We start from the raw sequence: 228766 nt of genomic DNA, 5'->3' as shown, positions 1-228766 counted from the left end.
GGGTCAGGAGTATGTAATGAACAATATAGAATATATAGTGCAGGGGTCAGAAGTATGTAATGTACAACAGAGTATATAGTGCAGGAGTCAGGAGTATGTAATGTACAACAGAGTATATAGTGCAGAGGTCAGGAGTATATAATGTTCAAAATAGAGTATATAGTGCAGAGGTCAGGAGTATGTAATGTACAACATAGAGTATATAGTGCAGGGGTCAGGAGTATGTAATGTACAACATAGAGTATATAGTGCAGGGGTCAGGAGTATGTAATGAACAATATAGAGTATATAGTGCAGGGGTCAGGAGTATGTAATGTACAATATAGGGTATATAGTGAAGGGGTCAGGAGTATGTAATGTATACTATAGAGTATATAGTGAAGGGGTCAGGAATATGTAATGTACAATATAGAGAATATAGTGCAGGGGTCAGGAGTATGTAATGTACAACTTATTGTATAAGACACTATAGTTAGAACTACACATTATCAGCAGTATGCAATGTACATGTAGCACTCTGCCCTAGGCTACATAAATCTTATTTTTGGCTTTGTTGTACTCAGTGAAACAGCTATTTTTTAGGTTTCATCAGGTCTCCCTAAGCCTGGTGGTTGATTTCTCTTGCTTACCTCTGGAAGAGGCTTCCAGAAATAGATTAGTAGTCCACTGGGTTATGAACATTTATATGACCTCAGCCAATCCCCGAGAGGGGGACACCCAGAAGGTGGCTCGGTAGAAGATAAAAGTTTGGGAGGGCTTTTCAGAGCTCTGGCAGTCTTAGGGCCTCCCTTATAGGAGGCAGCTTGTGTTACTGAACAGCTGCTGCTATTAGGCCCCTATGGGCTGAGGGCCTGAAAGAACCCTGACCTAAAGACATTTTGCTGGAGGACACTACCGTAGAAAGCTGAACTAGTGAAGAACCCCTTGCACTGAAGACTGTCACAGAGAGGCTGGTTAGGGAGCTGTCTCTGGACATTGTCTAAAGCTCCAGGTGTGCCTGTGCTTTGATAGTTAGATGACAGAGGACATTGACTGATCATTTAGAATCTCATTGTAGCTGGCTGTCACCTCCACATCCAGCAATACTTAAGGCTGCGACTGAAGAACTTTGCTTGAGAATCTGCCCGTCTGCACCTGCTTGTGTTCTGGAGTATCCTGCACCCTCACTGCTCTCCTGTTCAAGTACTGCAATAAAACAAATAAATACACCCCTAGACTGAGCTTGTGTTTGTCGGTGTGATCTGGAACTGGTACCTGGGCTGGCAGCCTTTGAGGAACCCTGGGAGAATTGTTCTATCAAAGATCATACTAGACACAGTAATAGGTCAGAAGACCCAAGCCACGTGACCTAAGTGCCTATGGTGAAAATAATCATTATGCTGCCAGCTGAACCCTAGAATCTCCATAAATCCAGTCTAGATACATAAATTGTGTCTGCAGCACAGAGAAGGAAGATTATCCGAGAGAAATCCAGGAATACAGGACGGGGAACACAGCTCAGGAAAGTGACCAGGGGATTACAGGCTGATATCACCCAGTCCCCGCCCTACTCTGGACCAATCAGTGAGCAGTATGGGTGGAGGAATGGATTTAGTGTTCATGACCCACCTGTGCTGATCTCTGTAGGAGTGTCCTCCTCTATAAATGTCCCCGTTATTCCATCCTCCTCCATAGACTGCTGATCATCCCTCACATACGCCTCTTCTTCTTCTGATTTAACATCAACTTCTATATCGATTGGATCTCCACCCTAAACCATGAGAATGATCAACAATAACATCTGTATAATATAAACTCACATAATACAAATCCACAATATCTTCTCCACAAGTCCATTTTCTTGATGTTCCATTACACCAACCTTATAATGGTGAGGGATGGTGTGACCTTCCTGTGAGGAATCCCAGGAATACAGAGGACGGGGACATCTCTCTGGTGGGTTCCCATGACTGGATCCATCTACCTGATGATGGTGAGGGATGGTGTGACCTTCCTGTGTGGAATCCCGGGAATACAGAGGACAGGGACATCTCTCTGGTGGGTCCCCATTACTGGATCCATCTACCTGATGATGGTGAGGGATGGTGTGACCTTCCTGTGAGGAATCCCGGGAATACAGAGGATGGGGGCATCTCTCTGGTGGGTTCCCATGACTGGATCCATCTGTAGGAAACACACACACTGACTGAATCCATTGTTTCTATGTGTTTATCAGATGATGGGGGATCTAGGTGGATCCTCCGTACTGCTCTCTCCTTTACAATAAAGTCTCCTCTTACCCGGTGATGTGAGGGGCGGCTGATTGTCCATCATGACGTCCTTGTAGAGATCCTTGTGTCCTTCTAAATACTCCCACTCCTCCATGGAGAAATAGACAGTGACACCCTGACACCTTATAGGAACCTGACACACACAATGATACAGTCACCATCCAGACACATCCCTTGTCTGTTACTGGAGAATGTCCCAGAATTCCCGGCACCGCTCACCTCTCCTGTCAGCAGCTCCATCATCTTCTTGGTGACTTCTAGAATCTTCTGCATGTTGTGTCTCTCCGGTTTTAGGGAGTCACATGGAGGCACTGTGATGGTCATATGATCACCTGACTTCAGAAGAGGAAATCTCTGTATTGAGGAACCAATAGAAATATCATGTTAGAATCCCAGAATCCTCCTCACCTCTCCGGTCAGGTCTTTGTTTTATTAATAGAGATTAGAGTGATGTCATGTGACCTCCCAGAATCCTCCTCACCTCTCCGGTCAGGTCTTTGTTTTATTAATAGAGATTAGAGTGATGTCATGTGACCTCCCAGAATCCTACTCACCTCTCCGGTCAGGTCTGCGTTTTATTAATAGAGATAAGAGGGATGTCATGTGACCTCCCAGAATCCTCCTCACCTCTCCGGTCAGCAGGTAGATGATCTCCAGGGTGAGGTTTAGTATCCTCTCAGTCATGTGACTCCGGTCCTCCTCCATCCTCATTGGTGCCATCATGTGATCTATACAGGTCTTCTTGTAGACGGATAACTTTGGGAAATGAAAGTAAGAATGATTTGGATGGTATTGGTCACACAATAATAGGATGTGATGTGAGGGGGGAATAGGAGGGTTGCTGGACATTTAAGAACTACTCCCCCCATGGGAAGACATTTAGTCTGCATTGTTTAGTATTTGCTACATTTTCATGAACTTAGAACTCTCTTGGCCTGCCGGATCAGAAATCTCCTTTTCTCTTTGTTTGGTCTCTAAACTGGTTTTGATTAGTTTTAGATCTGCAGACAAGGAATGATAAATACAATGTTTGAGTTGTTTGCTCTGAGGCAGTGCTGTGCGGTCAATATTGGGTCATCATGATGTCCAGGAAGAACAACTTGCTGACTTTTGGCCCCAGTTACCGGCTAATCAGGTTAATTGTCAGAACTCCGGCTGCAAGGCTCCAATCTCTGGCAGCCTGCTGACTGACAGGAGTGATGTCACTGTCACTCTCTGCAGTAAGAGACGGGATTGGATAGGAGGATGGTGCTGGTGGAGTAGAGAGCTGTGGGGGAGGAGTATGATCTCTTCCCTCTAATGGCAGTCCAGTGTGGGTAGGATGAGGACAGCAGGGGTGAGGGGCTTGCTCTCTTGGTTTCCAAGTATACTGTATTATCCAGAACATTGTACAGAGGAGCAGTGGGTTCCTGAGGTTCTGAATTTCAGCACCAAGCACTGCCAGAGCCTGTGTCATGGGAAGGTATTGGATGGCATCTCCCAAATTCACAGCACTGGCCCCTGACCATCTGTTAGGTGATGCTGTTTAAACAGGCCTCCTGTAAGAACAAGTGCCCACCAAGGAGTGAAGGATTTCCCTTCTTCATTCCACTTGGTTTCCAGGAACATATTACTTCACAAGTGAGATGGTAAGAAGGTGAAGGTTGCCTCTCTTTCCTGACAGAAGTTCTGTAAGGAGGTCTGCTAAAGTCTCTGGCTACTCTGATTCAAACTATGGGAGAGGTAATGCAGCAAGAGCTGTCAGGGCTCCCGGTATGACCAGAGGTGTGTGGACGGACACAGGGAAACGTAGGCTTCAGATATGGTATAAATAAGACAATTTATTAAGACTAACAATACAAATATAAATGCAGTGCACCAAACCCCAAGCTAACACAAATACATACAACAAGGTGAAACAAACCCAAACCTAAACTGATAAAGATACACAGGTACATACACATATAGGGCACAAGGTAGTCAGGCAGGCCGGGTCAATAACTATCGGGCAGGTAGGTACAGGAGGAGCAGGCGGAGAGTAGTCAGGTCACGAGCTGGGTACAGCAACTAAGGGGCAGGTAGGTACAGAGAGTCAGGCAGAGAATGGTCAGGGTCACAAGCCAGGGATCAAACAGGAGAAGTCAGCAGAGGTCAGGATCAGGCAGGGTCGGCAACCAGTCAGGCAGGAACAGGAATGCAGGTTACAAGATACAGGGGCCCATGGAAAAACACACACCAAGGCCCTGACTGTGAGTATGGCCATTCCTTAAATACAACCCCTGCAATCAGCTTCAGGTGTTTGGCTGACTGCAGGGGTGAGTCTCTGATTGCTGAGAGCACCCGCTGGCCAGCCCTGGTACTGCAGCCCACAAGGCAGGTGAGTTCCACCATTATTGGCAAGCACATTCCTGACAATAGCAAAGTTCCAAAAGCAAAGGTACTTTGAAGAGACAGCACCTAGTTGTATTGCGTGGCACCTGGGTGCTTTGGGCCCAACGTAGAGATATAGTGGGGTGCTCCTGGCCGAACTGCTCTGCACTTAGATGGTCCCTTAGGCTCCAGACATGTGAGGTATTGCACTTCACTGTCCTCTCGTCTTTGAGTTCAAGGCTGGATTGTGTTCTGTCCCCACATGAAGGCGAATGAAGGTATATCTGATAATGGCTGTGTAACTTCCTACCTTCGTATCCAAGCAGTGGAGCAGACCGGACCGGCAGATGTTCAGGTTAGATGGATCCAAACGTATACACGGGAATGAAATCAGCGTGGGTTTATTTGGTCCAAAATACAGCGACAAACAGTGATACAATACTGTAAGGTAGTAGAGGTATTGATGCTGTCCTGTGATATCTTTCCTGAGGCAAACTGCTGGTCAAAAACTGATGATTCCATAAGGGATTTCACTATGACGAATGTCCATAAAATATGAAACAACCTGTAACAAAGAACATGTTAGAATGCAATAAACATAACAATATAGTAGATTCCGAGTTGGAATAGAGAAGAACCACAAAGTTCAAGTTCAGTAGAGTTCACCCAGCAGGAATGTTCTCGATGGGTAGTATCAAAATGAGTTCGTTAATTGGCCTTGCGAACATTTTAAGCTCACCCTTTCTGAAGATCTTCAACTCCACTTTACGGACCTTGCCATCCTTGCTAGGAAGAACCTTTGTAATTAGTCCCATAGGCCAGTCAATCCGTACGGTATGTTGCTCCTTCATTAACACGAGGTCACCTTCTTTTAGGTTTGGTTTGTGGTGTTGCCACTTTCTTCTTCCTTGAAGAATATTGAGATACTCCTTTCGCCACCTGTTCCAGAAGTAATCAGCTAGGTATTGTACACGTTTCCAGTGTTTTTGGAAAATATTCGCATGAGTAAATTCTCCACTAGGTAATAGCGTAATCTCAGTTTTTTGGGTAAGTAGGATAGCTGGAGTCAGTACGGCTGGTGTTTCAGGATCCATAGATACTGGCACGAGGGGTCTAGAATTGATGATGGCTGAAACTTCAGCGAGAAGGGTGACTAGAGTCTCATGTGTGAGTCTTGAAGAGTTTACATCCATCAACATAGAATTCAAGATGTTGCGTGAGATCCCGATCATTCTCTCCCAGGAGCCCCCCATGTGGGAACTATGAGGAGGATTGAAAATCCAGGTGCAACCCTTTTCCGCCAAGTGATCTTGAATGGATTTGGTGTCTATGTTCATTTCTCTACAGGCTCCAATGAAGTTGCTTCCACGGTCAGACCTCAACTGTTTCACTGGTCCTCTGATTGCGAAGAACCGTCTTAAGGCATTAATAAGGCTGGATGTGTCCATGGATTCTATGACCTCTAAGTGAATGGCTCACACACTCATGCAAGTAAATAGTACAGCCCAACGCTTACTGTTTGCGTGATCGCCACGGGTCCTGCGTGCGGACACCATCCATGGCCCGAAGACGTCTAGGCCAACGTAGGTGAAAGGCGGCTCTGTACATAGTCTGTCCGCAGGCAAATCAGCCATTTGTTGGTGTAGTTGTTTTCCTCTAGCTTTGCGACAGTGAACACAGTCATGCAGTACTTGGGCCACACGTCTTTTCATACCTATAATCCAAAGGCCAGCAGACCGTAACTTGCCCTCAGTGATTTGCCTGCCCTGGTGTTCAGTCTTTTTGTGGTAGTGTCGGATCAGCAAGACGGTGATATGGTGTTTGCTGGGAATGATAAGAGGATTTTGATCTGCAACTCTTAGGTGGGCTTGATTCAAACGACCACCAACTCTGAGCAAGCCAAAACTGTCAATAACTGGATTTAAGTTGGCAAGAGGGCTTTTTATTGGAATCTGCTGTTTGTTGTATAAGCACTTCCATTCTACATTGAATTCCTCTTGTTGGACGTGACGTATTATGAGGGACTCACTATGAGAGATGTTCTCCGCAGAGAAGGGTTTATGGCAGACGTGCCAACCGTGACAATCCTTATCTTTGTGAGTATTGTGATAACATTTCGCAATGTGCACTAACCTTGCGATAGTCCTGACGAGTCTCATCCAACTGGAGAAACGTTCAAAGCGCTGGCTACCGAGGCTGGAGATTTGCTTTGTTCCAGTGACCAATGCACTAACTTCAGCGCGGATTTCTGGATCATTATCCGGATCCTGGATGCTGAAAACTTCCTGTACACATTCGTCCGCCTGTTTTAGCAGAAACTCCGGACCTGTAAGCCAAGTAGAGTTAGTAAAGGAACCTACAGACATAGGTCTAGTGGCATGATCTGCTGGATTAAGTTCGGATGGTACATAGTACCATTGTTCAGGTTTCAGGTTTGGAGGACCTCCTGATTCTCTCTATGCGGTTACTGACGTAAACATAAAATCGTCTCGTCTGATTGTGGATGTAACCTAAAACGACCTTACTGTCCGTGTAATACTGAACTTCATCTATGTTGACACCTAGTTCTTCTTGTATGAAGTCTGCAATCTCCACTGCTAACACAGTCCCACAGAGTTCAAGTCTGGGAATAGTATGATCAGGCTTGGGGGCTAACTTAGCCTTACCAAAGACGAATCCGTGATTTTGCTTGTTCTGTGACCTTCAGATAGGCGACCGCTGCTATGGCCTCTGTGGAGGCGTCCGAGAACACGTGGAGTTCCTTCTTTACGCTAGAAGTAAGTGAGGTTTTAATATAGCATCTTGGGATGTGGATCTCATCCAAAGCACACAAAGATTGCTTCCAGGCTTCCCATTTTTGCTCTTTATCGGAGGGAAGTGGGGTATCCCAATCCTTGATGGTTTCAGAAAGTTGTCTCAGTAGGGATTTACCTTGTATGACGATGGGCGCTACAAATCCCAGTGGATCAAATAGGCTGTTTACCACTGATAGGACACCACGTTTTGTGAATGGCTTGTCTGCACAACTTATTTGAAAACCAAAGGAGTCAGCCGAGAGATCCCATCTGAGGCCCAAGCTCCTCTGCACAGGTGGACTGTTCAGTCTCAGGTTAATGTCTTTGAATCCAGGTGCATGATCACCTCGCTCGAAGGCTCTCATTACAGTTAGGCTGTTTGAAGCAATTTTGTGTAGTCTAAGTTTAGCTTGGTACAACATATTTTGAGTCCTTTTGAGCAGATCGATAGCCGCTTCTTCAGTTGGTAGCGATTTGAGCCCATCATCCACGTAGAAGTCTTTTTCCACAAAGTCTTTGGCATCTGTACCATACTCAGATTCCCCCTCTATTGCAGTTCTCCGAAGCCCGTAAGTCGCTACGGCTGGTGAAGGGCTGTTTCCAAACACATGTACCCTCATACGATAGTCCATCATCTCTGCGTTGGTGTCATTGTCCTTGTACCACAGAAACCTGAGGAAATTCCGGAGGTCCTCTCGGACTACAAAACAATGGAACATATGTTCAATGTCAGCAGTGATGGCGACAAGCTCTTTCCTGAATCTCATCAGCACTCCGACTAGGTTATTAGTCAGATTAGGACCTGTGAGAAGAATATCGTTAAGAGATACACCTTGATGTTTGGCGCTTGAGTCAAAGACAACCCTAATTTGATTAGGTTTTCGTGGATGATATACTCCGAATGAAGGCAAGTACCAGCACTCGTCGTTCTTCCTTAAGGATGGAGCTGGTTCTGCATGGTTGTTACGGAATATTTTATCCATAAAGGCAACGATGTGTTCTCTCATTTCAGGCTTGCTGTTCATGGTACGCTGAAGAGAGTTAAATCTAGACAGAGCTTGTTCCCGGTTGTTCGGGAGTCTTACCCTGGTAGCTCGGAAGGGTAATGGAGAAACGCAGTGATTGGTTTCGTCTTTAAAGAACTCACTGTCCATTATCTTGACAAATTCTCTGTCCTCTACTGACAAGGCTACTTTATCGTCGTCCTTGGTTGTATGAAAGACTGATCTCCCCAAGTTGTCGGCAAAGAGGGGAGTAATGACGTCAGGTGGTTGTATGAGGCCTGGAGACTTCTCCTTCACCTCATAGTGATGAGGACACGGCTTAATGCAAGTTGTGCGTCCATCTGCACGCACGTTTTGAAGGAGTCAATTCCTGGTTGATCTAAGCATACATTTCCTATGATTACCCATCCCAAGTCCAGTCTCTGGGCGTATGGTGCATAGTCAGGACCATTACACTGTTGACGCACCTTGTGTACCCTTAGATTGTCTCTGCCGAGCAGGAGTAGAATCTCGGCGTTGATGTCCATAGGTGGGATAACGTTGGCTAGGTGCCTTAGGTGAGGTTGGTGAAATGCAGCTTCTGGGGTAGGAATCTCATCCCTATGGTTGGGTATTTGATCGCATTCAATCAGCGTCGGTAAGGGTATTTCCGTATCCCCACTGACTGGAGAAGCGATGAATCCTTGTGCCCTTCTGCCGCTAGTCTCTATGCGGCCCGAGCAGGTGTTTAAGGTATAGGGTTCGGATGGTCCCTTTATTCCAAAGGCTTCAAAGAATTTAGGAACTGCTAGGGACCGGTTGCTTTGGTCATCAATGATGGCATACATTTTTACTGCCTTTTCTGGTAGTCCCTCTGGGTAGACCTTGATCAGGCATATTCGGGCACAACATTTCTCGCACTGGCCCTCCCCACATACATCCAAGCATGAGCAGGAAACAGCAGTCGCTGCATTAGCGTAATTTTGGGGCTCCCCGCCATGACTTGGAGCAGGACTGGTGGTGACGGCAGTGGGTGAATCTCTGGAGAGTGGGATTGGGTGCATAGCTGAGGCATGTCTTTCACTATGACACTCCTCACACTTGATGACAGATTTACAGTCCTTAGCCATGTGCTCCAATGAAGCGCAGCATCTGAAACATACCCCGAGCTCGGTGAGGATTTTCTTGCGCTCCAGTATGGTTTTGAATCTAAACCCTCTACATTTGTTCAGAGAGTGTGGTTTTTTATGAATGGGACATTCACGATTGAAGGTCTTATCTCCTGATGAGGTGGTGTACTGTTTACCCATGGGTACTGCAGGAGATGGTAGGTTAGTCTTTCTAACACTCACGCTGCTCTTGAAGTCTCTGTGTTTATGCATGATGCTTTCATACCTTGACGATGATGTTGCTAAAGCTGTAGTGTTGAACTCCAGGAAGTCGAGGCTGGGGTCATTCCTCATCTGGGACTGTTCATCGATAAATCTACAGAAGTGAATAAATGGGGGAAAGGTGATGTCATGCTCTCTTTTGTACCTTGAGACTGATGCCGCCCACTTTTCTTGCAGACTGTATGGTAGCTTCACGACAATTGGGTTCACTCCATGAGCTGTATCCAGGTAGCACAGCCCAGACAGACAGACGAGGGTCACCCTTGGCAAGCTCCAGTTCCATGAGCAGATCACTTAAATCCTGAAGCTTCTGGACATCTTTGAGATTGATCCTTGGAACGTTCTGCAGTCTCTTGAATAGGGCCTTCTCTATTGCTTCTGCACTGCCGAAGGTACGTTCGAGTCTCTGCCAGGCGACAGCAAGACCTGCTTCTGCTTGTCCCACATAGACAGTTCTGAGGCTCTTGACACGATTTGTGGAGCCTGGGCCCAGCCATTTGATCAAGAGGTCAAACTCCTGCTCTGCGGTTAGGTTGAGGTTAGCGATGGCGGCCTTGAAGGTTGCCTTCCAAGCTCTGTAGCTCTCTGCACGGTCATCAAATTTTGAGAGACTGGTGTTGATTAGCTCTCTGCTCACCATAAACCTGGCAAACTCAGACATATCTGATTTCTCACTGCTTGTTGCCATGACGACTTGTGATGCCCCTGGGGCGTATTGGCTGCCTGGCGTGAAGGGGTGAGATGCTTCCGGGTAGAATGATGTAGCTGCAGGGTTAAGCTTTCGTTTAGCCTCTGTATATTGTGATGACTGCTGCTTGAGCTGTGGAGGTAGGCCAGAAAACGCCTGATAGCGATCTTTCTGTAACAACCGTTTGAGAGGGCACTTCCGGGTAACGGTTATTAGGTTGCTCGGGTGCTGTGGGCGGCACTGGTACCGCAGGTAGAGCTGACTTGGAGGTTTCAGTGTTCTCGGCTTGGACGGTACTGCAAACTGGGGGTGGCGCAGATAACTGATTCAGTACATAGTCACTGGTGCGATCAACTGGATCATCTATCTCCTGTGGTAGCGAGCAGACTGGATCAAGACCTTGGCTCAAGTAGTCTTACTTTAGCTAATGCAATTTCCTCCTGCATCTCTGATTTGAAAATCTTTATTCGAGCCTCTGCTTCTGCCCTCTTGGCCTCTGCTTCTGCCCTCTTGGCCTCTACTTCTGCCCTCTTGGCTTCTGCCTCTGCCCTTTTGGCCTCTGCTTCTGCCCTCTTGGCCTCTGCCCTTGCAAGAGCTTCTTTTTCTGTGAAGGAGCGTCTCGCTTTGGATTGCTCTGCGTTTATGCGGGCCTCTAGTAATCTGTCGCTCAAGGCTGAGCTTCTTGAGCACGATGATCTGTATGACCGAGAGGAATGTTTAGATGAATTTGATCTGTGTGATTTAGTTTCTTGCAAATGCGAGATACGGAGTTCCGCTTTACCTTTAACATCCAGCACCATGACGTCTCTTTGTCTGGCTATTGATTCTGCCTTGCTCAGTTCTGATAGGGCTTCATCGATATTAGAGTCTTTTAGAAAGGTTATATACCTTGTGGACAGTCTCTTGTATCTTTCTTGAGCTGTGTCCAGCCGCCCGATGGCAACTTGTAAGCTTGTGGCATCACCTGAGGAGGATTTAAGTCCGGACATGAGGGAGGAAACTCGTTCCCATTGTTCCTCCAGGTTATCACATAGCTCATCTTTCGTGGTGTGATAATTTTCAATGACTTTTACTGTCGGTTTGAGAGAGCGTCTTGGTCGTACGACTTGTTCTGCTGGAAGTGTGGATTCTGTTCCCTGCCCTTCATAATGATCAGTATCAGGTTGTATTTGCTTTAGTTCATCACTGGGGAACTGTGCAAAGTCCTTTTCGGCCATTTTGACTTAAGGTGCGCTGTCCCTTTAAGAAAATGAAGTTTTGAATCGGGCGCTGAAAATCGCAGCACGGCTCCGATAGGGCACTTTGACAAAATTTCTAAGATGTTTAAAGTGAATTGCGGGGTTTTGCGGGCCACAGCAATGTAAGGAGCGTGCATAAACAGTACTTCTATTATGCGAGGAAAAGTTAATATAGGACTTTAGGAATGGCTTGGCGAGTTGTGGAGGACTTCCAGGCGAGACTATAGATACTGCGTATGTGCAGTGCTTCTGCATAGGCTTGTGGAACATGCACTGTAGCCGGGCAGATTTGCTGCAAGTGGGCCTGTTGCTAGGGAGATTCCTGAGTGTGGTACTGGACTCTGAGGGAATCTGTAGCGGGGTATGGACTTTAAGGCAGTTTTTGACTGTTCTGTCCCCACATGAAGGCGAATGAAGGTATAACTGATAATGGCTGTGTAACTTCCTACCTTCGTATCCAAGCAGTGGAGCAGACCGGACCGGCAGATGTTCAGGTTAGATGGATCCAAACGTATACACGGGAATGAAATCAGCGTGGGTTTATTTGGTCCAAAATACAGCGACAAACAGTGATACAATACTGTAAGGTAGTAGAGGTATTGATGCTGTCCTGTGATATCTTTCCTGAGGCTAACTGCTGGTCAAAAACTGATGCCTTCACAAGCCCAGGGTATTGAATGTCCTGTCACACAGCTATAAAGCAGATAAAATGGCTGCAGGAAGTGACCAGAACCAAGGCATGCCTAAAACCACGCCCAGCAGAGAAAACACTTACTAGCTATAACAAAGGCATGCAGCATGCAAATTCTGGCCAGCAGATGGCAGCAACAGATCAAGACATAGAAACAAACGTGGTGAAATAAGAATTGGTGATACAATGCACAGTTAAATAACAAATATGAGGGGAACAGCACAGATTGTACTCACTCATTCCCCCTTGAAGGTTTCCCAAGATCCACAATACCTGCTCAACAGGTTGTGTTGGCTTTACATGGGGCCCACAGCTAAGCCTAGCTGTGGCTAAAACTGGGTGATGTCCTGCAACTTCTTCTCCTCTCTCACTTGTTCCTCTTGCTTCTTTTTCAGGAGTAGAGATCCCAACACAAGGGTCTCCTCCAGACAACTGGACCCCAGGCTCTGCTCCTAGATTGCCAGACTCCAGAGTATTTATGGATTGTTTCCCCGCCATCTAGGTCCTGCCGCCCCAGGGATTGATGAAAACCTCATATATATTCAGGCTGCAGCCTCTGTCCCTCCACCCACTATATTCTAGAACTATCCAGAGTTCCAGAAGACAGGGGAAGGAAACAGAGGCACAGCTTTTGAAGGTCTGCACAGACTCCTAAACAAAATGAACCTCTGCTCCTCTGGCTACAGGGGAGCCAAACTAAATTTACCTACTCTAGTAACAGTGAGGGTTCTACACTCAGAGTCCCTCTGAGCCCTACAGCCTCCTCTTCCTTCAAAGCTATTTAGCTCATCAACCCAATCAAGGGCTCAGAGTCCTTCAGCTACACTACCGAATCATAGTCCTTCATCACCAATACTCTTCAGAATCCTTCATCCCCACTAACCCCTCAGAACTACTGAGCCCCACTACCTTCAAAGGGGTCCCCAGAGTCCATCAGCCATTACCCCTCTAAGTATAGGTAAGAAAGTGAGCGCACTCCAGTGAGCGGCAAATGCACAAAAAGGAACTACAAGCCCTTCCAACTAAAATAGAAAAAATATGAGTGCAACGCTACAAACAATGTCCAGGTAGCAATTAGAATATATACGATTGTCCAATATAGAAATGTGATAAACAGTTCAATAATGAGGGACTCGCAGGGAGTATAGGTGTAATCCAATCCAAGGGATAGATAAATTGCCCGCTTACCAGAAGCGCAATTACAATGCGCATGTACAGATTTCATGTAGCCGGGGTCCCATGTAGGCGCTGCTTAATAGTACCCAGATGGTCCATCGGTGATAAGGCGATACTGGTCTGGTCGGATCACACTGCTCCTTGGGTCCACACAGAGAACCTAAAAATGCTGGTGCTGAGGTATAGGAACTCAGTGCCAGGTATAAGGAGTAGAAATACTCATAGTGTAGTATGTTTTTTATATAAAAAATATTTATTAAATCCAATACGTAAAAACCATAGGAGTTACAAAACACATGCCTGCAGCCTGTAGCCAGTAAAAGCAGCTGTAAAAAGATTCTAAACACTGACCAGTGTGAAACATGGGTGGGCCGCCGGACCTCCTGACCCGGCGGCGTAACGTCAAGGCGTGCGAAGGCTCCTCCTAGATGCGTTTCGTGTCAATACACGTCTACCGTAGGGGTGATGCCATGCATGACCTACGGTAGACGTGTATTGACACGAAACGCGTGTTACTAATCACAGGACCCTGCATTCACTATATCTGGTCTCCCCCGGACCTTGCATTCACTATATCTGGTCTCCCCGGACCCTGCATTCACTATATCCACTCTCCCCGGACCCTGCATTCACTATATCCACTCTCCCCGGACCCTGCATTCACTATATCCGGTCTCCCCGGACCCCGCATTCACTATATCCGGTCTCCCCGGACCCCGCATTCACTATATCAGGTCTCCCCGGACCCCGCATTCACTATATCCGGTCTCCCCGGACCCCGCATTCACTATATCCGGTCTCCCCGGACCCCGCATTCACTATATCCGCTCTCCCCGGACCCCGCATTCACTATATCCGCTCTCCCCGGACCCCGCATTCACTATATCCGCTCTCCCCGGACCCCGCATTCACTATATCCGCTCTCCCCGGACCCCGCATCCACTATATCCGCTCTCCCCGGACCCCACATTTACTATATCCGGTCTCCACGGACCCTGCATTCACTATATCCGCTCTCCACGGACCCTGCATTCACTATATCCGCTCTCCCCGGACCCCACATTTACTATATCCGCTCTCCCCGGACCCCGCATTCACTATATCCAGTCTCCCTTGACCCTGCATTCACTATATCCAGTCTCCCCAGACCCTGCATTCACTATATCTGCTCTCCACAGACCCTGCATTCATTATATCCGGTCTCCCTGGACCCTGCATTCACTATATCCACTCTCCCACAGTACACAGAACACGGAAATGCAATTATTTTAGTAAATATAAACTGCTGAATACAATTTCTCATCGGCAGTATATAGCAGTCTTGTGACTTCAGCTGAGCTTTTAGGAGTTTTCTTTCCTCTTTAGGAGGATGCAGGACCCCTGACCTTTGTCTGAACAGCGCTGATTGGCCCGGTGCTGATCACATGCACTCTTCCAAGAAAATAAAAAAAACACTCTAACAATACACACTAAACTGAGCATGTGAAGAAGGGCTACAGGGGTTCAGTCTGTCTTATCAGCGTGGATATTTGAACAAGAGGAGGGGCAGAGAAGACAGGATCAAACAGCCTTTTTACACAATGCAGAGGATTAACCCCTTAGGTTCCACGGTGAGTATAACAAGCGTGCTTTACTGCATCTACAGACTGATTGTACTGTTGTGGGTTTAGTAACACTTTCACTAACGCCATGATTTCCTATGATTGTCAGCTCTATCTAGTGGCCACAATGGGGTATTTTTCCTGAAATACTTCAGTCAGTGAAACTAGCCCAATATTGCATTAGACCACTGAATGGCGCCAAGGAAATTGGTGTATGAAATAAAATTCAACCAATGTTTATCACAGCTGGGTGTGTGCTGCTCAAGCTCAATCGACAAATTAAAAAAAAAAAAAAATTGACCTCTAAGTGTTTGTGAAATCTCCCACCACAAAATGCACTCAGCCAATGAAAGGTGATGACTCCATTTTTATTCTTCTCCTGCTATCAATGGCCAACCCGGTCCCACATTTCATCCGTGTCTTTGGTGACCTCTGATCTCTTTATGAACTGTTTCTTCCATGATGAAGATCAGCCATGGAGTATATCTGAGGTGTATATCAGGGGGTGCTTCTTCCCCACATGAGAGCTGGGATGTCCAGCAACATTCATCTAGAAGACATTTCCCGCACTCAAGGCACTAATACACCTCCAGGGTTGTGTGGGACCCCTGATGTACAGGAAGGCAGGACTTCATTGAGGAACATTTCCATCACTCAGGACAGGAATACGGCCTTTCCCCCATGTGAGATCTCTGATGTGTGGAAAGATTAACCTTCCGTGTAAAACATTTCCCGCATTCAGGACAGGAATGCAACTTTTCCCCTGTGTGGGACCCTTGAGGAGTAACAAGATGTGACTTTTGTACAAAGAATTTTCCACACTAAAGACAGGAAAATGGTTTTCCCCCCATGTGAGACCTCTGATGTGTGACAAGTTGCGATTTTAGTACAAAACATTTCCCGCACTCAGAGCAGAAATGTGGCTTCTCTCCTGAGTGCACTCTCTGATGGTTGTAAAGAGCAGACTTATCTGAAAAACATTTTCCACAGTCAGGACAGGAAAACGGCTTCTCCCCCGTGTGACATCTCTGGTGTAGAATGAATTTGTATTTATGTACAAAACATTTCCCACACTCAGGACAGGAATACTGCTTTTCATCTGTGTGAGATCTCTGATGTCTGGTAAGATGGAACGTGTGCGAAAAACATTTCCCGCACTCAGGACAGGAATATGGCTTTTCCCCAGTGTGAGATCTCTGATGTCTGGAAAGATGGAACTTCTGTGAAAAACATTTCCCGCACTCAGGACAGGAATATGGCTTTTCCCCCGTGTGCAATCTCTGATGTCTGGAAAGATGGAACTTCTGTGAAAAACATTTCCCACACTCAGGACAGGAATGCAACTTTTCTCCTGTGTGAGACCCTTGATGAGTAACAAGATGTGACTTTTGTACAAAGCATTTCCCACACTGAGGACAGGAAAATGGTTTTTCCCCCGTATGAGATCTCTGATGTATGACAAGTTGTGACTTTACTACAAAACATTTCCCGCACTCAGAGCAGAAATGTGGCTTCTCTCCCGTGTGCACTTTCTGATGGTTGTAAAGAGCAGACTTATCTGAAAAACATTTTCCACACTCAGGACAGGAAAATGGCTTCTCTCCCGTGTGACATCTCTGGTGTAGGACGAGTTTGTATTTATGTACAAAACATTTCCCGCACTCAGGACAGGAATGTGGCTTATCACCCGTGTGAGATCTTTTATGAATATTAAGATTATATTTAGAATGGAAACCCTTCCCGCACTCAGTGCAGGAGAAGCTCTTCTCTGTTGGAAGGCCGGACCGGTCCCGCACAGTCTGAGGTTCCTCAGGATACGAGGAATCCGATGGTCCATCTACACTGGGTGGTGCCGGATGGACATTGGAGGGAGCCGGGTTTTCTCCTGGACTATACTGTGTGATGTCCTCATCTTCTACTTTCCAGTCTGGAGACAAAGTGAGACAATCCTCGGAGGTTTTCCTCATCTCCCGGCCATGGACTAAAATACAAAGACAAAGAGGATTACTAGACAGGAGATGATTGGTTCCCCCAAACCAGGACTCCGCCCACATCAGGCAGCTTGGTCTCTGAGGAGCTTACAATTCCACCCTCAAGGGAACTAGGAAATGGCTCCTCTGATCTCCTACCAGGTCATTTCTTTATTCATGGACCTTAGTCAGAGAGTGAGGAAACAACCAGAACTGTCTTTTATAGGAGTAACGGTGATGACGGGATTATACAGTTGCAAGAAAAAGTATGTGAACCCCTTGTGAAAGTTTAGCACTGTTGCTACTCTCCCTAGGCGTGGTCGTCCTGTAAAAATGACTGCAAGAGCACAGCGTAGAATGCTGCATGAGGTACAGAAGAATCCCAGAGTGTCAGCTAAAGACCTACAGAAACCTCTGGCACATGCTAACATTTTTGTTGACACATCTACAATAAGGAAAACATTAAACAAGAATGGAGTACATGGGAGGACACCACGGAGGAAGCCATTGCTGTCCACAAAGAATATTGCAGCACGTTTGAAGTTTACAAAAGAGCACCTGGATGTTCCACAGCACTACTGGCCAAATATACTGTGGACAGATGAAACCAAGATTGAGTTGTTTGGGAAGAACACACAACACTATGTGTGGAGAAAAAAAGGCACAGCACACCAACATCAAAACCTCATCCCCACTGTGAAACATGGCGGAGGGAGAATCATGGTTTGGGGCTGCTTTGCTGCCTCAGGGCCTGGACGGATTGTTGTCATTGATGGGAAAATGAATTCCAGAGTTTATCAAGACATTTTGCAGGAAAACGTACGACCATCTGTCTGCCAACTGAAGCTCCGCAGAGGATGGGTGATGCAACAGGACAATGACCCAAAGCATACAAGTAATTCAACAAAACAATGGCTGCAACAGCACAGAATACGCCTTCTGGAGTGGCCCAGTCAGAGTCCTGACCTCAACCCGATTGAAATGCTGTGGCATGACCTTAAGAGAGCGATTCACACCAGACATCCCAAGAATATTGCTACACTGAAACAGTTTTGTGAAGAGGAGAGGTCCAAAATGACTCCAGATCGTTGTGCAGGTCTGATCTGCAACTACAGGAAACGTTTGGTTGAGGTTATTGCTGCCAAAGGAGGGTCAACCAGGTATTAAGTCCAAAGGTTCACATACTTTTTCCTCCCTGCACTGTGAATGTTTACATGTTATGTGCAATTAAACCATGGCAACATCTAATGTTTGTGTAGTATTATGTTCAGCAGACTGTGTTCTTCTATTGTTGTGACTTAGATGACGTTCAGAGCACATTTTATGCCCAATTCATGCAAAACTCCACGTAATCCCAAGGGGTTCACATACTTTTTCTTGCAACTGTAGGACGAGGGTCCCCACCCCCTCTATCACTCATCGCCATCTTCCCAACACAAGAAGTACTGCACTTCCTTATTTAATCCATGATTTAGTCAGGAATACCAGGTGATATCACCCAGTCCCTGCCCTGTTTATGACCCACCTGTGCTGATCTCTGTAGGAGTGTCCTCCTCTATAAATGTCCCCGTTATTCCATCCTCCTCCATAGACTGCTGATCATCCCTCACATACGCCTCTTCTTCTTCTTCTTCTGATTTAATCTCAACTTTTAAGGCTATCAGATCTTCATCCTAAAGGAAGAAAATAATGGAGGTCATCTGTAAAACATAAGCTTCAATATAGTGTCATCACATTTAAAAACAATCTACACATCACCTCACTGAGTCCATGTTCTAGATGATCTGTCCCAACAACCTTGTAATGGTGAGGGACGGTGTGACCTTCCTGTGTGGAATCCCGGGAATACAGAGGACGGGGACATCTCTCTGGTGGGTTCCCATGACTGGATCCATCTACCTGATGGTGAGGGATGGTGTGACCTTCCTGTATGGAATCCCGGGAATACAGAGGATGGGGACATCTCTCTGGTGGGTTCCCATGACTGGATCCATCTACCTGATGATGATGAGGGATGGTGTGACCTTCCTGTGTGGAATCCCGGGAATACAGAGGACGGGGACATCTCTCTGGTGGCTTCCCATGACTGGATCCATCTGTAGGAAACACACACACTGACTGAATCCATTGTTTCTATGTGTTTATCAGATGATGGGGGATCTAGGTGGATCCTCCGTACTGCTCTCTCCTTTACAATAAAGTCTCCTCTTACCCGGTGATGTGAGGGGCGGCTGATTGTCCATCATGACGTCCTTGTAGAGATCCTTGTGTCCTTCTAAATACTCCCACTCCTCCATGGAGAAATAGACAGTGACACCCTGACACCTTATAGGAACCTGACACACACAATGATACAGTCACCATCCAGACACATCCCTTGTCTGTTACTGGAGAATGTCCCAGAATTCCCGGCACCGCTCACCTCTCCTGTCAGCAGCTCCATCATCTTCTTGGTGACTTCTAGAATCTTCTGCATGTTGTGTCTCTCAGGTTTTAGGGAGTCACATGGAGGCACTGTGATGGTCATATGATCATCTGACTTCAGAAGAGGAAATCTCTGTATTGAGGAACCAATAGGAATATCATGTTAGAATCCCAGAATCCTCCTCACCTCTCCGGTCAGGTCTGTGTTTCATTATTAGACCTAAGAATGATGTCATGTGACCTCCCAGAATCCTCCTCACCTCTCCGGTCAGGTCTGTGTTTTATTAATAGAGATAAGAGTGATGTCATGTGACCTCCCAGAATCCTCCTCACCTCTCCGGTCAGCAGGTAGATGATCTCCAGGGTGAGGTTTAGTATCTTCTCAGTCATGTGACTCCGGTCCTCCTCCATCCTCATTGGTGCCATCATGTGATCTATACAGGTCTCCTTGTAGACGGATAACTTTGGAAAATGAAAGTAAGAATGATTTGGATGGTATTGGTCACACAATAATAGGATGTGGATGTGAGGGGGGAATAGGAGTTTTTTTTTACATTTAAGAACAACTGATCCCATAGGAACACATTTTTTTCTGGATTGTTAAGTGTTTGCTACAATTTCAAGGAACCAGGACCCTCTAGGCCTGCCAAATCCTCTGTGGGGTTTGTTTTGTTTCTGAACTAGTTTGCTGAGCAAATAGTTGTGTTTTTTGATTGTTTGTAATGGTAGTGATTAACGTGATAGTGATAAGTAATATGAATCATGAATAAAATGGGCGGTGTCGGACTTCCATAGTTAACTACGACACAGTGCCTCCAGCCGTTATGGCAAACTAACTTAATGAATAATATGAAATAATTTAGACACCTTAATAAAATATACCACCACAATATAATTCTTTGAAGCGATTGTGATTTCTTAGCAGATATACCAATATCACCAAATTTGTTTAATAAATAAATATAATTTATTTATATACAACAATATTCATATATATATATTCCTCTGGCGAGGAGCAAAGATATATGGGAGTGGGGTCCTATAGGAGAGGAGAGGGTGGGACTAACCCATACGTATGCTGTCATGGAGTCTGTCAGGAAAGAGATAGATGCCATATCAACATTTTAACCTCCCTGGTGGTATTCCCGAGTGTAGCTCGGGGTAAAGTTTCTGTACCAAAAGCGGTAACCTCGAGCTACACTCGGGCTTACCATGCGGCACTGCATAGAGAGTCCCTCCAGCACTTACCTTGTCCTTCGCTCCCGCGATGTGTCCTCTGCAGCGTCCCCGGCCATCTCCTCCAGCTGATGCCGGCTTCTGTGTTCCGGTCCCTGTGACGTCGGGATGTACGGACGCCGCCGGCGGTGGGAAATTTGAGAATTTTTAAAAAATTTCATTTTTTTCAAAACAAATTTTATATAGTAAAACATTGCTGTTTCAAACCATTTCACATACATTTGGTCCCGAGTGCTTTGTCCTGCGCCCTGCCTGCATTTTGACTGTTCTTTCTGCCTGGAAACTGAGAAACGTCCATGGCATCCAAAAAGTGTCCCTTTAGGTCAAAAGCGGTTTTAGACCGGCTAGAGAACAGCGACAGTAAATCAGAACCACTTGCAGAATTGAGTGATAATGATTCGTGGGAGAAATTCCTCATCAGACACTGAAAACGATTTTGCAACTTTGCTCAGTGATGTGCGAATTTGCCTCTGTATTTCAAATTTCAGTGTTTTTGGTTTGATTATATTATTGAATTAAATTTATTATTATATTATTATTTTTTATGATTATTTATTAAATTATAATTTATGATTTCCGGTTTCAAATTTTATCATACCCGGGATGTTTAATAGACTCTTGTTCGGACAGATTTCAGTTAGTTATTCCTAAAAATTACAGCCTACAATAAAAAACTACATAATTCCATGCAAAATAATGGTACCGCTTTCAGCACCAAAAAATCGGAAAGAATCATACCGCCGAGGAGGTTAATAAATAAATATAATTTATTTATATACAAGAATATTCATATATATATATATATTCCTCTGGCGAGGAGCAAAGATTTATGGGAGTGGGGTCCTATAGGAGAGGAGAGGGCGGGACTAACCCATACGTATGCTGTCATGGAGTCTGTCAGGAAAGAGATATATGCCATATCAATGTTTTAACAGACATTTTTCATGATAAAGTACCTGCTGCATTGGTTTTAACACTGGAAAACATCTTTATTACATGAGAATCAGACCTTTGTGGTTATCAACCATCATGACAATGTCATCTCTTTAAAAAAAGTCTTCCATAATTCCTTACGGCGCTCTATTATATAATGCAGATGCTCTATTTCAGTCCATCATGCAAAAATATACACCGTGTCCTTTTGTAGCACACTAAAGTAACTCCATGCTATGATGTTTGCAACCTGATATGTGGAAATATGTTATTAGCAAACCATTTCCTTTCAACACGATGAAAAGTTTCCACCCAGAATCACTATCCATAGTGTTTCACTGATAATTGATTAATCAATGTGATTGTGTAGCTGATAACCCGATGTGATTGTATCCTTTGAGAGTGCTTTCCAACACTGTACTTAACAAAATCATGATTTATTTACATTTAAACTGACACTGATTTCTTCTCCTTTGGCTGAAACTGTCCTGTAACCAACCTCACAATGTTTGTTCTTCCCCCTGGCAGTACTAGGATTGTTGGTTCGAATCCCAACCACAGTACCACCTGCCTGGAGTTTGCATGTTCTCACTGTGCCTGCGTGGGTTTCCTCCGGGTACTCCGGTTTGCTCCCACACTCCAAAGACATGCTGGTAGGTTAATTGGCTCCTGTCTAAATTGTCCCTAGTATGTGTATGTATGAATGTGAGTTAGGGACCTTAGATTGTACGCCCCTTGAGGGTTAGGGAGTGATGGGAAATGTATAATATATATGTAAAGTGCTGCGTAAATTGATGGCGCTATGTAAGGACCTGAAATAAATAAATAAAACAACAAGGAAAGTAAATGAACATTCATTATGTGCAAATATGGAGGAGCTGCTGAAATTGAGGTTATGCTGTCCTGGTTAACTGCTGGGGCTTTGGAAACATGAGACAATTGGTAGGGGGGGTTACTGGGTGTAAATAGGAAATAACATCTTATTACCTCCTCTGCTGCCACTTCCACCAAAGTCTCCTCTCTACTTCCTTCCCACTCACCTCTCACCTGGAACTTCCTGTCTGTACCTGACATCACTTCCTGTCTGTATCTTGCATCACTTCCTGTATGTATCTGACATCACTTCCTGTCTTTCTTCCATAAAAATTTCCTGTCTGGGTAGAAGTGAGATCAGCATCTTGTGGAGCTCAGAGGAACTGCAGCCCCGAGAAGCATCTGGTAGTGTGACCCCGGCCTTGTGCTGTGTGTGTATGGACTGTAGATCCTTATAGAGGGGTCACCTCCACTCCCACCAAGGGGGACAGAAATATATGACTGCCTAGTCCAGCCTTTCTCAGCCAGGAGTCCTACAAAGGTTTCTAGGGGTTCCTTGAGCCATGAACAATTTCTGTCTCTCAGCAACAGCAGACATCAATGATCTGTAAGGGGTGAGTCTTCTCACTGATGATGTAAGATTATCCTTCTCCCACTGACCGCTGATATAAGGGGGTCCTTCTCCCATTGGTCACCAATGTAAGGGACCACTACACTGACCACTGATATAAGGGGATCCTTCTCCCATTGGTCACCAATGTAAGGGACCACCACACTGACCACTGATATAAGAGGGTCCTTCTCCCATTGGTCACCAATGTAAGGGACCACCACACTGACCACTGATATAAGGGGGTCCTTCTCCCATTGGTCACCAATGTAAGGGACCACCACACTGACCACTGATATAAGGGGGTCCTTCTCCCATTGGTCACCATTGTAAGGGACCACCACACTGACCACTGATATAAGGGGGTCCTTCTCCCATTGGTCACCAATGTAAGGGACCACCACACTGACCACTGATATAAGGGGGTCCTTCTCCCATTGGTCACCAATGTAAGGGACCACCACACTGACCTCTGATATAAGGGGGTCCTTCTCCCATTGGTCACCAATGTAAAGGAACACTACACTGACCACTGATATAAGGGGGTCCTTCTCCCATTGGTCACCAATGTAAGGGACCACCACACTGACCTCTGATATAAGGGGGTCCTTCTCCCATTGGTCACCAATGTAAAGGAACACTACACTGACCACTGATATAAGGGGGTCCTTCTCCCATTGGTCACCAATGTAAGGGACCACCACACTGACCACTGATATAAGGGGGTCCTTCTCCCATTGGTCACCATTGTAAGGGACCACCACACTGACCACTGATATAAGGGGGTCCTTCTCCGATTGGTCACCAATGTAAGGGACCACCACACTGACCACTGATATAAGGGGGTCCTTCTCCCATTGGTCACCAATGTAAGGGACCACCACACTGACCTCTGATATAAGGGGGTCCTTCTCCCATTGGTCACCAATGTAAAGGAACACTACACTGACCACTGATATAAGGGGGTCCTTCTCCCATTGGTCACCAATGTAAGAAACCATTATACTGACCATTGATTTAAGGGAGTCCTCCCATTGCTCTCCAATGTAAGGGACCACTACACTGACCACTGATATAAGGGGGTTCTTCCCCCATTTGTCACCAGTGTAATATACCACCACACTGGCCACTGATATAAGGGGATCCTTCTCCCATTGGTCACAATGTAAGGGATCCCAACACTGACCACTGATATAAGGGGGTCCTTCTCCCATTGGTCACCAATGCAAGGGACCTCTGATATAAGGGGGTCCTTCTCCCATTGGTTACCAATGTAAGGGACCTCTACACTGACCATTGATATAAGGGGTCCTTCTCCCATTGGTCACCAATGTAAGGGACCTCTACACTGACTACTATATTCCTGTATATTGTGTATGCTAAAGTGCCTATCTAAAAGTCTTTTGAAATTATCAACACTTCCCGCTGACATCACCAACGGTGGAAGAGATTTCCACATCCGTACTGCTCCAACAGTAAAAATAACCCCCATACAGAAACCGCTTCTCATCCAGCTTCAGGGGTGATGTGTCTTCTTAAAGGGCCTGAGACTGAAGAGTTTTCCCCTATGCTAGAATCCCCAGATATTTGTATATTGTGATCATGTCTCCTTCTAAGTGGGTTAGCTGAATGTGCGTAGCCTTTCCTCATAACTGAGGTCCTCCAGCCCCGTTATTAGCTTTGTTGCCCTTCTACATCACCAAGTCATCCTAAACACATGGGAATGATTGAGACTCTGCAAATAGTCTTTGTCACTCTTCATATCTGCTCAGATTTGATGGCTTTAATACAGCAGGACAAAATAGGGGGCGCCTACGAAGTGCAGCATTAAAAAAACTTTATTGGACAAATGACAATTGGCAACTCACATGATGTGTGCCCATCAAAAAAGGTGGTGCCAAGCAGGAGTCACAGAGTAGAAGAATCCTGTAACACTTTGCTGTTCAGTGTTTGCTGGGCCTTGTGGTCCCACCGGCATCTGTTTATATAAAGTTAAGCTGATCCACATCTTCCTATGGATTGACAAAGGAGCTAGAGCACTCTGAAACGTGTTACGACAATGCTGGCCGCAGGTTCCCATCCGGTGTGATGCCACTCCCGCTTCTGCACAAGGCATACGTTCCATGGTGGTTCCGCTGCTTGCTGGTCCGGCTTTAAAGCGGTAATACACACAGCTATTATACGATTCTTCCATTCTTTAAGTCCCCACCAGCATGTGACTCCTGCTTGGCACAACCTTTATGATGGGCACACATAATCTGCAATCGTGAGTTGCCAATTATTCTTTATCCAACAAAGTTGGGTTTTTTTAATGCTGCACTTAGTAGGCGCCCCCTACTGGGGCTCAGAGAGTCATGTCTGAGGGAGTTTGTGTTATACAAGCAAGGAAAAGTCTGTATATGATGCCTTGAAGGTATAAGAAGAAAAATGTCAAACACCGCTATTGATCTGCTGAAAGCCTTGAGTCTGCAACCAATAGCTGCCCCTGGTGACCACCTAACTTAAGAGGCTAAACCCGTGTCCTTAAAGGGGACCTCCGGTTGAATATTCCTGATGACATCCACTTTTTCCGGGTCGATTCCATTTCTATCCTGAGAGGGACCCACCGGCAGACCAATATATTATACATTGCGCATAACCATTGCACGTCTGGTGAGTGCGCACTTTATCCGTACCTTGCCTCTCATCTATACCTGTAAGGACTGATGCGCTGAGATATTTGAAGTTACACGGAACTCTTTATACTTTTTACGAACTTACATCATACACATGTGTCCCGTAGTATATGTTGAGGACTATTCATACGTCTAGCCCTGCACTTATTTTACTTTTGCCCCCTATTGTTTGGTTTGCATTGCAGAGATCTCTTATTTCTCTTGTAGGAACAGCCAGTGATGCAATGAGCTCATCCACGTTTATGGACTCTTGATATTTGTTTTAAAGTGTCTATTGATACTTTTTCATTGATTTTTATAACCACTTGCTTACGCCATTTTTTTTTTCTAAGTTAGTACTGCTGATTCTGTGTAATTGAATCACTAATTGAAAGGGGCATGTTCAAAATAATAACAGTGTGGATTTCTATTAGTCGGGTCATTCATTCTTTGAAAAACAGGTGGCAATTATTGCCCTTATTTAAGGAAGGAAGGCAGCAAATGTTGTACATGCTGGTTACAGTGCATTTCTCTCTGACATTCTGAGGAAAATGGGTCGTTCCAGACATTGTTCAGAAGAACAGCGTACCTTGATTAAAAAGTTGATTGGAGAGGGGAAAAATTATAAAGAAGTGCAGAAAATGATCGGCTGCTCAGCTAAAATGATAGCAAATGCTTTAAAACGGCAACCAAAACCTGAAAGACGTGGAAGAAAGTGAAAAACTACCATTCAAATGGATAGAAGAATAGCCAAAATGGCGCGGACTCAGCCAACAATCAGCTCCAGGAAGATGAAAGAAGGTGTGACGTTCCCTGTGAGGACTGTTACAATTAGAAGACGCCTATGTGAAGCCAAGCTATCTGCAAGAAGCCCCCGCAAAGTCCCACTGTTGGAAAAAAGATGTGTGCTGAAGAGGTTACAATTTGCCAAAGAGCACATTGACTGGCCTAAAGAGAAATGGCGCAACATTTTGTGGACTGATGAAAGTAAGATTGTTCTTTTTGGGTCTAGTGGCCAAAGACAGTTTGTCAGACGACCCCCAAACACTGAATTCAAGCCACAGTACACTGTGAAGACAGTGAAGCATGGTGGTGCAAGCATCATGATATGGGGATGTTTCTCATACTACGGTGTTGGGCCTATGTATCGCATACCAGGGATCATGGATCAGTTTGAATACATCAGAATTCTTGAAGAGGTCATGCTGCCTTATGCTGAAGAGGAAATGCCCTTGAAATGGGTGTTCCAACAAGACAACGACCCCAAACACACCAGTAAACGTGCAACATCTTGGTTCCAGACCAACAAGATTGACGTTATGGAGTGGCCAGCCCAATCCCCGGATCTTCATCCAATAGAAAACTTGTGGGGTGACATCAAAAATGCAGTTTTTGAGGCAAAACCAAGAAATAGAGAAGAACTGTGGAATGTGGTCCAATCATCCTGGGCTGGAATACCTGATCACAGGTGCCAGAAGTTGGGTGACTCCATGCAACACAGATGTACAGCAGTTCTCAGAAACAGTGCGACTACAACCAAATATTCATGAAGTCATTCAAAGGAAAGCAAAATCTTCAAACATTTCTCAGTTTATATAGTGAATGTTTGAGTTTGTAAAGAAGATACAAACACTGCGATTTTTTTGAACCGTCTAATATTCACTTTTCTTCCATTTTTTTAGAGGAACAACACAAATTTGATGTATTTTTCTTCATGTTTTGATTTGGAATAGAATGTGTCGTGTTCCCAATGCATTTGTGTGGATGGAAATAAAAGCTATTAGAAGGATTTTCAGCTTTATTCACTTTTTTCAACACACTGCTATTATTTTGAACACAACTGTAGGTGACCAGAGTGATATTACCTCAAAATGAAGAATTCAAGGAACAAGAAGTTAATTACATGACTATCAAGTCAGATATAATAACATCTGTTCCTCCTGGGGAGGTGGAACACCCATATAATCTGGACTATATTCCTAAACCCTGAGTAGCGGTCTGTCATACGGACCAAAAAATGCTCACAAAAAAAAAGTAGAGAGAAGAAACTGAGAAGGGAGAAAAGAAGAAAAAAAGGGAAAGGAGAGTACTAACGGAGGTACACACCCATCCGAGAAGTTCACTTTGCCATTGACGTGATGGCGATGTTAAGTGTCTGGTACCTTCAGGTAGGATAGGCAGGGATTCCATAGTTTTTCAAACAGAGGTTGTTTATCCCATAGAACACTGACTAGTTTCTCATGTAACATGATCCAGGTTAGTTTCAGTTTCATTAAGTCCAAATCAATCTCAGACTTGGTACCCAGCTTGGTGGGTTTCATGACCTGTGAACCTAGAGGGCGTGTCTTATCTGAAGATAAGTCTAGAGCTATATGAGAGTCCCCACCCAGGAGCACAACCTGGAAGTGAGGGGAAAGTGTGCTCAAGAGCGCTTGGAAGAAGCCCAACTGATTTAAGTTAGGAGCATAATATGTCAACAATGTGGCTAGGGAGCCCTCCAAATCACCTAGTACCAGTAGAAACCTGCCCTCAGGGTCGGAAATAACCTGTGATGGTGAAAAAGACAGGCGCTTAGAAATACATAATGCAACGTCCCGTGTTTTGTCCGAGGGCATTAGACATAAAGAAAATAGGGTAGTGTTTATGTGTAAAGGTGATACGAGGTAGGGAAATGGGTTTCTTGTATAAGGAATATTTCCGCTGCAATTGAGTGAAAGTAGTCAAAGGCCTTATGTCTCTTGACCGGAAAATTAAGACCTTGGACATTGTGTGTTAAGATTGAGACAGGCCTCATGATGGCTGAGCAAGTCATGATCATGAAAGGAGCAGAGATCACTTACCTCTGCATTCCATAATCTGCAGGCAAACAGATCGGTCGCAAACAGGTGGCCAGAAGATCCCGGGTGGGTGGTAGAAGAAAAGAAAAGACAAAGAATGGAAATATAGAGAAGTAGTAGCCCGAAAATGGCAGTAGAGAGAAAAAACCATATAAGTACACAATAAACTAGATATGAAGGTAATAAACCTAGTACATAGAGGTGAGTAAACCGCATTAAGGAAATACATGGACCCAGAACAGGGTCTAAGTCATCTAAGTCCATATCCACCATGGTAAATAAAAAAAGGAGATGGATCCAGGATAGGGCGCAGGACTCACCAAGATGTCCTGAGCTGGCTATTTTGAAGCAATATACAATCTTAAAAAAAAAAACAGATTTTTAACAGTGAAATATCGTTACTTTAAATTCCCTGAGGGATTAACATCCATTAATAGAGCGATTTTGCCAATGTTGCTATACTGGTATGTTATGCTATAATTCCCCATTAAAAAAAGGTTGGAGGAATGCCACCCTCTCACATACAGTGAAGGAAATGTGTATTTGCTTCCCTGCTGATGTTGAATGTTCGCCCCTCACAAAGAAATGATCGGTCTAAAAATCAAATGTTCGATGTATTGTAACACTGAGAGACAGAATAGCAACAAAAAATTCATCAGAAATGCATGTTTAATGTTCTATCTATCTATGTTCATGAGGGAAATAAGTATTTGATCCCCTTCACAAAACATGACTTAGTACTTGGTGGCAAATCCCTTGTTGGCAATCACAGAGGTCAGACGTTTCCTGGAGTTGGCCACCAGGTTTGCACACATCTCAGGAGGGATTTTGGCCCACTCCTCTTGGCAGATCCTCTCCAAGTCATTAAGGTTTAGTGGCTGACGTTTGGCAACTCGAACTTTCAGCTCCATCCACAGATTTTCAATCGGATTAAGGTCTGGAGACTGACTAGGCCACTCCAGGACCTTAATGTGCTTCTTCTTGAGCCACTCCTTTGTTGCCTTGACCGTGTGTTTTGGGTCATTGTCATGGTGGAACACCCATCCACAACCCATTTTCAATGCCCTGGCTGATGGAAGAAGGTTCTCACCCAAGATTTGACAGTACATTGACCGCCCATCGTCCCTTTGATGCGGTGCAGTTGTCCTGCCCCCATAGCAGAAAAACACCCCCAAAGCAGAATGTTCCCACCACCATGTTTCACAGTTGGGATGGTGTTCTTGGAGTCATAGGCAGCATCCCTCCTCCTCCAAACATGGCAAGTTGCGTTGATGCCAAAGAGCTGGATTTTGGTCTCATCTGACCACAACACTTTCCACCAGTCCTCCTCTGCATCATTCAGATGTTCAGTGGCAGACTTCAGACGGGCCTGGACATGTGCTTTCTTGAGCAGAGGGACCTTGCGGGCACTGCAGGATTTCAGTCCTTGTCGGCGTAGTGTGTTACCAATTGTTTTCTTGGTGACTGTGGTCCCAGCTGCCTGGAGATCATTGACAAGATCCTCACGTGTAGTTCTGGGATGATTCCTCACTGTCCTCATGATCATTGACACTCCACCAGGTGAGATCTTGCATGGTGCACCAGACCTAGGGAGACTGACACTTGTTTTGTGTTTTTTCCATTTGTGAATGATTGCACCAACTGTTGTCACCTTCTCACCAAGCTGCTTGGAGATAGTTTGGTAGCCCAGTCCAGTCTTGTGTAGGTCTACAATCTTGTCCCTGACATCCTTGGACAGCTCTTTGGTCTTTGCCATGGTGGAGAGTTTGGAATCTGATTGTTTGATTGCTCCTGTGGACAGGTGTCTTTTATAAAGGTAACAAAATCAATTAGCAGCACTCCCTTTAAGAGACTGCTTCTAATCTCAGCTTGTTACCTGTATGAAAGACACCTGGTAGCCAGAAATCCTGCTGAACGCAAGGGGATCAAATACTTATTTCCCTCATGAACATGCAGATCAGTCATCATTTGTTAGACATGCATTTCTGCTGAATTTGTTGTTGCTACTCCATCTCTCAGTGTTACAATACACCGAACATTCGATTTTTAGACTGATCATTTCTTTGTGAGGGGCAAACATTCAAAATCAGCAGGGAATCAAATACACATTTCCTTCACTGTACAAGAGGGAAAATCAACCCAAGGTATCTGGGCAAGCCAGAAAAAATCAAAATAATTAAAATACTGTTACATAATTACATAGTCTGGCTGAAAAAAGATAAAAGTCCATCCAGTTCAACCAAAAAAAAAAGTTATAATCTTTCACCCACAGTTGATGCAGAGGAAGGCAAAAAACCCAAGAAGGCACAAAACAATTTGCTCCGGCAGGGGAAAAAATGCCTTCCTGATCCCCCGAGAGGCAATGGGATATTCCCTGGATCAACTTTACCTATAAATGTTATATCCAGTTATATTCTATGTATCCAAGAAAGAATCCAGGACTTTCCTATTGCAATCCACTGAGCTGGGCACAACCAACTCGAGAGAGTCTATTCCACATTTTCACAGCTCTTACTGTGAAGAAACCTTTCTCTGTTTGGAAATTAAATTTATTTTCCTCCAGATGTAAAGAGCGCCCCCTTGTCCTCTGTGATGACCTCAGGGGGAATAACTCTACACCGAGTTCACTATATGAACCACTGATGTATTTATACATGGAGATCATATCCCCCTTATGTATTATATATCCCCCTTATGTATTATACATGCAGATCATATCCCCCCTTATGTATTATACATGGAGATCATATCCCCCCTTGTGTATTATACATGGAGATCATATCCCCCCTTATGTATTATACATGGTGATCATATCCCCCCTTATGTATTATACATGGAGATCATACCCCCCTTATGTATTATACATGGAGATGATATCCCCCTTATGTATTATACATGGAGATCATATCCCCCCCTATGTATTATACATGGTGATCATATCCCCCCTTATGTATTATACATGGAGATCATATCCCCCCCTATGTATTATACATGGTGATCATATCCCCCCTTATGTATTATACATGGAGATCATATCCCCCCTTATGTATTATACATGGAGATCATATCCCCCTTATGTATTATACATGGAGATCATATCCCCCCTTATGTATTATACATGGAGATCATATCCCCCCTTATGTATTATACATGGAGATCATATCCCCCCTTATGTATTATACATGGAGATCATATCCCCCCTTATGTATTATACATGGTGATCATATCCCCCCCTTATGTATTATACATGGTGATCATATCCCCCCTTATGTATTATACATGGAGATCATACCCCCCTTATGTATTATACATGGAGATCATATCCCCCCTTATGTATTATACATGGAGATCATATCCCCCCTTATGTATTATACATGGTGATCATATCCCCCCCTTATGTATTATACATGGAGATCATATCCCCCCTTATGTATTATACATGGAGATCATATCCCCCCCTTATGTATTATACACGGAGATCATATCCCCCCTTATGTATTATACACGGAGATCATATCCCCCCTTATGTATTATACATGGAGATCATATCCCCCCTTATGTATTATACATGGAGATCATATCCCCCTTATGTATTATACATGGTGATCATATCCCCCTTATGTATTATACATGGTGATCATATCCCCCTTATGTATTATACATGGTGATCATATCCCCCCTTATGTATTATACATGGAGATCATATCCCCCCCTTATGTATTATACACGGAGATCATATCCCCCCTTATGTATTATACACGGAGATCATATCCCCCCTTATGTATTATACACGGAGATCATATCCCCCCTTATGTATTATACATGGAGATCATATCCCCCTTATGTATTATACATGGAGATCATATCCCCGTTATGTATTATACATGGAGATCATATCCCCCTTATGTATTATACATGGAGATCATATCCCCCCTTATGTATTATACATGGAGATCATATCCCCCCTTATGTATTATACATGGAGATCATATCCCCGTTATGTATTATACATGGAGATCATATCCCCCTTATGTATTATACATGGAGATCATATCCCCCCTTATATATTATACATGGAGATCATATCCCCCCCTTATGTATTATACATGGAGATCATATCCCCCCCTTATGTATTATACATGGAGATCATATCCCCCCTTATGTATTATACATGGTGATCATATCCCCCTTATGTATTATACATGGTGATCATATCCCCCTTATGTATTATACATGGAGATCATATCCCCCCTTATGTATTATACATGGAGATCATATCCCCCCTTATGTATTATACATGGAGATCATATCCCCCCTTATGTATTATACATGGAGATCATATCCCCCCTTATGTATTATACATGGAGATCATATCCCCCCCTTATGTATTATACATGGAGATCATATCCCCCCCTTATGTATTATACATGGTGATCATATCCCCCCTTATGTATTATACATGGAGATCATATCCCCCCCTTATGTATTATACATGGAGATCATATCCCCCTTATGTATTATACATGGAGATCATATCCCCCTTATGTATTATACATGGTGATCATATCCCCCCCTTATGTATTATACATGGAGATCATATCCCCCCTTATGTATTATACATGGAGATCATATCCCCCTTGTGTATTATACATGGTGATCACATCCCCCCCTTAATCTCCTCTTCTCAGTAGAGAATAAATTCCGTTCCTCTAATCTTTCCTCATAGCTGAACTCCTCCATACCTCTTATCAGTTTGGTTGCCCTTCTTTATACTTCCTCCAGTTCCCCAATGTTCTTTTTGTGAATTGGTGCCCAAAATTGAACTGCATATTCCAGGCGTTGCTAATGATTTGTACCGGGTAATATGATATCTTTCACTCTGGATTCTATACCTCTCCTAATACAAGAGAGGATTTTGCTCGCTTTAGAACCCGCAGCTTGGCATTGCATGCCATTATTAAGCTTGTGATCTACCGGAACCCCCAGATCCTTCTCCACCATTGACCCCCCCAGATCCTTCTCCAGCATTGATTCCCCCAGTTGCACCCCCCCAGTATGTATGATGCATGCATATTCTTAGCCCCCAAGTGCAGAACCTTACATTTATCAACATTAACCCTCATTGGCCCCATAGTCCCCCAAATACACAGAGCATTGAGGTCGGCTTGTAAGTTGGAGACATCCTGTAAGGACGTTATTCCCCGGCACAGCTTGGTGTCATCTGCAAAGACTGAAATGGGATTTATAATCTCAGACCCCATATTGTTTATACATATATTAAAAAGTAAGGGTCCCAACACTGAACCTTGGGGTACCCCACTAATATCACTGAACCTTGGGGTACACCACTAATATCACTGACCCTTGAGGTATCCCACTAATAACACTGAACTTTGGGGTACCCCACTAATATCACTGACCCTTGAGGTATCCCACTAATAACACTGAACCTTGGGATACACCACTTACACCCCTAGACCATTCAGAGTATGAATCATTAACCCCTACTCTCTGAATACCATCTGTTAGCCAGTTTTCTATCCATTTACATACAGATTTTTCCAGCCTGTAGACTTTACCTTACACATTAGCCGTGTGTGGGGAACTGTGTCAAACGCTTTTGCAAAATCCAAGTATACCACGTCCACCACCACCCCTCTGTCCAAGTATACCACGTCCACCGCCACCCCTCTGTCCAAGTATACCACTTCCACAGCTACCCCTCTGTCCAAGTATACCACATCCACCACCACCCCTCTGTCCATATATACCACGTCCACCGCCACCCCTCTGTCCAAGTATACCACGTCCACCGCCACCCCTCTGTCCAAGTATACCACGTCCACAGCTACCCCTCTGTTCAAGTATACCACGTCCACAGCCACCCCTCTGTCCAAGTATACCACGTCCACTGTCACCCCTCTGTCTAAATATACCATGTCCCCCGCCACCCCTCTGTCCAAGTATACCATGTTCACCGCCACCCCTCTGTCCAAGTATACCACGTCCACCGCCACCACTCTAAGTATACCACGTCCACAGCCATCCCCCTGGCCAAGGTTTTGCTCACTTCCTCATTAAAAGAAATCAGATCTGTTTGACAACTTCTGTCTTTCATGAATCCATGCTGTCTGTTGTTTACAATATTTGTTTCCAGCAAGAACTCATCTATGTGGTCTTTTATTAAACTCTCCAGTATCTTCCCAACTATAGAAGTTACACTAACAGGTCTATAATTACTTGGTAAAGATTTTGACACCTTTTTAAATATTGGCCCCACATTGGCCTTATGCCAATCCAGTGGTACTATGCCAGTCATTAAAGAGTCCCTAAAAATGAGAAACAATGGCTTTGAAATGACAGAGCTGAATTCTTTAAGGCCCCGTGGGTGTATGCCATCCGGTCCAGGGGCTTTGTTGACCTTTATTCTGTCTAAATATTTCTGGATCATATCAATTGTGAGCCAATGTGGATCATCTGGAGCTGTGTCAGTACCACGCTCATTATGGACAATAGCCCCCCCATGGTCCTTTTGTAGCTGAAGAAGGCATTTAATACATTTACCCTCTCTTTGTCGCCAGTCACCCCCTCTAGAAGATTCTGTAAAGGGCCTACATGCTCGGACCGGACCTTTTTATTATTATTTGAAGAATTTTTGGGGGTTGGTCCTGCTATCTTTTGCAATCTGTCGTTCATTTTCATTTTTTGCAGCCTTTATTTACTTTTTGCATATTCTGTTTTATTCTTTGTAATGTTTATTTTCTAATAGTTTTTATAAAAAGTTTTTTCAAAGTACAAGAAGTAGCAAAGACAGATGTTATGATATAACAAAACAGCTCACTAATACAGATGAATGCCCATATTAACAACCTCAAACATATCGTATACATTTTTTTAGAGATTCATCGCAAAATGAACCTGGTAAATCCAGCTAAAAGAAAAAAAAAAGGGAATGAAAAAACTGCGCATGATTTTCCCATATAACAGAGAATCAACAAGTATAGTTACATGAATCGAACTGAACAAACGTTAATATGTACATGTCAAATGTTGCAAAACAAATACATATAAGCTCAACCAGCCTCATAACACCAATGAAGAAGAAAGAGAGAACAAAAAAATAAAAGAGGGGGGGAAACAGTAGAAGAAAAGAAACAAGGGAAAGCAGGAGAAGAAGAGGGTCACGGGAAAGATCAGGGTACGGAAATATATTGAATCCATGGGTCCCACGCTTTGTCAAACTTGGTATTGTTGCCACGTAAAATACAGGTGAGTCTGTCATTGATCATGATCCAGTTCAATTTATTTTTTAAGCCAGTCAAGAGGAATAATTGAACTTCGCCTGTGTTTAGCTATTGTAATTCTTGCTGCTAGCAGCATATAGGTAAGCAATTTAATGGATTGTTTTGGTATTGTAGTTGGACATTTTTGGAAGAGATCCATCTCTGGGGTCCTACGGACATTCACACCCGTCACCGTATAGATTAAATATGCGGATCCAAAATCTAGTCGCTATTGGGCACTGCCACCAGATGTCAAACATAGACCCCATCTGGCCGCAACGCCAAAAGCACAATGGGGAAGCAGGCGGATGCATCTTCGCAATACGAGTTGGGACCAGGTACCACCTCAATAATGTTTTATATTTTGCTTCAATTAAGGTGGTGTTAATAGAAACCTTGGATAGTTCTAATGCTATATCTTGCCAATCTGATATATCATAACTGGTATTCAGGTCCCGTTCCCATTGGTCCAGCTTGGATCTGTGAGAGAGGGAATACACCGCAGAAATACGGCCTCTAGAAAGATTGTTACTCTGACAGAAGATTTCGAAAGTGGTAAGATTGGGTGGTCCATCCAGTAAAGTAGTTTTCAACTAGAAAGAGACAATTTGATAAAATCTAAAAATTTCAGTGGAAGGCATCTGTAGTTTGTCTTTAAAATATTGGAGAGGGTAAACTCAGGCACCCCGGAGGTAATCTCCTATCCGCAGTAACCCCTTTTTGATCCACCATTGGAATGTAGCCGGAGCTAGGCCAGGTATAAATTCAGGATTACAAAATACTGGGGCTAAAGGTGTATGTAAACAGGCTAGAGTTTTACGATGGTGTACCCTATCCCAGATTGACAGCGAAAAAGATAAAGTGGGACACAATACAGGAGGGCGAGATCGACTAGGGAGCCAAAGTAGAGCACCAACCGCCAAAGGATGAAAAGAAAGAGCTTCAGTAGAAACTCAAAGGGGAGTCAGTCCTTTAGCAGTAGTATAGGCCAGTTGTGCAATTTGGGCAGCTTGGAAATATGTGTGAAGATTAGGGAGGCCAATCCCACCATGAGATTTTTGTTTTTTGATTCATCCGGGATGGTCTATTATTCCAAACAAAATGAAGTACTGCGGCTTGTAGATGTTGCAGCTCACATCTTGGAATCGGAATAGGTAAAGTCCTAAAAAAATACAATAGTCGAGGCAGAAATGTCCTTTTAATGGAGTAGATCTTACCAAACCAAGATATAGAGTAGGCAGCCCAACGATGAAGGTCCCTTTTAGGGTGTTTAAAAAGAGAGGGATAATTTGCGTGGTAGAGGGTCTCAATGGAAGCCATAAAGGTAATCCCCAAGTAGGGTAAAGAGCCATTGGCCCATTGAAAATAATACCGATCCCTAAGTTGTCGTACCATGGAAGAGGACAACGAAACATTACTGGCCGGAGCAGATCGCCATAGCCAAGGTTCTATAGCCAATGCAAAAAGTAATGGGGAGAGTAGACAACCCTGTCTAGTGCCTCGGTGAATTGGGAATATGGGGGATCTGTAACCTCTAATGGACACTTGAGCCAGGGGAGCGTAATATAATGTACTTAAGTAAGGAAAGTAGGCCCAAATCCAAAAGCTCTCAAAATGGAAAACAAATAGTCCCAAGTTAGGCCATCAAAGACTTTATGAAGGTCTAAAGAGAGGAGTAACAATTCCTGTGAGAGAGGGGCATCCCAATTACAATGGACCACGGAAATCAAAGCTATGGACCTACAAATTTGTTTTAACATTTGACGACCAGAAATAAAACCCGATTGATCTTTGTGAATGTATTGTGCTAAAAAAGAATTAAGGCAAAAGGCCAAGAGTTTCGTCAGCATTTTTAGGTCGCAATTAATAAGTGAGATAGGCCTATAGTTGAGGATATCAGTAGTGTCCTTATTAGGTTTAGGGATAACACTAATATAAGCTTTGTTCCAGTGGAATCACACCATTCTCCCTAAGGGAAATGAAAAAAAGAGCCATATGTGGGAGAAGCTGTTCAGAAAAAGTTTTATAATAAATATTCGATAAACCATCAGGACCTGGGGACTTATGGGATGTCAACAGTTTAAGAACCGTACTTAGTTCCTCACTCGTTATAGGCTGCTCCATAAGTTCCCTGTGGGCTTCGGCAAGAATTGGAAGCCGTAAAGGTCTGAGAAACTTTTGAAACAAAGAAATTTCAGCAGGCCTGGGTTGGCTGTATAAAGTAGCAGAGAAGTTATTAAATTCCTGAATAATTTTCTGAGGTTCCTGAGAAATTTGACCTCCAGATAGCCTAAGCTTAGGAAGGGCCTAGTAAGTATGTTTCGGGGAAAGCTTATACGCCAAAAGAGAACAAGGCTTCTCCCACTATGTGAAGAATTTATGGTTCAGCCATCATAGCTGTTTTTCCGCTTTTGTGGTAAGGCAAAGATAAAGTTCTAATCGAACTTGTTCCACCTTAAGTAATAGATCCGGGGATGGAGTACGTTTGTGATGGGCCAAAAGCGCTTCATATTCCTGAGTTTTGGCAGAAGTCAACTCCTCACGAGAGTGCTTGAGTCTAGAGGAGATTTGGATAAAAAACCTCTGACAGAGGCTTTATGGGCTGCCCAATTAACAGCAGGGGTGGTATTTTCCACCGTATCAATAGCAAAGTAAGATTTCAAGTGCTCTATAGCGTCGAAGCGGATCGACTCAAAACCAAGAAGGGAGTCGTTTAATCGCCAATGAAGTTTGGCCAAGCTGGTAGTTAACTCAGAGAGCGTTAGCATCACCGGGGCATGGTCTGACCATGGCGTCAACACAATTTTAGCTGAGACAAATTTTAGACAGCATCTCCGTTCGGAGAAAAACATGATCAATACGCGCATAGTGATTAAGAGCGCTAGAAAAATGGGTATAGTCTCTAGAAGTCGGATTGGCCTCCCTCCATGCATCTATCAAATTGTAGCAATACAAAAGTTGTGCAAATGCACGGCTTTTTTTCGGGAGGGATCGAAGCCTAGTTGTATGCGATTTATCAAGTGTTTGATCCAAAGCTAAATTCGAATCTCCCACCAAAATTACATCACCTTCCAACTCCGGAGCTAAATTTTGAAACAGAGATCGAAAAAAGGCCAATTGATTCACAGTGGGAGCATAATAAATCCAAAAAGTCACCATATTTCCTCCAAAATGGCCTTTGACTAATAGATATTACCCTTCTTTGTCCCGTATCACTTTAGATTCAGCAAAAGATAACCGCCGTGTTAGACACAGCCCTTTTTTTTTTTTTTTTGAAGCATTAGCGAAAAAGCATACAGGGAAGTCCCTATGGCTATACCTAGGTGTAAAAGAAGAAGCAAAATGGGTTTCTTTTAATGCCACTATATCGACTCCTAAGGATTTGTAATGAGAAAAAACCTTGAGACGTTTAGAGGGGGACCCCAAGCCTTGTGCATTATGGGAGAGCAGACAAACAACACTACTTGTAGGTCTTAGCATAGACATTGAAAAAAAGGCCAAACAACGATGATGTGACCCATACTTCCACCCACATGGATAGCAGGGATCCGGACCAAATAAAAGACATCAAAATGACCCTCCAATAGAAACCGTAAAGGAAAACGGGAAAAGAAAGAGAAAAAGAGACAAAAGACATTGAGCCCAGAAAAAGGCTAGCATCCACCAAAAAAATCCAATGAATAATAAGCAACATAAATCAACTAAATATCAAGTATCCCTGACACAAGGTCAAGGAATGGAAGAGTCTCCACCAAAGGCAAGCAATAGGGAGAGTCTTTCGATTAGGGAGGGCGCATAGACTCTTCCCGGCACCATGGGGTCTATAAAAAAAGATATGAACAAGAAAATGTCCTAACATCAATAGCTAGAGAATCTAACATATAAACGGGCTAACCCAGGAACAAGTAGAAATCAGTATGGTTAGAGAACATAGCTCAAGCAGCAATAATGCAAAAACAATAATAAAAAAGGAGACCAATGTCCTCAAACAGGACCACAGAGAAGTCTCCCCTAACTAACAAAACATGTAATAATCAGCAGACTCCTCAGGATGCCAAAAGTGAAGTAGCAGGTTTCTTCTTCCTGAGAGATGGAGACCAGTGAGGCGAAAGTGGAGGAGGAGGGCCGTCAGCCTTGAAAGAATTCCGCGATCAGGGGCTAAGTGAGATAAAGCCCTAATTCAGCAAGATTTTCTCTCCTTAGAAAAACGTAGAGAAAGTGTAGGATTTGCCATTGTAAATGAATTGTAAGCGGAATGGATAGTTCCATCTATAGCAGATGTCTCTTTGAATCAAAGGCGAGAGTAACGGTTTGAATGCCCACCGTTTTTGGATAGTAGCTTGAGAAATGTCAGGAAAGACTTAAATCTTGTACCCCTCAATTTCCAAACCAAGATGTTCCCTGGCATAGCGCATCACCGCCTCTTTAATTAAAAAAAAGTGGGGCTTAACGATTACATCTCGAGGGGGTCCACCAGGTTTTTAGGGGACCAGAGCTCTATGGATGCTGTGGATCTCCATATGAATTTTGTCAGTATCCGGGACAGCTGATAGTATGAGGGAATGGGCAACCGAAGTGATATCTTTAACCGTTTCAGGTAGCCCTCTAATGCGGAAATTGTACCGGCGGGCACAATTTTCAAAGTCGCCTATTTTTGTATAAGATTCCTCAAGGCGATCCTGTAAGTCTGTTATCCAGTTAGAATTGTGCAACACTCTGTAAGCTGTGTCATCAACTTTCTTTTCAATGTTCTCCAAACGGCTTCCAATCTCCCAAAACTCCTGCTTCAGGTCAGAGGCCAGTTTAGTGGTAGCTTTTTCCAATTCCCTCTGAAGTAAATCTGCAAAACAAGCAATAAGAACAGAGTCCCTGGAGTAGGACTGAGGCCCACCTGGAGAAGGCACTGGATCATCAGGAATAGATTCCTGGCCACTGAGCTGGCTATGGAACATTTCTGCCATTTCCCTATCAAGGAGGGAGGAAGCCTGTGATTCCTGACCTGGTGACAAGGTCGCAGCATGTGGGGGGGACCGGACAGGACTGGAGACAGAGCCAGAGGGAGCAGAGCACGCACTCACATGAGTCTGGGATCCTGGAGAGCCATCATTGTGCGTCCCTGGGCTAGAGCAGGAGAGCTGGGCCTGCTGTGGTAGAAGTGTCCCCTCTGCAAGTGAGGAGCTCCAGGATACGGCACTGGCCGCAGTCTTGCCACCTCCTCCCTTCTTCAGCAGGGCAGAGTGGGAGCCACCCGCCGATCGTCCAGCCGGTCATGTGGGTATCGGAGGTTCCCCACCCATTCCGCAAGCTGACCAGGCGTTTATCCAGAGGAAACAAGGTCAGGATCAGCTGTTTTTTCCCCTCTAAGGTGCAGGGAAGGTTAAGACTGCATTAGCTCCGGCCGCCCACACATGCACTCTCCTCTTTGTGATGTTTAAACAATAGTAGTGTTTCTTCATTTTTATATTTAATGAAAGCTCTTTTCTTATTATTTATAGCTTTTGTAACTTTGGCCGTAAGCTACATAGGTTTCATTTTTAGCCTTTTTAATTTGTTGCCCATGGGAATATATTTTGCAGTGTGGTCACATACAGTCTTCTTTAAGAACTCCCATTTCTGTGTTATTATTATTATTATTATACAGTATTTATAAAGCGCCAATAGTTCGCTCAGCGCTGTACATTACAAAAGGGGACAGAACATGTGACAGAACAATACCAATACAATGCAAAACATGAAGGGATCGAGGGCCCTGCTCTTTTGAGCTTACAATCAAGGAGGGAGGGGATGGTGGTACAAGAGGAGATAGCTGTGGGGGATGGAGTGGTAGGAACAGTGGAGGAGGTCAGCAAGTTAGCAGGGGGTGGGGTAGGCTTCCCTGAAGAGATGGGTTTTCAGGGTGCACCTAAAGGAGAGGAGAGTAGGTGATAATCTGATGGGTTGGGGCAGGGAGTTCCAGAGGATGGGTGACACCCTGGAGAAGTCCTGGAGGCGGGCATGGGAGGAGGAGACCAGGGAACTAGAGAGAAGGAGGTCTTGTGAGGAGCGGAGTGTGCGTGCTGGGTGCTACTTGGATATTAGGTCGGTGATGTAGTTCGGAGCAGTATGGTGGACGTCAGTGTTAGGATTTTGATCCGTTGCGCAATCGGAAGCCAGTGGAGGGATTGGCAGAGGGGGGTGGCGGAGATGGAGCAGTTGGAAAGGTGAATGAGTCTGGCAGCCATATTCAGGATAGACTGAAGCGGGGATAGCCAGCGGCGAGGCAGGCCAGTGAGGAGGGAGTTGCAGTAGTCGAGTCGTGATATGATGAGGGAGTGGATGAGCTGTTTAGTGGTTTCTGGAGTTAGGAACGTGCGTATTTTGGCGATGTTGCGGAGGTGGAGTCTGCACGAGTTTGTTAAAGATTGGAATTGGGGCTGGAAGGATAGGTTGGAATCCAGAATGACACCAAGTACTCTGGCCTGCGGGGCGGGTTTGATGGTGGCGTTGTTGGACATGATGACATGTTATGTTCATTGATGCCAATATTCCTTCCCAGTCTAAGTCTTGGAGAGCAGCTCTCAACCTTGGAAAATTAGTTCTCTTAAAGTTGAGCATTATTTTTCCAGTATGTGCTTGCTGTCTACAGCTAACAATAAATGAAATCATGTTATAGACCCTGCTACCCAGATGTTCTTTTATGTGAACATTTGTAATAGGCTCTGCATCATTTGAGATTACCAGGTCCAGCAGAGCATCATTCCTAGTTGAGGCCTCTATGAACTGTACCATAAAATTGTCCTGTAGTAGGTTTATACATTTTTGCCCTTTAACTGTTCCTGCAGCACCATTACTCCAGTCAATTTCTGGGTAGTTAAAATCCCCATTATCACTGTCCCAGCCCTTGCAGACCTTTTGATCTGTGCAAAGAGCTGAATTTCCACCTCCTCATTAACACTGGGAGGCCTATAACAAACTCCAATGATTACCTTTGTAGTACGCACCCCCATGTGCAGTTCCACCCATAATACTTCAGCCTGATCACACTCTCCATCAACTAGGTCCTCTTTCACACTCGCTCTGAGATCACTTCTCACATAGAGACAGACACCACCACCTTTCCTTTTTACCCTGTCTCTCCAGAAGAGAACAAAGCCAGGAATATGAATGGCCCAGTCATGTGGAGAATGAAGCCAAGATTCAGCAATACCAATTAAATTATAGTTCTTTTCACGCACCAAAGCTTCCAACTCACCTATTTTGCTTGTTATATAGCCAATATAGGTAAACTGTTTGAGAGACCCAGTAAAATGGGAAAGAGGGTGACTTCCATCACAATGGTGAGGGCCAGGAAAGTCCAGTGGGAGCGTTCATGGTGGTCTGGATTGTTGGTGGGTCTGGCTTCTCGTGTTTTTTCCTGGTTGCCTGAGTGAAGACACAGGACGATTCGACTCTGGTCGGCCCCTGTCGGAGGATACTGAAGATTGAGAGTGGTGGAAGGCCGGAAGAGACGTTGAGATAAGTCCCAAGCATTTGGGCAGAGCCTCACTGTCATTGTGTCGAAGGAGTAAGATTTTCCCTGGTATGAAAACGTTAGGCAAAATGGAAATGACCAGCGATATTTGATCGCCTTATTTTGAAGTAGGAGCAGCAGAGGTTTAAAGGAGCGCCATTTCTGCACCGTTGCTGGGGAAATGTCCACAAAAAGTTGGATGTCCTGGCCTAGTAATTGAATCAAAGAGAGGTCTCGGGCCTTCTGCATCACTTGTTCTTTCACACATTAATAATGAGATTTCACAATAATGTCCCTAGGCGGGCCATCGTGGTGCAGGGCGGTGAGAACTCTGTCCAATTCAAGCTCATCAGTGGGCAAGTCTGGTAGGTGGGAGGTCAAAAGGTCAGTAGTGGCACTCTGGACATCCATCACTGACTCAGGGAGCCCCCTTATATGGAAATTGTAGTGGCACAATCTATTCTCTAGATCAGCGCTGTCAAACTTTTGGCTCTCCAGCTGTTGCGAAACTACAAGTCCCATCATGCCTCTGCCTTTGGGAGTCATGCTTGTAACTGCCAGTCTTGCAATGCCTCATGGGACTTGTAGTTTGGCAACAGCTGGAGGGCCACCAGTTTGACACCTGTGCTCTAGATCATCTATCTTTTCCAGAGCTTCTTCAAGTTGTATTTGAAGGCCACTAATGCGATCTGTGTTCTGATTCGTTCTGTGGACAGTCGTATCCAATTTTGACTCAACAGTATTAATACGATCTCCCAGATCTCTAAATTCTTGCTTTAAGTCCGCTGTAATCTTATTACTGGCTTTCTAGCCCTTGTTCCAGTAAGGCAGAGAAGCGGGCCAAAAATGATTGGGCCACCGTATTCGGCAGGTGGGACACTGAGTGTAACGTGGAAGGCCCAGGTGAGGTCTGCAAGCTGCCCTGGATGGTTAGGATCTCCCCCATTGCCCTGTTCATCACTGAGAATGGAGAGTCAGCTCCCTGGGATTCCCTTAGGAAAGGTGTCTGGGGGGCGTCGGGAGTGAGGCTGCACTCACCCAGATCAAGTCCTCAAGACCAGCCCAATGAAGTTGACACGACCAGGGAGGAAGTAGTGTGCAGGGCCGTGGCTGCTATGTTGTTGATTCTGGCAGCGCCGCTTTTTCTGCTTGCCTTTGGGCATGAAGTAGGTGGCCCATGCAAGAGGTGGATGGAGGGGTTGTGGAGCATCTGGGTCCCCCGGCTGTTCTGGATGCTGCTGAATTCGGCCAGATCATGGCAGAGCCGAGCGGTCACACGTCCGCCATGTTTGGCAGCTCGCATGTGCCTGTAGCATATGTTTTTAAATTCATTTTTCATTGTGAGGGTTTAGTTTGGATTTAGTGCTGAGTGGAAACATCCAGATCATCTTTGAACTTATAAGTACATGAGTATGATCTCAGTTATTTGTATAAAACTATATCTGACATAGTAAACTAAGTGGTGTATCACATTGTGTTGGTATTGTTCTGTCACATGTTCTGTCTCCCTTTACAATGTACAGCGCTGAGCGAACTGTTGGCGCTTTATAAATACTGTATAATAATTAATTTAGATGAATTTAGGTGGTCGAGTGTGACAATTATTTGAAAAGTTGTGATAAATTCTGGTCAAAATGTAACTAACACAGTGGTTTCCTATGATTGTGAGCTCCATCTAGTGGCCATAATGGGGTATATTTCCTGAAACAGGTCAGTCAGTAAAACTAGCACAATACTTCATTAGGTCGTTAGATGGCACCAAGATAATTGGTGTATGAAATAAAATTTGACCAATATTTATCACAGCTGGGCGCATGCTGGTTACATTCAATCAACAAATTAAAAAAAAATATATAGACCTCTAAGTGTTTGTGAAATCTTCCACCACAAAATGTACTCAGCCAATGAAAGGTGATGACTCCATTTTTATTCTTCTCCTGCTATCAATGGCCAACCCGTGTCTTTGGTGACCTCTGATCTCCTTATGAACTGTTCCTTCCATGATGAAGATCATCCATGGAGTATATCTGAGGTGTATATCAGGGTGTGCTTCTTCCCCACATGAGAGCTGGGATGTCCAGCAACATTCATCTAGAAAACATTTCCCGCACTCAAGGCACTAATACACCTCCAGGGTTGTGTGGGACCTCGATGTACAGGAAGACAGGACTTCAGTGAGGAACATTTCCCTCACCCAGGACAAGTGGCTTCTCCCCCATGTGCAATCTCTGATGTCTATATAGAATGGACTTCTGTGAAAAACATTTCCCGCACTCAGAACAGGAATATGGCTTGTCTCCTGTGTGCACTCTCCGATGTGTGGAAAGATTGGACTTCCGTGAAAAACATTTCCCACACTCAGGACAGGAATACGGCTTTTCCCCCGTGTGAGACCTCTGATGTATGGAAAGATTGGACTTTCTTGAAAAACATTTCCCACACTCAGGACAAGAATACGGTTTCTCATGTGTGTGCAGTCTCTGATGTGAAACGAGATTGGCCTTATGTGAAAATAACTGCCCACACTCAGTACAGGAAAACGGCTTCTCTCCTGTGTGAGACCTTTGATGTAGGACAAGTTTGGATTTTAGCACAAAGCATTTCCCACACTCAGAACAGGAAAACAAATTCTCCCCCTTGTGTGATCTCTGATGTACGGAAAAATAGGATTTGTTTGAGAAACATTTCCCGCACTCAAGACAGGAATGTAGCTTCTCTCCCGTGTGAGATCTCTGTTCTGTGGACAGATGGGACTTCTTTGAAAAACATTTCCCGCATTCAGGGCAGAATTGTGGCTTCTCCTCTGTGTGGGACTCTTCATGCACAATAAGATTGGATTTAAACTGGACACTCTTCCCGCACTCATTACAGGAGAAGTTCTTCCCTGTGGGAAGGCCGGCCCGGTCCCGCACAGTCTGAGGTTCCTCAGGATACGAGGAATCTGATGGACCATCTACACTGGGTGGTGCTGGATGGACATTGGAGGGAGTCGGATTTTCTCCTGGACTATATTGTGTGATGTCCTCATCTTCTACTTTCCAGTCTGGAGACAAAGTGAGACAATCCTCGGAGGTTTTCCTCATCTCCCGGCCATGGACTAAAATACAAAGACAAAGAGGATTACTAGACAGGAGCTGATTGGTTCCCCCAAACCAGGACTCCGCCCACATCAGGCAGCTTGGTCTCTGAGGAGCTTACAATTCCACCCTCAAGGGAACTAGGAAATGTCTCCTCTGATCTCCTACCAGGTCATTTCTTTATTCATGGACCTTAGTCAGAGAGTGAGGAAACAACCAGAACTGTCTTTTATAGGAGGGACAGTGATGAGGGGATTATAGGACGAGGGTCCCCACCCCCTCTATCACTCATCACCATCTTCCCAACACAAGAAGTACTGCACTTCCTTATTTAGTCCATGATTTAGTCATGAATACCAGGTGATATCACCCAGACCCCGCCCTACTCTGGACCAATCAGTGAGCAGTATGGGTGGAGGAATGGATTTAGTGTTCATGACCCACCTGTGCTGATCTCTGTAGGAGTGTCCTCCTCTATAAATGTCCCCGTTATTCCATCCTCATCCATAGACTGCTGATCATCCGTCTCTTCTTCTTCTACTTTAACCTCAACTTTTATATCTATCAGATCTTCATCCTAAACCGAGAAAATGAGAGAAAATATCATCTTAAAAATATAAGCTATTATATTGTGACATTACATTAAAAAATCCACACATTGTCTTCACAAGTCCATGTTCTAGTTGTTCCTTCCCACCAACCTTGTACTGGTGAGGGATGGTGTGATCTTCCTGTGTGGAATCCCGGGAACACAGAGGACGGGGACATCTCTCTGGTGGGTTTCTATAGATGGATGACTCCAACATGGTGTCCTGGTACAGATCTTTGTGTTGTTTTGAAAACTCCTCCATCAACCCATCCTCATTATCCTCCTCTATTATCTCTTCTTTAACATTGACCTGTGTGAAATTCTGGGAATACAGAGGACGGGGACATCTCTCTGGTGGGTTCCCATGACTGGATCCATCTGTAGGAAACACACACACTGACTGAATCCATTGTTTCTATGTGTTTATCAGATGATGGGGGATCTAGGTGGATCCTCCGTACTGCTCTCTCCTTTACAATAAAGTCTCCTCTTACCCGGTGATGTGAGGGGCGGCTGATTGTCCATCATGACGTCCTTGTAGAGATCCTTGTGTCCTTCTAAATACTCCCACTCCTCCATGGAGAAATAGACAGTGACACCCTGACACCTTATAGGAACCTGACACACACAATGATACAGTCACCATCCAGACACATCCCTTGTCTGTTACTGGAGAATGTCCCAGAATTCCCGGCACCGCTCACCTCTCCTGTCAGCAGCTCCATCATCTTCTTGGTGACTTCTAGAATCTTCTGCATGTTGTGTCTCTCAGGTGTCAGGGAGTCACATGGAGGCACTGTGATGGTCATCTGATCACCTGACTTCAGAAGAGGAAATCTCTGTATTGAGGAACCAATACGAATATTATGTTAAAATCCCAGAATCCTCCTCACCTCTCCGGTCAAGTCTGTTTTATTAATAGAGATAAGAGTGATGTCATGTGATCTCCCAGAATCCTCCTCACCTCTCCGGTCAGGTCTGTGTTTTATTAATAGAGATAAGAGTGATGTCATGTGACCTCCCAGAATCCTCCTCACCTCTCTGGTCAGGTCTGTGTTTTGTTAATAGAGATAAGAGTGATGTCATGTGACCTCCCAGAATCCTCCTCACCTCTCCGGTCAGCAGGTAGATGATCTCCAGGGTCAGGTTCAGTATCTTCTCAGTCATGTGATTCTGGTCCTCCTCCATCCTCATTGATGTGGTCATGTGATCTATGCGGGTTTCTCTGTAGACGAATAGCAGAGAATTATTTGGACTGTATTGGTTTTACAGTATTAGGAAGGGGGCTATAGGTGGCCTGCCCACCAGTGAGAATTGGCACATGTAGATTGGGCTACTTAGGGGTCAATTTATAAAAAAGCAATATGTGCATAATCATTCATTCAGAACATTTGCATATACATTCATTCTGTGTGATTTAGGCAACAAGAAACATTCCTTGAGTTATTTTATCTTATACACAAATGTTCTTTTATTATTATTATTATTATTATTATGGTCCACAGTAAAATACCACATTGGAGCCACTAGATTGAGGTGATGAGCAATGGAAATATGTTTGTCTTTTGAACAATAGATACAATGTAACAATTCTGGAGAACACTAGAGAGGGTTTTTCTCCCGGCGCCCGCTGTTACATTTCAAAATTGGTGCGGCTGTGTGGGGCTCCACCTGCACCTCTACTACGTCATTCATTCATAGCACTCTGTGAATGAGAAAACTACGAGTCCTTTCTGCCACAGTGGCAAATGGCTTGTAGTTCTCAATGGATTGCAAGGGCGCTACTCAGATTATTTACAACTGGGCACGGGTAAAATGCTTTATGGGTTCCTTGGGGGAAAAAAACACATGTATTTTTTTCTACATAAATGTGGTTGTGACGGTGTGCCAGGCTGTGCACTCTCCCCCTGGCTCACCTTCCCCCCTTCTCATCCTGTCACGGCCCTTTGAAGCCGGGTCGTCCAGGATGAGAGGTGTGACTCCTGTCACCTCTCTGTCACTATCTTCCCCCATACAGAGCAGCCGGAGGGAGAAGGATAGTTCCCTGCCATCCGGGCGGAGAGGGGCGAACCTCCCGCAGGGATGTTACAGGCTGGCCGCAGCAGTCAGCCTGATGCCGCACGGCTTTGGCGACTACAGCACGGGCACGGGAGTTTCCTGCCCTCACCGACAGACAAAGGCCACGCTTTTGAGAGTGCGGCCCCTGTCAAGGGGGCGTGCCTCATTTCCGGGCAATGAGGCATGCCACCCACGGTTCCCAGGACGATCAGGAGCGTCCTACACCGGCCGGAAGAAGGCCAGTGCAGAGCGTCCCAGGTTGTTCTGTCCGCTGCGCAGCTTCTGGGCAGTCTGCACTGAGGTGAGACCCCCACAGCCATTCTGCAAAGACCCGAGATTGGGAGGATTATTACCCGCTGACACGCTGCAATAAGAACAGGATTGGGAGGATTATTACCCGCTGGCACTCTGCATCAACGAGAGCAGGATTGGGAGAATTATTACCCACTGACATTCTGCATTAGTAACAGGATTGGGAGGATTATTACCCACTGAATATGCTGCGAATACTCAGGACAAGTACCTGCTGTTATACTGCCCATACTGCGGGCCCAGGAGTGCTTGTGTACTGCTTTCTGGAGAATCAGGACTGGTCCCTGCTGTTAGGACCCTCTGCTGTGTGCTGAGAAGGGTCGCCCCCCTGGCTGTCGTCTGCTGTGTACCCGGGCATCCCTGCCAGAGTCGTGAGTGTCTGCACCCATTTTATTCCCCTGAACTCTCTTCCCCTTCTTCTACCTGCTTGGATTACAAACTGTTATAGAGACCCTTTCTTTGCCCCAGGGCCTGGATTACAATTATTTTGAGCCCTCTCCCTGCTATTCTCCCACACTGGGTACTGCCACGCTACCTGCAGACCCCAAATGAGTGACTGTCATTTTCTTTAATCAAGCATTGTGTGTTTATCATCTGCTCTGTGTGTTCAGTCCTGTCTTCTTTATTATTTTTCCCCAAAGATGATTTTAGCATTTAACCCCACAAGGAGATATATTTTTTGAAAGCAGAGACCCTATAGAATGAAATGGAGGTAGTTGCAAATGTTTAATTTGCATGAATTGTTTTCTAAAATGTTTATTAGTTTAGTATATTATATTTATTGTTTATTAGTTTAGTACATTTTTGGTAAAAACGCACTCAAATGAATTTTAATGCCCACAAACCCAATATGATACTTAATTTTTCTGTAAAGGATGCCAAACATGCACATTAAACCATCACTAACTTCAGTACCAAAAACGGTCCATAGGTAATGCTTTGAAAGCCTTTACAGGTCATCAGATCAGAGATAACCTGAATGATGAGCCTAGAATTACTGTGATAACACACAGCGATACCCCGTATTTATGGTGTTACCCCCATGAGGGCCACTGGATATTGCTTGTCCTCTTGTACTGCCCTGACTCTGGGAACTTCCCAGCCCTTTGGACACTCTAGGTTCTGACCTGGTATATAGCCCTTTAAAGCGTTCCATCCAAAAGTGGAAGTTCCACTTATCTGCCTTCTTCCTCCCTCTCCTGCCACATTTGGCACCTTTTAGCGGGAGCGGGTACCTGGTTTTGACAGGTACCCGCTCCCACCTCTGGCTCGATTCGCTGTGGTGAACTATGCCTTTGTTACCAAGAGACTGCTAAGGTGAGAAGGTGACCCATCTCCACAATGAGGAGAATGTTCCGGCCCCGGAAGTGGGGGAATGTTGTGCCCCTGAAGGGGTTAATCTGGGTTCCCACACTATATATGTGTGTATCATCATCTGCTGGAGATAAAAGACGTCACAGTGACTATGGAGGAAGAGGACGGACGTAACCATGGAGGAAGAAGACGGATATGACTATGGAGGAAGAGGACAGACATGACGGGGGGAGTTACTGGGTGTAAATAGGAAATAACATCTTATTACCTCCTCTGCTGCCACTTCCACCAACGTCTCCTCTCTACTTCCTCCCCACGCCTCTCACCCGGAACTTCCTGTCTGCACCTGACATCACTTCCTGTCTGCACCTGACATCACTTCCTGTCTGTGTAGAAGTGAGATCAGCATATTGTGGAGCTCAGAGGAACTGCAGCCCCAATGCCGAAATACAGTGAGCTCCCTCATGTGGTCCTGGAACCTGGTGGCAGAACGTCAGGACGGTCCAGAGTTCCCCTTAGGGGATAGATGGGCGCAGCTTTCAAAGTGTTATGGAGGCTCCCTCTCTGGTGGTCAGGTGGGTAGCTGTACATTAATACTCCCCAGGGGAGTCAAAGCAAAGACATCTCCATAGTGTAGTACTGTAAGAAATTTATTGAAGCATATGCGAATATCCAAGTGCATATGTAATTAATATATGCAGAGTAACTATAGCATGGACTAACCGTCCAGTGTAAAAGATGGCCGCCGGAGCATCGTGGAGCTCCGGCGGTGTGACGTCACGGCGTTGCTGGCATCTTACGCGTTTCGTGCACCCGCACGTTGTCTGAGGGGAAATGCCAATTACAGTACTACATTATGGAGATGTCTTTGCTTTGACTCCCCTGGGGAGTATTAATTTACAGCTACCCACCTGACCACCAGAGAAGAAGCCTCCATAACACCGTGAAAGCAGCGCCGATCTATCCCCTAAGGGGAACTCTGGACCGTCCTAACCCCTAAGGGGAATTCTGGACCGTCCTGACGTTCTGCCACCAAGTTCCAGGACCACATGAGGGAGCTCACTGTATTTCGGCATTTCCTAGACCATTAGATGACATCAGGAGATTATATACAAACGCTCATTAACTTGCGCATTCTGGTGAGTGCGCATTCCTTTTTAATTAAAAACATTTTCCTTGAATTTTTAAATTTTTTTTTAATTGGCATGTTCCGCAGGGAAGTGCCCACCCCCTATGTTTTTTGACACCTCATTGCCTATTAGTCCAGAAAATGGGCATTTTTAATTTGACAGACTCGGATCAATAGGGTTCATCCAATCTTCTTTGAATTTTACCAAACCCTATGCAAACCGAAACCCTTGCCAGTTTATCTAATCCCTATTAGAGAGTCAGTGGCCACAGGCATCCTGACAACCAGTGATTCATCCCCACTTGTCCTGTTCACCCATCAGCTGGACATTCTAGGCATTTTACAGGTGAATGTGTAAACAAATGGGGTATGAAGCAAATCCTTCCAGGAGTGACCCAATCCTCATAGACTGCACATTTGATCTTTTCATGAACAGGGAATGTTTTGTAAGTCTTTGCAGATCTCTTTGTGCCCAAAGGGTCATGGAGAAATGGAGGAGAGTCAAGTGGCATAATGCCAAGGCTTTTGTGGAGAGGCAATGATCTTTTCAACATTAGCAAGCACATTGTGTGAAGTTCCTTCTCAACATAATGACCATGTGGGGGAGAGAAATCCTCCACACCTTCCTTCAGTACAGCATCCATTTCCTCTTCTGGAATATAGGATGGGAAACACAGCTCAGGAAAGTGACCAGGGTATTACAGGCTGATATCACCCAGTCCCCGCCCTACTCTGGACCAATCAGTGAGCAGTATGGGTGGAGGAATGGATTTAGTGTTCATGACCCACCTGTGCTGATCTCTGTAGGAGTGTCCTCCTCTATAAATGTCCCCGTTATTCCATCCTCCTCCATAGACTGCTGATCATCCCTCACATACGCCTCTTCTTCTTCTGATTTAATCTCAACTTTAGAACTTCTCAGGTTTCCACTCTTAATATAGAATAAAAATTACAAAAAATGTAACAATGCAGATAATGTACAGATCCTAATGATACCATTAGTGATTGTTCCTCATCTACCTGATGATGGTGAGGGATGGTGTGACCTTCCTGTGTGGAATCCTGGGAACACAGAGGACGGGGACATCTCTCTGGTGGGTTCCCATGACTGGATCCATCTGTAGGAAACACACACACTGACTGAATCCATTGTTTCTATGTGTTTATCAGATGATGGGGGATCTAGGTGGATCCTCCGTACTGCTCTCTCCTTTACAATAAAGTCTCCTCTTACCCGGTGATGTGAGGGGCGGCTGATTGTCCATCATGACGTCCTTGTAGAGATCCTTGTGTCCTTCTAAATACTCCCACTCCTCCATGGAGAAATAGACAGTGACACCCTGACACCTTATAGGAACCTGACACACACAATGATACAGTCACCATCCAGACACATCCCTTGTCTGTTACTGGAGAATGTCCCAGAATTCCCGGCACCGCTCACCTCTCCTGTCAGCAGCTCCATCATCTTCTTGGTGACTTCTAGAATCTTCTCCATGTTGTGTCTCTCAGGGTTTAGGGAGTCACATGGAGGCACTGTGATGGTCATATGATCACCTGACTTCAGAAGAGGAAATCTCTGTATTGAGGAACCAAAAGGAATATCATGTTAGAATCCCAGAATCCTCCTCACCTCTCCGGTCAGGTCTGTGTTTGCTTAATAGAGATAAGAGTGATGTCATGTGACCTCCCAGAATCCTCCTCACCTCTCCGGTCAGGTCTGTGTTTTATTAATAGATAAGAGTGATGTCATGTAACCTCCCAGAATCCTCCTCACCTCTCCGGTCAGGTCTGTGTTTTATTAATAGATAAGAGTGATGTCATGTGACCACCCAGAATCCTCCTCACCTCTCTGGTCAGGTCTGTGTTTTATTAATAGAGATAAGAGTGATGTCATGTGACCTCCCAGAATCCTCCTCACCTCTCCGGTCAGCAGGTAGATGATCTCCAGGGTGAGATTTAGTATCTTCTCAGTCATGTGACTCCGGTCCTCCTCCATCCTCATTGGTGCCATCATGTGATCTATACAGGTCTCCTTGTAGACGGATAACTTTGGGAAATGAAAGTAAGAATGATTTGGATGGTATTGGTCACACAATAATAGGATGTGGATGTGAGGGGGGAATAGGAGGGTTGCTGTATGTTTAAGCACTACTGCCCCCATGGGAACACATTTAAGGCCCATACACACGATGAAAAATTCATGCAAAAATTCTGGAGCAAGGAGTGATCGTACGATAATCTTATCATTAGTAAACAGCTTTCGAGAGCCAATAAAGACAGTTCATGCAACAATAACCGAAGGGACAAGCGCAAATGTTTTCTCGTATGATACCAGATACGATTTTAATTTAATCAGTACAGCAGTTGCCCAAAAATACTATGCAAATAAAATACAATACATGACATGTATTTCTTTTCCGTAATTCTTTTCTGTCGTACGAGAATTTTCGTAAGTTGAGTAACCTCTTCATTTTCAATATGAGACTAGCATGCAAAAAACAAAAATGGATGATCATTCATCTGATATTCTCATCATGTGTACTAGGCACTATTGTTTAGTGTTTGCTACATTTTTTCAGTTCCCAGAACCCTCTTGGCCTGCGAGATCAGAAATCCACTTCACTCTGTTGGGTTTGTGTTGTTTCTAAACTTATTTTGATCATGGGATCACTGGAAACAGCCCAAGCCTCCCATATCTGTCCAGAGGCTTCCAGCCCAGGTACAAGCTCCAGAACATTACAACAAAACTCAGGTTCAGTCTAGAAGGTGTCTTTTTTCTGACTTACTGCAATACTTGAACACAAGTGGATAAAGGGATGAAGGTGCAGGATACTCCAAAAACACACTCAAAGTAAGGGGGACAGCCAGCTACTATTAGACTCTGTACGAGTAGCAACATCTGGCACCTAACCCTCAAAGTACTGGCAACCCTGGGACTCTAGGGAAAAGGTCCTACTCACAATGTCCAGAGAAACTTCCCAACCAGCTTCGTTGCGACACTCTTCAGTTGAAATGGGTCCCTTTCTAGCAAAGCTTCCTAAGGTAGGGTCTCCCAGCAAGTTCAAACCAAAAGTAACAGAATGCCTCCTGCGCATAAGTGAGTTAGCGTGGTACAGTTATAAAGGATGACTACACATTGCTGGGGAATACTTTAAGCCTTGCTGCACTCCCATGATCACTGTGTCTAAGGGACACAGTGTAATGAAGATCCCAGTTAACGGGTCCCGGTGATCATGTGATTGCTATGCGATCACATAATCACAATGTTAGCAAAGCTGTTATGAATCAATCTGTCCACCAGAGTTGATGGCTTGGCCTCAGCCACCACTCCAGCCATGCCATCTAACGCGTTTCACCCCACCCACCGGGGCTTGTTTACAGAGACTTGGTCTCTGTAATCAAGCCCAGTGGGTGGGTTGAAACGTGTCAGAGGGCATGGCTGGAGCGGTGGTTGAGGGCGTGGCTGGAGCGGTGGTTGAGGGCATGGCCAGAGCGGTGGCTGAGGGCATGGACAGAGCAGTGGCTGAGGGCATGGCCAGAGCGGTGGCTGAGGGTATGGCCAGAGCGGTGGTTGAGGGCATGGCCGCAGTGGTGGCTGAGGGCATGGCCAGAGCGGTGGCTGAGGTTATGGCCGGAGCGGTGGTTGAGGGCATGGCCAGAGCGGTGGCTGAGAGCATGGCCGGAGCAGTGGCTGAGGGCAAGCCATCTATACATCTAACTCCCGGGGTCAGTTTCTTACTCTTTTCTTACTAATAGCTACACTGGAATTGCTTTGGGACACCTGCTCCCTTTCTATGCCAGTGGGGCCATTTCTGTCTTACCATCCAGCTTGGAGCGTTGCCACATGACATTCTCACAGATACCTACTGTATGTGATTTAGTTGAGGACTTAATCGCCCAGTGCTTATCTGTTCCTGTCCTAATTTATGATACTGGCCAGCTTCTGGAATGTGCGCACACTGGAAGAAACTCACTATATATATAATCAATAGGAAACGAAATAGGCATTTTACCAAATCCATCACAGTCCCCCCTTAAAATGACTATTTTCCTCTGTCCCTATAAGATCTCGCTCATCTGTTCTTATGTACCTTGGAACTCTTTTATGCTGTACGTTAGACAGGTGATGACTATTTCATCTCCCCCCTTGCCACAGACTTTGTACATAAGGAAGTCAGATGCTATCCCTACAAAATTGTGAGATTACTATTGGCGGAGAGGGACCGTAATGGGGTATAAGGTTTTTCTTCATCTACCATATGGAGATCCTCTTGCTCCTGGTTCAGGAAGGTAGGTGTTTTGTTGTCTACTGCTTTGCTCATCAATTTCCTCACACATGGTATAACACAGCATACAACCAGGGCCAGGAGAATCAGAATTATTAATACAGTTACCTCTATTTGGGCAAGTATCTTTTGCCACCCACTCATCCAACTGAAATATTGATCCCACAAGTCTGTGATCCCTGAATTCTTTTTCAACTCAACTGACAGATCTTCCAATTTCTTTATAGACAGAGTAACCTTACCATTCAAGCCAGTATTGTCAGGAATATATGTACAACATGTTCCGGTTCCTTCTATCATTTTACAGACCTCCTTTTTCTGCTAAAATCATGTCCAGAGCCATTCTATTCTGGAATGTCATGTAGGATGTAGGGGCTAGCTGGTCAACGATTCCTTGAAGGGCATCCCTGGTGTAATTCACAAACCTCTGTTGGTTGTAGTATATGTAATTTATCTAATCTACATTTTTATTAACAGTTATCATGGGAATCAGGGATTCAAAGCCTGCTTTTACTTGGTCTCTGGCTTTAAATTTATTAGGCACCCCCCTTGGGACTAAAATAGCATCTATATACACATGTGGGTCAAAACTGCCAGAAGGAGCTTTTCGCTTCCTATGGCCAGGCATTGGGTCAGGCGAATTTTCTGCTAGGATGTGGAGAGGCATAATGGCCTTTGCAAGGGCACACTCACCAGTCCAAATCCCTTCCAATCTGATTATCATCCATGACACATATGTATACCTGGTCACTACTATCGGAACATGCTCGTTGTGTCAAGATCATATAGATTATGGTCATAGCACCACATGGGATCTATACTACAGAAATCAAAGGTGAAAATAGCTACATGAGTGTTAGATGAGTTGTACCAAAATATAGTGGTGTCACCTATTTCGGTGATATCCACCTGTTGAGCCTCTGTCAGACTTATTAGAAAAAGGATATACAACATAGTTGTCACGGTGTAGATAACGCCTTTTCCTCAGGGGTTGGGACTTTCTTGCAGTGGGAGGCGTGTATCCAAGTGTTCTTCCCGGCCACCTTGTCAGAAGGGGCTGTGGTCATCAGAACTTGGAATGGACCATCATATCTTGGCTCAAGGGAATGTTTCCTCATAAATGTCTTTACTAATACCCAATCTACGGGTAATAGGCTGTGAGTTCCTGTATCTGACTCAGGATCTGGAATGGAGAAAACACTTGGACATGGATACGGGTTAATTCACGTGATAATACAGTCACATAATCAGTTAACACATCAGACTGTAATTGCAACTGTTGTGGAAAATAACAACCAAGTCTGGGGGCTGAGCTAAACAAAATCTCATAAGAGGATAGGGAGTGTTCTACTCTTGGTGTGTATCTGACACTAAATAGCGCAATAAGCAGACTGTCTGGCCAACTCATGCCAGTCTCTTGGGCTACTTTTAGCATTCTTTCTACTTTCCCACTACTTTGGGGGTGATAGGGGGTATGGAAGGCCAGAGTGACTCCTAATGCCGCCCATATTTCTTTGGTTACTGAAGCTGTGAAGGCGGGGCCCTGGTCACTCTCTATCACCTCTGGAAGCCCATATCTGCATACAACCTCAGTGAGGAGTTTCTTCGCAGTTGTTTTAGCAGTCATGTTAATTACAGCAAAGGCCTCTGGCCAACTGGAAAACATGTCCAACACCACTAGGGTGTACTCGAACCGCCCACTCTTTGGCATCTGGATATGATCAATTTGTATCCTTTGAAAAGGGTATAGGGGTTTGGCCAAATATTTCTGTGGTGTCTTCTCTGTGCATCCCGGATTGCATTTTGCGCAGATGGCACATGTTCTGCAAAAATTGTTCGTCAATGTGGTGATTCCAGGCACTACATAGTACTTGTTGATGAGAGAGTTCATGAGGCTCTTTGACAGATGGGCTGCTCCGTGTGCCCACTGGACTACAGCTGGAAACATATTCTTGGGTAAACAAAGCCTCTTGTTACACTCAAACAGACCGTCTTTGATAATAGCTCCTCTCCGTCTCCAGCTCTCTTTTTCTTCTGGACTTGCTGCTTCTTGGAGTTCCTTGAGGTAGTTTCTGTCCACAGGTAAGGTCTGTAAAGTAAACATTGGTTCCCACTCTCCGGTCACCTCTACTTCCATTTCTGGTGGTCCCATGGCCGCTCGTTTTGCCGTCAAATCTGCCAGATTACTGCCTTTGACTTCTGAGGAGTTTATTTTCCCATGAGCTTTTACCTTCAGAATAGCCACTTGAATGCGTAGAAGGAGTGCTTCCAGCAGTCGTCCAATGGCTGCTCCATGTCTTATGGACGTACCTGCTGCAGTCATAAATCCTCTTGCCTTCCATATGGGTCCAAAGTCATGGGCCACCCCAAAGGCATATCTGGAGTCTGTGTAGATATTGGCCCTTTTTCCTTCCGCCATCTGGCATGCTGTTGTGAGTGCTTGAAGTTCTGCTCCCTGTGCAGATATTGCTGGTGATAGGGCTCTTGCCTGTAGGACTGTGTCTGCAGTAGTGACCGCAAATTCTGTATAATATTTGCCTCCATCGTCTGCATATCTGGAACCATCAACAAAAAAGGTGAAGTCTGGGTCCTACAGTGGTGTTTCACTCACTGTGGGGAGATGGAAGGTTTCCATTTTCATCACTTCAAGACAATTATGAGGCTCAGTGGCTCCATCATCCTCTCCACTTTCTGTATTATCTTCATTACCCCCCTCAGCAATTGGGAGGAGAGTGGCCGGATTCAGGGTTTGGCAACGTAGGAGAGTGACGTTATCAGGAAGTAGGAGGGAACACTGTAGTCTAAGATGCCTCGCTGTGGACAAATGTTTAGATTGGACTTGGTTTAAAATGGCAGCAATGTCATGCGGCGCCAGAAGAACAAGTTCATGTCCCAGAACAATATCAGGGTTCTTATCAAACAGAGCTTGAGCAGCGAAGACAGCTCTTAGACATGACGAGCCACCCCTAGCTACGGGGTCCGAATGGCAAGAATAGTACCCAATGGGTCTGGTTTGCCCACCATGTCCCTGAGCTAGGACCCCCGTGGCATGGCCTTGGCGTTCAGACACGAACAGTTTGAAAAAATTTCTCATAGTCTGGTAGACCTAGGGCTGGGGCTGAAGAAAGTAAGCATTCTAGAGCCAAAAAGTTGGAGGCGGCCTCTTCGGACAGATGGAAGGGCTCAGACTTGAGAGCATCGTAGAGTGGTTGCATAAACCAAGAAACATCAGGAATCCATGACCTACAGTAGGATATGAGGCCAAGAAAGGCGTAGAGTGGCTTCTGGCCTAAAGGGAGTGGCAAGTTCTGGATGGCCTTAACTCTTTCCTCCATAAGATGCCTTGTTCCATGTGAGAGGCAGCGGCCCAAGAACATGACTGTTGTAGAGCACCATTGCAACTTCGGTTTAGAGGCCTTACAGCCTTGGTGTGCCAAGTAACATAGTAAACTCTCTGAGGCTTCTTCAGCCGTGGGCAGGTCATCAGCACAGAGGAGAAAGTCATCCACATATTGAAGAAGGACCACTTCCGAATGTTCCTTTTGCCACGTGCCCAGTATGGAGGTCATGGCTTTGGCAAACTGGCTCAGGGAATTTTTCGCCCCCTTGTGGCATAACTGCCCAGGTGTATTGCTGCCCCTCATGGATAAAAAAACGAAGAAGTATCTGCAGGGAGGATACAAGGGAACGCTAGAGAGTGCATTTGCCAGGTCCACCACGGTGAAATACTTTGCTGTTGGAGGTACCCCTGTGAGTAAAGTGTGGGGATTTGGAACGATAGGTGTCTCTAAGACAGTGGCTTCATTCACTGCTTGGAGGTCCTGTACCATCCTGTACTTCTCTGGTTCTCCTTTGGGTGTCTTCTTTTTTTATCGGGAACAAAAGTGTATTACATGGAGAGGTACAAGGTATGAGTGCACCATTTGCCACAAGGGACTTGACCTGCTTCGAAATGGCCTTGGATTGCGCTGGTTTCAGTGGGTACTGTGGTTTCCTGGGTAGGGGAGCTCCAGGCTTCAGTTCCACCATAATTGGGGGTACCTTTTAAACATCCAATATCTTCGGGTCCTGTGGACCATAGACAACTTGGGATTCTGCTCAGCACATCCGGTGCTACGTAGAGTGTACCATTGACTTGTAAGACCGGACACACTGGGTAGAGGCGGCTCACTCGAGGCGTTGGCCACAAAGCAGGTGCAGCAAGATGGCTGCCATCAGGAAGTGTACTGGGCTGGGCAGGAAGGGACAAAGCAGGTGCAGCAAGATGGCTGCCATCAGGAAGTGTACTGGGCTAGGCAGGACTGTTCCTGCCCTCCTTTGTTCTGAATTCTATCATCATAGGGCGGTGGTTTTAGCACACTTCCATTTTCACTTTTGTGATACACATACATTATACAATCGCCATTTTCTTGAATTTCTTCCAACTATCCTTTATGCAACGCTTTTACAGTTTTTTACCAAGCTTCTGTCACGTTCAGCAAACCTTTTTTCACATAACATTCCTCTCTGTTCCTACAATAATTTATGCCAGGCAAAGCTGACCTTCAGCTTACAAACTTTCGCTACTTTAGATAACTTTTTTAACTGCTTCACTACCTTTACACCTCTTCACAATATGACATGCCAGTAATCCTTTTCAATATTTAACACATTAATGGTACACATAAACAGTTTTTTTTTTTTTTCTGTAGCAATACCTGTTCTGTCCACTGCTCTTTGTGGATAACTTTGGCTACATTATACCAAGCTTCTTGCTGTCTTCAGCACATGTTTGTCAACTAAGACATCTTTCTTCTTTTTTTTCCCGCCATTCTTCTGGCTGGAAACGACCTCCCTTATCTGTGATTCCACATACTTTCACTAACTTAACTAATCCCTTCACATACTGCTCCCCCTCCCTCTGTGCAACCAGGTCACATGCTAACATTCCTTTCTAGGGGTCTTATCAGCATCTGACCCATCTCCTCCTGTCTCTGGTCCTTCCTAACAGAAATCTAAGACACTTCACAGGCTGCTGTCCAGACTTTCCTTAACCCTTAACAAACCCCAACCTTCTGTTATGAATGGCAAACATAACTTACAGACACACATTTAGGACATAACATAGCAGTCTATCTTGGTGGGCTATGAGTACAGATCACTGAGTAAATCTTTGTAACCCACACAAACACGGTTACGGCACCCGCTGTCACACTACCGTGACACGTACCCGACACCTTCTCTCTTGTGGTCAACACACAAGGTTACCACACACCCAAGAGAAATTATGTGTCAAAACCCTCAGTAGGTCCACTCCTCTTCCACCTCAAGACTGATACATAAAAACACACAACAGAGACCCAGGTAACAGATAAGCACATGCAGGTATATTTAAATAAACTCCGGGCAAGCAAAGTTACCTGCCTTTAGTGACCTTTAGCAGCCGTACTAGGCACAGGTATGAATCAACAACAAAGACAGGATAAGCAATGGTAAGATAGCAAAATATATCTTACCATGCTCCAAGAGGTGATCAAGCTCTCTGTCCCGTCCGGTTTGACTGACAGCTAATGCCCTTTAAGGTCGGCTGGCTGCAGGTTCATTACCCAGAGTTCCCGGGTTTCTTGGCACCAGTTGATTTAGTTGAGGACTTAATCGTCCAGTGCTTATCTGTTCCTGTCCTAATTTATGATACTGGCCAGCTTCTGGAATGTGCGCACACTGGAAGAAACTCACGCTGACACACAAGTTCAGTCTATGAATGCTTTTAGTTTATTATAATGAGAAAGTGAGCTTATATATGCAGAATGATGCGAGAGTCATGTGACAACAGCATAAGCATTATATTAGTCTTTGATTGGTCATTTCCACACGAAAACAATCTCCGTCATGGTATAGGTGTGATCTTCTTCCATCTTATCTTATAGAGAAGAAAAACATTCCTTTGTTTCCCAAATCACACGGTGGGAGGGGGTCTGTGTGTGTGAGCAGACATTTCTTAAGCAAGGATTTCTTATAGTACCACAAAGCCCAGCAGGCAGAAAATATTCACACAACATATGTATTAAAGTATAAAAGTAAATATTTATAAAACTTATAGAAATAGCGTATATATATATATATATATATATATATATATATTCAATAGGAAACAAAATAGGTATTTTACCAAATCCATCACATATGTTCTATACATGCGTCTATATTCTGTACCTGTAGGAATGGAGCCTCCAGTGTTTGAGGGGCAAAAATGCAAGTGGGCAGACTGAATTAGCAGATAGAGATCCAAAATGGTATTCTAGGACTGCCTGGAACGCACGCCAGTGTTAGGGTTGCCACCTCTTCCTTATTAAACCGAACACATATTAATGACACGGGTTCTGAGGCTGATTTAATGCAGATGAGGCACTGAGTTTAATTAACTCCTTAATCAGCCACAGAACCTGGGTCATTAACCAGTTCCTGACCGCACTATAGCCAAAAGACGACTACAGCGTGGTCAGCTAGTTCTGGGAGGGCTCTCAGAACCACGCCCCCCCCGGGGCACACACTGTGCACAAATCTGTGATCGCTGTGTCCAAATGGCCATAGAACAGGTCAATAGCAGCTTCTTTTACCATGCGACCAGCTGTGTCCAATCACAGCTGATGCCCGGGTAAATAGGAAATGCCGGTTATCGGCGGTCCTCTCCTCGTGCTGACAGCGCATGAGGAGAGGAGAGCCGTAAGCGGCATTTTGAAGGGGGACATGGGCACTGATCATCAGTGTCCTGGTGGTCAGTGTAGCCCCATCAGTGTGGCCAGTAGTGGCAATCGGTGCCCATCAGTTAATCAGTGCCGCCCATCAGTGCCACCTAACAGTGCCCATCAGTGCAGCCTAACAGTGCCCATCAGTGCCACCTATCAATGCCCATCAGTGCCACCTATCAGTGCCCATCAGTGTCACCTAACAGTGCCCATCAATGCCGCCTAACAGTAAACATAAGTGCTGCCTATCAGTGCCCATCAGTGCCGCCTAATAGTGCCCATCAGTGCTGCCCATCGGTGCCACCTAACAGTGCCCATCAGTGCCACCTATCAATGCCCATCAGTGTCACCTAACAGTGCCCATCAGTGTGCCTATCAATGCCCATCAGTGCTGCCTATCAGTGCCACCTGACAGTGCAGCCTCATCAGTGCAGCCTATCAGTGCCCATCAGTGACTCCTCATCAGTGCCCATCAATAACTCCTCATCAGTGCAGCCTATCAGTGCCCATCAGTGAAGGAGAAAATTTACTTACAAAACTTTATAACAGAAACTAAGAAAAAAAAATTTTTTTCAAAATTTTTGGTCTTTTTTTAGTTTGTTTAGCAAAAAATAAAAACCCCAGAGATGATCAAATATGACCAAAAGAAGCTCTATTTGTCTCAAACAAATTATAAAAATGTAGTTTGGGTACAGTGTTTCTTGACCGCGCAAATTGGTCTGAGCAGGAAGGGGCTAAAAGTGCCTGGTAGGCGAGGGGTTAATATGTGTTCGGGTTTAAAGCGCTGAGGTGGAAACTCTAGCCAGTGTAAAAAAATGGAAGGCCAGAACTTCCGGTCAGCCGTGACATCACTTCCAGTCCGGCAGTGTCCTCCATTTTGTGGTGGTTGGACACTAGAGGCAAAGAGAGGACAGAGATCACCATTACAATAGCTAATAAGGCTTTATATGCATACAACTCTGGAATCTCACCCACATGTGCAGGCACTAAATAGTAGAAGTATCCTCTTGTTAGCGGCCACAATTCTGACATGTCTCTCCTACATGTAAAAATCTACATTTTTCTGCTACAAAATGAATTAGAACCCCCAAAACATTATGCATATTTTTTAGCAGAGGCCCTAAATAATAAAATGGTGGGTTTTGCCATTTTTTTTATGTCGCACGGTATCTGTGCAGCGGTTTTTCAAACGCAAATAAGTTTTGGAAATAATACACGTTCATGAATTTTATTGCGTACAAACTCAAAATAATACCCACAGATGTTGTTACACTGAGTAAATACATAACATGTCAGGCTTTAAAGCTGAATTCTGTGAGGGAAATCCACCTTAGACCGCACTCAGGATCAAGTTAAGAAGATTATTTACTCGTACGAGGAGACAAGATACAGCAAAAATAAGGATATTTGTCTATTGGTTGTAACGACTGTGACCCGTGCAATAGGGCTGCATACACAGCAATTATCCTGATAGATGCCTAGCCATTGGATATTTGTCTATTGGTTCTAACCGCTGTGACCCGTGCAATAGGGCTGCATACACAGCAATTAGCCTGATAGATGCCTAGCCATTGGATATTTGTCTATTGGTTGTAACCGCTGTGACCCGTGCAATAGGGCTGCATACACAACAATTAGCCTGATAGATGCCTAGCCATTGGATATTTGTCTATTGGTTCTAACCGCTGTGACCCGTGCAATAGGGCTGCATACACAGCAATTAGCCTGATAGATGCCTAGCCATTGGATATTTGTCTATTGGTTGTAACCGCTGTGACCCGTGCAATAGGGCTGCATACACAGCAATTAGCCTGATAGATGCCTAGCCATTGGATATTTGTCTATTGGTTCTAACCGCTGTGACCCGTGCAATAGGGCTGCATACACAGCAATTAGCCTGATAGACGCCTATCCTAGCTTGTCTATCTGACAATAATTAACCTAGACTTTTATAGGATGTTTATTTCCTGACTTTATGTAAAAATACTGACTGCCACCTCTTCTGGATATGATTGGTTGACTTGTGTATCTTGGCTTAACCTTTATAGTCATATCATAGAAGTAGGTGTAGCTTAGTCTTACAGGCTCAACTAAGAAAGTAGCTTGCAGTTACATGTATTTCAAAAGTACAGTTTCTTAAGCAATCTTTTGTAAGCAGGCATAAATATATAAAATGAGCATCTAATTTCTCTAACAAATTCCACCCAAAAGTGGAAGCTCTGCTTATCTTCCTCCCCCCATCTGCTGCCACATTTGACACCTTTTGGGCGGGATGGGGGAGCGGGTACCTGATTTTTACAGGTACCTGTGGCAAACTTGCTCATCAGAATTGAAGCGGAGTTCCCCCTCAACCCTCGTTTTCGTGTTCTATCTGTTTATCTGAGGCATTTCTCAAATCACTCCTCACACCCCCCCTGCATTCCTGTGAGGCAAAGGTTATCTTCTGGCAGATGGTGTGGGGGACAACCAGGAAGACATGAGAAGTGGAGCCAGCCAGTCTACAAAGGTGTCACTTTTATCACCCAAAACTATGTAGGCCCACTCATTATCAAACCAACCAGAATAAGTGCACAGTCCTCAGATCAAATGTATGGTTCATATCACGGGATATGAGCTGGTAGTTTAGTGTAGGGTTTCCCAATGACCACTCCCAAGTCAGAGCCCCTTCCCTTCCCCTGAGAGACCTATTAAGAGAGTTAGAGTTTGTGACACACACACACACAGGGATCTCCGAGCAACATCGTAACAGAGGAGATCAAAGAACCTTTCGGCTCAAAACTTGAATTTGCTAAAACCAGGCAAGGCAAGTAACTTACCCTGTATTTTCTCGCTATTCTGTTTGCTGTGTCTTTGTATACATATATATATATTCTTGTGTCATCTCTGTAACTATTTATTTGCATCTGTTTGACTCTGTTAGAAATAAATCTTTCTTTCTGAAAGTGTTAAACTGTTTCTAAGCACTTACTTGCAATTCACGAATCCCTGCCTTTGACTAGACGCTACGGTTTGTCATATATCTCTGTATAGCAAGGTCCGCGGGCCGTGCTATATAGACCAATATTTCAATCATTATAGTGTATATTTAGTAACGGGAGTTTCCCAGTCTCCGACAAAAGTGGTGGTGGCAGTAGAGGGTTAGTTGCGTAACTAACCTGACCCAGTAACAAGCGCATCCAGGCTGCAGGCACCGATTGTAGTCCATTAGCTGGGCAATCGCTGTGTAGGGTGCAGCTGGGTGGGGCCTTGTTACGCGCGTCACACCGCGGTTTTGGATCGGCCAGCCCTTCGGTCACGAGTTTGGTGAGAAGGTCTGGGGTCTGACGCCGTGGGCGTGACGTATTACTGTTAGTCGCGGCTGTGCGATTGTCGCCTGTTGGTGGCGGTGACCGCGGGTCGTGACAGTACCCACTTCTGGCTCAGTTCACCGTGGCAGTTCGTCAGCTCCCCGTAGCTCGCTGGGAACTTGTATGGTTTGGCTCCGATGAAGAAGGGGCCACCTTAAAAAGGCATTAGCCATCCAGGATCCCGGTGAGGTCCCCTTGCACTCTGCAGTATACCGCATTAAGGACTACTGGGCTACAGACGAATAGCTCGATGATCGATTTTAATTCACATGTTTATATTATGTATGCTGATTTTTAATAAACATTTTGGGATAATGCACTAGGCTGGTGCATTCTCTTTTCTTCTAGCAAGTTCCTCTGAGCCCAGGTTCCTCCAAGGCCCTCAGCCAAGCAGAGGCTGAGGCCTAGCTGCAGCAGCTCTTCTGTAACATACAGGCTGCCTTTTAGTGGGAGACCCCAGGAGAGATAGCGCTCCAAACAGACCCTCTATTACATTTATCTTCTGCCCAGCCACACCTTCTGGGCCATCCTCACAGGAATTGGCTATGGTCAAATAAATCTTCATAATCCATGGGTTAACCCACCTGCTCTATATCTGGAAGCTTCTTCCAGAGGCAGACAGAAGCAATCAACAATCAGGCTTAGGGATAAGTCCTGGAAAATAAATTGCTGCTGCGTACAGCAGAACCAAAAAGTAAATTCATCCAGCCTAGGGCAGGGGTCCTACAATTAGTTTTAGATCTGCAGGAATGATAAACATGAGGCAGTGCTGTGAGGTCAATGTAGGGACATCATGATGTCCAGGAAGAAAACTTTCTGACTTTTGGCTGGAGTTGCCGGCTAATCAGGATAATTGCCAGAACTCCGACTGCAGAGCTCCAATCTCTGGCAGCCTGCTGACTGACAGGAGTGATGTCACTGTCACTCTCTGCAATAAGAGAAGGGATTGGATTGGATAGCAGGAGGATGTGCTGGTGGAGTAGAGAGCTGTGGGGGAGGAGTCTGTTTCCTTCTATCCAATAGCAGCCAAGAGTGGGTGGGAGGACAGCAGAGGGGAGGGGTTCGTTCTCTGTGTTGCCATGTATTCTGTAGTGTCCAGGACTGTGTACAGAGTGGCAGTGAGTTTCTAGGGTTCTGAATTCCAGCACCGGGAACTGCCAGAGCCTGTGTCATGGCAGCTTATCTAGTTCCCTCAAAACCCTCAGTCTTTTCCTCCCTCTGGCACCGATGATGGAACATATTTTTGATTACAGGCTGGGGAATGTTTTCTTCCTCCTGTTTGTTTTTTCTTGGACGTTGTCATTTCCTGGATTGTAAGCTCTAACGAGCCAGGTCCTCTGTTTCCTCTTTTACCAAATTGTATTGTAACAGTAATGTCTACCATCATTTTGTAAAGCGCTGCGCAAACTGTTGGCACTATATAAATCCTGTATAATAATATTTTTTTATGGGGTTTCATGCAACTTTTGTTCTCTCAGCTGTCAAGTATTCCTGTAGTGTCCAGGACATCGTATCGAGTTATGGTTGAGTTCCTGGGGCTCTAAATTCCAGCACCGGGCACCGCCAGAGCCTGTGTCATGAGAAGGTATTGGACTGCCTCCTCCAACACATAGCATCAACCCCTGACAACCCTCTAGGTGATGCTGTGCAATCAGACCTGCCCTAAGAACGAGTGCCCACCAAGGGGTGAAGGACTGTCCTCCACTCCACTTGGTATGTTGAAAAATTATATTTAAGCAGTGAGATGGCAAGAAGGTGAAGGTTGTCTTCCTTTCCTGACAGGAGTTCTCTAAGGAGCTCTGAAAAGTAAAACCATCAAAGAACAAGAGACCTTCAGTATGTTCCTCCCTCTGACACCAATGATGGAACATATTCTTCATGGCAGCCTTGGGAATGTGTTTTTTCCTCCTGACCAGCAATGTAAGGGGCTCTATGCTCCATACTCCTGACCCCGGCACTCCATCATTGCATTGGCTGAATAGTGTAATGATTGCCCATTGGCTGCCTGTGTAGTGTAATCATTGCCCTTTGTAGGCCATGTATGGTCAGGATGGTCCTTGTCTTGTCTATTTATTGTCAGTGCTGTTTGTTTAGAGGACCATATTACTAGAATTTATCTCCACAATGAGGAGAATGTTCTGGCCCCAGAAGTGGGGGAATATTGTGCCCCTGAAGGGATTAATCTGGGTTCCCACACTATATATGTGTGTATCATCATCTGCTGGAGATAAAAGACGTCACAGTGACTATGGAGGAAGAGGACGGACATGACTATGGAGGAAGAGGATGGACATGATGGGGGGTTACTGGGTGTAAATAGAAAATAACATATTACTTGCTATGATGCAACTTCCAGCAACGTCTCCTCTCTATTTCCTTCCTACTCACTTCTCACACAAATCCCCCCTCCTAGCACAACTTTACCCCGAGCACAAATCTTCCCCCTTCAGCACACAACTTCCCATACCACCACATCCCTCTCATCACTACAGGAGTAGCAGCAACAGAAGAAAGGAGGAGAGAGCTGGGAGGAGGTGTGGGCTGTGCTCTCTCCCTCCTGTTTTCTCTCCTGTCTGTATAGAGGAGATGACACCAAACTCTCAGATCAGACTGTGCAGGGTTTGATTATCGCCCCCACCAACAATTTCCGCTGCCAGCACATGAGCAGTGTGGGGAGCCCTGTACAATCCAATGTGAAAGCATTCTTCTTTTAATTTCTGTGTACGCAGAATGAGAGAGCACCTCCCACACCTCCTCCCGACTCTTTCCTCCTCTCACTACTCCCATTGGCAAGCCAGAAAGCTGTGCGGCCCGACTTGTCGTTAGCAAACAATGACATTATTGGTTGGTAGGACACAGGTGGGAGGCCCACACAGCATTCTGGGTTGCTGACAGGAATAGAGAAGACAGAAGACAGTTGGGAGGAGGTGTGGGTTGTGCTCTCTCCCTCTTCTGTGTACAAGGAAGTTAACAGAGGAATGCTTTCACATTGGACTATTCAGGGTTTTATGTATTTTTGCCGTGGCTCCCTGGTTGAAAAATACTCTCATAGTGTGACCCCAGCCTTGTGCTGGGTGTGTATGGACTGTATGTCCTTATAGATGGGTCACCTCCACTCCCACCAAGGGGGACAGAAATAGATGACTGCCTAGTCCAACCTTTCTCAGCCAGGGTTCCTACAAAGGTTTCTAGGGGTTCCTTGAGCAATGAACAATTTCTGTCTCTCAGTAACAACTGACATCAATGATCTGTAAGGGGGGCAGTATTACGACTGATGATGTCCTTCTCCCACTGATATAAGGGGGTCCTTCTCCCATTGGGCACCAATGTAAGGGACCACTACACTGTCAACTGATATAAGGGGGTCCTTCTCCCATTGGTCACCAATGTAAGGGACCACTACACTGACCACTGATATAAGGGGGTCCTTCTCCCATTGCTCACCAATGTAAGGGATGTCTACACTGACATAAGGGGATCCTTCTCCCATTGGGCACCAATGTAAGGGACCATTACACTGACCACTGATATAAGGGGTCCTTCTCCCATGTAAGGGACCACTGATATAAGGGGTCCTTCTCCTATTGGTCACCAATGTAAGGGACCACTACACTGACCACTGATATAAGGGGATACTTCTCCCATTGGTCATCAATGTAAGGGACCTCTACACTGACCACTGATATAAGGGGGTCCTTCTCCTATTGGTCACCAATGTAAGGGAACACTACACTGACCACTGATATACGGGGGTCCTTCTCCCATTGGTCACCAATGTAAGGGAACACTACACTGACCACTGATATACGGGGGTCCTTCTCCCATTGGTCACCAATGTAAGGGACCACTACACTGACCACTAGAAATGGGCTATAGGTTTCATGTCAACAAAGGTTCAGATTAAATTGTTCTTGTTCAATAATGTATAGAATGGCCAAACTAAATTTGAACCTAGAGTTGAACCTATTACTATCTCTTCTAAATACTATTGCATGCTCACCCCCCACTCCTTTCCTAGCCAACCAGGCTGCATGCTTAGATTCAGGGTCTGGGGTGGATTTGTATGAGCATCCCCAGTAAAATTAGCACTCATAGACTTAAAGGACCTGGTATGTAATTTTTGGAGACTTCACCCAATTTTTTTCCCACTTTTGCTGTAGGATGTGCTACAGTAAGTGATATTTAGAAAAAAAAAAGAATACAGTTTAATTTGATGGCCAATAACAAATGGAAAATTTCACTGACAGCTCCTTAAAAAAAGTACACCCTTCCAAATGTCCCCCAAAACACAGAGCTTCAGCACTTTCCATACAACAGAGAGAAGAACTCTTTCACAGGCAGGTTTAGGACACGCCCCAAGAATGTAGGAATTTAAAGGAATTGGACTTTTTTGATGATTACCTACTGTAGACAGAAGAGATAAAGGACACATATTGCTATGGAGAGAGGCAGGTAAAGACTATAGAAGTATGCGCTTTGTTCAGATTTCATGTCTGAGGTTTACAACCACTTTAAGCTATTAAAAAAAAAATCACTGCTCCTGGCCGAATAACATTTTTAAATAATCTTCTGCATTGGTGCATGTTCCCCAGGGCAATGCCCTCTCCATATCTCCATGTTTTTGATGCCTCCGTACCTATTAGCTAGTGGTGCACCGAAAGGAAAATTCTGGTACTGAAACTGAAAACGAAAATTCAAAATGCAATTGGCCGAAAACCGAAATTCGCAGTTTTTAAAAATGGAAAAAAATACACTTTGATTAAAAAAACCCACTATAACCCAATTTTTTTGTAAAATATGGAGGAGTATGTTACGGTGAGTAAATAGACATGTCACGCTTTAAAATTGTGGAATGCGTGAAACTGCGGTACTTAAAAATCTCCATGGGTGATGCTTTAAAAATGTCTACAGGTTAGCAGTGTAAAGTTACAGAGGAGGTCTAGTGAGAGAATTATTGCTCTTGCTCTGACTTTCGTGGCGATACCTCACGTGTGGTTGGAACACCATTTACATATATGGGCAGCATGGCCTATGTACGCGTTCACCACTATGTGCGAGCACGGGGGGACAGGGGCACTTTAAACTTTGCATGCATGCATCCCTTGTGATAGAAATAATTAGTGACTGGTCCTCTTTATGGAGAGATATGGGGTCAGTAAGACCCCACATCTCTCCTCTGCAATGTAAAGCATTGGATCAAAAAAAGCATTAATCTAGTGCTTTTAAAAAAAAAATGTCCGGAACCAGAAGTGACATTGCTCTGGTCCTCTAAGGGCATAGAGATGAGTGGAGGCCATCTTTCCTTCACTCATCTCTATGCCCAGCATCCTTTGATGGTTTCTCTGGTAAGGCTGAGAACTACCAAATGGCAGTGGTGGCAAGTTTTTTCCGACACCTGTATCAGTGCTTTTTTCAAATCGGCCGAAGGCGGATATGTTTCGGCCACAGAAATTGCAGTGCATCCCTACTATTAGCCAAAAAAATGGCCATTTTTAACCGTTTCAATACCGTGCAATTTACCCCTTCCTGCCCAGGCCATTTTTCAGGTTTCAGCGCTCTCACACTTTGAATGACAATTGCGCGGTCATAGAACACTGTACCCAAACTAAAATTTTATCATTTTCTTCACACAACTAGAGCTTTTTTTGGAGGTATTTAATCACCGCTGGGGTTTTTATTTTTTGCTAAAATAACAAAAAAAGACCAAAAATTTTGAAAAAAAAACACATTTTTCTTTGTTTCTGTTATAAAAGTTTACAAATAAATAATTGTTCTCCATAAATTTAGGCCGAGATGTATTCTGCTACATGTCTTTGGTGAAAATAACCCAAATTAGGATGTATTTTTTAGTTTGTAGGAAAGTTATAGAGTTCACAAACTATGGTATAGATCTGAAAATTGATCAATCCTGAAGTACTGACAGCCAATCTAATTTCTTGAGGTCCAAGAATGTCAGAACAGTACAGATATCCCCCAAATGTCAGAACGGTACAGAAATCCCCCAAATGACCCCTTTTTGCAGAGCAGACAGTCCGACGTACTTCATAAGAGGCATGGCGAGTTTTTTGAAGTTGTATTTTTTTGTCATAATTTTTCGGAAAATGAAAAAATTAAAAACATTATTTTCACTATTTTTTTTTACATACTGTCACCAGTGCAGTACAGCGTCATCATATAACTGGCATGGCGGTGAACAGGGACACTGACTGGTGACAGTATGAAAAAAAAAATATATAATTTTTTTTTATTATATTTAATTTTTTATTACATTTTTTTTAAGATTTTTTTTTTATATTTTACTATGACCAAAGTAGTACAATGTTACCATAGTAACATTGTACTACTTTGGGGAAGTGATCAGTATTTTTTTTTTTTTTTACACAATTTGCTTATAGCAAAGAATTACTTTGCTATAAGCAAGCATTTAACTGAATGAAATCGATTCATTCAGCTTTTTTTTTTTTTTTGTGCTTAGCTGTGATTTGGTCACAGCTAATCACATGACATGTGCATGTGATTAGCTGTGACCATTCACAGCTAGGCACTAGTATACAATGGATGGCATCATGAATGAAGCCATTCATTGTATACAACTGTCATGTGACCTGCTGTGATTGGTCACAGCAGGTCACATGGTACCAGCAACGGGAGCCGGTACTCGGATCTGTCAGCGGCCGTGTCCGAGGTGCACGGCCGGTGACAGATCGCACTGCTGCGCCGCTCTTCATTAGCGCAAACGGCGCATGTGCGGGAGCACACCAAATGGCGTGCACCCGGAGTGGAGAGACCCTTCTGAAGCCGCCAAACGGCCATTGGCCGGGCGGCTAATGGTTAATTTGACAGACTTGCTGTAGCCTCCATAGCGGTCTGATTACGTCCATATTTCTGTGCTCAAAGCGGTACATTTTTTTGCATGGAAATATGTATTTTTTTTTTATTGTAGGCCTGTAATTCTTAGGAATAACTCACTGAAATCTGTCCGAACAAGAGTCTAGTAAACATCCCGAGTAGGATAAAATTTGAAACACGAAATCATAAATTATATTATAATAAATAATAATACATTTAATTCAATAATATAATCAAACCAAAAACACTGAAATGTGAAATATAGCGCCAAGTTCGCACATCACTGAGCAAAGTCGCAGAATCGTTTTCAGTGTCTGATGAGGAATTTCCCCCGCCAATCATTATCACTCAATTCTGCAAGTGGTTCTGATTTACTATCGCTGTTCTCTAGCCGGTCTAAAACCGCTTTTGACCTAAAGGGACGCTTTTTGGACTCCATGGACGTTTCTCAGTTTCCAGGCAGAAAGAACGGTAAAAATGCAGGCAGGGCGCCGGACAAAGCACTCGGGATAAAATGTATGTGAAATGGTTTGATACAGTAATGATTTACTATGTGATTTTAGTGAATGTCACTTTTACAATTTTCCCACCAGTTCTGTCCCGTACATTCCAATGTCGCAAGGAACGGAACCCAGAAGACAGATGCCTGCATCGGCCGGAGGACATTGCCGGGGACACTGCAGGAGGGACATCGCGGGAGCGCAAGACAAGGTAAGTGCAGAAGAGATCCCGGAGCAACGCCACAGGGTATTCCCGAGTGTAGCTCGGGGAACCGTTTCTGGCGCTGAAACCTTACCCTGAGCTACACTCAGGAATACCTCCTGGGAGGTTAATGGGGTTCAGATTTGGCCTCGGAGCTTATGCGACGTTATCTGAACCCTGTTTGATCCAAATCCAGGGCAGTTCAGCTCATCCCCATTATAGAATCAGTGGCTACAGGCATCCTGACAATCAGTGAGTCACCCCCACCCATCCCATTCAGCAATCATTTGCACAATCCTGATACACGGGTGAATGTAAACAAATGGGGTATGAAGCAAATCCTTCCAGGAGTGACCTCATTCTTATAGACCGCACATTCGATCTTTTCATGAACAGGGAATGATTTGTAAGTCTTTGCAGATCTTTGTGCCCAAAGGGTCATGGTTAAAATTGAGGAGAGTCAAGTGGCTTAATGCCAAGGCTCTTGTGGAAAGAGGCAATGAGCTTTTCAACATCAGAAAGCACGTTGTGTGAAGCTCCTTTTTCAACATAAGCACCAGTATTCAGGAGTGTGTTATGTACAGAGTGCAGTATTCAGGAGTGTGTTATGTACAGAGTGCAGTATTCAGAAGTGTGTTATGTACAGAGTGCATTATTCAGAAGTGTGTTATGTACAGAGTGCAGTATTCAGAAGTGTGCCATGTACAGAGTGCAGTATTCAGAAGTGTGCCATGTACAGAGTGCAGTATTCAGAAGTGTGTTATGTACAGAGTGCAGTATTCAGAAGTGTGCCATGTACAGAGTGCATTATTCAGAAGTGTGTTATGTACAGAGTGCAGTATTCAGAAGTGTGTTATGTACAGAGTGCATTATTCAGAAGTGTGTTATGTACAGAGTGCAGTATTCAGAAGTGTGTTATGTACAGAGTGCAGTATTCAGAAGTGTGCCATGTACAGAGTGCATTATTCAGAAGTGTGTTATGTACAGAGTGCAGTATTCAGAAGTGTGTTATGTACAGAGTGCAGTATTCAGAAGTGTGTTATGTACAGAGTGCAGTATTCAGAAGTGTGCCATGTACAGAATGCAGTATTCAGAAGTGTGCCATGTACAGAGTGCAGTATTCAGAAGTGTGCCATGTACAGAGTGCAGTATTCAGAAGTGTGCCATGTACAGAGTGCAGTATTCAGAAGTGTGCCATGTACAGAGTGCAGTATTCAGAAGTGTGTTATGTACAGAGTGCAGTATTCAGAAGTGTGTTATGTACAGAGTGCAGTATTCAGAAGTGTGTTATGTACAGAGTGCAGTATTCAGAAGTGTGTTATGTACAGAGTGCAGTATTCAGAAGTGTGTTATGTACAGAGTGCAGTATTCAGAAGTGTGCTATGTACAGAGTGCAGTATTCAGAAGTGTGTTATGTACAGAGTGCAGTATTCAGAAGTGTGCCATGTACAGAGTGCAGTATTCAGAAGTGTGCCATGTACAGAGTGCAGTATTCAGAAGTGTGTTATGTACAGAGTGCAGTATTCAGAAGTGTGTTATGTACAGAGTGCAGTATTCAGAAGTGTGTTATGTACAGAGTGCAGTATTCAGAAGTGTGTTATGTACAGAGTGCAGTATTCAGAAGTGTGCCATGTACAGAGTGCAGTATTCAGAAGTGTGCCATGTACAGAGTGCAGTATTCAGAAGTGTGCCATGTACAGAGTGCAGTATTCAGAAGTGTGTTATGTACAGAGTGCAGTATTCAGAAGTGTGTTATGTACAGAGTGCAGTATTCAGAAGTGTGTTATGTACAGAGTGCAGTATTCAGAAGTGTGTTATGTACAGAGTGCAGTATTCAGAAGTGTGTTATGTACAGAGTGCAGTATTCAGAAGTGTGCTATGTACAGAGTGCAGTATTCAGAAGTGTGTTATGTACAGAGTGCAGTATTCAGAAGTGTGCCATGTACAGAGTGCAGTATTCAGAAGTGTGCCATGTACAGAGTGCAGTATTCAGAAGTGTGTTATGTACAGAGTGCAGTATTCAGAAGTGTGTTATGTACAGAGTGCAGTATTCAGAAGTGTGTTATGTACAGAGTGCAGTATTCAGAAGTGTGTTATGTACAGAGTGCAGTATTCAGAAGTGTGCCATGTACAGAGTGCAGTATTCAGAAGTGTGCCATGTACAGAGTGCAGTATTCAGAAGTGTGCCATGTACAGAGTGCAGTATTCAGAAGTGTGTTATGTACAGAGTGCAGTATTCAGAAGTGTGTTATGTACAGAGTGCAGTATTCAGAAGTGTGTTATGTACAGAGTGCAGTATTCAGAAGTGTGCCATGTACAGAGTGCAGTATTCAGAAGTGTGCCATGTACAGAGTGCAGTATTCAGAAGTGTGCCATGTACAGAGTGCAGTATTCAGAAGTGTGCCATGTACAGAGTGCAGTATTCAGAAGAGTGCCATGTACAGAGTGCAGTATTCAGAAGTGTGTTATGTACAGAATGCAGTATTCAGAAGTGTGCCATGTACAGAGTGCAGTATTCAGAAGTGTGCCATGTACAGAGTGCAGTATTCAGAAGTGTGTTATGTACAGAGTGCAGTATTCAGAAGTGTGCCATGTACAGAGTGCAGTATTCAGAAGTGTGCCATGTACAGAGTGCAGTATTCAGAAGTGTGTTATGTACAGAGTGCAGTATTCAGAAGTGTGTTATGTACAGAGTGCAGTATTCAGAAGTGTGTTATGTACAGAATGCAGTATTCAGAAGTGTGCCATGTACAGAGTGCAGTATTCAGAAGTGTGCCATGTACAGAGTGCAGTATTCAGAAGTGTGTTATGTACAGAGTGCAGTATTCAGAAGTGTGCCATGTACAGAGTGCAGTATTCAGAAGTGTGCCATGTACAGAGTGCAGTATTCAGAAGTGTGTTATGTACAGAGTGCAGTATTCAGAAGTGTGTTATGTACAGAGTGCAGTATTCAGAAGTGTGTTATGTACAGAGTGCAGTGTTCAGAAGTGTGTTATGTACAGAATGCAGTATTCAGAAGTGTGTTATGTACAGAATGCAGTATTCAGAAGTGTGCCATGTACAGAGTGCAGTATTCAGAAGTGTGTTATGTACAGAGTGCAGTATTCAGAAGTGTGCCATGTACAGAGTGCAGTATTCAGAAGTGTGCCATGTACAGAGTGCAGTATTCAGAAGTGTGTTATGTACAGAGTGCAGTATTCAGAAGTGTGTTATGTACAGAGTGCAGTATTCAGAAGTGTGTTATGTACAGAGTGCAGTGTTCAGAAGTGTGTTATGTACAGAATGCAGTATTCAGAAGTGTGCCATGTACAGAGTGCAGTATTCAGAAGTGTGTTATGTACAGAGTGCAGTATTCAGAAGTGTGTTATGTACAGAGTGCAGTATTCAGAAGTGTGTTATGTACAGAGTGCAGTGTTCAGAAGTGTGTTATGTACAGAGTGCAGTATTCAGAAGTGTGTTATGTACAGAGTGCAGTATTCAGAAGTGTGTTATGTACAGAGTGCAGTATTCAGAAGTGTGTTATGTACAGAGTGCAGTATTCAGAAGTGTGCCATGTACAGAATGCAGTATTCAGAAGTGTGTTATGTACAGAGTGCAGTATTCAGAAGTGTGTTATGTACAGAGTGCAGTATTCAGAAGTGTGTTATGTACAGAGTGCAGTATTCAGAAGTGTGTTATGTACAGAGTGCAGTATTCAGAAGTGTGTTATGTACAGAGTGCAGTATTCAGAAGTGTGTTATGTACAGAGTGCAGTATTCAGAAGTGTGCCATGTACAGAATGCAGTATTCAGAAGTGTGTTATGTACAGAGTGCAGTATTCAGAAGTGTGTTATGTACAGAGTGCAGTATTCAGAAGTGTGTTATGTACAGAGTGCAGTATTCGGAAGTGTGTTATGTACAGAGTGCAGTATTCAGAAGTGTGCCATGTACAGAATGCAGTATTCAGAAGTGTGCCATGTACAGAATGCAGTATTCAGAAGTGTGCCATGTACAGAATGCAGTATTCAGAAGTGTGCCATGTACAGAATGCAGTATTCAGAAGTGTGTTATGTACAGAGTGCAGTATTCAGAAGTGTGTTATGTACAGAATGCAGTATTCAGAAGTGTGCCATGTACAGAGTGCAGTATTCAGAAGTGTGCCATGTACAGAGTGCAGTATTCAGAAGTGTGTTATGTACAGAGTGCAGTATTCAGAAGTGTGCCATGTACAGAATGCAGTGTTCAGAAGTGTGCCATGTACAGAATGCAGTGTTCAGAAGTGTGCCATGTACAGAATGCAGTGTTCAGAAGTGTGCTACATACAGAGTGCAGAGTTCAGGAGTGCGTTTTGTACAGAGTACAGGGTTCAGGTGTGCATTTTATACAGATTGCATGGTTCAGGGGTGCATTTTGTACAGAGTGCAGGAGTATGGTTTATACAGAATGCAGGTTTCAACATTAACCGTGCACACTTCAGGGGTGTGCTATGCACAGAGTGCACTATCCAGAAGTGTGCTACATACGTAGTGCAGGGTTCATGAATGTGTCCTACGCACACAATCCAGGGTTCAGGAGCGCGCTACGTACACAGTGCAGAGATCAGGAGTGCGCTACGTACACAGTGCCGGGATCAGGAGTGCGCTACGTACACAGTGCAGGGATCAGGAGTGCGCTACGTACACAGTGCCGGGATAAGGAGTGCGCTACGTACACAGTGCAGGGATCAGGAGTGCGCTACGTACACAGTGCCGGGATCAAGAGTGCGCTACGTACACAGTGATGGGATCAGGAGTGCAGTACGTACACAGTGCAGGGATCAGGAGTGCGCTACGTACACAGTGCCGGGATCAGGAGTGCGCTACGTACACAGTGCCGGGATCAGGAGTGCGCTACGTACACAGTGCAGGGATCAGGAGTGCGCTACGTACACAGTGCCGGGATCAAGAGTGCGCTACGTACACAGTGCCGGGATAAGGAGTTCGCTACGTACACAGTGATGGGATCAGGAGTGCAGTACGTACACAGTGCAGGGATCAGGAGTGCGCTACGTACACAGTGCCGGGATCAGGAGTGCGCTACGTACACAGTGCCGGGATCAGGAGTGCGCTACGTACACAGTGCCGGGATCAGGAGTGCGCTACGTACACAGTGCCGGGATCAGGAGTGCGCTACGTACACAGTGCCGGGATCAGGAGTGCGCTACGTACACAGTGCCGGGATCAGGAGTGCGCTACGTACACAGTGCCGGGATCAGGAGTGCGCTACGTACACAGTGCCGGGATCAGGAGTGCGCTACGTACACAGTGCCGGGATCAGGAGTGCGCTACGTACACAGTGCCGGGATCAGGAGTGCGCTACGTACACAGTGCCGGGATCAGGAGTGCGCTACGTACACAGTGTCGGGATCAGGAGTGCGCTACGTACACAGTGCCGGGATCAGGAGTGCGCTACGTACACAGTGCCGGGATCAGGAGTGCGCTACGTACACAGTGCCGGGATCAGGAGTGCGCTACGTACACAGTGCCGGGATCAGGAGTGCGCTACGTACACAGTGCAGGGATAAGGAGTGCGCTACGTACACAGTGCCGGGATCAGGAATGCGCTACGTACACAGTGCCGGGATCAGGAGTGCGCTACGTACACAGTGCCGGGATCACGAGTGCGCTACGTACACAGTGCCGGGATCACGAGTGCGCTACGTACACAGTGCCGGGATCACGAGTGCGCTACGTACACAGTGCCGGGATCAGGAGTGCGCTACGTACACAGTGCCGGGATCACGAGTGCGCTACGTACACAGTGCCGGGATCACGAGTGCGCTACGTACACAGTGCCGGGATCACGAGTGCGCTACGTACACAGTGCCGGGATCAGGAATGCGCTACGTACACAGTGCAGGGATCAGGAGTGCGCTACGTACACAGTGCCGGGATCAGGAGTGCGCTACGTACACAGTGCCGGGATCAGGAGTGCGCTACGTACACAGTGCAGGGATCAGGAGTGCGCTACGTACACAGTGCCGGGATCAGGAGTGCGCTACGTACACAGTGCCGGGATCAGGAGTGCGCTACGTACACAGTGCCGGGATCAGGAGTGCGCTACGTACACAGTGCAGGGATCAGGAGTGCGCTACGTACACAGTGCCGGGATCAGGAGTGCGCTACGTACACAGTGCCGGGATCAGGAGTGCGCTACGTACACAGTGCAGGGATCAGGAGTGCGCTACGTACACAGTGCCGGGATCAGGAGTGCGCTACGTACACAGTGCAGGGATCAGGAGTGCGCTACGTACACAGTGCCGGGATCAGGAGTGCGCTACGTACACAGTGCCGGGATCAGGAGTGCGCTACGTACACAGTGCAGGGATCAGGAGTGCGCTACATACAAGAGTCCCCGGCACAGTCAGAGAACTGACCACACTGTGCTCTCCTGCCTAGCATGTAAGTTTTTAATAGAAAAGCAGAGGGACTGGCAGGAACACCAGGGATTTCGCACAAAGGAAACAATACAAAGAGAACAGGAGACTTCTTCATACCAGTACATGGCACAGCAGGCACAGACCAAGAATATGAAATGTTTGGTTTCCATATTCATTATGAACACAATGATCTCCTATGCACCTCAGCTGCATCTATTAGCTATGGGACATATTAGTGCTGAAATACCTCCAAAAAAAAAAGCAATACCACATTATGGCCATTGGATAGAGCCAATGATCATAGGAAATCACCATAGAAAATAAATTACGGCCAATGTTCGTCATGGCTGACTGATTGCTGGTCACATTCTTTCAACAAATATTTTTAAAGATAGACCTCTAAGTGTTTGTGAAATCTCCCACCACAAAATGTACTCAGCCAATGAAAGGTGATGACTCCATTTTTATTCTTCTCCTGCTATCAATGGCCAACCCGGTCCCACACTTCATCCATGTCTTTGGTGACCTCTGATCTCTTTATGAACTGTTTCTTCCATGATGAAGATCAGCCATGGAGTATATCTGAGGTGTATATCAGGGTGTGCTTCTTCCCCACATGAGAGCTGGGATGTCCAGCAACATTCATCTAGAAGACATTTCCCGCACTCAAGGCACTAATACACCTCCAGGGTTGTGCGGGATCTCTGATGTACAGGAAGAAAGGACTTCAGTGAGGAACAATTCCCTCACTCAGGACAGGAAAGTGGCTTCTCTCCTGTGTGCAATCTCTGATGTCTGTAAAGATTTGACTTCTGTGAAAAACATTTCCCGCATTCAGGACATGAATATGCCTTTTCACTCATGTGCAATCTCTGATGTCTGTAAAGATTGGACTTATCTGAAAAACATTTCCCGCACTCAGGACAGGTGTATGGCTTTTCTCTCGTGTGACACCTCTGATGTTTCACAAGTTTTGATTTTTGTACAAAACATTTCCCGCACTCAGGACAGGAATGCGGTTTATCACTCATGTGCAATCTCTGATGGCTGCAAAGATTGGACTTATCTGAAAAACATTTCCCGCACTCAGGGCAGGAATATGGCTTCTCACCTGTGTGAGATCTCTGATGTGTGACAAGTACTGATTTTTGTTTAAAACTTTTTCCACAATCAGAACAGGAATACGGCTTTTCCCCCGTGTGAGACCTCTGATGTGTGACAAGCTCTGATTTTTGTATAAAACATTTCCCACACTCAGAACAGGAATAAGGCTTCTCACCCGTGTGAGATCTCTGATGTGTGATAAGATGGGACTTCACTGAAAAACATTTCCCACAATCGAGGCAGGAATACGGCTTCTCCCCCGTGTGAGACCTTTTATGCACAATAAAATGCGATTGAAATTGGAATAGCTTCCCGCACTCAGGACAGGAGAACCTCTTCTCTGTTGGAAGGCCGGCACGGTCCCGCACAGTCTGAGGGTCCTCAGGATACATGGAATCCGATGGTCCATCTACACTGGGTGGTGCCGGATGGACATTGGAGGGAGCCGGGTTTTCTCCTGGACTATACTGTGTGATGTCCTCATCTTCTACTTTCCAGTCTGGAGACAAAGTGAGACAATCCTCGGAGGTTTTCCTCATCTCCCGGCCATGGACTAAAATACAAAGACAAAGAGGATTACTAGACAGGAGCTGATTGGTTCCCCCAAACCTGGACTCCGCCCACATCAGGCAGCTTGGTCTCTGAGGAGCTTACAATTCCACCCTCAAGGGAACTAGGAAATGGCTCCTCTGATCTCCTACCAGGTCATTTCTTTATTCATGGACCTTAGTCAGAGAGTGAGGAAACAACCAGAACTGTCTTTTATAGGAGGGACAGTGATGATGGGATTATAGGACGAGGGTCCCCACCCCCTCTATCACTCATCGACATCTTCCCAACACAAGAAGCGGTCCACACCAGGCCGCATGGGGACAAAAACTAGCTGCTGACTCTTAAAATACAGACACTTACCTGTCCTTTGGTCCCGTGGTGTCCTCACCATCGCTGGTTTCACCGGCCATCTTCTCTCCCTGGCGCCGGCATCTTCAGTGTGGGCACCCGGCTGTGACAGCTTGCGGCTTTACAGCCGGGTGCCCACTACGCATGTGCAAGAAGCGCTGCGCTTTGTGAATGGTCCCGTAGTCTTCTGGGACCTGTCATGTGTCCCAGAAGACTACAGGGAGGGAGGGGGAGAGGAAAACTTCCACTTCCGATCACCTAGGTGGACGCAGCAGAAGTGGAAGCGGGTACCTGTCACATTTAGGTACCCGCTCCCCAAAGGTGCCAATCCTTAATGGGGAGTGGGGGACAAAGGCTTAAAGCAGAACTTCCCCTTTTGGGTGGAGCTCCGCTTTAACCCCTCAGCAGGACCGGTATCTGCTCCTTTGTGCAAGGAGGAACAGGATGAGCACTGCCAGAGCCCTACAAAATGACCTCCAGCAGGCCACTGGTGTGAATGTCTCTGACCAAACAATCAGAAACAAACTTCATGAGGGTGGCCTGAGGGCTCGACGTCCTCTAGTGGGCCCTGTGCTTAATGACCCACCTGTGCTGATCTCTGTAGGAGTGTCCTCCTCTATAAATGTCCCCGTTATTCCATCCTCCTCCATAGACTGCTGATCATCCCTCACATACGCCTCTTCTTCTTTAACCTCAACCTTTATATCTATCAGATCTTCACCCTAAACCAAGAAAAGGAGAGAAAATAACATAGCTAAGACATAAGCTTTAATCTTGTGACATCATATAAAAAATTCCACACATTGTCTCTACAAGTCCATGTTCTAGCTGCTCCGTCCCACCAACCTTGTAATGGTGAGGGATGGTGTGATCTTCCTTTGTGGAATCCCGGGAATACAGAGGACGGGGACATCTCTCTGGTGGGTTCCTGGTATTAGGTGGCTCCATCATATCCTTGTGTCCTTCTGAAAACTCCTCCATCACTCCATACTCCTCATCCTCCTCTTTATACTCTTCTTTAACAATATTATTCCCGAGGATTCCACTCTGAATATATAATAAACATCCATTGTAACAAACATGCTGTGTATAAATCACAACTACCAATAATTGTCAATCATCTACCTGATGATGGTGAGGGATGGTGTGTCCTTCCTGTGTGGAATCCCAGGAATACAGAGGACGGGGACATCTCTCCGGTGGGTTCCCATGACTGGATCCATCTACCTGATGATGGTGAGGGATGGTGTGACCTTCCTGTGTGGAATCCTGAGGACGGGGACATCTCTCTGGTGGGTTCCCATGACTGGATCCATCTGTAGGAAACACACACACTGACTGAATCCATTGTTTCTATGTGTTTATCAGATGATGGGGGATCTAGGTGGATCCTCCGTACTGCTCTCTCCTTTACAATAAAGTCTCCTCTTACCCGGTGATGTGAGGGGCGGCTGATTGTCCATCATGACGTCCTTGTAGAGATCCTTGTGTCCTTCTAAATACTCCCACTCCTCCATGGAGAAATAGACAGTGACACCCTGACACCTTATAGGAACCTGACACACACAATGATACAGTCACCATCCAGACACATCCCTTGTCTGTTACGTCATAATGTAAAAAAACTATTATAAAACTGAAATTGGTGCAAAAATTGTTACCAATCAATACTCCACACAGCTGCACTCATAAAACATACATATCACATACGTAGCGCTGTGTAAACCAATATAAAAGCACAAACCATACATCATAAATAATAAATGAGAAAGAAGTTCAATCAATTCTTGCACACATTCATTGTGTCATAGGATCAACTGTGTTCCATGTATCAAAATTTGAGTCGCCAATAAAGTATCCAAAAGCAAGCTTGATTCATGTGCTTCCAGTGGGTTCCACCACCATTCAAAGAGAAAGGGGCCTATTGATCTGACGGTCTGAGGTGTGCTGGACTGGAGTTTTAACCATCCCCCTACCCGGGGGCTGCTCTGCTTTTGCCTGCATATAGACGTCTTCACATCCTGCAGAGATTTGGATATTTAGGGTCTAGAAACAAACCACAGAGTGACGTGTTAGCCAAGAATCCAACACACAGATATGTGTTTGAAGTTGCAGCTTCTTCTGGTACCAACTATTTTCAACATAACAAAGTGAGGACTCACCACCTGCTAGAGAGGTCTTGTGATCTTTAGTCCCCGGTGCTGTGCTATCTTCCCTGCTAGTGAGCTTTTATTTACCCGCTTCCCCTCCGCCCTATAGCAGAAGTACTGCTACAGGGCGGCAGGGCTGTGCAAAATCACATATACAGTGGGGATCGAAAGTTTGGCCACCCCAGCTAAAAATTTGTATTAATGTGCATAAAGAAGCCAAGGAAAGATGGAAAAATCTCCAAAAGGCATCAAATTACAGATTAGACATTCTTATAATATGTCAACAAAAGTTAGATTTTATTTCCATCATTTACACTTTCAAAATAACAGAAAACAAAAAAATGGCGTCTGCAAAAGTTTGGGCACCCTGCAGAGTTAATATCTTGTACTGCCCCCTTTGCCAAGCTGAGACCTGCCAGTGTCATGGATTGTTCTCAATCATCGTCTGGGAAGATCAGGTTATGTCAATCTCAAAGGTTTTAAATGCCCAGACTCATCTGACCTTGCCCCAACAATCAGCACCATGGGTTCTTCTATGCAGTTGTCTAGAAAACTGAAACTGAAAATAGTTGACGCTCACAAAGCTGGAGAAGGCTATAAGAAGATAGCAAAGCGTTTTCAGATGTCAATATCCTCTGTTCGGAATGTAATTAAGAAATGGCAGTCATCAGGAACAGTGGAAGTTAAAGCAAGATCTGGAAGACCAAGAAAAATATCAGACAGAACAGCTCGCAGGATTGTGAAAAAAACAATTCAAAACCCACGTTTGACTGCACGATCCCTCCAGAAAGATCTGGCAGACACTGGAGTTGTGGTACACTATTCCACTATAAAGAGATACTTGTACAAATATGGTCTTCATGGAAGAGTCATCAGAAGAAAACCTCTTCTACGTCCTCACCACAAAAATCATCATTTGAACTTTGCAAATGAACATATAGACAAGCCTGATGCATTTTGGAAACAAGTTCTGTGGACCGATGAGGTTAAAATTGAACTTTTTGGCCGGAATGAGCAAAGGTACGTTTGGAGAAGAAGGGGCACAGAATTGAATGAAAAGAACCTCTGTCCAACTGATAAGCATGGGGTTGGATCAATCATGCTTTGGGGTTGTGTTGCAGCCAGTGGCACAGGGAACATCTCACGAGTGGAAGGAAAAATGGATTCAATAAAATTTCAGCAAATTTTGGATGGTAACTTGATGCCATCTGTGAAAAAGCTGAAGTTAAAGAGAGGATGGCTTCTACAAATGGATAATGATCCTAAACACACCTCGAAATCCACGGGGGATTACATCAAGAGGCGTAACCTGAAGGTTTTGCCATGGCCTTCACAATCTCCTGACCTCAACATAATTGAAAATCTATGGATAGACCTTAAAAGAGCAGTGCGTGACAGACAGCCCAGAAATCTCAAAGAACTGGAAGACTTTTGTAAGGAAGAATGGGCAAAGATACCTCAAACAAGAATTGAAAGACTCTTGGCTGGCTACAAAAAGCGTTTACAAGCTGTGATACTTGCCAAAGGGGGCAGTACAAGATATTAACTCTGCAGGGTGCCCAAACTTTTGCAGACTCCATTTTTTTGTTTTCTGTTATTTTGAAAGTGTAAATGATGGAAATAAAATCTAACTTTTGTTGACATATTATAAGAATGTCTAATCTGCAATTTGATGCCTTTTGGAGATTTTTCCATCTTTCCTTGGCTTCTTTATGCACATTAATACAAATTTTTAGCTGGGGTGCCCAAACTTTCGATCCCCACTGTATATACCCGATTTGCATTTTTGGGTATGGAGTGGGCGCTGCCATTGGAGGCTACAGATGTCAATCACTGGGTACTGGCCGGAGATTCCAAGCCGGCACCCGGCTATCGCCGAGTAATACTGACAGGGTAGAGACCTGTGTGTAAACAACACAGGCCTTTCTCCTGCCAGCAAGGACATGCTGCTGTGTATTTCCCTGCACAGCATGTCTCTAGTAAAACAGCACACAGTTAACCCTTTGATCGCCCCAGATGTTAACCCTTTCCTGCCCAGTGTCATTAGTATTATTAGCACTGTATTTATTAGTGTCACTGGGGATCGGTGACAGTTAGTTTCCCCCAGTGCCAGAATGCCTGCCGCAGTCCCGCTATAAGTCGTTGATCATCACCATTACTAGTATAAAAAATTTAAAATCCCAGTATCTATACCGCCATTTGTAAATGCTATAACTTTCACGTAAACCAATAAATTTACACGGATTGGGATTATTTTTTTAGCAAAGACACGGAGCAGAATACATTTTGGCCTAAATTTATGAGGAAATTTGATTTTTACAATTTTTTTCCTGGACATGTTTAATAGCAAAAAGTCAAAAATATTGTTTTTTTTGTTCAAAATTGTCGGTCTTTTTTTTGTTTATAGCACAAAAAATTAAAAATGCAGAGTTGATCACATACCACCAAAAGAAAGCTCTATTTGTGGGAAAAAAAGGATGTGAATTTCATTTGGGTGCAGTGTTGCATGACCGCACAATTGTCAGTTAAATTAACGCAGCGCCGTATCTCCAAAAGTGGCCTGGTCAGAAAGGTGGGGAAATCCTCTGGAGGGCAAAGGGTTAAAGTGTTACTAAACCCACAACAGTACAATCAGTCTGTAGATGCAGTAAAGCAAGCTTGTTATACTCACTGTGGAACCTAAGGGGTTAATCCTCAGCACTGTGTAAAAAGGCTGTTTGATCCTGACTTCTCTGTTCCTCCCCTTTTCTTGGGAGAGTGCACGTGATTAGCACAGGGCCAATCAGAACTGTCCAGACAGAGGTCCTACAAGCTTTAGCTAGTGCTGGGCTGGACACTGATAGAAGTCACAAGACTTCTATCAGTGTACTTCTATACTGCTGATGAGAAAAGGGATTTAGCAGTTTATATTTACTAAAATTATTGCCTTTCCATGTTGTGTGTACTGTGGGAGACCAGATATAGTGAGTGCAGGGTCCAGGGAGAGCGGATATAGTGAATGCGGGGTCCAGGGAGAGCGGATATAGTGAATGCGGGGTCCAAGGAGAGCGGATATAGTGAATGCGGGGTCCAGGAGAACGGATATAGTGAATGCGGGGTCCAAGGAGAGCGGATATAGTGAATGCAGGTTCCGGGGAGAGCGAATATAGTGAATGCGGGGTCCAAGAGAACGGATATAGTGAATGCGGGGTCCAGGGAGAGCGGATATAGTGAATGCGGGGTCCGGGGAGAGCGGATATAGTGAATGCGGGGTCCAGGGAGAGCGGATATAGTGAATGCGGGGTCCGGGGAGAGCGGATATAGTGAATGCGGGGTCCAGGGAGAGCGGATATAGTGAATGCAGGGTCCGGGGAGAGCGGATATAGTGAATGCGGGGTCCAGGGAGAGCGGATATAGTGAATGCGGGGTCCGGGGAGACCGGATATAGCGAATGCGGGGTGAGCGGATATAGTGAACGCGGGGTTCGGGAGAGCGGATATAGTGAATGCGGGGTCCGGGGAGAGCGGATATAGCGAATGCGGGGTCTGTGGAGACCGGATATAGTGAATGCGAGGTCTGGGGAGAGCGGATATAGTGAATGCAGGGTCTGTGGAGACCGGATATAGTGAATGCGGGGTCTGGGGAGAGCGGATATAGTGAATGCGGGGTCTGGGGAGAGCGGATATAGTGAATGCGGGGTCTGGGGAGAGCGGATATAGTGAATGAGGGGTCTGGGGAGAGCGGATATAGTGAATGCGGGGTCTGGGGAGAGCGGATATAGTGAATGAGGGGTCCGGGGAGAGCGGATATAGTGAATGCGGGGTCCGTGGAGAGCGGATATAGCAAATGCGGGGTCTGGGGAGAGCGGATATAGTGAATGAGGGGTCCAGGGAGACCGGATATAGCGAATGCGGGGAGAGCAGATATAGTGAACGCGGGGTCCGGGAGAGCGGATATAGCGAATGCGGGGTCTAGGGAGAGCGGATATAGCGAATGCGGGGTCTGGGGAGAGCGGATATAGTGAATGCAGGGTCTGTGGGGACCGGATATAGTGAATGCAGGGTCCGTGGAGAGCGGATATAGCAAATGGGGGGTCTGGGGAGAGCGGATATAGTGAATGAGGGGTCTGGGGAGAGCGGATATAGTGAATGAGGGGTCTGGGGAGAGCGGATATAGTGAATGCGGGGTCTGGGGAGAGCGGATATAGTGAATGAGGGGTCCGGGGAGAGCGGATATAGTGAATGCGGGGTCCGTGGAGAGCGGATATAGCAAATGCGGGGTCTGGGGAGAGCGGATATAGTGAATGAGGGGTCTGGGGAGAGCGGATATAGTGAATGAGGTGTCTGGGGAGAGCGGATATAGTGAATGCGGGGTCTGGGGAGAGCGGATATAGTGAATGCGGGGTCTGGGGCGAGCGGATATAGTGAATGCGGGGTCCGGGGAGAGCAGATATAGTGAATGCGGGGTACGGGGAGAGCGGATATAGTGAATGCGGGGTCCGGGGAGAGCGGATATAGTGAATGCGGGGTCCGGGGAGAGCGGATATAGTGAATGCGGGGTCCGGGGAGAGCGGATATAGTGAATGCGGGGTACGGGGAGAGCGGATATAGTGAATGCGGGGTACGGGGAGAGCGGATATAGTGAATGCGGGGTCCGTGGAGAGCGGATATAGCGAATGCGGGGTCTGGGGAGAGCGGATATAGTGAATGCGGGGTCCGTGGAGAGCGGATATAGCAAATGCGGGGTCTGGGGAGAGCGGATATAGTGAATGCGGGGTCTGGGGCGAGCGGATATAGTGAATGCGGGGTCCAGGAGAACGGATATAGTGAATGCAGGGTCCGGGGAGAGCGGATATAGTGAATGTGGGGTCCAAGGAGAGCGGCGGATATAGTGAATGCGGGGTCCGGGGAGAGCGGATATAGTGAATGCGGGGTCCAGGAGAACGGATATAGTGAATTCGGGGTCCGGGGAGAGCGGATATAGTGAATGCGGGGTCCAGGGAGACCGGATATAGCGAATGCGGGGAGAGCAGATATAGTGAACGCGGGGTCCGGGAGAGCGGATATAGCGAATGCGGGGTCTAGGGAGAGCGGATATAGCGAATGCGGGGTCTGGGGAGAGCGGATATAGTGAATGCAGGGTCTGTGGGGACCGGATATAGTGAATGCAGGGTCCGTGGAGAGCGGATATAGCAAATGGGGGGTCTGGGGAGAGCGGATATAGTGAATGAGGGGTCTGGGGAGAGCGGATATAGTGAATGAGGGGTCTGGGGAGAGCGGATATAGTGAATGCGGGGTCTGGGGAGAGCGGATATAGTGAATGCGGGGTCCGGGGCGAGCGGATATAGTGAATGCGGGGTCCGGGGAGAGCGGATATAGTGAATGCGGGGTACGGGGAGAGCAGATATAGTGAATGCGGGGTCCGGGGAGAGCGGATATAGTGAATGCGGGGTCCGGGGAGAGCGGCTATAGTGAATGCGGGGTCCGGGGAGAGCGGATATAGTGAATGCGGGGTCCGGGGAGAGCGGATATAGTGAATGCGGGGTCCGGGGAGAGCGGATATAGTGAATGCGGGGTCCGGGGAGAGCGGATATAGTGAATGCGGGGTCCGGGGAGAGCGGATATAGTGAATGCGGGGTCCGGGGAGAGCGGATATAGTGAATGCGGGGTCCGGGGAGAGCGGATATAGTGAATGCGGGGTCTGTGGAGACCAGATATAGTGAATGCGGGGTCCGGGGAGAGCGGATATAGTGAATGCGGGGTCTGTGGAGACCAGATATAGTGAATGCAGGGTCCGTGGAGAGCGGATATAGCAAATGCGGGGTCTGGGGAGAGCGGATATAGTGAATGCGGGGTCCGGGGAGAGCGGATATAGTGAATGCGGGGTCCGGGGAGAGCGGATATAGTGAATGCGGGGTCCGGGGAGAGCGGATATAGTGAATGCGGGGTCCGGGGAGAGCGGATATAGTGAATGCGGGGTCCGGGGAGAGCGGATATAGTGAATGCGGGGTCCTGGGAGAGCGGATATAGTGAATGCGGGGTCTGTGGAGACCAGATATAGTGAATGCGGGGTCCGGGGAGAGCGGATATAGTGAATGCGGGGTCTGTGGAGACCAGATATAGTGAATGCAGGGTCCGTGGAGAGCGGATATAGCAAATGCGGGGTCTGGGGAGAGCGGATATAGTGAATGAGGGGTCTGGGGAGAGCGGATATAGTGAATGCAGGGTCCGTGGAGAGCGGATATAGTGAATGCGGGGTCTGGGGAGAGCGGATATAGTGAATGCGGGGTCTGGGGCGAGCGGATATAGTGAATGCGGGGTCCGGGGAGAGCAGATATAGTGAATGCGGGGTACTGGGAGAGCAGTTATAGTGAATGCAGGGTACGGGGAGACCGGATATAGTGAATGCGGGGTTCGGAGGAGAGCAGATATATTTAATGCAATGTCCAGAGTTTAGTAACACTTTAAACCCCACTGAGATATCATTTACCCACACAGGTCACCCACAATGTAGGTAAAAGGCATTCTGACATCATTACACTCAATGCAGGACCAACAGTCCTGTTTTACTTGTAGAGTCGGCCCACATCCTAATATCATCGAATAAAAAAGAAAATAACCAGATGGAGGGACATTGGGAGGAGCTGTGAGGTCAGTGTGATGTCATAGGATTCTCTGACTCTGAATGGAAGGACATTGGGAGGAGGCACTGTGAGGTCAGCGTGATGTCATAGGATTCTCTGACTCTGGTTGGAGGACATTGGGAATCATTTCTCCCGGGTGTGTCCCACCTCTCCTAAACTGAAAGATGACCTTTCTCTTTGGGCTTTGCCAGGACACATCCTATCCCTGTGATCTCCGTGTTCTTCGGAGACTTTACTGATCACAATTCAGGATGAATATCTGAGACTGCTATCATTATGGAGAAATACGTTTTCAGGACATTTCCTACAAGTGACAGTTTTCTCTCTTTCTTCCTATTTTATAAAATAAAGACATACATATTCCAATCCCCCGAAATAACCCCCCATCCCCCGACACTGATAAAAGTCATGTAATCCATTAGTATAGACCAGTGGTCGGCGAGCCACATGCGGCTCTTTACAAACTTAAATGCGGCTCTTCTGTGTGCCGGGCGCCCGCTCCCCTCCCTCCTGTCGGGCGGCCGCCCCAAAAGTCAGGACTCTGCAGCTGTCAGGATGTAGGCGGGGCAGCCAGGATGTAGGCGGGGCAGCGTGACGAACTCCTCTCCTCTCACAGTCCGCCCTGAAGACCAGAACGGCGCGGGAACACGGCGAGAGGAACGCGCGGAGCAAAGGTAAGTGAATTGACACAGGGGGACTTACTATAGGGGGGATGAATTACTATATGGGGGATGAATTACTATGGGGGATGAATTACTATATGGGGGATGAATTACTATATGGGGGATGAATTACTATGGGGGATGAATTACTATAGGGGGGATGAATTACTATGGGGGATGAATTACTATATGGGGGATGAATTACTATATGGGGGATGAATTACTATATGGGGGGTGAATTACTATATGGGGGGTGAATTACTATGGAGGGGATGAATTACTATATGGGGGATGAATTACTATATGGGGGGTGAATTACTATATGGGGGGTGAATTACTATAGGGGGATGAATTACTACATGGGGGATGAATTACTACATGGGGGATGAATTACTACATGGGGGATGAATTACTATATGGGGGGTGACTATATGGGGGGTGAATTACTATATGGGGGGTGAATTACTATAGGGGGGATGAATTACTATATGGGGGATGAATTACTATATGGGGGGATGAATTACTATATGGGGGGTGAATTACTATATGGGGGGTGAATTACTATATGGGGGGTGAATTACTATATGGGGGGTGAATTACTATAGGGGGGATGAATTACTATATGGGGGGATGAATTACTATATGGGGGGATGAATTACTATGGGGGGTGAATTACTATATGGGGGGGTGAATTACTATATGGGGGGTGAATTACTATATGGGGGGTGAATTACTATATGGGGGGTGAATTACTATATGGGGGATGAATTACTATATGGGGGATGAATTACTATATGGGGGATGAATTACTATGGGGGGATGAATTACTATGGGGGATGAATTACTATAGGGGGGATGAATTACTATAGGGGGGATGAATTACTATGGGGGATGAATTACTATATGGGGGATGAATTACTATATGGGGGATGAATTACTATATGGGGGATGAATTACTATGGGGGATGAATTACTATATGGGGGATGAATTACAATATGGGGGATGAATTACAATATGGGGGATGAATTACAATATGGGGGATGAATTACTATATGGGGGATGAATTACTATATGGGGGATGAATTACAATATGGGGGATGAATTACTATATGGGGGATGAATTACTATATGGGGGATGAATTACTATGGGGGATGAATTACTATATGGGGGATGAATTACTATATGGGGGATGAATTACTATATGGGGGATGAATTACTATATGGGGGATGAATTACTATATGGGGGGTGAATTACTATATGGGGGGTGAATTACTATATGGCGGATGAATTACTATATGGCGGATGAATTACTATATGGGGGATGAATTACTATGGGGGATGAATTACTATATGGGGGATGAATTACTATATGGGGGATGAATTACTATGGGGGATGAATTACTATATGGGGGATGAATTGCTATGGGGGATGAATTACTATATGGGGGATGAATTACTATGGGGGGATGAATTACTATGGGGGGATGAATTACTATGGGGGGATGAATTACTATGGGGGATGAATTACTATAGGGGGGATGAATTACTATAGGGGGGATGAATTACTATAGGGGGGATGAATTACTATAGGGGGGATGAATTACTATGGGGGATGAATTACTATATGGGGGATGAATTACTATGGGGGGATGAATTACTATGGGGGATGAATTACTATGGGGGATGAATTACTATAGGGGGGATGAATTACTATATGGGGGATGAATTACTATATGGGGGATGAATTACTATATGGGGGATGAATTACTATGGGGGATGAATTACTATATGGGGGATGAATTACAATATGGGGGATGAATTACTATGGGGGATGAATTACTATATGGGGGATGAATTACAATATGGGGGATGAATTACTATATGGGGGATGAATTACTATATGGGGGATGAATTACAATATGGGGGATGAATTACTATATGGGGGATGAATTACTATATGGGGGATGAATTACTATATGGGGGGTGAATTACTATATGGGGGGTGAATTACTATATGGGGGGTGAATTACTATATGGGGGGTGAATTACTATATGGGGGGTGAATTACTATATGGGGGATGAATTACTATATGGCGGATGAATTACTATATGGGGGATGAATTACTATATGGGGGATGAATTACTATATGGGGGGTGAATTACTATATGGGGAATGAATTACTATAGGGGGGATGAATTACTATATGGGGGATGAATTACTAGGGGGGATGAATTACTAGGGGGGATGAATTACTATATGGGGGATGAATTACTATATGGGGGATGAATTACTATGGGGGATGAATTACTATATGGGGGATGAATTACTATATGGGGGATGAATTGCTATGGGGGATGAATTACTATATGGGGGATGAATTACTATATGGGGGATGAATTACTATGGGGGATGAATTACTATATGGGGGATGAATTACTATATGGGGGATGAATTACTATATGGGGGATGTATTTTCAGTTTTAAAAATGTGGCTCTCAAAATAAATTTCAATCGTGGTTTTGGCGAGATTTGGCTCAGTTGAAAAAAAAGGTTGCCCACCACTGGTATAGACTGATGAGGTGAGAAGGTGACCCATCTCCACAATGAGAAGAATATTCCGGCCCCGGAAGTGGGGGAATGTTGTGCCCCTGAAGGGGTTAATCTGGGTTCCCACACTATATATGTGTGTATCATCATCTGCTGGAGATAAAAGATTCCCAGTGACTATGGAGGAAGAGGACGGACGTGACCATGGAGGAAGAGGACGGACGGGACCATGGGGGAAGAGGACGGACGGGACCATGGGGGAAGAGGACGGACGGGACCATGGGGGAAGAGGACGGACGGGACCATGGGGGAAGAGGACGGACGGGGCCATGGGGGAAGAGGACGGACGTGGCCATGAGGGAAGAGGACGGACGTGGCCATGGGGGAAGAGGACGGACATGACGAGGGGGTTACTGGGTGTAAATAGAACATAACATCTTATTACCTCCTCTGCAGCCACTTCCAGCAATGTCTCCACTTCATACCACATGCAACTTCCTGTCTGCACCTGACATCACTTCCTGTCTGTACCTGACATCACTTCCTTTCTGTCTTCCATAGAGACTTCCTGTCTGGGTAGAAGTGAGATCAGCACCTTGTGGAGCTCAGAGGAACTGCAGCCCTGAGAAGCGTCTGGTAGTGTGACCTTGGCTTTTGTCACACATTTTTCACCCTGTGAGCTAGGTATTTATCACTGGGACGCTGTCATGTAGGCTCCAGGAAAATAAAAAATTGTTTAATTTACTTACTGTAATTTTCCTTTTCTGGTGCCTATCCATGGCTGCATTCATGTCCACCTTTTTTTTAGTGCTGATGTTTACAAAGAAAAAAAAAGTTTTTAATTGACAGAAAATGACATTTCCTTCCTGCCTTCTTTAAAAATAAAAAATAGCATAGAAACCCCAAAGGTCCCCTAAATACATGGGCAGCACAGTGGCTAAGTGGTTAGCACTTCTGCCTGGCAGTACTCGGGTCGTTGGTACAAATCCCAGCCACGGCACCTCCTGCCTGGAGTTTGCATGTTCTCCCTGTGCCTGTGTGGGTTTCCTCCACGTACTCCGGTTTCCTCCTTCGCTCCAAAGACATGCTGGTAGGTTAATTGGCTCCTGTCCCTAGTATGTACCCTCAACCAGTTCACTAACACCCCCTTCCCTCTCTCCGACCACCACCTCCTCACGTTCTCTGTATCCCCTTCCCCTAACTCCCCCCCCCCAAAGCGCCAAACCATCACCAGCCGCAACCTCTGCAACCTGAACCCGGTTCCCTTCCACTGTCATGTCCTGACCTAGCCACCTCCACGTACAACGACTCACTGTCAGCTGCCCTAGACTCTCTGGCACCCCTAACCACACATAACATCAAACCCAGACCACTTCAACCCTGGCAGAACGACCACACTAAATGCCTCAAACATCACAGTCGCGCACTGGAGAGACTATGGTGCAAAACCAGGTCCCCTTGTGCGTTCTCCCTCTACAAATCTGCCTTCCTCACTTACACCTCCTCCCTCCACACTGCCAAACAGGCCTACTTTGTAAACCTGATCAACACCCTCTCCTCCTGCCCTCGCCGACACTTCTCCACCTTCAACTCCCTGCTCTCTCCCCCCCCTCTACTCAGTACCTCACTTACCACCTACGAGATTGCCACTTATTTCCACAACAAGATTGACACAATCCGTAAGGACATTGTCAACTCAAAATCTACCTTCCCACCTTGCTTCCCCCCCATCACCCCCCCCATCTCTCCCCTCCTCTGACCTCACAACCGCACTGCCCCCCACCACACCCAAGGCCCCGCTTACCGTAACCCCCCCAACACTGTACTCCTTCAGCCTTGCTACCACTGAGGAAGTCACCAGGGTCTTCTCAGAAGCCCGCCTCACCACCTGCCCCCTGGACCCTATCCCCTCTCAACTCCTCCGGTCACCCCCCTCTTCCCTCATCCACTCCCTCACCCACATCTTCAATCTCTCCCTCTCTACTGGCGCATTCCCCTCCCCCCTAAAGCATGCGCACATCACCCCCATACTCAAAAAGCCCTCCCTGGACCCCACTGACCCAAACAACCTCAGACCCATCTCCCTGCTGCCACTCACTTCCAAGCTCCTTGAGCGCCTAGTCTACGTTCGCCTAAGCGCCCACCTAACTGACAACAACCTCTTTGACCCACTACAGTCCGGCAACCATCCCCTACACTCCACCGAAACCGCCTTCCTCAAAATCACTAACGACCTGCTAACCGCCAAAGCCAAAGGCGACTACTCTGTCCTCCTTCTCCTCGACCTCTCCACTGCCTTCGACACTGTTGACCACCCCCTCCTCCTTAATAAACTTCTCTCCCTTGGCATCAGAGACACCGCTCTCTCCTGGTTCTCCTCTTACCTATCCCAACGATCCTTCAGCGTTTCCTACAACGGTGCCACCTCCCTTTCCCTCCCCCTCTCTGTTGGGGTCCCCCAAGGCTCTGTCCTTGGACCCCTTCTCTTTTCCATCTACACCTCCTCCCTTGGCAAACTCATACACTCCCACGGCTTCGACTACCACCTCTACACTGATGACACTCAATGTCAGGAATGGACTGGCCAGCAATGGTGGGACTCACCTGCCTTTTGATCTGCAGTACCAGGGCTGGCCAGCGGGTGCTCTCAGCAATCAGAGACTCAACTTTGCAGCCAGCTAACACCTGGAACTGATTATGCTGGGGTATTTAAGGGATGGCCAGACCCACAGACTCTGCCTTGGTGTGTGTTTGTCCTGGGCCCTGTATCTGTCCTGCATCCTGCATCCTGCATCCTGCATCCTGTATCCTGCATCCTGTTCCTTTGCTGACCCTCTGTACTACGCTGCTTGCTACCTGTCCTGATCCCTGGCTTGTGACCCTGACCATCCCTCTGCCTGACCCTCTGTACTACGCTGCTTGCTACCTGTTCTGATCCCTGGCTTGTGACCCTGACCATCCCTCTGCTTGACCCTCTGTACTACGCTGCTTGCTACCTGCTGAACCTGGCCTGTGACCCCGACCATTCTCCGCTTGCTCCCCCTGTACCTACCTGCCCAATTGATATTGACCCGGCCTGCCTGACGACGCTTGCTTGTATGTACTGTTATCTGTGGGTGGTTGGTTTGGTTTGTTTGCACTGTATTATGTTTAGTATTGCACTGCGTTTATGTTTGTATTGTTAGTGTTAATAAATTATATTGTTTATCCCATATCTGAAGTCTGCGTTTCCCTGCGTCAGTCACACACCTCTGGTCACACCTGGGAGCCCTGACATTACACCAAGGACAATCCTGACCAGAAGTGGCTGCACAGGGAAGCCATCTTGGTTTGTTGATGGGAAGGATGGATCTGGATGAGGTTGAGTATTTATCTCTGCTAGTGTTTGATGACAGGGAGTATGCTTATCAAACTCTGAAGGCGTATCCCAGGGATCAACTACTAGAATGTATACGGCTCACTCATGTTCTAGTAGATCAGGGCACAGAGTTCTCTGAGGTGCAGCCTTTGATTGAGGTTTGTGCAGAGTTGGTTTCATCTGGTTCCCCCGAATGCAGGGATGAATTTTTGCCACCATTTAGTGCAGACCAGGTTGAGTCCCTGGTGTGGTTATTAGAGGATAATGTGGGTTACTTTCTGGAGCGTTATTCCACATGTTCACCACAGACACTAAGAGTTTGTATAAACGCAGTGCAGTCATTGACCAGACAGGCTTTGTGTAAGCTCAGCTTTGTTCAACCCATACTGCAGACATGGACAGACTTGTTGCACCCAGCCTCAGTCAGCTTACAAAGACCCAGTCCTGCTTCTAACTCTACTCCTGTATTCCCACCAGCTCCTCTAGTTACAGCCCAGTATACTTGGCTATCTACCGCATGTCAGTACCCTGTTCCCACTCGCTGCACCTATCCTGCCTTTAACCCTGTAAAAAAGCCCTCTGTAGCAACTGCTCCCTCTCCTGTTCCATCCTCCAGTTCTTCTCTGTCTCCAGCTGCTCCATTCGTTTGCAGACCTGCGTTTACTTGCAGTGCTCCAGTAGTTAAAACCAGAAAAAAGCGAAAATTCTTTCCAACCAATACCATCCTGCCAGTATCCAAAATGGTGAACCTGCCTTCCGTGGTTCAGCCTGAAGCCTCTACTCAGTCTGAAGCCTCTACTCGGCCTGAAGCCTCTACTCGGCCTGAAGCCTCTACTCGGCCTGAAGCCTCTACTCAGCCGGACGCCGGCATTCAGCCTGATGCCTCTACCCAGCATGATGAACTGATCCAGCCTGATGATCCTATTAGGCCAGTTGACTCGATGCCCGCTGTTGATCCAGATGATCCGGTACCTGATCCGGTGCTCGCTGTCGTGCCAATTGTCTCAGAGCCCGCTGTCGTACCTGGTGACTCGGTGCCCACTGCCTTGCCAGATGACGCGGTGCCCGCTGGCGAGCCAAATGACCTGATGCCTGGTGACCCAGTGCCCGCTGTCATACCTGGTGACCCGATGCCCGCTGTCGAGCCAGACGATCCAATGCCTGGTGACCCGGTGCCCACTGCCTTGCCAGATGACGCGGTGCCCGCTGGCAAGCCAAATGACCTGATGCCTGGTGACCCAGTGCCCGCTGTCGAGCCAGACAATCCGGTACCTGATGACCCGGTGCCCACTGTCGTGCCTGTTGATTCGGAGCCCACTGCCTTGCCAGATGACGCGGTGCCCGCTGTTGAGCCAAATGACCTGATGCCTGGTGACCCGATGCCCGCTGTCCAGTCAGACGATCAAATGTCTGACCCAGTGCCCGCGGTCATACCAGTTGACTCGGAGCCCACTGCCTTGCCAGATGATGCGGTGCCCGCGGTCGAGCCAAATGACCTGATGCCGGGTGACCCGATGCCCGCTGTCCAGCCAGACGATCCAATGTCTGACCCAGTGCCAGCGGTCATGCCAGTTGACTCGGAGCCCACTGTCGTGCCAGATGACTCGGCGCCCGCCGCTCTGCCTGAGGGCCCGAGACCTGTCGCTCCACCTGGGGGTCCGGCGCCTGCCGCTCCGCCTGAGGGCCCGAGACCTGTCGCTCCGCCTGGGGGCCCGAGACCTGTCGCTCCACCTGGGGGTCCGGCGGCCGTCGCTCCGCCTGAGGGCCCGAGACCTGTCGCTCCACCTGGGGGTCCGGCGCCTGCCGCTCCGCCTGGGGGCCCGAGACCTGTCGCTCCGCCTGGGGGCCCGAGACCTGTCGCTCCGCCTGGGGGTCCGGCGCCCGCCGCTCCGCCTGGGGGCCCGAGACCTGTCGCTCCGCCTGGGGGCCCGAGACCTGTCGCTCCACCTGGGGGTCCGGCACCCGCCGCTCCGCCTGAGGGCCCGAGACCTGTCGCTCCACCTGGGGGTCCGGCGCCCGCCGCTCCGCCTGAGGGCCCGAGACCTGTCGCTCCACCTGGGGGTCCGGCGCCCGCCGCTCCGCCTGAGGGCCCGAGACCTGTCGCACCACCTGGGGGCCCGATGCCTGACGCACCGCCTGGGGGCCCGATGCCTGTCGCCCCGCCTGGGGGCCCGATGCCTGTCGCCCCACCTGGGGGCCCGATGCCGGTCACCCCGCCTGGGGGCCCGATGCCTGTCGCCCCGCCTGGGGGCCCGGCGCCCGCCGCTCCGCCTGGGGGCCCGATGCCTGTCGCCCCTCCTGGGGGCCCGGCGCCCGCCGCTCCGCCTGGGGGCCCGATGCCTGTCGCCCCTCCTGGGGGCCCGGCGCCCGCCGCTCCGCCTGGGGGCCCGATGCCGGTCGCCCCGCCCGGGGGCCCGGAGCCTGCTGCTCCGCCCGGGGGCCCGGTGCCTGCTGCTCCGCCCGGGGGCCCGGTGCCTGCTGCTCCGCCCGGTGACCCGCTGCCTGCTGCTCCGCCCGGTAATCCGATGTGCCTCTGCCCGGAGTCCAGCCCGATGTGCCTCTGCCCGGAGTCCAGCCCGATGTGCCTCTGCCCGGAGTCCAGCCCGATGTGCCTCTGCCCGGAGTCCAGCCCGATGTGCCTCTGCCCGGAGTCCAGCCCGATGTGCCTCTGCCCGGAGTCCAGCCCGATGTGCCTCTGCCCGATGTGCCTCTGCCCGGTGTGCCTCTGCCCGGAGTCCAGCCCGGTGTGCCTCTGCCCGATGTGCTTCTGCCCGGAGTCCAGCCCAATGTGCCTCTGCCCGGTGTCCAGCCCGATGTGCCTCTGCCTGGTGTACCGCTGCCCGGAGTCCTGCCAGGTGTGCCAGTCTTTGATATCCCGCCAGTTACCAGACCCGGGCGGTGGAACATTTTTCCCAGCTAGGACTGTTTGGAGCGTCCTGAGGCCGCTCCTTGAGGGGGGGGTACTGTCAGGAATGGACTGGCCAGCAATGGTGGGACTCACCTGCCTTTTGATCTGCAGTACCAGGGCTGGCCAGCGGGTGCTCCCAGCAATCAGAGACTCAACTTTGCAGCCAGCTAACACCTGGAACTGATTATGCTGGGGTATTTAAGGGATGGCCAGACCCACAGACTCTGCCTTGGTGTGTGTTTGTCCTGGGCCCTGTATCTGTCCTGCATCCTGTTTCTGTTCCTTTGCTGACCCTCTGTACTACACTGCTTGCTACCTGTCCTGATCCCTGGCTTGTGACCCTGACCATCCCTCTGCCTGACCCTCTGTACTACGCTGCTTGCTACCTGTTCTGATCCCTGGCTTGTGACCCTGACCATCCCTCTGCTTGACCCTCTGTACTACGCTGCTAGCTACCTGCTGAACCTGGCCTGTGACCCTGACCATTCTCCGCTTGCTCCCCCTGTACCTACCTGCCCAATTGATATTGACCCGGCCTGCCTGACGACGCTTGCTTGTATGTACTGTTATCTGTGGGTGGTTGGTTTGGTTTGTTTGCACTGTATTATGTTTAGTATTGCACTGCGTTTATGTTTGTATTGTTAATAAATTATATTGTTTATCCCATATCTGAAGTCTGCGTTTCCCTGCGTCAGTCACACATCTCTGGTCATACCTGGGAGCCCTGACACTCAAATTTACCTCTCCACCCCTCACCTCACCCCCTCAGTCTCCGCCTGCATCGCCCACCTCCTGAACAACATATCAGACTGGATGTTGCTCCATTTCCTCAAGCTTAACCTCTCCGAAACCGAACTCCTCGTCATTCCCCTGCCCGTGCCCCCCCCCCATCCTATCCATCACTACTAACATCACCACCATCAATCCCGCCCCGCAAGCCAAAGTCCTTGGAGTCATTCTGGACTCTAACCTCTCCTTCCAACCTCATGTGAAATCACTTACAAACACATGCAGGCTCCACCTCCGCAACATCGCCAAGATACACTCCTTCCTTACCCCAGACACTACTAAACTACTCGTTCACTCCCTGATTATCTCACGCCTTGACTACTGCAACTCCCTCCTCACCGGCCTACCCCAGTGCAGGCTCTCCCCGCTTCAGTCTATCCTGAACTCAGCGGCTAGACTCATCCACCTCACCACCCGCTCCACCTCTGCCACCCCCCTCTGCCTCTCCCTCCACTGGCTCCCTATTGCCCAACGCATCAAATTCAAACTACTCACTCTGACCTACAAAGCCATTCACAACACTGCCCCTAACTACCTCACCAACCTGATTCCCAGGTACTACCCTACCCGTACCCTTCGCTCCTCACAGGACCTCCTTCTATCTTGCTCTCTGGTCTCCTCCTCCCACGCACAACTGCAAGACTTCTCCAGGTCCTCCCCCATCCTCTGGAACTCACTACCCCAATCCATCAGACTGTCACCTTCCCTCCTCACCTTCAGGCTCTCCCTGAAAACCCATCTCTTCAGGGAAGCCTACCCCACCCTCACCTAACAGCCGTTCTCCTTCATTCCTCCTACCACTCCATCCCCCACAACCACTTCCTCCTGTACTACTACCCCCTCCCTCCTAGATTGTAAGCTCAAAAGAGTAGGGCCCTCTAACCCCTCGTGTGCTGTTTGTAGTTGCTGTACTGTGCCATGTATTGTCCCCCCCCTCTATTGTACAGCGCTGAGCAAACCCTTTGGCGCTATATAAACTCGATGTAATAATAATGTGTATGTATGAATGTGAGTTAGGGACCTTAGATTGTACGCCCCTTGAGGGTTAGGGAACGATGTGAATGTACAATATATATGTAAAGTGCTGCGTAAATTTATGGTGATATATAAGTACCTGAAATAAAAATAAATGGCACACCCTTAAGAGTCTGTTATGTATTGTGATGGAACTCTGGAGGGGTCTGTGTGCAATGTTATCATTCTAAAAAGAAGCTAACAATAAAGTTTTATTTGCTGACTACTTCAATTGTTTCTTTGTAAATGACACATTTGATGTAGCTCATCCTACAAGAAAGAAAAATAAAAGCGTAGAGTCTCCCCCCCTACGATGCATTCCAGACCCTTTGAGACTTGAATTTTAAGGGTGTATCTCATGCTAACAAACAAAAGAAGGTTTGAGGCTCCCCGGGAAATCCATACCAGACATTTAATGTAAGAATTCAGCTTGGGTAGCCAGGAAAATGAGAGGATTAGCATGAAGGACCAGCATGCCCCCCCCCCCCAAACAATACATGTAACCCTTGCCCACTGGAAATGTGTGAGTGGGAATCTGTAAGCCCCCTTTAATAATAAAGGGGCCCCCAGATACCACCCCCACATGTGAATGAGCATGAAGTACATTGCAACCCTACTCACAGAAAAATGCCACCTAGAAACAGGGACAACCAAAATTTTTGACACGCCCTTTATCAAAATAAAAATCCCCTTAAAATGTCAATTTTAAATGCATCCTCAATCATGATGCCCACTGAATTTCTGAAAAAAAAAATGGCAACCCAATGCACACGACCTATCCAGATTCTACAAAAGCCAAGAGAAAGCTCCCCCAGCTGTCATCACCTATGTAAAGGAAGGGGCGGGGATAGTGGAGAGAACATTTTCCGAATAGGGCCACATTCAGGCGATGATGCAACACGCCAGTCACCCTCCATTTGCATATGTGCCCAGAGATTCCCAGCCATTTAAATAAATGGGTCAGGTGACATCAATGGTTTAAACCACTTCAAGTCCGGACACTTTCACCCCCTTCCTGTCCAGGCCGATTTTCAGCTTTCAGCGCTATCACATTTTGAATGACAATTGCGCGGTCATGCAACACTGCACCCATAGGAATTTTTTTGAGACAGATAAAACTTTGTTTTGGTGGTATTTATTCACCACTGGGATTTTTATTTTTTTTTTATGTCAAATTTTATGCAGTGCTTTACATATACAGTTGTGCTCAAAAGTTTGCATACCTTGGCAGAAATTGTGAAATTTTGGCATTGATATTGAAAATATGACTGATCCTGCCTTATTGAAGGATGATGATCATATGAATCACCAATCTTGTCTCCAAATATCACCCAAACCGTACTCTCCGCTCCTCGCACGACCTCCTGCTCTCTAGCTCCCTTGTCTCCTCCTCCCATGCTCGTCTCCAGGACTTCTCCAGAGCTTCCCCCATCATCTGGAACTCTCTACCCCAATTTATCAGACTATCACCTACTCTGCTCACTTTTAGGCGATCTCTGAAAACCTCTCTCTTCAGGGAAGCCTATCCTGCCCTCAGCTAATACTGGAATCTTCTACTCTTCCAACCAGTCCATCCCCCACACTTACTACAATTTGTACCACCAGCCCCTCCCTCTTAGATTGTAAGCTCCCAGGATCAGGCCCTCCTAACCCTCTTGTATTGAACTGTATTGTTGCTGTATTGTCTCCCTTTATATTGTAAAGCGCTGAGCAAACTGTTGGCACTATATAAATCCTGTATAATAATATAAATGAAAAAGTCCAAAAATTTTGAAAAAAGTGTTTTTTTAATAAAAGTTTGCAAATAAAGAATCTTACTTCATATATCTTGGCCTTAGCCCGAGTTCACTCTGATGTGGTGCGGAATTCACAGCTTTTTCTGTGCAAATTCCGCACCGCATCAGAATCGCACCCCGTTCATGCGAACCACTGCGGATGTGTATGTTAACAACACCCTGAAATCAGTCCGTAAAACGCAGTGCAATGTGCAGAATCGGATCGCATAGGTGTGAATATCCATGTGATCTAATTCTAGTGCAGACCAAAAAAAGGGTCCTGCACGTTTTTGGTGTGGTGCAATTAGAGCCAAAATGTATGGCTTCAATTGCACCGCACAGAAATCACATGTGATTGGCACAGGAATGCGGTGTGGTTCCTGTGTGAATCACATACGATATACCGCCCCGCATATATGTGAACCCAGGCTAAATGTATTCATCTATCTTCTTAGTAGAACAAATTTGTTTATAACCAAAAATTATAATTTTTCTAAATTTTTTTTTACATTTTTATTTTTTTTTAACCACTTCAAGTCTGGACACTTTTACCCCCTTACTGTTCAGGCCAATTTTCAGCTTTCAGCGCTATCACACTTTGAATGACAATTGCGCGATCATGAAAAACCCTATACACATATGAATTTTTTAGCATTTTTCGAGACAGATTAAACTTTCTTTTGCTGGTATTTATTCACCCCTGGGATTTTTATTTTTTTTGCTATGTAAATGAAAAAGTCCAAAACTTTTGAAAAAAAATTTTGCAAATAAATAATATTTCATCATAAATCTTGGCCAAAATTTATTCCGTTATCTTTTTAGTAAAAAAAATTACCCAAATTAGTTTATAACCAAAAATTATAATTTTTCTACATTTTGTTTAACATGTTTATTTTATTTTTTTATATTAATATTTATATATTTTTTTTAACATACTGTCTCCCTAGCAGTATTTCATCATAAATCTTGGCCAAAATGTATTCCGTTATCTTTTTAGTAAAAAAAAAATAAATAATCCAAATTAGTTTTTAACCAAAAATTTTATTTTTTAAACTTTTTTTTATATATTTATTTTTTTTATATTACTATTTGTTTGTTTGTTTTTTTACAAACTGTCACCCTAGCAGTACAATGTCACCATAGTGATACTGTAGTACTTGTGGGGGGTGATGAAGATTTTTTTTTGGTTTACACTGTATACTCTTACACCCATAAAGGCTGTAAAAGCAATAATTTCTCCTCTCTGGCTGCACTCCGGCAGCCATTGAGAAATACTGAGTGAGCTGATTGATTGGTCACGGCTTGTCACATGGTACAAGGCTGTTGTGAATAGCCTTGTACCATGTGACCTCTGTGATCATTCACAGATTTCACTAGTAGTAAGCAATGTCAGGAGTGACATTTTGCTTACTACTGTTCATGTGATCACTGATTGGCCAATCAGTGATCACATGATCGGGACCTCACACAGAGGTTCCGTACAGTGATCTGTGTTTCGGCTGTGTCCTCTGGACACAGTGGGCACCGATTGCAGTGCCGCACGCTCCCAGGGAGCGTGGACAGGAAGTGGATGTAAGGGGACATTTAGAAATGTCAACCCGCATCAGCAGCGCCCCCGTCTGGACATTTATCAACATGGGCCGGACGGGAAAAGGTTAAAGGATGTGGCAAGTGAAAGTCAGCCATTGTGTATTTAGTACCATTGACAGTTGGATAGTGGTGATATCATGGCACATATAAGGCCATGTGGCCATGTTTAGACAATAATATCTATTCTACTTGATTAGGTGGCCAGGGATTCTCATCCATGTAAGTGAAAGGTCCCTGTGACATCACTGGTTGGTAAGGACACAGCAGGAGCGAGCAGCCACTCCTTCCTTAGCAACCATTCACAATCAAAAGCTGTCATGTTCATTCACACTGAATGTCCTTATTGGTCATCCCTACTGATGACTATGACTTGCATGGTTCTAATATCCAGAGTTGTGCAACCGGTGCTCTTCTGACCACGTGCGTTACCAAGTTTTCTATTTCATAATGGACAGCAAGTTAGAACAACAAATGTGAAATTCTGCGTGAAACTGCGAAAATCTGCCACAGAGATGTTTGGCATAGTTTGGTAAGTTTACGGTGATGCTGCAACGAATCGTTCAAGGTGTTTTGAGTGGAACTCTCACTTCAAGAGTGGAAGAAGATCATTGGAAGATGAGAGATCAGGAAGACCTTCAGCAAGCTCAACCCCCGAAAATGCCCTCATGAAGATGAAGATCCGGCTCAAAGGTCACCGCTTTGACAACATCTCGGAGATCCAGTGATTTTCCCGGATTCACACAGACGTTTAAGTTTTTAATTATATATTTTTAAAAATCTTTTTCCTCATATATTCTGTGCCGATGTACGCAGCCTCTTTGGTCACACTAGGGTTAACACTAGCCTCATGCATCTCCTTATTTTTTTCCTTTGCATGCATTGTCTAGCTCTAGTTTGGTTAAACAAGAGTTAATAGTACTGGCCTCCTGAACTCGTATCCAGTTATATTCTGTGTATCTAAGAAATAATCCAGGACTTTTTTAAAGCAATCCACTGAGCTGGCCACAACCAACTCTTGAGGGAGTCTATTCCACATTTTCACAGCTCTCACTGTGAAGAAACCTTTCCGTGTTTGGAGATTACATTTCTTTTCCTCCAGGTGTAAAGAGCGCCCCCTTGTCCTCTGTGATGACCTCAGGGTGAGTAACTCTACACTGAGTTCACTATATGAACCACTGATGTATTTATACATGGAGATCATATCCCCCCTTATGTATTATACATGGTGATCATATCCCCCCTTATGTATTATACATGGAGATCATATCCCCCTTATGTATTATACATGGTGATCATATCCCCTCTTATGTATTATACATGGAGATCATATCCCCCCTTATGTATTATACATGGAGATCATATCCCCCCTTATGTATTATACATGGAGATCATATCCCCCTTATGTATTATACATGGTGATCATATCCCCCCTTATGTATTATACATGGTGATCATATCCCCCTTTATGTATTATACATAGTGATCATATCCCCCCTTATGTATTATACATGGAGATCATATCCCCCTTATGTATTATACATGGAGATCATATCCCCCCTTATGTATTATACATGGAGATCATATCCCCCTTATGTATTATACATGGAGATCATATCCCCCTTATGTATTATACATGGAGATCATATCTCCCCTTATGTATTACACATGGAGATCATATCCCCCTTATGTATTATACATGGTGATCATATCCCCCTTTATGTATTATACATAGTGATCATATCCCCCCTTATGTATTATACATGGAGATCAAATCCCCCCTTATGTATTATACATGGAGATCATAACCCCCCTTATGTATTATACATGGTGATCATATCCCCCCTTATGTATTATACATGGAGATCACATCCCCCTTATGTATTATACATGGTGATCATATCCCCCCTTATGTATTATACATGGAGATCATATCCCCCCTTATGTATTATACATGGTGATCATATCCCCCTTATGTATTATACATGGAGATCATATCCCCCCTTATGTATTATACATGGAGATCATATTCCCCCCTTATGTATTATACATGGAGATCATATCCCCCCCTTATGTATTATACATGGAGATCATATCCCCCCTTATGTATTATACATGGAGATCATATCCCCCCTTATGTATTATACATGGAGATCATATCCCCCTTATGTATTATACATGGAGATCATATCCCCCCTTATGTATTATACATGGAGATCTTATCCCCCTTATGTATTATACATGGAGATCATATCCCCCCTTATGTATTATACATGGAGATCATATCCCCCTTATGTATTATACATGGAGATCAGAGATCATATCCCCCTTATGTATTATACATGGAGATCATATCCCCCCTCATGTATTATACATGGAGATCATATCCCCCTTATGTATTATACATGGAGATCATATCCCCCCTTATGTATTATACATGGAGATCATATCCCCCCCTTATGTATTATACATGGAGATCATATCCCCCCCCTTATGTATTATACATGGAAATCATATCCCCCCTTATGTATTATACATGGAGATCATATCCCCTTATGTATTATACATGGAGATCATATCCCCCTTATGTATTATACATGGAGATCATACCCCCCTTATGTATTATACATGGAGATCATATCCCCCCCTTATGTATTATACATGGAGATCATATCCCCCTTATGTATTATACATAGAGATCATATCCCCCTTTATGTATTATACATGGAGATCATATCCCCCCTTATGTATTATACATGGAGATCATATCCCCCCTTATGTATTATACACGGAGATCATATCCCCCTTATGTATTATACATGAAGATCATATCCCCCCTTATGTATTATACATGGAGATCATATCCCCCCTTATGTATTATACATGGAGATCATATCCCCCTTATGTATTATACATGGAGATCATATCCCCCCTTATGTATGTAGCCCTGTTTTGGGGGGGGGTTATATGAAATGGCCCACACCAAACAAGCTATGGCGCTAACCTGTATATGAATAGGCAATCCTGAGCCTTCGCTATATGGAAGAGGGGGTTGTAATAATACAAATGGCAGTGCCTCCACCTAGAATAGGGATCCTGCAATTGAGGAGACTCACCCCTTTCTAGGAATGTAACAGGTAGACAACTTAAAGTAACTATACATAGCAGTATTAATGCACCCAGCTTATATTTCTAACATGAATACATGTCACCACACCTGTATGAGATTAATGCAAAGTTTATATAAAGCAGCCACATAAAACAGGATGCATAAGAATAACATTCAGGAATTACAATTTACCATAAATTGGGAGGTTGCAATTATACCCGGGTATATGTGCATGTAGTATACAGAATACCTCCAACCATGGGTTATAGCGCAGTCCGGTTGCAGGGGCCCCTGGAGAGGTGAGAGTCCATAAGATGCACGCTTCCACTTTAGATGCTGCAATGGCGTCCAAGTAACACGTTCTATGCGGATGATTGCACTGCTTGTCTGAAGATCAGCGATGCATCACCTAAAAGGATAAAATGCCCTATCTATCCTTACTCTTAGTCCCTATCCCTAAACTGGGCTGTCACTGCAACCGGGCCTCTATCTGTCTAAGTGGCCGTCGGATGCCTAACCTACCTCTAGCCTAATCTATCCAACGCTCCCTATGCTAATCCTAGCTAAAGGGAGATCCAGACCAATAAGGGTGCTATGGCTTTAAGCAAAGAGGCTGCAAAGATACACTGCAATTAACAGAAAGTTCACCTGACAGTCTTATGCAGGTGAAAACACTGATCTATATATATATATATACACCTATAAGGATTCTGCAGGGTGTAAATAGAAGAATGATAATGAACCACAAATCTCTCTCTTACAGAGATATTAGGGTTCCAATACAGAAGTTCAAATATAACAGAGGCAGACCTAATCTGCTTCAGTAACAACTAGATAGATAGCAGCCTTGTTAATCTGGATCATTACTCACAGAATCCCCATACAGTTCCCCCCAGATACATAGCACATGGCAGGATGGTACCCTCTGCCTGATACTTCCTGGAAAAACAAACTATATCACATCCTGGGGTTTCTTGACCTCCTTGTAGGGGCAGGAAGCACACCCAGGGACTTGTCTGTAATGGGACCTCTATGGTAGTGGCTGTATATGAATGTAAACAAACCACAACTAGTGTATAAAATAACAGTTCCCTACATGTATTATACATGGAGATCATATCCCCCTTATGTATTATACATGGAGATCATATCCCTCCTTATGTATTATACATGGAGATCATATCCCCCCTTATGTATTATACATGGATATCATATCCCTCCTTATGTATTATACATGGAGATCATATCCCCCCTTATGTATTATACATGGAGATCATATCCCCCCTTATGTATTATACATGGAGATCATATCCCCCCTTATGTATTATACATGGAGATCATATCCCCCTTATGTATTATACATGGTGATCATATCCCCCTTATGTATTATACATGGAGATCATATCCCCCTTATGTATTATACATGGTGATCATATCCCCCCTTATGTATTATACATGGTGATCATATCCCCCTTATGTATTATACATGGAGATCATATCCCCCTTATGTATTATACATGGAGATCATATCCCCCCTTATGTATTATACATGGAGATCATATCCCCCCCTTATGTATTATACATGGAGATCAAACCCCCCCTTATGTATTATACATGGAGATCATATCCCCCTTATGTATTATACATGGAGATCATATCCCCCTTATGTATTATACATGGAGATCATATCCCCCTTATACATTATACATGGTGATCATATCCCCCCTTATGTATTATACATGGAGATCATACCCCCCCCCCCTTATGTATTATACATGGTGATCATATCCCCCCTTATGTATTATACATGGTGATCATATCCCCCCTTATGTATTATACATGGAGATCATATCCCCCTTATGTATTATACATGGATATCATATCCCCCTTATACATTATACATGGTGATCATATCCCCCCTTATGTATTATACATGGTGATTATATCCCCCTTATGTATTATACATGGAGATCATATCCCCCTTTATGTATTATACATGGAGATCATATCCCCCCTTATGTATTATACATGGAGATCATATCCCCCTTATGTATTATACATGGAGATCATATCCCCCCTTATGTATTATACACGGAGATCATATCCCCCCTTATGTATTATACATGGAGATCATATCCCCCCTTATGTATTATACATGGAGATCATATCCCCCCTTATGTATTATACATGGAGATCATATCCCCCCTTATGTATTATACATGGTGATCATATCCCCCCTTATGTATTATACATGGAGATCATATCCCCCCTTATGTATTATACATGGAGATCATATCCCCCTTATGTATTATACATGGTGATCATATCCCCCTTATGTATTATACATGGAGATCATATCCCCCTTATGTATTATACATGGTGATCATATCCCCCCTTATGTATTATACATGGTGATCATATCCCCCTTATGTATTATACATGGAGATCATATCCCCCTTATGTATTATACATGGAGATCATATCCCCCCTTATGTATTATACATGGAGATCATATCCCCCCCTTATGTATTATACATGGAGATCATATCCCCCTTATGTATTATACATGGAGATCATATCCCCCTTATGTATTATACATGGAGATCATATCCCCCTTATACATTATACATGGTGATCATATCCCCCCTTATGTATTATACATGGAGATCATACCCCCCCCCCCCTTATGTATTATACATGGTGATCATATCCCCCCTTATGTATTATACATGGTGATCATATCCCCCCTTATGTATTATACATGGAGATCATATCCCCCTTATGTATTATACATGGATATCATATCCCCCTTATACATTATACATGGTGATCATATCCCCCCTTATGTATTATACATGGTGATTATATCCCCCTTATGTATTATACATGGAGATCATATCCCCCTTTATGTATTATACATGGAGATCATATCCCCCCTTATGTATTATACATGGAGATCATATCCCCCCTTATGTATTATACATGGAGATCATATCCCCCCTTATGTATTATACACGGAGATCATATCCCCCTTATGTATTATACATGGAGATCATATCCCCCCTTATGTATTATACATGGAGATCATATCCCCCCTTATGTATTATACATGGAGATCATATCCCCCCTTATGTATTATACATGGTGATCATATCCCCCCTTATGTATTATACATGGAGATCATATCCCCCTTATGTATTATACATGGAGATCATATCCCCCTTATACATTATACATGGTGATCATATCCCCCCTTATGTATTATACATGGTGATCATATCCCCCTTATGTATTATACATGGAGATCATATCCCCCTTTATGTATTATACATGGAGATCATATCCCCCCCTTATGTATTATACATGGAGATCATATCCCCCCTTAATCTCCTCTTCTCAGTAGAGAATAAATTCAGTTCCTCTAATCTTTCCTCATAGCTGATCTCCTCCATGCCTCGTATCAGTTTGGTTGCCCTTCTCTGTACTTTCTCCAGTTCCCCAATGTTCTTTATGTGAATTGGAGCCCAAAACTGAACTGAATATTCCAGATGAGGTCTTACTAATGATTTGTACCGGGGGGGGGGGGGGGGGGTGATATCTCTCTCTGGAGTCTGTACCTCTCCTAATACAAGAGAGGATTTTGCTCACTTTAGAACCTGCAGCTTGGCATTGCATGCCGTTATTAAGCTTGTGATCTACTAGAACCCCCAGATCCTTCTCCGCCAGTGACCCCCCAGATCCTTCTCCACCATTGACCCCCCCAGATCCTTCTCCACCACTAACCCTCCAGTTGTACCCCCCCTAGTATGTATGATGCATGCATATTCTTAGGCGCCAAGTGCAGAACCTTACATTTATCAATATTAACCCTCATTGGCCCCATAGTCCCCCAATTACACAGAGCATTGAGGTCGGCTTGTAAGTTGGAGACATCCTGTAAGGACATTATTCCCCGGCACAGCTTGGTGTCATCTGCAAAGACTGAAATGGGATTTATAATCCCAGACCTTATATTGTTTATAAATGTATTAAAAAGTAAGGGTCCCAACACTGAACCTTGGGGTACCCCACTAATAACACTGAACCTTGTGGTACCCCACTAATTACACTGAACCCTGGGGTACACCACTTACACCCCTAGACCATTCAGAGTATGAATCATTCACCACTACTCTCTGAATACCATCTTTTTAGCCAGTTTTTTATCCATTTACATACGTATTTTTCCAGCCTGTAGACTTTACCTTACATATTAGCCGTGTGTGGGAGCTGTGTCAAACGCTTTTGCAAAATTCAAGTATACCACGTCCACAGCCACCCCTCTGCCCAAGTATACCACGTCCAATGACACCCCTCTGTCCAAGTATACCACGTCCATAGCCCCCCTCTGTCCAAGTATACCACATCCACAGCCCTCCCTCTGTCCAAGTATACCACGTCCACCGACACCCCTCTGTCCAAGTATACCACGTCCAACGACACCCCTCTGTCCAAGTATACCACGTCCATAGCCCCCCTCTGTCCAAGTATACCACATCCACAGCCCTCCCTCTGTCCAAGTATACCACGTCCACCGACACCCCTCTGTCCAAGTATACCACGTCCAACGACACCCCTCTGTCCAAGTATACCACGTCCATAGCCCCCCTCTGTCCAAGTATACCACATCCACAGCCCCCCCTCTGTCCAAGTATACCACGTCCACAGCCACCCCTCCCAGCCAAGAGAAGTGCTGTTTGGAGCTGGAGCCAAAAGTATTGTTCCGCCAGCCTTTCCACGCACAAGAACTTTAATGGCCTCCCAGCCTTAGTCCGTAGGGTTCAATATTGAGTTGGCCCCGCCCTTTGCAGCTATAACAGCTTCAACTCTTCTGGGAAGGCCGTCCACAAGGTTTAGGAGGGTGTCTATGGGAAGGTTGGACCATTCTTCCAGAAGCACATTTGTCAGGTCAGGCACTGATGTCGGGGGAGGAGGCCTGGCTCGCAGTCACCACTCTAATTCATCCCAAAGGTGTTCTATGGGGATGAGATCAGGACTCTGTGCAGGCCAGTCAAGTTCCTCCACCCCAAACTGGCTCCGCTATGTCTTTGTGGACCTTGCTTTGTGCACTGGTGTGCAGTCATGTTGGAACAGGAAGGGGCCATCCCCAAACTGTTCCAACAAAGTTGGGAGCATGAAATTGCCCAAAATGTCTTGGTATGCTGATGCCTTAAGAGTTCCCTTCACTGGAACTGGTGGGCCAAGCCCAACCCCTGAAAGACAACCCCACACCATAATCCCCCCTCCACCAAACTTTACACTTGGCACAATCCAGTCAGGCAAGTACTGTTCTCCTGGCAACTGCCAAACCCAGACACGTCCATCACATTGCTAGACAGACAAGTGTGACTGGTCACTCAAGAGAACACGTCTCCGTTGCTCTAGAGTCCAGTGGTGGCGTGCTTTACACCACTTCGCACTTGATGATGTAAGGCTTGAATACAGCTGCTCGGCCATGGAAACCCATTCCATGAAGCTCTATATGCACTGTTGTTGTGCTAATCTGAAGGCCACACCAAGTTTGGAGGTCTTTAGCTATTGACTCTGCAGACAGTTGGCGACTTCTGCGCATTGTGCACTTCAGCATGCGCTGACCCCGCTCTGTCATGTGACGTGGCCTATCACTTGGTGGCTGAGTTGCTGTTGTTCCCAGTTGCTTCCACTTTGTTATAATCCCACTAACAGTTGAGCGTGGAATATTTAGTAGCCAGGAAATGTCACGGATGGACTTATTGCACAGGTGGCAACCTATCACGGGACCACGCTTGGAGTCACTGAGCTCCTGAGAGCGACCCATTCTTTCACCAATATTTGTAGAAGCAATCTGCATGCCTAGGGGCTTGAGTGTATACACCTGTGGACATGGAGGGGATTGGAACATATGAATCTAATGATTGGAGGGGAGGCCCAATAATTTTGGCAATGTATTGTATGTTCTGGCCTTAAACCAGACAGCTGTACTTCCACCAGCAGCTTCTCTGCCTCCACTTGCCTGCCGAGCTCTGCAGTCTCCCGGTGATCCTATTGAGGTCTATATGGGTTGAGGACAAGCCTTTATCCACTTTAAATTAGGGAGTGCATTTTTGATGATTTTTATTCTTTTTTAAATTGCAAAAAAACTTTATTAATTTGCCACAAATTGAAAAAAAAAAAGTCATAATGTACTATTATGCACTGCACATTATGACAGACTTACCTGGACATGGAGCCCTCCAGCTCAGCACCATCATGGCTACTGGGTGCATCCATCTTCACTCGCTCTTCCCTCTGGATTCGTGGACTCCTGCTGTATGAATGGCTGGGGCCACAATGATGTCACTCTCCTGCAGGACCCCTGCTCTGGCACAAGTATGCCGTCCCTTCAAAATGCATGCACCGGTGACGTCACCAGTTGCATGTTGTGTGAATATCTCCTAAACAGTGCAGGTTTAGGAGATAGTCACTGTTCGTACAGGTAAGCTTTATTATTGGCTTACCTGTAGGTTCAAGTTAAAAAGTGACTTTACTTCCATGTTAATAAATCTGTAAACCTAGATGGAGGCGCCCTCTTGTGCTTGTTTGAACCAACCATTGCTCAGTCTGATCCTGTGCCAGTTCCTACCGTCATCCCTGCTGTCTCAGACCAGTCTACCTCCATGCCAACTGCTTCAGTCCAGCTTGTTCCAATGATTATCACATCCAGTCCATCTTGTTCAAGTGCCTGCTGCTCCAGTCCAGCCTGCTTCCATGGCTGTGTCTCCAGTCCAGCCTGCTTCTATGGCTGCTGCTCCAGTCCAGCCTGCTTCCATGGCTTCTTCTCCAGTCCAGCCTGCTTCCATGGCTTCTTCTCCAGTCCAACCTGCTTCCATGGCTTCTTCTCCAGTCCAGCCTGCTTCCATGGCTTCTTCTCCAGTCCAGCCTGCTTCCATGGCTTCTTCTCCAGTCCAGCCTGCTTCCATGGCTTCTTCTCCAGTCCAGCCTGCTTCCATGGCTTCTTCTCCAGTCCAACCTGCTTCCATGGCTTCTTCTCCAGTCCAGCCTGCTTCCATGGCTTCTTCTCCAGTCCAGCCTGCTTCCATGGCTGCTTCTCCAGTCCAGCCTGCTTCCATGGCTTCTTCTCCAGTCCAGCCTGCTTCCATGGCTGCTGCTCCAGTCCAGCCTGCTTCCATGGCTGCTTCTCCAGTCCAGCCTGCTTCCATGGCTGCTTCTCCAGTCCAGCCTGCTTCCATGGCTGCTGCTCCAGTGCAGCCTGCTTCCATGGCTTCTTCTCCAGTCCAGCCTGCTTCCATGGCTTCTTCTCCAGTCTAGCCTGCTTCCATGGCTTCTTCTCCAGTCCAGCCTGCTTCCATGGCTGCTGCTCCAGTCCAGCCTGCTTCCATGGCTGCTTCTCCAGTCCAGCCTGCTTCCATGGCTGCTTCTCCAGTCCAGCCTGCTTCCATGGCTGCTTCTCCAGTCCAGCCTGCTTCCATGGCTGCTTCTCCAGTCCAGCCTGCTTCCATGGCTTCTTCTCCAGTCCAGCCTGCTTCCATGGCGGCTTCTCCAGTCCAGCCTGCTTCCATGGCTTCTTCTCCAGTCCAGCCTGCTTCCATGGCGGCTTCTCCAGTCCAGCCTGCTTCCATGGCTGCTGCTCCAGTCCAGCCTGCTTCCATGGCTTCTTCTCCAGTCCAGCCTGCTTCCATGGCTTCTTCTCCAGTCCAGCCTACTTCCATGGCTTCTTCTCCAGTCCAGCCTGCTTCCATGGCTTCTTCTCCAGTCCAGCCTGCTTCCATGGCAGCTTCTCCAGTCCAGCCTGCTTCCATGGCTGCTGCTCCAGTGCAGCCTGCTTCCATGGCTGCTGCTCCAGTCAGGCCTGCTTCCATTGCTGCTTCTCCAGTCCAGCCTGCTTTTATGGCTGCTTCTCCAGTCCAGCCTGCTTCTATGGCTGCTGCTCCAGTCCAGCCTGCTTCCATGGCTGCTGCTCTAGTCCAGCCTGCTTCCATGGCTGCTTCTCCAGTCCAACCTACACTAATCATTTTTGCTTCTCCCTGTACCAGCTACCTCAGTTTGGCCAAGCCCTACATTAACTATGGGTCAGTCTGCTCCATACTCGGTCTCCGTTCTGACTACTGCCCTTTCATATTTGGAACTCTCAGTACCCTGGCTTTACTCTATCACAAAAATGTCAGCTCAAGACTTTCTAAGAAGTTCCATCCATCCTTGGGACAGACTGGCTCACTCAGCCAAGTGGGGCTCTCCACCAGTGCTTAAACCCACTGTGCACCAAGCCCATGTTCCAACCTCCAGCTTGACTCTGATGATAACTTCCCGGCTGCTCAGGCTGACTCTACTGATCTTCTACCTGACTCTATTGATCCCACATTTGCAGCTACACCATACTTCACAAATCCTATTCAATCTGTCTTCACTGATCATCTATTTACTGTCCGGCCTGTCCCTGCTGACCCTGTGCCTGTTGCCCCTGCTGATCCTGTGCCTACTGCCAAACCTGCTTCTGCTGATCCTGTGACTGCTGCCCAGCCCACCTCTGCTGATCCTATTTCTGCTGTCCAGCCTGCCCCTGCTGATCCTGTGACTGCTGTCCCTGCTGATCCTGTGACTGCTGCCCAGCCTACATCTGCTAATCCTGTGTCTGTTGCCCAGCCTGCCTCTGCTAATCCTGTGTCTGCTACCCCTGCTGATCCTGTGTCTGCTACCCAGCCTTCCTCTGCTAATCCTGTGTCTGCTGCCTAGCCTGCTCCTGCTGATCCTGTGCCTGATGCCCAGCTTGCCTCTGCTGATCCTGTGCCTTCTGCTCCTGTTCCTGCTTCCCAGTCTGCCTCCGCTAATCCTGTCTGCTGCCCAGCCTGCCTCTGCTAATCCTGTGTCTGTTGCCCAGCCTGCCTCAGCTAATCCTGTGTCTGGTGCCCCTGCTGATCCTGTGTCTGCTACCAAGCCTTCCTCTGCTAATCCTGTGTCTGCTGCCTAGCCTGCTCCTTCTGATCCTGTGCCTGATGCCCAGCTTGCCTCTGCTGATCCTGTGCCTTCTGCTCCTGTTCCTGCTTCCCAGCATGCCTCCGATAATCCTGTCTGCTGCCCAGCCTGCCTCTGCTAATCCTGTGCCTACTGCCTCTGCTGATCCTGTGCCTGCTGCCCTTTTCCTGCTGCCCAGTCTGCCTCTGCTAATCCTGTGTGTGCTGCCAAGCCTGCCAATGCTAATCCTGTGTCTGCCGCCCCTGGTGATCCTGTGTATATATCCCATCAATCTCTGGTTCCCGGCCAGTGATTACTCGCCGGCACCTGGTGATTACCAAGGATCTCTGACGGGAGGAGAAGTGTTTTGTTTACTAACAGTTCTCCTCTCTGTCAGCTGGGGCACACTGCTTTGGATGGCTGTGCACAGCACAGCCATCCAAAGCAGTGTGCTTACAGTGAAGCACACAGACACCGCCCCCTAGTAAAACATTCCATGCAAACAGTTAACATTTTGATCGTCCCTCATATTAACCCCTTCCTGCCCAATGCCATTAGTACAGTGTCAGTGCTTTTTTTTTTAGCACTGATCACTGTATGGGTGTCACTGGGAATGTCAGTGACACCAAGTCAGTTTCCCCGTGTCAGAATGTCCGCCGCAGTCGCTGATCACCATCATTACTAGTAAAAAAAAAATGTTTTAAAGACCCCAGTATCTATACCGTCATTTGTAAACGCTATAACTTTTACGTAAACCAATTCATTTACACGTCTTGGGATTTTTTTTAGCAAAGACATGGCGCAGAATACATTTTGGCCTAAATTTATGATTTTTACATTTTTTTCACTGGACATGTTTAATAGGGAAAAGTAAAAAATATTGTTTTTTCTCAAAATTGTCGTTCTTATTTTTTTTTATAGCGCAAAAAATAAAAACCGCACAGGCAATCAAATACCACCCGAAAGAAAGCTTAATTCATGGGAAAAAAGGACGTAAATTTCATTTGGGTGCAGCGTTGCACGACCGCGCAATCATCAAAGTAACGCAGAGCCGTAACGCAAAAAATGGCCTGGTCAGGAAGGAGGGGTAATCCTCTGGAGGGCAAGTTGTGACGTAACTACACAAAAATTTAAAATTTCAACCTAGGAACTCAGGATGGCTTAGAGAATTTAATTTTAATTCAGAAGCTACCATCTCCACTGTCTCAGAATACAAGCAGTTGGACTATATCAGCAGACAAGGTCCACCCAATCAGACCTTTCCCTCAGTTTCAGTGTATGCCTTAAGGAAACAAATGTCCAAGGATCTTTTATTTTGACTTGACTTGATACTAAGTTCATCTGAAAAATTAAGAATCCATATTATTTATCGTTTAATATCAGAAAAACCCTGACAAATTTGTTGCATGTCTAGCATCCCATATGGAAGAAAAATATATTTGAATTTTATTTAAAAATATTCTTCCCAATTATATTGCCATATATTTTAAATACTACAATTTTGGTCGTATTCAATATATTTCAAAATATATCTCAATAAATATACATACTGCATAATGAAAAGCATTTTTTTATTGCAAAATATACGAAAAAATATTTTTAAAATACATTTCAAATATACTGTATACAAAGAAATACAAATCTACAATTTTGGAATGCATTTACAATTATATGTAAAAACATATGTTAAAATGACTTTTTATATGTTAAAAAAATCTGAAGAATATATTAAAAAAAAATATATTTTTAAAAAAATATATATTTTAAAATATATATTCTTCAGATTTCTTTTTAACATATAAAAAAGTCATTTTAACATATGTTTTTACATATAATTGTAAATGCATTCCAAAAATGTAGATTTGTATTTTTAAAGACATACAGTGTATTTGAAATGTATTTTTAAAAATATATTTTGTATTAATGCATTTCAACATGCAATATATATACTGTATATACTATGGCCAAAATTGTAGCATTTCAAATATATGGCAATATATTTGGGAAGAATATTTTTAAAATATATTTCAAATATATTTTTCTTCCATATGGGTTGGGTTACCCATCTGGTCTGGGATTCCTGCAGCTGCCTTGCCTCAGGTCCTATTGCAGCCATTTGCTTCTATTGTGTCAAACCGTTGTGTTCCAGACATCCAGTCTGAGTTTGAGAATTGCACTTGTTAGAACACCTCCAGTAGTAGAGGTCTTCTGGGGAAGGGCAGAGTTCCATTTGAACTTTTCTCTAGCCCAGGAACAATCTCTACAACTCCAGCTGTGTTTGGGGACCTGTGATGGGTAACCAGTGCCTTGGAAAGACCTGTGATGGGTAACCAGTGCCTTGGAAAGACCTGTGATGGGACCACTGCCTTGGAAAGACCTGTGATGGGTAACCAGTGCCTTGGAAAGACCTGTGATGGGACCACTGCCTTGGAAAGACCTGTGATGGGTAACCAGTGCCTTGGAAAGACTTGTAATGGGTAACCACTGCCTTGGAAAGACCTGTGATGGGTAACCACTGTCTTGGAAAGACCTGTGATGGGACCACTGCCTTGGAAAGACCTGTAATGGGTAACCAGTGCCTTGGAAAGACCTGTGATGGGTAACCAGTGCCTTGGAAAGACCTGTGATGGGACCACTGCCTTGGAAAGACCTGTAATGGGTAACCAGTGCCTTGGAAAGACCTGTGATGGGTAACCAGTGCCTTGGAAAGACCTGTGATGGGTAACCAGTGCCTTGGAAAGACCTGTGATGGGTAACCACTGCCTTAGAAAGACCTGTGATGAGTAACCACTGCCTTGGAAAGACCTGTGATTGGTAACCACTGCCTTGGAAAGACCTGTGATGGGTAACCAGTGCCTTGGAAAGACCTGTGATGGGTAACCAGTGCCTCGGAAAGACCTGTGATGGGTAACCACTGCCTCGAAAAGACCTGTGATGGGTAACCACTGCCTCGGAAAGACCTGTGATGGGTAACCAGTGCCTCGGAAAGACCTGTGATGGGACCACTGCCTTGGAAAGACCTGTGATGGGTAACCAGTGCCTTAGAAAGACCTGTGATGGGTAACCACTGCCTTGGAAAGACCTGTGATGGGTAACCAGTGCCTTGGAAAGACCTGGGTGGTCATTAAAATGCAAAGCAGTTTCTAGTGACCAGACTAGTAACTAAGGCATGGAAGGTCAAGTTACGCTGGGACACCCTGGTGTCAGAATACTTTTATGGGTTAAGGGCTCCAGTGCTAAACCTTCAGATGGCCAATGGGATCCTAGCATTGTGATCTAGCACCTATTATAGGATCTGATCTGTGGACCCAAGCCAGTTTGCAGATCCTGGTGACAGGGCACCCAGCCAGTTTCAAGGCCTTGTCACTCGGGTATCCTGAAGGTTGAAGGACTATGTCCTTAGGAAATTGGGAAAGTCCTTAGACACTGATGCATGCATCTTCTCCTTTTTGGACTTAACCAGCGCAAGGGTCTCTCACATGGACATTTATGTTCAAGGTCAAGTGGATCATCTTGGAGGTTGCTCATTAAGGGGGAACTGTCAGGGTCTGGATAACCTGCTAGTGGCAATGCGAGTCCCAGAGGAGAAGGGTGCGGTTCTGGTGGCCACCAGCAGGTGTCTCCCAGCAGATCTCATGGACATTTATGTTCAAGGTCAAGTGGATCATCTGGGAGGTTGCTTCTTAACCTCCCTAGCGGTCTGATTATGTCAGTATTTCTGTGCTCAAAGCGGTACATTTTTTTGCATGGAAATATGTTCTTTTTTTATTGTAGGCCTGTTATTCTTAGGAATAACTCACTGAAATCTGTCCGAACAAGAGTCTAGTAAACATCCCGGGTATGATAAAATTTGAAACACGAAATCATAAATTATAATTTATTAAATAATCAGAAAAAATAATATAATAATACATTTAATTCAATAATATAATCAAACCAAAATCACTGAAATGTGAAATATAGCGCCAAGTTCGCACATCGCTGAGCAAAGTCGCAGAATCGTTTTCAGTGTCTGATGAGGAATTTCCCCACGAATCATTATCACTCAATTCTGCAAGTGGTTCTGATTTACTATCGCTGTTCTCTAGCCGGTCTAAAACCGCTTTTGACCTAAAGGGAAACTTTTTGGACGCCATGGACGTTTCTCAGTTTCCAGGCAGAAAGAACAGTAAAAATGCAGGCAGGGCGCCGGACAAAGCACTCGGGACACAATGTATGTGAAATGGTTTGATACAGGAATGTTATACTATGAGATTTTAGTGTATTTAGTGAATGTCACTTTTTAACATTTTTAAATTTCCTGCCGTTCCGTCCCCCGTACGTCCCGACATCGCAGGGAACGGAACCCGGAAGACAGATGCCGGCATCGGCCGGAAGAGATGGCCGGGGACGCTGCAGGGGGGGACATCGCAGGAGCGCAGGACAAGGACAAATTTGTTGGACGAGTGTGATGAGCATTCGCTCAGCTGTGATACATTCCGGCCATAATTTGGTTAACACCATGATTTCCTATGATCATCGGCTCCATCTAGTGGTCATAATGAGGTATTTTTCCTGAAATATCTCCATCAGTAGACAGAGCATGATGCAGCATTATGGTCACTAGATGGGGACAATTATCAGAGGAAATCTCTGTATGAAAAATAATACGTCTGATATTTGTCATGGCTGGGCAAATGCACGTCACATTTGTTCGACATTTTTTTTAACAAAATAGACCTCTAAGCCTCTACATTACAAAATGTACTCAGCCAATGAAAGGTGATGACTCCATTTTTATTCTTCTCCTGCTATCAATGGCCAACCCGGTCCCACACTTCATCCATGTCTTTGGGGACCTCTGATCTCCTTATGAACTGTTTCTTCCATGATGAAGATCAGCCATGGAGTATATCTGAGGTGTATATCAGGGTGTGCTTCTTCCCCACATGAGAGCTGGGATGTCCAGCAACATTCATCTAGAAGACATTTCCCGCACTCAAGGCACTAATACACTTCCAGGGTTGTGTGGGACCCCTGATGTACAGGAAGACAGGACTTCAGAGAGGAACAATTCCCTCATTCAGGACAGGAAAGTGGCTTCTCCCCCGTGTGAGATCTCTTATGTCTGTAAAGATTGGACTTATCTGCAAAACATTTCCCGCACTCAATACAAAAGTATGGCTTTTCCCCCGTGTGAGACCTTTGATGTTTGACAAGCTTTGGTTTTTGTGCAAAACATTTCCCGCACTCAGAACAGAAATATGGCTTCTCTCCCGTATGCAGTCTTTGATGAATATAAAGACTGGACTTATCTGAAAAACATTTCCCGCACTCAGAACAGGAAAACGGCTTCTCCCCTGTGTGACACCTCTGATGTCTGTAAAGATTGGACTTCACTGAAAAACATTTCCCGCACTCAGGACAAGAATAAGGCTTTTCCCCCGTGTGAGATCTCTGATGTGTGACAATTTGTGATTTTTTTACAAAACATTTTTCGCATTCAGGACAGGAATACAGCTTCTTCCCTGTGAGCAATCTCTGATGTCTGGAATGAGAAGACTTGAATGAAAAACATTTCTTGCACCCAAAAAAGGGATATGGTTTTTGCCCTTTGTGCGATCTCTGATGATTATCAAATTTAGACTTCTCTGAAAAAAATTTCCCACATTCAGGACAGGAATATGGCTTTTCTTCCATGAGAGACCTTTGATGTGTGACAAGTTCTGATTTTTGTGTAAAACATTTCCTGCACTCAGAGCAGGAAAGTGGCTTCTCCCCCGAGTGAGATTTCTGATGTCTGGAAAGATAAGACTTGTATGAAAAACATTTCCCGCACTCAGGACAGGAATACGGCTTCTCCCCCGTGTGAGAACGTTTATGCACATTAAGACTGGACTTAAAACGGAACCTCTTCCCGCACTCAGTACAGGAGAAGCTCTTCTCTGTTGGAAGGCCGGCCCGGTCCCGCACAGTCTGAGGGTCCTCAGGATACGAGGAATCCAATGGTCCATCTACACTGGGTGGTGCCGGATGGACATTGGAGGGAGCCGGGTTTTCTCCTGGACTATACTGTGTGATGTCCTCATCTTCTACTTTCCAGTCTGGAGACAAAGTGAGACAATCCTCGGAGGTTTTCCTCATCTCCCGGCCATGGACTAAAATACAAAGACAAAGAGGATTACTAGACAGGAGCTGATTGGTTCCCCCAAACCAGGACTCCACCCACATCAGGCAGCTTGGTCTCTGAGGAGCTTACAATTCCACCCTCAAGGGAACTAAGAAATGGCTCCTCTGATCTCCTACCAGGTCATTTCTTTATTCATGGACCTTGGTCAGAGAGTGAGGAAACAACCAGAACTGTCTTTTATAGGAGGGACAGTGATGAGGGGATTATAGGACGAGGGTCCCCACCCCCTCTATAACTCATCGCCATCTTCTCAACACAAGAAGTACTGCACTTCCTTATTTAGTCCATGATTTAGTCATGAAGAACAGCGGGGCTGAGCTCCACCAGAGGTCAGAGAGTGAGGATGGGGGAGAACAACCAAGATGAAGACTGAACTGATCCTGAAGACCACCATCATTGGGGTATTGACTCCTCCCTCATTATCACTTTCTGTTTAAGGGTCCAAAGTTGGAGGATGTTATCCCATTATTATCAACATGTAAACGTCTGTGCTCCAATCACATCATCCGATATAAAATGTCCAGCTGGTAGGAAATGAGAGCAAAAGTTACTTCTTTAACTTTTGTATCCTATATAATAAGTTGTACATTACATAGGTATTACTTGGCTTTGTAATGTACAACTTATTATATAGGATACAAAAATTAAGACTATACAGTTTCAGAATTGTGTAATGTATAACAGAGAATATAGTGCAGGAGTCAGGACTCATAATATTGGTATTCAGTAATCAGAGGTCCTACCCCGCTGCCTCCCATCTCCTGAGACTGCACTCAGTGACTTGGGTCTGAGATTATACAGACATATCCCTCCACCCGGCACAGCCAGCAGATAACAGAGCAAGGAACCCTGGGAGAATTACTGTTAGGCATCTTGCTAGACCTGGGCATGGGGAAGGAGACCCAAGACACATACTCCAGGTACATAGGTTGAGCAGAGCCTATGGTGAAAATCAACATTTTGCTGCCAGCTGAACCCCAGAACCTCCATAAATCCAGTCTAGATACATAAATTGTGTCTGCAGCACAGAGAAAGAAGATTATCCAAGAGAAATCCAGGAATACAGGACGGGGAACACAGCTCAGGAAAGTGACCAGGGGATTACAGGCTGATATCACCCAGTCCCCGCCCTACTCTGGACCAATCAGTGAGCAGTATGGGTGGAGGAATGGATTTAGTGTTCATGACCCACCTGTGCTGATCTCTGTAGGAGTGTCCTCCTCTATAAATGTCCCCGTTATTCCATCCTCCTCCATAGACTGCTGATCATCCCTCACATACGCCTCTTCTTCTTCTGCTTTAAACTCAAAGTTAGAATCTCTCAGGTTTCCACTCTGAATCATAAAAATGCCATCAATGGTAACAATGCAGATAATGTACAGATCCTAATGATACTCTCAGTGATTGTTCCTCATCTACCTGATGATGGTGAGGGATGGTGTGACCTTCCTGTGTGGAATCCCGGGAATACAGAGGACAAGGACATCTCTCTGGTGGGTTCCCATGACTGGATCCATCTACCTGATGATGGTGAGGGATGGTGTGATCTTCCTGTGTGGAATCCCGGGAATACAGAAGACGGGGACATCTCTCTGGTGGGTTCCCATGACTGGATCCATCTGTAGGAAACACACACACTGACTGAATCCATTGTTTCTATGTGTTTATCAGATGATGGGGGATCTAGGTGGATCCTCCGTACTGCTCTCTCCTTTACAATAAAGTCTCCTCTTACCCGGTGATGTGAGGGGCGGCTGATTGTCCATCATGACGTCCTTGTAGAGATCCTTGTGTCCTTCTAAATACTCCCACTCCTCCATGGAGAAATAGACAGTGACACCCTGACACCTTATAGGAACCTGACACACACAATGATACAGTCACCATCCAGACACATCCCTTGTCTGTTACTGGAGAATGTCCCAGAATTCCCGGCACCGCTCACCTCTCCTGTCAGCAGCTCAGTGATCTCTCTGGTGACTTCTAGAATCTTCTGCATGTTGTGTCTCTCAGGTTTTAGGGAGTCACATGGAGGCACTGTGATGGTCATATGATCAGCTGACTTCAAAAGAGGAAATCTCTGTATTGAGGAACCAATAGGAATATCATGTTAGAATCCCAGAATCCTCCTCACCTCTGCGGTCAGGTCTGTGTTTTATTAATAGAGATAAGAGTGATGTCATGTGACCTCCCAGAATCCTCCTCACCTCTCCGGTCAGGTCTGTGTTTCATTAATAGAGATAGGAGTGATGTCATGTGACCTCCCAGAATCCTCCTCACCTCTCCGGTCAGGTCTGTGTTTTATTAAGAGATAAGAGTGATGTCATGTGACCTCCCAGAATCCTCCTTACCTCTCCGGTCAGGTCTGTGTTTTATTAAGAGATAAGAGTGATGTCATGTGACCTCCCAGAATCCTCCTTACCTCTCCGGTCAGGTCTGTCTTATTAATGGAGACTAGAGTGATGTCATGTGACCTCCCAGAATCCTCCTCACCTCTCCGGTCAGCAGGTAGATGATCTCCAGGGTGAGGTTTAGTATCTTCTCAGTCATGTGACTCCAGTCCTCTTCCATCCTCATTGGTGACATCATGTGATCTATACAGGTCTCCTTGTAGACGGATAACTTTGGGAAATGAAAGTAAGAATGATTTGGATGGTATTGGTCACACAATAATAGGATGTGGATGTGAGGGGGGAATAGGAGGGTTGCTGGACATTGAAGAACTACTCCCCCCATGGGAACACATTTAGTTTGGACTGTTTAGTGTTTGATACATTTTCAAGAACCGAGAACCCTCTTGTCCTGCCAGACCAGAAATGTATTTTTCTCTGTTGGGTTTGTTTGGTCTCTGAACTGGTTTTAATGAGTATTAGATCTGCAGACAAGGAATGATAAATACGATCCTTCCTCTGACTTGTTTTCTCTGAGGCAGTGCTGTGAGATCAATGTTGGATCATCATGATGTCCAGGAAGGGGAACTTGCTGACTTTTGGCCGAAGTTGCCAGCTAATCAGGATAATTGGCAGAACTCCGGCTGCAAGACTCCAATCTCTGGCAGCCTTCTGACTGACAGGAGTGATGTCACTTTCAAATAAAAACAAAGATGTAACTTGCGAGCCACTCACTGCTATTCCAGGATTGCAAACATACAACACATCCTCTTTAAATGTGCAAATAATTCAAAAACATAAAAACAATATGTTGCGCTCCTTCTTTGAATATTAAATCAATACATATTTCCAAAAAAAATATATCAAAAAATCAATATTAATAAACTTGTGAAAATCACGTGAAATCAAAATGTCATCCTGTGCTCATCATACAAAAAAATAGATAATATAAAAAATATATAAAAATTATTCAGTCTTCAATGAAAAAAATATAAGTGACTTTTCCCAGTGAATCAAATCAATAATTCCAGGTGACTTCCCTAGTGAGTATAAGATGTGCGCTCACCTCCTAATGTTTGTTGCACCATATAAAGAGTGGTGGGTCCCTCTCAGGCTCTAATTTCCAGCATTGGCACTTCCAGAGCCTGTGTCATGAAAAGATATTGAACTGCCTCCCAAACACATAGCACTGACCTCTGACCACCCTCTAGGTGATGCTGTGCAATCAGACCTCCTCTAAGAATGAGTGCCCACCAAGGGGTGAAGGATTGTCCTTCTTCATTCCACTTGGTATCTTGAAAAATTATATTTAAGCAGTGAGATGGTAAGAAGGTGAAGGTTGTCTTCCTTTCCTGGCAGGATTCTGTAAGGAGGTCTGAAAAGAACAAGGACCCCCTCTCTACCTGAGAGTCCCCCTGGGCCCTACAACCTCCTTTTCCCTCAGAGCCCTGCTGCCTGCCAACTTTACCAAGGACCCAGAACCTTTCAGCTACACAACCCCCACAGAGGCCCCAAAGTTCTCAGCCCATTTACCCCCCTCAGTGCTGAGCCCCACTAACCCCAAAAGGGTATTTATAGTCCATCAGTCTATCCCTTACCCCTCACAGACTCTCAGCTCCTCTACTTCCCTCAGACCCCTCAGTATTTTCCTCCCTCTGACACCAATGATGGAACATATTCTTCATGGCAGGCTGGGGAATGTTTTCTTCCTCCTGCCCAGCAATGCCTGTGTAGTGTCATCATTGCCCTTTGTAGGCCATGTATGATCAGGATGGTCCTTGTCTTGTCTATTTATTGTCAGTGCTGTTTGTTTAGAGGACCATATTACTAGAATTTATCTCCACAATGAGGAGAATGTTCCGGCCCCGGAAGTGGGGGAATGTTGTGCCCCTGAAGGGGTTAATCTGGGTTCCCACACTATATATGTGTGTATCATCATCTGCTGGAGATAAAAGACGTCACAGTGACTATGGAGGAAGAGGACGGATGTGACTATGGAGGAAGAGGACGGACGTGACTATGGAGGAAGAGGACGGACGTGACTACGGAGAAAGAGGACGGACGTGACCATGGAGGAAGAGGACGGACGTGACCATGGAGGAAGAGGACGGACGTGACCATGGGGGAAGAGGACGGACGTGACTATGGGGGAAGAGGACGGACGTGACTATGGAGGAAGAGGACGGACGTGACTATGGAGGAAGAGGACGGACGTGACTATGGAGGAAGAGGACGGACGTGACTATGGAGGAAGAGGGCGGACGTGACTATGGAGGAAGAGGACGGACGTGACTATGGAGGAAGAGGACGGACGTGACTATGGAGGAAGAGGACGGCCATGATGGGGGGTTACTGGGTGCAAATAGGAAATAACATCTTATTACCTCCTCTGCTGCCACTTCCACCAACGTCTCTTCTCCACTTCCTCCCCACTCACCTCTCACCCGGAACTTCCTGTCTGTACCTGACATCACTTCCTATCTGCGCCTGACATCACTTCCTGTCTATCTTCCATAGAGACTTCCTGTCTGGGTAGAAGTGAGATCCCCACCTTGTGGAGCTCAGAGGAACTGCAGCCCCGAGAAGCGTCTGGTAGTGTGACCCCGGCCTTGTGCTGGGTGTGTATGGACTGTAGATCCTTATAGAGGGGTCACCTCCACTCCCACCAAGGGGGACAGAAATATATGACTGCCTAGTCCAGCCTTTCTCAGCCAGGGGTCCTCCAAAGGTTTCTAGGGGTTCCTTCAGCAATGAACAATTTCTGTCTCTCTTTAATAACTGATATCAATGATCTCTAAGGGGGGCAGTCTTCTCACTGATGATGATGGAATGTCCTTGTCTCACTGACCACTGATATAAGGGGGTCCTTCTCCAATTGGTCACCAATGTAAGGGACTACTACACTGACCACTGATATAAGGGGGTCCTTCTCCCATTGGTCACCAATGTAAGGGAATACTACACTGACCACTGATATATGGGGATCCTTCTTCCATTGGTCACCAATGTAAGGGACCACTACACTGACCACTGATACAAAGGGGTCCTTCTTCCATTGGTCACCAATATAAGGGACCACCACACTGACCACTGATACAAAGGGGTCCTTCGCCCATTTGTCATCAATGTAAGGGACCACTACACTGACCACTGATACAAAGAAGTCCTTCTTCCATTGGTCACCAATATAAGGACCACCACACTGACCACTGATATAAGGGGGTCCTTCTCCCATTTATCATCAATGTAAGGGACCACCACACTGACCACTGATATAAGGGGGTCCTTCTCCCATTTATCATCAATGTAAGGGAGCATCACACTGACCACTGATATAAAGGGGTCCTTTCTCCCATTTCTCATCGATGTAAGCGATGACTACACTTTCCACTGATATAACGGGGTCCTTCTCCCATTGGTCACCAATGTAAGGGACCACTACAGTCACCACAGATGTAAGGGGTCCTTCTTCCATTGGTCACCAATGTAAGGGACCACTACACTGACCACTGATATAAGGGGTCCTTCTCCCATTTGTCATCAATGTAAGGGACCACTACACTGACCACTGATATAAAGGGGTCCTTCTTCCATTGGTCACCAATATAAGGGACCACCACACTTACCACTGATATAAGGGGGTCCTTCTCCCAATTATCATCAATGTAAGGGATTACTACACTGACCACTGATACAAAGGGGTCCTTCTTCTATTGGTCACCAATGTAAGGGACCACCACACTGACCACTGATATAAGGGGGTCCTTCTTCCATTGATCAACAATGTAAGGGATTACTACACTGACCACTAATCTAAGGGGATCCTTCTCTGATTGTTCACTACCACTACCTTGTTTTCCATGCTCTTGTAATCACCTGGGTGACCGGCACTTCATTGAAGAGAAACTGTCTCCACACTATCCTATCACAAAGGGGGTTATTGGTTCATTATGTAAAAGCAATAAAGTCAAATGAAAAAAAAAATGTAAACTTACACCCAAGCACTTAAACCCCTCTCCTGCTAAGATTTTGAGCCACCAAATACACAAGCATGCAAATGGAAACGTGGGTGCTTTTATGAAAAAGTTGACTGCTCTGTGCATGTGTAAGCAGGTGCTTGTGGCATGGGATTTATTATATTGTGTGTTTTCTTTTATTATTTTTTGACTATTGCACTGTGTGGTTCTGATTGCCTTGCTTGTACTTTGTAAAACTGTACATTGCAAGTTGAGTCAATATCACTGTTTAGTTATCTATCCCTGCAGAGTTGGTAAATCCTGAGAAGCAAGGGTTTACTCTGCTACGCTCTTCTCCCATTGGACATCAATATAAGGGATGACTACACTGACCACTGATATAAGGGGGTCCTTCTTCCATTGGTCACCAATGTAAGGGACCACTACACTGACCACTGATATAAGGGGGTCCTTCTCCCATTGGTCACCAATGTAAGGGACCACCACACTGACCACTGATATAAGGGGATCCTTCTTCCATTGGTCACCAATGTAAGGGACTACTACACTGACCACTGATATAAGGGTATCCTTCTTCCATTGGTCACCAATGTAAGGGACTACTACACTGACCACTGATATGAGGGTTCTTCTCCCATTGGTCACCAATGTAAGGGACTACTACACTGACCACTGATATGAGGGTTCTTCTCCCATTGGTCACCAATGTAAGGGACTACTACACTGACCACTGATATAAGGGGATCCTTCTTCCATTGGTCACCAATGTAAGGGACTACTACACTGACCACTGATATGAGGGTTCTTCTCCCATTGGTCACCAATGTAAGGGACTACTACACTGACCACTGATATGAGGGTTCTTCTCCCATTGGTCACCAATGTAAGGGACTACTACACTGACCACTGATATAAGGGGGTCCTTCTTCCATTGGTCACCAATGTAAGGGACTACTAAACTGATCACTGATATAAGGGGGACCTTCTCCCATTGGTTATCAATGTAAGGGACCGCTACACTGACCACTGATATAAGGGGGATCCTTCTTCTATTGGTCACCAAAAAAAAAAAATCAGGAAATCATAAAGGTAGAAATCCAATTGGTCAGGAAAATGATTTGAGTCGTTTTTAATTTGTGTACGATGCAATCAGGGCTGCTGTTAGAAATCATGGGGCCCTGTACAGCCTACCTGATAGGGCCCCCTCCCAGAGAATATCAAAACAATATTTTCACTAAAATCATTATTAGGGGACACAAACCCAACATAACTTACACAATTCCGGCTAAATCTAAAAGATAAAACTGTATTGAATTAATAAATAAAGCTCTGTGTGTGGATGAGGTCTTGGGGTTCATTCACATGGCCCATGGAGGAGATCGGGAATTTGTCTGGTTCTCCAGGTCAGAGCATTGAGGAGAGATGGTTTCTGAAACCCTTTGACTAGCCAGGAGTATCTACTGGGATTATGACGCCAAGAAGGGATATGGAACTTGTTGGGCATACTTCTTATCATGCCTTAGCTGGTCCTCAAGAGCTGCATAGTGCAGCATTTGCTCATTTTGCTCTGGACTTTATTCATTTTATATTAACTTTTTACAATATTTCCATCTAAGAGGTGTCACTTGGTGACCTAGATCTGAGCTGGATCTGGGCCGGGACATTCAGAAACGAGTGGTGTAATGTACTTTATGTACCCGGGCTGTGGAACTGTTTCTGGGCATCCTGGTGGGCACGCCCTGGCTAATCAAGACTTATTGTGGGCAAGTTTTCCAGCACATAGATGAGGGGGGCAGGGTGGGGAATTCCTGTGACTACTAGCCAGACTGAAAACACTTGTCTAGGCGCCTAGCAGTTCATTATATTATTGTTTAAAGGTGCCTTGTAATGTTTTTACTCCTTATCTTATCTATGCTAATATCCCCAAGAGGGGAATGTCTTCTTTTTTTGGTGGTACAGGACACTACTGTGGGGGGAGGGGGACCCTACAGTGGGGGGGGGGGGGGTTATGTGAAGGGGCAGAGGGCACTGCATTGGGGGGTAAATAACACTACTGTGGGGGAAGGGGGACAGAGGACACTGCTATGGGGGGGAGAGGACACTACTATGGGGGGTGATGTGAAGGGGACAGAGGACACTACTGTGGGGGGGGGGTGATGTGAAGGGGACAGAGGACACTACTGTGGGGGGTGATGTGAAGGGGCAGAGAACACTAGAATGATGGGTGATGTAAAGCTGGGCAGATGATATGGGGGGTGTGTGAAGGGGGTAGAGAATGCTACTGTGGGGGGGGTGATGTGAAGGGGAGCAGAAGACACTACTGTGAGGGGTGATGGGAAGGGGCAGACAACACTATTGTGGGGGGTGATGTGAAGGGGCAGAGGACACTACTATGGGGGGGGGGGTGATGTGAAGGGGCAGAGGACACTACTGTGGGGGGTGATGTGAAGGGGACAGAGGACACTACTGTGGGGGGTGATGTGAAGGGGCAGAGGACACTACTATGGGGGGGGGGTGATGTGAAGGGGCAGAGGACACTACTGTGGGGGGTGATGTGAAGGGGACAGAGGACACTACTGTGGGGGGTGATGTGAAGGGGACAGAGGACACTACTGTGGGGGGGGGGGGGGTGATGTGAAGGGGGGCAGAGGACACTACTGTGGAGGGTGATGTGAAGGGGAGCAGAGGACACTACTGTGGGGGGTGATGTGAAGGGGACAGAGGACACTACTGTGGGGGGGTGATGTGAAGGGGGGCAGAGGACACTACTGTGGAGGGTGATGTGAAGGGGAGCAGAAGACTACTGTGGGGGGGGGAGGGGGGATGGGAAGGGGCAGAAGACACTATTGTGGGGGGTGATGTGAAGGGGCAGAAGACACTACTGTGGGGGGTGACGTGAAGGGGAACATAAGACACTACTGTGGGGGGTGATATGAAGGGGAGCAGAAGACACTACTGTGGGGGGTGATTTGAATGGGCAGAAGACACTATTGTGGGGGGGGGGATAGGAAGGAACAGACAACACTACTGTGTGGGGTGATGTAAAGGGGAGCAGAAGAAACTACTGTGGGGGGGGAGGGGGGATGAGAATGGGCAAATGACAGTACTGTGACAAACTATGTGCTCTTTATGCCCTCTTTTATAGGGGATCTTTTCACACTACTGTGGGGGGGAGGGGGATGGGAAGGGGCAGATGACACTACTGTGACAAACTATGTTCTTTAATGTCTACTACTGTGGGGGGGAGGGGGGATGGGAAGGGGCAGACGACACTACTGTGGGGGTGTCATGGACCCAACCCACATGCACACGCCCACAGTGACTAGCTAACTGAGACGTGCACATCCAGCCGTGACTTGGGGTAAAGAGGGAATAAGGGGGACTTACTTTGAGCACACAAGACTGGCCGTGATATACTTTCACAGCCCACACTACCTCTGGCCACCACTAGAGGGAGACTCCAGCTGGCTGACCACACACACAGGCAGATATGAATCTTATATACAATCTGATGCACGCTAAGGGTTGGGGAGCAGCCTAGCAATTGGCACACCCTTCTAGGATTCCTCCAGCTATTCTACAAGCCAGAACCCCGGTGTTAATCAGTCTTCCACTATCCACACACCCCCACACCAGACACACCACAAACGGTAGCTTGCCACCACCCAACAGTTTGTCCACAGACTGGTCTGCTGGGCCACCACACACACAGATCTCCATCTGGCAGATCTGCTACCTTACAATCTGCATGCAATCTGCCAACATGCAGTGCAATTGCATATAGATAGGCAATGAACTTGACTGAGCATATAAAGACACTGCAATACAATACAATCTCTCCGGAAATATGAGCCCGAGCTTAAGTACCCAGAAGTCACTTATTAATTTTATGATTTAATACCCGGAAAGTGGGCAGTGCATAAAATATGGACAAAGTATAAAGAGTTTAAAAAAATAGAGAAAATACAAAAAGACACACAATTGGCTATTGACTATAAAATAAAAGGGAATAAAAACAGAAATAAAACTTTTACCAAGAGTTGTCCTGCGACTGGAGCAAAGTCAGAGAAAGTCCACGATTCAACAGTCATATAGAACCGGATCCATATGAATCACCCCACCCATATCTCAGGGTCCTCAATTTATTGAAATATGGACATGGGCTGGACATTAGCCCTTGGCCAATCAACCCTGGGGAGTGTTCCTGTACCAGCCCACAGGATGTTCTGGGTACTGAAGTGCCCAAAGTCGATTGGACCAGGAACAGTTTGAATTACCAAGTCAGGGATAGAATTTCTGACACCAGCTAATCAGTCCGATCGAGACAGTACCAATCGCTGTTCAGCTGTCGCAATCAGGCACCATATAACCGTTTTCTGCGTTTCTCTGGGATTCTACAGAGGCTACAAATACAGTTTTAGTTTCAATAATTTTTATTGATAGTTTTTCAAAAATTTAACAGGGAGAAAACATTTGGTTCAGTATAAATGTATGCATACAATACAGCTGTATTAGGATGTTACCCCACCTTTTGGCTGGGGTTGGAAATAGAGTTGCGGCATAAACATCAGAGGTATGCTAGGGGTGAACTGAACCGTGAGGAGGAGTAGTGAGTAGTAAGGGGGTATTAAACAGGGGGAAAATAATGGAACGGGGTGGGGAGGAGGGGAGAATTTGTGGTAGAATAGGGAAGGAGTACCAGTCTGATGTGGATAAGTAGAACGATTGATTGTAAGGTCTCAGGATTTTACGGAGCAGTTTTGTAACCAGTTAGACCATAAGGAATTAAACTTATGTTAGGTGGAGTTATTGATGGCCAGTTTTTTTTCCATTTCGCATTGGAAGTTAATATCTGAAATTAGCAATTGAAGGGAAGGAGCTGTGGTTGTATGGCTAGTTTGGTAGGGGTTAGGTACCACTGATTAAGTATTTTCAAGTAGGATTCCCAATGTAAGTTGCAGTGAGAGGATTTGTAGGTGGATTTAAATGCGGTAGTCCATGTGTGAGTTGGAATGGTACAAATACAGTTTTACATGCAGATGTAGCCTACAGTGTGTCCACTCAGAAGGAAGTATTTTCATCTCTCTTCATCTATTTTAGCTTTCATGAGAGATGAAATATTTTCCTTTGATCTGTGGATATACCTCAGAGCTTGACAGACACATTGGAGCCACTGCTGGTCTCCTGCTGTTTTTGAAGCCGAAATGGCTGGAGCTCCTCTTTTTAGATTTCTAGAAGGTGGCAAACTGTGACTACTATATAGGTGACAATGTTTTATTGGCATCTAGGTGTCACCTCCAGTCTAGAAGCTGCTCTGTCCTTTCATATGCTAATTGGTGAACATATGTCTCTGACTGAACACTTAACTTATCTTTAATAACACGGAACTAAGCTAGATATACAATGACATATTTCTACTGATCACATCTCAACTACCCGATTCTTACATTTGTCACATCTCCCCCCTTCTAGATGACGCATAGCTGAGCCTAAACGGGTCAGCTAACGCGTCTGCCAGGAAGGTTCCCTAGGTTTGGGGGGGAAGCTCTCCCAACTAAAGCTTGGCACCGCTGACATTTCAGCTTGTCCCCTTGCAGATAGGAGAGGGCCACTGTACAGCTCTCGGAATGATCCTAAAGGGTCTGGATCATAACTGGCCAGCAGATCGCTCCTGCGGATCCACTTCATCCACAGGTCACTGACTACCTACTTGAAGGGTACAGGCAAACCTGCCATTGTGTGCAGTCATCATCTTCAGCCACTGGCCATTGTCATCTGGTGGTTCTCTATTAGCTGCAACACCCAGATTCTTGAGCCTGGCATAAGGTCATTCCTTTGGGACCACATCCTCACGACTCCTCAATCCTGGAAGAGCTATGACATCCTCGGGTCCCTTATCTCAGAGTCCAGCTGAAACATTGTTGCCTGCGGTAACTGGCTGCAGGATCTGTTCTGCCCACTTCTTTCACTTGACTTCCAGATTCTTGGTTCAAAGAAACACAAGCCATAGGCACAGCAGGGATGGCTCCTCCAACCCCTGTGACATCCATGGCTTCCACTGGGATCACATCCTCACAGCTCCTCAATTCTGGAAGAGCTAGGACATTCTCTGATCCCGTACCTTGTAGTCCAACTGTAATGCTGTTATTTGCAGTAAATGGTGGCTGGTTATGTGCCCAGCCTCCTCCATTTTCCCCAAAAAGAAACACAGTAGGGGGTACAATTTCCACACTTGCTTGTGGGTTAGATATCCTCATCCTTGGATAGGGGAGTGAGTAATGTCCCACTTGGTTACAGATAACACACTTCCAGGTCTCCATAAATGTAGGTCTGGCTCTTGTAGTTCTTGATGCAGATGGAGGTAACAATGCATTCCCCTGCTGGATTTGGGCCCTCTCGGCTTTGTGCCTTCTCTCAGTTTGTTCTATCCACTGTTGGTGCTTTTTCTCAAGTTGTAGTAACCTGGAGATGAGCTGAAACTGCAACTTGGGGTTATCACTTCCCAAAAGCTGTAGGTTTGTTCCGAGAAAAAAATCCTCTGATCTCTTGTACAGAGAGGGTTTGAGAACAGAGTCACACCGATTCACACAGTCATCTGGAGTGGCACAGTTGCAGGGTTTCACCGGCATGGTGCGCTGTTCTAACTCCATCTCTATCAGAGCACCTAGGAGCTGGTACCTCATCTTGCCAACTGTATTGATATCCTTTAGATCACAGAGGTCATTCACAGTCTCATTGGATTGTCTCAGGTACCAGTGTATTAACTTATCTTCATGGGTTACCATCTTCACGTTTTTGCCCAAATAAAAGATAGAAAAGAAAAACAAAGAAGGGGGGGGGGGGGAGCAAATAGCCAAGTATGTCTTCTAGAAAACAAAAATGATGCACTGAGTGAGCTTCTGTAGGTCAGTCACTTCTACAGAGCTTCCAACCTTTAGTACGAGTTAAATGAATAAACCATGCACTAATGTACTAAGCAGATCCCGCACACTGCCGCCAATCTGTCACGGATCCAACCCACACGCCCACATCGACTAGCTAACCGAGGTCCACACGTGCGGCCGTGACTTGGAGTAAGAGGGAATAAGGGGGATGTAATCTGAATATATATAAGTATATAAGACCGGCCGTAATATACTTTCTCAGCCCGCACTACCTCTGGCCACCATCGGAGGGAGACTCCACTCCAATCCAGCTAGATGACCACACACACAGGCAGACAGGATCTTACATATGATCTGGTGCACTAATTAGGGTTGAGGAGCAGCCTAGCGATCGACACACCATTCTAGGATTCCTCCAGCTATCCTACAAGCCAGAACCCCGGTGTTAATCACTGTTCCACTGTCCACTCACCATCACACCACAAATGGTAGCTTGCCACCACCCAACAGTTTATCCGCAAAACGGTCTGCTGGGACACCACACACACACAGATCTCCATCTGGCAGATCTGTTACCCTTACAATCTGCACGCAATCTGCCAACACGCAGTGCAATTGCATACAGATTGGCAATGAACTTGACCGAGCATATAAAGACACTAGAATACAATACAATCTAATCTCTCCGGAGATATGAGCCCAAGCTTAAGTACCCAGAAGTCACTTATTAATGTTACGATTTAATATCCCGAAAGTGGGCAGTGCATAAAATATGTACAAAGTATAAAAAGTTACAGAAAATAAAAAAAATATAAGCAGACACACAATTGGCTATGGACTATAAAATAAAAAGGAATACAAAACAGAAATAAAACTTTTATTAAGATTTATCCTGCGACTGAAGCAAGTCAGAGAAAGTTTGCAATCCATCAGTCGATAGAACTAGCTCCGTATGAATCACAATGTCCATACCTCAGGGTCCTCAATTTATGGGAATATGGACATAGGCTGGACATGAGTCCTTGGCCAATCAACCCTGGGGGGTGTTCCCGTACCAGCCCATAGGACGTTCTTGGTGCTGAAATGCCCAAAGTCGATTGGACCAGGAACAGTTTGAATCACCAAGTCAGGGATTGAATTTACGACACCAGCGCATCAGTCTGATTGTGACAGTAGCAATCACTGTTCAGCTGTCGCAATCAGGCGCCACCTAACCATTTCCTGAATTTTTATGGCATTCTACATAGGGCACAAATACGGTTTTTACATGCAGATGTAGCTTACAGAGTGTCCAATCAGAAGGAAGTATTTTCATCTCTCTGCAAATAATATTTTAGCTTTTATGAGAGATGAAATCTATTCCTTTTATCTGCATATATACTTTAAAGCTCCCCAGACAGATTGGAGCCCCCTTGGTCTCCTGCAGCCAAAATGTCTGGCTTTCTTCTTTTAAACTTCAGGAAGGTGGCAAAGTCTGATTATATATATAGGTTGCAAATCTTATTGGCACTTAGGTGTCACTTCCAGCCTGGAAGCTGCTCTGTCTTTTCAGATGCTAATGGGTGAGCACATGTCTCTGAATACCTATGACTGAATATTTCTTTAATGACAAGGAATGAAACTAAATTTACAATTACATATTGTTACAGATCACATCTCAGTCCTATCACTTGAATCCCACATCTACGTTACAAACAGAGTTCCATTTGAACTTCTCTCTAGCCCAGGAATGATCTCTACAACTCCAGCTGTTAGGGGACCTGTGATGGGTAACCAGTGCCTTGGAAAGACCTGGGTGGTCGTTAAAATGCAAAGCAGTTTCTAGGGACCAGACTAGTAACTAATACATGGAAGGTCAAGTTACGCTGGGACACCCTGGTGTCAGAATACTTTTATGGGTTAAGGACTCCAGTGCTAAACATTCAGATGGTCAATGGGATCCTATCATTGGGATGTGGCACCTATTAAAGGATCTTATCTGTAGGACCCAAGCCAGTTTGCAGATCCTGGCGACAGGGCACCCAGCCAGTTTCCAGGCCTTGTCACTAGGGTATCCTGCAGGTTGAAGGACTATGTCCTTAGGAAATTGGGAAAGTGCTCAGACACCGGTGTATGCATCTTCTCCTTTTTGGACTTAACCAGCGCAATGGTCTATCACATGAACATTTATGTTCAAGGTCAAGTGGATCATCTTGGAGGTTGCTCCTTAAGGGGGAACTGTCAGGGTCTTGATAACCTGTTAGTGGCACCGCGAGTCCCAGAGGTGAAGGGTGCGGTTCTGGTGGCCACCAGCAGGTGTCTCCCAGCAGATCTCAGTAATTAGGCTCCACCTGATGCTGGCTGCTGGGAAGGTATATAATCCCTTCCTTAACTTTCATCACTGCCTCAGTATTCTGCCTGTGAGCTGCTTTCCTGCTTGATCCTGTATTCTTTATACGTTACCCTGATTCTGGTTTCCTGAATCCTGTTACCCCATCTCTGCTCCCTTTGTTCCCAAACTCAGTCCTGGTCATGCCCTGTTTATGTGAGCTTCCCTCAATTTGTACGGGATAGTGTATTATTTTTTATTTATTTCACTTATATAGCGCCGTCAATTTATGCAGCGCTTTATATATATATTGTACATTCACATCAGTCCCTAACCCTCAAGGGGCGTACAATCTAAGGTCCCTAATTTACATTCATACATACACATACTAGGGACAATTTAGACAGGAGCCAATTAACCTACCAGCATGTCTTTGGAAACCCACGCAGGCACAGGGAGAACATGCAAACTCCAGGCAGGTGGTGCCGTGGCTGGGATTTGAACCAATGACCCTAGTACTGCCAGGTGGAAGTGCTAACCATTTAGCCACTGTGCTGCCCATTATAGTTAGGGTTTTTGCTTCACTGTCATATTTATTTTTCAATTTTCCTTTCTTTATGGTCTGTGGGTGCTGGATGGGTGTTGTGTGCATTGATAAACTCTACTTGGTCTGATTCCAGCTTAGGCATAGCCCACTGATCTGGTCATCTCTGCCGTCACTGGATACCTGCAATCAGTATTCCCTACAAGGGCTGTATATGGCAGGTTCTTGACCAATGTACTCTGAATGGCGGGCTGTATATGATACAACTCCTGACCATTACTTTTGACCACTGTACTTGGTATGCTGGGCTGTATGTGGAATACTCCTGACCACTGCACTGTTTCTTGGACTGTAAATTACATATTCCTGATGTCTCAGCTGCTTTCCCCTCTCAGCCCCTTGCTCTATCCCTGCTCTTTGAATGGGCCCCTCCTGCAAATATGAAAGGCATTCCTAAGACAAGCTGGAACCAGCTCTGCCCCCCCCCCCCCCGGTTGCCTAGGTGACTAGGGGGTCCAACATCAGTTTTAAGAAGCTGATGCCAGAACTCCTGAGGTATTCACCGCTGTGTAGCTGGCAGAAGGAGCCCGGGCTGCGGCTGGGACCTTTTGTAGCCAGGCTCGGCAGAGACTCAAGGCTGCCTTGGACCCCCCTTCTCCCAGCTGGGGAAGGCTGTGTGCTAGACACCGGAGATCCATGAGTACATGCTCTCTGCCTGCTTCACTTGAACTGTTCTTGTGCTGACCTCACACCAACCCCCCTGTTGGATTACTTGCTACAGAGACTCACACCAACCCCCCATGTTGGATTACAATTGCTACAGAGACTCTCCCTTGGCTCTCGGTGTTGGACTTTAAGTGTGTTGGTCCTTCCGTGTCGCCCTGTACTGGCGTATTCCCCCTCCCTACGTACTCCCCTATTCAGTGACTGTCATGTTTGCCTCAATAAAGCTTTGTGCGTTTGCCATCTACTCTGTGTGTTCTGTCCTGCCTACGCTCTGTCACACCTGACCACTGCACTATGTATGCTGGGCTGTATATGACATACTCCTGATCACAGCACTATGTATGCTGGGCTGCATATAACATACTCCTGATCACTGTACTATGTATGCTGGGCTGCATATGACATACTCCTGATCACAGCACTATGTATGCTGGGCTGCATATAACATACTCCTGATCACTGTACTATGTATGCTGGGCTGCATATGACATAACTCTGATCATTTCACTCTGTATGATGGGCTGTATGACATATTCCTGACCACTCCACTATGTATGCTGGGCTGCATATGACATACTCCTGATCACTGCACTATGTATGCTGGGCTGTATATGACATAACCCTGACCACTGCACTATGTATGCTGGGCTGCATATGACATAACCCTGACCACTGCACTATGTATGCTGGGCTGCATATGACATAACCCTGACCACTGCACTATGTATGCTGGGCTGCATATGACATAACCCTGACCACTGCACTATGTATGCTGGGCTGCATATGACATAACCCTGACCACTGCACTATGTATGCTGGGCTGCATATGACATAACTCTGACCACTGCACTATGTATGCTGGGCTGCAAATGACATAACTCTGACCACTGCACTATGTATGCTGGGCTGCATATGACATAACCCTGCTAGGCTGCATATGACATAACTCTGATCACTGCACTCTGTATGCTGGGCTGCATATGACATAACCATGACCACTGCACTCTGTATGCTGGGCTGTACATGACATAACCATGACCACTGCACTCTGTATGCTGGGCTGCATATGACAACTCTGACCACTGCACTATGTATGCTGGGCTGCATATGACATAACCCTGCTAGGCTGCATATGACATAACTCTGCTAGGCTGCATATGACATAACTCTGATCACTGCACTCTGTATGCTGGGCTGCATATGACATAACCATGACCACTGCACTCTGTATGCTGGGCTGTACATGACATAACCCTGATCACTGCACTCTGTACGCTGGGCTACATATGACATAACCCTGATCACTGCACTCTGTACGCTGGGCTACATATGACATGACCCTGATCGCTGCACCCTAGGCTATATGGGACATGTTCCTGACCCCTGCACTCTGTACCCTAGGCTATATGGGACATGTTCCTGACCCCTGCACTCTGTACCCTAGGCTACATATGGCATAACCCTGATCCCTGCACTCTGTACCCTAGGCTATATGGGACATGTTCCTGACCTTTGTACTATGGGGCTTTACCGCATAGTATTTTATTTGTTGGACAAGTGTGACCAGCATTTGCCCAGCTGTGATACATTCTGGCCATAATTTGGTAAAAACCATGATTTCCTATGATCACTGGCTCCATCTAGTGGTCATAATTAGGTATTATTCCTGAAATATCTCCATCAGTAAAAAGATATGGCATTATGGTCACTAGATGGGGACAATTATCATAGGAAATCTCTGTATGAAAAAAATACGTCTGATATTTGTCATGGCTGGGGAAAGGCATTTTTTCAAAATTTTTTTTACAAAATAGACCTCTAAGCCTCTAAATTACAAAATGTACTCAGCCAATGAAAGGTGATGACTCAATTTTTATTCTTCTGCTATCAATGGCCAACCCGGTCCCACACTTCATCCATGTCTTTGGTGACCTCTGATCTCCTTATGAACTGTTTCTTCCATGATGAAGATCAGCCATGGAGAATATCTGAGGTGTATATCAGGGTGTGCTTCTTCCCCACATGAGAGCTGGCATGTCCAGCAACATTCATCTAGAAAACATTTCCCGCACTCAAGGCACTAATACACCTCTAGGGTGTGTGGGACCCCTGATGTACAGGAAGACAGGACTTCAGTGAGGAACATTTCCCTCACTCAGGACAGGAAAGTGGCTTCTCCACCCGTGTGAGATCTCTGATGTCTGTAAAGAATGGACTTCTGTGAAAAACATTTCCCGCACCCAGGACAAGAATATGGCTTCTCCCCTGTGTGCAGTTTCCGATGATTATAAAGATTGGACTTATCTGAAAAACATTTCCCGCACTCATGACAAAAGTATGGCTTTTCCCCCGTGTGAGACCTTTGATGTTTGACAAGCTTTGGTTTTTGTGCAAAACATTTCCCGCACTCAGAACAAAAATATGGCTTCTCTCCCGTATGCAGTCTCTGATGAATATAAAGACTGGACTTATCTGAAAAACATTTCCCGCACTCAGAACAGGAATACGGCTTTTCCCCTGTGTGACACCTCTGATGTCTGTAAAGATTGGACTTCACTGAAAAACATTTACCGCACTCAGGACAAGAATAAGGCTTTTCCCCCGTGTGAGATCTCTGATGTGTGACAATTTCTGATTTTTGTACAAAACATTTCTCACATTCAGGGCAGGAATACAGCTTATCACCCGTGTGCAATCTCTGATGTCTGGAATGAGAAGATTTGAATGAAAAACATTTCTTGCACCCAGAACAGGGATATGGTTTTTGCCCTTTGTGCAATCTCTGATGATTATCAAATTTAGACTTCTCTGAAAAACATTTCCCACATTCAGGACAGGAGTATGGCTTTTCTTCCATGTGAGATCTTCGATGTGTGACAAGTTCTGATTTTTGTGTAAAATATTTCCCACACTCAGAGCAGGAAATTGGCTTCTCCCCCGTGTGAGATTTCTGATGTCTGGACAGATAAGACTTGTTTGAAAAACATTTCCCGCACTCAGGACAGGAATACGGCTTCTCCCCCGTGTGAGAACTTTTATGCACATTAAGACTGGACTTAAAACGGAAACATTTCCCACACTCAGTACAGGAGAAGCTCTTCCCTGTTGGAAGGCCGGCCCGGTCCCGCACAGTCTGAGGTTCCTCAGGATACGAGGAATCCGATGGTCCATCTACACTGGGTGGTGCCGGATGGACATTGGAGGGAGCCGGGTTTTCTCCTGGACTATACTGTGTGATGTCCTCATCTTCTACTTTCCAGTCTGGAGACAAAGTGAGACAATCCTCGGAGGTTTTCCTCATCTCCCGGCCATGGACTAAAATACAAAGACAAAGAGGATTACTAGACAGGAGCTGATTGGTTCCCCCAAACCAGGACTCCGCCCACATCAGGCAGCTTGGTCTCTGAGAAGCTTACAATTCCACCCTCAAGGGAACTAGGAAATGGCTCCTCTGATCTCCTACCAGGTCATTTCTTTATTCATGGACCTTAGTCAGAGAGTGAGGAAACAACCAGAACTGTCTTTTATAGGAGGGACAGTGATGAGGGGATTATAGGACGAGGGTCCACACCCCCTCTATCACTCATCGCCATCTTCCCAACACAAGAAGTACTGCACTTCCTTATTTAGTCCATGATTTAGTCATGAAGAACAGAGGGGCTGAGCCCCACCAGAGGTCAGAGAGTGAGGATGGGGGGAGAACAACCAAGATGAAGACTGGACTGATCCTGAAGACCACCATCATTGGGGTATTGACTCCTCCCTCATTATCACTTTCTGTTTAAGGGTCCAAAGTTGGAGGATGTTATCACATTATTATCACCATGTAAAAGTCTGTGCTCCAATCACATCATCCGATATAAAATGTCCAGCTGGTAGGAAATGGGAGCAAAAGAAGTAAGGACTATGTAATGTACAACTTATTATATAGGATACAAAAGTTAAGACTATACAGTTTCAGAATTGTGTAATCTACAAGAGAATATAGTGCAGGGGTCAGAACTCATAATATTGGTATTCAGTAACTCAGTGACTTGGGTCTGAGAATATAGAGACATATCCCTCCACCCGGCACAGCCAGCAGACAACAGAGCAAGGAACCCTGGGAGAATTACTGTTAGGCATCTTGCTAGACCCGGGCATGGGGAAGGAGACCCAAGACACGCACTCTAGGTACATAGGTTGAGCAGAGCCTATGGTGAAAATCAACATTTTGCTGCCAGCTGAACCCCAGAATCTCCATAAATCCAGTCTAGATACATAAATTGTGTCTGCAGCACAGAGAAGGAAGATTATCCGAGAGAAATCCAGGAATACAGGACGGGGAACACAGCTCAGGAAAGTGACCAGGGGATTACAGGCTGATATCACCCAGTCCCCGCCCTACTCTGGACCAATCAGTGAGCAGTATGGGTGGAGGAATGGATTTAGTGTTCATGACCCACCTGTGCTGATCTCTGTAGGAGTGTCCTCCTCTATAAATGTCCCCGTTATTCCATCCTCCTCCATAGACTGCTGATCATCCCTCACATACGCCTCTTCTTCTTCTGATTTAACCTCAACTTTAGAATCTCTCAGGTTTCCACTCTGAATAATAAAAATTATATGAAAGGTAACAATGCAGATAATGTACAGATCCTAATGATACTATCAGTAATTGTTCCTCATCTACCTGATGATGGTGAGGGATGGTGTGACCTTCCTGTGTGGAATCCCGGGAATACAGAGGACGGGGACATCTCTCTGGTGGGTTCCCATGACTGGATCCATCTACCTGATGATGGTGAGGGATGGTGTGACCTTCCTGTGTGGAATCCCGGGAATACAGAGGACGGGGACATCTCTCTGGTGGGTTCCCATGACTGGATCCATCTGTAGGAAACACACACACTGACTGAATCCATTGTTTCTATGTGTTTATCAGATGATGGGGGATCTAGGTGGATCCTCCGTACTGCTCTCTCCTTTACAATAAAGTCTCCTCTTACCCGGTGATGTGAGGGGCGGCTGATTGTCCATCATGACGTCCTTGTAGAGATCCTTGTGTCCTTCTAAATACTCCCACTCCTCCATGGAGAAATAGACAGTGACACCCTGACACCTTATAGGAACCTGACACACACAATGATACAGTCACCATCCAGACACATCCCTTGTCTGTTACTGGAGAATGTCCCAGAATTCCCGGCACCGCTCACCTCTCCTGTCAGCAGCTCCATCATCTTCTTGGTGACTTCTAGAATCTTCTGCATGTTGTGTCTCTCAGGGTTTAGGGAGTCACATGGAGGCACTGTGATGGTCATATGGTCACCTGACTTCAGAAGAGGAAATCTCTGTATTGAGTAATCAATAGGAATATCATGTTAGAATACCAGAATCCTCCTCACCTCTCCGGTCAGGTCTGTGTTTTATTAATAGAGATCAAAGTGATGTCATGTGACCTCCCAGAATCCTCCTCACCTCTCCGGTCAGGTCTGTGTATTAATAGAGATAAGAGTGATGTCATGTGACCTCCCAGAATCCTCCTCACCTCTCCGGTCAGGTCTGTGTTTTATTAATAGAGATGAGAGTGATGTCATGTGACCTCCCAGAATCCTCCTCACCTCTCCGGTCAGGTCTGTGTTTTATTAATAGAGATGAGAGTGATGTCATATGACCTCCCAGAATCCTCCTCACCTCTCCGGTCAGGTCTGTGTTTTATTAATAGAGATAGGAGTGATGTCATGTGACCTCCCAGAATCCTCCTCACCGCTCCAGTCAGGTCTGTGTTTTATTAATAGAGATAGGAGTGATGTCATGTGACCTCCCAGAATCCTCCTCACCTCTCCGGTCAGGTCTGTGCTTTATTAATAGAGATATGAGTGATGTCATGTGACCTCCCAGAATCCCCCTCACCTCTCCGGTCAGGTCTGTGTTTTATTAATAGAGATCAGAGTGATGTCATGTGACCTCCCAGAATCCTCCTCACCTCTCCGGTCAGCAGGTAGATGATCTCCAGGGTGAGGTTTAGTATCTTCTCAGTCATGTGACTCCGGTCCTCCTCCATCCTCATTGGTGCCATCATGTGATCTATACAGGACTCCTTGTAGACGGATAACTTTGGGAAATGAAAGTAAGAATGATTTGGATGGTATTGGTCACACAATAATAGGATGTGGATGTGAGAGGGGAATAGGAGGGTTGCTGGACATTTAGTAACTACTGCCCCCATGGGAACACATTTAGTTTGGACTGTTTATTGTTTGATACATTTTCAAGAACCGAGAACCCTCTTGTCCTGCCAGATCAGAAATGTATTTTTCTCTGTTGAGTTTGTTTGGTTTCTGAACTGGTTTTGATGAGTTTTAGATCTGCAGACAAGGAATGATAAATGAAATCATTCCTTTGACTTCTTTGCTCTGAGGCAGTGCTGTGAGGTCAATGTATGATCATCATGAGGTCAAGGAAGGGGAACTTGCAAACTATTGGCCGGAGTTGCCAGATAATCAGGATAGTTTCCAGAACTCCGGCTGCAAAGCTCCAATCTCTGGCAGCCTGCTGACTGACAGGAGTGATGTCACTGTCACTCTCTGCACTAAGAGAAGGGATTGGATAGTTGGACAATGTTGCTGGTGGAGTAGAGAGTTGTGGGGGAGGAGTCTGTTCTCCTCCCTCCAATGGCAACCCAGGACCTGCAGACACTATGCATTTATGCTGGGCCTGCAATGTACCATCTGCTTATGTGAATTGTGTCTCTTGTTTGTTCATGGAATGTTATCGATTTTAGATCTTATGTATCATATTGGACTTGTATTGATACATGGATGTTTTATAACAGTTGGTTTAAATCGTTTATGTTTGATACATTGGTGTCTGTGAATCTATGGGAGGTCTCCAAGGGAGTTTTTTTTTTTGCACGTCATTTTATATGTGGTTTCATGCAATCTTTGTTCTCTCAGCTGTCAAGTATTCCTGTACTATCCAGGACATTGTACAGAGTTATGGATAAGTTCCTGGGGCTCTAAATTCCAGCATCGGCACTTCCAGAGCCTGTGTCATGAAAAGGTATTGGACTGCCTTCCCAATACATAGCACTGACCCCTGACCACCCTCTAGGTCAGTGGTTCTCAACCTGGGGGTCAAACAACCCTTTCACAGGGGTCCCCTAAGACCATCAGAAAACACATATTTCCGATGTGTAAAGAGCAGCTACTGTGTAGAAAGCAGCTACTCTGTTAAAAGCAGCTACTGTGCTGAAAGCAGCAGTATTGGAGGTAAAACGACACTTCATGAATTATAATTACTGGGTAAATAATTTTATGGTTGGGGGTCACCACAACATGAGGAACTGTATTAAAGGGTCACGGCATTAGGAAGGTTGAGAACCACTGCTCTAGGTGATGCTGTGCAATCAGACCTCCTCTAAGAATGAGTGCCCACCAAGGGGTGAAGGACTGTCCTACTTCATTCCACTTGGTATCTTGAAAAATTATATTTAAGCAGTGAGATGGTAAGAAGGTGAAGGTTGTCTTCCTTTCCTGGCAGGAGTTCTGTAAGGAGGTCTGAAAAAAACAAGGGACCCCCTCTCTACCTGAGAGTCCCCCTGGGCCCTACAACCTCCTCTTCCCTCAAAGCCCTGCTGCCTGCCAACTTTACCAAGGATCCAGAACCTTTCAGCTACACAACCCCCACAGAGGCCCCAAAATTCTCAATCCCTTTACCCCCTCAGTGCTGAGCCCCACTAACCCCAAAAGGGTATTTATAGTCCATCAGTCTATCCCTTACCCCTCACAGACTATCAGCTACTCTAATTCCCTGAGACCCCTCAGTATTTTCCTCCCTCTGACACCAATGATGGAACATATTCTTCATGGCCGGCTGGGGAATGTTTTCTTCCTCCTGAGCAGCAATGTAAGGGGCTCTATGCTCCATACTCCTGACCCCGGCACTCCATCATTGTGTTGGCTGCATAGTGTAATGATTGCCCATTGGCTGCCTGTGTAGTGTCATCATTGCCCTTTGTAGGCCATGTATGGTCAGGATGGTCCTTGTCTTGTCTATTTATTGTCAGTGCTGTTTGTTTAGAGGACCATATTACTAGAATTTATCTCCACAATGAGGAGAATGTTCCGGCCCCGGAAGTGGGGGAATGTTCTGCCCCTGAAGGGGTTCATCTGGGTTCCCACACTATATATGTGTGTATCATCATCTGTTGGAGATAAAAGACGTCATAGTGACTATGGAGGAAGAGGACGGACATGACTATGGAGGAAGAGGACGGACGTGACTATGGAGGAAGAGGACGGACGTGACTATGGAGGAAGAGGACGGACGTGACTATGGAGGAAGAGGACGGACGTGACTATGGAGGAAGAGGACGGACGTGACTATGGAGGAAGAGGACGGACGTGACTATGGAGGAAGAGGTCGGACGTGACTATGGGGGAAGAGGACGGACGTGACTATGGAGGAAGAGGACAGACGTGACTATGAAGAGGACAGACACGACTATGAAGAGGACAGACACGACTATGAAGAGGACAGACACGACTATGGAGGAAGAGGACGGACACGACTATGGAGGAAGAGGACGGACACGACTATGGAGGAAGAGGACGGACACGACTATGGAGGAAGAGGACGGACGTGACTATGGAGGAAGAGGAGGGACACGACTATGGAGGAAGAGGACGGACGTGACTATGGAGGAAGAGAATGGACGTGACTATGGAGGAAGAGGACGGACGTGACTATGGATAAAGAGGATGGACATGACAGGGGTTACTGGGTGTAAATAGGAAATAACATCTTATTACCTCCTCTGCTGCCACTTCCACCAACGTCTCCTCTCTACTTCCTCCCAACTCACCTCTATCCTGGAACTTCCTGTCTGTACCTGACATCACTTCCTGTCTGTACCTGACATCATTTCCTGTCTTCCATAAAGACTTCCTGTCTGGGTAGAAGTGACATCCCCACCTTGTGGAGGTCAGAGGAACTGCAGCCCCGAGAAGCGTCTGGTAGTGTGACCCCGGCCTTGTGCTGTGTGTGTATGGACTGTAGATCCTTATAGAGGGGTCACCTCCACTCCCACCAAGGGGGACAGAAATATATGACTGCCTAGTCCAGCCTTTCCCAGCCAGGGGTCCTACAAAGGTTTCTAGGGGTTCCTTGAGCCATGAACAATTTCTGTCTCTCAGTAACAACTGATATCAATGATCTCTAAAGGGGGGCAGTCTTCCCACTGATGATAAAATGTCCTTCTCCCACTGACCACTGATATAAGGGGGTCCTTCTCCCATTGGTCACCAATGTAAGGGACCACTACACTGACCACTGATATAAGGGGGTCCTTCTCCCATTGGCCACCAATGTAAGGGACCACTACACTGACCACTGATATAAGGGGGTCCTTCTCCCATTGGTCACCAATGTAAGGGACCACTACACTGACCACTGATATAAGGGGGTCCTTCTCCCATTGGCCACCAATGTAAGGGACCACTACACTGACCACTGATATAAGGGGGTCCTTCTCCCATTGGCCACCAATGTAAGGGACCACTACACTGACCACTGATATAAGGGGGTCCTTCTCCCATTGGTCACCAATGTAAGGGACCACTACACTGACCACTGATATAAGGGAGTCCTTCTTCCATTGATCAACAATGTAAGGGGTCACTACACTGACCACTGATATAAGGGGGTCCTTCTCCCATTGGTCACCAATGTAAGGGACCACTACACTGACCACTGATATAAGGGGGTCCTTCTCCCATTGGCCACCAATGTAAGGGACCACTACACTGACCACTGATATAAGGGGGTCCTTCTCCCATTGGTCACCAATGTAAGGGACCACTACACTAACCACTGATATAAGGGGGTCCTTCTCCCATTGGTCACCAATGTAAGGGACTACTAAACTGATCACTGATATAAGGGGGTCCTTCTCCCATTGGTCACCAATGTAAGGGACCACTACACTGACCACTGATATAAGGGGGTCCTTCTCTGATTGTTCACTACCACTACCTTGTTTTCCATGCTCTTGTAATCACCTGGGTGACCAGCGCTTCATTGAAGATAAACTGTCTCCACACTATCCTATCACAAAGGGGTTATTGGTTCCTTATGGAAAAAGAAATAAAGTTAAATGAAAAAAAAATGTAAAGTTACACTCAAGCACTTAAACCCCTTTCCTGTTAAAATTTTGAGCCAAAAAATACACAATCATGCAAATGGAAATTTACATTTTGTGGGCGCTTACATATGAAAAAGTTGACTGCTCTGTGCATGTGTAAGCAGGTGCTTGTGGCATGGGATTTATTATATTGTGTGTTTTCTTTTATTATTTTTTGTTCTGATTGCCTTGCTTGTGCTTTGTAAAACTGTACGTTGCAAGTTGTGTCAATTGCACGGTTTAGTTATCTATCCCTGCAGAGTTGGTAAATCCCGAGAAGCAAGGGTTTACTCTGCTACTCTCTTCTCCCATTGGACATCAATATAAGGGATGACTACACTGACCACTGATATAAGGGGGTCCTTCTTCCATTGGTCACCAATGTAAGGGACCCCTACACTGACCACTGATATAAGGGGGTCCTTCTCCCATTGGACATCAATATAAGGGATGACTACACTGACCACTGATATAAGGGGGTCCTTCTTCCATTGGTCACCAATGTAAGGGACCCCTACACTGACCACTGATATAAGGGGGTCCTTCTCCCATTGGTCACCAATGTAAGGGACCACTACACTGACCACTGATATAAGGGGGTCCTTCTTCCATTGGTCACTAATATAAGGGATGACTACACTGACCACTGATATAAGGGGGTTCTTCTCCCATTGGTCACCAATGTAAGGGACTACTACATTGTGTGGGGTTGTCGCTGGAATGGTTTTCCTGGATTTTTTTTGGGAGGTGCTGCCTTCTCCTGGGAAAACATAAAAAGGAGAAAGCTACTTCTAAAGAGTTCTCTATGCATGGGAAAGGAATAGGAGATGTACCAGCATGTGAATGATACTCAGCCTGAACCCCTATGTGGGAGCCCAGTCGGGGATCCAAGGTAATGGACTTGTGTTAGTGAAATGGACTTACAGACTAAAATACTTTCTCACCTGTTAAAGGTATGGCTACCTCATGGATCAGTTGGGGAGCACCAGGAACACAGATAAAAGGTCACTTTGAGGACTTTGTACAGGAATGTGCATGGAGGATGTCTCTGAGAATTGTTAGATTGCTAAATGTAACTATTTCAGTAAAATAACCTTGCTGTCATTTAAAATGCCTGATCTGAAATAATTTAAGGGATGCATGCATGGTGTATCAAAAGAACAGGGCTTGAAAGGAGACAAGAGGAGCTAGTGAATTCTGTACCAATGTTCAACAAGCAGAGAAGCTGTCTGGAGGAGGCCATATTGCCATTGTCAATGACTACAATGCGAGTATCAGGTGCATAAGCAGCCAGCCAATTGGGAAGTGGGTGACATGACAGGGGTGACGGAGGCCCTGGTGGTGAAAGAGCTTGGTGCTTAGTCTCTTGCCCTAGCGACTGGTCAGGACTGAACTTGCGATACAGGGCACCCTAGAGACCTGGCCTGGGAGTCACAGGCGATGGCGTGAGGCTTCATGAGAAGAATACGTATGGGATATGTACAGTTTAGCTTCCTAGAACCAAAGTCACTGGGAGTGAGGTGACCGGCTACTGAGTTGGTGGAGTCCAATAGAAGCTCTTTGTTACCGGCTCAGAAATGTTGTACAATTTAAGAAAGAGAAGTACAGTATTCTGAAGCAAAGTGAGGAACCAGGTCCATAGAGATATATGTGAGTGTTTCAGAAGTGTGCCATGGATTACAAAGAGTTAACTGTGTTCTAGAAGAAGAGCTTCATTTTTAGGATGGAGTGTCTCCTTAACTTAGTATCAGTGTGAAAGTCGACCTAAGCCCACCTCTGGGAGCACTAGAGAGAGGTCGCTCCAGGTTCAGCACTTGGGCACAGTAAGCCCCGCCCACACTTTATATATTATTATTATACAGTATTTATAAAGCACCAATAGTTCGCTCAGCGCTGTACATTACAAAGGGGGACAGAACATGTGACAGAATAACAATACAATGCAAAACATGAGGGGATTGAGGGCCCTGCTCTTTGGAGCTTACAATCTAGGAGGGAGGGGATGGTGGCACAGGAGGAGATAGCTGTGGGGGATGGAGTGGTAGGAAGAGTGGAGGAGGTCGGCAAGTTAGCAGAGGGTGGGGTAGGCTTCCCTGAAGAGATGGGTTTTCAGGGTGCACCTAAAGGAGAGGAGAGTAGGTGATAATATGATGGGTTGGGGCAGGGAGTTCCAGAGGATGGGTGACACCCTGGAGAAGTCCTGGAGGCGGGCATGGGAGGAGGAGATCAGGGAACTAGAGAGAAGGAGGTCTTGTGAGGAGCGGAGTGTGCGTGTTGGGTGGTACTTGGATATTAGGTCAGTGATGTAGTTCGGGGCAGTATGGTGGACAGCTTTGTACGTCAGCGTTAGGATTTTGAATTTGATCGGTTGGGCAATCGGAAGCCAGTGGAGGGATTGGCAGAGGGGGGTGGCGGAGACGGAGCGGTTGGAAAGGTGAATGAGTCTGGCAGCCGTATTCAGGATGGACTGAAGCGGGGATAGCCAGCGGCGAGGCAGGCCAGTGAGGAGGGAGTTGCAGTAGTCGAGTCGTGATATGATGAGGGAGTGGATGAGCTGTTTAGTGGTTTCTGGGGTTAGGAACGTGCGGATTTTGGCGATTGCGGAGGTGGAGTCTGCACGAGTTTGTTAAAGATTGGACTTGGGGCTGGAAGGATAGGTTGGAGTCCAGAATGACACCAAGTACTCTGGCCTGCGGGGCGGGTTTGATGGTGGCATTGTTGGATGTGATGGAGAAGTCAATGGGGGGTGTTGTCCGGGCTGGGGGGAAGACAAGAAACTCGGTTTTGGAGAGGATCAGTTTAAGGAAGTGGAGCGACATCCAGTCTGATATGTCGCTCAGTAGGTGTGTGATTCGGGTGGAGACTGAGGGGGTGAGGTGGGGGGTTGAGAGATAGATTTGTGTGTCGTCGGCATAGAGGTGGTAGATGAAGCCGTGAGAGTGTATGAGTTCCCGTACAAATTGGAGTGAGAGCAATAATTGTGGGCCATTATATACGGTTAACTCTAAACTGATGACCTGTAAAGGCTTCAAAAGCGTCACTCATGAGCAATGCTTGGATACTGAAGCTTGTCGCCATTGCATCAGCAAGCACCATTTTTTTGTTCAATAAATCTTTTAGTATAATTTTACTTTTAACAAGATTGCAGTAAAAAAAAAAAAAATCAGGAAATAAAAGGTAGAAATCCAATTGGTCAGGAAAATGACTTGATATGAGTAATTATTAATTTGTGTACGATGCAATCAGGGCTGCTATTAGAAATCATGGGGCCCCGTAGAGCCTACCTGACAGGGCCCACTCCCAGAAAATACCAAAACAATATTTTCACTAAAATCATTATTAGGGGAAACAAACCCAACATGACTTACATAACTGTATTGAGTAATAAAGAAAGCTCTGTGTGTGGATGAGGCCTTGGGATTCATTCATATGGCCCATGGAGGAGATCGGGAATTTGTCTGGTTCTCCAGGTCAGATCATGGAGGAGAGACGGTTTCTGAAACCCTTTGACTAGCCAGGAGTATCTACTGGGATTATGAGGCCAGGAAGTCCCCAGAACAGTGGTGCATCTGCAGGAACATTGATTGGGCAGACACACCTTCACCAGCCAGGGATATGGAACTTGTTGGGCATACTTCTTATCATGCCTTGGCTGGTCCTCAAGAGCTGCATAGTGCAGCATTTGCCCATTTTGCTCCAGACTCTACTCACTTTATATTATTAACTTTTTATAACATTTCCATCTAAGAGGTGTCACTTGGTGACCTAGATCTGAGCTGGATCTGGGCCGGGACATTCAGAAACGAATGGTGTAATGTACTTTATGTATCCGGGGTTGTGGAACTGTTTCTGGTCATCCTGGTGGGCACGCCCTGGCTAATCAAGACTTATTGTGGACATGTTTTCCAGCACATAGACGAGGGGGCAGGGTGGGGAATTCCAGAGACTACTAGCCAGACTGATGAGACTTGTCTAGCAGTTCATTATTGACTAAAGGTGCATTGCAATGTTTTTACTCCTTATCTTATCTATGCTAATATCCCCAAGAGGGGAATGTCTTCTTTTTTTGGTGGTACGGGACACTACTGTGGGGGGAGGGGGACCCTATAGTGGGGGGGTGGTTATGTGAAGGGGCCGAGGGCACTGCATTGGGGGGTAAAGAACACTACTGTGGGGGAAGGGGGGCAGAGGACACTGCTATGGGGGGCAGAGGACACTACAGTGCAGGGTGATTTGGAGAGGACACTACTGTGGGGGGGTGATGTGAAGGGGACAGAGGACACTACTGTGGGGGGGTGATGTGAAGGGGACAGAGGACACTACTGTGGGGGGTGATGTGAAGGGGACAGAGGACACTACTGTGGGGGTGATGTGAAGTGGAGCAGAGGACACTACTGTGGGGGGGTGATGTGAAGAGGAGCAGAGAACACTACTGTTGGGGGTGATGTGAAGGGGCAGAGGACACTACTGTGGGGGGTGATGTGAAGGGGAGCAGAAGACACTACTGTGGGGGGTGATGTGAAGGGGACAGAGGACACTACTGTGGGGGGTGATGTGAAGGGGGGCCGAGGACACTACTGTGGGGGGTGATGTGAAGGGGGGCCGAGGACACTACTGTGGGGGGTGATGTGAAGGGGACAGAGGACACTACTGTGGGGGGTGATGTGAAGGGGGGCCGAGGACACTACTGTGGGGAGGTGATGTGAAGGGGGGCAGAGGACACTACTGTGGGGGGTGATGTGAAGGGGACAGAGGACACTACTGTGGGGGGGTGATGTGAAGGGGACAGAGGACACTACTGTGGGGGGGTGATGTGAAGAGGAGCAGGGAACACTACTGTTGGGGGTGATGTGAAGTGGAGCAGAGGACACTACTGTGGGGGGGTGATGTGAAGAGGAGCAGAGAACACTACTGTTGGGGGTGATGTGAAGGGGCAGAAGACACTACTGTGGGGGGTGATGTGAAGGGGACAGAGGACACTACTGTGGGGGGTGATGTGAAGGGGGGCCGAGGACACTACTGTGGGGGGTGATGTGAAGGGGGGCCGAGGACACTACTGTGGGGGGTGATGTGAAGGGGGGCCGAGGACACTACTGTGGGGGGTGATGTGAAGGGGGGCCGAGGACACTACTGTGGGGAGGTGATGTGAAGGGGGGCAGAGGACACTACTGTGGGGGGTGATGTGAAGGGGACAGAGGACACTACTGTGGGGGGGTGATGTGAAGGGGACAGAGGACACTACTGTGGGGGGTGATGTGAAGGGGACAGAGGACACTACTGTGGGGGGTGATGTGAAGGGGACAGTAGATACTACTGTGGGGGGGTGATGTGAAGGGGGGCAGAAGACACTACTGTGGGGGGTGATGTGAAGGGGACAGAGGACACTACTGTGGGGGGTGATGTGAAGGGGACAGAGGACACTACTGTAGGGGGTGATGTGAAGGGGACAGGGGACACTACTGTGGGGGGTGATGTGAAGGGGAGCAGAAAACACTACTCTGGGGGGTGATGTGAAGGGGAGCAGAGGACACTACTGTGGGGGGGTGATGTGAAGAGGAGCAGAGAACAACACTGTTGGGGGTGATGTGAAGGGGCAGAAGACACTATTGTGGGGGGTGATGTGAAGGGGACAGAGGACACTACTGTGGGGGGTGATGAGAAGGGGGGCAGAGGACACTACTGTGGGGGGTGATGTGAAGAGGAGCAGAGAACACTACTGTTGGGGGTGATGTGAAGGGGCAGAAGACACTATTGTGGGGGGTGATGTGAAGGGGACAGAGGACACTACTGTGGGGGGTGATGAGAAGGGGGGCAGAGGACACTACTGTGGGGGGTGATGTGAAGGGGGGCCGAGGACACTACTGTGGGGGGTGATGTGAAGGGGGGCCAAGGACACTACTGTGGGGAGGTGATGTGAAGGGGGGCCGAGGACACTACTGTGGGAGGTGATGTGAAGGGGAGCCGAGGACACTACTGTAGGGGATGATGTGAAGGGGGGTTGAGGACACTACTGTGGTAAGGTGATTTGAAAGGGAGCAGAAGACACTACTGTGGGGGGTGATGTGAAGGGGGGCCGAGGACACTACTGTGGGGAGGGTGATGTGAAGGGGGGCCAAGGACTCTACTGTGGGAAGGTGATGTGAAGGGGGCAGAGAACACTAGTGATATAAAGATCTATATAGAGGAATAGGGACCTCCTTCCTCCTGCCGGTGATCCCTCTAGTGATATAAAGATCTATATAGAGGAATCGGGACCTCCTTCCTCCTGCCGGTGATCCCTCTAGTGATATAAAGATCTATATAGAGGAATCGGGACCTCCTTCCTCCTACTGGTGATCCCTCTAACAATATAAAGATCTATATAGAGGAATCAGGACCTCCTTCCTCCTGCTGGTGACCCCTCTAGTGATATATAGATCTATATAGAGGAATCGGGACCTCCTTCCTCCTGCCGGTGATCCCTCTAGTGATATAATGATCTATATAGAGGAATCGGGACCTCCTTCCTCCTGCCGGAGACCCCTCTAGTGATATATAGATCTATATAGAGGAATCGAGACCTCTTTCCTCCTGCTGGTGACCCCTCTAGTGATATATAGATCTATATAGAGGAATCAGGACCTCCTTCCTCCTACTGGTGATCCCTCTAACAATATAAAGATCTATATAGAGGAATCAGGACCTCCTTCCTCCTGCTGGTGACCCCTCTAGTGATATATAGATCTATATAGAGGAATCAGGACCTCCTTCCTCCTGCTGGTGACCCCTCTAGTGATATAAAGATCTATATAGAGGAATCGGGACCTCCTTCCTCCTGCCGGAGACCCCTCTAGTGATATAAAGATCTATATAGGGGAATCGGGACCTCCTTCCTCCTGCTGGTGACACCTCTAGTGATATAAAGATCTATATAGAGGAATCGGGACCTCCTTCCTCCTGGTGACCCCTCTAGTGAATTATCCTAGAATTATATTCGCTCTCCCCACTGCCTGGCCACACTTTTTGCTCAATTCACAATTATCTGAAAAAGTACCCCTAAAATTATTTTCCTCTGTAGTGCTGGCCAACAATGTACCCCCAATGTTGTACTCAATGGATTCCTTTTCCCTGGGTGCATTATTTTACATTTAGAAACATTGAACTGCAATTTCCACTTTTTTGACCAATCTTCCAACAATGCCAACTCCGGTTCCATGTTACAGACACCTCCAGGGATATCCTCCCTATTACACACCTTTGTGTCATCAGCAAAGAGACATCCCCTTACCCAACAACCCTTTAGTTCTATCCCTTACATATAGAATAAATAGAACATGTCCCAGTACAGAACCTTGGGGTACACCACTAGTGACTGCTCTCTGTTCTGAGTGAACCCCATTTACAACCACTCTGGTATCTCTCCTTTAGCCAGCTGCACATCCACTGAACCACCCAAGGTCTAAGTCCTAGCTCGTCCAATGTTTGTATTAGATCGTTATGTGGACTGTATCACATGCCTTGCTGAAATCAAGATAAGCCGTGTCCACAGCACCACCCTGGTCCAAAACATTGGTAATATAGTCACATAATTCAGTCAGATGAGTCTGACATGATCTGCCCTTAGTAAAGCCATGTTGCTTTGGATCCAGCATGTTGTGTGTTTTTAGGTGATCAATGATCCTTCTTTTCAGAAGAGATTCCATTAACTTCACTACCACCGATGGTAAACTCACTGGCCTGTAATTGCCAGCTTCTACCTTGCTGCCCTTCTTGTGGATCGGTACATTAGCTGTCCACCAGTCATGAGGAACTTCTCCTGTTAGAAGTGATCGATTAAATAGATCATTTACTGGTCCAACAACCAGACCTCAAAGTTATCTGAGATCTCTGGGATGATCCATCAGGACCCATTGATTAATTAATCTTTAATGGAGCCAGTTCCTCTGCTGCCTCTGTCTCTGGAAATCCTAAAAATGAAACATCATTACTGGAACCAATATGATTTCCCAACTTGTTATTGTTAGTATAATTTATTTCTGAGAAGACTGAACAAGAGTCATTGTTTAAGTGGTTTGCTACATCCAGGTCTGTGAGAGCTTACACCACAAAATGTACTCAGCCAATGAAAGGTAATAACACCATTTTTATTTTTCTCCTGCTATCAATGGCCAACCCGGTCCCACACTTCATCCATGTCTTTGGTGACCTCTGATCTCCTTATGAACTGTTTCTTCCATGATGAAGATCAGCCATGGAGTATATCTGAGGTGTATATCAGGGTGTGCTTCTTCCCCACATGAGAGCTGGGATGTCCAGCAACATTCATCTAGAAGACATTTCCCGCACTCAAGGCACTAATACATCTCCAGGGCTGTGTGGGATCCCTGATGTACAGGAAGACAGGACTTCAGTGAGGAACATTTCCCTCACTCGGGATAAGAAAGTGGCTTCTCCCCCATGTGCAATCTCTGATGTCTGGAAAGATGGGACTTCCTTAAAAAACATTTCCCACACTCAGGACAGCAATACGGCTTTTCGCCCGTGTGAGACCTTTGATGTGTAACAAGTTCTGATTTTTGTACAAAACATTTCCCGCACTCAGGACAGGAATACGGCTTTTTCCCCGTGTGAGATCTCTGATGTTTGTAGAAATTGGACTTATCCGAAAAACACTTTCCGCACTCAGAACAGGAAAATGGCTTCTCTCCCGTGTGCAATCTGTGATGTTTGTAAAGACTGGACTTCTGTGAAAAACATTTCCCGCACTCAGGACAGGAATGTGGCTTCTCTCCTGTGTGCAATCTCTGATGTATGGAAAGATTGGACTTCTGTGAAAAACATTGCCCGCACTCAGGGCAGGAATATGGCTTCTCACCTGTGTGAGATCTCTGATGTGTGACAAGCTTTGATTTTTTTTGAAAATATTTTTCACATTCAGAACAGGAATACAGCTTCTTCCCCGTGTGCAATTTCTGAGGTCTGTACAGACTGGACTTCTGTGAAAAACTTTTCCCACACTGAGGATAGGAAAACGGCTTTTCACCTGTGTGAGATTTCTGATGTGTGACAAGTACTGATTTTTGTTTAAAACATTTCCCACAATTAAGACAGGAATACGGCTTTTCCCCCGTGTGCAATCTCTGATGTCTGTAGAGAGTGGAATTCCTCGTAAAACATTTCCCGCACTCAGGACAGAAATATGGTTTTTCTCCCGTGTGAGATCTCTCATGTGTGACAAGATCCGACTTTTGTATAAAAAATTTCAAGCACTCAGAACAGGAATACGTTTTTTTCCCCTTGTGAGATCTTTGATGACTGTAAAGGTTGGACTTGGGTGAAAAACCCTTCCCGCACTCAGTAAAGGAAAACCTCTTCTCTGTTAGAAGGCCGGCCCGGTCCCACACAGTCTGAGGTTCCTCAGGATACGAGGAATCCGATGGTCCATCTACACTGGGTGGTGCCGGATGGACATTGGAGGGAGCCGGGTTTTCTCCTGGACTATACTGTGTGATGTCCTCATCTTCTACTTTCCAGTCTGGAGACAAAGTGAGACAATCCTCGGAGGTTTTCCTCATCTCCCGGCCATGGACTAAAATACAAAGACAAAGAGGATTACTAGACAGGAGCTGATTGGTTCCCTCAAACAAGGACTCCGCCCACATCAGGCAGCTTGGTCTCTGAGGAGCTTACAATTCCACCCTCAAGGGAACTAGGAAATGGCTCCTCTGATCTCCTACCAGGTCATTTCTTTATTCATGGACCTTAGTCAAAGAGTGAGGAAACAACCAGAACTGTCTTTTATAGGAGGGACAGTGATGAGGGGATTATAGGACGAGGGTCCCCACCCCCTCTATCACTCATCGCCATCTTCCCAACACAAGAAGTACTGCACTTCCTTATTTAGTCCATGATTTAGTCATGAAGAACAGCAGGGCTGAGCCCCACCCGAGGTCAGAGAGTGAGGATGGGGGGAGAACAACCAAGATGAAGAGTGGACTGATCCTGAAGACCACCATCATTGGGGTATTGACTCCTCCCTCATTATCACTTTCTGTTTAAACTTACAATGTTTAAGGAACATATAATTGTACTCCAATTAAAACAGCCTCTCTCAACCGGGGTGCCACCAGAGGTCTTCAGGGGTGCCGTGGGGAGATTGGCTGTCACTTAAGCCCGAGCTCCCGATCCCCAGCCACAGTGTATGTCGGCACTGGGAATTGTCACACAACTGAGCAAAGTGAAAGCAAAGGGGAGTGTCTTCTGTGCTCTCTGCTGAGTGATGGAAGCTAATGTACTGTAACTTTTTATAATGCCGTATACATGTTCCTGTGTGTGTGTACATGTATGTGTGTACATGTGTGTGTGTGTGTGTACATGTGTGTGTGTACAGTGCATCCAGAAAGTATTCCCAGCGCTTACCTTTTGCTACATTTTGTTATGTTACAGCCTTATTCCAAAATAGATCAAATTAATTTTTCCTCAACATTCTACAAACAATACCCCATAATGACAATGTGAAAGAAGTTCATTTTTAAATCGTTGCAATTTATTAAAAATAACCCCCCCTCCCCCCCATGTACAAACTTATTCCAAGCCTTTGCTCAATCCTTTGTTGAAGCCCCTTTAGCACCAATTCCAGCCTCAAGTCGTTTTGAGTATGATGCTACAAGCTTGGCACACCTATTTTTGGGCAATTTCTCCCATTCTTCTTTGCAGGACCTCTCAAGCTCCATCAGGTTGGATGGGGAGCATCGGTGCACAGCCATTTTCAGATCTCTCCAGAGATGTTCAGTCAGGTTCAAGTCTGGGCTCTGGCTGGGCCACTCCAGGATGATCACAGAGTTGGCCCGTAGCCACTCCTTTGTTATGTGGGCTGTGTGCTTAGGGTCGTTGTCCTGCTGAAAGATGAACTGTCACCTCAGTCTAAGGTCCAGAGCACTCTGGAACAGGTTTTCATCAAGGGTGTCTCTGTACATTGCTGCATTCATCTTTCCTTCCATCCTGACTAGTCTCCCACTTCCTGCCACTGAAAACCATCCCCACAGCATGATGCTGCCACCACCATGCTTCACTGTAGGGATGGTATTGGCCAGGTGGTAAGCAGTGTCTGGTTTCCTCCAGATATAACGCTTGGCATTCAGGCCAAAGAGTTGAATCTTTGTTTCATCAGACCTGAAGTGCCTTTTGGCAAAACTCTAGGTGGGCTGCCATTTGTCTTTTACTGAGGAGTGGCTTCCGTCTGTCTACTCTACCATACAGGCCTGATAGGTGGAGTGCTGCAGAGATGGTTGTTCTTCTGGAAGGTTATCCTCTCTCCACAGAGAAATGCTGGAGCTCTTCCAGAGTGACCATCGGGTGCTTGGTTACCTCCCTGGCTAAGGCCCTTCTCCCTCGATCGCTCATTTTGGCCGGGCGGCCCGCTCTAGGAAGATTCCTGGTGGTTCCAAACTTCTTCCATTTACAGATGATGGAGGCCACTGTGCTCATTGGGACCTTCAATGCTGCGGAAATGTTTCTGTACCCTTCCCCAGATCTGTGTCTTGATACAATCCTGTCTCGGAGGTCTATAGACAATTCCATGGACTTCATGGCTTGGTTTGTGGTCTGACATGCACTGTTACCTGTGGGACCTTCTATAGACAGGTTTATGCCTTTCCTAATCATGTCCAATCACCTGAATGTCCCACAGGTGGACTCCAATCAAGTTGTGGAAACATCTCAAGGATGATCAGTAGGAACAGGATGCTCCACAGCTCAATGCTGAGTGTCATGGCAAAGGCTGGGAATACTTATGTACATGGGTTTTTTTATTTTTAATAAATTGCAAAGATTTCAGAACAAACTTATTTCACGTTGTCATTATGGAGTATTGTTTGTAGAATGTGGAGGGAAAACATGAATGGAATCCATTTTGGAATAAGGCCGTAACATAACAAAATGTGGCAAAAGTGAAGCGCTGGGAATACTTCCTGGATGCACTGTATGTGTACGTGTGTGTGTATATATGTGTGTGCGTGTACATGTGTGTGTGTATATGTGTATGTGTACATGTGTGTGTGTATATATGTGTGTGCTTGTACATGTGTGTGTGTATATGTGTATGTGTACATGTGTGTGTGTATATATGTGTGTGCGTGTACATGTGTGTGTGTATATGTGTATGTGTACATGTGTGTGTGTATATATGTGTGTGCGTGTACATGTGTGTGTGTATATGTGTACTTGTGCGTATGTGCACGTATGTGTGTGTACATGTGTTTGTTTTTATATGTGTGTATATGTATTTTACTTTGAATCTCGACCCCCTATTCCTGTCCTATCAGAACTGCTTTTTTAGGACTTGTTCATAACAGCAGCAAGGACTGCTGCTCCTCTGAAAAGCAATCCATGCTCAGATCGCTGTTCAGAGGCATTTGACAGGTGGTAAAGAGGCAATATGTTGCCTCGAAACCACCTGGCTTAACCCCGTAAAAAGCAGCATCAATCACCACACCACAACTGTATGCAAAGCACACACAGTTGTGGAGTGGTTGTAGTTCAACCCCATTCTCCTGGAGGTATACTTCCAGCCTCAGCAACAGCATGTGTATACCCCCAGCTGCTGTTTCTGCAGCTAAAGGGGGAGCAGTTGGGGGTGGTAAAAGCAGCTCAGTTGTGTGGTTTTTATCGCCCTCCAACCTCACAGGAGAACAGGCCCTTGGTTCACATCTGTTTGGCTGTGTGTAGGACAGCCCATTCATTTCAATGGGCTGCCCGACCCGCAGAAATGCAGGGAAAGTCGTCCCTGACCTTAGTTTTAAAATTGCACCACACCAAAAACACCTCACGTATTCCAATATGTATGGGGTAATCCTAAAGAGCAGAGCATTTGTCTGCGTGTCAGGTATGAGCGCGATTTCACGTACGTTCTGCGACACACAGTAATGTGAACCAAGCCTTGGACAGGGGTACCTCGTGACTATGGACTATACAACACTGAGCACTACTGTATATATTATCAGAATTACATAATTGACAATACAGAGTATATAGTGCAGGGGTCAGGAGTATGTAATGTACAACATAGAGTATATAGTGCAGGGGTCAGGAGTATGTAATGTACAACATAGAGTATATAGTGCAGGGGTCAGGAGTATGTAATGTACAACATAGAGTATATAGTGCAGGGGTCAGGAGTATGTAATGTACAACATAGAGTATATAGTGCAGGGGTCAGGAGTATGTAATGTACAACATAGAGTATATAGTGCAGGGGTCAGGAGTATGTAATGTACAACATAGAGTATATAGTGCAGGGGTCAGGAGTATGTAATGTACAACAGAGTATATAGTGCAGGGGTCAGGAGTATGTAATGTACAACATAGAGTATATAGTGTAGGGGTCAGGAGTATGTAATGTACAACATAGAGTATATAGTGCAGGGGTCAGGAGTATGTAATGTACAACATAGAGTATATAGTGCAGGGGTCAGGAGTATGTAATGTACAATATAAATTATACAATGTAAGGGTCAGGACTCATATTAGTATTCAGTAATCAGTGGAAGCTTAAATGTTTCCTGTAGACAAGTTGCAGAGATCCCACACCGCTGCCTCCCATCTCCTGAGACTGCACTCAGTGACTTGGGTCTGAGACACTACAGACATATCCCTCCACCCGGCACAGCCAGCAGACTACAGAGCAACTAACTCTGGGAGAATTGTTCTGTCAGAGATCTTACTAGACCTGGGAATGTAGGAGACCCAAGACACACGCTCCAGGTCCCTAGGTCTAGTAACGTCTATGGTGAAAATGAACATTTTTCTGCCAGCTGAACCCCAGAATCTCCATAAATCCAGTCTAGATACAAAAATTGTGTCTGCAGCACAGAGAAGGAAGATTATCCGAGAGAAATCCAGGAATACAGGACGGGGAACACAGCTCAGGAAAGTGACCAGGGGATTACAGGCTGATATCACCCAGTCCCCGCCCTACTCTGGACCAATCAGTGAGCAGTATGGGTGGAGGAATGGATTTAGTGTTCATGGCCCACCTGTGCTGATCTCTGTAGGAGTGTCCTCCTCTATAAATGTCCCCGTTATTCCATCCTCCTCCATAGACTGCTGATCATCCCTCACATACGCCTCTTCTTCTTCTGATTTAATCTCAACTTTTATATCTATCAGATCTTCACCCTAAATCATGAGATGGATTGAAAATAACATCTGTAAAATATATGCTTGAATATTGTAACATTCACCCCAAAAATCCACACATTTCCTCAAGTCAATGTTTTAGATGCTCTGTCCCACCAACCTTGTAGTGGTGAGGGATGGTGGGATCTTCCTGTGTGGAATCCCGGGAATACAGAGGACGGGGACATCTCTCTGGTGGGTTCCTGGTATTAGGCGGCTCCATCATATCCTTGTGTCCTTCTGAAAACTCCTCCATCACTCCATACTCCTCATCCTCCTCTTGTATCTCTTTTTTAACCTCAACTTTAGGATCTCTCAGGTTTCCACTCTGAATATATAATAAAAATGACATCAATGGTAACAATGCAGATAATGTACAGATCCTAATGATACTATCAGTGATTGTTCCTCATCTACCTGATGATGGTGAGGGATGGTGTGACCTTCCTGTGTGGAATCCCGGGAATACAGAGGACGGGGACATCTCTCTGGTGGGTTCCCATGACTGGATCCATCTACCTGATGATGGTGAGGGATGGTGTGACCTTCCTGTGTGGAATCCCGGGAATACAGAGGACGGGGACATCTCTCTGGTGGGTTCCCATGACTGGATCCATCTGTAGGAAACACACACACTGACTGAATCCATTGTTTCTATGTGTTTATCAGATGATGGGGGATCTAGGTGGATCCTCCGTACTGCTCTCTCCTTTACAATAAAGTCTCCTCTTACCCGGTGATGTGAGGGGCGGCTGATTGTCCATCATGACGTCCTTGTAGAGATCCTTGTGTCCTTCTAAATACTCCCACTCCTCCATGGAGAAATAGACAGTGACACCCTGACACCTTATAGGAACCTATCACACACAATGATACAGTCACCATCCAGACACATCCCTTGTCTGTTACTGGAGAATGTCCCAGAATTCCCGGCACCGCTCACCTCTCCTGTCAGCAGCTCCATCATCTTCTTGGTGACTTCTAGAATCTTCTGCATGTTTTGTCTCTCAGGGTTTAGGGAGTCACATGGAGGCACTGTGATGGTCATATGATCACCTGACTTCAGAAGAGGAAATCTCTGTATTGAAGAACCAATAGGAACATCATGTTAGAATCCCAGAATCCTCCTCACCTCTCCGGTCAGGTCTGTGTATTAATAGAGATAAGAGTGATGTCATGTGACCTCCCAGAATCCTCCTCACCTCTCTGGTCAGGTCTGTGTTTTATTAATAGAGATAAGAGTGATGTCATGTGACCTCCCAGAATCCTCCTCACCTCTCTGGTCAGGTCTGTGTTTTATTAATAGAGATGAGAGTGATGTCATGTGACCTCCCAGAATCCTCCTCACCTCTCCGGTCAGGTCTGTGTTTTATTAATAGAGATGAGAGTGATGTCATGAGACCTCCCAGAATCCTCCTCACCTCTCCGGTCAGGTCTGTGTTTTATTAATAGAGATAAGAGTGATGTCATGTGACCTCCCAGAATCCTCCTCACCTCTCCGGTCAGGTCTGTGTTTTATTAATAGAGATAAGAGTGATGTCATGTGACCTCCCAGAATCCTCCTCACCTCTCCGGTCAGCAGGTAGATGATCTCCAGGGTGAGGTTTAGTATCCTCTCAGGCATATGACTCTGGTCCTCTTCCATCTTAATAGATATGGCCATGTGATCCATGCAGGTTTCCCTGTAGACAGAGAATTATCTGTACTATATTGTAGAATATTAGGACAGGAATTTAAGGGGTTATTAGGCAAGCTGCCCTCAGTGGGAACTGGCACATGTGTAGGAACCTGCTTCCCTCTGATGTCATATTTGTAAATATCTGTTGCTTGGTAAATATCATATAGATTATTAGTTATAGACAGGTACTTCCTGTCCCTGCTAGAGGGATCAGAAACCCCAGATTGGAGGACTATGGTATCTCATAAAGGGGAATTTCCAGGAAGAAGACACAAAATTGGACCACAAAACTTTCCATGGAACATCTGTGTCTACTACATTTCATCCCAACCAAAAGCAGGGACTAGTAGGCAAGTGTTCCTTTGTTCTAATAGTTTGACTGTAGCGGCTTCTGTGTGTACCTGAAGTCTGGTGACATAAGTATCTCTGTCCTATTGTTATTATCTCACATGCACAGTGCCAGATAGCCAGGTCTGTGCTACTATATGTGTATTAGTCACATTGTAGTATATTATTAGGTGAACCTCTTTATTTAACCGTCTCCTGCCGGCCATATAAGGAAATGACGGGCGCAAGGCGGTTTTCTCATTCTAGGAGGATGTCATATGACGTCTTCCCACTGTAATCGTGTGCGCGTTCCCCCGGGGGGTGTGCAGCATGGCGATCGGTGGTAGGCTGTGTCCCTTGGACACAGCAGATCACCGATCAATGGAAAGAGCCAATGACATTGGCTCTGTCATGTGATCAGCTGTGTCCAATCACAGCTGATCACATGTAAATAAGGAAATGCTGGTTATCGCCATTCCTCTCCTCACGAGCTGTCACGCTGGCAGCTCATGAGGAGAGCCAGTAATCGGCATTCCTCAGAGGGGACATGAGCACTGATGATCAGTGTGCCCTGATGATCAGTGTAGCCCCATCAGTGCCACCTGTCACTGCCTATCGATGCCACCTGTCAGTGCCCATCAATACGACCTGCCAGTGCCCATCAGTGCACATCAATGCCACATATCACTGCCTACTAGTGCACATCAATGCCACATATCAGTGCCCATCTGAGCTGCCTTTCAGTGCCACCTATCATTGTCAGTCAGTGCCGTCGCCTATCAGTGCCAGTCAATGCCGCTTTTCATTGCCCGTCAGTGCCGCCTAACAGTGCCACATAACAGTGCCAGTCAGTGCCATATATTAGTGCTGTCTTTCAGTGCCCACCAGTGATGCCTGTCAATGCCCATCAGTGCCACCTACCAGTGCCTCCTCATCAGTGCTGCCTATCAGTGCCGCCTATCAGTGCCCATCACTGCAGCCTCATTAACGTACATCAGTGAAGGAGAAAAATCACTTGTTTACAAAATTTTATAACAAACTAAGAAAAAACTTTTTTTTTTTTCAAAATTTTCAGTTTTTGGCTTATTTAGCAAAAAAATAAAAAAACCCCAGGTGATTAAATACCACCAAAAGAAATCTCTATCTGTCTCAAAAATGATAAAAATGTCATATGGGTACAGTGTTGCGTGACCGCGCAATTGTCATTCAAAGTGAGACAGCACTGAAAGCTGAAAATTGGCCTGGGCAGGAAGGGGGTGAAAGTGCCCTGTAGGCAAGTGGTTAAATAGAGGTTCTATGAAGCTCCTGGTAGCTTAGATAACAGCTGTTCCTTCTGGTCTGGGATTCCACAGCTAGCTTTAGTTCAGGGCTCAGTAAACAGAATAGGGTAGAGCCAGATTAGGCATTTGATGGCCCATAGGTAGGTAGAGGTTTGACTGAATGGCAAATTAGAAGCTGTTCGGGACTGAGAAGCACACACATGGCCATGAAGCCCACACATGGCCATGAAACAGCTTTTGGTTCAATTGTCCAATTTATTTTGTTCCCTCAAAAAAGGGGGATGGCTACTCTTAAGAGCTGTAATTCCTAAACCCTTCCTCCAATTTGGATATATATGCCCTCAAATTACACCTGAGAGTGTGCACTTTCAGCCCATATCCATTATAGAACTATAGCTTGAATACGTTTTGGTAAATACCTGAGTGTGTGTGAGTGTTACTGATTTTGTTTTTTTACCATACAATGTTGTATTATTTCTATACTTAGGAGTATCTATTTTCTTTTGATTGTTATATACTGGGTGCAGTAGTCCCCCTCCTCACAATAATTTTCCTTGGATTAATGGTTAATTTAATGTTGTTATCTCCTTTATTTAGGGGTGGAAGGAGAGCTCTGTACTAGAGGCGTGGTTTGGGTAGAATTTAGGGTAGAGTTCATTTTTGGTTGTAAACTGACCTGTGAGATATGCATTCCTGAACCCTGCATCCTCTTCATAACAAACTCCTGAACTCTGCATCCGGTGCGTAATGCACTCCTGAACCCTGCACCCTGTGCCTAATGCACTCCTGAATGCTAAACCCTGTGCGTAATGCACTCCTGAACCCTGCACCCTGTGCGTAATGCACTCCTGAACTCTGCACCCTGTGCGTAATGCACTCCTGAACCCTGCACCCTGTGCGTAATGCACTTCTGAACCCTGCACCCTGTGTGTAATGCACTCCTGAACCCTGCACCCTGTGCGTAATGCACTCCTGAACCCTGCACCCTGTGCGTAATGCACTTCTGAACCCTGCACCCTGTGTGTAATGCACTCCTGAACCCTGCACCCTGTGCGTAATGCACTCCTGAACCCTGCATCCTGTGCGTAATGCACTCCTGAACCCTGTACCCTGTGTGTAATGCACTCCTGAACCCTGCATCCTGTGCGTAATGCACTCCTGAACCCTGTACCCTGTGCGTAATGCACTTCTGAACCCTACACCCTGTGTGTAATGCACTCCTGAGCTCTGCACCCTGTGAGTAATGCACTCCTGAACTCTGCACCCTGTGCGTAATGCACTCGTGAACCCTGCACCCTGTGCCTAATGCACTCCTGAACTCTGCACCCTGTGCCTAATGCACTCCTGAACTCTGCACCCTGTGTGTAATGCACTCCTGAACCCTGCACCCTGTGCGTAATGCACTCCTGAACCCTGCACCCTGTGCGTAATGCACTCCTGAACCCTGTACCCTGTGCGTAATGCACTCCTGAACCCTGTACCCTGTGCGTAATGCACTTCTGAACCCTACACCCTGTGTGTAATGCACTCCTGAGCTCTGCACCCTGTGAGTAATGCACTCCTGAACTCTGCACCCTGTGCGTAATGCACTCGTGAACCCTGCACCCTGTGCCTAATGCACTCCTGAACTCTGCACCCTGTGCCTAATGCACTCCTGAACTCTGCACCCTGTGTGTAATGCACTCCTGAACCCTGTACCCTGTGCGTAATGCACTCCTGAACCCTGCACCCTGTGCGTAATGCACTTCTGAACCCTACACCCTGTGTGTAATGCACTCCTGAACTCTGCACCCTGTGCGTAATGCACTCCTGAACCCTGCACCCTGTGCGTAATGCACTCCTGAACTCTGCACCCTGTGCGTAATGCACTCCTGAACTCTGCACCTTGTGCGTAATGCACTCCTGAACCCTGTACCCTGTGCGTAATGCACTCCTGAACCCTGCACCCTGTGCGTAATGCACTTCTGAACCCTACACCCTGTGTGTAATGCACTCCTGAACTCTGCACCCTGTGCGTAATGCACTCGTGAACCCTGCACCCTGTGCCTAATGCACTCCTGAACTCTGCACCCTGTGCCTAATGCACTCCTGAACCCTGCACCCTGTGTGTAATGCACTCCTGAACTCTGCACCCTGTGCGTAATGCACTTCTGAACCCTACACCCTGTGTGTAATGCACTCCTGAACTCTGCACCCTGTGCGTAATGCACTCCTGAACCCTGCACCCTGTGCGTAATGCACTCCTGAACTCTGCACCCTGTGCGTAATGCACTCCTGAACTCTGCACCTTGTGCGTAATGCACTCCTGAACCCTGTACCCTGTGCGTAATGCACTCCTGAACCCTGCACCCTGTGCGTAATGCACTTCTGAACCCTACACCCTGTGTGTAATGCACTCCTGAACCCTGCACCCTGTGCGTAATGCACTCGTGAACCCTGCACCCTGTGCCTAATGCACTCCTGAACTCTGCACCCTGTGCCTAATGCACTCCTGAAAGCTATACCCTGTGCGTAATGCACTCCTGAACTCTGCACCCTGTGCGTAATGCACTCCTGAACCCTGCACCCTGTGCGTAATGCACTCCTGAACTCTGCACCTTGTGCGTAATGCACTCCTGAACCCTGTACCCTGTGCGTAATGCACTCCTGAACCCTGCACCCTGTGCGTAATGCACTTCTGAACCCTACACCCTGTGTGTAATGCACTCCTGAACCCTGCACCCTGTGCGTAATGCACTCGTGAACCCTGCACCCTGTGCCTAATGCACTCCTGAACTCTGCACCCTGTGCCTAATGCACTCCTGAAAGCTATACCCTGTGCGTAATGCACTCCTGAACCCTGTGCGTAATGCACTCCTGAACCCTGTGCGTAATGCACTCCTGAACCCTGTGCGTAATGCACTCCTGAACCCTGTGCGTAATGCATTCCTGAACCCTGCACTTTGTGCGTAATGCACTGCTGAACTCTGCACCCTGTGCGTAATGCACTGCTGAACTCTGCACCCTGTGCGTAATGCACTGCTGAACTCTGCACCCTGTGCGTAATGCACTGCTGAACTCTGCACCCTGTGCGTAATGCACTGCTGAACTCTGCACCCTGTGCGTAATGCACTGCTGAACTCTGCACCCTGTGCGTAAGACACTCTGAACTGTACCACTCCTGGATTTAACATTTCCCCTTTAAGATCCACTTATGACATTTTGCCAACACCCACAATTTGACACAGAATACATAATGTGTCACGTTGATACCCATGGATGGGGGTAGTGTGAGTTCCTACACTTATTCTCTGACGAAAAAAAGCCCTGGGTATGATCAGGGCAGCCATCAAAACATTTGGGGCCCCATTCACAGCTTTAGGCCTGACCACCAACATTTTCCAGCTGTCCCACAAAGTCCTTCAGTACACCCACTTTTACTTTGACACTCTTACAACCTAATATGAAAATGAAAAGTGTATTTTAAGCTATTCAAGATTTAACAGTAAGGATATAAATTTTGGTCAAAGATCAGAAAAGGGACAGCCACATATATTCAGCAAAGAGACATTGCCATATATTTAGCAAAGAGATGTCCCAATCCAGCAAAGAGACAGCTCCATATATTCAGCAAAGAGATGTCCCGAAATATTCAGCAAAGAGATGGCCCAATCCAGTAAAGAGATGTCCCCATATATTCAGCAAAGAGACAGCACCATATATTCAGAAAAGAGATGGCCCAATCCAGTATAGAGACGTCCCCATATATTCAGCAAAGAGAGGGCCCCAATCCAGCAAAGAGAAATCCTAATATATTTAGAAAAGAGATGGCCCAATCCAGCAAAGAGAAATCCCAATATATTCAGCAAAGAAATGGCCCAATCCAGCAAAGAGACATCCCCAAATATTCAGCAAAGAGATGGCTCAGTCCAGCAAAGAGACATCCCCACATATTCAGCAAAGAGATGGCCCAATACAGTAAAGAAACATACCCATATATTCAGCAAAGAGAAAGTCTCATATATTCAGCAAAGAGATGGCCCAATCCAGTAAAGAGACATCACCATATATTCAGCAAGAGACAACCCAATCCAACAGACATCCCCATCCAACAAAGAGACAGGTACAGCACAGGCCAACATCCAGCAACATTGTCAATCAATTTACCATTGTGATTTTAACAACTTGTCTCCAGACCAGTCCACAGTGAGCACTGAGCAGTCCTGCAGGCGACACGCAGTGCAGCTCTTCCGCATGGCTGAGCTGCGATTGGCGTGGCACCCAAGCCAGAATCCGGTCTGCAGGGAGAGGTGGGGTGCAGATGATAACACTCCACATTCTGCCTGCAGCTGGAATTAACTGAGCTGCATAGGCTCTGTTAGGGATCCGGGTATGACCAGAAATGTGTGGGAACACAGGCGTAGTCAGGGCTGGAGAGGTGGAATGGTCAGGCAGGCCATTAGGTACTGTACAGGGCGCGGGATCTAAGTGCCAATCTGCTTATTCACCAGGGCCCCTGATGGTGGTGATGGACTTGGAGCAGACTGAGACCAGGTCGCGACCCCTGAGTATGTCCGGCAACGGTAAAGAGCGTCGTCAGAGGTGTGCGGGGAAAGGAGCCTGACGTGAAGAGGCTGGCAGACCTGGTAACAGGGACAGATCCGTGCGGGATGGATCGTCTGGGTAGCGTCAGGCGTAGTCAGGTAGACCAGGTCAGCAATGTGCGGGCAGTGAGGTACCGGAGGAGCAGGCAGAGAATAGTCAGAGTCACAAGCCGGGTTCAGTAACTCACGGGCAGCGCGGTACAGAGGATCAGGCAGAAGGATGGTCAGGGTCACAAGCCGGGTTCAGTAACTCACGGGCAGCGCGGTACAGAGGATCAGGCAGAAGGATGGTCAGGCAAGCCAGGGGTTAAACAGGAGATGGTCAGCAGAGGTCAGGATCAAAGCAGGGTCAGCAGATAGGCAGGAACACAGGATACCAAGTACAGGGGCTAATGGGAAACAATACACCAAGGCCCTGACTGCAGGTCTGGCCATTCCTTAAATACACCTCCTGCAATCAGCCTCAGGTGATGGCTGATTGCAGGAGTGAGCTTCTGGTTGCTGAGAGCACCTGCTGGCCATCCCTGGTACTGCAGCCCACAAAGCAGGTGAGTCCCACCACCAGTGGTGAATCCATTCCTGACAGGCTCACTCCAAAGCCACCCTGCTTTAGGAATTGCTAGTTATTACAGCAGCAAGAACTCGCTCGTGTTGGTTGGGGACTGTGTGGTTGCAACATTTCAAAAAGTTTTTTTAGGGTGTTAGTATGCATGTGGTTCTGTAAGAGGTAGATTGTTAATGGTATACTTTAAATAACCATATACTGTATAAGAGCTGTAGATGCTATTGTTAAAGGAAAACAAAAGTGAACAAAAAAAACACTGGTAGTAACAATAAACACATATATTGCACCCAAGGTTTTATAGGAAGGCTGTACACATGAACTAGGTGAACAAACTGCATAGCAAGGAGATGGTGGAAAATCATTACATACTTATAAATGAAGCAATGAAGTTGTTCCATACAGTATGTACAGGAGACGAGTGTGAAAGATGGAGGGTTTGAGAGCAAGCATTGTGCAAATTATATATATATATATATAATATACACACTGTATATACACTATATTGCCCCAAGTATTGGTCGGCCTGCCTTTCCACGCACATGAACGTTAATGGCCCCCCAGTCTTAGTCCGTAGGGTTCAATATTGAGTTGGCCCCGCCCTTTGCAGCTATAACAGCTTCAACTCTTCTGGGAAGGCCGTCCACAAGGTTTAGGAGGGTGTCTATGGGAAGGTTGGACCATTCTTCCAGAAGCACATTTGTGAGGTCAGGCACTGATGTCGGGGGAGGAGGCCTGGCTCACAGTCTCCACTCTAATTATTCCCAAAGGTGTTCTATGGGGTTGAGGTCAGGACTCTGTGCAGGACAGTCAAGTTCCTCCACCCCAAACTGGCTCCTCCATGTCTTTATGGACCTTGCTTTGTGCACTGGTGTGCAGTCATGTTGGAACAGGAAGGGGCCATCCCCAAACTCTTCCCACAAAGTTGGGAGCATGAAATTGTCCAAAATGTCTTGGTATGCTGATGCCTTAAGAGTTTCCTTCACTGGAACTAGGGAGCCAACCCAACCCCTGAAAAACAACCCCGCACCAGAATCCCCCTCCACCAAACTTTACACTTGGCACAATGCAGTCAGGGAAGTACCATTCTTCTGGCAACCATCAAACCAAGACACATCCATCTGCTCTAGGGTCCAGTGGCGGCGTGCTTTTCACCACAGCATCTGACACTTTGCATTGCACTTGGTGATGTAAGGCTTGGATGCAGCTGCTCAGCCATGGAAACCCATTCCAGGAAGCTCTCTACACACTGTTGTTGTGCTCATCTGAAGGCCACACCAAGTTTGGAGGTCTTTAGCTATTGACTCTGCAGACAGTTGGTGACTTCTGCGCACTGTGCACTTCAGCATGCGCTGACCCCGCTCTGTCATGTGACGTGGCCTACCACTTGGTGGCTGAGTGGCTGTTGTTCCCAGTTGCTTCCACTTTGTTATAATCCCACTAACAGTTGATTGTGGAATATTTAGTAGCCAGGAAATGTCACAGATGGGGTCACGGTCTCCCCCCTCACCTGCTCTTCCTTCCTCCCCCTCCCCTCAGTTCAGGTGGCTTGCAGCTGCTCCCTCCTCGCTCCCCTTTGATCATCCCCCCTCCCTTCCCCTTGCAGATTCCTAAGGTCCTGCACAAGTTTACATCAAAGGCTGTGCAGGATGGAAGGGAACGCCCCCTGTGGTGCGGTTAGCACCGCTCCTCAGTGAAGCCGCGGAGGAGTCGGACATCCCGCTGGGCCTGCACATGGATTCTTCATGTACAGGACACCGGGGTGTCTGCATGCCCCCTCGTGGGTGCAGTGCGGGCACGAGGCTTCCCGCACTCTGCGCCCGCCGGAGACAAAGGCCACGCTCCCTGAGCATGGCCATAGTGAGGGGACGTGCCTCGCTGCCCCAGCAACCCGACGCTGGGCTGGCTGTTGCAACCAGGAAGCATCCTGCTCTGGCATAAGAGGACCGGAGCGGGACCCGGGAGGTTGTTGGTCCCCTGCACATCACTGAGAGTAGCTGTTGGGAGGTCTGAGCTGAGGCCAGATCCCGCTGAGTACTCTGCTGATCCCTGGGGGCTAGAGGTGCCTACTATCCGCTGTGTGCCAGAGGGTACTCCTGCCTGCTATCCGCTGTGTGCCAGAGGGTACTCATGCCTGCTGTCCGCTGTGTGCCAGAGGGTACTCCTGCCTGCTGTCCGCTGTGTGCCAGAGGTTACTCCTGCCTGCTGTCCGCTGTGTGCCAGAGGGTACTCCTGCCTGCTATCCGCTGTGTGCCAGAGGGTACTCCTGCCTGCTGTCCGCTGTGTGCCAGAGGGTACTCCTGCCTGCTGTCCGCTGTGTGCCAGAAGGTACTCCTGCCTGCTGTCCGCTGTGTGCCAGAGGTTACTCCTGCCTGCTGTCCGCTGTGTGCCAGAGGGTACTCCTGCCTGCTATCCGCTGTGTGCCACAGGGTACTCATGCCTGCTGTCCGCTGTGTGCCAGAGGGTACTCCTGCCTGCTGTCCGCTGTGTGCCAGAGGGTACTCCTGCCTGCTGTCCGCTGTGTGCCAGAGGGTACTCCTGCCTGCTGTCCGCTGTGTGCCAGAGGGTACTCCTGCCTGCTGTCCGCTGTGTGCCAGAGGGTACTCCTGCCTGCTGTCCGCTGTGTGCCAGAGGGTACTCATGCCTGCTGTCCGCTGTGTGCCAGAGGGTACTCCTGCCTGCTGTCCGCTGTGTGCCAGAGGGTACTCCTGCCTGCTGTCCGCTGTGTGCCAGAGGGTACTCCTGCCTGCTGTCCGCTGTGTGCCAGAGGGTACTCCTGCCTGCTGTCCGCTGTGTGCCAGAGGGTACTCCTGCCTGCTGTCCGCTGTGTGCCAGAGGGTACTCCTGCCTGCTGTCCGCTGTGTGCCAGAGGGTACTCCTGCCTGCTGTCCGCTGTGTGCCAGAGGTTACTCCTGCCTGCTGTCCGCTGTGTGCCAGAGGGTACTCCTGCCTGCTGTCCGCTGTGTGCCAGAGGGTACTCCTGCCTGCTGTCTGCTGCGTGCCAGAGGGTACTCCTGCCTGCTGTCCGCTGTGTGCCAGAGGGTACTCCTGCCTGCTGTCCGCTGTGTGCCAGAGGGTACTCCTGCCTGCTGTCCGCTGTGTGCCAGAGGGTACTCCTGCCTGCTGTCCGCTGTGTGCCAGAGGGTACTCCTGCCTGCTGTCCGCTGTGTGCCAGAGCGTACTCCTGCCTGCTGTTCACTGTGGGCCAGAGGGTACTCCTGCCTGCTATTCCCTATGTGTCAGAGGTTACTCCTGCCTGCTGTTCGCTGTGTGCCAGAGGTTACTCCTGCCTAAACCGTGAGTGCTCATATCCTCCTGTCTGAATTACCCCCCTTGGATCTCCATATTGTCCCTGCCTGGACTGCCCGTTGAATCCCCCTATTACCTTGTCTGGACTGCCCCCACTGAATGCTCCTATTTTCCCTGCCTGGACTGCCCGTGAATCCCCCTATTACCTTGTCTGGACTGCCCCCTTTGAACACTCATACCTTTTCTGCCTGGATTGCCCCATTGAACCTCCCTATTACCCTTGCCAGAACTGCCTGCCTGGATTAATACTTGCTCAGGCCATCGCTACCCAAATTGCCCTATCGTGGGCCGAATTACAACTGTTTTGGGCTCCTCCCCTCTCTTCCCCCTTTTTGGGTACCCGGACGCTACCTTCCTACCCTGATTGAGTGTCTCCCCTATTTCAATAAAACTTTGTGTGTTTATCATCCTCCGTATGCATTCTGTGCTGCCTACGCTTCCGTCACAGATGGACTTATTGCACAGGTGACCACCTATCACGGGACCACGCTTGGAGTCACTGAGCTCCTGAGAGCGACCCATTCTTTCACCAATGTTTGTAGAAGCCGTCTGCATGCCTAGGAGCTTGATTTATTAGACCTGTGGCCATGGAGGGGATTGGAACACCTGAATCGCATGGTTTGGAGGGCGGGCCCAATACTTATGTATGTATATATAACCCCCAAGCACTCTGTGTTTGTCCAGATAATGTGAAGTTAATTTATAACCATTCCATTTAACCCTGTGTTGATCTAAGCTCTGGAAAATCAAAAGTGTAAACTCACCACATAAACAAGTGAAGGTTATGTTCACATCTGTCCATGTAGGGAACGCATGCAAAAATAGCACGCTTGTGCCACTTGCACAGATATGCGCTGCCCTTTAGCAGAGGTGCATCAGTACCATTAACTGTTGACGGCACCCCACGTATCTGGAAACGAACATGCCAAACTACATGGTGCCGCAGCATCCCGTGGTTCAGTCTGGCACACTTTTGGAAAAAATGTAAGGATTTATTTTCTGTGCCGCTTACATGTAGGGAAACCCATTGAAAGGAATAGGCTGCCCTACATGTGACACGTGAAAAACATGCTTGGTAGCACCTGTATGTGTAAACCTGAGCCTAACTGTGGGTAAACACAAAATAACAGTCCTCCATGAGCATAAATTATTCATCTGTGTTCATACAATAGGGCTACCATGCAAATAGCTGTGAACACTGCACTCTGCTCCGTTTATTGAGGACTGCTATTTTGTATATAGAATGTTCAGTGGATGTAAGGAGTTTATACTTTTCATTGTACAGAGTTTGGATAACAGGAGGTTAACCGTATGCCGCCCAGCCACTGTACATATACGGCGGCAGGGCGGCACTCGCAGGCAAAACCACGTTTTAAAGCGTGTGTTTTGTAAACAAATAGGAGGCGCGCGCGAGGCGTGCGGCCGCCCTATCTGTCCCGCCGATCACCGCCGCAGATGTGAGTCGCCGGGTCACAGCCGTTCCTTAACGGCTGTTTCCCGGCGATTGGTGGCAAACAGTGACAGACAGCACAGCTGCAGTAGCTGTGCTGTCTGTCACTTCCCTGTCAGCTCGAGGATGAGCTCATCGAGAAAGAACAGTTTCTCTTTCTCGATCAGCCTTGTCCCGCCCAGTACACACCCCGCCCCCTAGTAAAACACTCCCCTCACTCCTATAACCCTTCCCTGCAAAATAAAGTTAACCCCTTCCTCCCCAGTGCCATTAGTACAGTGTCAGTGTTTTTTTTTTGCACTGATCACTGTATTAGTGTTTTTGTGGATGTCAGTGACCCCAAGTCAGTACCCCCCAATGTCAGAATGTCCGCCGCAGTCCCGCCATAAGTCCCTGATCGCTGCCATAATTCACTGATCGCCGCCATTATTAGTATAAAAAAAACCCTAAAAATCCCAGTATCTTTCCCGCCATTTGTAAACGCTATAACTTTCACGTAAACCAATTAATTTACACGTATTGGGTTTTTTTTTTAGCAAAGACATGTCGCAGAATACATTTTGGCATTATGACTGAATTTGATTTTTAAATTTTTTTTTTACTGGACATGTTTTATAGCAAAAAGTCCAAAATATAGTTTTTTTTCCCTCAAAATTGTCAGCCTTTTTTTTTATAGCGCAAAAAATAAAAACCGCACAGGCGATCAAATACCACCAAAAGAAAGCTCAATTTGTGGGGAAAAAAAGGATGTAAATTTCATTTTTGTACCATATTGCATGACTGCGTAATTGTCCATGAAACTAGCGCAGCGCTGTATAGCAGAAAAATGTCGTAAATTGCAGTATTTATACCATAGTTTGTAGACGCTATAACTTCACACAAAGCAATCAATATACACTTATTGGGATTTTTTGTTACCAAAAACATGGAGCAGAATACATTTTGGCCTAAATTTATAACCAACTTTGAGTTTACTATATATTTTTTATAGCTGAAACTAAAAAATATTGTTTTTCTTCAAAATTTTTGCCCTTTTTTTGTTTATAGCGTGAAAAATAAAAAGCGCACAGGTGATCAAATACCACCGAAAGAAAGCTCTATTTGTGTTAAAAAAAGGACGTAAATTTAGTTTGGGTGCAGCATTGCATGACCGCGCAATTATCAGTTGAATTAGTGCAGCGCCGAGTAGCAAAAAGAGGCGTGGTCATTAAGGGGGGTAAATCCTCTGGAGCTCAAATGGTTAAATGGAATGCTTATAAATGAAGTTCACATTATCTAGACACACACACAGAGTGATTGGGGGATGCTTATACAATATGATGTGTGTCAGCTATTCGGAACTTCTAAATCCATACACCGCTGTCAGTCTATGTATATAGAAGCAATGACACTGCTGTCCCCACAGCCCAGATTCCAGACTGAGCTGCAGTGGGGCAGATTAGTAGGAACAGTTGGCAAGTGTGGGTTCCTTGTGATGCCCAGGCCCCCTACATGTGTATGGGCTGCTCTCCCCCCCCGATGGTATGATGCAACAACTGAAGATGAAGAGGGAAAAGGACGGGACTGTTGTTGATGCAGAGTCCCCCATCCCCGCCATGTTCTGCTCATGCTGTAATCTCTGGTGGAGGATCATGTTGTTTCAAATACAAGTAGTGCCCAAGCTGCTGCCACCATTGTACATAATAACATAGAAGAGTGACGGCAGAAAAATGATAAAGTGGTCCATTGAGTCTGCTCCATTTTTTTGTCTTATTTATACATTGTTTGTTATACTTTTTTGCATACGTCTATGGTTTTCCCAAGCATGTTTGAAGCCACTTACTGTTGACTGACTCCCTACCTGAAAGTCCATACTAAACATCAACTACCGTTTTGGTAACAAGAGATCTAAGATTGGTTCTGAACTTTCCTACTGTTGGTTTGAGGTCACGTCCTCGTGTTCTTGATCTCGGTTTCACAATGAAAATCCTGCCCTCCCAAACCTTCACTCCACTACATTACTGCCAGCAGTAGAGATGCCATGGCCACCAGATGTCTATTGAAGATTGTTCTGTGCTTTTCACAGTGAAGGCGTGGGGTTATTCATCTCCTTCCCAATTACTGGCTTATCTCAGACCATTTTCATAGTGAGGGATGGTGTTATCTAACTCCCCCCCATTATTGCCTGATCCCGGACTCATCTTATATTGAAGGGCGGTTATCCACCTCTTCCCCCATTATTGCCTGATCCTGGACTTGTCCTGTACTGAAGGGTGGTTATCCACCTCTTCCCCCATTATTGCCTGATCCTGGACTTGTCCTGTACTGAAGGGTGGTTATCCACCTCTTCCCCCATTATTGCCTGATCCTGGACTTGTCCTGTACTGAAGGGTGGTTATCCACCTCTTCCCCCATTATTGCCTGATCCTGGACTTGTCCTGTACTGAAGGGCGGTTATCCACCTACTACATTATTGTCTGCTCCTGGACCCGTCCTATGTTGAAGGGCGGTTATCCACCTACTACATTATTGTCTGCTCCTGGACCCGTCCTATATTGAAGGGCACTTATCCACCTCCTCCCCCATTATTGCCTCATCCTGGAATCATCCTATATTGAAGGGCGGTTATCCACCTACCACACTATTGCCTGATCCTGGACCCGTCCTATGTGGAAGTGTGGTTATCCTCCTCCTATCACACTATTATCTGATCCTGGACCCGTCCTATATTGAAGGGCAGTTATCCACCTCCTACCACATTCTTATTATATTATTATTATTACACAGAATTTATATAGCGCTAAAAGGTTTGCTCAGCGCTGCACATTATAGTGGGGGACAGAACATGAGACAATACAGTAACAAACAATACACGAGGGGTTCGAGGGCCCTGCTCTTTCGAGCTTACAATCTAGGAGGGAGGGGATAGTGGTCCAGGAGGAAGTGGCTGTGGGGGATGGAGTGGTAGGAGGAGTGGAGGAGATTGGCAGTTAGGTGAGGGCGGGGTAGGCTTCCCTGAAGAGATGGGTTTTCAGGGTGCGCCTAAAGGTGAGGAGGGTAGGTGACAGTCTGATGGATTGGGGTAGTGAGTTCCAGAGGATGGGGGAAGTCCTGGAGAAGTCCTGCAGTCGGGCGTGGGAGGTGGAGACCAGGGAGCTAGAAAGTAAGAGGTCTTGTGAGGAGCGAAGATTACGGGTTGGGTGGTATTTGGGTATCAGGTTGGTGAGGTAGTTTGGGGCAGCGTTATGAATGGCTTTGTATGTCTGTTAGTAGTTTGAATTTAATGCATTGGGCAATCGGAAGCCAGTGGAGGGAATGACAGAGGGGGGTGGCAGAAGTGGAGCAGTTGGTAAGGTGGATGAGTCTGGCCGCTGAGTTCAGGATAGACTGAAGCGTGGATAGTCTGTGATGAGGTAGGCCGGTGTGGAGGGAGTTGCAGTAGTCCAGACGTGAGATAATAAGGGAGTGAATGAGTTGTTTAGTAGTGTCTGGGGTTAGGAACGAACGTATTTTGAAGATGTTGCGGAGGTGGAGCCTGCATGAGTTTGCCAACGATTGGACATGGGGTTGGAAGGACAGGTTTGATTTTAGAGTGACACCTAGGACTTTGGCTTTGCGGGGTGGGACTGATGGTGGCATTGTTGGTTGTGATGGAGAGGGTGGGGGCGCGGGCTGGGGAGAAAATCAGGAACTCGGTTTTGGAAAGGTTCAATTTGAGGAAATGGAGCGACATCCAGTCTGATATGTTGTTCAGTAGGTGGACGATATGGGCGGAGACTGAAGGGGTGAGGCGAGGGGTGGAGAGGTAAATTTGCATGTCATTCGCGTAGAGGTGATAGTTGAAGCTGTGGGAGTGTATCAGTATGCCAAGGGAGGAGGTGTAGATGGAGAAGAGAAGGGGCCCGAGGACAGAGCCTTGGGGGACCCCAACAGAGAGGGGGAGTTGGTAGCATTATAGGTAACGCTGAAGGAGCGTTGGGATAGATAGGAGGAGAGCCAGGAGAGAGCGGAGTCTCTGATGCCAAGGGAGTGTAGTTTATTAAGGAGGAGGGGGTGGTCAACTGTGTCGAAGGCCGCGGAGAGGTCGAGGAGTAAGAGGACTGAGTAGTGGCCATTAGCTTTATTATTATTGTCTGATCCCAGACCTGACCTATATTGAAAGGTGGTTATCCACCTTCTACCACATTATTGCATGATCTCGGACCCGTACTATATTGAAGGGCGGTTATCCACCTCCTACTACATTATTGCCTGATCTTGGACCCATACTATATTGAAGGGCAGTTATCCACCTCCTGGCACATTATTTTCTGATCCTGGACCCATCCTGTATTAAAGGTCGAGGAGTAAGAGGACTGAGTAGAGGCCATTAGCTTTATTATTATTGTCTGATCCCAGACCTGACCTATATTGAAAGGTGGTTATCCACCTTCTACCACATTATTGCATGATCTCGGACCCGTACTATATTGAAGGGTGGTTATCTACCTCCTACCACATTATTGTCTGATCCTGGACCCGTCCTGTATTGAAGGGTGGTTATCCACCTCCTACCACATTATTGCCTGATCACAGACCCTTCCTATATTGAAGGGTGGTTATCCACCTCCTACCACATTATTGCCTGATCCTGGACCCGTCCTGTATTGAAGGGCTGTTATCCACCTCCTACCACATTATTGCCTGATCCCAGACCCTTCCTATATTGATGGGCGGTTATCCACCTCCTACCACATTATTGCATGATCCCAGACCCTTCCTATATTGATGGGCGGTTATCCACCTCCTACCACATTATTGACTGATCCTGGACCCGTCCTATATTGAAGGGGTGGGGTTATCCACCTCCTACTACAAATTTCTGCCTGATCTCCGACCCCTCTTATAGTGAGGAGTAGGGTTGTGGGTGAGGCTTGTGAAGTGACACCAAGAAACAGGAGCAGATGACACCACATTGATGCTTGAGCGTAGATTCTCTGGTATTTATGGTAAAGTTCAAAACAAGAAGACTGATGAGTGGAATGGCACTGCCTGAGATAAATCATCTACAGGCAGAGAGACACAGGCTGACAACAAGGTGCTTCTGGGGAACAACAATATGATGGAAGACTTGCAGGTTGCTGGATGTACAAGGAGATCTTTCATAGTGAGGGGATTCCAGAATTGTCCCCAGTAATTGTGTAATGTCCCTCTGGCGGTGGGAGTTAGTTTCTGGATCCCGCTGAGGGTGCCATCCTTTAAGGAAAGCCTGCACTGCCCCTCCTCATCTGGTTCCATTTCCTGCCACTACATGTATTCTCTCCCTGACAGGAGGGGTTCCGGCCCTATTCTACTCCTACACTATGAGTGCACTTAAATGACCCAAAGAGCTGCTCCTGTACATAATTATTTCTGTGTCCAAGATGGCTGCCCAAATCTTGCAGGAATTTGACATCCAAAAGTAGATGCTGTCCTCCGCAAGATGGCTGTCTGGAACCCCTGATAGGGAACAACTTAAACCTCAATGGGCTCTGGTCAACATGATGAGGCAACACTGTGCCCCCTTCAGATCGGTAGCCAAAATTACATTTTATTTGTGAATGAGTACACCTTACTCATTTATGTTGGGTTGGGCAGTATCTGGAGGTGCCTTATTCTTAAAGGGGTCTTCCTGACTCTGATAACCCCCTGCCTACTGACCCCACACAACTGCCAGCCAGGATTGTGTGTGGGGAAGAGGTCCTTGTACCCCTCGCCAATGCATCCCCATGTGGAGGGCATGTCACCTGGTATGGTTCAGGAGGAGAGGAAGGGCATACTTACTCCCCAACTTTACCGGGCAGCCAACCTGCATGCTTAAACTAAGGGTATGGTATGGATTTTAGAGGGGACTCATGCATTTTTTGTGTGTGTGATACCCCCTTAACAGCTTCCCAACTGCCCTAAATCAAATTACTGGGATGCACAAAATCAAGTAAATATATGTGATTTTGCATTTACGGGTGGGGGGCACGTGCACGCCTCCCTACCCGCACCGCCATTGGCGGCTACAGATGTCGATCACCACCTGCAGGCACACAACGATTGTCGAGCATCACTGAAAGGGGAGAGGCCTGTGTGTAAACAACACAGATCTCTCTCCTGCCAGCAAGGACATGTTGCTTTGTATCTCTCTGCACAGCATGTCTCCCAAGTAAAAACACACACAGCACACAGTTAACCCTTTGATCACCCCCCATGTTAACCCCTTCCTGCCCAGTGCCATTAGCACAGTGTAAGTACTTTTTATTAGCACTGATCACTGTATTGGTGTCACTGGGGATGTCAGTGGCAGTTAGTCCCCTCAGTGTCAGAATGTCCGCCGCAGTCCCACTATAAGGCGCTGATCGTTGCCATTAGTATAATTAAAAAAAAAAAAATCCCATAATCTATACCACCATTTGTAAACGCTATAATTGATGTAAACCAATTAATTTACACGTATTGGGATTTTTTTTTTAGCAAAGACTCGGAGCAGAATACATTTTGGCCTAAAATTAGGACAAAATTTGATTTTTTACATTTTTTTCACTGGACATGTTTAATGGCAAAAAGTAAAATATATTGGGGTTTTTTTCAAAATTGTCAGTCTTTTTGTTTATAGCACGAAAAAAAAAAAAAACACACAGGCGATCAAATACCACCGAAAGAAAGCTCAACTTGTGGGGAAAAAAGGATGTAAATTTCATTTATGTACAGCGTTGCATGACCGCGAAATTGTCAGCGAAAGTAAGCCGTAACGCAACAAATGGCCTGGTCAGGAAGGGGGGGGAATCCTCTGGAGGGTGAGGGGTTAAAATCCATAGATTCAGAGGACCTGGGTTTTGGGTGGAAACTCTATGTATTAATGGTTTAACACTTGTCTTCATCAACATGGTGACTAGGTGCTTCACCAAGGAGGGGTCCCGACTTCTGACTTGGAGGGCATGTGGCCTGTTATGGCTTAGAAGGAAAGGATGACACACTCCCCCCCCCATATATGTGTGTATCATCATCTGCTGGAGATAAAAGACTACACAGTGACTTTGGAGGAAGAGGACGGACGTGACTATGGGGGAAGAGGACGGACGTGACTATGGGGGAAGAGGACGGACGTGACTATGGGGGAAGAGGACGGACGTGACTATGGGGGAAGAGGACGGACGTGACTATGGGGGAAGAGGACGGACGTGAGTATGGAGGAAGAGGACGGACGTGACTATGGGGGAAGAGGACGGACGTGACTATGGAGGAAGAGGACGGACGTGACTATGGGGGAAGAGGACGGACGTGACTATGGGGGAAGAGGACGGACGTGACTATGGGGGAAGAGGACGGACGCGACTATGGGGGAAGAGGACGGACGCGACTATGGAGGGAGAGGACGGACGTGACCATGGGGGAAGAGGACGGACGCGACCATGGGGGAAGAGGACGGACGTGACTATAGAGGGAGGGAGAGGACGGACGTGACTATGGGGGAAGAGGACGGACGTGACTATGGGGGAAGAGGACGGACGTGACTATGGGGGAAGAGGACGGACGTGACTATGGGGGAAGAGGACGGACGTGGCTATGGGGGAAGAGGACGGACGTGGCTATGGGGGAAGAGGACGGACGTGGCTATGGAGGAAGAGGACGGACGTGACTATGGAGGAAGAGGACAGACATTACTATGGAGGAAGAGGACGGACGTGACTATGGAGGAAGAGGACGGACGTGACTATGGGGGAAGAGGACGGACGTGACTATGGGGGAAGAGGACGGACGTGACTATGGGGGAAGAGGACGGACGTGGCTATGGAGGAAGAGGACGGACGTGGCTATGGAGGAAGAGGACGGACGTGGCCATTGAGGGAGAGGACGGACGTGACTATGGAGGAAGAAGACGGACATGACGGGGGGTTACTGGGTGTAAATAGGAAATAACATCTTATTACCTCCTCTGCTGCCACTTCCACCAACGTCTCCTCTCTACTTCCTCCCACCTCACTTCTCACCCCGAACTTCCTGTCTGTGCCTGACATCACTTCCTGTCTGTAACTGAGATCACTTCCTGCCTGTACCTGACATCACTTCCTGTCTAACATAGAGATTTCCTGCCTGGGTAAAAGTAAGATTACCACCATGTGGAGCTCAGAGGAACTGCAGCCCTGAGAAATGTCTCCTAATGTGAATATTATTATTATAATACAGTATTTATATAGCGCCAACAGTTTGCTCAGCGCTGTACATTATAATGGGAGACAATACACGAGACAGTACAGTAACAATACAATACACGAGGGGTTCAAGGGCCCTGCTCCTTGGAGCTTACAATCTAGGAGGGAGGGGATAGTGGTAAAGGAGGAAATAGCTGTGGGGGATGGAGTGGAGGAGATCAGCAATTAGGTGAGGGAGGGGTAGGCTTCTCTGAAGAGATGGGTTTTCAGGGTGCGCCTAAAGGTGAGGAGGGTAGGTGACAGTCTGATGGATTGGGGTAGTGAGTTCCAGAGGATGGGGGAAACCCTGGAGATGGGCATGGGAGGAGGAGACCAAGGAACTAGAGAGTAGGAGGTCTTGTGAGGAGCGGAGTGTGCGTTTTGGGTGGTAAATGGATATCAGGTCGGTGATGTAGTTTGGGGCAGTGTTATGGACAGCTTTGTACGTCAGTGTTAGTAATTTGAATTTTATGCGTTGGGCAATCGGAAGCCAGTGGAGGGATTGGCAGAGGGGGGTGGCAGATACGGAGCGGTTAGTAAGGTGGATGAGTCTGGCCGCTGAATTCAGGATAGACTGAAGCGGGGATAGCCTGTGATGAGGTAAGCCAATGAGGAGGGAGTTACAGTAGTCAAGTCGTGATATAATAAGGGAGTGAATGAGTTGCTTTGTAGTGTCTGGGGTTAGGAACAGACGTATTTTAAAGATGTTGCGGAGGTGGAGTCTATATGAATTTGTCAGCGATTGGACTTGGGGCTGGAAGGACAGATTGGAATCTAGAATGACACCTAGTACTCTGGCTTGCGGGGTGGGACTGATGGGGGCGTAATTGGTCATGATGGAGAAGTCGGGGGGGGGGGGGGGGGGCGGGCTGGGGGGAAAACTAGGAGCTCAGTTTTGGAAAGGTTTAATTTAAAGAAGTGGAGTGACATCCAGTTGGATATGTCGTTCAGTAGGCTAGTGATACGGGCGGAGACTGAAGGGGTGAGGCGAGGGGTAGAGAGATAGATTTGCGTGTCATCGGCATAGAGATGGTAGTTGAATCCGTGAGAGTGTATCAGTTGGCCAAGGGAGGAGGTGTAGATGGAGAAGAGAAGGGGCCCGAGGATGGAACCTTGAGGGACCCCAACAGAAAGGGGGAGTGAGGGGGAGGTGGCAGCATTATAGGTAACATTGAAGGAGCGTTGTGATAGATAGGCAGAGAGCCAGGAGAGAGTGGAGTCTCTGAGGCCAAGAGAGTATAGTTTTTTGAGGAGGAGGGGGTGGTCCACTGTGTCAAAAGCCGCGGAGAGGTCGAGGAGTAGGAGCACTGAGTAGTGGCCATTAGCTTTGGCGGTTAGCAGGTCGTTGGTGAGTTTGAGTAGGGCAGTTTTGGTGGAGTGTAGGTGACGGAAGCCAGACTGTAGGGGATCAAGAAGGTTGTTGTCAGTGGGGTGGGAACTCAAGCGATTATAGACTAAGCGCTCAAGGAGTTTGGATGTAAATGGCAGCAGGGAGATTGGTCTAAGGTTGTTTAGGTTGGTGGGATCCAGGGAGGGTTTTTTAAGTATGGAAGTGATGTGCGCATGCTTCAGAGGGGAGGGGAATGCACCAGTACAGTGGGAGAGATTAAAGATGTGAGTGAGGGAGCGTAGGATGGAGGAGGAGGGTGATCGTAGGAGTTGTGTGGGGACAGGGTCAAGGGGGCAGGTGGTGAGGCCGAGCTTCAGAGAAGACCTTAATGACCTCTTCAGTGGTAGCGAGGTCGAAGGAGTGGAGTGTTGAGGCGGTTTTAGTGTGAGGAATGTTAGGTGAGGTGGAGGTCTGGACAGTGGCTAGGTCGAAGGAGAGGAGTGTTGAGGGGGTTTTTGTGTGAGGGATGCTAGGTGGGGCGGAAGTCTGAGCAGAGGCGATGTCCCTACGAATTGTGTCAATCTTGCTTTGGAAGTGGTTAGCAATCTCGTGGGCTGTGAGTGAGGTACTAGGTGAAGGTGGGGGCGGAGAGAGTAGAGAGTTAAAAGTAGAGAAGAGCCGGCGAGGACTGGAGGAGAGAGTATTGATGAGGGTTACAAAGTAGGGTTGCTCGGCAGCATGGAGGGAGGAGGTTTAGGTGAGGAAGGCAGATTTATATTGGGTGAACGCTTGTTGAGATCTGGTTTTGCACCATAGTCGCTCCAGTGCACGACTGCGTCGTTTGAGACTTTTGGTATGGTCATTCTGCCAGGGTTGAAGCAGTCAGGGTCTAATGCTTCGTGTGGTTAGGGGTGCTAAGGAGTCAAGAGCAGCTTACAGCGAGTTGTTATAAACAGTAGTGGCCAGGTCAGGGCAGGACAGGGGAAGGATACGGTCCTAAAGTTGGTCAGCTGCAGAGTGGAAGGGGGGAGGGTTCAAGTTGCAGAGGTTTTGGCTGGTGATAGTTTGACGTTTGGGGGGTAGGTGTTTGAGGACGAGGAGATGGAGAAGGTGATGAGGTTGTGGTCAGAGAGAGGAAAGGGGGCGTTTGTGAGGTTGCAGAGATGAGCGAAAACAAGGTCCAGGGTGTTCCTGTCAGAGTGGGTGGTGGACTGTATATACTGTGCGAGTGCAAAAGAAGAGGTTAAGTGGAGGAGTTGGGATGTAGCCGGGTTATTGATGTTGATAGGGATGTTGAAGTCTCCAAAGATGATGGTGGGTAGCTCGGAGGAGAGAAAGAAGGGTAACCAGGCGGAGAAGTCGTCAAGGAAGCGGGACACGGGCCAGGAGGCCGATAGATTACTGCAATCTTCAGAGGGATTGGAGAGAATAGTCGGATGCAGTGGGCCTCAAAGGAGGTGAAGGATAGAGAGGGGGGGTTTGAGAGGACTTGGAAGGTGCTCAGCGGTGACAGGAGCATACCAACCCCGCCACCTTTTCGACTGCTGGGTCTGGGTGAGTAGGTTCAGGTGAGACCTCCATAGGAGAGTGTCGCAGGGAAGGTAGAGTCAGTGGCTTGGATCCAGGTTTCAGTGATCGCTAGGAGATTGAGGGAGCGGGAGACAAAGAGGTCATGGATGGCAGTGAGTTTGTTGCAAACTGATCGTGCATTCAGGAGTGCACACAAAAATGGAGGGGTGGTTTTGGGGAGCAGGGGGACAGGTATTAGGTTGAGGGGGTTGCGGCAGTTAGTGGAAGTAGGAGGGTGCTATGTGGGTGAGCGAGGTGGTGGAGGACCAGGGGAGATGTCCCCGCGGTTTGGAGAAGAAGAAGGGTGAGAAAGGTGGCATGGGAGCGGGATGTACAAGAGCATGTGAGTCTACCAGTGGTGGCGTTCGGATCACTGGGAGAGTGGAGTATCAGGAGGAGGTGGTGAGAGCCGTAGTGGGGAGATGGAAGCAGTGAGGGTGCGATGTATAGTTGTTTGGGAGGAGCAGAGGGATAAAGAGAAGAGATTTTGGGAACGGAGGAGTATGAGGAGGAGGAGTACAGGTAGCATTTTAGGAAGGTAAACGGAGTGGCGGACAAGTGAGGTGGAAAGTTTCTCAAGGCGCTTGGTAGCAGATAGTCTAGCATGCAGTGACGTATTTTGTTGTAACTTCCTGTAGCTAGAGTTCTCATGCTTAGGATCAGGATGGGTAGAGTTCAGTTCGATAAGTTGTGGCCAAGGGTAATCAAGCTGCAAGTTCCAGTTTGTGTCAGTCCCAGATTGAGGGGTGAGGTTTTGCTTGAGGAGATGAGGGGTGGACGTCAGCAATGGAAGTGTTTTCCTGGTGGTGGAGATGAGGTTTAGAGAAGGTTATGAGGGGTGGGCATCAGCTGTGGGAGTTGGGCGTAGTAGGGGCTGGGGGATTACAGAACCAGCAGTCGGGCATTCTCCAGCACTGTACTCACGGGGGTCATCAGATGGGCTTCAGGTCAGGGCAGGGTTGCGTTGTGGTAGGCAATGGTAGGCCTCACCAGGTCAAGATCATCTGTTGGGCTCAGTAGGTCAGGGCAGGGTTGCGTCGTGGTAGGCAATGGTAGGCCTCACCAGGCTGAGATCGTCTGCTGGGCTCGGCAGCGTGGAAACAAGCTCGCTTCGGGTGACCAGGGAGTGTGCCGTGGTGGGTCACGATGGTCCTTTAAGGCTGTAGGATGCAGGCTCACTGCTGGATGGATTTCAGGGGGTAGTGTGCTGTGGTATACCGCGGCAGGCCCCGCCAGGCCGGGTGCTGCAGTCGCCTCAGGGGGGGGGTCTAGGTGACGCCGCTCCCCTCCTCCAGGTGCAGGTGAGGTTGGGGGGCCTTCAGAGCTCGCCCTCCGCCGTTATTGGGGTGGCAGGAGACTGGGGGGGTGGATTTTGTGCTGCAGGCCGCGGGCTTGGTCGGTGTAGACCACGGCAGGCCCTGCTAGGTTGGGCACCGCTGTAGACTGTAGGAGGCTCAGGGAGGCGTATGGTGCCTTATGGTGACCTCCACCCTGCTGCTGTGTAGACCAGCGGGTGGTTAGTGGTGACTGGGGCCCGGCAGACTGTGGTGTTCTAGGCCGCGCGGGAGGCCCTGCCCCGCCTGGTAGGACACCGCGGCTGAGCCCCAGGCTGCGTGGTGGGGGTCCCAGCAGTACCGCTCCCCACTCCAGGAGCACGGAGGGTCAGGGGGATCCCTGGTGGCCGTTGTCCGCACGCTGGCCCAGATAGAGGTGAGTGGGCAGTGTAGGCGACCGGAGCTCAGATCTGTGCGGCTGCTCTGGTCGCCATCTTGGATAGAACATGGCCTTGTCTTTGTTGCCAAGTATCCCAGATGCTGCAGGACAGTCCCGGGATTACAAATATTGTCCCAGGGTGTCCCCATCCTGCAGGTTCCAGGACACATGTACTATACCAGACTGTTGGGAGCCGTGAACTCCTCTCTGACAGTGAAAGTAGAACGGACACCAACGCTGGGACCTTGTTATATCTCACTGACACCAATGCCGGGACCTTGTTTTATCTCATCAACGCCGGGGTCTTGTTTTATCTCATCGACGCCGGGGCCTTGTTTTATCTCACTGACACCAACACCGGGACCTTGTTTTATCTCACTGACGCTGGCTGCTGGGAATCTAACAAAAAATAAAACACCCAGTGGTTATTAAATACCACCAAAGAAAGCTCTATCTGTGTAAAAAAAAATGATAAAAATTTCATATGGGTACAGTGTTGCATGATCGCGCAATTGTCATTCAAAGTGTGACAGAGCTGAAAATTGGCCTGGCAGGAAGGGGAAGAAAGTGCCTGGTAGGCAAGGGGTTAACATTACAAAATGATAGTTGGCTTTGTTTTCTCTAAAAGGGGAGGAACTGGGAGGTGAGCATGGGGTGCAAAGACAAGGGGAGACCTGGGAGGGAGGAGTCCCTGCACCTAAGCTCTGAGAAAACAAGCCCTGGTCTTATATTATCTCACTGACACAGATGATGGGTCTTTTATTATCTCACTGACATCAAAAATGGGTCTTGTATTATCTCACTGACACCAATGATGGCTCTTATAAAACCCAAAGGACATTGCATCGAGGACCTAATGACAGTTACACGGACCTCATCTGCAGTCGGTGCACTGCTTTCAGGCAATGGCTAAAGGGACTGTCCGTAAGCACCTTTGACGCCCTACAGGAGCTAATGATTAAGGACCAGTTCCTACAGACATGTCCTTTTGAGGTCCAGCAGTTTGTACTGGACCGAGATCCCAAGACAGTGGATTAAGCAGCAGAAATAGCCAACTCCTATGTGGATAACAGAATAACCGTCACCAGGAGAACAACTGCACCCAGCTGGAAAGGAGGAAAAGCAACTGGACCCTCTTCTTAGGACATCCAGAAGACCAAGGCATCCAGACCTTTAGGAGCCACCCCAACAACTGTGGATACCCGGAGATGTTTTTTGTGCCACCAGATAGGTCATCTTAGTGTATCCTGCCCTGAGAAAAAGAAGGCTGACCCACTACCTACCAAGACAACCTGCCCAGAGTCTACTGTTTTGTGTGCTTCCAGGAATGCAGGAGGGCTCGCCGATAACCTGCAGCCTGTCACTGTGGGTGGCAAAGTTACTATCAGCCTAAGGGACAGTGGAGCGGAGGTGACTTTAGTGCACCCACAACTGGTGAGCCCTGAGGATCTTATTCCTGGAAAGACCATGACTGTAAAGGGGGTTGGGGGCATCACAACAATAAAGCAGAAGCAAGCCACCAAAAATGACACTAATTGTTAATGTCATAAGCACCTCTCCGACTCACTTGTACAAGTGTGGATACATAAACCCAGGGGACAGCATACTAAACAATATGATAGTGTGACAAGAACACACCTATCTGAAAAAGAAGGTTTCTAAAAGATCCACGCGGAGTAATATGAATTCAAATGAATTTAACAATACTTTATTTGATCACATAGATCATGGGGAGGTTAAACATAAGCACGGTGTACATATGAAAAAAATAAAATCATGTTTAAAAACACTTAGCGTCTTCAATTAAGGGTCATCTTAGCCAACAGAGCACCATATAAGGCAGAGTGGTGTAATGATGGAATAGTTATCCTGGATTTCCGTAGGTTTCCTGCTTAATATTTGTGTGAACCGTATATTCAGTAGGTGTGTTCCCAGTATAAATCAGGGACCTCCTGGAGTGTACAAGCTGGAACACAAAAATACATGGTATGTATCTAGCAATATGAAAACCAAATCACATCCAAAATTTACCAGGCCTCCCTCCACAATAGTCAATGGATGCTGCTGTTACCTTCTCATAGGTGAGACTATCATACCCGCCTCTCAAATGTAGGGACTTCCTGGATAGCCACCCCAAATGGAACAGGGTCCACAGTACCAAATGATTCTGAGGATATATATAGAAAAAGATAATAAATGTGTAGAACATGGGCATCAGGTGATCCCGAAAACAAAACACACATAAAGATGTGGATATATTACCATCAATAAGGATCAAGAAGACTCCTGTCGACTTGAACTAAGATCAGGTCCTTGATGCTTTTCCAAAAATGCATATGGGGGTGAGGGACCAGGTATACACGATGCGTGGATTTCAAACACATATAGTGTGTATATAGCATATAGCAGGCCGTAGATACCTGAATTTAATATACCCAGTAAAGGGTTTCCAAAAATTGCTCAATTTGAGAAGGTTATTTGCGGTTTTATAAGGATGTGGCTATGTCACAGCGAAAAATACCTGAATAGGATAGCGTATGTATATATATATATATATGTAGATTCTCCTCCTTAGAGGATTTCCAAAAAATTCTCCGAGTATACAGGGTAAATTAGGCCCATACAACATGCCCTATGAACACCATGTAGGCTCTGTAAATCTCAACAGCCGTAAGCTTTTAAATAACTTGCCACCGGTGGAAGATATATTTCCCTGAAGGATTGCCGTTTGCGAACCGCTGTGATAATAGCCCACTGGTAGTTCTCAAAAGGTCTTGGGCCTACCTAGCAGGGAGCTGTGACACCGCCGTTCCTTCCCGCCTCGTGGGCGCCGCACCCTGTGAAGACGCCGAGCGTAGTGACGTCAATACGTTGACGCGTTTCGTCCGCCAATCACCGCAGACTTCGTCAGAACTGGGAGGGGACTTCAATCCTTTGCCTTATATGGTGCACTAATTGCATACCAAAAAGTCTCCACCTCGCCATCTTGTGTTGAAAGAATATCACTACATTGGGAATATCCAAAAGTGAATTAAAACATATATCCTGAATTTAAAAGTGATTGCTGGATGTGGAAGAGGAGCCTAATTACTATGGACCAAATCATCTTCCAGGAGAATGATAGACGGGAGACTATTATTAGCATATTTCACTTTCACATAGGGAAACATCAAGACCAAGTACAGCTACCAAGATTTCAAAAACAGTCCTATTGTTCTATATGCTCACCACCTAATCAGAGTAGAAAGAATCGAACAATTAGGTTCATATTTTGTCCACAAAGGCCCATATTTAGTGCATATATAGGGTATCGCAATGTAGATTATAGCTCATGATATATAGAGAGTTCAAGGGAATTTATTTCAAAAACACCCCAAAGTTAAGTTCTGTGTTTAGTCCAGATGGGACAAGTGCTCCTAAGGTATAGATCCAGAATTTTTCTTTTTGTAGGAGGACTTTATCAAAATCACCCCGACGAGCCGAAATATTCAGCAGAAAGATCCCTTTTACTTTTAGACCATCTGTTTTGCCCCCGTGTACTTCTTTAAAGTGTTGCGCCAATGGGTTCACTTTTTCTCCCTTTCTTACGTTCCTATTTTAATTTCTAATGTCTCTCAGATGTTCACCAATCCTAGTCCTAAGGCTTCTTTTGGTTTTTCCTATATAAATCTTTTTACATGGGCATTCTATCATGTATATCATTTTACTACTAGAACAGTTAATAAAGCTTCGTATTTGAAATATCCTAGAGTTATCATTGTTGAAGAACTGATTAGACTTATGTACAAATGGGCAAATCTGACAATGACCACATGGAAACATACCATATATACCGGTCTTCCTAGTTAGCCAGTTTCTCTGTGGTACCCTCTGAAATTCTGATTGTACTAATATATCATTTAGATTCCGAGTTCATTTTGCCACCATATGGGGGCTCTCTCCTACCACTTTCGCTATCTGCGGATTTTGAATTAGTAAATGCCAATGGGAGTCCAGGGCCTTCTTGACTTCATCCCATTGTTGTCCGAATTTAGTTATGAATCTTACCGGTTGGTTTTCAGTATTCGCAGCTGCCTTTGGTTTTGATTTATTAATTAGTTCCTCTCTTGATTTACCGAGGGCTCTTCTTTTTGCTCTTCTTAGGGTTCTATGTGAATAGCCCCTCTCTCTGAACCTTTTGTAGAGCTGGATGGATTCATGTCTATATTCTAATTCTTCTGTACAGTTTCTTTTTATTCTCTGGAACTGACCGATAGGGATTCCCTGTTTTAGGCTCTTTGGATGGTAGCTATTAGCATGTAGAAGTGTATTGGCCGCTGTTTCCTTTCTAAATGTTTTAGTGACCAGTTTATTTTTGTGGACAGAGATTGACAAATCCAAAAATGTTATCACCTCTCTATCCACTGTATACGTAAGTTTGATATTTCTATCATTCTTGTTCAAAAATTCCATAAAGCTTTTAAGCTCATCCATACCTCCATCCCATACCATTAGGACATCATCAATGTATCGCAACCAGGTTATTGCATATTGTTTATAGGGAGTGGAGGGATATACTAGCTCCTCTTCCCACATACCTAGATGTAGACATGCGAATGCCGGGGCCCAGGGTGCTCCCATGGAGGTACCACATATTTGCTGATAGAAGAAGCCCAGAAACTGAAAACAGTTATGGGTCAGCATAAACTCAAGCAAATCCAATATAAATTCATTTTGGGCCTCCATTTCAGGAAAGTATATCTCCAGAAAATGGGCCACCGCTTTTTGTCCCCAAACGTGTGGGATGGAGGTATAGAGTGATTCCACATCGATGCCCACCAGGAGTGCACCTTCTGGTACTTTTACATTTAGAATCTTTTTAAGTACATCCCCCGTGTCTCTTACATAGGATTTGAGCTCCAGGACCAAATCCTTGATCAAGTCGTCTACAAATTTACCTATTGGTTCCAAAGGGCCACCAATAGCAGATACTATAGGGCGTCCCGGTGGTTGAGAGGGATTTTTATGTATTTTTGGGATTACGTAGAAGGTGGGGATATTATATGTATCAACTGTCAACATATCACATTCCCGTTTGGTTAATAGGTTTGCTTCACGTGCCAACCCCACTTTTTTATTTAGATCAACCACCAGTTTTGGAAACGGGTTATTATGTAGTTTGCGATATGTATCCAGACTCCTCAGCTGTCTAAACACCTCCTTCTCATATTCCACACTCTCTAGTAGTACCACATTCCCCCCTTTATCACTCTTTTTAATCACAATGTTTTTAGCATTTCTAAGTTCCCTAAGGGCTATTCTTTCACCCCTAGTGAGGTTATCAGCATTCCTCATTGTCCAGTCTATTTTTCCAAGGTCATCATGTACTAGATCTAAAAAGGTACTTAGCCATTTGTTTTCCCTGATATTAGGCATTCTTCTGGAGGGAGTTTTAAGTCTAGTATGTCTTTTCCACTTGTTAGAAACATCTCCCTCCCCAAATTCACTATCTGTGGGAGTCTCATCAAGGAGACTAATGAGATCTCTTAGTGCCTGTTGTTCTCTCTCTGAATTCAGATCACAGGGATTTTGTTCTTCTCTAGATACATATGGGATTCTTAAACGAATCTTTCTCAAAAACAAGTTTAAGTCTTTATATACCTCAAACAAGTCCATTTTGTCCGTAGGAGAAAAAGTTAGACCTTTCCGCAGTAAATCATAGTGTCTTTTTTTCAATACAAAATTAGATAGATTTATTACCTTAAGGTCATTCGTTCCCCCCTCTGGGTTAGTTTTTACCTCTTGTGACTTCTGGTTCGATTTTGATTGGATGGTTTGAGGGCAATTGGGGTATTTCTTTCTTCCTTTGTCCCATTCATTTGTTTGTTTGTTTGTTTTAGTATTCCATGGTTCTCGCCATCTGTTTTTTCCCCTAAAAAACTGACAGATCTCTTATTACTTTCATCATCATCCTCACTCATTGACGAATATCCTCTATTATTTCTAGAAAAATGTTTTTTACGTTTCGATCGACTCCTTCCTCTACTATTAGTTAGGTCAAAAATCTCACCTTTTTCCCAGTCCTCTAGGTCTCTTCTAAATTTTTGTTGTTTCGTAAATTTCAGATTTTTTTGTATTTTTTCTATCTCTTTTCTAAGGAAATCATTATGTTTATCAAACTCAGGATCATTCTTCAGAGGATCAAGTGATTTTGCGCTCTCATTGATTTCATTAGAGAGTTCATTTAATTGAACCTTCTCTTCTTCCACAATTAATCGCATAATCTCTATGCCATGTTTTATACAGACCTCTTTCCACCGTTCCAGAAATCTGGGGGTGTGAAGATGTTCTGCTGGAATTACCCTTTCTCTTAATCCCCTGGGAACAATCCCTCGCTCTATATATGATTCAAGGGATGTAATATCCCACTTTCTATTCAAATATTTGGTAGTTAGTTTCTTATGTAGCTTAAACTTGGTCCTGATGTCTCCCTCATTTCCCTCTCCTTGGGGGTCTAAGTTCTTAGTAAATGCAGATCTAATTTCCGCATCCATCTCCTCATTGATCAAGTAGGCCATTACCTCCTTAGGTATTTTCCCTTCCACAAGAAGGGGAGGGAATTACATAGTATCGTATAGATATAGTCAAAAAATATCAATAATCCAGCAATCACTGTACACCATGCAGATGTTTAAGACTGAGTCCAAACCTCCAAGGTGGCAGAACAGGTTATAAGAACCTTTAAGGAAATATATCACAACAATAAAGCAGAAGCAAGCCACCAAAAATGACACTAATTATTAATGTCATAAGCACCTCTCCGACTCACTTGTACAAGTGTGGATACATAAACCCAGGGGACAGCATACTAAACAATATGATAGTGTGACAAGAACACACCTATCTGAAAAAGAAGGTTTCTAAAAGATCCACGCGAAGTAATATGAATTCAAATGAATTTAACAATACTTTATTTGATCACATAGATCATGGGGAGGTTAAACATAAGCACGGTGTACATATGAAAAAAATAAAATCATGTTTAAAAACACTTAGCGTCTTCAATTAAGGGTCATCTTAGCCAACAGAGCACCATATAAGGCAGAGTGGTGTAATGATGGAATAGTTATCCTGGATTTCCGTAGGTTTCCTGCTTAATATTTGTGTGAACCGTATATTCAGTAGGTGTGTTCCCAGTATAAATCAGGGACCTCCTGGAGTGTACAAGCTGGAACACAAAAATACATGGTATGTATCTAGCAATATGGAAACCAAATCACATCCAAAATTTACCAGGCCTCCCTCCACAATAGTCAATGGATGCTGCTGTTACCTTCTCATAGGTGAGACTATCATACCCGCCTCTCAAATGTAGGGACTTCCTGGATAGCCACCCCAAATGGAACAGGGTCCACAGTACCAAATGATTCTGAGGATATATATAGAAAAAGATAATAAATGTGTAGAACATGGGCATCAGGTGATCCCGAAAACAAAACACACATAAAGATGTGGATATATTACCATCAATAAGGATCAAGAAGACTCCTGTCGACTTGAACTAAGATCAGGTCCTTGATGCTTTTCCAAAAATGCATATGGGGGTGAGGGACCAGGTATACACGATGCGTGGATTTCAAACACATATAGTGTGTATATAGCATATAGCAGGCCGTAGATACCTGAATTTAATATACCCAGTAAAGGGTTTCCAAAAATTGCTCAATTTGAGAAGGTTATTTGCGGTTTTATAAGGATGTGGCTATGTCACAGCGAAAAATACCTGAATAGGATAGCATATGTATATATATATATATATGTAGATTCTCCTCCTTAGAGGATTTCCAAAAAATTCCCCGAGTATACAGGGTAAATTAGGCCCATACAACATGCCCTATGAACACCATGTAGGCTCTGTAAATCTCAACAGCCGTAAGCTTTTAAATAACTTGCCACCGGTGGAAGATATATTTCCCTGAAGGATTGCCGTTTGCGAACCGCTGTGATAATAGCCCACTGGTAGTTCTCAAAAGGTCTTGGGCCTACCTAGCAGGGAGCTGTGACACCGCCGTTCCTTCCCGCCTCGTGGGCGCCGCACCCTGTGAAGACGCCGAGCGTAGTGACGTCAATACGTTGACGCGTTTCGTCCGCCAATCACCGCAGACTTCGTCAGAACTGGGAGGGGACTTCAATCCTTTGCCTTATATGGTGCACTAATTGCATACCAAAAAGTCTCCACCTCGCCATCTTGTGTTGAAAGAATATCACTACATTGGGAATATCCAAAAGTGAATTAAAACATATATCCTGAATTTAAAAGTGATTGCTGGATGTGGAAGAGGAGCGATATATTGTGATATATTTCCTTAAAGGTTCTTATAACCTGTTCTGCCACCTTGGAGGTTTGGACTCAGTCTTAAACATCTGCATGGTGTACAGTGATTGCTGGATTATTGATATTTTTTGACTATATCTATACGATACTATGTAATTCCCTCCCCTTCTTGTGGAAGGGAAAATACCTAAGGAGGTAATGGCCTACTTGATCAATGAGGAGATGGATGCGGAAATTAGATCTGCATTTACTAAGAACTTAGACCCCCAAGGAGAGGGAAATGAGGGAGACATCAGGACCAAGTTTAAGCTACATAAGAAACTAACTACCAAATATTTGAATAGAAAGTGGGATATTACATCCCTTGAATCATATATAGAGCGAGGGATTGTTCCCAGGGGATTAAGAGAAAGGGTAATTCCAGCAGAACATCTTCACACCCCCAGATTTCTGGAACGGTGGAAAGAGGTCTGTATAAAACATGGCATAGAGATTATGCGATTAATTGTGGAAGAAGAGAAGGTTCAATTAAATGAACTCTCTAATGAAATCAATGAGAGCGCAAAATCACTTGATCCTCTGAAGAATGATCCTGAGTTTGATAAACATAATGATTTCCTTAGAAAAGAGATAGAAAAAATACAAAAAAATCTGAAATTTACGAAACAACAAAAATTTAGAAGAGACCTAGAGGACTGGGAGAAAGGTGAGATTTTTGACCTAACTAATAGTAGAGGAAGGAGTCGATCGAAACGTAAAAAACATTTTTCTAGAAATAATAGAGGATATTCGTCAATGAGTGAGGATGATGATGAAAGTAATAAGAGATCTGTCAGTTTTTTAGGGGAAAAAACAGATGGCGAGAACCATGGAATACTAAAACAAACAAACAAACAAATGAATGGGACAAAGGAAGAAAGAAATACCCCAATTGCCCTCAAACCATCCAATCAAAATCGAACCAGAAGTCACAAGAGGTAAAAACTAACCCAGAGGGGGGAACGAATGACCTTAAGGTAATAAATCTATCTAATTTTGTATTGAAAAAAAGACACTATGATTTACTGCGGAAAGGTCTAACTTTTTCTCCTACGGACAAAATGGACTTGTTTGAGGTATATAAAGACTTAAACTTGTTTTTGAGAAAGATTCGTTTAAGAATCCCATATGTATCTAGAGAAGAACAAAATCCCTGTGATCTGAATTCAGAGAGAGAACAACAGGCACTAAGAGATCTCATTAGTCTCCTTGATGAGACTCCCACAGATAGTGAATTTGGGGAGGGAGATGTTTCTAACAAGTGGAAAAGACATACTAGACTTAAAACTCCCTCCAGAAGAATGCCTAATATCAGGGAAAACAAATGGCTAAGTACCTTTTTAGATCTAGTACATGATGACCTTGGAAAAATAGACTGGACAATGAGGAATGCTGATAACCTCACTAGGGGTGAAAGAATAGCCCTTAGGGAACTTAGAAATGCTAAAAACATTGTGATTAAAAAGAGTGATAAAGGGGGGAATGTGGTACTACTAGAGAGTGTGGAATATGAGAAGGAGGTGTTTAGACAGCTGAGGAGTCTGGATACATATCGCAAACTACATAATAACCCGTTTCCAAAACTGGTGGTTGATCTAAATAAAAAAGTGGGGTTGGCACGTGAAGCAAACCTATTAACCAAACGGGAATGTGATATGTTGACAGTTGATACATATAATATCCCCACCTTCTACGTAATCCCAAAAATACATAAAAATCCCTCTCAACCACCGGGACGCCCTATAGTATCTGCTATTGGTGGCCCTTTGGAACCAATAGGTAAATTTGTAGACGACTTGATCAAGGATTTGGTCCTGGAGCTCAAATCCTATGTAAGAGACACGGGGGATGTACTTAAAAAGATTCTAAATGTAAAAGTACCAGAAGGTGCACTCCTGGTGGGCATCGATGTGGAATCACTCTATACCTCCATCCCACACGTTTGGGGACAAAAAGCGGTGGCCCATTTTCTGGAGATATACTTTCCTGAAATGGAGGCCCAAAATGAATTTATATTGGATTTGCTTGAGTTTATGCTGACCCATAACTGTTTTCAGTTTCTGGGCTTCTTCTATCAGCAAATATGTGGTACCTCCATGGGAGCACCCTGGGCCCCGGCATTCGCATGTCTACATCTAGGTATGTGGGAAGAGGAGCTAGTATATCCCTCCACTCCCTATAAACAATATGCAATAACCTGGTTGCGATACATTGATGATGTCCTAATGGTATGGGATGGAGGTATGGATGAGCTTAAAAGCTTTATGGAATTTTTGAACAAGAATGATAGAAATATCAAACTTACGTATACAGTGGATAGAGAGGTGATAACATTTTTGGATTTGTCAATCTCTGTCCACAAAAATAAACTGGTCACTAAAACATTTAGAAAGGAAACAGCGGCCAATACACTTCTACATGCTAATAGCTACCATCCAAAGAGCCTAAAACAGGGAATCCCTATCGGTCAGTTCCAGAGAATAAAAAGAAACTGTACAGAAGAATTAGAATATAGACATGAATCCATCCAGCTCTACAAAAGGTTCAGAGAGAGGGGCTATTCACATAGAACCCTAAGAAGAGCAAAAAGAAGAGCCCTCGGTAAATCAAGAGAGGAACTAATTAATAAATCAAAACCAAAGGCAGCTGCGAATACTGAAAACCAACCGGTAAGATTCATAACTAAATTCGGACAACAATGGGATGAAGTCAAGAAGGCCCTGGACTCCCATTGGCATTTACTAATTCAAAATCCGCAGATAGCGAAAGTGGTAGGAGAGAGCCCCCATATGGTGGCAAAATGAACTCGGAATCTAAATGATATATTAGTACAATCAGAATTTCAGAGGGTACCACAGAGAAACTGGCTAACTAGGAAGACCGGTATATATGGTATGTTTCCATGTGGTCATTGTCAGATTTGCCCATTTGTACATAAGTCTAATCAGTTCTTCAACAATGATAACTCTAGGATATTTCAAATACGAAGCTTTATTAACTGTTCTAGTAGTAAAATGATATACATGATAGAATGCCCATGTAAAAAGATTTATATAGGAAAAACCAAAAGAAGCCTTAGGACTAGGATTGGTGAACATCTGAGAGACATTAGAAATTAAAATAGGAACGTAAGAAAGGGAGAAAAAGTGAACCCATTGGCGCAACACTTTAAAGAAGTACACGGGGGCAAAACAGATGGTCTAAAAGTAAAAGGGATCTTTCTGCTGAATATTTCGGCTCGTCGGGGTGATTTTGATAAAGTCCTCCTACAAAAAGAAAAATTCTGGATCTATACCTTAGGAGCACTTGTCCCATCTGGACTAAACACAGAACTTAACTTTGGGGTGTTTTTGAAATAAATTCCCTTGAACTCTCTATATATCATGAGCTATAATCTACATTGCGATACCCTATATATGCACTAAATATGGGCCTTTGTGGACAAAATATGAACCTAATTGTTCGATTCTTTCTACTCTGATTAGGTGGTGAGCATATAGAACAATAGGACTGTTTTTGAAATCTTGGTAGCTGTACTTGGTCTTGATGTTTCCCTATGTGAAAGTGAAATATGCTAATAATAGTCTCCCGTCTATCATTCTCCTGGAAGATGATTTGGTCCATAGTAATTAGGCTCCTCTTCCACATCCAGCAATCACTTTTAAATTCAGGATATATGTTTTAATTCACTTTTGGATATTCCCAATGTAGTGATATTCTTTCAACACAAGATGGCGAGGTGGAGACTTTTTGGTATGCAATTAGTGCACCATATAAGGCAAAGGATTGAAGTCCCCTCCCAGTTCTGACGAAGTCTGCGGTGATTGGCGGACGAAACGCGTCAACGTATTGACGTCACTACGCTCGGCGTCTTCACAGGGTGCGGCGCCCACGAGGCGGGAAGGAACGGCGGTGTCACAGCTCCCTGCTAGGTAGGCCCAAGACCTTTTGAGAACTACCAGTGGGCTATTATCACAGCGGTTCGCAAACGGCAATCCTTCAGGGAAATATATCTTCCACCGGTGGCAAGTTATTTAAAAGCTTACGGCTGTTGAGATTTACAGAGCCTACATGGTGTTCATAGGGCATGTTGTATGGGCCTAATTTACCCTGTATACTCGGAGAATTTTTTGGAAATCCTCTAAGGAGGAGAATCTACATATATATATATATATACATACGCTATCCTATTCAGGTATTTTTCGCTGTGACATAGCCACATCCTTATAAAACCGCAAATAACCTTCTCAAATTGAGCAATTTTTGGAAACCCTTTACTGGGTATATTAAATTCAGGTATCTACGGCCTGCTATATGCTATATACACACTATATGTGTTTGAAATCCACGCATCGTGTATACCTGGTCCCTCACCCCCATATGCATTTTTGGAAAAGCATCAAGGACCTGATCTTAGTTCAAGTCGACAGGAGTCTTCTTGATCCTTATTGATGGTAATATATCCACATCTTTATGTGTGTTTTGTTTTCGGGATCACCTGATGCCCATGTTCTACACATTTATTATCTTTTTCTATATATATCCTCAGAATCATTTGGTACTGTGGACCCTGTTCCATTTGGGGTGGCTATCCAGGAAGTCCCTACATTTGAGAGGCGGGTATGATAGTCTCACCTATGAGAAGGTAACAGCAGCATCCATTGACTATTGTGGAGGGAGGCCTGGTAAATTTTGGATGTGATTTGGTTTCCATATTGCTAGATACATACCATGTATTTTTGTGTTCCAGCTTGTACATTCCAGGAGGTCCCTGATCTATACTGGGAACACACCTACTGAATATACGGTTCACACAAATATTAAGCAGGAAACCTACGGAAATCCAGGATAACTATTCCATCATTACACCACTCTGCCTTATATGGTGCTCTGTTGGCTAAGATGACCCTTAATTGAAGACGCTAAGTGTTTTTAAACATGATTTTATTTTTTTCATATGTACACCGTGCTTATGTTTAACCTCCCCATGATCTATGTGATCAAATAAAGTATTGTTAAATTCATTTGAATTCATATTACTCCGCGTGGATCTTTTAGAAACCTTCTTTTTCAGATAGGTGTGTTCTTGTCACACTATCATATTGTTTAGTAGGTTGGGGGCATCAACCCAGCTGTCCCCATGGCCTGTGTTGATCTAGACTGGGGAACTGGGAGAGGAATGAGAAAAGTGGGTGTAACAGATGCCATTCCCACTAATGTATTATTGGGTACTGACCTGGGGCGGTTGGTAGCCCATTATGAGCCATATCCAGCCCCCCTAGAACCTATATCACCACCTGAGGCCCTGGACTCATGTAAAATACTGTTTAAAGACTCCATGAACACTGGGGAGGGTCAGGGGGTGAATGACTGTGTACCAGGTCCTGGCCCTAGTGGCTCACTGGAGTCAAGGCCTGGGGAAGAGCTTAAAGTCACAGAGGACTCTGCAACTGACAATGTGTTATGTGAAGTAAAATGTAATAACATGTGCAAGGCAGACCTTCCCTCTGCTGCAGTGGTGACTCGGGGTGCCCGCCAGTTGGCCCCGGACCAGTCATTGCTCACTGCCTCAGAGGAACTGTCTGTGGAAGGGCCCAATCTAGCTGGGTTGGACCCTTGGAACCTGGCCCAGAGGGTCTAAGGTCTCCTCAGATTGTCATCTCCCTGTCAACTGTGGCAGGTAGCTCAGAGTTCTCTGAGGCTGTTAGAACTGACAGCATCCTGAGGGAACTCAGGGGCCTGGCTGACAGACCACTAGCTGGGGATGACAAAGCATGCATATACTGGGAACAGGGCAGGCTATACAGAGAGGCCATCCCTTCTAAGCCATCTGACAAAAACATAACAGAGCGGCAGTTGGTTGTACCCCACAAATACCAGGAGCAGTTGTTCCAAATAGCTCATGAGATTCCTCCGGGCACTTGGGGGTTCAAAAAACTAAGGCCCATCTTGCACACAGCTTCTACTGTCCATACATAGGCACCAACGTGGCTAATTATTGCCGATCCTGTGTTGCGTGCCAGCGTGTTGGTAAGGCAGGAGACACAAGCAAAGCCCCTCTGAAGCCTTTCCCCATTATTGAGGAGCCTTTCCAGAAGGTGGCAGTAGACACTATAGGGCCTTCAGCCATACCCAGGGGCGGACTGACCATCTGGAAACTCGGGCACTGTCCGAGGGCCCGGGGTCAGAAGGGGGCCCCATAAGATGCCCCTGGTACCTTTTTCATAGGCTTTTTTGAGTTTGGGCAAGGACACAGGGGCCCCATGATCTCCTATTGCCTGGGGGCCCCATGAGTTGTCAGTCCGCCCCTGGCCATACCCAGCAGTTCAGGGAAACAGTACATACTTACTGTAGTAGACTATGCTACCCGGTACCCAGAGGCAATAGGCCTGAGCTCCACTTGAGCAGACAGGGTTGCAGATGCACTGCTGAGCATTTGTAGCCGAGTTGGTTTTCCCCGTGAAATGCTCACAGATCACGGCACGTAGTTCATGTCTCGCTTGATGGAATGTCTGTGTGAGAAGATGCAGGTGCAGCATATTGTGGCCAGTCCCTACCACCCGCAGACAAACGGGCTGTGTGAGCGATTCAATGGCACTTTAAAACAGATGCTTAAAGTGTTTGTGGAATCTCAGGGAAAGGAATCTACCCCACCTGCTCTTCGCCTATCGTGAGGTGCCCCAGGCATCCACAGGATTCTCCCCCTTTGAGCTCCTATATGGAAGAAGGGTCCGCAGGCCCTTCGATCTCATTGAAGAGGCCTGGGAGGGGCAGAATGTCAGTCCAGAAGTTTCAGTGGTAGATTATGTACTCAAACTGCAGGAGAAACTAGACGCTCTGATCGGCTTGGTGCGGGAAAATCTTACGCAAGCCCAAGCCACCCAGAAACAATGGTATGACCAAACTGCCCGGGAGAGGGTGTATGAGGTAGGTCAAATGGTTTGGGTATTGGTCCCTGTGACAGAAGCGTAGGCAAGACAGAACACACAAAGAAGATGGTAAACACACAACGCTTTATTAAACTATGGAAGGCACTCAATCGGGGCAGCTCTTGGCACTTCACAACATGCCGCTTGTAGGGACACTCGCGGTAAGCGGGCTCATGGAGATTCAACGAGACCTTGACTATGGGGTCTGACCTCAGCACAGCTCCCACACAGCTTTCTTGGGACAATATCAGGCTCACAGGGACTCAGCGGGATCTTGACTATGGGGTCTGACCTCAGCACAGCTCCCACACAGCTTTCTAGGGACTGCATCAGGCTCATGGGGCTCAGCGGGACCTTGGCTATGGGGTCAGAAATCTGCACAGATCCTACACAGCTTTCTAGGGACAACACCAGGCTCACGGGGCTCAGCGGGACCTTGGCTATGGGGTCTGACCTCAGCACAGCTCCCACACAGCTTTCTAGGGACAACATCAGGCTCACGGGGACTCAACGGGACCTTGACTATGGGGTCTGGTTTGGGTAGCAATGGCTCAAGCCCTCAGGGGCAGTCCAGGTAGCTATACTCCGGGCATGCCATGGGGCAGTGCAAACAAGGGTAGTCTGAGCACACAATAGGGGTAGTTCATGACAAGGGTAGTCTGAGCACACAATAGGGGCAGTTCATGACAAGGGCGGTCTGAGCACACAATAGGGGTAGTTCATGACATGGGCGGTCTGAGCACACAATAGGGGCAGTTCATGACAAGGGCGGTCTGAGCACACAATAGGGGCAGTTCATGACAAGGGCGGTCTGAACACACAATAGGGGCAGTTCATGACAAGGGCGGTCTGAACACACAATAGGGGCAGTTCATGACAAGGGCGGTCTGAACACACAATAGGGGCAGTTCATGACAAGGGCAGTCTGAGCACACAATAGGGGCAGTTCATGGCAAGGGTTGTCAGAGCACACAATAGGGGCAGTTCATGACAAGGGCGGTCTGAGCACACAATAGGGGCAGTTCATGACAAGGGCAGTCTGAGCACACAATAGGGGCAGTTCATGACAAGGGCGGTCTGAGCACACAATAGGGGCAGTTCATGACAAGGGCGGTCTGAGCACACAATAGGGGCAGTTCATGACAAGGGCGGTCTGAGCACACAATAGGGGTAGTTCATGACAAGGGCGGTCTGAACACACAATAGGGGCAGTTCATGACAAGGGCGGTCTGAGCACACAATAGGGGCAGTTCATGACAAGGGCGGTCTGAACACACAATAGGGGCAGTTCATGACAAGGGCAGTCTGAGCACACAATAGGGGCAGTTCATGACAAGGGCGGTCTGAGCACACAATAGGGGCAGTTCATGACAAGGGCGGTCTGAGCACACAATAGGGGCAGTTCATGGCAAGGGTTGTCAGAGCACACAATAGGGGCAGTTCATGGCAAGGGCGGTCTGAGCACACAATAGGGGCAGTTCATGGCTTCTAGGGACACTCACGATAGGCGTCTTGCAGATGCTCAGCAGCAGGCAGCTTCCAGGGAGGTAGGTGGCTTGCAGACTCTCAGCAGCAGGCGGCTTCCAGGGAGGTAGGTGGCTTGCGGACACTCACGGCTCTGGCAGGTATGTCCTGGCTCACAGCAGGTGACAGAAAAAAAAGTGGGGGGATAGAGAATCTCCTCAGCACACAGCAGAGCAGATAACCCGGGCCCCAGAGTATTAGGCAGAGTATCATGGGGCCCACAGCAAAGCAGTTCTAGCACACAGCACAGCGGGTAATCCGGGCCCCAGAGTATTTAGCAGGGTATCATGGGGCCCACAGCAGAGCAGTTTGAGCACACAGCACAGTGGGTAATCCAGGCCCCAGAGTATTAGGCAGGGTATCGTGGGGCCCCCAGCAAAGCAGTTCCAGCACACAGCACAGCGGGTAATCTGGGCCCCAGAGTATTAGGCAGGGTATCATGGGGCCCACAGCAAAACAGTTTAAGCACAGCACAGCGGGTAATCCGGGCCCCAGAGTATTAGGGGGGTGGCAACGGATACTCCCAGCTGGAGTATTTAGCAGAGGGGCAGCAGGTACTCCCCACCCTGGGAGTATTTAGCAGAGGGGCAGTGAGTACTCCCAACAATGGGGGAATTTAGCAGAGGGGCAGAGGGTACTCCCAACCCTGGGGTTATTTAGCAGAGGGGCAGCAGGTACTCCCAACCCTGGGGGTATTGAGCAGAGTAGCAGCGGATAATAGTCCTGACCTTTGGAGGAGGTCTCCTGCAGAGTGCTCAGCGGGGATGGCTGCGGAGGCCCAGTCCCCCTACCTGGACCTCCCAGCGGCTTGTAAGTCCAGCAACGGTGGACAGCACAGGAGGAAGAGACCGGCCTGGTCCCGTGCCAGCCTTTTAAAGCCACGCAGGATGCTTCTGGGTTGCCCTGGCAACGGCCGGCCCAGTGCGCATTGCCAGGGCAATGAGGCATGCCCCCTTGAATCGGGCAGTGATCTTGTGAGCGTGGCCTTTGTCACTGGTGGGCACAGAGCACGGAAGCCCTGTGCCCCCCAAGGGCGTGCTGAGACCTCCCGGCAGCCCCCCACTAGGGTCTCCTGGTGGGAGGGGTCACAGCTCCTCAAGCTATATTGCCGGGGGGCTGTGATCCTTGCCGCAGTGGTCCCCTCCCCTCATTCTGCACAGCCTGCTTCAAAGGCTGTGTGCAGAATGAGAGGATGCGGCGAGGGGGGAGGGAGCGAGCAGGGACCGCGGGGCACACTGACAGTTCCCATGCGGCAGAACAAGCTGCTTGGGAGGGACCCTATACCATACATTAGAAAAAGGGTGATGTGACCTATGTGGTATCCCTTGATGACCGTGGTAAGCGGCTCAAAGTGAACCATGTGAACTTGATGAAGGCGCACCATGACAGATCAGCCTGTGCTCTCCCAGTCTGTAGTCTGTTACCAGAGAGTGAGGCCGAGCCACTAGTGGATCACCTGGCTGCCACCAAGGAGCCAGACTCCCTTGGGGAGTTGCAAATCAACCCCCAACTGACTGCAGGGCAACAAATGGGGCTGTCTGGGGTGCTGGAGCCCCATCAGGGTACCTTCACCTCCCGGCCTGGCCTAACCTTTCTAGCTGTCCACCATGTGGACATGGGGAGCCACAAGCCTATTAGACAGGCAGTGTATAGGGTCTACCTTGAGGTTCAAGTAGACATTAAAAGGGAGATCGATGAAATGCTAGCACTGGGTGTGATACGGAAGTCTCAGAGTGCATGGGCATCCCCTGTAGTGCTGGTGCACAAATGAGACCAGACCACAATGTTTTGCGTGGACTATCGAAGACTGAATGCAATTACAGTCTTTGATGCATAGCCAATGCCCCGGGTCAATGAATTGTTGGATAAGCTGGCCAGCGCCCGCTATCTGACAATCATGGACCTAAGTAGAGGATACTGGCAGATCCCTCTGACCACTGAGGCTCGGGAGAGATCTGCCTTTATCACCCCCTTTGGCCTCTATGAATTTAACGTTATGCCATTCGGGATGAAGAATGCCCCCACCACCTTTCAAAGGGTCGTGAATGGTCTGCTGGAAGGGATGGAACACTGTGCTGTGGCCTATCTAGATGACATTGCAGTGTTCAGTGCAACCTGGGAGGAACATTTAGCACACCTAACACAAGTTTTGGAGAAGATCACAGCAGCCGGCCTGACAATTAAGCCTAACAAATGCCAGGTCGGCATGACCAAGGTACAGTACCAGGGACATGTAGTGGGGGGAGGCATGGTCCAGCCTGAAACCGGGAAGGTAGATGCCATCATCTATTGGCCCACTCCACAGACCAAGAAGCAGGTCATGTCCTTCCTGGGGATGCCAGGGTACTATCGGAAGTTTGTTCCTAACTACAGTGCCCTGGCCAAACCCTTGACGGATCTGACCAAGAAAAAGCTACCAAAACAGGTTCACTGGACAGCAGACTGTGAACAAGCATTTGCAGCTCTTAAACAGGCTCTGGCCTGTGCTCCTGTGCTGCAGGCCCCAGACATCTGCCGCAGGTTTGTGGTCCAGACCGATGCCTCAGCCTATGGCCTAGGCACTGTGCTGAGCCAGGTGAATATAGCTGGGGAGGAGCACCCTGTTTTGTACCTCAGCCGGAAGCTGCTGTCCAGGGAGGTGGCCTATGCCACCATAGAGAAGGAGTGCTTGGCAATTGTTTGGGCTTTACAAAATCTGCAGCATTATCTCTATGGTGGTGAATTCACAGTGATCACTGACCACAACCCCTTTAGCTGGTTGCATAGAGTTGCTGCGGACAATGGGAAATTGTTACGCTGGAGCCTAGTTCTGCAGCAATATAACTTCACCATTCAGCACAAGAAAGGAAGCAATCATGGAAATGCTGATGGTCTGTCCCGTCAGGCGGAACCTTCCATGTAGACGAGTTAGCCAACCCGTTTAGGCTCAGCTATGCGTCGTGTAGAAGGAGGGAGAGATGTAACGTACATGTAAGATTTGAGTAGCTGAGATGTGACCTGTAGAAAATATGACAATGTAAATTTAGCATTCCATGTTTTAATAATATAAGATGTGTTCAGAATTAAGGCAGAGGCATACGGTCAGCCATTAAGATCTGAACAGAGACAGAGCTTCCTCTGGAAGGTGACACCTAGATGCCAATAAGATTTGTCACCTTCTGGGAAACCTGGAAGGAAACAGCTCCAGACAGGTTGGCTTCATGACACAGCGGGAGACCAGAGCTTTGAAGTATATCAGTAGATCAAAGGAATATGTTTCATCTCTCATAAAAGCTAAAATATTAGTTGCAGAGAGATGAAAATACTTCCTTTTGATTGGACACTCTGTAGGCTACATCTGCATGTAAAAACTGTATTTGTGGCCTGTGTAGAATGCCAGAAAAATGCAGGAAATGGTTATGTGGCACCGGATCGTGACAGCTGAACAGTGACTGGTACTGTCGCGATCGGATTGATGCGCTGGTCTCGGAAATTCAATCCCCGACTTGGTGATTCAAACCGTCCCTGGTCCAGTCGACTTTGGGCATTTCAGTACCCAGAACATCCTGTGGGCTGGTACAGGAACACCCCCCAGAGTTGATTGGCCAAGGACTCATGTCCAGCCCACGTCCATATTCCCATAAATTGAGTTAATTGTGTAATTAACCTGACCCAGTAACAATCGCTCCCAGGCTGCGGTACACAGATTGTGGTCCATGAGCTGGAAAATCTTTGCGCAGGATGCAGCTGGGCGTGGTATTGTTACGCACGTGACAGCGTGGTTTTAGATTGGCTAGTCCTTCGGTCACGAGTTTGGTGAGAAGGGCTGGGCCACGATCGTCACACCAAGCACATGGAAATGCGATTTATGATATCAAATAGACAAAAGGATTCTTCACTTCTTCAATCCACAGCCATGTGATAGTAATCAAACACCTTTGAGCTTTCAATAGATTGTCAAACCAGAGCCATTGATCAGTCCCTTTCAGGGTGATGGAGGTCATACATTCCTATCCTTGAAAGGGAACAAAGGACACTCCCATGGTGCAGGATGTACTGATATAAAAATGTATATTAAGAAGCAGTAATACACTCACATGTAGTAAATGAATAAAATGCCACAAAATCATCAGATGCCGGCTTCACTGGTTGCTGAACTCACTATTCATGTCTGCCCAGAGACAAGCCCCTTGAGAATTTGGTCTCCCCTGCAGGCCCCACATTCACAAGGACAGGGCATTTGGGGGAAGAAGCCCTTGTCCTACAATTTTTATTTATTTCTTTTTATACACTTTTTAATTAAACTTTATTGCTATCACCAGGGATGAACAACATCCCTGGTGATAGCCTAGGCAATGACAGGTACTCTTTATGGTGCGATTTCTCCTCTGCCCTTCAAAGCAGCTGATCAAACACAGATCTGTCTAATTGGCTGCTTCAAAGGCTGGTTAAAACTGGTGGGCCAGAAAATCCTGGAAATGACGGCAGATGGCAGCCCCCTTCCACTCCTTGTAAAAGTGATCAGGCAGCTGTATAGCCACTTGGATCACTTTTTGAAAAAAAAAAATGGCGCAGGTGGCAGCGCCCTTCCACTCCTTGTAAAAATGATCAGGCAGCTGTGTAGCCACTTGGATCACTTTTTGAAAAAAAAAAAATGGTGGCAGGTGTCAGCCCCCTTCAACTCCTTGTAAAAATGATCAGGCAGCTGTGTAGTCACTTGGATCCCTTTTTGAAAAAAAAAAAAAGCATTGCCAGCAGAAAATGTTGATACCAGGATCAATGCTGAAGCTGCAACCATGATCATGATAAAATCACTTACAATGGGGCAAAAAAGTATTTAGTCAGCCACCAATTGTGCAAGTTCTCCCACTTAAAAAGATGAGAGAGGCCTGTAATTGGCATCATAGGTAGACCTCAACTATGAGAGACAAAATGAGAAAAAAAATCCAGACAATCACATTGGCTGATTTGGAAAGAATTTATTTGCAAATTATGGTGGAAAATAAGTATTTGGTCAATATGAAAAGTTCATCTCAATACTTTGTTATATATCCTTTGTTGGCAATGACAGAGGTCAAACGTTTCCTGGAAGTCTTCACAAGGTTGGCACACACTGTTGCTGGTATGTTGGCCCATCCTCCATGCAGATCTCCTCTAGAGCAGCGATGTTTTGGGGCTGTCGCTGGGCAACACAGACTTTCAACTCCCTCCAAAGGTTTTCTATGGGGTTGAGATTTGGAGACTGGCTAGGCCACTCCAAGACCTTGAAATGCTTCTTACGAAGCCACTCCTTCGTTGCCCGGGTGGTATGTTTGGGATTATTGTCATGTTGGAAGACCCAGCCACGTTTCATCTTCAATGCCCTTGCTGATGGAAGGTTTGCACTCAAAATCTCGCAATACATGGCCCCATTCATTCTGTCCTGTACATGGATCAGTCGTCCTGGTCCCTTTGCGGAGAAACAGCCCCAAAGCATGATGTTGCCACCCGCATGCTTCACAGTAGGTATGGTGTTCTTTGGATGCAACTCAGCATTCTCTCTCCTCCAAACATGACGAGTTGTGTTTCTACCAAACAGTTCTATTTTGGTTTCATCTGACCATATGACATTCTCCCAATCCTCTTCTGGATCATCCAAATGCTCTCTAGCAAACTTCAGACAGGCCCGGACATGTACTGGCTTAAGCAGGGGTACACGTCTGGCACTGCAGGATCTGAGTCCCTGGCGGCGTAGTGTGTTACTGATGGTAGCCTTTGTTACGTTGGTCCCAGCTCTCTGCAGGTCATTCACTAGGTCCCCCCGTGTGGTCCTGGGATTTTTGCTCACCGTTCTTGTGATCATTTTGACCCCAAGGGGTGAGATCTTGCGTGGAGCCCCAGATCGAGGGAGATTATCAGTGGTCTTGTAGGTCTTCCATGTTCTAATTATTGCTCCCACAGTTGATTTGTTCACTCCAAGCTGCTTGCCTATTGCAGATTCAGCCTTCCCAGCTTGGAGTGTGACTGTTTGAGGTTGTGGACAGGTGTCTTTTATACTGATAACAAGTTCAAACAGGTGCCATTGATACAGGTAATGAGTGCAGGACAGAGGAGCCTCTTAAAGAAAAAGGTACAGGTCTGTGAGAGCCAGAAATCTTGCTTGTTTGTAGGGGACCAAATACTTATTTTCCATCATAATTTGCAAATAAATTCTTTCCAAATCAGCCAATGTGATTGTCTGGATTTGTTTTCTCATTTTGTCTCTCATAGTTGAGGTCTACCTATGATGCCAATTACAGGTCGCTCTCATCTTTTTAAGTGGGAGAACTTGCACAATTGGTGGCTGACTAAATACTTTTTTGCCCCACTGTAAACCCAAGGACGTAATGATACATCCTATTGCTGGAAACATTCTTCTCCCATTGACTTTAGTAACATTCGAATTAACAACATTCAGAGGAACAGTTCAGCAAATCCCCTGCTAACTGAACCCAGGCATATTCAACCCATCCCTACACCCCTCTGTGAGTTTTCTGATGTCTAACAAGGTCTGATTTCTCTGAAAAACATTTCCCGCACTCAGGACAGGAATATGGCTTCTCCCCAGTGTGCAATCTCTGATGTCTATCAAGGTGTGATTTCCGGGTAAAACGTTTTCTGCACTGAGGACAGAAATATGGCTTCTCCCCCGTGTGAGATCTCTGATGTATAAAAAGTTTTGATTTCCATGAAAAACATTTCCCGCACTCAGAGCAGGAATACGGCTTCTCCTCTGTGTGAGTCTGCTGATGCGAGTAAAGTGAGGACAACTGTGGAAAACGTTTTCCGCACTCAGGGCAGGAATACGGCTTCTCTCCAGTGTGGGATCTCTGGTGCATAACAAGTCTTGATTTCCATGAAAAACACTTCCCACACTCAGAGCAGGAATACGGCTTCTTTCCTGTGTGAATCTTCTGATGCAAGTAAAGATTGGACAACCGTGGAAAACATTTCCCACACTCAGGACAAGAATATGGCTTCTCTCCAGTGTGAGATTTCTGATGTGAAATGACGTGCGATTTTTGTGTATAACATTTCCCGCAATCAGGACAAGAATACGGCTTCACCCCCGTGTGAGATTTCTGATGTCTAACGAGATTTGATTTGTTTGTAAAACATTTTCCACATTGAGGACAGAGATATGGCTTTTCCCCCGTGTGAGATCTGTAATGTATAACAAGTTCTGATTTATGAAGGAAACATTTCCCGCACTCAGAACAGGAATGAAGCTTCTCACCCGTGTGAGATCTCTGATGTACAATAAGACTTAATTCAGAGTTAAAACTTTCCCCGCATTCAGGACAGGAAAATTTCTCCTCCTCCTTAATTCCAGCACCATCCCTCACAGTACGAGGTTGCTCAGAGTCAGAGGGATTTGATGGTCCATCCACACTGTGAAGTCCACCATCCATAGCGGAGATCATCGTTGTTTCTCCGGCACAATCTCTTGTGATCTCCTCATCTTCCATTTTACAACCCGAAGATAAAGTGAGATGATCCTTTGAGGGTTCCTCGATGGCGTATCCTGGAAAATATAAAAACATAATCAATAGATACAAAACAGTGTGTTCACTTAAATCAAGATTCCATCTGGATCAGGTAGACTTGGGTGAGCAGATGTTCTCTGTAGACATCCCAACCAGCTGTGACTTCCCCTCTTCAGTAAAAGGTCCTTTGGTCCTCCCCCCAGATCACTTCTACATTTCCCCAGTCAGAAGAGCAGGAACCAATGGGGACTGGGGAGGCATGCTCTTCACACAACCACAAGGCTAGGCACTGGGTCTGGTAACTAAGAGGTTCAAAGTTCAGACTGGTAGAGCCTTTAGCATAGAACAAGTGTCCGTAGGTCTAGGCTTCTGCTGAAAAGAACTGTTCTGTCCCACTTTTATGTAATCTTCTGTTTTGTATGGAACTGCATCGGGTTATTATTGTTTTGTAGTATGCTGACATCTAGTGGCATGTTTGGATCACTACAACTTGTTTAGTATATGATTTTGGTTTCTCCCTCTATACTTCCATCCTGTTTGATGCTAGTTAGTTCAGTCTTAGCTAGACCCGTTCTATTTCTTCCATGTTCCCTCAGTCAGTGCTAGTCATTCGCCGAGACCGGGCTTAGGAAAGTCAATGTTTTTCACATTCAGCCCGCTCTTCAGACAGCAATAGACAGGCGGTGAGGAGACATTGTACTGCCTCTTCACCGCTTGTTTAACCCCCTAAATATCAGACAATGCACCTTGATTCACCTGAGTGAGTTATGCTCAGTGGGCGATACTGCCCACCAAGCAAGACAAAGAATATTCACCCTGAGATCATCACAGAGGACAAGGGTGGCACTCTTTACATCTGGAGGAAAATAAATTTAATCTCCAAACACGGAAAGGTTTCTTCACAGTGAGAGCTGTGAAAATGTGAAATAGACTCCCTCAAGAGTTGGTTGTGGCCAGCTCAGTGGATTGCTGTAGGAAAGTCCTGGATTCTTTCTTGGATACACAGAATATAACTGGATATAACATTTATAGGTAAAGTTGATCCAGGGAATATCTGATTGCCTCTCGGGGGATCAGGAAGGAATTTTTTTCCCCTAGCAGGAGCAAATTGGGTCGTGCTTTGCTGGGTTTTTTTGCCTTCCTCTGGATCAACTGTGGATGTAGGATTATAACTTTCTTTCTTTTAATGGTTGAACTGGATGGACTTTTGTCTTTTTTCAGCCAGACTAACTATGTATGTAACTATATAGCAATGTAATATAATTCTTGCAATGCTTTGCTTAATGGCCAGGGCATGAGTAAACCTCTAGCCACTGCCTCAGCAGCAAAAGAGGGAGAAGATGAGGGACAATAAAATCCAATTGACAAATGTAAACAAGCCCCGAGTCTACTTGGAGAAGAGGGAACAACCTAAGAAAGGCACAATCTGTTTCATTACATCTGGGCTACTGTGACTAGGAGTGAAATACAACCGAATACTGCCAGATGACCCCCAGAATCTACATAAATAATGTCTGAGAACATAATTTGTGTCTGCAACACAGAGAAGGGGGTTTATCTGCGAGAAAAGAAGACATAATGAGCAGGACGGGTATCAGTGACTATTGTCAACCTATTATTGGCTGATACCACTCATCTCCCGCCCTACTCTGGACCAATCAGTGTGCAGTAACAGAGCAGAGATAACAGAAGAATATATTGTGTCTCACCTGTGCTGATCTCTGTAGGAGTGTCCTCCTCTTTGAATGTCCTCATCATTCCAGCCTCCTCCGTATATTGCTGATCATCCCTCACATACGTCTCTTCTACTTCACCCTCAACTTTCATCTTCATCAGATCTTCACCCTAAACCAACAGAATGGCAGAAATAACATCTGTAATATAGAAGGATTTATGATGTGAGATCACATAGAAAATATCATCTTGTAGAGTCCACACATCGTCTCCACATGTCAGAGTGTTCCATCACTTTATGTTCCAGACCCTCAACTCCACCAACCTGATGATGGTGAGGGATGGTGTGACCTTCCTGTGTGGAATCCCGGGAATACAGAGGACGGGGACATCTCTCTGGTGGGTTCCCATGACTGGATTCATCTACCTGATGATGGTGAGGGATGGTGTGACCTTCCTGTGTGGAATCCCGGGAATACAGAGGACGGGGACATCTCTCTGGTGGGTTCCCATGACTGGATCCATCTGTAGGAAACACACACACTGACTGAATCCATTGTTTCTATGTGTTTATCAGATGATGGGGGATCTAGGTGGATCCTCCGTACTGCTCTCTCCTTTACAATAAAGTCTCCTCTTACCCGGTGATGTGAGGGGCGGCTGATTGTCCATCATGACGTCCTTGTAGAGATCCTTGTGTCCTTCTAAATACTCCCACTCCTCCATGGAGAAATAGACAGTGACACCCTGACACCTTATAGGAACCTGACACACACAATGATACAGTCACCATCCAGACACATCCCTTGTCTGTTACTGGAGAATGTCCCAGAATTCCCGGCACCGCTCACCTCTCCTGTCAGCAGCTCCATCATCTTCTTGGTGACTTCTAGAATCTTCTGCATGTTGTGTCTCTCAGGGTTTAGGGAGTCACATGGAGGCACTGTGATGGTCATATGATCACCTGACTTCACAAGATCAAATCTCTGTATTGAGGAACCAATAGGAATATCATGTTAGACTCCCAGAATCCTCCTCACCTCTCCGGTCAGGTCTGTGTTTTATTATTAGAGATAAGAGTGATGTCATGTGACCTCCCAGAATCCTCCTCACCTCTCCGGTCAGCTCTGTGTTTTATTAATAGAGATAAGAGTGATGTAATGTGACCTCCCAGAATCCTCTTCACCTCTCCGGTCAGCTCTGTGTCTTATTAATAGAGATAAGAGTGATGTCATGTGACCTCCCAGAATCCTCCTCACCTCTCCGGTCAGGTCTGTGTTTTATTAATAGAGATGAGTGATGTCATGTGACCTCCCAGAATCCTCCTCACCTCTCCGGTCAGGTCTGTGTTTTATTAATAGAGATGAGTGATGTCATGTGACCTCCCAGAATCCTCTTCACCTCTCCGGTCAGCTCTGTGTCTTATTAATAGAGATAAGAGTGATGTCATGTGACCTCCCAGAATCCTCCTCACCTCTCCGGTCAGGTCTGTGTCTTATTAATAGAGATAAGAGTGATGTCTTGTGACCTCCCAGAATCCTCCTTACCTCTCCGGTCAGCAGGTAGATGATCTCCAGGGTGAAGTTTAGTATCTTCTCAGTCATGTGAGTCCAATTATTCTCCATCTTAATTGACATGGTCATCTGATCTGTGCAGGTTTTCTGTAGACATAGAATTTTCTGGACATTATTGGCTGTACAATATTAGGATGGGGATGAAAGGCATTAATGAGCAGGCTACCCCTGGTGGGAATTGACAGATGTGCAGGGAGCTGTGTCCGTCTAGTGTTTGTATTTGTAAAAAACATTTGCTTGGTAAATATCACAGTTAATTGATAATAGACAGGTACCTTATTTCCCTGCTAGGTAGGTCAGAAACCCTGATTGAAGGTCTGTGATATCTCATGATGGGGTGTTTTCAGGAAACAGGGAAAGAATTGGACATAAACTTCCATGCAGGAGTTGCTGCTGCATCTCATCCAGATCAGAAGCAGAGACTATTGGGCAAGTATTTGTGTTCTAAGAATTTTACTTTTGCAGCTTGAGTGTGTATCTGATGTCTGGTGACAGAAGGGTTTCTGTCCTACTGCCAGATGGCTAGGTCTGTGCTACTGTCTGTGCAGTGTTCACCTTGCAGTATATTAGGTATGCTTCTTTATTAATGCATTAAAAAAAACACATATTAATGTAATATATAAAACAACAGCAAAGTGCATGAAGCATTGGCTACAATATTGTAAAGGTTCCAAAGTGATTGACTTATTCAGTGAAATATCCTCTGTCATCCATGAAAAACCCGACGCGTTTCAGATCACTTTTTCATCAGGGGCAAGTTGTGGAGGAGAACAGTATATTCTATAACATAACATCAAGAAAAAGATGAACAATAGCAATAACTTGGATATACTGTACAGAGTAGTTATCATGAAGACTCTCCATTATACATACGTATGGATCAATTGTGGCCTTATGTATATTAAAAATACACCTGTCATCGCTTATTGATGCCCACAGTGGTCGCCAACCAAGAATGTGCATCCAGCCGTGCCCCCACTGCAAGTGTTAATTGCTCTTTTAGGTCAAGGGTGCAAGGATTCAACCTATGTCTGTAGCCCCTTAAATGTCTTCAGTTATTTCTAGCCTCTGAGCTCTAGAGAAATAAAGCTCCGGACACCGAAGTGTGCAAACTAAATCTCTGAAAGATTAATGTGTGCTAGCAGTTTTTACAAATTCAGAATGACCAACGAAATATTGTAATTGTCACGAACCTGTGGTAGTGAGCCCTTGTAGTTCGCCAACGTGGGGTTCCCCAGGGCACGGAGTCTAAGCCCCAGCCTGCTTCTTCACCAGAGCTCCTGATGGTGGGGATGGACTTGCAGCAAGCTGGGACCAGGTTGTGGCCCCTGGGTACGCCCAGCTGAGGATGAGGAGACAGCTCATGGGAGCAGAGTACAATGGGAGGAGACAAACGGAAATCCGATAGACTAGCTGAGGTCAGGACAAGCGGAAAACAAGCACAGTCAGAGAACGAAGCCGGGGTCGGTACACAAGTAGTCAATGCAGGATACAGGAGATAGCAACACACAGGAGCTCAGACAACTAGGAAGTTGCTCAGGCAAAGTGGGCTAGACTGAGCATGTCTTATATAGGCAGGCAAACAAGGAGGGCCAGGAAGTGATGGAAGGGAAGGAAATAAAACCCAGAGGACAGCAGATGACGTCCATAGGTGAGCACAGACAAACACACATGTGAAAGGGATCAGGAACAGGACAGCAGCAAGGAGGTAAGACTACACAAACAAGAGACTGCAAGCTAACATGTGACAGTACCCCCCTCTTACGAGGTCTCCCCACTAATTTAGGGCCAGGCTTAAGGGGAAACTTCTAATGAAAAAAGTCCACCAGATGGGGTGCAGAAACATCAGAAGGAATCCAACACCTCTCCTCAGGACCATATGCCTTCCAGTCAATTAGATACAAGAGCTTCCCTCTGATGAATTTGGAATCCAAGATCTGCTTGACTACATACTGATCCGAAGTATTCACTATTGGGGAAGGATGACGATGAGGACGGGAAAACTTGTTGATGATATACAGTCTCAGAAGAGAAACATGGAAAATGTTAGGGATTCTCAGATGCGAAGGGAGGCAAAGTTTGAAAGCAACAGGATTGACCTGGCGGAGGATGGTATATGGACCAATAAAACAAGGAGCAAACTTCATAGAGGGTACTCATAGATGGATATTCTTGGTAATGAGCCAAACCTTGTCACCAGGGAGACATTTGGGTCTCACCCGGTGATGACAATCTGCAGCTACTTTGTACTTGGAAGCTGACAGATGTTCTTGAAAACATTTGCCTCAGAAGGAGTAAGAATGGGAGAACACACGACAGGAAGCTGGGCTGGAGCAGACACCAATAACCAAGATGAAGGGTCTGGTGAAGAGGCAGCCAGGGAGGACACAGGAGAAGGCTTGAAGGCTTTGATTTGACAAGTGGGCATAACAGGCTGTGCAGAACAGGAACCTGGGGTAATACAAGGGACAGAGGGCACTGAAGGGTGTATGGGGGCAGTACAAGGGACAGAGGACACAGTAGGGTGTATGAGGGAAGGACAGGGGACAGAGGCACTGTAGGGTGCATGGGGGCAGGACAGGGGACAGAAGGCACTGTAGCTACTAATGTGGAAACCACGGCTGGGTCCAAAGCAGCTGAAAGGAGTAGGGGTATTGGGGTCTCAGCAGACAGTATAGAGGTCACAGATGTTGGGGCCTCCACCCATCCAGAAAGTAGCAAAATTGGAGCTCTGAGCTGCACAGTATGTAAAGGGACCAATGGTTTGGGCAGCAAAGAGGGTGAGGAACTAGAGGTGGACAGCACCGGAAGGGGGCCTGCAATAGGAGCAGGCAGGGGAGCAGCTCTACTACAAAAAACATCTTGGAAGGCCTGGAAATGTTGAGGGAGCATCGAAGAGGTGGTGGCCTCAACCACCGGGTACAGTGCGAGGTGGGAGCACCTTAGGGAGACAGTTCCAATTGCATTTTGACCCCCAAGACAATACTTGGCAAGAGTTCCGGTCAAGATTGGGTGAGTGTTTCTGTAACCATGGAAGTCCAAGAATGATGGGACTTGAAGACTTAGGGAGGATTGGGAAGATTTCCTCACGATGAAGAGAGCCAACATGCATAGGTATGGAGGTGGTTCGGAAGCGTAGAGGTCCTAAGGCCAAGGTAGAGCCATCAACTGTCGATACTGTTTGGGGTGTCATCAAGGGGACAAGACAAATGCCCAATTCAGTGGCCAAACATTGCTCAATGAAGTTCTCGGCTGCCCCAAAGACAACATAAGCAGAAACCTGGTATGAGTTCAGGGCCCAATGAATGGAGACAGGTATGATAATCGAGGGAAGAAGGTAGAATTCAGGTTTTGGTCTATATCACCTCCCTCAGAGTTACCTAGACCCGAGAGTTTCCCAAATGGACAGAACAGGACTTAATTATATGACCTTCAGCCCCACAGTAAAGGCATAGGCCAAATCTTAGGTGACGCGATCACTCTTGTGGAGAGAGGCGTGTTCGGCCTAACTTCATAGGCTCTTCAGATGTCGGTACTGTTGCAGTGGTAAGTTGATCAGGGGTTTTCTGGAAAACAGGAGCAAATGAACCCACCGGGGGGTGATGTGGACGAGCCCTTTCCAGATCTTGCTCCTGGAAGTGGATATCGATTTGGATGCTAAGAGCAATCAAGTCATCCAGGGAGGTGGGTATGGTTCTTCCAGCTAGTTCGTCCTTAATACGGTCTGCTAGACCCTGCCAAAAGGTTGCAGAAAGGGCCTCATTATTCCATGCCAGTTCTGAAGCTAAGGTACAAAACTGAACTGCATATTGTTCAACAGTCCTGCTACCTTGACGAAGCCAAAGAAGAGCTCCTGCGGCAGATGAAGTCCTGCAGGGCACATCGAAGGTTTTACGGAAAGCTTGCTGAGAGGTTGCAAACAGATCTTGACGCTCCCACAGTGGCGAGGTCCAAGCCAGTGCTTCACCAGAAAAGGTGAAATCATGTACGCCACCTTGAAATGTTCAGTAGAAAAATGGTGGGCTGCTAGCTCAAAATGAATTGAGCACTGACTGATGAAGCCCCGACAAGCTTTGGGATCACCAGAGAAGCGAAGCGGTGGAGGTAGCTGGAGTTTTGAAGAACTGTGTTCCACTGGAGGAACAGCGGGGGTTGGAGCAGCAGGAACTGGAACAGGAGCCAAAACAGAGGGTGAATAAGTGGACACAACCTGTAGCTGATCCAACCGGGAGGAAAGTTCCTGCAGACAGTGCATAATACATTCCTGATAGGTTTGCTGGACATCGATTCTGCGCCAAACACTGGAGTTGTTCCAGGAGAGGCTGCGGGTCTCTGAGGAGCTCATGGCCTAAGCACACTGTCACAAACCTGTGGTAGTGTGCCCTTGTAGACTGCCAACTCGGGGTTCCCCAGGGCACAGAGTCTAAACCCCAGCCTGCTTCTTCACCAGAGCCCCTGATGGTGGGGATGGACTTGCAGCAAGCTGGGACCAGGTCACGGCCCCTCGGTACACCCAGATGAGGATGAGGAGACTGCTAGTGGGAGCAGAGTACAATAGGAGGAGACAAACGGAAATCCGATAGACTGAGGTCAGGACAGGCAGGAAACAAGCAAGGTCAGAGAACAAAGCCGGGGTCAGTACACAAGTAGTCAATGCAGGTTACAGGAGATAGCAACACACAGGAGCTCCAACAACTAGCAAGTTGCTCAGGCAAAGTGGCCTAGACTGAGCATGTCTTACTTAGGCAGGCAAACAAGGAGGCGGGCCAGGAAGTGATGGAAGGGAAGGAAATAAAACTCAGAGAACAGCAGATGATGCCCATAGGTGAGCACAAACACACGTGAAAGGGATCAGGAACGGCACAGCAGCAAGGAGGTAAGAACACACAAATAAGAAACTGCAAGCTAACTTGTGACAGTAATGACCAATAAAATGTTGCACTCTTATCAAGAAAGATAACGACCACAAATGACTGAAGACCACCATATAAGGCAATTCCATTTTTAAAGAATGGAAACTGAATTCATGAAACAAAGAGTTGTTACAAGTGACATATAAAAATGAAACTAACTTGTTCACACATCTAAAATGGAGGCATTAAACACAATGAAATGCCAGATAATAAGACATTTTTCCTTACAAATGGAGACATAGAAAAGATCTGTTAACCCAATCCTCCATGCTGAAAGACCAGACCCAACAACATCTTCTCCCCAATGTTCCAGCGATCTAAGGTCCTGATGTCATCAAAACCAATGCAGTGTCCATAGTCTTGCACTGGATTTAGTGAGGCTGATGGACAGTCCACCGCTGGAGCATGGGGTGGGGAGGGAGGTGGAGAATTGGGTAAGTAAAAGCTCTTCTCCTCTCCACTAGACTAAACAAGCAGTTAATGTGACAGGAATCACTTTGGGTGGGGGGCCCATGGAACACAGCTCACTTTGGAGAGGTGGGGAGACCCCTGTCTCAGCTCCCCATATCCCTCTTATGTGTAAGTCACCCTGTGCCTGTTACGGGTACAGGGTGATCTGTCCTAATATTGTGTAGACATGTCTAGGAGATAGGTGGGGTGGGGGGTTGTTGATTGATGTTATGTGGCTGCATCCCATTGTTCTACTATTTGTCTGGCTTGGGAGCAAACTATTATGGGATGTATGTGTTTATGTGTATTAGCTTAGTGGGGGGGGGTGTCTCCAGCAGCCCTCCCTCCTGATGGGACTGTCTGCTGGTGTGAAGTTTGAATACCTGTGTGTCTCTTGTTACTAAATGTAGATTGCCTTGCCCTGTGTCATTATGCAGGGAGGGGGGATTGTCCCCTGAGTGTATATATATTGTATCTGTGTTCAAAAAAAGTAGTCTACCTCCTGGTTTACTTCAAATCTGGTGTCGTCTGGATCTTGGGGTAACAACAGCCAGATTCACTGAACTCGTGTTCCAGAGCCTGAGAAGCAGCTTCTTGACGGAGATACCCAGTTGTGGGTGTCTGGGGTCCGTTACAGTTAACCCATGCAGTTTGAGTGTAGTCCCACTACTCATTTTTACATTTCCAAGAGTTAGGCTCCATGTACAGAGGACACTTCTGAACAATATAAACTGCTAGAAAACGTAGGTTAAAAAACGTCAGTTTAGCCGTGTTTGCATACCGCGTTTATGCGCGTTTGCATTTAGAAACATTTTTTTTAAAGGCAACCTCAGGAGACCGTCCCAAATGCCCAGAATGCACCGAAAAGCAGTACAAATTAACTATTTCAGATATTTTGAGAGAAATAGAGGGAGCAGAAGCAGAGAGAGTAGTATTTGTTGAGATTAAGTTGTTCGACGGCCTAAGGCTTGAAAATAGTTTCTATGAAGCTCCTGTTACCTTAGTTTACTGCAGTCCCTTCTGGTGTGGGGTTCTCTAGCTAGCTCTAGCTCAGGGCTCAGTCAGCAGCATAGGGTAGAGCCGGGTTCGGCATCTGATGGCCTATAGGTAATTAGAGGTTTAGTTGCATGGCAGATTGGAAACTGTTAAGGATTGAGAAGCAGAGTAGATAGGCTGACACAGAGGTCCAGTGTCACACCACAGACTTTATGGCTGCATCCCAGGCTGGTGGAGTGCCAATCGGAGGGTCTCTGCGTCACCACTGACCTGATATTCAGCTTTTTTTTTTAATCAAAACAACTTTTATTGCCAAGACAGTGAAAAAAATGGAACAGTACTTACAGAATCTACAATATTAGGGCTCATGTACACTGCAGCTCACGTTTAGGGGCTGGTTTTTCCAGCAGCCCCTGAACTCTCCCTAATGTTTTCCTATGTGTCTATGTACACTAGGCAGTTGAGTTTACAGTCTTTTTTTTTAATGCAGAAAATTTGCATTCAGAAGTAGATTTTATCAGCGTTTCAAATGCCAAACACTTGTAAATGCAGCTAAACGCAGCTAACTGCGTTTATAAGCGTTTTAATTTTTTTTTAACTCTTCCATTTCCAGATGTTGTCCAGAGCAGGGTGGATTTGATTTAAATCATTACTGATTTAAATCACGATGTAAATCCCTGGTCAGTAAGGCTTGATGTAAATCCTAGTTTTCTACATAAAGACTAATTCTTGCTGGTATAACTTTAATATACAAGTAGATGAAGATTTTTAGAATAACAACTTTTCTTATTAGTTTTTTTAACCCCAGTTTAATATGTTAATCATTCATATTTGGACAACTTTTCTGTTGTACTTAGGAAGGAGAAAAATAATCATTACCTTAATAATAACAATTTAAATAGATTTATTCAACTGAAACAATAACATTCCAGCATATGTGATTTGCTTAAACATCCATGTTTGGTAACTAATTTGGCTAAACAAAATATATATATTTTAGGAAACTTATGCAGGCCATAGATGGGGAAAAAAACGGCAGATTTTTCTTTTAAAAAACGAAAATTCGGTCGTTCAAGCGGCCGACGTTACCATCAATGGTAAAAAAAATCGGCCGATTTTCATCCCTTCTACAGCCGGCAAAAAGTGTCCCTGCAGAGAGCTCCGCTATTTCTGACAGTTCTCTGACAGTTCCTTCACATTTACAGCGGTTGAAACATTGTATCTATTTGTTTCCATTTAGGATACAGATGTTTTTATTCGGAAACAAATAGATACATTGTTGCAACCTCTGTAAATGTCAAAGAACTGTCAGAGAACTGTCAGAAATAGCGGAGCTCTCTGCAGAGACACTTTTTGCTGGACTGGAATTCTTTTTATTTTCATCCTACTTCTTCTTCTTCATCCTCTTCTTCTTCTTCATCCTCATCCTCTTCTTCATCCTCATCCTCTTCTTCTACATCCTCTTCTTCTTCATCATCCTCATCCTCTTCTTCTTCTTCATCCTCATCCTCTTCTTCATCCTTATCCTCCTCTTCTTCCTCATCCACTTCTTCATCATCCTCATCCTCTTCTTCTTCTTCCTCATCCTCTTCTTCTTCATCCTCTTCTTCTTCTTCTACATCCTCATCCTCTTCTTCTTCTTCCTCATCCTCTTCTTCATCCTCATCCTCTTCTTCTTCATCCTCATCCTCTTCTTCCTCATCCTCTTCTTCTTCTTCCTCACCCTCATCCTCTTCCTCTTCATCCTCTTCTTCTTCATCCTCATCCTCTTCTTCTTCATCCTCTTCTTCATCCTCTTCTTCTTCCTCATCCTCTTCTTCATCCTCATCCTCTTCTTCTTCTTCCTCATCCTCTTCTTCTTCTTCTTCATCCTCTTCTTCTTCATCCTCTTCTTCTTCCTCTTCCTCTTCTTCTTTTTCTTCTTTTTGTCTTCCTCTTGCAGGTCACTGCTCATGCGCAGATTTTTTATCGGCAAAAAATCGGCCGATTTGCCCACTAATTGCCGCGAAAATCGGCCAATTTTTACAGAAGAAAAAAACGGCCAAAATACCGAAAAACGGCCGACCAAATAGCCCACTAACGATCCGAAAATCGGCCGATTTTATTTTCGGGCGAAAAATCGGCCGATTTTCGACCCATCTATGGCCTGCATTAGACTGTCAGCCCCTTCCTCCTCACACTTCGTTTCACTTTCTTCTTGTGCAGATCTATTCCACTCCAAACAATCAGAAAAATATTGTTTCTATTCTATTCACTGAACTTCTTGAAACTTAGCAGTGAAGGGGTTGATTCTGTATTCATCGGTTTCTAGAAGTTAGGATGAAGGTCTTTTTCTTAACTCTGTTCATGTTATAACATTTTTGCTGTGAAGAAGAGGCATGTGATCTCCGCTGAGTCAAATTCAGTTTTGAGAACTGCAAAAGTAAACCAATCATCTGTGATAATATCTTGTAGGCAGAGAAACTGCCCAATAATCTTACAGAAACCTCTGGAAGAGCGTGACATTGTGAATGGATTCATGGCATTTATTTACCAAAAAAATTAAACATATACAGCATTATTCTACATAATTAAAAAACTAATCTTTATTTCATGATGGAATAACCTTTGGATGGGAATATATTTTCCTCAAAAAGCATTTTAAATAAAAAAAATCTGATTTTTTTGATTTTTTTAAAAAAAAAACATTGATTTTTATCCACCCTGGTCCAGAGCCTTTTTTCATCATGAAAAATGCATGCAAAGCGTTTTCCCGGTACTCAAATGGACCCGATACACCATAATTTGAGGTTTCGCATGAAAGGAAATATGTTAGACACGGCTGCAATAATTCCTGCACAGAAATGAGCTGAAACACATCCAAACACCACAAAAAAATAGACAGCTAATCTCAACAAATACTGCTCTCTCTGCTTCTGCTCTCTCTATCTCAAAATGTTTGAAATAGTTAATTTTTTACTGTTTTTCAGTGCATTCTGGGCATTTTGGAAGGTCTCCTGAGGTTTCCTTTAAAAAACGCTTCTAAACGCAAACACTCATAAACGCGGTATGCAAACGCGGCTAAACTGACGTTTTTAACCTACAGTCAGTTTTCCAGCAGTCGGTTTCCATCGTTCAGAAGCATCCTGTGTACATGAAGCCTAACTGCATCATCAGGATTATACATAAATAGATCAATGAGGATACGCAGATCCCGTAATAGACAGAATAACAGAGATAGTAATCAATCAAAAAAGAGACCACAAGGATCAAAGGCCTTGTTGACAATACCTTACTTTTTCCTTTTACCTTTTATTCCTCCCTGTCCAGATGTAAAACATAAATGGGGGGAAAGGAACAAAGCCAAAAACATACCATCAATAAAAAAAACAACATCAATATCTGGTTCACCCGAGACATCTCATCAGAGAAAAGGGGGGATGCACATGATCTCAGGAGGGGAGTGGAGCTACACACCTGATATAAAACGTCACATCTTCAAGAGCCGATCCACTATCAATTGAGGAGGGGCGAGCCCAGGCGTATCCAGCCAACCCTGTCACACCTGCCGCAACTTATGATAAGCATTGCGATGTTGGTATGTGAGTTTCTCCCGTGGGAGTACCGACTTACATAATCTATCCATTGCTTACTAGTCGGCAGAGCCGACGATAACCAGTACCTTGCAATCAACTTCCTAGCCAGATATAATAGTCTAGATACCTTAATATACCCTCCTGGTTGGTATCCATAAAGGGAACCTATGACTTCATACATGTTATCACATAGGCTTGTCAGGCCCCTCACAAGGGGCCGGGTCCAGTGCCCCCAGCAGACATTGCAAGGGATCCTGGGGAACAGTATATTGCGATACTAGGGA

The 228766-nt window shown here is 46.1% G+C and overlaps 7 protein-coding genes and 3 long non-coding RNA genes across 10 annotated transcripts; 1 reads left to right on the top strand and 9 right to left on the bottom strand.

Annotated features, from left to right (window-relative positions):
* Positions 1-1364: 1364 nt before the first annotated feature.
* Positions 1365-12903, bottom strand: LOC149429904 (uncharacterized). The gene is made up of 8 exons (XM_089666359.1): positions 12777-12903; positions 7783-8216; positions 7286-7390; positions 2898-3026; positions 2490-2624; positions 2280-2403; positions 1862-2163; positions 1365-1750 (listed from the first exon to the last, which is right to left on the bottom strand). The coding sequence occupies exons 1-8, from the start codon at positions 12901-12903 to the stop codon at positions 1598-1600; spliced, it is 1509 nt and encodes a 502-aa protein (XP_089522485.1). The 3' UTR covers positions 1365-1597.
* A 2322-nt stretch (positions 12904-15225) lies between these two features.
* Positions 15226-51125, bottom strand: LOC149429903 (uncharacterized). The gene is given in 8 exon segments (XM_089666336.1): positions 15226-16945; positions 45633-46528; positions 46953-47085; positions 47210-47475; positions 47592-47715; positions 47802-47936; positions 48208-48322; positions 51050-51125. Coding segments are annotated over 7 exon segments (2763 nt in total). The 5' UTR covers positions 48304-48322; positions 51050-51125; the 3' UTR covers positions 15226-15832.
* A 29537-nt stretch (positions 51126-80662) lies between these two features.
* Positions 80663-217735, bottom strand: LOC149429896 (uncharacterized). The gene is made up of 7 exons (XM_089666358.1): positions 217616-217735; positions 217300-217397; positions 159387-160438; positions 142895-143808; positions 128659-128661; positions 122898-123639; positions 80663-81593 (listed from the first exon to the last, which is right to left on the bottom strand). Exons 1-7 carry the CDS (start codon positions 217698-217700, stop codon positions 80966-80968), a joined length of 3522 nt encoding a protein of 1173 aa, XP_089522484.1. The 5' UTR covers positions 217701-217735; the 3' UTR covers positions 80663-80965.
* Positions 82751-83625, bottom strand: LOC149429902 (uncharacterized). The gene is made up of 3 exons (XM_089666345.1): positions 83349-83625; positions 83070-83270; positions 82751-82945 (listed from the first exon to the last, which is right to left on the bottom strand). Exons 2-3 carry the CDS (start codon positions 83202-83204, stop codon positions 82751-82753), a joined length of 330 nt encoding a protein of 109 aa, XP_089522471.1. The 5' UTR covers positions 83205-83270; positions 83349-83625.
* LOC149429901 (gastrula zinc finger protein XlCGF66.1-like) lies at positions 145634-154560 on the bottom strand. The gene is made up of 3 exons (XM_089666344.1): positions 154477-154560; positions 145912-146046; positions 145634-145825 (listed from the first exon to the last, which is right to left on the bottom strand). The coding sequence occupies exons 1-3, from the start codon at positions 154558-154560 to the stop codon at positions 145634-145636; spliced, it is 411 nt and encodes a 136-aa protein (XP_089522470.1).
* Positions 192703-194578, bottom strand: LOC149429900 (uncharacterized). Its single transcript, XR_016310079.1, has 2 exons — positions 193082-194578; positions 192703-192976 (listed from the first exon to the last, which is right to left on the bottom strand). It is a non-coding gene; the product is annotated as an uncharacterized LOC149429900 (long non-coding RNA).
* Positions 197944-199282, bottom strand: LOC149429899 (uncharacterized). Its single transcript, XR_016310080.1, has 2 exons — positions 198323-199282; positions 197944-198217 (listed from the first exon to the last, which is right to left on the bottom strand). It is a non-coding gene; the product is annotated as an uncharacterized LOC149429899 (long non-coding RNA).
* On the top strand, positions 202512-204387 carry LOC149429898 (uncharacterized). Its single transcript, XR_016310081.1, has 2 exons — positions 202512-204008; positions 204114-204387. It is a non-coding gene; the product is annotated as an uncharacterized LOC149429898 (long non-coding RNA).
* Positions 214088-217268, bottom strand: LOC149429897 (uncharacterized). The gene is made up of 2 exons (XM_089666323.1): positions 217010-217268; positions 214088-215338 (listed from the first exon to the last, which is right to left on the bottom strand). The coding sequence occupies exons 1-2, from the start codon at positions 217131-217133 to the stop codon at positions 214287-214289; spliced, it is 1176 nt and encodes a 391-aa protein (XP_089522449.1). The 5' UTR covers positions 217134-217268; the 3' UTR covers positions 214088-214286.
* Positions 217730-222448, bottom strand: LOC149429895 (gastrula zinc finger protein XlCGF53.1-like). The gene is made up of 2 exons (XM_089666333.1): positions 218522-222448; positions 217730-217960 (listed from the first exon to the last, which is right to left on the bottom strand). Exons 1-2 carry the CDS (start codon positions 218615-218617, stop codon positions 217730-217732), a joined length of 327 nt encoding a protein of 108 aa, XP_089522459.1. The 5' UTR covers positions 218618-222448.
* Between the last annotated feature and the right edge of the window lie 6318 nt (positions 222449-228766).

The sequence above is a fragment of the Staurois parvus genome, unplaced genomic scaffold, assembly GCF_062004578.1.
Source record: "Staurois parvus isolate SC_StPar_1 unplaced genomic scaffold, SC_StPar_1.0 ptg002686l, whole genome shotgun sequence".
In the NCBI taxonomy this organism is placed as follows: Eukaryota; Metazoa; Chordata; class Amphibia; order Anura; family Ranidae; genus Staurois; species Staurois parvus.
The sequence above is the reverse complement of the archived record's forward strand: the minus strand, read 5'-3'. Positions and strand labels throughout refer to the sequence as shown.

Excerpts from the sequence above, each read along its gene's own strand:
- LOC149429904 (XM_089666359.1), bottom strand. The coding sequence starts at position 12,903 with ATGGCGGGGAAACAATCCATAAATACTCTGGAGTCTGGCAATCTAGGA. Across the intron at positions 3,027-7,285 it reads AAATCACGGATTCGTCTTTG|TTATCCGTCTACAAGAAGAC; the intron begins GTAAGGCTAAGT and ends CATTTCCCAAAG. Across the intron at positions 1,751-1,861 it reads CCATCCCTCACCATTATAAG|GGTGGAGATCCAATCGATAT; the intron begins GTTGGTGTAATG and ends CTCATGGTTTAG.
- LOC149429902 (XM_089666345.1), bottom strand. The coding sequence starts at position 83,204 with ATGGAGGAGTTTTCAGAAGGACACAAGGATATGATGGAGCCACCTAAT. Across the intron at positions 82,946-83,069 it reads CCATCCCTCACCATTACAAG|GGTGAAGATCTGATAGATAT; the intron begins GTTGGTGGGACG and ends TTCTTGGTTTAG.
- LOC149429901 (XM_089666344.1), bottom strand. The coding sequence starts at position 154,560 with ATGCTGCACTATGCAGCTCTTGAGGACCAGCCAAGGCATGATAAGAAG. Across the intron at positions 146,047-154,476 it reads CATATCCCTGGCTGGTGAAG|AGATTTCCTCTTCTGAAGTC; the intron begins GTGTGTCTGCCC and ends TACTCAATACAG. Across the intron at positions 145,826-145,911 it reads TGGAGCTGCTGACAGGAGAG|GTTCCTATAAGGTGTCAGGG; the intron begins GTGAGCGGTGCC and ends TGTGTGTGTCAG.
- LOC149429897 (XM_089666323.1), bottom strand. The coding sequence starts at position 217,133 with ATGAAGATGAAAGTTGAGGGTGAAGTAGAAGAGACGTATGTGAGGGAT. Across the intron at positions 215,339-217,009 it reads TCCTACAGAGATCAGCACAG|GATACGCCATCGAGGAACCC; the intron begins GTGAGACACAAT and ends TATATTTTCCAG.
- LOC149429896 (XM_089666358.1), bottom strand. The coding sequence starts at position 217,700 with ATGGAGGAGTGGGAGTATTTAGAAGGACACAAGGATCTCTACAAGGAC. Across the intron at positions 160,439-217,299 it reads CCATCCCTCACCATCATCAG|CGGGAGATGAGGAAAACCTC; the intron begins GTTGGTGGAGTT and ends TTAGTCCATGGC. Across the intron at positions 81,594-122,897 it reads AAGCTTGTCAAACATCAAAG|GTCTCACACGGGGGAGAAGC; the intron begins GTCTCACACGGG and ends TGTGCATAAAAG.
- LOC149429895 (XM_089666333.1), bottom strand. The coding sequence starts at position 218,617 with ATGACCATGTCAATTAAGATGGAGAATAATTGGACTCACATGACTGAG. Across the intron at positions 217,961-218,521 it reads TCTACCTGCTGACCGGAGAG|AGATTTGATCTTGTGAAGTC; the intron begins GTAAGGAGGATT and ends TCCTCAATACAG.